This window comes from Rutilus rutilus (assembly GCF_951802725.1).
Source record: "Rutilus rutilus genome assembly, chromosome: 21".
NCBI lineage: Eukaryota > Metazoa > Chordata > Actinopteri > Cypriniformes > Leuciscidae > Rutilus > Rutilus rutilus.
The window spans coordinates 6,217,411-6,505,768 of NC_140226.1; the positions used below are offsets into that span (position 1 = coordinate 6,217,411).

Below are 288,358 nucleotides of genomic sequence, written 5' to 3' on the forward strand. Positions count from 1 at the left end.
GACAAATATAAATAGATAGATAGATAGATAGATAGATAGATAGATAGATAGATAGATAGATAAATAGATAGATAGATAGATAGATAGATAGATAGAGCCAGACTGACCAATATAGATCGTTTGTTTAAAAGCAGAGGCTTTGCTCTTTCTTTTGATATTATTCTAAATAAATAATATATATAAGTATATTAACAAATTTAAAAATTCAGGGGAGATTATGTGTAAATAACTGGCCTGAGTTTATATTGAACAGTCCTGATTCCAGCTTGACTCATTTGTTTTACTGACATGGAAATGAGCTCGATTACAACTGCTCAGCGGATATCCTGCAAATGTTGCATCGCAACACACACACACGTCACACACACCACGGCCTGCGGCGTCAGGAGACCTGTGCTAAGCGAGGGTCAAACTCTGTGTCGGTCCAGTTTAAGCGACATGTAAAGGCATTGCCTTCAGCTCAGCGTCTGATCTCATTTACAGGGTCTTATTATGCAAACCACTCCCTGACGCCCACTGGCTAATTAGGCCTAAATTAATTTGAGTCCAATCTTTTGTGTCTCTGGCCCAGGCTGTACCACTTCCCTCCATTTGCAGAATCATATTAATGTTCGTGTGGGAGCACTACTACTGCAGATGAAAAGACTGATACAATTAATTAAGTCCTGCCTCTGTTCTGGCCTCCTCTCGGCAGAGAAACGATAAGTGCAATGAGCTGCCTCTTATTAACCCAATTATATGGGCTAATAAGGAAGATCATATACAAATCAAGGATGATTCACAATTATACGGGAATGCAAATGATGGCAGCTAACGAGCTGTGTGTGTCAATGTTGGAAATGCTTTGTTTGGGAAACGCGACATTCAGCATTCTTAACACGGACTCGTTTATTTTCACCAATTGCTACGTGTTCCTGGATCAGCATCTTTGTTGATCCTTGAACAACATTTCAATCAACCAATCAGATATGAGGGACGAGTATAAAGTTTATGCCAAGTTTAGGCTTACAACCAGGGTTAGGTGCTTTTACATCAGTTTTATTCACCTCTCATTTCCCTCTGATTTCAGGGATAAGTTATGGGTAGGGTTAGGACTAAAGGAATGTTGATCCGTGAACATGTCTTACTTGGCAAAATCATGGTGACGGTGAACATCTGTAGTTGTGTATGCATGCCAACGAGAGCTTGCTGTTCTTCTCACATCTTTATTTAGTGTCAATGCAGTCAGGAAATGTGAGAGAATAGTGTAAATACACTCTGAGAAGCAAAGGCTGTGTTCAGAACCATGGACAGCAGCCACAGAGTCTCCATGTGGAAAACTGTGCAGCACTCCAATGGATTTAGCTTTGCTTCACAAACTGTTTCATTGGCAATATGGCTGTCATGTTCTTACACCGACACAAATGTATGCACTGTGCGCACAATTTAACATAGCATATTAACATGCTTTGCTCATCCTTGTGACTGAAGATCTGATACGTCCTTCACATAAGCCAGAAACGGATCATTTTGCTTTTCTGATTTAAAGATGATTAAAGATGTGTAGAAAACAAAATGCTCAAGCAGTGTTTTGATTGGCTGGTGCAATAGCATGTGCCAGTCTGTAGGTGGAGCAGTGCCAATGACCCTAACCACACTTCACTAAATAAACCCTAACACTAAACCAGTAAACATTTATATGCGTTCATTTATTTGACCTGTTTAGGGTGTGCATGTCTGTTTAAGGTATGAATAACAACTTTATGTTATTTCGAAACTCTTCAACACAAACAATAGTAAAACGCAATGCTCACACAGATGTAATAAAGCCCGCTATAGTCTCCTTTTGCCTTTGAACCCCGGAGCTTGTAAACAATGCCGTATTCGTTAAATGGCCACATTTGTCATGTTATGGGTTTTGGAGTAATATGTTGATAAGTCTTTACTGTGATCCTCGTATTGAGAGGGGGCTCGTGGCCAGCAGGGGAGGGGCTCGCGCCGGCCGAGCAGCTGTATGCAAATGAGACGCGACAAGCACGCGCCACACAGCAAACACGCGCACAAGCGGCCGGGGCGCGCGCACACAATCTCATTAAAATGCCATCGAAGTGCATTGTACTGGGTAAGACCTAGATAAACAAACTTCAGAGAATGTTAACACAGAGGAAAACATGTTCTGATGATGAAAGGAAAACGAGTGAAGAATTAGAACTTAGGATGAAGTTAAATATTAGACGTGCGCAAATCCGGTTCTGCGCACATGCATGATTTAAGCAAAACTTTAGACGATTTTGGGAACAAGCGACTGTGTATTAATAACATTAATTAAAGAACATTTCAGTCTTGCGTGTCGTGTTAAAGTCCGCTGGTCTTGCAATATTCCTGAAACTGCAGTGAAGAATGGTGGCAGTCGCATATCTGAATGCTTGAGCAATTATTTGACTCGGTCATACAGCAGCTTTATGCTAATGAGGGGAACAATGGATGAATGCAAACCCGTGCAACACGTCTGTCCAATTATGCGCGCAAAAGAGAATCTAAAGCAACTGTTTCACAGAGTAAAAATAAGATCTTTAGTGCTGCGATCTAAACCTGCGATGCAGCTCTCGTTACTGTGCGTTTGCTGACAGTAAACTATTATCGAAGATGATCATAAGCGTTCTGAAATCAAGCGAAGTTTAATCATTTTGAATGCAGTATTTCTTCTGTGCTTATGGCTCAAAATATACCACTGATGATTTTATTTAAAAGTAAACGAACACATTATGTAGAGCATAACCATCAGTGTGCAATAACTACTGACTGCACTTTGTACGTGTTTTTCTTTACGATTGCAGCTCATTATATTTACAGGAAATGTGTGTAGTTGGACTGCAATGGAAAGCATTGCTCAGTACAAAAGCTCGAACGTCTGAGGTTGTCAGTGGTCACGGTGGTTTGAAGAAATGCAGTGCTGGCTGACCCTTGGCTTGACCTCGAGGTCAGCGCTCATCTTTGATGGCGTCCAGCACGCGTCTCTCTTTTGGCCAGATTGCTCGTGTATCCCTGTAGAGGTCAATTTGCTTTTCAAAGGCAGAAAAGCCTGTGACGGCTGTCCAGACGCGCCATTGTGTTCAGAGATGAGCCTCTTCTGATGACTTATGCATGCGTTAGCCAGCTGATTTATACTGCGCTCAGACAGACGCGTGGCCTTACAAATCTCCCCTATAATGTCCAGATCTGCAAGCTTGGGCAACGCAGGAGGAAGCTTTCGACAGACATGTTCGGATTTCATAAGTAGCTACTAATTAATAACATGCTTTGTGTAATTACTTTGTGGAGCTTCTTGAAAATACTCAGTTCGTTTTTAGAAGCATATTCTAATCCCACTTATAGGCTACGCGTGAAACAACACACAAAACAAGCCCAGCATCCAAATTGTTTATTACATTTTTTTTTTATCCTACATAATATTCCATCTTTTCCAAAATGACAACGTTAATAAAACTCTTTTTCTTCTCGTCTACATTCACTTCGGTTTGCGCTTGTGTAAATAACTTGCATCGTGTACTGCAATTACTACAAATTATTGAATTAATGCAATTGTAATGTAGTCACTTCTACATTTAAAGTAGAGAAAAAAGAAAAATATTATATCTAAATGTAGTCTACACAGTTAAATCTGCAGTCTGCAACAGTTATTGTCCCGCAATCATTTGTGGATACAATTTTAAAGATGCAGAAATGCATCAATATTTAAGTTAAGACATTCACAGGTCTAAACTAAGCATTCAGAAAGAACTTTCTTTGTTGTCGGTCATTCGGAATTCTGATGATGACGATGATGGCGGTGAGTGACATTTCCTTGTGTTTCCCTATAGCCGCGGCACGCGCTCCTCCATACATCTCCATCAGACCGTGAACGGAGCGCAGCGCGCATTACTACAATAAAGGCCAGGTACATCTGCTCTGTAGCGCCCGGTCCGAGTCTCTCAGCCCTCCCACGGGCAATTCCACAGAGATCCGCGCTCGTCCCTGATTGGATGAGGATGGAGCGGCGAGGGGCGAGAACAATAACATCATTCCAGCTTAAAAAGAGTGCAGCTATGCGTTGAGAAGCAAAAGCATCTCTCAGAGGGAGGGAGGCGGACGGCGTGTTTGTGGCTCTGGATCTCGTCTTGTTGTGCCTTGTCATCCTCGCCTCATCCATCCGCCGACATGCCCAAAGGATTCCTAGTGAAACGAAACAAGAAAGCATCGCTCGTTTCGTACCGGATACGCTCGGACGAGGATGGAGGATTCGCTCCTCCAGAATGTCAGATCGCGCAGATCGCCTCGTACTCGCCCGCGCCCAGCGCATCCAAGCCGGACAGCATCATCTCTGCGCTCCCGTCGGACGGGGCAGAGGCGCCGGTGCCGGTCCACAAGCCGGTGCAGTTCGGCAACCCGGAGGCGGTGTACCAAGCGCTGTACAGCCCCACCCGGCCCATCAGCAAGGAGCACGACAGGAAATATTTCGAGAGAAGTCTCAATCTCGGCTCGCCCGTCTCTGCCGAATCCTTCCCAACTGCCGCCTCACTCACCAGCCTAGACCATCATCTTCTGTTCGCGCCGGTCGACTTGAAAATCGGCACCAGCAACAGTAACCGGAGCGGCGCGCACTCCTCCGCCATCCGACCCGGCGTTAAAAGACCTTCCTCTGACGCAGCCGAGCGTAAAGGCGGCAAAAGCGCCAAGAAACCCAAAGCCATACGCAAACTCAACTTCGAGGATGAGGTAACGACTTCCCCGGTGCTGGGCCTGAAAATCAAAGAGGGGCCCGTGGACCCGAAGCCCCGAGCGGCCTCAGGCAGCTCCAACAAGCCCCTGGGAGAGTTCATCTGCCAGCTTTGCAAAGAAGAATACTCGGACCCGTTCTCTTTGGCACAGCACAAGTGCTCCCGGATAGTGCGGGTGGAGTACAGGTGTCCCGAGTGCGAGAAGGTGTTCAGCTGTCCGGCAAACCTGGCCTCCCACCGGCGCTGGCACAAACCGCGCGTCCCGAGCGCGCCCAAACAACCCCTCCAACCCGCCAAACCTTTCCCCGAAGACCTGAGAGCAGAGTTCCCCAGCGACAGAGACTCCCCGAGCCCGGGTCTGTCAGAATCCGGCTCGGAAGACGGGCTCTATGATTGCCAGCACTGCGGGAAGAGATTCAAGCGCCAGGCGTACTTGAGGAAGCACATCCTGGGACACCAAGCGCTCCAAAATCAAATCATCGGAGAGGCTTTTCGCAACGCAGAGAGCCCAGACATGGTGCCGAGGGAGGACAGCCAGAGCCCGGGTCCGCTCAATCTAAGCCCCGCGGACTGTCTCACGTGTCCGGCCTGCGGAGAGAAGCTTCCCAACCGGGCGAGTCTGGAGCGGCACCTGCGTCTCCTGCACGACGATGCCCAGGCGTTTCCCTGCAAGTTCTGCCCGGCCACTTTCTACAGCTCGCCGGGTCTCACCAGGCACATCAACAAATGCCACCCCACCGAAAACAGGCAAGTCATCCTCCTCCAGGTGCCAGTGCGTAACGCCTGCTGAAGAAGAACACACTCCAATCTGGCCTTTTAGAACGCTCTATTTTCTTCATCCAATCCCTCAACTAGAAAAGTCTGGAGAAAAGTATTAGTTTGGTCCTTACAAAGGTATTTTTCTAGAACCTTGCACACATGGTAATGTAATAGCTCCTAGACCTAAGATATGTTCATGTACCTCTGCCTTGAATTCACATGCTGTGCGTTTCGCGTCTGTAGCTTTAATCTAGTGTGTGAATTACAGGACTGAAAATGTTCTCTCTCTCTTTCTTCGTACTCAAAACAACTACAACAAATCTTGAAAAAGTTTCCCTTTAGTAGCCAGAAATGCCTTTAGAGAAATACATCAAACTACTGCCTTAAGAACTCTTCAGTGTAATGATTGTTTTTGAATGTCGGCACACAATTACAACTTACTATCATGATGTAAAATTATTGTAATATGTTTATTCGTAATATTTTATTTATTTATGTATTTATTTATTTTCAATGGCTTTGTATAATTTATTGTGTGATTTTTTTTTTTTTCCTGTGTCACATGTTGCAGTCTAATCGTTGTGTCGAGATCATCTTGTCTTGGGTTTTGTGCGCTCCCTTGAAACGTGAAGCTCTTATAGATGCAATCTTTTTCTACGTATACAGCTTATTTTCCTAAATGTTTGCTACCTATCGCTTTATATGTGCGTCCGTGTTGTCTACTCAAATAAAATATTTTCAAAATGAAAAAAAAGAAGCTTTTTGTTCGTGCATATTTGCCACAATAACGTGTACTACTTGTACAGTAGTTTATATGAATGAAATAGGAAGTTACTTTCGCTCAGTCTCAGTCACTGCATGTGAACTGTAGATGGCAACTCATCCCTTTCATATGAACCTTTAAACACAACATAACTGAAAACTATCCTCCATACACACATTCATGTTCTTCACTATATTTATCTACAGACTTATACAAAGGTAAGAAAGACAGTTTTTGTGTGTGTGTGTGTGTGTGTGTGTGCAGCCTTTACCACCGCAAAGTTAATGTGCGGCTGAGCAACTACAAGGTGTTTTTCTACAGGTGTCAGATGATATAAGATGATATAGAGCGGTCAGAGAACCTCTGGCAGTTGACTTCTACAGTTTCTGTCCTAAACCCTTGTTCGTTCTGTAAAGTACAGCAGTATTGATTTTATATTTGTCAGGTCATTCTGAAGTCACCATGTAGCTCTGCTTGATCAGTGAAATAATGGATTTGGCCCACTGTAAATCCAGCTCAAATCATTTAAAGGGTGACAACAGCCTTTGTGATTATGAACTCAATGTACAAGGATATTAACCCAGTAATGCATTTCACCACTGCCATTATTGATTCTCCATTTTTCTTTTGGTGCCTTATTCGTAAGATTCGTTTTTTTTTTTTACAATAGTAACAAACACCTCTAGAAAAAGTGCTGTACAAGAGCAACTTGTGCTCTATTTACATACAAAGTTGCTGAGAGATTCAGATAAAATGAGCTGATACAGATGAAAAATAAATGCATTATCAGCCATTAAATACAAATCACTAAAGAGGAAGGGAACAAGTTTGCAAATTGAGCATCGGATTGTTTCAGGAAACGAATTAGTGCACATTATATTCATGTTTAAAGCTCTCACTGCGTTCTGCAATTGGCAATAAATGTAAAAAAAAAAGAAGGAAATCCTAAAAAGAGTTTTGGTCAGATTTAGTGCACACACACACAGAGTCAGTAATTAAACGTCTATGTGTGTGTGTGTGTGTGTGTGACGGAGGCCACCTGCAGGAGCTGTAGGTGTTGGAGTGTGTGCACCTGTACTCAGAGACTCATGGAGCAGCAGGAGAGGCAGATGGGACGAGGGTCAGGTTACACTCTTATTCCCTCAGCTCCAGCAACACAACAACCTCTAACCCCCGAGCATCACTTACACACACTCGCTCCAACACACAATATGTCCACGCATTCTCTCACAAGAGCACAGAGTCATGGATGGTTTCAGACAGATATAAAACAGTTCTTCAGTTCAGGAGCAGCCCAAAGTCAACGTCTTATTGTATGCATGAAACTGGGTTTCAATAATGACAAAATACTTACTTTCTTCTGTGGAACACAAATGGATGTGGACCCCAAATGACTTACATTGTGTATGTTTGTGTTTATTTATATATATAAAGCACATGCGGGTGAGTAAATGATGTAAATTTTCATTTTTGGGTGAACTAACCCTTTAGAGGGTGTAGTCAGTTCAAATTGTGGGTAGTTGACAAATAGAAGATCCAATAACTTTTTTTCTGTCAACAAACATTTAGGTTAACATTTTATTTTTGGTGTAACTGGACATTTTTAATTACTCGTTTTGCATTTTACTTAAAAAAATGCAAATTCTGTCATCATTGACTCACCCTCCAGTTGTTCATAAACATTTATGAAGTCCTTTCTTCTGCAGAACACAAAGGAAGATATTTAGAAGAATGTTTGAAAGCAAAAAGTTGACGGTAGCCATTGACCTAGTTTTTTCTACCGTCAACTGTTTGATCTATTACCAACATTCTTTAAAATATCTTCTTTTGTGTTCAGCAGAAGAAACTCATACGGGTTTGGAACGACGTTAGGGTGAGTAAATGATGACAGAATTTTCCTTTTTTGGGTAAACTATCCCTTTAAATACACTAAAAAATGACCTTTTCAAAGTGGCTATTAAAGCAAATAATATTGGAGTGTGTTTTACAGGAAACAACTTTTTCAGTGAATTAGTAAATCCTACAGCATTTTTTTTTTGTTCCAGTGCTGCAGTGACATTTGCAGTAAATAATCAGAAACATTGTTTAAATAAACCATAAACGTGCAGGACACTGCTGACGTCATGGCAACTACCCAATGAGAGCAAGAGACAATGAATAAAACAGAGCAAACAAACGCATCTAAACATGAACTTCAAATCGATTTAATGAAATGTTTCGACTTCTTCACATTTCTAGTAAAGATAAAGCGATTACTTTTTCTATTAAAAACAGTCTGATATGTTAACAAGTCATGATGAAATCTTCAAGCTTCCTTATCAATGTCTTTTACAAAGATTATATTACAGGCATTATTATATTTATATCCTTCAGAATTTAGAACATTCAAAAAACAAAAACAAAAAAGAGACACAATATACAAGGCTAACAACAAAGTCTACAATAGACATATCGTCCTCAAACAGAAGTCAGGCTAGTTGCAGTATTTCAAAATCCGTATCAATCTGGGATTAAGCTGGGATTCGGGCCGCCGGTTTGCATACATTCGTCAGCTTTTTCATTCAGTGCACTCAGAGAATGCCTCCTATGTTACTTAGCGTTTGGAAGAGAGGGGGAAAGTGTCAGGCGAAGCAAGACTATAAAGACAAGTGTTCAGGTAAGGCAAAGTAGTGCAACATGTGTCCTGTTGCAGCGTGGGCGGAGCTTGCAGTGTGTAACACCTGGTCTCCATGGCAACCAGGCCGGTCTCTACGGCGACAGAGAGAGGGGCGGCAGGGCGTTGGCGAGCGAGGGAGAGAGAAAGGGAGAGAGAGAGAGAGAGAGAGAGGGCGAGATAGAGAGAGAGCGCGAGAGATGTAGAAAGATAGAGAGAGAGAGAGAGAGAGAGAGAGAGAGAGAGAGATGCTGCTGGTATGGTAAAGGGCACTCGGAGAGGCACGTGGGAATCGGGGAAGCAGGTGGAAAAGATCCCCATCCAGCATCTAATCTCACAGAAGCAGCTCTCACAAAACACAGACAATCTCATTCAATTTACTCCAGTGAAATGCAAGACTCGTGCGGATCTTTCTCTCGTCTGCTCTCCATCCAGGAAGTGTGGGATCAATTAAAGTCGTGGAGGGGAAACACAAAGAAAAAACCCCACAGACTGGTTCCAGTTGGCCAAAGAGAAGCAGCGGACAGGCACTGTGAGGATCGCTTCATTCACAGCCAGAGTTCGGGTTTACCTGAGGCGCTTCCTCGGGCCAGTCTGCTACAACACGCCAGATCCTGCTCCGTATATACAACATGACACAAATATATATCATCCAATCAAATCAAATCAAAGCGAATCAAAATGAAAGCAATGTACAGTACATTCAAACACAGAGGGAAGAAAAGAAGAAACCACGGCATCTTCACCACTGAGAGAGAGTGCAAAAACATCGGAATGTTAGAGTAGATTCACATGACAGGAACGGGACGCGTTCAAATCCCAAATTAAGAAGCACATTCATGCTACACCTCGACAGAATCACAAACGACAGGTGCCTTTTCAGTTCGGCACCTTGCATTAATCAGTTCCATAAAACAATCAAACCAGTTGCTTAAAAGTAATCATAACGAGAAAAAAAAGAAAAGAAAACATGATTTCATTGCTTTGAAAGACGTCACTGGTTACACGTTATTAAAGTAGTAAAAGCTGACGCTCTCTCTTTCCACGATTCAAGAGTGTCAGTGTTCTCTCAGACTGGCCAAAAGCGTCGCAGTGCCGGGGGACGACACGAAAGTCTCTCCCACATTCATCAATGCTTGGGTTTTCAGTGTTTGACATGAAGAAAAGTGAGTGTTCTGAACTAGCTAAAGCCTCGGGCGTTTTATAGCATTATTCGAGTTCTGAATGCGTATTTCTATGAAAGTCCTTGTCTTCAGCATACATTATTCTCTTGGTTTTTCTTTCTGCACGACATACAGTGACGACAGTTGCATTTTTCAATGCTACGAGGCTTCAACACACACACACACACACACACACACACACACACACACACACACACAAACAAAAGTTACAGGTGAAATAATACATTCAAGCACAGGTTTAAGGACGCTGCAGTGTTCGGGCCGGAGGAAGAGCTCAGTTTGAGGATTTGCTGATGGCGCTGGCTGAGCGGCGGAGCTTCCCGGACACCCGGTGTTTGGATGCCCGTGGTATCGTGGGAGAGACCTGGTCACCGGTGTCGATGGTCATCACAGTAACACTGAGGTCAGCGCTCGTGCTGCCGCTGAGGGAACCTGGGAAACGAGGACATATTACACGCAGAGTCAAGCATCAGCAATCATGACATTAATAAGCTGATAGCATGCCATTCCTGAAGCAGAAACCCCTCTGATGGAGACGGATGTGAATGGTGCTCAAGTAAATCAGCCATTTTACTGTTACCGCCAATTACTGTCGTTCTACAAACTCAGGCGTTTAGATGTGAAAAGCAGTTCCTCTCTGCTGCAGGAAAGAAACAGAATTGCAAAAATATGGATTCTGCAGGAGATCGGAGACACTGGTACTCAAGAAAGCATCTAAATTAAACAAGCTTCCTGCTTTGTCAAGATGGCATCTGCTTGGCTATTTTCTTTCTTTTCGACCGTATTCCTTTTTTTTTTTTTACGGGCATCTCAAGTTTCTGAGAGCAGATGGTGTGGGGAACATGGACCTCCACTCCAGGGCTTCACTGAAAGAGGGGGAGGAGAGCGGAGAACAACAGCCTCAGCATGTGAAAGGAGTCGGGGAGGAGTGAACGAGCGCGGGCGGTGTCCGTTCCACTCGTCCACACACACCACCTCAGGATGCCAGCAGAGAGGACACACACTTATCCACAGGTCCCTCCTCTCCAATGCTGAGCGAACGAGGGATTTCATCATTTATTGATCTAAGAGATGACTGTTTCCACACTGGAGCTGAGCTGAGAGCGTACCGACCCAACAGTGCTCTTCATCACAGTGATTGATCCGATCATCTTCACAATTAACTAGGTGAGGTGTGTGAATCAAGTCAGTCATGCAAACCCTGAGAGTTTCTGTCTTCATCAGCACCTCTCATGTGTGCGTTTTCATGAAGTGCGCTCAAAATTAAAAATAAGAGTGCACTGTGTTGCTTGTGAAAAGAAAAGCGTGAGTGAAAACAGCATATAAATATTACATGGGGCCAAACACAAAATAACTATATATAAATATATAATTCATTTCATTATATTTTAATATATATTTTTTTAATATATTTTTAATATAATTTTTGTAATACATTTTAATTATTTATATAGTTATTAGTATCAAAAATACAAACATTCTGAAAATAAAGTTAGAAATGCCAAAAAATTCAACAGCACAGATATATTTTTCTTAATTCTATTCATTAAAATGTAAAGTTTAGACACATAATAATAATAATAATAATAATAATCATTTTAAAAGTTCTCATATTGGTAGGTAGGAAAGAAGGAAGGAAGGAAGGAAAAAGGAAAGAAATGAAGAAAGAAAGAAAGGAAGAAAGAAAGGAAGAAGGAAAGAAAGAAAGAAAGAAAGAAAGAAAGAAAGAAAGAAAGAAAGGAAAAAGGAAGGAAAAAAGGAAAAAGGAAGGGAAAAAGGAAAAAGGAAGGAAAAAAGGAAAAGTAAGAAAGAAAGAAAGAAAGAAAGAAAGAAGGAAGAAAGGAAAAAAGAAGAAAGGTAGGAAGGAAGAAAAAGAAAGAAAGAAAGAATAAAAGAAAGAAAGAAAGAAAGGAAAAAGGAAGGGAAAAAAGAAAAAGGAAGGAAGAAATAAAGAAAGAAAAAGAAAGAAAGAAAGAAAGAAAGAAAGAAAGAAAGAAAGGAGGGAAGAAATGAAGGAAGGAAAAATCAAGGAAAAGAGTAATAAATAAATAAATAAATAAATAAAGGAAGGAAGGAAGGAAGGAAGGAAGGAAAAAGGAAGGAAAAAAAGGAAAAAGGAAGGAAAAAAAGGAAAAAGGAAGAAGAAAAAAGAAAAAGGAAGGAAGGAAAAAAGAATATATTTGTGAAAATACTGTTGTGAAGTGAAACTGAAAAATTCAGTGTAACGTGTAAATATCCACATCCTGCAAATTGAGATTTATACAATTATTTCCTGTTTGGCCTCCATAATATATATATAGAGAGATATATATCCCAGCATATTTATATATTAAGTAAGTGTCCCTCATTCCCAGTTGCTCCCCCAGCAGTCCAAACAAAAGCGTAAGTGACAAAGACATGTTCCAGTAGGGCAGGTGTTAGTGTCAGATGTGGCCTCAGGCAAACACACACACGCCAAAGGACAAAGACGAGGAGAAAAGAGGGAATAAAGCGGAGACATGCAGGAGAGGAGGAGAGATGGAGAGCATTCATGCTGCTACTGTGTTACGATTACTGCGCTTGAGTCCATAATCAGAACGGCCTCGCTGTTGCTCCAGAGGGAATAAAGAGGGGAAGATGAGTAGACGAGAGGAAAAGAGAGGGATCTCTGGGACAGACACCAGGCTTCCGCTCAGACCGAGACTCTTACCTTCAGTTACTGAACTCACACCTGTAACACACTTAATCTGAAGAGGAGAGAAGACAATAGAGCAACACGTAAGCTGTGCACCGTCACGAGTGTGTGTGTGTGTGTGTGTGAGAACGCTGTGGAAAAAGTGTGTTAGAAGTTACTCCTGAGGGGTGAAGGAAGGACAACACAAAATGTTCAAACACACACATAACAGTGATGAACTGAAAGGAATGTTTCAAACTGACAGAAGAGGTTTTCTTTAGCCGAAAACAACGTTTATTTCATCATTTGCATTTAAACATTTTTGGTAACACTTTACAATAAGGTTCATTAATTAATATTAGTTAACACGAACCAAGAATGAACAATACTTCTACAGCATTTATTAATCTTAGTCAATATTTATTTCAACATTTACTCATACATTATTAAAATCAAAGGTTGTATTTGTTAACATTAGTTAATGCACTGTGAACTAACATGAACAAACAATGAACAGCTGGATATTTATTAACTAACATTAACAAAGATTAATAAATACTGTAACAAATGAATTGCTCATGGTTAGTTCATGTTAGTTAATACATTAATGAACCTTATTGTAAAGAGTTACCACCTTTTTATATCAACTTCTACTCCAGTTTGTTGTTGAAATATAAACATTTAAATAAAAAAAAACTCATTCTCATGAAATATTTATCCAAACATTTATTAAATAATGAAGTTAAGGTTAAGTAACTATATACATTTAGCAAAATGCTCTCTGCATTTTTTTACATTGGCTTTTCTGATGTAAATGTAGGATTGCGTGGCATTGTTTACAAGCGGAGTTATTGACATGTTTCGCCGTTACAGAAGCTTAGGTTAATTTTCCACCCAATATTTGCGGTTGCTGAAACTTCAGTGCATCACTGACACATAACATACAGTGCTCATGACAGACAAGCAGAAGGTGGAACATTTCTATTCACACCGTGTGTTTTCTGAGAATGAAAGAATGTTTAACATGGGAAAAGCTGTGGGATGCCAGACATGGGAGTGGAAATAGATGCTTGTTCAAAACATCAAACTTGTGTTCACCGAAATGAGTTTCGTTTAAACCCGAACACAAGGCTATTTCTGAACAAAGATGATCGTTCGGTGTTTGTGCTGGAATAATGACGTAATCATATAATGTATCTGGGGTTTTATATGAGGGAGGGTGTAAATGATATCAGTTCCTGGCCTACGTCTGTAATGTATGGAAGCTTGTTTCCGCCACAAAATAAAACATTTTAAAAGATAATTGCGACTTTTTATCTCACAATTGAGACTTTATGTCACGCAATTCTGACTTTATATCTCGCGATTCTGAGAAATAAAGTCAGAATTGCGAGATATAAAGTCAGAATTGCGTGAAATAAAATCAGAATTGCGAGATATAAAGTCAGAATTGCGTGAATTAAAATGTCAGAATTGCGAGATATAAAGTCAGAATTGCGTGAATTAAAATGTCAGAATTGCGAGATATAAAGTCAGAATTGCATGTTATAAAGTCAGAAATCTGCAATTGCGACTTTATATCACGCAATTCCGACTTTATAACACGCAATTGTGAGTTTATATCTCGCAATTCTGACATCTTTAAAAAGTCAAATTCTAAGGGAAAAAAAGAAACTTTTTTTCTTTTTTTTTTAACCTCAGAATAGTTTATATCTCACAATTCTGACTTTATAACACGCAATTGCGACTTTATATCGTGCAATTTTAACTTTATATCTCCCAATTGCGACTTTATTTCTCAGAATTGCGACTTTATATCCCGCAATTGCGACTTTATATCTCAGAATTGCGACTTTATTTCTCATAATTCTGACTTCATATCTCGCAATTCTGAGAAAAAAAGTCACAATTCTGACTTGATATATCGCAATTGTGAGAAAAAAAGTCAGAATTGTGAGATAAAAAGTCGCAATTATTATTATTTATTTATTATTCAGTGGCGGAAACAAGCTTCCATAGTAATGAGACCAGAGGCGGACAGAGTACACAGCTTCATTACTTGAGTAAAAGTACAGATACCCCTTGCTAAATTTTACTCAAGTACAAGTAAAAGTACTACAGTCAGATGTCTACTTAAGTAAAAGTACTAAAGTACTTGTTTTTAAAAGTACTTGAGTATCAAGAGTACAAGAGTCAATTTTTTAAATATTGCATTACTACTGCCACAGTGCTTACATTGGTAAACACAGCAAACACTTGAAGCGAAAACTATCATTAACTAGTCTGGTGAGGTGGGGCCACGGGTTGGCACATTGCCGGGATGGACCTGCTGCGTCTTCATCCATTGTTTCGTCCATGGTTTCGTCTCTTATCTAAATCTGACAATGGAGTTGACGTTGGCGGAAAGCTGAAGGTGATTGCTGATAGGCTGTCCCAATCAGTGGCGCCTGCTCAATCCAATCACGTTTGAGAGGGAACTAACAAATTGAGGGTTTCCGAGATTTTTTTTTTAGAAGAAGTAACGGGTACTAACGGTTATGGATAGAAATGTAGTGGAGTAAAGAGTACAATATTTGCCTCTCAAATGTACTTGAGTAAAGTCATGAGTACTCCCCAAAAATGATACTTGAGTAAAGTACAGATCCCTCAAAATTGTACTTAAGTACTGTACTCAAGTAAATGTACTCCGTTACTGTCCGGCTCTGAATGAGACTGATCTATCTCAGAGCTCTTGTCCACCAACTATCATATTAAACAAACAACAATTTAACTCAATCCTCAATTCCTGTCAAATACTCAATTGAATAACCGAACGGCCCAGACCAAGCCCTGCATGGATACAACCACAGATTTCTATGCTCTCACGGTTAGTTTGCCCTGTTCCAAAACCTAGTGAGTGGACCTACCTGGACATTGCTGATTCGAGGATCAAGAAACATCTCTGATTATTATCAGATTATTAAAAAATTTTCAGCACTTTAACAGAATTTTTTTTTAACAAATGTAAAAGTATTGACCGTCACTTTTCTCAAATGAAAGCATCCTTGTGGAATAAAAATAAAAATCGTACTGACCCCAAATCTTAGAACGGTAGTTTACTTCGCTTTGGCATTACATGATGTACAGTATCCTTCACAGATGAGGCAATCCCAGAATACACAGCAATGAGCTTAGAAAAAATAAATTGGCAGACAGTGTTGAGAGATATATCACTTATATCATCAATCAAAAACAGCTGAATCTGAATACACAAAGTAAGGTTCATTCCAGTCTCCTAGAATGCTGCCTTTGAAGCTTTAGCTGCTTATCTGGTGGTGAACTAGGTTTTGGAACAGAGGTAAAGTTTTTTCCCAATGAATTATGTGCCGATCCATGAGCTCACATGATGCACTGCGCTTTCCACAAGTGCAACTCACATTTTTGTTTTTTAAAGTGCCCCTATTATGCTATATTAAAGGTCCCTAATTCAGTTTCGCAGGTCTCCTACAACAGGTTTACATGCATTCGGGGTTAAAATACACTTTCTTTTTCTCATTGTATATTGCAGAATCATGTCTTTTCTCTTAGGAGCTGTTTACACCTGGCCACTTCATGTGTTTTCTGTGATCGGATAGCTGTCGGATCGTGAAAAGATCAGGTGTAAATGCCCTCCGAAACACTTCAATTAAACTCTGATCGCTCAAACCAGATCAGGAGGAGGTCTGGGCCGTATACCAGACCAAACTGGACAAGTGTAAATGCATCTGGTTGTTGAAACCACAAATGTAAATTTGACTCCTCCCATCAATGCTAAAAAATAAACGTGTGAGAGAGTGTTATGGGTTATATGTCATGTTATAGTCAGATATGACGACGCTACTGCAACACGCATCGCCACAGCTGAGCATCTCTTCATCAAGCCAACGCGCAAACTATCGCAAACCAAAGTCACAGACGCTTAACACACAATCATCTTCATTAAAAGTAAATGAAGCGGCCTCCTATTCTCCTATCGCGGTCTTTGATTTTGAAATTAGCTGATGATCAATAAAAAGCAGCTCATATCTGTTGTTTTGGGTGACGTGATCTGCATATAAAAAAACACATTTATGTGACCAAGTGTAAATGGAATCGTTTTGATAAATCAGTAAACACTCATGAAGTGACCAGGTGTAAACAGGCCCTAAGTGTCTGAAACGGTTCGATCAAGGATTTGGTCTCTCTAAACCCTTCCTGTCTGAGAGCCAGCTCTGCTCTGATGCGATTGGTCAAACGCTTCCAGTGGCATTGTGCATGATGGAAACGAAATGGCCATTAGCATCTCTGAATTTCAGCTCTTCATCAGGACTTGATACAGTGATATGAAGAACCAGCGTCTCCTCTACATGTCGGCAACACGAACTAAACTCTTCCAGTCTCAGCTACAACTACAGTGTTTGAGGGCGGGTCAAAGTAGACTTTGTTCGCGGACAGCCAATGAAAACCATAGCCAATGAAACCAAAGCCAATGAAACCAAAGCCAATGAAAACCATAGGAGGCCGCTTCATTATGCAAATGAGTTATAAACCTACAGGTTGGTGCAGGAAGTGAGACTGGAATTGCTGACAGTTTTGACAGTTCAGATTCGATTCTTTCTTTTAGGAGACTTTAACTTTATTTGACGTGCACTTAGGTCTTTAAAACTTTGCAGACGTTTGACACTCACAAACAGCTATATTACACATGGCACAAAGGGTAATATTATAAAAAAGCATAATGGGGGCACTTTAAAAGAAACCGTTCCGGGAAACCAAGGAGGAAATTCTATGTGCTCGATTGACTGTCATAAAAAGGGAACATGCAGGGTGTATTGAAAACGGAGAGAAGAAGAGTGAAAAAGACAGGTTTGTGTAACAGACGTGTGGGGCCACATGCCTAATGGAGGAAGCAGGCAGAAAGGCTTACAGTCCAGCTTGGCCCAGAGGTAATCCACGTCCCAAACCATCCCTGGCCAACGCCTGCCTGCTGTCATGGGTGAGATGGTGGTGAAACATGGAGCAGGTCAAGAGACCATCAGCCACAAAACAGCTAAAGTCCTACTGGGCGAGGAGGTGTTTGAAATGAACTGCACTGAACGTTTAAGCATCTGTGAGTCTGAACCGTGTAGCTGTGAGTGAATCTGTGGCTCTGCTCCAGAATGCAGTGAGCTGTCTAGTTGTCGCTGTCTACATAGGCAGTTATCTCATAAAAGTGTCAAGCTGCTATGGCTTGATGTAGATGTGGGTAAATTACTACTCTAACGTTCTAAAGTTTGGGTCTGTAAGATTTTTTTTTATGCTCATATGCTCAGCAAGGATGCATTTATTGGATCAAAAATGCAGTAAAAAACAGCAATATTGTGAAATATTACTACAATTTAAAATAACTGTTTTCTATGTGAATATATTTTACAATGTAATTTTATTCACTTTTTTTTTTTTTTTATCTGGAGCATCAAATCATCATATTAGAATGATTTCTGAAGGATCATGTGACACTGAAGACTGGAGTAATGATGCTGAAAAATGAGCTTTAATCACAGGAATACTTTTTTTTTTTTTTTACATGTATTCACATAGAAAACAGTTGTTTTGAATTGTAATGATATTTCACAATATTACAGTTTTTACTGCATTTTTGATCAAATAAATGCAGCCTTGATGAGCAGAAGAGACTTCTTTCAAAAACAAACAAAAAAATCTTACTATCCCCAAACTTTTGAATGGTAGTGTTATGTCTCAACTTTATTTTCAAAGGAAATCCATAAGTGTAAATAATTAGAGTATATAATTACTACAACATTAGTTTTACAGAATCAAGACTTCAACAGACTCATGGTACAATCAAAACGATGGTGTACCAGCCTTTGCTATGAACCTCTGATGGCTCTAAAACGCTCTTAAACTGGACGGATCTCTAGGCTTTGGAACAGAGCTTGCATGTTTTGTATGCATACACAGAATCACCTCTTTCCATCTTAAGGCTACATTTTATGGGTATATTATTAATTTAAGTGTTAATTAGTAAATAAATATTGAATTTGTAATTTGGTTTTGGCGACACAAACAGAAGAAACACGAAAGGAAAAGAAACCGGCATGACAACTCAGATTATACACAGAAAGGAATGAACATGAGACAGTAATTAGAACAAAAGAGAAAGGCGAAAGAAGAAAAAAGAGAGAACGACAATCTGGGAAAGCAGTTTCTGGTGGGTTTAATGGAGGTACAACAAGAAACCCTGAGATGCAAAACAAGAGAAATTCAGAGAGATGGAGTTTGAAGTGTCTAATAGGGTCGGTCTCCCTCCCTCCCTCTCTCTCTCTCTCTCTCTCTCTCCGGGTTCAGTGGGTGTGTCTGTGAGCCGCTCTGTATGCAGCTTTTGTCACGAGTCAATAGAGGTCACCATAGCGATTTTCAACGCCTTTCTAGGAAATAAATGGGCGTTGCTATAGAAATCAAAACTTTCAGAGGATTATTCTGGAAAATGATGTAAAAGAGAGAGCCTGTACAGTGCACTCCACATCAGACCTGCTGCATTCAGGGACGGGGGAATTACCATCCACTTGAAGAACAGACTGCACATATTAAACAACTATTTAAATAACAAAGAAAAGTAAATAAACTCGGCAAAATGCACTACATGTCCAGCCAAACAAACACAACCGCTTTTGTCATTATGTAAATGTAATAAAAAAATAAATAAAATAAATCAAAATCCTGAAAAACTGACGAAAATGAAGATTCAATGTTTGTTTGTTTTTTAAAGAAAAAGGGAAAGTCGTGACTGTAGTACAGTGCAATGCATAAGTTTAGACACCCATGCTAAAGTTGACTAAAAAGAGGAATAAAAAATCATATTTTGGAAATTGAACTTAATGCCTTAATTTAAAAAATTAGGAAAAATCCAACCTTTAAGGACACCAATTTTATTTGTGAATGAATAATGTATCGTAAATAAATAAATGTTCTTCCTTAAAATACATGGTGCATAAGTGAGTACACCCCTATGTTAAATTCCCATAGAGGCAGGCAGATTTTTATTTTTAAGTTTTTTTTTTTTTTTTTTTTAGGATACTATGCATCCTGATAAAGTTCCCTTGGCCTTTGGAATTAAAATAGCCCCACATCATCACATAGCCTTCACCATACCTAGAGATTGGCATGGGGTACTTTCCATAAGATCATCTCTCAATGCAAATCAAACTAGCTTTTAGGCTAACTGAAATAAAACCATGCCAATCTCTAGGTATGGTGAAGGCTATGTGATGATGTGGGGCTATTTTAATTCCAAAGGCCAAGGGAACTTTATCAGGATGCATAGTATCCTAAAAAAAAAAAAAAAAAAAACTTAAAAATAAAAATCTGCCTGCCTCTATGGGAATTTAACATAGGGGTGTACTCACTTATGCACCATGTATTTTAAGGAAGAACATTTATTTATTTACGATACATTATTCATTCACAAAGAAAATTGGTGTCCTTAAAGGTTGGATTTTTCCTAATTTTTTAAATTAAGGCATTAAGTTCAATTTCCAAAATATGATTTTTTATTCCTCTTTTTAGTCAACTTTAGCATGGGTGTATTCACTTATGCATTGCACTGTATATGAGACAGGGTTACTATCATGAACTTAAACTAAAACCATAAAAAAAAATTTCATTGCGTGAAAAAAACAAACATTAACTGATATAAAACAAAATAAAATATACAAAACTAATTTTATTAACTTATTTCATTTCAGTTAGTTGCAACATCTCATTTTGGTTTAGTTTAAGCTGAAGTACTAAAAAAAGCTACAACTAAATCAATTTAACTTTTCAAAAACTATATAGACATATTCACTACAGATATGTCCGTGATTGTTAAGATTAGATTCATTCTCATGACACCCTGGATCTTTAAATAGAGTTATGCCCACATCAATTTCTCCTTTTCAGGTGTGTGGTTCATTAAGCTGTACAGCCGTGCGATTGTGGTTTGACATACTGCTTTCACAATCGTTGGCTGTATTGATTTTATTTTTGCAGTCATAAAATGTCGAGCCTGTACGGTCAGTGCAGGGACCATATGGTTTCATCTAGACCTGTGCATTGCCCATATCCATAGTCTTACAACACATGTGAAATGCAATAAGCAACCGTACCAGACAACCTATCCATTTGAGTGATTTCCCAATTTTGTAAACGGGGGTGGAAGAGGAATTACTGAACAGCAAAATGAAAACTGCACTTTTGCAGTATGTGCACTTACAGTTTATTTACCCAAGAAAGTACTGACTAAAATAAGTTAAAGGAATAGTTCACTTAAAAATCCGCACGTTAAAAAATAAATACGACCTCACGTTGTCAGTCACGCTTGCACACTGCCTTTGAAACTTTCGTCCGTCAAAAAAAAAATTCGAATCAGGTTCGATTTTCTGCGTTTTCCGCATCCGTAGCAAGCATTTTGAATGGTGTTTTAACAATTCAGAGCCACCGAATCACAAATGCGAAAAAAACGCATGCGATAATTTCGGACTCGGTGTGCAAGGGCCTTAAGTTGTTAGGTTTAGGTTCTGGGTTAGTACAGTACCAATCATTAGAAAAAGGAAAATAAAAGGCTAGAGGCGGTGTCTCACCTGCTCCTCCCGTTGGCCAGTAGCTGGGGGAAGGAGAGAAGACCTGGGCAGCAAAGTCCTCGAAGGTCATGTTCTCCTTGTGGTTCTGAATGATGGCCTCCAGGTAGAGAGCTCTCTCCTCATAACTGGTGGCCCATCAAGGAAAATTACATTCACATGACAGAAGATCATCACAGGGTTCACAAATACCCAGGAACAACGACTGGACAGTGAAAACAGCACAGAAAAAGAGTTATAATGCCAGCATCTAAAAAGATTCATGAAATCATCACAAAGTAGAAATGTTGTGTGAGTAACACACTGAAATGTATGCATGCATATTCAAAACCGGTGAATCAAGATGTTTGCACCATTTTTATGCCAATGATGCCAAATGCAACTGGTTCTCATGAGTTTTGTTGCCAACCAAGTCTGAATATGCAAAAATGCAAGGAAGCTTTTTGAGATCTAACAGTAGATCTAACACATATATACGTTTTTAAAAGATGTCTTAAAAAAAAAAAATGCTGTCAATATGTTAGTACTTTATGTATACATATAAATACTCAAAAGATCACGTTAAAATGCATCAGTTGGGGTTAGTGGATAGAATATACAGTCTGCACAGTATTAAAAAAATCATTATCTCTATGGAAAGTCCACATAACACATGGAAAAATGTATGTGTGTGTGTTTGTGCTTAATGTATTTGTAAAAAATAAAATAAGGAACACTTAATACTAATGCACTTAATGTCCAACAAAGGTTGGTTTAAAGCACTTAATGAATGACATTTTCTGATCTTCTGTGACCTAATGTAAGTGAGTATTATTTACGGTTAATATGTTGTTAACAAAGCATTATCTAACTCTTTACATATGAGCTAATTAAACAATAATAATTTGTTAATTGCATGAAGAACTCACTATTTGTAAATAGCCTATTTATATATATATATATATATATATATATATATAATGTAGAGACTACAATATATAAACTATTAATTAACTATAAACTAATAGTTTGCAAATGATTTGTAAGTACTTTATTACTGTATACTTTTTATAAAGTGTTACTAATGTAATTTATTCCTGTGATGGTAATTAGTCCAGTTTTCAGTGATCCTTTAGAAATCATTATAATGTACCTGTCTTGGTGAAAGTGCATTATTTTCGTGCATGGGCGGCAGCGGTGTGTGAACATTCTGCTAAACTTCTCCTTTTGTGTTCCACAGAAGAAAGAAAGTCACACAGGTTAAGTAACACAGCGCTCAGTAAACGAGTTTTCATATATATATTTTTTATTCACAGGCAGCTAAAATAATCAAGGGAAGTAAATTAAAAAGGAGATGTAGCGGAAGACTTTTAGAAAAAACGACAGTTAAAATTACAGTTTGCTTTAATCACAATTTAGCTTCAGGATCCGCCACATTCCACTTGGCATTTCAGAGCAAATGGAAACTAGGTTGGGCACTGGTACTACGGCAGACGAAACAAATCAAATCTTCCTGAAGCCATTTGCACCGCAGTCATTACACACATGGTGAGCGTGGCCTGTTCAGTTACAGCCACAGTCCGTTAACCGTCCAAACAAACGCATGAGCAGGTGTTTCTGCCCTGACGTCCACATACACACCAACACAAGCCAGGCAATCACTCAAGAGCTAATACACGTATACAATCAGTGTGCATTGCTGTATATGTATATGTGTGTGTGTGTGCGCTCTAATGTGTAATGAATAGGTTGAGGAGTGGAGGCACATGCTTGCCTGCTGAAATTCTGGAGGGCCCGACTGATGCCATTCCCATCTCATTAGGGAGGCTGCTTATTCCGCCAGGCGCTAGGCTGTTGCCAAGGCCTTTGCACTCCATCATGACCACGCTGGCTTCGCCACACCAGTGTGTGTGTGTGTGTGTGTGTGTGTGTGTGTGTGTGTGTGCCACGTGCCGGCGCAGCAGGAGCTGAGGCAACCGTGACAAATTGTTGAAAAGGTCCGACTGAACCCAATGCTGACAAGCACCTGAGCCTGAGGGCTGCACACAAGGAGGGAGCGATCGGCTTCACTTCTGCATGCTTTCTGCTCAAAACACACAGCGGGAAGGGAGGGGGCGCGCGGGTCTGGGTGAAAAACGTATAGCTTAGCCTCGAAATAAAACCGACTGATCAGCAACAGACGGCACGCGGTGTTATCAATGTGTACGTACAAATCTGAGTATTACAGGGGTATTATCTAAAAATGAAAGGTTTTGCTGGTATGGAAACATGGGCAACATTATAGGAAAGAGCCTTTGTATCAGGAAGAAACACCTTATGCACAATATAGCTTAGCCTCGAAATAAAACTGACAAATACAGCATGCATACATAAAGATAAAATCTAAACACTGCTATTATGGAAACACAGTAAAGTGCCTTTATGGTTCATCAGGAAAGAAAACTAAAGATGAATGACAGTGAGTACTGAAAACACAACTGAGATGTAAAGCACATTAAGTAATGGGTGCGAAAGAAAAGTGTATGTGCGTGAAATAGAGGACAGAGGGAGGGAGGGAGGGGAAGAGAGGAATGAGAATAAGGGATAATAAGCCTGATCCCACTAGGTCAACAGAGCCATATGGCGTGCCATTATCAGAGATGCAGATGACTTAAGCGTGGCTCAGCTATTGAGATTCCTAAAACAAATATTGACCTCAGCCAGAGTCACTGCTGCCATCAGCCAACCTGCACTCCCACTTCCTGAGGATGAAAAAAAAAAAAATCCTAACCTCCCATCTATTGAACACATTTATGCTGCAGTCACAGCACATTACATATCATACATTCATCTGCGCCTAAGCGATGTTTGCGGCTTCGCCTCAGTTCTGGCACACCTCAGATTTACGTGATACTGCTCCGGCAGCTGTTTACATAAATGCACGCTGGCCTTTAGAAATAGGATTTGTGCTTTATTGTTCCTTGTATGCCTGAAATTATAGTAAAAAAAAAAGGTGTTGACAACTAACTAAAAAAAAAAAAAAAAAGTGGTGTAGAAGCTATTTTCACTCAGAAATTGCAAGTACATTTCACAAATTACAAAGATATGGCAAGTAACACATTGAATTAAACCTGAAATGTTCTTGTAAAACTTATCTCGAAAGATATTTTTTAAAGTGTAGAAGTCAAAACCATCAAGCTGCTTTTACTGACAGACTTGATTTATGATTTGTCCACCATCGCTGCCCAACATCTCATCTCTGCCTCGGGTTTCTCTAATTGTTGTGGCACAGGTTGTTCCTTTGAGTGCACGAGGTGGGTTCCTGAGGGCTGGATGACGGTGACATGGACTAATTCAATAAAGCAGAGAGCAGTGACGCCGTCCAAGCGCTCGTCTCCGTCGGAAGCAGGGAGATCTGAACATACAGGAAACACGCTGAATGTTTGCACAGACTGAGGTCTTAGATGACACTGTTCCAAAATGCTAATGTTGAGAGAAAAACAAACACGGGACCGTTCTGTATTTTCCGCAGGCGAGCGGGAACCTATATGAAAGTAGTCAATGATAATAAAGTTATCCGAAGTTTAGGGATTTCCCAACGTGATTGTAATTTAAGTCACCATTTCAGCACCTGTGATGGAAAAACTCTCCAGTCTGATGGAAACGAAACGTAGTGGGAATTTCCAAACCCGTGTAAGAACACGACTCCCAAAGTTTCACGCGCCCAGAACACTCTACACAAAATATTTTAGAGAGAGCTGGAATGGGATGTGGTGTCAAAAGGGCCAATTTAAAATCCCCCTGAATTTTAAAATAATGTGATGACCTCATTCAAGCACAGGTCAGATTGTGCGTAGATGGGAGAAAGGGATAAAGGGGATAACAAAAAAAGTGTGTAAACAAAAAGTACAATAGCGCTGTAACAACAGAGAGGGAAAAACAGACGAAGCAAATCCACTTTGGAGAAAAGATGTCCTCTAAGCATAGTGCGGAGGGGTTTTAACAGATAATGCTCTTTTACCACTATTTTGGAGGCCACTTTGCCACCCCACGGTGCACCAGGTGACAAAGGCGAGGCATTAAAGGCTGTCGAGAGCAGAAGCCCAGGGGACCGCACAGACTCATTGAGTATTCAGGAACAGTCCAAAACAATCTATTCAACTGGGTCTTCAACCAGAACACTCTGAAGCAGAATACACTCGCAGAAGCTTCAACTGGTCTGTACATGTTACTATTCTAGTATGAATCTGAATCATGACTTGTATAGGGGTGTATCTTCTATTATAATATCGTAATTGTTGTTTTAACGATGTACAAGCTGACATTCACTTTGCCAAAACCAAACAATAAGATGCCTTGAGATTGCATTTTTAGTGTGTGATGTAGTCTAGTAGAATCCCATTTTTTTATATATTTTCTCAGAATATCAGCACAAATATAAATGTGATTGATTACATAACAACAGTTTAATAAACAAGAGGTTAATATTGTGTTGCATTTTAAACTTGGTATTCAGGAAACACATTTCGTTACTGAATGAAGAATGAATACGCGCTTTTGAACAAATCGGTTGAGTCAATGATTCAATGACCCATTTATAAAGACAGTCACTCTTCATTCCTGAAAGAATCGGGAATTTGAATGAATGACTCAATGACTCACTCATTACACAAACCTATCGGCAGTTTTAGTGTCATCTTTAAAGTATCATTTAAGTATGCATGCATCAAATTGGGTGTGAAAAAAACCCTTATAAAAGGTAAAATGGCCAAAAAAAAAGAGAGGCATAAACAGGCATAAAACCAGTCAAGGTACCAGCACAGAAACACACTCAGCTAAATATCATGTAATTACTGATATCAACAAAATCCCAGAAACACATTAAGATACAATTTTTGTCAATATTACACACATATTTAGTGTTTATTATAAGTCAGATGTATTACCGTACGAGTAAGTCCATTCGTTTTTATCACCCTACCCTACTAAATTAGCCATCGTGAAATTATAATTTTTTCTGACGTGTGTGTCAGGGTGATAGAGCGAGATGAAGAGAGTGTGTGTAGTTGTCCAGATGGTAAGGGGTGGCCAGTGGGGAATTGAGAGGTCAAGCACTTTGGCAGATCAAAGCCAAGGTCAGGTGGCAGTAGTGGCCATGTTCAAGGTGCAAAGGGACTCTGAGGGCCTCAGATGGCTTCTCATTAGCAGTCAGCTCAGGGCCCAGACCCCAGGGACCGCCTTCTGAACCCATCCCACCCTGAAACCCCTCCCCTCAGTCCACACACACAACAAAAGATCTCACCCCGCAGGACACCTCAACACTGCTGACTCAGGGTCACAACGCCAGTTTGACTGCACATAAATCCATCATTTACATGTTGGTGGAGATAAGGAAGTAGCAAATGAAGCAGGGTAACAGGAAAGGACAGCCGTGGTTAAGATTACATCATGAAACATCAGAAAATGGTCCCGTTAATGGACCTTAGTCAGAGTAGACACCATTTGTAGTGTGATGTGAACTGAAAACAAGACTGTGAGGGATGTGGATATCAGGGGCCGGATTCATGAAAATCATCTTAAAAGAAAGATGTCTTCTAAGAAATTGTTCCTAGGTGCAATTCTTAAGTTCTCAAATATATTCTTATTTTTGTTTTCTTAAAAAGAAAGTGCCAGGTTTTGGTGTTATCTGATTGTATGATGGTAATAATCAAAATAAACATTCACGTTATTTCCGTTGCAACTGGCTTGACTGGATTCAGAGTCGAGTTTAACGCATGTTTTTAATGCATTTTTCAAAGAGCTCCTAATATGGAGAGGTCTGTTGCATTAATAACTTCATTAAACATCTTGGGGATTTAAGACTTAAGAATTAAGTTGGAGATTATCCATTATTATCCACAATTAACTTATAAATGTTATGCTATTTACGATTTTAAGAATGTTCTTTTCAATAAATTTGTTTAAAACAATCTTAAGAAATGTATTTGGGAATATTCCCAACTGTATTCTTGAGTTCACAAATAACAATAACAATCAATAAAATAGTCAAAATAGTGTCTACCCTGACCAATGTCTGTAAGCATTTATTCTGTAAGTTTAAACTAATTTTGTATTTAACCCTATAAATAATACTTTGATCAAATGGAACAGGTTTGTGACAAAGTGCAAAGAGCAGATGGACACAGTGACCCAGAGCGGCCTGAGGAAGAGGAAGAGGAGTAATGCTAGAGCTGTTTCAGTTGGGTTTAGAGCTCTATTAGCATCGCAGGGGTCAATTATCAGACAGAGGCTTGAGGCCTTGCACTGCTGTGTCTGGTTAAGCTGAAGAAAGGCCAGGTCTGATCAGAGATGGAGGCTGTAATTGAAACATAAGGAGCCTCTGGAGTTCTAGCCTGAGGACAGGCCACTTTGCAGCACTTCTGCATTTAACTGCCGAGCCTGTGACAGTGATGCTTGAACAAAAAAAGTGCAAATTGTGCAATGCACTTAAAATGGAAGTCTATGGAGAAGTACACTAGGACAAATGTTTTAAATGTGTAGCTACAAGACACAGCTGATGACATGAGACTAGTGTGATAAACATCACTAATCAATTGTTTGAGCAAAGTTACAATACTGATGATTTTTTTTTTTTATTAATAATTTTAATCAGCAAGGACACATTAAATTGACCAAAAGAGACAGTAAAAGACATTTATACTGTTACAACATACTTCAAATACATTCTCTTCTTTCCATTCATCAAATAATCTGAAAAGACACTAAAGACTGGAGTAATGATGCTGAACATTCAGATTTGATCACAGGAATAAATTACATTTTACGATATACTAAAAAAGAAAACAATTATGTATTAAATTTCACATTATAAGAGTTTTTCCTCCATTTTTGATGGGATAAATGCAGCCTTGGTGAGCAGAAGAGACAGTAGTACATCCAACTCCTATCAAAAGAATGTCAAAATCTGACTACTTTCACATAATATGCACAAGGCTACAAGTCAAGAAACTATCCCTAATTTCTTTTTCTTTTTTTTCTGCTTTTTAAACCCTCAGGAATTCCCATAAACCTTTGCACTAATGTTATCATATCATTTATTCGCATTTACTACAAACGCTGTAACATTTTACTAAAAAAAAGTGACTGCTCAATGTTCATTAAAGGTCTTCCTCATTACACTGCTATTAAAACGTTATTTGAATTAACCTCTATTATAGACAGAAATGATGGACAGCAACGTTTATGGACAGACATTTAAAGTTTAAAGAGCAAATGCAAATTTCCATCATTTCATTGCTGTAACTATCAAGGCACGGCAAAGGTTAACAATATGCTTCTGCTCACCCCTCTCTTATTTGGCCTCTAAATGGGCTCTTGTGAGAGGAAGGAGAAGTTGAAGAACTGGAGAGTGACCATGCATGCTCAACCTCCACTCCAGCCAAGCACCAGCCATTAACCTCCACCAATCACATTGACCTTGCCGTCTAGTCGGGGAAGAGGATAATTGGCTGGTTTAGAAAAAAAGGCCCGCTGCTTTTGGGATATTGTCCGAGCGAACGCACTGCTGACATTCTCTATCTGTGAATGGAATGTTCTGCATACAGATGCCTTTCCATTTCTGCTGCACTTGTGCTCTAATTAGGCACTGACACCAGCAGTCAGATCAAACACACTTCCACAGTCTCAGCTACGCTACAATTATATAGTATCACCACCACAGACTTATATCGTGTCATGCTGTGTGATTGACCATTTGTTATGCTGAGATATGGGAAAGAACAAAACACAAACCTGGTTAAGGTGTTTATCTGACAAAATTATATGTCAAAAAAGGCAAACCACAGTTCCAGGTTTTATTTTTCCTATGCACAAAAAATGCATAGAAAAACAAAAAGCTCACAGGAAAAAAATATTCATTACCTACAACATAATCAGTTATTAACATTTTTGTTGGTTCTCTCATTTTTAAATGTCTTGGCCAAAAATTATGCCAGCACAATTTGGCATGTTTCAGTGCGTTATCACAAATAATTGACTCCAAGCACAACTACACAAAATCGTACATTTTTTAATAATATTTGACGCTGCAGATTCAGGGCTTGATCATACTCTTAAGCCCAAAGTTTACTTCAGTGTTGGCGCAAATGCTTAGCATATGCATGCAGCCGAACACAGAGGCTTTTGAAGTATTTTACAACATGTGCAAACACAGGCGCTCGACACACACCCATTTGAAAGTTTCATCTAGGGCTGCACGATTAATCACAATTAACATGAAATTGTGCTTAAACCAGTTTGGCTTATTGCGATTACGCAATCGCAAAGGCTGCGATTATTTGTTTTGCGCAGCTTGTCAGTGACGTACGGCTCTGTGATCAGTAGTAAACGCTGCTCCATCACAGCTTTTGCCAAATCATGTGTGGTTTCATTTGGATGATTTTCATCATTTTGATGCCCTAGTTTCATCCTTGTCCAGTGTCTGCGCTATTTCACTCCAGAAGTTATGACCGATAAAAAGTCTTTGTGCACGTTTAAACTAGACTTGCGTGTACCTCTCGTCTCAACCCCCTCAAACAAGCGCTCATCAACACGGGCGTCTTTTGTTCTTGCCGTCTTGCGCACAAATTTTGCTTACATGCATGCTAGCCGCAAATGTTAAAATATTTAAACGCAACTGAAGCTCAAATCAGATCCAAAAATGACACATTTGCATATGGTCAGAACTCCTGTATTACTCTCCACTGGACACAAATGATTTCCGGTCTCTCGTTCATGTGGGATAGTGGAAAGACGGCTTGATTACACGGTTTCTGAACATGCAGCATTTACAGAAGTACACCCAGCCTTAAATGTTAACTCAAAACGCTCCGCCAACGAAAGAATGAAGTATCGCTTCTATTACCAATGAACCATTTATGAGGGCTTTTATGGGATGGGAAAAAGTTCTCAAATCTGAGAAGAGCAAGAAGCAAGAGATGTACAGATAAAGAGAGAGCACAATGGACTTGATGCCAGTTCCCGTCAGCTCCAGTGCCCGTGGGATGGCAGGTGTTGATTGGTGGATTTCTATGGCACCGCTGTAAGGGTACCTGTTGTCACGGCACTGGACGGAGGCGCGAAGCATGTCTCGGTGGAAAAGCCAGGAGGAGGTGTGAGGTGATTATGGGATGGATGGGGGAGGGGAAGATAGGGAGAACTCTGGAGGGACGAGTGAAACAATGCTGCTGATGTGCTCGTCATTAGCTCAAGGCCCTGGCGTCTCATTACTCAGCTTGTTCTCAGAAAGAGACGATGATTACTGATCAAGAGTGCCAGAGTGAGCGTGTGCATGAGACACGGAGAAACTACAACAAACAAGGGTGGGGACGCGTCAGAAAACATCCCTCTCGTCTTTCAGTCAGTAATGTCAGCTTCTGAAGGATGTGCGTGTGTGTGTGTGTGTCTCTTCCACTTTTACACGAGACTAATTAAGCCCAAAGCCCAGAGCTGAGGGGACATGAAGGGGAGTTGAGACAGGTTAATTGAACCTCAAGGGGGACGTTCACACCCTGCACATCTCACCTCTCCAGCATCCATCTCAGAAGGAGACGCAGCGACGTAGAGTTACGAGCGTGACATCACTTCCCATGCAGATTCCCGTATAGAGCTGCCAGGCCGGCCGAGTCTGAGCGCAGATTTACGACGGGTTTAAATCAAACGTCTCTGCACTACCTGAGCGTGAACATAAAGGCTCCTCTGCCTACGGCGCTCGAAGTATTGATCCGATCTATGGGTCAAAGAAAAGGGCTTGTTGGCATAGAGTGAGAATGTAGAGAGGTTAACAGGTTACACCGCACTGAAAGATACAGGTGGCACTCGTATTATGGATCTCAGGGGAATTGGTGATTAAGGTGAGGTGTATGTGACTCGACAGTTTTCTCACTAGAGAAAGCTCTGATAGGAATGGGGAAGTAACTTTTGAGGATGTGGAAAGCGGGAACACAGGATTTTCGAAGACACAACTGGACGTGTCTCTCTGAAATTTTCACTGGTCAACCAATGCCAGCACTGCAGCAAAATGTTTTCAACCGCTGGTCACATGATGAAGCGTTGCTTTTGTGAACCTTTGTACTTCTCTTCTACCTCCTTGCGACAAACCATCGGCACTGAAATCAATGGCTTTGCTGCATTCAACTCTAGTGCGTTATTCATCTTAAGACTTTGAGAAGATTGCACAGCCACACATTGCTTAACTCCAAATTCTAGTGAGCAGTCTTGCTTTCTGCTGTCTACATAGCATGGCACAGACGAAACCTGTTGATCATATTATCCAGCATGATGTCACACATTTGCTGATTAAACTAATGGTCTTTATACATTACTAGAAGAGTCCATTTTTATTCAAATGAACAAAAAAATTTTTTCTCTATCTTGGAGGATTTTGTAATCTTTCCAGATAAATGTTTTAACAAATTCAGATTGAAAAGGGCATTAATATGAGATGCGATGAGGGAAGTAATCAAGCCAACAAACCGCTACTACAAAAGGCAATTGGGAACAGTGCCGCTTTTAAAAGAAGTTTTAATAAGATGGAGCCATCAAGGCAGACGCATCTCAAGTCAGAGGTGGGCAGCGCAGGTTCTTTGAAGAGCTCTTTTGTATCAGACACAGGCCTCTTTGTGATAAAAAGCTCCAGCATTTATAAAGCCCTCCTTCACTGAGACAATGAGATTAATTCACATGCGAATATGCATTGGGCGCTGAATAATCAGCTAAACATGCGGTTCTGAATGGACATGGATTATAAGAGAGATCCTGTGATCCTCTTCTAAGGTATCAGACAAATGCATGGAAAATTAATAATGGTGTTAAACAATGATCCAAAATCTAAAAATCTAACTCTAGCTTCAGTCAGAGAAAAAAAATGGCAGTCTTTCTACAATACCAGTAGTACAGAATATCAAATTAATTCATTCAATACATGCCTTTACCACACATGCTGCTTATTAGGAACATGTAACCAAAAAAAAAAAAATTAGTGAGATTTATATAATATATATGCATGTGTTATTTTGTTAAGTGTCATATTTGATACACCAGACTTTATGGATGATGATGATGATGCATTTTATTTGTAATGCGCTTTTCTCCAACCCAAAGCGCTACATAGTATAGTAAACATAATATAAGATAGTTAAACAATAATTAAAAACAGAAAAAAAAAAAAAAAAAAAGAAAAAAAAAACACTTCAAAGACAATAAGCATTTTTTAAAAGATGGGTCTTTAGAGACCTCTTAAAGCAGTCCAGAGTTGGGGAATTTTTAATCACAAAAGGAAGTTTATTCCACAACCGTGGGGCGGTAACCATAAAGGAGCGTCCACCCATCGACTTTAATTTGAATGTGGGCTGCTGAAGAGTAGAAGAGTCAGACGAGCGGAGAGAACGATTTGGAATGTAAGGAGCAACTAGATCACAACGGTGCTATCCCATGAATGGCTTTATATGTTAAAATCAAGATTTTAAAATCGATACGTGCCGTTACTGGAAGCCAATGGAGTTCATAAAGAACAGGGGAAATATGCTGCTGTACAGTTGTATGTGTTAATACACGTGCGGCCGAGTTTTGGATATACTGTAATTTCTTAATATGTTTATCAGGGAGACCAGAGTATAGTGCATTACATTAATCCATGATATAGTCTGATATAGTGAGACTATAAACGGCCTAGCTCCAGTCTATTTAACGGATCTTCTATCGCCCTATAATCCATCGCGCTCATTAAGATCACTAAATTTGAGGCTTTTGGTCATACCTAGGATATCCAGATCCACCAAAGGAGGGAGAGCATTTTCACATTTAGCTCCAAAACTCTGGAATAGCCTTCCTGATACTGTTCGTTGCTCAGACTCGCTCTCCCAGTTTAAAACTAGATTAAAGACGCATCTCTTCAGCCAGGCATTCATATAATATTCTAATCTTACAGTTAAATCCTGTCTCTAGGTCATAAACGCCAGAGGAGAACTGGCCCCCGACTGAGCCTGGGTTCTCCCAAGGTTTTTTTTTCTCAAATTGGGTCACCTGATGGAGTTTTAGGACACCATTAGGTCACTTGATGGAGTTTTTCGGTTCCTTGCCAGTTGCCACTGTTGCCTTTGGCTTGCTCAGTTGGGGATATTCTGGGGATATTTAATTTGATCAATCAATAAATTCCACTAGAAACAAACCTTGTTGTATTATTTTAATTTAATACTGTGAAGCTGCTTTGATACAATCTGTAGTGTGAAAAGCGCTATACAAATATACTTGACTTGACTATGGAGATCATAAAAAAAATAATAAAAAAAAAACACTTCAATTTTATTCAGAGGCCCAAACTGATAGCCTGGGTGCCAGCCCGAACCCCGCCCACAACATTTTTTGGTCGGGAAGTTCGGTCTGGACTCGCTCCGTTGAGGAGCTATTATGCCCGAACAAAAATTGTTCGGACCAATCAAATTGTCAGGGCGGGCTTTATACGATGATGGACAGATGAGCAACGGTAACGTAATCATCCACGTCACCAAAGAGCGCTTGATTTGAATTAGTTTACAACAAAGATGACTGCTGCTGGGGAATTGAGATTTCACGAGTTCACATTTACAAATAAGTCAGATAGAATAAATGCGTATATAAGATTTCACACAAATAAGTCGATAGAATAAATGCGTATATGACGTGCTGTCCGAGGAGAGGGCTGTGGGCTCGGTAGCCATACTCCCCCGTATTCCTGGTTGTGAGAGAACAAGACAAGAGTGAGGATTCGGGGTGGTGGAGGGATGCTGAAAAACTGTCAAGGAGTGTTAGGTAAGTTGACAGAGTGAATATGCTTCCTCATGCTGATAGATAGGGTAACGTTAGACATGGTATTGTTTGATGACAAGTTGATATTGGATTGATTATTTGTACGTGCTCCTCCCGAACTTTGTTTATGAAACATCATGTGTAGATTCCGCCATCGCGTCTGTTATAGAATATATCCACAGCGCATTCATTTTAAAAGAGGAACAGAGAGCCGCGACATTTTGTTGGTTGAAAATATGAATGAAGAACATGCGTCATTTACTCCGTTGCTCTGATTGGTTGTAGGTCTATCCAATTGAGTGCAGAGGTTTTTTTTTTCCTGGTTTGGTTGAGACACACCCCATAATCAAATCTCTATGGAGCAGTATCAGACTCACATTGTGACTAGAATCTGAGTATGACGACGTCAGGCTACCAAACTGAGCAAAAATACAGGCTAAAAATGAAGATGCAATTCTAACAGCTTGTAATCTAAATCAATGAGATCTTTATAACAATATGAATATTCTAGTAAACCTAATTTGCTTCAGTCCAGTAAGTGTTCAACTATTTTACTAAATGTTACTAAAAATATAAGTTATTTTTACGTTTACTTTATAAAAATCACAAAAGATTTCAAAGCAAAAAGACACGTGAACAACAAGCTAAAGGGGGAAGTTTTTACAACTACACTAAAAGGCCTTTTACTTGTTAAAAAAGCATAAACTATCAATCAGACGACGGAAGGCATGTAGTAGATTGTGTGCGACAGGTTTTCAGCAAAGATTTGATCGTGTTGATAATTTAGATCCTTTAGAGTTTTGAGTATCAGATATGATACAGTTGGCTTTAAAGGGTTAATATTTATAGGGTTTGATATTTAACTTTAAGCATGTTTAGTAGCAATTTGGCTTTTTTCTGAGGTATCAGTTTTCACTGGTATTAGTATTACCTTGGCGAAACGTTGATATCACAACAATCTGAACAATCAGAAATGAGAGAAAATAAGAATATGTGTAGGTGGGGCTGATAAACAGACTTCTGGAGAAGCAACTCTCTCTCTCCATCTTGTCTTTTGGGGGGGGGTAATTCCTGCCTGCAGGCGCTCTGTGCAGTCAAGCGCACTATTACGAGGCAACAATTAAGCGGGATGTGGAAGCCGGCACCTGGTCCAAGGCATTCAGTGGCTTTCAGCAGCAGCTGACTGTACAGTGTCCTCCACACCAGGTGGTCCTCCTTCAATGACATTAGCTAGTGACTCCAGGGTTAATAAAGGGCCCGCATTGGCCCAGTGTGCTAGCACAAATCCCATTCACTTAGCCACAGACACTGGCTCTTTAAATGGGCTGACCAAACAATGTGCTCTCACAACACACACATAAAGACAGCTCGAAACACACGTTGAGAATGTTACTTGTCATCAGAAAGCATACAGGCTGTCTTTAAAATGTAAATACATCTTATGGATATGCTGCTGGAGCAGCTGTAATGTTTCCTAATATTGGTCTCCTTTTCTGCACAATCACACTGCTGTGACCATACAAACATCTCTATATTTCACACAATATCACGGTGATCCTTAGATTATTATTTTTTTTTTTTTACATAATACGTTTAATCAATCATTTGTCCTTTATCTAAGGATCCAAGGAGATTTATCTAAGGATCCAATGATCCTTGATCCAACATTTTTAATTGTGATATATTTAGAGCCATACACCACCAGTCAAAAGTTTGGAATAATTAAGATTATGTTCAGCAAGGCAGCAAAAATACAGTAAAAACAGTGATATTTTGAAATGTTATGACAATTTGAGTTTTATACTTGATTTAATTTGTTCCTGTGATCAAAGCTGAATATTCAGCATCATTACTCCAGTCTTCAGTGTCACATGATCCTTCAGAAATCACTCTAATATGCTGCTCAATTATACATATATGAATTGAATGAGTCCTTGCCAAATACTGGTATTAACTTAAATAAAATAGTAAATGTATAATGAAAAAATAAAAATAAAAAATAAATAGAAGTATTAAGTTCTCAAAATATTAGAGTATATATATATATATATACACTCACCTAAAGGATTATTAGGAACACCTGTTCAATTTCTCATTAATGCAATTATCTAATCAACCAATCACATGGCAGTTGCTTCAATGCATTTAGGGGTGTGGTCCTGGTCAAGACAATCTCCTGAACTCCAAACTGAATGTCAGAATGGGAAAGAAAGGTGATTTAAGCAATTTTGAGCGTGGTATGGTTGTTGGTGCCAGACGGGCCGGTCTGAGTATTTCACAATCTGCTCAGTTACTGGGATTTTCACGCACAACCATTTCTAGGGTTTACAAAGAATGGTGTGAAAAGGGAAAAACATCCAGTATGCGGCAGTCCTGTGGGCGAAAATGCCTTGTTGATGCTAGAGGTCAGAGGAGAATGGGCCGACTGATTCAAGCTGATAGAAGAGCAACTTTGACTGAAATAACCACTCGTTACAACCGAGGTATGCAGCAAAGCATTTGTGAAGCCACAACACGCACAACCTTGAGGCGGATGGGCTACAACAGCAGAAGACCCCACCGGGTACCACTCATCTCCACTACAAATAGGAAAAAGAGGCTACAATTTGCACGAGCTCACCAAAATTGGACAGTTGAAGACTGGAAAAATGTTGCCTGGTCTGATGAGTCTCGATTTCTGTTGAGACATTCAGATGGTAGAGTCAGAATTTGGCGTAAACAGAATGAGAACATGGATCCATCATGCCTTGTGACCACTGTGCAGGCTGGTGGTGGTGGTGTAATGGTGTGGGGGATGCTTTCTTGGCACACTTTAGGCCCCTTAGTGCCAATTGGGCATCGTTTAAATGCCACGGCCTACCTGAGCATTGTTTCTGACCATGTCCATCCCTTTATGACCACCATGTACCCATCCTCTGATGGCTACTTCCAGCAGGATAATGCACCATGTCACAAAGCTCGAATCATTTCAAATTGGTTTCTTGAACATGACAATGAGTTCACTGTACTAAAATGGCCCCCACAGTCACCAGATCTCAACCCAATAGAAATACATACATATTTCACATTATTACATAATATATTTTTGATCAAATAAATGCAGCATTGGTAAGCATAAGATACTTTTTTTCAAAAACATGGTAATTATTCCAAACATTTGACCGGTAGTGTGCATTTATTCGTCGATACTAAATGGGTAATTCACTTTATAAAATAGAGATTAAAAATCAATACAACATTGTGATATCAATTGCATCATACTTGTGGGAGATCAAGACAAAACCCTGGGCTGGTGTGGGGGAGGAACTATAGACACCTCCTCATAAAGCCTGTGCATCCTCACCTCACCAGCTTTGTGCATTAACCCTCAATGAGACTCATATACATGACAACAGCTATAGATTTGTAGTGGCTCTGCCACAGTAATTAAAAGGCTGTATGAACTGTTTGAAACCAAGACCTGCAAATCACAATGAGATGCTAAGAGCTTTCATTTCAGCAACATGCTGGATTGTCTGGCAATCAAAAGGAGCAGCAAAAATAAAAACCAATCGCAGACCCGTAATGAAGTTCCAAACAGACGTTCAAAGATGAAATGGCCTCTGGTTGAGGCACTACTTTATAATGAGCATTTCATAAACAAACAAATGAATAAGAATCACAGGGGAAATGACGGCATTATTATAGACATCCCGTGTAACGTTCTCATGCCAGGAAAGCTAAGGGACATTAGCAGAGCTTAGCCCTTCACCGAGCAAACTGCACTCCTCTACTTCACAATGTAAAGAAGCTCCATTTCCACATCAAAGCCCGGATGGAAAAAAAGCATGATGCACACTTTTATGTTGCTTTGCGGTTTTTGCTGTTGTTTTGTTTATTCCCCCTATCCTCTTCGCAGAGACTCCGTTTTGTGTGAACATGCAAATGGAGAAACACAAGGACATCCTTTAGCTCAGAACAATCACAGGCAGCGCGTGGAGGAGCCGTCTCTGCCTTTGAACTGTTTAAAGTGGTATTAATGGCCAACTTATAAATAATCAACTAATTCCTCTTTAAAGATATCCGCCAGTGGAGCGCTGGAAACTGGGAGCGCTGCAGTCTTTAAAGCAGCCTCATGTTTTATTCATTTATTTTGTATGCTATGCAATGATTTGTTGCTTGCAAAACTTTATTAAACAGCAGATGCTTTAAATCAAAGGCATTTCTCATTGAAAACTGCTCACGTTCAACCAGATTTCTTCATTTGTCTTTATAAAAGAATAATGTAAATATTATAGGCAAATTCCAGGGTACATTCAGCAGAATCTGAGCAGAATCTGTGCATTCAGAAGTTTGGTACTAATGTACATAAAGAAATAAATTGTGTTTTTGTGAAGTCACCTGAATGGTCTACACTCATAAGAGCTTTCTATAAAAAGCGTTTGATTGTGTATAGTGAAACGACAATGTACAGTTGTGATGATGTGACCCACTAAATCTCGGAGAGAATCAATGGCTGCCAAGTTGCTAATATTGTTGGATTATGCAAAGAGAGCAAAGTAGACAACGCAAGTTATTATTGTGAATCAGTACCTGTACGACCGAAGAAGCAGAAAAGGTCTGAAGCCAGAAGACTAAAAGAATGACAAAAAAAGTGGAAGGTGGAAAGATTTTATGACTGAGAAAATCCTAAGTAGTGATGTTCGTTTGTACAATTATACTAAAAGACCTTTTACTTGCTAAAAACAAGTCTAAACTATCAATCAGACGACAGAGGGACTGGAGTAGATTGTGCACGACAGGTTTTTCAGCAAAGTTCTGATCATGTTGATCATTTAGAGGCCTTAATCGTTCTGTCTATCAAATATGATATAGCAGGCTTTATGGTTAAACACCTTTCCTGTACTTGTGCTCAACACACAGTCAACAGATTGAAAATACCCAAGGATATTCCTCATTTATGATGGCCAAGTATTATATAAAGCTGGATCAACTAAAATGTGTTTGGTACATACATGTGTTTAATTAAATTGCTCTTATAAATATACACCTAACTTTTTTTGGTGTGGTGTTTTATAATTGTTAAATTAGCGCCACAGCCGCTTGACAGAAACAACACGACACAGAAGCATAAAATGAACGTATCACGGGACGTACAATACAGTTGGCGGGTTATACGGTGGCTGACATTTGAGTGACATTTAGGGAAGAATTGGATATGTGTTGCATAAGAGAGGATAAGCAGTCTTCATTCAGGCCGAGAGAGCCAGAGATGAGTGACCGAGCTCTGGGAGATTGAATGGTATTGAATGGTAATCAGGACACTGCTGATATTCACCGATTGAAGACTCTTGCTCACCATTGGAGGATTTCAATATCACAAGAGCCCTAGAGGCAGTATTCTTATCAGCAACGGCCTCAGACAAAGAACCCCCCCCCCCGAATGAGATATGAGCTTTAACGAGGGCCAGCCCTAAACAACCATGACGATTAGCCAGAGAAGATTCAGGCATGCATGAAGACGCAAACACAAAGGCACGAAGCCCCTCTCCTGCAAACGTGTCCACAATCCATATCCTGGCACGCAATCGCACGCAAACGAACACGAGCCTTGAGACGCCACAACTCTTTTGAGAAGAATACCTCCGCTGCCGCAGGCAATCTCATTCTAATGAGCGAGAAACAAAACACAAACAAAACAAAGCAACAGTGCTCTGGAAAAACGCAGTCCGATCTTGCGCACACACACACTCTCGTACATTCAAATACTCCCACACTTAAGTGCCAAAGCTTGCCAGAATTGCTCATTATCACTCCCTTTACAAGACTATAGACAAAGCGCGCCAGAGACAAAACCCACACACAGCTCATCAATGCGAACGCGTTCATTGTGTACAAGGGCGACAAACAAAAAGCGGAGCGACATCCATTTGGATAACCTGAGAGGGCTAACAGCTTTCTCCCAGAGTTGGCAGCCTGAGGAGGGAGGAGAAGAAAGTTCATTAATTAAACAGGGCTTGGGCAGACAGATGGAACCGCTAGCTGGATGCTAATTACTCTGAGACGAGCAGGTTTAACACTCGTCCTCCCCTCCTCCGCCATCAATCACAATTAGCACGGCTCCGAAATGTCCATCCCGCTCATCGGATCACCAACAGGAAGAGTGGGAGACAGAGGCAGGAACTGTGACCGACTGGGCCACTTCACGTCTGCTTAGAAATTTTTTCCGCAGATGCACAGGTGTAGACTTGGGAATAGACCAGAGGATCGTGCACCAGTTACGAGACCAAGAATGTTTTATTGCAAATTAAATGAGCAAAAACTTTGGAGAATGCTTGCGGACTTGTGCACAGTCCCTTCTAAGGTGCGCCTGAGGCCGCTGAGAGACATTTATCCTCTTTGCATCCTCACTGTTCTGAGAACATATCAGCTGAACCAGCTATACTCGGGTAAAACTGTTCAAATACAGGAGGAACACAACTATCCACACTGGCTGTGGCTCTGGCTCTTAGTTGTGCTCAAGAAAATAAGTTCTTGATGTCTAGCATTTATATTGTGAAATATTATGGTTGCACTTTCTTCTACAGTGTGTGTACTTACCTAAGAAAGTACTTGGAAATAAAAGGTAACTACGTGGATTAAGGTTATGTTCAGGGTTAGCTACCCAGTTATTGTAATTACTTTAATAAGTATATTTTAGTATGTACATGCGAAACAGGACTGCAAAATACCGTGCTACCAATATTATAACAATTTCAAATGTTTTCTATTTGAATATATTCTAAAATGTAATTCATTCTTGTGATGGCAAAGCTGAATTTCCAGCAGCCAGTTGTGCGGCTTTATATTTTTGTGGAAAACCGTAATACATTTTTTATTTCAGGATACTTTTATGAAGAGAAAGTTTACAAGAAAAGTATTTCATTAAAATAAAAATTATTTGTAACCAAGTAAAAGTCTTTACTGTCATTTTGTATCTTATATGTATCTTATGGAGCCCAAATCTTTGAATGGTACTTTTGCACTATGAAATAAATAAGAGTTATTTTTTATTAAAACCATCAAAGACCAGTCGCGAGTAGGGGACAAAACACGTAAACAAAGAAACATTCTGTCAAAACAAAAACAACTGATCAGCCAGAGAATTAGCCTGAGAGCTAATTTCACTGTGTACTTGAAAACATGATCTATTTGTACAAATATAATGTTAAACCCTTGCTTGGAGGCAACCGTTTATCCATTGTTTCGCATTTAATACAGTTGTCTCTTATCCACACAAAATAAACAACAACAAAACAGGAGAATACTCTATGCCAGAGTGCGAAAACACAAGCTGGCAGGATCCAACAGGAGCCGCTCTCACGCTTTTCTCACGCGGTTTAGTAACGTCACTCCTGAGGGAGCATTAATAAAGGAGCAAGCTCTGTGTAACTCTACCTCTCTCTCTCACACGTACACACACACACGTACACGCACAGACACACACACATATGCGCTGGGGGATCCAACTCTGATCTGGCAATGGCTCCTCCATTCACAATAGTGGCAGAACATGGACAGATGTCAAGCATGAATGCCTAATGGAGTGCTAGTGATTTTTTTTTCTTTTTTCATTTTGTGTGGGAGGAGACGGAGGTTCAAGTTTAAACGTAGATTGTCAAATTCAATCACATTGGTGCAGACGTTCTGTGACAGAAAAAAAAACAGAGCAACAAACTGGGTGTTAGCTGCTAAAAGGAGGCAACATTTTGTGGAAACTTACTCAACTAACCCAGTGCACTTTTAAACAGAGGTTCTTTATTGGCATCGATGGTTCCATGAAGAACCATTGGAACCTTTACATTCTAAAAATTGCTATTTACAGTAGAAAAAGGTTATTAGGATTACTAAAATGTTCTTCATACTAAGAACAAATTGGTTCTTCTGAGAAATGTTCATTGTCAGTTTCTATTTTTGCATCACAGAACGTCTGCAATCTGATTAAATTTGACAATCTACGTTTAAACCTGAATCTCCATCTCCTCCCACAAAAAAAAAAAAACCCTAGCACTCCATTAGGCATTCATGCTTGACATCTGTCTATGTTCGGCCTCTATGGCATTGCTGTGAAAACACCCTTTTAGAAACTATTTTTAAAAGAGCAAGCAACCACCAGAACACCCTGACAACTAGTCAAAATGAGTTCTGCATGAGCAAGCACTACTTAAGAAATGTTAATAATCTAGTTTACAATGTTACTTCCCCATGCCTTCATCCTCTTGTCAAGAAAAATGAACATTTAATGCATTACAATTCTGGTTGGAGAGCGGCAAAACAAAAGAAAAACGAGAATATCATCAAGTGCGTTTTTCATATCACGTTGATAAAGTATGGAAGAGTTTGACCCAGTAGCATGCAGTACTCATATCGAATTAGACACAACTCGATGACCCGGGAGTCTTCCTGCTCCCTGCGGAAATTTGATTAAAAAAGCTATTGAGGATTCCGAGCATGATGATGATGTGCAGAAAAGAAAGCCACGGCTGCATGGATAAACATGAAGTACATGAGTACAAATTACATTTGCCACCTGTTTTTTCTTCTTTTATCCATTCCCTGAGTTGTTTACTGACCTGTGTTTAAGTCCTGGGTTTACCATAAGAGAAAATCCCCCACGGGCATTTGTGTGTGCGCGCGCATGTGTGTGTCACTATTCTTTGTTCCAGGCATCACGAGCAGCAGGAGGGGTAGAGAGAGCTAGAGAAGAGTAATGCTATGAGTCATTCAGTGTTAGAGAGAGAGAGGGTGGGTGGGAGAATACTTGAGTATTTCATATAAAGAGGCAGCAGTGAGACGCCATATGCCATATGGGCAAAACTGACTTTCCACTCATGGCTGGGCTTGACAGGCCTGTGGATGGGAGCCCCCCTTAATTGTGTGTGTGTATGTGTGTGTGTGTGAGTGTGTTACAGAGGCTATGTTGAGAATAAAATATTAACTTACCAAATAAAATAAAATATTTATTTACTGTACTGGGCTTGAAACATATAAAGTGAAACAGTAGGTATTATTTCACACACTGTAAATAGAGGAATAGTTGAGAATATTTCATTCATTCAAAACACTTTTTTAGGTTCTCTTACTTTATATGAATATATAATTGTATAGAACATTTAATGTGTGAAGTGAACAACCCTATGCAAAAATCTCTGGATATAGGTTTAGAAGGTTGTACATAGACCTCGACATTTGACATAAACCTAAAAAATGGTGACAATCAACAAATGTAAATGATGAGCTCTTAACAAAACAAATTAATAATAATCTGAAATAGAAGAAAGTGCTGTAACGTAAAAAAAAAAAAAAAAGCATGTCGCCTTTAACATTTAGCAGTCGCAAATATTGAGTCAAGGAATCATTGTTTATATTGGAAATGGAAAGTTGAGTGCATTAACTTGTGACGTAAAGTGTTCTATACGTTGCATTTTAAATGCACTGAAGCAATAGCAAGGGTAGTATGGTAGTTTGATATTCTCAACATAGACTGTCTATGAATGTGTGCAGGCATGAACGAGAAGAAAAGGAGAGAAAGAGATGGGTGGGTGGTTGAGTTGGTGTAACTCACTGATCTGAACACACTGGACTTTGTCAGGACCTCCAGTAACAGCTGGCAAGTTGGGAGACCCAGGAAAGCAGACTAGGGAGGGGGACAAACATGGGGGTGAAGAAAGGAAAGTGAAAACGTGCTTAGAGACGCTGAACTGCTCTCCACTGAGACATCGCCTCCCAGCTCTCCACTCAAAGATGCTCATATCAAAAGGGAATCTTTCCAGAAAGGCCAGAAACATTATTTATGTAAGGATGCAAAATGTAGGCATGAACGTTGGCCAATGCATTGGAAGTGCACAGTCCCGATGAACATACTGAATGTGCGCTCTTGCGTTTCTGTGGTGGCAACAAACCTCAGTGGTTATTGCGACATCAAGAGGGTTTCTAATACTGGTAGCTAAGCAGGGTTATTGAACCTAATAAAAAACATTAAATAAATATTACTAAACGGTTTTTTTTTATTTTTTTTTATGTTTCAGTAGTTTTATTGTTTTTGTCATTTTTGTTAGTTCATCCATCCATCCATCCATCCATCTAATAAAAATGAACAATGAAATTACTGGAACTTCAATATAAAAATATAAAAACAAAAACGAATTCAAAATATGAATAAAAACTATAATAGTATCCCAATTATACTAAAATATATCAATTATACTGAAACTTTTTACTTTTGGTCTACGCATTTTCAACACATTTCTTTAGTGTTGTCGATACAAACATTTGTAGAAACTGCTGCACCATTATTTGAATGCTGTTATCTACTATTATACTATGTTGGTCTATTATTGTGGTATCAGTAATTGCAAATGTACATGGCCCCAAACGCCATGCAAAAAAAGCTAAGTGTGGATGTCACTAGGACAGTCTCTTCCAGTTTAACAAGGTGGTTCTTAGCCAGAATAATCTGCAAATTATCGGCAGTCGAATGTCAGACTCGGCCTCAACACAAGAAAGCATGTAAGCCATTTCATCACATTTGACTCAACCCTGACAAAGTGACTTCAACATAATGTATGGACACTGTGTTTCAATAAGAAGCTACTATGAACACAGATCTAATATGGTGGGATGGCCACAATGACATCCAAATGATCACATTCATAATCCTCACCCTAAATTGCTGGTACTTGTATTATGGTTTATATGAGACCCCATCCCCAACTTAAGGCCCTTGCACACTGAGTCCGAAATTTGCGCACGTTAAAAAATAAATACGACCTCACGTTATCTCAATCACGCTTACACACTGCCTCCGAAACTTTCGTCCGTCATTAAAAAATCGGATCGGATTTTCTGCGTTTTTCGCATCCGTAGCAAGCATTTTGAATGGTGTTATGACAATTCAGAGCCACCGAATCACGAATACGAAAAAAACGCATACGAAAATTTCGGACTCAGTGTGCAAGGACCTTTAGCCTCGACCATCACGGGTGCTAAAAGCTGAATCTCGCATGACTGACGGTGGGTAGGAACAGATTATGGCTATTGATTGGTGCCTAGAGATGGATCTGAGCCAGGAGGAGAGAGGGAGTAAGCAGGCTAACTCCATCGATTCTTGTTCAGCAGGGAGGCAGCAAAGAGACTGAAGGTCAGTGAATCTCTGCCTCACCTCTTAAAGGCCACTGGACTGCCATCGCAAGCCCATATGGATTAAAGCATCTCAGCTTCATGCAGAGAATGACAGAAAGAAAGTGAAAAGACAGTGTATGGCACACTGACCTTAGGCCAAGAAAGGTCATATGGCGTTATGACAACACCAGGGTGAGTAAATAATGATCGAAGTTTAATTTTTGGAAGAACAATCCCTTTAAAAGGACCCATTATACTCCTCAGCAATACAAAGAAGGAGAACATGAAGGAACAAAAGGCTCTCGTATCAGCTGAAGATTTATTGATCTTGTAATATATCCTAAGTTTCGCTGCACAAGGCTTCATCATGGCCCACTTCAAACTCGCAGCAGCTGATGAATCAATAATCACGACGCATTATGCGCGACGTGAAAGGTGTCAGCAGGAGTGAGGACTCTCCATTCAAGCTAAGCCCTTTGGAAAAGCATAATCCCAGAGTCGGGCGGGACAGAGATCCATAGATTAGCTCCGCACACTCACCTGCATACACGCATACGAACACGGACAATGGAGCGCAGGGGTGTGGGGACAGCGCAGGGCACAGGGGTGGACTGCAGTGCCCCATGCCAAGCTCTGGTGGTCATTTCACCAAAACCCATCCAATTAGAGCTGAGTGATGGTGTACCCCGCTGGAGGCCAGAGAGAGACACCTGCTTTTATCAGCCTGTGCAGGGAGTACGAGGACTCGCTTTCAAGAAATATTCAACTAATTACGTTGGAGCACCAAGCACAACAAGCAGGAAAATTGCAGGGATCCCGACCCATTGTGAAGCAGAAAACTCCAGAGAAGATTTCATCTCCACACAAAAACAGACGTCTTTTTTTAGACTGCGAGGCAAGGTCATGGTTCAGACCGGGAGACTGTGTGAGAGAGAGAGAGAGAGAGAGAGAGAGAGAGAGAGAGAGAGAGAGAGAGAGAGAGAGGGAACCAAGACCATGTTCACACTGCAGTTGAATGTGGATCAAATCAGATTTTTTCCCCCCTCATATGTGATGTAGATCTGTTTCTGGATGACAGTGTAAACGGTAAAATTAACACTCAATCTAACAAACAGTTCTGGTCTGGGCCGCTTTCATACATTGGAATTAAATCATAAATGTACCAGATTTTACATAATGTGACTTCAGTGTGAATCTTGAAGTTCTCAAAAGACAATAGTGTCAGTGAAAGCATCGATGTTGAGGTCCCACTATTCCAGGCTGAAATCACGACAGATCTTTTTTTACCGCATTGTAATGTAATCTGAGTAAAACGTACTGCATGTAACGTAAGGCATGGCTTGGTTCTATCCATCGGTTATTGATTGGATTTTGAGATGTTGGAGGCAGATCTGAATGAGAGCTTGCAGTCGATTGTAAAAAAAAAAAGGGGAGGTTTTAAGCAAACAAAGTGATTGGAGAAGTCTGGCATATGTCACCATAGACACGTCTGTCCCAGTGCTGTTATCGCTAACTAAAATTAAAATGGTTTAAACAAATTGTTACTTGAAAAAAATCTGAAATAAAATATAAATTTTAGATGAAAACTAAAAAGTAGATTTTTTTTTTTTTAAATGTTGCCTTGGCAACTACCTGAGAGAAAAGTTGAAGTACTAAAATTACAAACTGAAAGAAAACTAAAACTGAAGCTAAAAATAAATTAAAACTATTAAGAAATATATATAAAAAACTGAATAAAAATGACAAAAGCACAAAATATCAATAACGTTAAGATCAATTCATATAGAAAATAGGTAATGTGAATTTTCTTTTAATGACAACCAGAGGATTTTGCCCCCACCTCTTTACTCTCATAATTAATTACTGTTGTTTTATGTATGCGGGTCAGTGCAGGAGCACCGTCTGTTCAAGCCAACGTCTGACATGAGACACTTTTCAAAAGTCACAACCTTAAAACCAACAACAACAACAACAAAAAAAAATCTGATTTGATCAGAAAACTGGAATTGGGCTTGTGTTGAGAACTTGGACAAAGAGATGAGATGAGCAATGGAAAGACAAACAGAGACAGAAAGACACACAGAGAACGAGAGGATGCACTTATGTGTGTATGTTGAGCAGATGTTCTTGTGACGGACAGATAAGAGACAGTGGTGCAGAAGCAGCACCCAAAAGCAGATCAATTATTCATTGGGACAGATCAAGTCATTGCAGGAAGCTGTGAAAGCAGAATATCCTTAATGGCCTTTCACACCCTATTCACAAGAGACAATTAACAGTCACACACACACACCAACACACAATAATGATCATACTGATGCAATATCATTCCAGAAAGCAAAGAGCAGAATAAAAAAAAAAAAAAAATCAGGCATGATGCAGCAATATCTGCTTACATTATAAGCGCTACAGGTGTAATACAAGCTTATTACACACTTATTTCTGTTTTAAATAAATGCTTTTTACTGAATTTACTGCATTTTTGTTGAAGTAAACGCAGCCTTGACGAGCACAAGAGACTTGATTCAGAAACATTAAAAAAAATCTTACCAACCCCAAACTTTTGAATGGTAGTCTAGCGCTCTTTCTTCTCACATATCAAAATGATATCCCCTCAAAGCAATATTTTTGTGACCATATTTTATTTATTTGATAAAAAGTCTTGTATTAAATGGGATAATTTGCAGTCAGCTGATCATTACCAAAAAGTAATGACCACTGTTTTATGTCAGTGTTCCTTTATGGTTCATTTTTTGATAATTGGCTAATTAATTCATATTTTCCCATATAGCACAGCATGTAAAACTGGTTGGCACACTATCCAAGAGTGTTGATTTATTATTTACAGCTACACAACTTGACGTATTACATTACTTCACTTCTTGCCAAACACTTTCAAACTAGTAATGGCAGCTTATGCTGTTTCTACATGCAGATGAAAAAGTTATGAGACAAACAAATATACATTTAGTAATAGTATAAGCATAACACAGTTGATTCCTGACCACTGAATTATTGATGATTAAAGCCACATTTCATGTTGGCCATTGATTTGTTATGATTACATAGCGGGTCTGTTTCAATCTGCTCATTAGTTCCATAGAAAATATGCACTGCCTAGGAATTTATCATTGTCAAAATCATTCAATAAAACATTTGCTCTCTGAAAATTCCCAGAATACACCATAAACACCAGAATATTCTGACTTACCGGAAAATGGTGCATTGTCTTCGCCAGAAATGGAGGACGAGCTGTACTTTTAACAGCTATACCAAAAGAACAACAAATGATGCCAAAAAATAAAAAATAATTTTGCTCACGCCGTATAATATAGCAATAGTGATAATGATTAACCTCATAATGGCGTAGAAGATTATTGAGACATCAGTGTCCCGATATTTAGTGGAAGTCACGTTCACGATATAATGATCAGGGAACTACACACTCTGAGTGTGTTTTCTCTACAGGCACAGTTAGCGCCAAAAGCACATACAGATACTCGAATGCAGTGATCCTGACAGTCTACTGCATCACAAACCATAAAGGTGAAAGGATACAAACTCTGGTAGAGCGGCAGTCGAGACTTCACGGCCCTGCTAGCATTGATGCACGTGGCCCGCACCAGACTGGGCAACAGCGTTCCAGTCACTATCGCCCCGTCGAACAGAGGCCCGAAGAAAGGAACCTGGTCAGGAGAGGGTAAAAAAAAAATGTTTTAAACATTAAATCACTATACATGAAGTCTCAGCCTGATGTTGCATGTGATGTGTAGGAGAGTTACAACAGCTCGTGTCCTTAGCAGCTTGCAGACACGCACTAAAATGTCAGAAACTGTTCTGCCTTTTATGTTCAAACTGGAGTCGGACAATGACGGAGAGACTCAAGAAGAAGTGACAACATGTAGAAGCAATAGGACATTTCTGAATTGTTAGTTGATGAATTTAGGTAGCCGATTTCGAGTTGTATCTTCTAGTCAGTAGCTGCGTTTACATGGACACTTATAATCGGATTGACGGCTCAATCGGACTAAAAAACCTTCATGTAAACACCTTAATCGATCCGATTGAGCTCGATCCGAATGAAATTTCGATCCGATTGAAAGGGGTGGTTTATCCCTTTTATAATCCGATTGAAAGAACATGTAAACACTTGATCGGATTGAAAACCGAAACTGAAAGGATTGCGCATGTGCAATGACGTTAAATAGCGTAGTGACGTATGACGCGCGGAATGAGCTGTTCTTCCTGTTGAATAAAGTGTCATATTAATAAGTTTACCGTCATTCTAAAATTCTCATTTCACTCGCGCATCTGTGAAGTGAAGCAGGACAACGTCCCACCAGTCCTTGTTTTGGATTCTCATCCACAGACGTCTGGTTTTGGCCGTGGGGAGAGGCATTTTTACTGCGTGATCAATAAGCAGCACGGCAAAGCGGTTAATATGCTCTAAATTATGACCAGAGACGAATTAATATTACGTCTGCTGTTTAAAACAAATAAAGAACCAATATAGGAGAATATTTATGTGCAGAAAACGGGAAACTCTGTATATTCGTGCAGTGTGCGCATGTCAAAACATCAGATACGATTTGAAACTTGTGACATATAAACGTGCACCATCAATCGTATTGATTTCATTCCGATTGTGTCCATGAAAACGTAGCCATTGATTAGCATATTCTGTCATTGATAATCTATGAAACGCATTCCGGGGGCGGGGTTTATGTAAATTTAATTTTAGGGTTAGTGATGTCACTAACCCGGGAGGAAGCTCATTGTAGTCCCTACCAGCCGTTTGTTGTAGTCCTTAAAAAGCGATTTCTGTAAAAGCAAATATCTTCCTTTGCTTTGAACTTTGAGCATCGTGACTTTGCAGATGTTGTTTATGCTCAAACAGCAACATCACAAACTAACTAAAGTTAAAAAGGTGAATTCATTATCAACCACCCCTTTAAACATTAAATCACTATGCATGAAGTCTCCGCCCGATGTTGCATGTGATGTGTACGCCACAAACAGGCAGGAAAAAACTATGAGCAGGACAGCTGAATCTAGTCGATGGATAATGCAGTACTTTCGCCAAGGCTTGCATTTATCGAGCGGATGACACGAGAGTTAGTTGAGTGGAACGGCAGATAACAGTGACACAGCTGAGGGAATTTCACTAATTGCAGCCGGTGACATGATGCAGGAACCATATATATCTGACAGCATCCAGGCCACTCAACACACAGCAGTCAAGACTCGTAGAGGTGACGTGTTTACGAGAAATTACAAATGATGCACGCTTGGTTTCTCTGGGGATCTAGTGGCAGACGCGGGAGGAGGAAGATGAAAGGCAGCTTGACCGCGATGAGAGTGGCGTGCCGACAGTGCAGTAATGGACTCTGAGCATTAGTGCTTTCAGGGAACAGACAGGAAGAGAAACCATTCAGCCACAATCCACATATCCTGACAATCAACCAAACATCGCACATCCTGGCGAAGATCTTAAGACGCCTCTGGAGAGGCATTTCACGTAATATATGAAAATCTGGCAAGTTATGGTAGACGGTTGTGGTTTTTAATGTAACGTAATGTCATTATCTTCACGATGGGGGATGTACCTGGGTTTTTTTCAGGATCTGAACAAAGAACATGTGGTTTTTCATCGGGTAGATGATGATGAGGACATCTCCGAAGTCGGTGGGAATGATTCCTCGTCTGTAATCCCGCGTGTGCTCCGACCACACAATGTGCACTTCATCGTTTCCCAAGTGACGAAGCTATGACCAACCAGAGGCAAAACGCATCAATAAATCTGACACAAAAAAATTGTAAACATTAGTCACATAACTCACAAGGGCTTCATGTCCGAGGGAAAAAACAAACAAACACAGATAATCATTTGTACAGGGCAAACATATTGAGCAAACAGACAAACAGATTCTTAGAAAAACATTAAAAAAGGATAACTCAACCTCACAAACATGTGTTTTCTTAGTGATCAACAATAATTCCAGAAAGAAAATACTACATTTATTTTAGTCCATAACAACTCCTGGAATTATTTTGGGAATTTTCAATCTGAAGACAAATGAGCTAGAGAAATTGGGTTCATTATGTCTCAATCATTTAAACAAATTGGCTTTTGCCAGAAAATTGGACAGATTTTCATTTTACATAAAAATATACATACATTTGTAGGAAATGCATTTTTCAGAAGCTCATTTCTGGCAAGGAACATGAAACACATGGGTGCCGAGAGTCTGAATAATATGTAGTTCTAATGTTGAGGTTCTAACATATTGCAATGTTTTTTTTTGTTTGTTTTTTTGCAATGGGTTCAGAGATGTGGTACTCTCAGCTGTCAAAGCTGTAAATGCCTTTAAGTTCAGGTAAAAATAGTATAAATTGTTTCTAGAACTCGACCGGTAAGGGTCAATGCTGATACGGATGTCTAGAGAGCTGGTAACATGCTGGTAAATCTAAATTAATTCAATAGTTATTCAAACCTCACTAAATAAATGTGTCTCTATCCATTGACACAGCTGTTGGTAGATTTTTTGGTAGATTCACTGCTGATTTTTTTTCAGAGACAGATGCAGTTTTAACCTAAACATATTATTTGTCTAGTTATTTAAAATTTGTAATGGTCTACTGCAACAGAGCCGTCAATCCAGGAGTGCTATATAAATGCAATAGTGCAATAATATATATATATATATATATATATATATATAACCATTTATTTTAGTACGATAGATTCTGACAATTAAAACAAAAAACAGGTGTGTGTATCTATGACATCAATTACTGCTTTATTTGTTAAGAAACAGAAGTATCTTAAGATGTTATTTGTGTATTGTACTTTTCATATTTTTTGTATAGTACAGTAAAACTACAGACGTCTTTACATTTCACCCATAAATATATTTATGCATATGCTGTTATATATACACAAGACGGCTGAAAAAAGATGCAAATTCACTCTCTGACAGTAGGTGGCGCTTATGGAAAAGTAGAAATACACGCGTTCACACAAAGCAGTGCCGCGCTTACGAAAACTACTTTTAAAAATGAACTGCCAAAAAGAAAATGAAAAAGTAGTTTGGTTTGGTAACACTTTACAATAGGGTTCATTAGTTAACATTAGTTAATGTATAAACTAACATGAACTAACCATGAGCAATACATTTGTTAATCTTTGTTAATGTTAGTTAATAAAAATACAGCTGTTCATTGTTTGTTCATGTTAGTTCACAGTGCATTAACTGATGTTAACAAGATTTTAATAAAGTATTAGTAAATGTTGAAATTAACATTAAAGCTACAATATGCAAGAATTTTTGGCCTCTAGAGGGCGCTACATTCCAAACAACAACAACGGCGTAGCTTGATGACGATGTGAAGGAGCGTGGAATGATGGGAACTGTCGTTTTAAACTCCACCGTTGATGTAAATCAGTCAGACGGGAATTGAAAAATCATGTTCATGGATGAGGTTAAGTTTTATTTTATAATGACATGCTTTTGTGGCGAGGGGGGCGTGGTTCAGCGCGGTCTGTAATGGGAAAGAGAAGAGACGAGCAAGTAGGTCAAGTGCAAATGACGAACACCTGTGTCTTATTGCTGTGATCCGCGTGGAGAGACCGCTTTTAAGCCGCGCGCTGGAACGAGAGAGAGACTGAAGAGAAAATTGGACGCAGAGAAAGAAAACCGGTGGATCCGAGCCCTCATTTTTGAACTGTTTTGTGCCGTCGCGGTTGCCACGGTGAATGCGCGATTTTTGTTTGTTTTGCTTTATTTTAATAAAGTACGAGTCCCAGTCACGCCGACCCCTGTCTTCTTCCTTCCTGACTCTTGAACCTCATCACACTTTTATTTCATTAAAATGAATTAACCGCAAGAAAAGTAAGGTTTAATACTAAATTGGTTATCATAGATGTTACTGTATGTCGAATTCATTGTTGTGATAACGCTGCGCAGTTTTACGTGTTCTAAACAATTGTTGTAAAAGTATATTCGAACATACCCACATCATTTGCCAAAATACTGATTAATCTTTATGTATAACACATGCTATATTTATTTACATGGCCATAAACACCAGACGTGATAAACAATGTCAATAAACTAAACACAAATCTAAAGCAATAATACTTCCCTTACATAAACATAACTATTACCGAATGCTACATTAGGAAAATATAAAATTAAGCATACTTTGTCGACAGAACCAGCTGCAATCGGTAAAGAATAATTGTGTTCCATAACGACTGCAAGAAGCAAGCTAACGTCTGTTGCTTGATAGACGCCATAGATATAAACACATATATATCTATGGATAGACGCTACAACTACAACTTCCGCATTTGTCAAGGACTCCGCGCAGTACGAGCGGAAACCGAGGGTAACGCGGATATGACGCAATTGACTGGCGACTCCCAGCTCCCCCCTGCTCTAACGCCCCGTTTCCTTGGTTAAAATCGCAATTTTCTCACGATTTAAAAATAGTTGGAAACATTTGGGATATCGTAAGTAATCAACTTAACAAAATATATAACACTGGCCTTGAGATTATGGGATATTTTAATGCAAAATTCTTGCATATTGTACCTTTAACAAAGATGAATAAATGCTGTATAAGTGCAGTTCATTATTAGTTCATGCTAACTAATGTGGTCAACTAATGTTAACTAACGAAGCATACCGTAAGTTGCTTATTGTGTGATACAGATACTGCAGTATTGTTATCAACCAAATTAAGAGAATAATGTGCTAGACATATCTCCCAATCCAATAGTAATGCACACATGAAGTGATGACAATGATTTTTCATCCACTGCAACATTCACTGTTCCCAGCATTCACTGTCACTAAACAAAACAAAAGCAGGGCAGACAGACCATAAAGACTTAATTCCAAATAATTAACAACAATTAAGTGGAGTATTAGCAAAATAGTGAGAAATTAAAGTGACCTCTGTAATCAAGGAAAAGGAGTCTTGGAAGCATTTCGCTGCAACAGTGTGGCCTTAAGCGAGCTCTTGTCAATGGGTCGTTAAACATCTGCCGATGCACCCAAGCCTAATGAGCCATTACCAAAACATGTCCTCTTCACCAAAAATGCAATTACCACATTTCCCCATAAGCCCTTAATTATGCTAATGGGCTAAAATTAAACAAATCCACAACAAGATGATTGGGTCGGCGCATACCGATCCATTTGGAGAGTCAGCAGAAGAATTGGCGGCATGTAAACAGGTTGGGGGGAAGAGAGGAAATGCAACACACATTGTCCACATATACCAGATGCCACTCTCAATGAAAGGGATCAGATGTTAAAGACTGCAGACTTCTAAGAAATGCAAACTTTAGAATAGGGTGAAGTAGAAGGTGCTGCTGAAGGAGCTGTGGGTGGTTGCCATGCGGTTGCTATGCATTGCTAAGATGTTCTATGCGGTTGCTAGGGTATCTGGGTGGTTTCTTCCCGGCCCAAGCCAAAAGAGTCCCTAAGACCCTTTGATGTGCTGGTCTCTAGATATAACTCGGGTCATTCCACCAATCAAAGGCGTTGGGATTTTTTTCACCCCATTTTATCACTAACCAGATGGAAATCACAGTGATGGCACAGCTTTTCTTAAACCACATGACTTGCGGTATCATTATGTCTGTGTTGGACAGGTCTATTTGCCAAAGTTTAATCAGGGTATCTGCAGATTTTTAAATTCAAAGACGTTTTACAAATAAAATGAATACAGAAAAAAATAAACATTCTCAAAATAAATCGTGTATCGACAGTAAGATTATTTTACTTAATTAAACAGGCTGGGGCATAAATTCAAAATAGGGTAAACATTTTAAATAGGGTAACCAAGTTAAAAATACTCAAGACATGTTTTATTTAAAATATACAGAAATTGGTTTTGTGTACCGATATATAAATACATATATTTATATATAGGTCGACTGATATTGGATTTTGCGGATACGATAATGTGTTTAAAAAAAGGTAAAAAAAAATATTATTGTGCCGATACTAGTAAAGTCTATATACTGAATGTATTAAATAATGTTCTTAGTTTAGGGCCAGAGAGAAACCGCAAGAGTTTGTTAAGATGCCAGATACACTTTACTGTCTAATAAAAAACAATAAAAATAAAAAAAAACAATGGATAATTGTTACTCAAAAAAAAGTAATGCACAACTTTTTTTTTTTTTTTTTTATAATTTTCATGACCTTACATTTGATCAAAATGAATTTAAAACTTAAGGCTTTGATCTAATTGTTTAATGCCAAGGATTGTTCAAACTGCAATACCTTAAATTGATTGAAAATCAAGCTTTTAAATGTGGTGTCTATGTGGTGTTTTTAATATGCTTTAAGACAAACCATGTGTAAATTCAGTCGACACCATTGCTGAGTATTTTCTCCTTAAAACTGTGTTTCTGACGTCACAAACTACCTTGTAACCAATCAGATCAACGTGTGATCGTCAACCAGTGGATCTCTGAGCTGTGTGAGTGAGTGGAGGTGGGGCTCATTTGCATATTCATAGAACCACGTATACTAAATGAGGCAAGGGTGCCGAGTTACATTCAAGATATTTTAAGGCATGAAGATTTTTTTTGTAATTTTGGTGATCAAAAATGAGTTTTAAGGGATAAATTATTGACTACAGGGGGACTTTAAGTATGAGCAATAGTAATAGTGGCATTTGGATTAGCAAACATGAAAATATGAGCATATTAGCAGCCATATGTTGCACAGAGTATAACATTTACACTGAAAACAATTCACTCAGAAATTGCTAGTAAGTCTCAAAAATGAACGAAGAATCAGCAAGAAACACATTGAATTATATGTGAAATTTTGAAGTAGAAAGACTGAAATAGTATTTTCTTGTAAAACGTGCTCCAATAATCTTTATTTACAGCTTAAAAAAAAAACTATTTTACAGTGTACATGCAGATTGTAAACACACAGACGCTGAGCAGAGCAAGAGATGCCCTGAAGCTTAAACGCTGCCTTGTAAAGAAGCAGCGTCCCTCCCTCTGAAACAAAAGAGAGAGTGTGTGTGTGTGTGTGTGTGTGAGGTGCCTCCTGACACTGGGCCTCGTATGGAAACACCCTCCCAGTAACTGCATTACTAGCCTGGCCAGCTGCTCTGCTCGATCTGCCCCCAGCACTCAATTTGAGTCAGGAATTCTTCTCTTTTCCCCTCTCTGTGTTCCTCGCCGTCGTCTCTTCACCCCTCCTTTCTCTCACTACCTCTGAAAGTTGCATTTGCAAATTAGAGGAGTTACTTCCTGTCTGCCTGTGGCTGATAAAACAGCCCTTTCACCCCTCCTCACACACGTGCCAGAGCGGGAGCGCGGCAATTACGGGGCCTGATGTCCAAAATGAATCGAGCATGGCTCGCGGCACACACACTCCCTCCCACTGGCTCACAGAGGCACGGAGCGTGGCTGAGATGGGCTAATATGAGCTCTGACGGTGTGAGGCTTCGATGTCCGGGAGCCTGATGAATTTTTCTCTCTGCAGGCCTGCGCATGATCGGATTGAGCGCTCAGAACTAAGCAGGATCCCACCGGCTCATTTTGCCAGAGTTAACCTGCTAACGCATGTCGATCGCCGTCCCGCAGACACAGGGGGAATTCGATAGCAGGGGCCTGCTGGTATCCGGCAGGCCTTTGGCCCTTGCGGCGTGAGTTAATGTGCTGATCGGGGCCCCGGTCACAGCGCGCACAGGAGTCCAGAGTTACTAAACCTGCACATGCTCGGCTCCCTCGCTCACGACACGCTCTCGCAGCTCGCAGAGGTCTGACAGAGACCAGCGATCAGCAGCACGCGCCAGAAGTCACGCTTTACACGCATGTCACCCCTCATTAAATCAACATTTTAAACAGAATGAAATGTCAATACGAGTTTTTCTTTAGGGGTAAGCAAACATTTGTCATTAGTATATATATATATATATATATACTGTATATATATATACACACACACATATATAAAGGTGTCATATATATATTTGTGTCCTCTTTATACATATATATTAGCCTGGGTGCCAGCCCGAACCCCGCCCACTACATTTTTTGGTCGGGAAGTTCGGTCTGGACTCGAGCCGTTGAGGAGTAATTATGCTCGGCTCCCAGAAGGCCGAGCCAATCAAATTGCCAGGGCGGGCTTTAATCGATGATGGACAGATGATCTGCGGTTACGTAATCACCCACGTCATCAAGAGCGCTTGGGCTGAATTTTTCAACAAAGATGACTGCAGCTGGAGAATTGAGATGTTTAGATTCCGCTATCGCGTCTGTTATAAAATAAATCGACAGCGCATTCATTTTAAAAGACGAACAGAGAACCGCAATCAAGGCATTTGTCGATCGGAAAGATGTGTTTGCCGTCCTTCCTACGGGATTCGGCAAAAGTTTAATTTATCAGCTGGCTCCGATGGTCGCTAAGAAAATGGGACGCAATGAAAACCCAGTGGTCATTGTGGTTTCTCCTTTGGTCGCACTCATAGAGTGCTTTATTTATTACTTTACTCATTACTTTACTACTTCTTCCAGCGTGCGTGCAGTTGAGCTCTGTTGACAACTATGCATCGCTCAACATACGTCACTTACTGCGTTGCTCTGATTGGTTGTAGGTCTATCCAATTGAGTGCAGAGTTGTTGTTTTTTCCTGGTTCGGTTAAGACACGCCTCATAATCAAAGTCCTATGGAGCAGTATCAGACTCACAATCTGCCTAGAATATGAGTATGACGAAGTCAGGCTATATATATATATATATATATATATATATATATATATATATATATATATAACGGTGTCACAAACAAATACATAATTTTAAGGAGGAAAGAAAAGGTGTGCACATCCAAAACTCATCTAAAACTGAGCTGCAGGATATCTGCATTTTAACAAGACAGGAGTGAGATTTCACATGGAAATGAAGAGGAAGAGTGAAAAAGGGTGAAAACACAACTAAGTGACTAACCAATCACTCTACGTGTCAGAGGTTATCAGCCCTGACCGACACACTTACAATAATAAATACATACATACACATATATATATATATATATATATTTTTTTTTTTTTTTTGACTTTACAAATGTGTGTTTTAGTGAGCGGGCATATTCCCTCTTTGTTTTGTGTTGCTTTTAATTTAAAACAACGTCCAAAGCACACACACTTTTTCAATTGACTATGACGGATGCTTTCATTCTAAAGCTTCACCATGCATTTCTTTGTCCAGTTTGTAGACTTCCATGGCTTACTTGAGACTATTTTGGTGACTAGATATGATTGCTAGATTACAAATGCACTCAGTTTTCACTCGCTTTGATTGCTTCTCTCTCACTGCTCGACAGTGGTAGAACAAACGGCAATAGAAAAGCTTGATAGTGATAGCAACAGTAACAAAGGGGGCGCAGTTTAACGGCAAAACCAAAGATAATGCACTTTTTTTCTTCCTCATTTCCTCTCTGAATGTGACTGGAATGCCTGCACTCCTGACCAAGCTGTGATGCAATTTATGATACTGATAAATGACGAATTTCTACCAGTTAAAATCACATCTAAAACCGTTATATTTATTTTAAAAGTGTATGGGTCTTGTCAAGTAGGAAATGAGGCACTACCTTTTTGGTGATGGAGTCATCTGAGTCAGAAGGCATGCGAGTGGACACGTGGAAGATGACCTCCACGTTGGAGGTAGCGTAGTACGGCGCTGTGGTTCCTGTGCTGCCATTCCTCTGCAAACCACCCATAAACCCACAGTGAGACGCCAGATTCACCTGAAAGAGAGAGAAGCTTTCTGATGTAGTCACAGGACATGATCTCTGCTCACTACAGACGCATTAAGTGGATTTGATATGTTCTTTCACCTCCCACCCCAGCCCAGAGACGAAGTCCTCATACGCCTGACTGCCCTCTGTGTTGGACAGAATGGAGCATTTGTCCTCTTGGCCTTCTCCAATGTAGAACACAGCGATCTTGTGCGTCTCTCGACTGGAGACAGAAAAACACAAGACGAACAGACATCATGCAAAAAGTTGTGACATCATGACATTTGAGGTGTCACCATATTTGATGTGTTCAGTGTATTTAATCACAGGCGATCCAGAGAAATGGGAAGCACCTGAGCAACATTTCAAGTGTTGTAGCAAAGGGTTAGCCTGGGTTTCCCCATACTGCCTTGCTCGCAGCGCGATTCTATTCACGCTGCTATGGCAGTCTGGACACCATGGGACAATTTTTCCCCTGAAAAAGGGAACCAATCACAGAACGGGGAGGGAGCAGCAAGATGATGACGACACCGAAGCAGTTTGTTTATATCAGACTCGACGTTACCTTCTACCCTCATGTTTATCTTGCACAAACGGTAATATTCGCTAAACGCCATCGTGTACAAATAAATCTTTGACCCATCGTCTTTTTCCTCGTCGAATTTCTCTCACTCTACATACGTCATCTGGTATAATTGAAGCGATTGGCTATGAGCTACATACAGGCGCATTTGATAGACATTCATAGCGCCCAATAAACGGCTCTGGGCATTCGTAAACCACGCCTCAAATACGAGAAAATGCGCACGTAGTTCCCAGACCAAGTCTCAATGAGACTTGGTCTGACGTTAGCCAGGCTAGCAAAGGGTGTGAATACTTACGCAATACGATTTCTTTTCTTTTTAATACATTTAAATCAAACTTATCACAAATCTGGTTTTACTTTGTCATTATGGGGTATGAAGTATAGATTAGTGTTATTTATGTTGTTTGTTTATTCACATATAAACATTCATCAACTCACACATCAGTTAAACGAAACTCAAGCATGTTCGCTTGATGTGCGAGAACCAATGAGGTTCATTCTCGTGTTACGCAGCTCGTCTGAGGTTCTGCAAGAACCAATGAGGTTCATTCTCGTGTTACGCAGCTCGTTTGAGGTTCTGCAAGAACCAATGAGGTTCATTCTCGTGTTACGCAGCTCGTTTGAGGTTCTGCAAGAACCAATGAGGTTCATTCTCGTGTTACGCAGCTCGTTTGAGCTTCTGCAAGAGATTTGTTCTCGCGTGTCAAGCTGGTTCGGTTGAGCTTCTGTTTATGTTCGCTGATCAATGATTATATGTGAATAAAATACTAAATTAAATCTGTTCATCATATAAAGCGAGAGTTTCTTAAAAAAATTGGACTAAACTGCTCAATTCAAATAGTATTATAATATGAACTTTTTGAAGCATTAAAAGTGGTAGTTAATAATGCTCTCCCTAAAGAACAGTGGCTTAAAAATTGTAGTCAAGTAATAGGATATTACAAAAACCTTTACATGGAACAACCTTTGTCATGCTCATTAAATTCAAAAACCTTTAAACAAAAACCTTTTGTAAAAAAAAATAAAAAATTATGTTGTAACTTCACAGCTAATAAATACAATACTGGTATGCGCTGTGTATGTGTGAGCAGTGTGTGTCTCTTCGAGCAGTGTTGCTAATGAAGCCTCGTGCCCTTGCAGTGTGATGTTTGGCATGCTCAGTCAGCGGTTGCCATGAGTGGGCCGGCTATGCCTGCAGAGGGGAACGCTGGCCCGATCCTGGGGGTATTCTTTAATAAGCCTCTGTAATTAGCCACTCTGAGTGCCTATTGATCGCTGTTGGCTGAGAAGTGTGGATCTGTGATCAGCCAGACGTGGGCAGGATTAGGCTGTGAGGAGCGGAGTATCTGAGAGTGTTCTTAAGACATGTCTCCTTAATAGTGCTTTTAAAGGATTTAGCCACTCTCTGTAGACTGGCATTAGGCTGCATGATAGAGCTCTCCAAATGCATGCTGTTGTTCGCTGCTGATTTTTAGCGTTAAGTGCAGATGAGTCAGAAAGAAGATATAATTCAGTTTTCATGTCACTATTTTACTTGGTGTATAATTATGTATGAAACTTTAACTCTTTCCCCGCCATTGACGGAATTTTCCAGCTTTCCAGTGTTTTCACTGTTACATGGTAGGGGGCGCTATTACGCATCTTCTGAAAGAGTACTGAATCTCCTGATCAAAACACAGGGGAAAAAGAAGCAGAAACAAGCAATTCCATTTGTAAGCAATGCATATGTAAAATAACACGATCATTAACATTAAACGTCACATAACATTAAACTTCCTAATGTTACCAAATGAAATGTCGACTCAGGACGAGCTATAGGACTGTGAAATTCTGGCAGTGGCTGGCTTTACTTTTTTTTTTTTTTACTCTGGCGGGGAAAGAGTTAAGGCATGAAAGTCAGATGTTGTCCTAGAAGAAGCAGAAACAGAAACCCTTACCACTGCCTCGAGTCCAAATTCTTCAGTTCTCTCAAGAGCTTGGAGTTCTTCTTTAGAAGATGAAAGCTCTTTCTATATAGAGAAAATAAAATGGAACATCATAAAACTTTTCAAAAGATAAATGGTGAGACAAAAAGAAAATCAAATTTTATTTTTAATGTTGAAATGTTTCCTCCTATACCACTGCAACCAATGCACAGGCCAACTAGAAGTCCTGCATGCATTTAAAATATTTAGACGCCATGTAATCATATTCACACATTATTTTGTGGCATGCTCATATAGTTTGAGATGCAAAAAGGTCATAAAAAAAGATACTCAAAAATGAAAATTCTTTGGTCATTTACTCATAATTCTACATCCATATTAAGAAGTATAGAGGAATATCTAAGCAGCTCTTTTCCATTCAAAAAGAACAAAATGGCACCATAAAAGTAGATTTTTAACCGTAGTTCGAATAGTATATTAAGTATATGATCAATCATAAATTAACACATTTTAATGTGAATAATGTAAAAAAATAAATAAAAATAAAAACCTCTGGAAAGGAAAGATAGACCATTGTGTTGCAATTGTCTGACTTGTGTCTGTTCTGTCTGTGTTTCTGTTACTTACTACTGTTCAAATGTTTGTGGTCAGTAAGATCTTTTTGAATGCACATTAGATTCTGGTCGATCCACCGATTAATATTTACAACACAGTGTGTATGCGTAAAACATGCATCTAAAAAATAAATTTAAAAAAGCAGACGGGCCAATTGAAAATGCACATTCAATCTCTGCCAGTGTGAAGCGCTTATGGAATGGCAGAAATAAAGCGGTACTCCGGAACCTCTGTATAGAAAGCTGCACTCTTAAAGACTACTTTAGACATTATACGGATGTAAGAGAAACAAGTGAAGGGAACTGTTCTAAAGGCAGTCAGTTCCCTTCAGACATACATTCGTACAAAAACAGCCATTGACACATAAAACTCATCTGAATTGCACAAATCACGTGAATGACCTATTTCAATGCCAGAATTGTGAAAGGCAACTAGTTCGCAGGTATGAATAAACACAGATTGTGCCGCACAAGTCCTGAAAAGTGAAGCCAAAGCATTTTGATCGCCCCTCTTCCCCGGTGGCTGGCTGCAGTATAGGTCATAAACCCCGCCCTCTCCTTGCAATCGAATGGGACGCAAGCCAAACTACAAAAATCCAATCATACTTCAAATAACTTTTTTCCAAACATGGTTTCAGTCATTTTAGGTAGTTCTTTTGTTTAAGTGTAGTCAGTTATTTGATGCTATAAAAACTATATGTAACGTATAGTATACTACAACGTATATGTAACATATATGCAATATGTAACGTTATGATTGACAGCTCGTCCCCTTGGAATTATAAGGTTCTATCTGACATTTTTGTCAAAATTTAGTTATTCACATATTCTTATTCTGTGACCACTTCTTTACATTATGTGATGTTGTTTTTTAAGTTGTGTACATTTTGGAACTTTTTATTTAGAAAATAAAAAGGTTCTTTCTACACAGTCGAATGGAATGCAAAAACTTTAAAGCTCAATATCTCAAAACTGCTCAGAACGCAGATAGAACCTTATAATTCCAAGGGGACGAGCTGTGCTTGCGATTGTGGGCAGGAATTTGATCCCGGGGCTCCACCTCAGGATCACTACATCATAGACGAATGACGTAATCGGCAACTACCATTTCTGGGTTATACTGGTGGAAGGAAATGGAGATGCGGCCTCCAACTCTTTTTAACAGTCTATGATAAACACCATAAAATAAACATTGTCATAATTAATTAACAATAGATCATAAGCAATCATTTGGCATAAATGTTCGGAATTCAATGATTGTGAACTACTCTGAAACTGTGAACCTGTAGAACGTGCAATAGCACCCCATTTTTACTTTGAAAAGTGCAGCTCTCACATTTATTTCATTTAATCATCGTCTTTTAAGGTTTTAATAAACACATTAAGGCCTGGTTTCACAGACAGGGCTTAGAAAATGTGCCTTAGAAAAAAAAAAAAACATTACTGCTCTTGAGACAAAAAAACAAAAAAAAAAATCGCACTGACATTTTTTTTTAGATATGCCAGTGCAAAGTTGCGTTCAGATAAAACAGCTAAAACATGACTTGTAGTCTAGGTCTAGGCTTAAGCCTTGTCAGTGAAACCGGTGGTAAGTCACATAGTGATTCCTGTTTTTCTGTACCCAAATTTAAGAGCTCTTGAAATTAAAATTAAGAGAATTCTTATGCCATTTAACATTTTTAAGACTTTTTATGCCCTTGAATTTGATAAAAGTAAATTTAAGACTTTAAGGACCAACAGGAACCCTGTCTGACCCCTAAGCGAAGAACGAAAAAGAACTTCACTTGAGTATATTAGGCCTTAAGAATCGATGTGGGAAAGAGTAGCATTACAAGTGGGTGAATAAATGACTGAATTTCCATCTCGAGATGGACGATTTATTTAAAAATGTTTACTGTGAAAGTTAATTACTTTTCAAGCAACTTTCATGAAATATTGTACCTGCGATCCCATGAGTTCATGCCGAGGTCGTTGAGGAGAAGTCTGCAGAGGTAAAAGGGTGATTTGGGCTCCTGGTGTGTGGGCTCTCTCTGTGTCTCTGCTCGGATGCTGGGGTCTTCGCTCTGTCTCCGCATCAGCTCCTCATCCTCTTGCTTCGTCTGTCTGTGGATGGCATCCATGATGAGCTCTTCCATCTCAGGGTTCATGCCCATGGGTGGAGCCGGTGGTTGTGTGAGCCTCAGCTGGGGCTGCGGGAGGCACTCTGGGCTGCTGTGGCCGAGATCTTCCAGTAGCTGGTCCAACACATCCACGCCATCCTCCATTTCCGACTCAGAGGAGCATTTACTGGAGCGGACGGAGCTCTGCTTTTCAGAGAGACCGGTGTCATGAGACAGCTGATCTCTACTGCCACTGGAGCTCAAGCCAGATCCGTCCAAAGTGCAGAAGAGAACGCCGCCGTCCCACGAGTACTTTCCCGAGATGTCCCTGACAATGACGCGGACCTCAGAGGAATGATCCCTTGGGTTGGCACTTACAGTGCTGGAATTATCAGAGGGGATCTGAAGGTACGAGACTAGTGTGCTGTCATTGAAGACGAAGAGCTGTAGATTGGGGCTTTTGAAGACTTCAGAGGAGAGTTCGGAAGACTCTATGTAGGGGTTGTCGTGGTTCTCACTGACCAGGCTGTTTAAAAGAGCAGGGCCGCCGCTGAGAGGATGGTGTCCCAAATGATTGACCAGGTGTGACATTACCATCCGGGCAGTCAGAGGAATCAGCTCCATGCTTCTCCTTTTCTTTTCTGGGATGTCAAACAACTTTAGTTTAGTAAATTAGAAAAAAATATGACTTACAGGTATACACTAAGGGTAAGTTCACCCAACAATGTAAATGGTGTCATCAATTTATTTTATTTATTTCAAAAGGGACACTGAACATAAATACATTTTCAATAAATGTTTATGTACCAGAGTTAGTCAAAAGGCTAATTCTCATCAGCACCCATTTTTGCCAGAAAAGAAAAAAGGGGTACAATAAAATAGCCACATATAATACACTAAGATAATAAAGTATAATATTAATATAGTCTCTTTATGGATGTAAAATACAACATCAGTGTTGAACGGCACTGTTGATCATCAAAAAGCCAATTCCTTAAATTATATTTAAATGAATAATAGGATGTATATGTATAATTACCCTCATGTCATTACAAACACATCAGACTTTTGATACTCTTCGAAACCTCAATGAAGATGATTTAATGAAACCTGAGAGATATCTGTCTTTCGATTAAAGGCATGTAACAAAAACTTTGATGCTTCAAAAAGTCCATAAAGGTATTGTAAACATAACATTCAGGTCAAAATTAAAGTCTTCTGAAGAGACACGACCAGTTTATATGAAGAACCGATTTAATTTAAGCTTTTATTCACATTTAAACACTGATCAACGCACACATATATATAAAGCACATCAAATTTGCTATAAAATGAAGCTCAACCCTAATTGCTCGATATTCGAAACCAAACTTCATTGGTTCTTGTGCTTCTGTTGATCATATTTGATGCATCCATTATGAGTTCATCATATAAAGTGAATGTGTTTTCTGAAGACTTGGATTAAAATGCTTGATTCATACAGATTACGTATATGATGTCTTTTGGAAAAGTCAATGTTTTTGGTGGACAGAAATCTCTCAGGTCTCATTAAAAGTATCTTCATTTGAGATTCCAAGAAAAATTAAAGTCTTAAGGGTTTGTAACAACATGAGGGTAGGTAAATAATATTTAAAAAAAAATTGGGTGAACTAATGCTTTGAATGAAAAAATAAAAAGGTAATCCCCATCACTGTTATTTAGAAATCTGCCCATCACCCTCTTATATTACATGGCTCTCTGGGATATGTGCTTCTGATAGGTCAGTTGCAGTATTCTGTTGGTAAACTGACTATCCAGGCCAACTAGGTGGCCATTATTTGGCCATTTTGAGGTCTGCTGTAATTTGGCCTTTTTTTAATTTATTCATTGGACAGACTTTTTCGTAGCACAGCCCTGATAATGTACAGTCATCGCCACAAATTATCACAAATCTCTTTGTAATACCTGATTCTGATTTGATGTATCGACTGTATGGCTAACTTTTTTAGGGTCCTGGCCATCATGTCAGAATTTATTTTGCAATAATGATTGGCTGACTGTTTTTTTCCCTTGCTTATCTTTCTCAAAAGCTAGCTGGTATACTGGCTTTTAGCTGTCATGACCAATGGAGGCAGTTTTCCCACGTTCGCACCATCTATACGGGTGTCCACATAGACACCTTTAAAATATCTATTCATTCTCCTAAAACAGACTCAAAGGGCTGCACTAATGAGCATCACACCTTTTCGTGATGAGTGAATAGGGCTCTGCAAGCACTATGAATTAAAGTCCTCTGAATGCTGAACACCTCTCAAAGTGAGAAATCTAGTGTTGTCATTAGTGGATATTAAGATTAGGATGAGAGAGAGAGGAGGGGGAAAAAACGAAGTGCTCACATTGTGACAGTGCTATCAATACCATCATCCCCATATCAAAGTGGAAAAAGCTCTTTGCAAAGACGAGCAAGTTGCATTAGGGATGCACAGAGCTTTGAAGTGAACTAATCAATATGAGCTAGGTACTGGGATATTGCTTATGAGTTGCTCTTTGGCTGAGGTTGTTTGTTTTTTCGTACGCAGAGATATAAAAGGCATGTCAATGGATGGAGATGTTAGTGTTTCAGAAGCCAGCAGTCTTTTTCTTCCTCTACTCTGTTGATATAAATGTACTGTCACAAAAGGCATCCCTGTTGGAAGAGGAAAGATCCCCCCCCCCCCCCCACCCCCACCCCCACAGCCCAACCAAAAACAGATGACATTTGATGACATGCCAAGGTAGAGAACACACAAGAAATATTGCCTAATGGATAAAGCAAGGTCGGAGAAAAAAAAAAAAAAAAAAAAGATTTCTTTAATAATTGGCATAAATGGGCTTGCTTTGAGTGGATGAGGGAACTAATGCACACCTCTTTAAAATTCTATTTCGTTTTACATTGTGCTACATTTGCTCTAATATGATTCACGAGAGCTCAGTATAAACTCAAAGGACAAATTAAAAACATCCCTTTTTGTACTTTCTTTGCTTTTTCAAGGGAGATGCAGCGGTTTCACAATTTATGCAGGAAAAGTTGACATCATAAATTTTGTAAATTCGCCTTTACATTACAGACATTACAAATTGATTTGTGTTTATTTGTAGCAATTTTTTTTAAATATGATGTAAAAAAAAAAGGTTAATCTCACAAAAATATTTTTTGGCGACCATTAGTAATAAATGAAGTATAACAAATACTACTATGGCGTATAGATACATAATATTTGACAAATGCACTTAATTAGGAAAAGGCACAAAAAAATAAATAATACTGATACTTCTTATTTCTTTTGATTTTGGGGTGAGCAATGACCCAGCAGAGTTTTCATGGGATTTCCCTAAGCACGTTGTCGATAACGTGTTGTAGATAACAAAACACAATAGCAATACGATTAATTGGAAGCACAACAGGAAATCCTTACCTTCAGCCACAGTGAGGAGATTTCCAAAGTCTCCCATGACATTGTGTATGGGGGGTGGTTCAAAGCTCTTGACATTGCCTAGAGTAAGGAAGGGTTCGTAGTCTGTCGACAGATCAGCAAGGCTGAGGAGGTAGTGACTTTGTTGAGTGTGTAGGTTAGACCCTGATACACAAGTGTGCAGCACCTAAGACAGAAGAACAGTGAATTAAGTATACCAGTGATACGCTACAAAAAGTAAACAAAATTTAACTAAACTAAACTAAACTTTATTTTGACTAAACAAAATAAAGTAAATAAGAAAAGTTTTGCGGGCCTAATACAGAACCCTGGGGAACACCTTCAGAAAAAAAGTGAGTTTACAAGGATTATTTATTAAATAATGAGCAGCTTTCTCGCTTGTTCTGTTGTTACAAAAGCACAATGCAATGCATAAGGTACTACTGAAATTGTTTAGATAAATCTAAACAAATCTAAGCATTTTTAAAATATAATGAGGTGTATCAAATAGAGAACTCTGTTATGATCAACAACTCAGCCTTGGAGATGATCTTCTTGGCACACCACTGAGATGCATTAAAAAGAAATCTTTAATAGATTGAAACATTGTTGTTACACCCAGACGGTGTGGTTGAGTGCTGCAGGGCCACCATATGGAGATGGGACGATATTTACAATGCTAAGCCAGGAAACCCAATGAGAGCGGCTTTATGGGCTAATAATCTATTTCTCTTGTGATATGGGAGTGTATCGATGTGCAGAAACAGATGGTCATGGCTCTATTGGCTGGAGAAGATAAGACACGGTCCAGCACAGTTTATCTTAGTGCCTGAACAGGTTTGCTCTGTTTGATTTAATTAAGGCTTTATCCCTTGGCTCATTCTCAAACACCACACACTGACGCAGCGAACAATGACAATGTAAGCTACTTAAACATGATCTGATATAAATTCATGTCGTAAAAATACCTAAAAATAAAACCACAGAACTTTGATTTGCCACATAATCACCACCATAGAGCTATTAGTGCCATCTGGTTCAACTGGAAACTGCTGATATATCAGAGATACAGGTCATCCAAAGGTGTGATGGATGATCTCTAAATGTATATCAGTTAAAGTGAAAATCAAGAGTAAATCAGTAAGAACTATTGAATGAGAAAAACCCTAAATTGAATTGAGCTTGATGACGGCACCACTGTTTTCTGTAGAGGTGATTTATTCCGGTTGATTCCTGACCTGTTTATTACTATAAAGTTTCTTTAAAACAATCTGTATTGTAAACTCTATAAATAAAGGTGACTTGAGTTGACTAAGGTACTGTACAACCCACTGCACTTATATCCCTCACATACTGATTGCTGCGAGCTGCGATACCTCGGCCATAAACTGATTGCTTTTCCTGTTAGATAAAGCAGAAAATCAAACTGACGAAGTATAAAGCCGTCACCTAGTGATAAGAGGAGAGAGGATGAAGATAAATTGAGGAAAATTTAGCACCTAAAGTATTAAATGGCATTCGCTGGTTCTGAGGATTCAGTGTGATTTTCATCAGTTTATACATTTTCTAAGTGGCACTTCTCAAACTGTGCTGCATAAATGAACCAAGACTCCATAACCTTCATCAATTTATCATCAATTATTATTTGAGTAGTACTATAAGCATGAGATGCTAATCATTATGTCTCGCTCTTAATTGAGACAAGGCACTCAAAAACAAGAGTATTGATGTGTTGTCCTGGCGAGGGTTGTGTACATGTGCTCGTGTTAGATGCTATTCAGCTCTGACAAATGGGAGATTAAAGTAATCCCACCGAGCATATAATAACTAGCAGAAAATGATTAACAGTCAAACGAGTGCAGAGGAAAACAAAGGACATTTATTCTTCCCCTTTCCCCTTTGCAGCAGGTGCATTTTCTCTCATATGATGATGAACTGAATTCTTGAGTTTGGCATTCATTGGTGAGCTTATCAATCCAACAATGGGGCATTTAAATAATTTGGCCATTTTTTTCTGGGAGCATGACATCTGCACAAAGGTCCATGTCTGTCTGCATCTGCACAACAGCCCGGGACTAATATCTCATTTATTCTGTGCCCCTCAATGCCCTCTCATTAGCGTCTGATGACTAAATATGAGCTGTGAGGGGACGAATGCATTTATAATAGAACATAACGCGCGCACACACACTGGAAGATTTCTGCTTTAATTTCAAGTAACAAACTAGAGTAACAGTCACTCTACGGCTGTACGATTCATCGAAATAAAACCGAAATTGCAATATGGCTTAGTGCGATTATCAAATCGCAAAGGCTGTGATTTAATTAAATAATATATGTGCTGTGTGTTTCAGCACAAGCATGGCACTGTGTTTTTACACATGAGCAGCTCATGATCTGTCAGTGTGATGTTCACAGTAAGTGCTGCTCCACCCGAACTCCATCTCTGCATCTGCTCTGGGTTCGGGTCACCATAACGTGCATTTGTGAACACAACGTGTGCCAACCATCTTCCCATACATGTAATGAGAAACGTTCATCAACAAAAGACAAGCGTTAGGCGCTCATGCGGTTTTGTGTCAAAGGTAATGTTTGAAAATGAAGAAATTTAGGGTGTGTTCACACTTGTAGTTTGGTTATTTTAGTCCGGACCAAAACATTTATTTATACATTTAGTCCTGGTTTTCTTGGCGTTCACACTGAACCTAAGAACCTAAAGGTTCTTGAAAAAAAGGTTTTTATGATGTTTATTTATTAGGGGTGTAACAATACCCTCATGTCAAGATTCAATACATCTCACGATACTGAACTCACGATACAATATTATTACAATACTCAAAGACATATGATAAATGGTTAACAAAAAAATGTACTGTTGATTAAAATGCTAAATTTGGTATTACATTGTGGGTGTAAATGAATAGGCTTGGACTTGGTGCTGGAAACCCAATGCACAGGACAATAGAGACACCAAAATACAAATATCCATGATTCTGAAGCTGAAAATACAGAATTATTTTAGACGAATATTTTAGACGACTCTGTCACTGACTAGATATACAGTATTTAAAATAACGTAGGCCACTTTTTACTGGTAACATAAGACATTTTGCATCATCAGGTCCCACAAATATTCCCCCATTGCATTATTATACATTATATTCAACTTTATATATAGTAGGTTGTTTATAAGGCCTTTCTGATGCTTGTTCCAAACAGTAATGGGCAACATTGCTCCTATGATGAGAACGCTTTCTGTCTTTTGTAGGGTCACATATTGTGACATCAGGGTCCTGCTTTTGGTCCGTTTAGATGTCTTTGGTCAGTGTTGCTGAGTTCCTTTGGAAGTGGACAAAGGCCCAACAGGGTTCAGATTGGCAGCGTTCACACTTATTCAAATGAATCAGAGCAATCACACCATGGTTTGTTTTAATTCAACCAAACCTGCCAAATGTGAAGACACCGTGAAGGGCCGTTCACACAAAGAATGTTAACTATAAAGTCAACTATAACGATAAATATATTTGAGTCCACACCAACGAACTGGTCTGTTTATTCTAAGCTCACGCGCTACAGTTTCAAAGTGTGTACAACATCATTGAACATGCTATGTTTTGAGTGAAGCTAGTGTAATCGATAACAGTGAATTTAGCTGACGTAGTGGATTCAACAACACCTAGTCTTTTTCACTGCAACTTCAAAGGAAGCAATGTTGTCGAAACGAGCGTTGGATACCTGAGGTAATACTTCTCACCGTTTAATCAGAGGGTATGAACGATTGGTTTCCATATCCATTTTCTTTATAAGGGGCTTGACTTGTCAAACAATGGTGGATTTTTCTGGACCTCGGCGATTAACTTCTCCACAATGTCGTCTGCCATTTTAAATGCGCAAGCCATTATCATTAGCAAACCTCGATTTTTTTTTAAATCGTGATTTTTATCAACAAAAAATAAATAAATCATAATACGATTTTTTCCCTAAATTGTGCAGCCCTACTTCCTTAATAAAAGTCCCCGAGGCCTGTACCCACCCTGTAAATGTAGTCGAGTAGAGGGGCTTTCTGTGAGGTGGGGTCATCCAGCACAGGCATAGTGATGGGCTCCAGGAGGATGGAGAGGGGTACGGCCATGCACCAGTCCAGCAGGCACAGCAGTAGAGACACCATTAACTAGAGCACACGAGAACGCATTCATTTAGCACACTCATGACACCACTACAAAATAATCAATAAACCTGCCAAAGACAAGCTGTTAGGAAGGATGGAACAACAAGCACAGAGACAGAATAACCGGGAGCTGCTCATTCTGAATTCCCATGTCCAACACTGCTTACACACACAGAGATCTGAATAAAGACGCTCAGTTCTGCTTTGATTACCTTTTTATCTGCCTCGACTGTTGAGTGTTCAGCACTGGGCAGAAGAAATGCTATGGTTGCTACAAAAATCTACAACAGAGGAAAAGCAGAGATTAATCAGGCGTCACATGCACAAGACCACAACAGATGCATCATGCTGATGAAGATGCTTCATACCTCTATAATTCTTTTGGGAAGGGACGGCTCCAGTCTCTGTAAGTGCTGCCAGTGAGAAATCAGTAGCTGAAAGATGTCACAGGCCACATTTGCCACCACCTTATTTCCAAACTAAAAGACAAAATCACGCTCACGTTACGGTCTAGATGAGAATGAAAAAAAATTATAATAGAAATTACTGTTTTTCACGAAATGAACATGATCAGGAAGAAATATATTGATTAATTATTACTTATATGCAGAATTTGATATAAAGCTAAGTAGATGAGGCTTTACCGCTTGTGCTTTATAAACCTTCTATTTAATCAAAGAATCCCAGAAAAAAAGAAAGAAAACTTAATACATGGTAAATACATATGAAGCAGCACAAATTAAGAATAATATTTCATAATAATAATATTTCTTGAGCAACTAGACTGGAGTAAATTCAGCTGAAAATTCAGATTTGCCTACAAAAGAATAAATAACATTTTAAAATATATTAAAATAGAAAACAGTAGCAACAATATTCCACAATATTACTGCTATAACTGTAGTTTTGATCAAATAAATATAGCCTTGATGAGCATAAGAGACATCTTTCAAGAAAGAAAGAAAGAAAGAAAGAAAGAAAGCAATACATTTTCCACTTTGAAAATGATCAGAGAAAAGAACTGGAATTATCTTTATTTGAAACATTTCATTTGACTGATTCTTTCAAGTTATGGCTCACTAAAACCACCTGTTCTCAGATCATAACTTGTAGTTCATATACGTGGTTGATTACATATATATATATGCAACTTAAGAAACTCTTTTTACAAGATTTTACAGCCTAACACAATTAGGTATTAATAATATTATATGTGATAAATCATACGGTAAAAGATGACGCTGAAAATGAATATATGGCATAATACATCATCATGATTAAAACACATGCCATTATTTGTGTCATTTGTATTTCTCTGTTTGTTTTTGCTATTTAGCACCATATTATTCTAGAGAAACACATCTCTGGGAGGATTCCAGGTTAATGGATTCTGTCTGCTGCTCTACCCACAATTCTCTCTTGCTCTGGGCTTCAGTCATGTGGAATCTGAGGTGAGAGAGTGAGTGTTTGCTCAGAGTAATAGAAGAGAAGAAGCCGCACATAAACTCCCAACAGCTCGGCACATGCTTTTAGAGATGGAAACCCTGTTCCTTTCCCAAAGCTTTCTTCTGGCCTGACCTGCTGCGTGTCAACATGAACTGGACGTAATTACAGCTGCATGAGGAAGGGAACGTGAGGACTCAATTTGGAAGGTATCGTTTTAAACGTGGTTTCAAATTACAATAACTACTATGCATCAATTTAATAATGCAGTATTTGATAACATTTGGATTTTTATATAATCCATAGATTTATGATAACTTTGCGTTGTTATACTGAAGTCATTTTCTACAAAAAATACCCTTTGCCTTTTTACAAATTAAATTAAATTACATTATATTATCATTTTTGTTTTCTTCCTTGTTTCTGTCTCTTGTCACAACAGCTTTTCTACAAGGAAGAAGAACATGAAGTTTTCAATATATAAAAACCATGCAATGAATACAAAATCCTTATCGCCTAAATAAATTATACGCAAATAATTACTGAAGCATGAAAGTGTGTCAGACAGTTAGATGATCTTGGGGTCTGGTAGGTGGAAATTTCCATTCAAACTATTTAACCTGATTTCGCTTCTCTGTTTGCGATCAGATCGGGACAATTTAAGTCCAATGATCCAGTAAGTGAATTCAATCAGTCAAAAACAGCACTAATGTAAAGAAAAGCAGGCTGATTACATCAGAGATGGCAGTTATTGCGTTTTCAGTGAATTATCCATTCCAGTGTGTTTAGCTTCAAAACACGAGCTCTGTCATATTCTGTGATGTTTCTGAAGATCGTGAGTCCTCAGGCATCCACCGCTGTACGGGCAGATGATATGCAAACTACGTTTCTTGGCTGTATAAAGCAAACAAGTGTCTTGCTTGAGGATGAGGATTGCATGACGAATGTGGTGTCGTACAGTAGGCACACGCGAGTCTATTATATTGATGCATAAACAAACGGTGTATGTGTGCTCTCTGCACATTTATATATTATGTATTTGTGCACAGACACATTTCATTACAGTTGTTGCCACACACATTCATGATAATGTTTTCATTTGTCATGTGTATGTTGCTGTGTTTAGTAATTCTACACATAATATACACTATGAATTCTGAAATTATTATTTTTGTATGTCATAGTGTCACAAAAGGGTGCGATTAAAAATGGTAATCTATTGACAGCACTAACAGATATAGTATATATATACACTCACAGGCCACTTTATTAGGTACACCTTGCTAGTACTGGTTTGGACCCCCTTTGCCTTCAAAACTGCCTTGTTTCTTTATGGCATAGATTCAACAAGGTGCTGGAAACATTCCTTAGAGATTTTGGTCCAAAATCATTGACATGATAATATAACGCAGTTGCTGCAAATTTGTCGGCTGCACATCCATGACGTGAATCTCTTGTTCCAGCACATCCCGAAGCTGCTCTATTGGATTGAGATCTGGTGACTGTCAAGGCCGTTTGAGTTTAGTGAACTCATTGTCATGTTCAAGAAACCAGTTTGAGGTGATATGAGCTTTGTTATCCTGCTGGAAGTAGCCATTAGAAGATGGGTACACTGTGTTCATAAAGGGATGGACATGGTCATTCTGACCCTACCATCTGAATGTCGCAGCAGAAATCGAGACTCATCAGACCAGGCAACGTTTTTCCAATCTTCTATTGTGCAATTTTGGTGAGTCTGTGTGAACTGTAGCCTCAGTTTTCAGTTCTCAGCTGACAGGAGTGTCACCGGTGTGTCGTCTTCTGCTGTAGCTCTTCTGCTTCAAGGCTTGACGTGTTGTGTGTTCAGAGACGCTCTTCTGCAGACCTCGGTTGTAACGAGTGGTTATTTGAGTTACTGTTGCCTTTCTATCAGCTCTGACCAGTCTGGCCATTCTCCTCTCCTCTGGCATCAACAACATTTTCACCCACAGACCTGACGCTCACTGGATATTTTCTGTTTTAGGATCATTCTCTGTAAACCCTAGAGATGGTTGTGCATGAAAATCCCAGTAGATCAGCAGTTTCTTAACTATATTTAGACCAGCCCATCTGGCACCAACAGCCATGCCACGTTCAAAATCACTTAAATCCCCTTTCTTCCCCATTCTGATGCTCATCATGTCTAAGGGTATGTTTACACGACAACGATGTGCTAATTTATTTGTACAGATGACAATGTTATCAAAACGATCCCTATTCACACGGATCCGCAAAACCAACTAATAACGCTATATTATGCATGCCAGAGAAGTAGTTGGCGATGTCACTTTGTAAAGAAAGACAAAACGGCTGCACACATAGGCATTCTTTTACTACAGTGCACTCGAGCCAAACCCACATGCCCATATACACAAATTACATAATCTATCATTTTTTTGTCCGATTTTCATTCTAAGGATGCTAATCTTGACAACACTGTTTTATTACTTTGTCTTCTGGGTAAATTTCATCTTCACAAAGCCAGAAACATTCACTGTAATCCCAATTTTAGAATAATCTCCTCTTGAAATAAAGTCCCTTTTCACTTCCTTTGAACACAAAGGGTTCAAAAACATGTATTATCCTTGAGTCTGTTCTAAGGAACCTTACATTTTTTCATGATGACATAATGATTTGTGTAATTCTTATAACCACTTGTGATGACCCTTATTTCTTACTGTTAATATCTGTATCCTTTCATTTGCAAAAAAGAAAGAAAGAAAAAAAGCCTAGACTAAACATGTAATAGCCTACACATGATGTGCATGACATCAACGTTTTCACAGATTTGTGTTTTTGGTAGTTTACACGGATACGATAAGTGTGTTGTTTTCAAAAACTTGCACTTTGAAACCCATTTTCAAAAGTTTGCATTTTCAGGCCACCAGAACGCTGTTGTTGTGTAAATGAACGGCCAAAATGCTTTTAGTTGAAAACGGTGTTGTGTAAACGGCCCCTTAATGCATTGAATTGCTGCCATGTGATTGGCTGATGAGATATTTGCATTAACGAGCAGTTGAACAGGTGTACCTAATAAAGTGGCCACAAGTTGAGATATTAGAACTGATAAGAAAAAATAAAATAAAAACTTTATATTTTGACTGGACAAAACAAGGCTTCTTTTCAGAAAACACACTTGTTTGTTTTTAAAAACACACTTTTCAGTGTGTTTTTAGAGAAGTGAGATATAGTAAATTATTAGCTTTACTTTTGTGGATGAATACAAACTTCATACAGTAGTAATACAACTAATACGGATTAGGAGGACAAACTAAAACAACTTCAGAGTGAAGAACACATCAAACATAATCACCTTCAGCGTGACACCCAGGACGTTGATCGCATCTTTCACCTGATGGTGTGTTTCTGTGTGTCTCAGCTCCTCACACACCCATAGCCCCAGACTGCAGATCGCGACACACCTAAAAGACATGGTTAAAACACACTCAGATTACTGCCAGACCAACAGAGCAGCCATTCATATCATTCACAAGGTAAAATAGATCAGCATGGTTGTCATGGAAGCTTGTTTCCGTTAAAGAATAAAACATAAAAGATAATTGCGACTTTTTATCTCACAATTGCACAATTTTAATCTTGCAACTTTATTTCTCAGAATTTTGAGATACAAAGTCAGAATTGTGAGATATAAAGTCGCAATTGCGACTTATAAATTCAGAATTGTGTGATATTAAGTTGCAATTGTATGTTATAAACTCGCAATTATGAGAAATAAACTTGCAATTCTGACTTATTTTCTTGCAATTGCAAGTTTATATCTCACAATTCTGACTTTATAACACACAATTGCAACTTAATATCAGACAATTCTGAATTTATAACTCGTAATTGCGACTTTATATCATGCATTTCCAAGATGTAAACTCGCAATTGTGAGAAAAAAAGTCACAATTACCTTTTTTCATTTTTTATTCTGTGGCGGACACAAGCTTCCATATGCATTGGATTTGAATAGGATCAAAATTAAATGAAAAAAAAAATTAGTACAACATCACTGAACACATAAGGCTCAGTTTCCTGGATTGGATCATTATAATAATAGAGATTGGTAAGAAAGTATGTTGTTGTACCTGGCTCCTTCACATGTCTCATTACGTGCAGTCTTCAGAAGAATGTTTACAAGGTAGTCCTACAGACAGAAAGCATGACAAAGACAGTTAATGATAATACATTCGGCAGCATAATACATCTAATAGAAGGTCCAAGATTCAGTTTTGTGGTCACGGTTTTGGTAATGGCGTAGACAATGTTGGTAGGAATGGGTTTATATATTTGTATGCCTGATGTTTTGAGTTTACCCAAAAATGAAACGTCTGTCATAATTTACTAATCCTGTTTCCCCCCCCCCCCCAATTTTATGACAGTCAATTTTTATTTGTAAAGTGCTTTTCACACATACACAATGTTTTAAAGCAAGAAATTCATACTGTTCATGTTTGTTACACCTTAATGCCTTAGTCCACATTTAGCAGTATAGGGCTGGATGATATGATTTTGGTGAAAATATAAATCAAACCAGTTAAGCTTTGCTATATAGTATATTGTTTTATGTATGCGGGTAGAAGTTGGGTGATCATACAATGGCTACAAAAAGTCTTTTGTACCCTTCTCCTGATTGGCACATCTTCACAAGATCCTTTCGAAAGCTCTTTGCCTGCCTAAGATTCGACGGGGAAGACATTAAGAAAATCCTACGGAAACAGTTGACTTCTATTCAGAGTTAATCACTTAAATAATGACTGGAAGATTATTCATACTTTTTAGTAATAACTTGAATGTGTTTGGTTAATTCCAAAAAGAGTAACATGCACCATTAAAAAGGGCGTGCACACTTATACAACTGGGTAATTATAGGCTTATTTGGGCCAGAATTACCATTAGGTGATGTGTATCACTGCCATGATTAAATTAAGCAATTGGTTTAAGATTTTGGTTGTATCGCCCACCCCTAAGTAGTTTCATTGAGAAGTCAATTGAAAGTCAATCCAAAGGCTACTGTGGCAGGGAAAATATAGTGCTCCATATGTGAGAAGACATTTCAATCAATACTAACCTAAAATGGCATTGACATGAGGGAATTAAATCATAAGGCTTTCAAATTTCAGAATTGTAATTAATGGGTGAATTAATCCTTTAAGTAACACCGGGGCCTTCTTTATCTGAGGATTTTTGACAGTTTGAAACCAAAATGTGTAACCAGCTGATTGGAAAGCTAATATCAACTACAAAAGAATCATTAGATGTCTACATCATTAAAAGTCTGGAGCAGAAAACTAAATCATTTCAGTTTAACTCAGACCTTGCATGCGTTCATTCACGGCAGGCTAAAGAGAAGTGTCCACTCGGAAGATGAGCAATGTGAGGGAGTAGGGCCTAAAATTTACATTTGCCAAGCGCCAAATGCAAGTAAAATCGGTGTTGGTGAGTATATGAAACGGTGTCAATCGTCAGTTGGCCGGTAACATTTTTATGAATGAGTTTGAATTGCCTTGCCAATTTAAATATTCAAGCGCAAGACGATGGGAAAGGGAACTCGATTCGATTCGATATCTGTGTACACACATCCGAATCTCGCGCACAGAAAGCCGCGTCTCAGACAGCGCGCAAACACTAGAATGAGCTCTCTTTCACGTCTTCTTGTGCTTGAACTGACGAATTCACTCAAAATTAAGTAATAATAATTACAGTGAGGAAAATAAGTATTTGAACACCCTGCTATTTTGCAAGTTCTCCCACTTGGAAATCATGGAGGGGTCTGAAATTGTCATCGTAGGTGCATGTCCACTGTGAGAGACATAATCTAAAAAAAATAATCCAGAAATCACAATATATGATTTTTTAACTATTTATTTGTATGATACAGCTGCAAATAAGTATTTGAACACCTGTCTATCAGCTAGAATTCTGACCCTCAAAGACCTGTTAGTCTGCCTTTAAAATGTCCACCTCCACTCCATTTATTATCCTAAATTAGATGCACCTGTTTGAGGTCGTTAGCTGCATAAAGACACCTGTCCACCCCATACAATCAGTAAGAATCCAACTACTAACATGGCCAAGACCAAAGAGCTGTCCAAAGACACTAGAGACAAAATTGTACACCTCCACAAGGCTGGAGAGGGCTACGGGGAAATTGCCAAGCAGCTTGGTGAAAAAAGGTCCACTGTTGGAGCAATCATTAGAAAATGGAAGAAGCTAAACATGACTGTCAATCTCCCTCGGACTGGGGCTCCATGCAAGATCTCACCTCGTGGGGTCTCAATGATCCTAAGAAAGGTGAGAAATCAGCCCACAACTACACGGGAGGAGCTGGTCAATGACCTGAAAAGAGCTGGGACCACCGTTTCCAAGGTTACTGTTGGTAATACACTAAGACGTCATGGTTTGAAATCATGCATGGCACGGAAGGTTCCCCTGCTTAAACCAGCACATGTCAAGGCCCGTCTTAACTTTGCCAATGACCATTTGGATGATCCAGAGGAGTCATGGGAGAAAGTCATGTGGTCAGATGAGAACTTTTTGGTCATAATTCCACTAAACGTGTTTGGAGGAAGAAGAATGATGAGTAGCATCCCAAGAACACCATCCCTACTGTGAAGCATGGGGGTGGTAGCATCATGCTTTGGGGGTGTTTTTCTGCACATGGGACAGGGCGACTGCACTGTATTAAGGAGAGGATGACCGGGGCCATGTATTGCGAGATTTTGGGGAACAACCTCCTTCCCTCAGTTAGAGCATTGAAGATGGGTCGAGGCTGGGTCTTCCAACATGACAATGACCCGAAGCACACAGCCAGGATAACCAAGGAGTGGCTCTGTAAGAAGCATATCAAGGTTCTGGCGTGGCCTAGCCAGTCTCCAGACCTAAACCCAATAGAGAATCTTTGGAGGGAGCTCAAACTCCGTGTTTCTCAGCGACAGCCCAGAAACCTGACTGATCTAGAGAAGATCTGTGTGGAGGAGTGGGCCAAAATCCCTCCTGCAGTGTGTGCAAACCTGGTGAAAAACTACAGGAAACGTTTGACCTCTGTAATTGCAAACAAAGGCTACTGTACCAAATATTAACATTGATTTTCTCAGGTGTTCAAATACTTATTTGCAGCTGTATCATACAAATAAATAGTTAAAAAATCATACATTGTGATTTCTGGATTTTTTTTTTTAGATTATGTCTCTCACAGTGGACATGCACCTACGATGACAATTTCAGACCCCTCCATGATTTCTAAGTGGGAGAACTTGCAAAATAGCAGGGTGTTCAAATACTTATTTTCCTCACTGTAAATACATTTTTACTCTGCAAGTATCCTAGTAAACATATTTGGTTATGTCTTAAGTGACTTAAACAGTCGAGAAAGAGAACGCATGTGTACAGTATTAGAATATTGGATCCCTGCATTATGTGTTAAAGTGACAGCAAAACAATATTCCCACTGCTGTCTGTGTTTTAATGTTAATCACAAAACAAAAGACAAAGAAAAAAAATCTCACACTGATCTTGTCTAAAAAACATTAAGTTTATTAAGGATTATACTATGGGCAGTTGAATGCTTGAATCTGATTGGTTTACGACTGTTCTAAGGTGTGCAATTATTTTCAGTGAAACGCACGGATAAAGTAGTTCCAGCAGGTCTTGACCGCAATTACAATCCCACATCACTTCACCAAATGATTTCAGTAATTTCAGACTACAACAGCAAGAGAGAACCAAGACCCACAAAACTGACCAAGCAACTAAATATAGTAAACAATCAGATAAAAACTGACAAATTATTTCCATGTTTTTTTGCCACAAAATTACTTTTCTTTAAAAAGATGCTTAAAGCCATCTTTAAGCATGACTCTTTGGATTTATATGAAATGGTAACACTTTACAATAGGATTCCATTTTTAGCATTAACTAAGGTTAATAAATGTTGTAGAAGTATTATTCATTGTTAGTTTGTTAATTTCAACATTTACTAATACATTTTAAATTGAGTATAAGCGGAATAATTGGCTCCGGGCTGTTTAATTATTGAAAAATAACGCACACCCGAGGTTCGCTTCGAGTCGTGGCCGCATAACCATAACCTTGGGTGTATGCATTATCTTTCTAATAATTCAACTGCCCGTCATCAATTATTCCTTACTTAATCTACAGTAGTCAACATTTGAAGTGGATTAAAACCTTTCATCAAAGTTATACACAAATTGAAAACAATACCCGTTCTTGTTTTAGGACAACTTTGATTAACTTTTTTGATCCACTTAAAATGTTGACTACTGTATATTTAATGAAGACTAAATGCAATGTTATTTTACATTTGAATATTTTATTCAATTTATGTACCTGAAAAGTATCGTTAAACCTACATGAAAAACCTGAAAAGCACTGTTTATTTATTCTGTATCTTTGCTATACTGTATGTGTGCCATTGCTTGAAATTTGATTATTTGTTCTTATTTTATTACTGACTGTTTACTTGTCTTTAAAGGGGTCATCTGATGCAAAATTCAATTTTATATGGTGTTTGCATATAAATGTGTCTTTGCAGTGTATGCACACAATCACCATACAATGAAAAAAATCCATTCACTCCTCAAAAAGTCTAAACACTCTCAGTAATCAAGCCGTTTGGATTTTCTGAGCAATATAATGTCATATTGCTCATGCTCCGCCCACGACCACTGACGGACTGTCCCGTATTGGCATATTTCCACCCTCAGCCATTTGTATACTGTCCGCCAAGGCAGCACTTTACGTGTCTTGTGTCTACACACCCCCATGGAAGAGAGCATTTAAAGAGACATGCACCGAACCGGGTCGCTGTGAACAGAGCTGTTTTTGAGAGGTAAAAAGGGTGTTGTCTTACATAACCATTGAGGAATTTTAACCAAAGTATGCTACAAACTTTACATGAAGACCCCAAAGAATCATACCAACTTGTGGAAAATGGGCATCCGATGACCCCTTTAATAATGTTTTAAATTTATGTTAGTTAGGCTAAGTAGTTTTAGCTGTGGTATCAAAATTGGAATAGAGAATTGTGAATTTTCACTGTTATCTAAAGTTTTGGTGCCATTACTGCCTGTTTTTGTAAACAGTTTGTTTACCAGTACATTTTCTTAAGTCACCGGCTATTGGCAGGTTTGGCAAAATGTAGGTTTTAGGCCCTGTGAGGGAGTATTTTGACTTGAAAATGGAAAAGTTTTGTTGCATATAACAATTCAGCTTTCAGTTATACTCCCGATTATGAGGGACAATACCAGTTTTTACTGGTTTAAAGGATAACATTATGAATAAAACTTAGTTGACAAAAACATATCCTACATCAATATTCTACCAAATTGACTGTTTTATTCACAGATTAATAAGTAAGCTTATTTCAAATGCATATTCATATACAGACAGTTTTATTCTGAGAGTTTGACTAGTCGACTAGTCAGTTACAAAACTTTAATTTTAAAGTTTGAACATTAATGACATTAGCAGTGGTGCACATTCCTAGTACCAAACCCTAGGTGGTTCAGATTTACAGGATTTGGTTCACCTGTATAACAGCATACCTTCATGTCCTCTTTGCCAACTACAATATCCTCAGATCCGGGGACAGACTGCAAAGATGGGATCTGTTGATACAGGTTAGGGAAGCACACCAGCGAACCAAGAACCGTCTGAGCCTCGATCCGTGGAGCCTGACAAGAACAACAATGGAGAAGATGCCAGCATGAAGCAGTGTGCTTCTGTAGGTACTGTAAGTGTGGATATGTTCATTTAAAGATTGGGCAGCAGAAGCATGTACCTCAAAGGAGTCTGTGTTCAGGACGCGAGCAGCTGCGGTGATGAAGTCTCCCACCAGCATGGTGAAGCCCGGCAGGCCAAGGAAGAAGAATCGCGGTGAACACCACCTAATCATCGTGTTCATCACATCCTGAGCAAACCAGAGCATGAGAGAGCAGGGACAAAAAAGACAAGGTAACGTTTTAGGATATTCTGTGTGCCACTTTCATTTAGAGGACAGTAAAGAAGTGGTTCTTGAGTAGGAACAGATAACCTAATAAAATGTGGCGACACTCTTTCAATAGTCCACTTTAGACATTCTACTAACTGTAAGTAACTCTGTAACTACATGCAAACCAACTCTCATTATTATTATCTCAGTATCTCATCATCTCAGTATCAGTAGACTTTTAGGTTAGGGTTTTTGTTAGTAAAATAGTTGCAAAGTTTCTCATAGTCAGTAGAATGTCTGTTGGGAGCATCAAAATAAATTGTTAGCAGATATTAAACAAACAGTCTACCAATCCTCTAATGACTGCAAAAAGGTGCCCCAATCACTCCAAATTCACCCCTACGTATTGATCTGCAAATTAGCAAATGTCTCATGTCATATAAATGTCTAAAATCATATTACTAAAACATTAAACTAAATATCAATTTACTCCAATATCACTTTACTGATCATTTGAGGTTGCAAACAAGTGAAAATAATGAAATCTGTCCACATTCAAGCATTTCAGTGCAATGGGCTTAAACAACTTGTTTAGTTCACAAATAACTCAACACATAAATACAGTATATGTATAATTCTGTATTTTTTATAATAAATACTCAAATGCCCCATTAATAAAATGAATCACACCATCAGTCAGTGCAGACTTCAAGTTTCAAGGATCTCATGGCACATTTGAGTCAGAAAGAAATGACAAATTTAGTAACTTAATGTCGCTCTGACTCAATCACTGTTTTCATTTTCTTAATTTTTTGGATCAGTCCAATTTGAGAATGAATCATTCAGTGCGATTTTTGAACTGATTCAACATGTTTCAACAAATTGGACGTTGCTATCGCATCTCAGAGCGGGTGTCCATTCCTTCAATTCAAAGTAACAAATTATATGTTTGTGTAATTACATGAGTGTAGTAGGCTTGGGCGGTATTCGAATTTTGAAACCGTCAAACCGCCTCCCTATTTTACCGGGGTATACGGTATTACCGTGACTAATTAAAAATTATGACATAATGGGCTCAGACGGTGTCACCAAACTGTTGGCTTGTGCCTACACCGTTCAGAAACTGAATGCCAGATCGGACAAAAAAACAACAACAAAAAAATCAAGCCCAACCCCTGCACGTTGTGTCTGAGTCAGGCCGACGGCATTAACTGTTATTATGAGCGGAGCCCACCATTATTCAACATAATATCTGTGTGCGTGCAACAAGCAAGAAGTGCCTTTGTAATCCGGTGACGCGTGTCCATTGATTTTTATTAATAAAACTTTTCTGCAAAGATGGAAGTTGACGATGGCCATCTCTGTAGTGAACGCGCCTATAGAGAGAAATGCACATCATTACACAATCAGAGAGTGGCCTTTTTCTTTTCGTTTTGAATTGTTTCGTTTAAAGAAATTGACGATCGGCATCTGAACGCTATAGAGAGACATGCACATCATGGATTACAGAGAGTAGGCTAGTCTATTTATTTTCGTTTTGAATGGTTTCGTTTACTGAAATTGACGATCGCATCTCCGTATAACGCGCGCCTAGAGAGAAATGCACATCGTGGATTAGGCTACTTAGCCTAATCAGTGAGTAGTAGCCTATTTCTTTCGTTTTGAATTGTTTCGTTTAAAGAAACTGACGATCGCCATCTCTGTATGAACGCGCATAGAGAGAAATGCACACCATTGATTAATCAGACTATATTTCTTTTCGTTTTGAATGGTTTCGTTTACTGAAATTGACGATCGCATCTCCGTATGAACGAGAGAAATGCACATCATGGATTACTTAGCCTAATCAGTGAGTTGCCTATTTCTTTCGTTTTGAATTGTTTCGTTTAAAGAAACTGACGATCGCCATCTCTGTAGTGAACGCTATAGAGAGAAATGCACACCATTACACAATCAGAGAGTGGCCTTTTTCTTTTCGTTTTGAATTGTTTCGTTTAAAGAAATTGACGATCGGCATCTGAACGCTATAGAGAGACATGCACATCATGGATTACAGAGAGTAGGCTAGTCTATTTATTTTCGTTTTGAATGGTTTCGTTTACTGAAATTGACGATCGCATCTCCGTATAACGCGCGCCTAGAGAGAAATGCACATCGTGGATTAGGCTACTTAGCCTAATCAGTGAGTAGTAGCCTATTTCTTTCGTTTTGAATTGTTTCGTTTAAAGAAACTGACGATCGCCATCTCTGTATGAACGCGCATAGAGAGAAATGCACACCATTGATTAATCAGACTATATTTCTTTTCGTTTTGAATGGTTTCGTTTACTGAAATTGACGATCGCATCTCCGTATGAACGAGAGAAATGCACATCATGGATTACTTAGCCTAATCAGTGAGTTGCCTATTTCTTTCGTTTTGAATTGTTTCGTTTAAAGAAACTGACGATCGCCATCTCTGTAGTGAACGCTATAGAGAGAAATGCACATCATTACACAATCAGAGAGTGGCCTTTTTCTTTTCGTTTTGAATTGTTTCGTTTAAAGAAATTGACGATCGGCATCTGAACGCTATAGAGAGACATGCACATCATGGATTACAGAGAGTAGGCTAGTCTATTTATTTTCGTTTTGAATGGTTTCGTTTACTGAAATTGACGATCGCATCTCCGTATAACGCGCGCCTAGAGAGAAATGCACATCGTGGATTAGGCTACTTAGCCTAATCAGTGAGTAGTAGCCTATTTCTTTCGTTTTGAATTGTTTCGTTTAAAGAAACTGACGATCGCCATCTCTGTATGAACGCGCATAGAGAGAAATGCACACCATTGATTAATCAGACTATATTTCTTTTCGTTTTGAATGGTTTCGTTTACTGAAATTGATGATCGCATCTCCGTATGAACGAGAGAAATGCACATCATGGATTACTTAGCCTAATCAGTGAGTTGCCTATTTCTTTCGTTTTTAATTGTTTCGTTTAAAGAAATTTCAAGCTTTATTTATTTGTCATGTCTGTGAGGCATAGCCTTTTTTATGAGATTTCAATGCAAGTGACAGCGGCATGCCCATCATGTCATGATTATATTAAATCCAGGCAATTTTGGTTGATGAAAACTTTATAAAAATTTAGATACAATTTATACAAAACGAAATTCGTTTTAAAGAGGCCTTTTACAAAACTAAATTTATTGAAGTGGTCAAATCGTCTGACTCCCGATGCATCCCATCTTATTTGTGCTGTTCACTTTTCATAATCAACAAAGATGGAAAAAATAACATTATAATATTTTAACAAATACGAAACTTAATGCGCTTATGTATCCTGGCAGCAGTGAGTGGGCGGTTGTTTCGGAGATGCGACATTAGGTTAGAGGTGTTTACATCTCTCGCGGTCACCTTTTTATTGCACAATTTACAAATTGCCTCGTCAGTATTTACCGCCTCTCCCTTCTCATTCGGTTGGAACCAGAAATATTGCCAAACTGCAACCACACATAAGCATTTTTTAGGCAATAAATAAATTATATATATTATAGGCTATATAAGTGCCGGTAATGACGGTATTGAAACTGATACCGGTGCTATTTTAAGATCCCGCGGTATCCGATATTACCGTAATACCGCCCAACCCTAGAGTGTAGTAGGGCTGGACCCGAATAATCGAATATTCTAATATTCATTCGGTGGGTTGGTATTCGATTTGAAAATTTGACAATCGAATATTCGTTTTTTTTTTTTTTTTTTTTACGCCTGGGATCCCCCGCGAAACGGTTGTCATTCGCGCTTGAATAAGGCTGGCGACACACTGGCTGTGTGGCGTGAGCGTCTCAGCTGCGTGGCGTGTCCGTTTTTATTTCGACTCCCATGTTAACAGGTTGGGGTTTGCACACTGCCTGAGTGAGACACGTCTCAGGCCCGGCTCAAGCTACGCGGAAAACGCGTGCATGCTAGAAATAGAACCGACGCCTGAGTGTTCCAGCAACGGGAGTGTTCTCTGGCTAGAGCGCAGAACAGCGGAGTTTGTATGGACCGAAGTGTATGTTTGAGCTTGTGTTTTGGGTTAAGCTGCGTTGCTTTGACATTGTGGAAAATAGAATAATAGAAACAAAGTATATTCGCCTTTTTACCCGTTATTATCAATCTAAATTAATCTCGTTTTTAATTTAACTTAATTTCGTTTTTCTTTATTTAAATTTCGTTTTTTCTTTATTTAAATTTCGTTTTTCTTTATTTAAATTTCGTTTTTCTTTATTTAAATTTCGTTTTTTCTTTATTTAAATTTCGTTTTTCTTTATTTAAATTTCGTTTTTCTTCATTTAAATCTACCCTTTACTGTGTCAGTAATTTGTTAGCCAGAAAAATATGAAACTACCTTAAAAGTATTGCTTAATTTAACAGACCTGTGTGTGTGTGTTTAATATCACTAGTGCAGTGTCCGTTCTCGGAGCATAAGCCCTGCCCGCGTGAGGTGCGCCGCTTCCCGCTCGCGCTGTTCTGTAGTTTACTAAAAGTTGATTAATTCTGAATGTGTTGCATCTCGCGTGTTCATCTATATTGCACCTGCACTCCCTTGTGAAGTCGATTGGATGAACGGTTCTCGAAATAATAAGAATGCAAACGGACATAGACATAGAGAATACTGCCTTTATTAGAGAGAAGAATATGTTCAGCCCCCTCTCTCCGAAGCTTCGAATATTCGATGTTCATTACTACCGAAGCTTCGAAGCTCAAAAAATGGTATTCGGACCAGCCCTAGAGTGTAGATATTATTTTAAAAAAGTACTTTAGTAAAGTAAAATGACAGAGAAGAGGTTCATGAAATAACTCAAACTCAGGTTCAAACCTAACGTTACTTGCATGCAACATTTCGAGGATCTATCCTCTACTCTGAAGGTGTGAAACATTACGTAACTCAGAGTGTATACGCATTAAACGCGTTATAAATCACAATTTGTGTTTCTCTCACCTCAGTTCCTTTAAACCAACCATGCACACAAACAAACAAACAAACAAACAAACACGGCTGCTCCGTAACCGCTACATTCATCTTCCTTAATTGAATCCTTTGTAAACACTGTCAGACGAGGAAGAAAAAAAACACCAATATGGGCCACCTCGCTGCATAAAGAGTCCTGCTGAGAGGGAGATGTGAAATTGGTGGAAGCGGTGCATCTGCAGGGACATTTTACCCTCATTCTGCAATAACTGACCTTTGCAATGCTTAGCAACCAGTAGTAATTAACCAGCACCAAACTGCTGCGTGATTACCCAAAATGAGCATTTTGGAGGAAGCGGCAATTCTGCAAAGCGGGACTATTATGCAGCAGCGGTAAATACAGAAAGCGCAATCTGAATCTACAGTGTGTGTGTGTGTGTTTGGCAGCTCAACATGGCCGAATGGTTTAAATTGTCAGAGCAGTGCAAGGAAATGTACAATGTACAATGTACAGTACACACGAGTGAAAGGGCCTTTGCATCTGGAGACTCTAGATGTGCTACAGCTTCGGCACATACTTCAAACTCTGACCTTTATATGCCTCCAAACGGTGGAGGTAAAAATCAATGTGTGTGTACTGAATCCAGCCCGCAGTCCAACACCTGTTAGCACTGCTCTTATTTGTTGACTTTCCTGTCCCTATAGCGGCACACAACGAAAGGTTTAATCATTAACGACAGGTTCTGTGTGATTAGGGGTCTTGTATACAGATACATTTCGTAGCAAAATAATATGTAATATGTAATAATGGTTAAATAAATGCTTGTGATAATTCATTTTGAAGAATAAAATATAAATATAACAAAAATCTATAAATATTAATGCATTTGTCTCAATGGTTTATTATATGCTTGTTATTCTATTTGTGAACCAGTGACTTACTACTCATATGATTAAAGTCACTGTGAAATAAAAACCCTGTGAAATCTTTTTTTTTCTTTCTTTCTTTTTTTTTTTTATGAAATGTTGCTTATTATGTGCAGGTCATTATTTAAAAAAGAAAGGAAAAAGTGCTGCTGTAATCTTCAATAAAAAATAATAAAAAAAAACGTCCCACCTCCCTCTGATGACATGTACAGTGGCTCGAGGGCTGGGAAATTACTGTCCAATAGCCAGATGAGTTTCAGTCCTTGCCCTTCAATAACCTGTCACTCATATGTAGTTTGTAATATATGTCTCACTCATATGTCTTATATCTGAAAGAAACAGCTTATCGAACTATGTCACAACAGAGAAGAAAAGTTGGTCGCAATTTCTGTTTACTGATGACTTTAACAATTCCAAATCTGACCTTTATTTTTGACCACATGCTTTTAACAGTAGGTTTCATATTTCATCAGATTTACATATAAACCAGTGTGTAATTAGAAAAAGCACAATGCTATCTGTATGTAATGTGGGGTACAGTGCTTTGATATTTGCTAGGTCAGACCGCTATTATTGATTTTTGTACTGAATGATCTTTGACCCTGAAATATTTTGAATGTAACAAGAGTATGTTGAAAACTAAATGGCACTTTTCTTTTCCAATTGGTTACACTCGATGGTCCACTTTAGACATTCTACTGACTATAAGTAACTTTTCAACTACATGTCAACTATCTTTCACTAGAGGTTAGTAGAATAAGTTGACATGTACATGAAAAGTAACTTATAGTCAGTAGAATGTCTGTTGGTAATATATAATAAAGCCGTTATTAAACAGACAGTCTACGAATGCTCTAATGACTGCTAGTTGACATGTAGTTACAAAGTTACTTATAGTTAGTAGAACATCTAAAGTGGACTATTGAACTAGGGAATGACTGACTCCTAAAATAAAAAAACTAAAGGACCAAATTACTTTTTTGGTTGCCAAATTACAGAATCCATTGTCCATGCTCATAATATATTGCAGTGGGTAAGGATTAATGAGATATACATGAAACTCACTCTGTAAATTTACAATTTGCTATTGCTAGAAGATCAGTGTGTGGAACAGTCGCAGAAAACTGCACATTGTACACAGTGTAGCACTAGCGCAACAACACAAACACTGAACATTGCTTCAAACTAACTCAAGTTATTTCATTGGTTTCAACCAATGTGAGACTAGATGAATGATTTTTGTTGTGTTAAAGTAGCATTGTAAAACAGGAGAACATCATGTTTTGTACAGGACTGGACTGCACTTGTGACATTTGTGTTTAGATTTAAATCCGTCACACTATGTTTTGTAAAGAATATTTGCGACTGTTTTGGAGGGGGTCAAAAAAATGTTCTTAAATGTGTTGTTTATGGTCTCACACCCAACTTGTGAAGAATGTATATCACTGACTCAATTGAGCCCTGTGTTTCCACATTTTTGACTGGTGATGAAAGTTCACACTGTACACTTGTTCACACTTCCACACTGAAACTCTATAGTTCAAGCTATTATACATTATTATTGATTTCAACAGCTATTCAATTTTCAATGCTCCTTAAAAAAGAACTGACTAGCATAGAATTGCAGCTCATTATCTAATGCAATTCAAGTAGTTTTTGCAGGTGGCAGAGAAACTGTATTGCTGTGAACATGAACAGGTGTTTCAGAGGTGTATAAGATGTGAACGTTAAGCTGAACTCTAACAGCTCCATCGAGCGAGCGGTAAAACAACCGCAGAAAGAGACGCACTTCTAAGCTACCATTCCCATTATCTCTGAGCTGTATCTGGGCTTCAAGTCTGTCCCCATGTGGAAGTGGAGTGAGACTCCCAGCCAACAGTGACACACATGGAATCTATTATCTACAGAATTGTGGCCAAATGCACTTTCACAATCTCTATTGCTTTTTCATTGCATCTCCACATTCAGGGAGCTCTTATTTTTTTGTCTAGACCACATAAAACAAACACAAATAAAGTGTCGCTGTGCCAGCACACACACGACACTGGACATCTGAGCATATTTCACTACACGGCATCATGATCAAAACCACAAACAAAAAATATAATAATATATTTTAATATAGTATGAAAAAAATGCCTATAGAAAAAATGCCTATAGTATGAAAAAAATGTCACATATCACAATCAGATCAGACTTACTCTGTTTTGATGATTCAATAATGATTCTTTGCGAATGTTTAGGATTCAGGCATTTTATGATCTACAGCTTTAGAGAGCCTTTACTGCATCACAAACAAGACTGTTACACCATCTAGTGGTCAAAGGTTTATATATCACAGGTTTATATTCTTTTTTAAATGAAAGTCTAACAGACGTTGCTTGTTACTGACATGTAAATTAGTCTAAAACATTTTTATAAGTGGAAGCACTTTTCTAATTGGATGAAGTATTGGTTATAATTATGATTTATGTAATTCCTGTGGAGTTCGCAGAACTCAGCTTCTCTGTCATGTCCCTTCTCATATCTTTAACACAACATTTTTACTCACTGAAATAACTTCACATAATTAAAAACCCATCATTATGTGAAGTTACAATCCATAATTCGCCAAACAGAAATACAAAACGTCAACACAGGAAGTTTAAAACCAAGAAGGTTTAATAAATGCATGCATGCAGAATGCAGTGTACCTGATCGTCGCTGGTGAAGCCTTTGTGCATGACGTGGTAGAGGTGCACCAGGAAGTCACTGTTGGGCAGGACGTCTTGGTGTTTCGTCATCATCTCACAGATCAGCTTATACGCCTGTAGTTTCCCAGCTTTGAACTCTGACGGCAGCATGGTAGCCTGAAAACACACATTACAGGTTGTTCGGTATTCAATATGCCCTTCCTATTCAAAACAACAAGTCGCAAGTACATATGGCGAAACATGCTCACTGCATCATACAGTGTTTGCATTCCACCTAGTGTCAACTCTTTACATCTGTTTGCTTCTCTCCTACTCTCTGTGCTCATTTATTCTATCTTAACACAGACAAATTCCCAATAAAGCTGTTTTTAATTACATATTTTTCCATTTCTGATGTCATGTGTGTAATTTCCAAGGATGTGTATGTGTTTGATATTTGTTTTATGTGTAGCCTATAGACCTTATGTAGCCCCGCCCCTTTTCAGCACTGCGCTCGTTGTCTTTTGTCTTCCGGTCTGTATTTTCACAGCGATCTTGTCGTTTTAAAATCTTCCCGGTCTACTGACATTTGTTAAGACATCTGCTTTAAACATTACAATCCTCATGATCACTTTTATTAACTTTACATTAAGTAAATCATGTCGTTACAAACCCGTAAGACTTTCGTTCATCTTCAGAACACAAATGAAGATCTTTATGATGAAACTTGAGAGCTTTCTGTCCCTCCGTTGACATACGCAACTAGCACTTTGACACTTCAAAAAGTTCATAAAGAGATTTTAAAACTATTTCTTGCCGAAGCTCAAATGTGATGCGTAACACGAGAATGAACCTCATTGGTTCTTTCTTATCAAGCGAGCATGCTTGAGCTTCAGTTTACCACAACTGATGTGTGAGTTAATGAATGTTTATATGTGAATAAAAGCCTAAATTCAATCTGTTGATCATATAAAAAGATCCGAGTCTCTTCAGAAAATTTGGACTAAACAAGTCAATTCATTTGGATTAGTTTTACGATCTCTTTATGAACATTTTGAAGCATCAAAGTGTCAGTTGTGTAGCTGTCAATGGAGGGACAGAAAGCTCTCAGATTTCATCAAAAAGATCTTCATTAGTGTTTTGAATAGTGTTGCTTTCGTCAACGAAAATTATGACGAAATATTGTCGTCAACGAACCGTTATCACCTGACGAAAACGAGACGAGACGAGACGTAAATGCTGGTCATGTGACGATGACTAAAATACATTTATAATGCAATATCGTTGACGAATAAAAACGAGACTAAATGTGGTTTACAAAATAAAAATTATGCTAAAATGTCTCTTCATTTTTGTTGACCAAAACGAGACGAGACGAAATGTTATAACGTCACGACGAATGAGAGAGTTGTGCGTGAACCCATAGTTTCACACGCGCGGGTGATTTTTAGTTTCACTTTCTCTGGCAGCGCAATCTCAAACAGCCTAATATTTCGCCCTTGTGGAGGATAAAATTCGCTCTTCAGACCAATTTACATCAAGTAGAAAACACGAAGATATTATAAAGAGATCGATGGTCTCTTTCCTGCTCGTGTCCCACATCCCTCTCAGAGCGCAGAGTGTATATCACGCGTCTTTGTGTGGAAATATAAAACGAGTTTTTTTTTGTTTTTTGTTTTAAATAACCCCCAACCACCGCTGGTAGTTGGTCCATTACCACGGTGGTAAAAAAAAACTGCCACCGTCACAGCCCTAAATATACTAATAAGATAACCTTGTTTGAAATTCTATATTGACTGGGTTAAATAGAATTGCATTACTAAAAAGAGACTAAAATACAATTTTCATTGAGTAAAACTAGACTAAAATGTCATCAGTTTTCGTCGACTAAAACTAGACTAAAATGTCATCAGTTTTCGTTGACTAAAACTAGACTAAAATGTCATCAGTTTTCGTCGACTAAAACTTGACTAGACTAAAAAGAGTATGAACGTGACTAAAACTAATAAAAACTAAAACGACAGCTTGACACAAAGACTAGACTAAAACTAAAATTAAAACAGGCCGCCAAAAACAACACTAGTTTTGAAGATGAATGAAAGTCTTACGGGTTTGTAACGACATGAGGGCGAGTAATTAATGACAGATTTTTCATTTTTTGGTGAACTAAGCCTTTAATGATTTTTTGTGGAAGCCATGATACATTTCTCAGGATTCTTGAATGAACAGAATGTTCAAAAGAACAACATTTACTTGAAACAGAAATCTTCAATCTCTCTCTCTCTCTCTCTCAAAAAAGAAAAAGAAAGACTGACTGACCTCAAACTAAATCCAATCAGAAGTAGACACATCTGAGACACGTTCTTATCAGGCGTGAACAGTAATGTTTCTCGGCTGATCACTTGTGAAACAGGCCAAAACTGTCGTAGTCTAAATTTCAGAGAATGTTCCTGATGGGCTGTTTTGAATGTGTGTTACCTTGAAGAGCCAGGAAGCCAGCATGCGCAGAGGAGGGAAGAACAAGGGTCTGGCCATGGCTGTGTCTGTATCCACTCTGATCCCAAGATTATCTCTGATCTGAAACAAGAGTTGGACATCAAGATCTTCTCAGGAAACAGTACAGAAGGCTCTGCAGGGAATGAAGGGAACGCACCTTGGCCAGCTTGTGCCAGAGCTCATAGAGGTAACTGAAGACCTTGGCGTGGATACGGGCACAGCGGATGCTGTTCACATCACCGAGAATCCCCAGGATCCTTCTCCAGAGAACGAAGGCTGAGTCTGCGTGCCAACCGGTCAAACTGCCACCGGCGATGATGCTGACATCATCAGCCAGAAACTCACTGCTGTCTGCGAGGAAGAGCAGGCACACACACAGAGACCATTACAAGAAGTAGCATTTATACTTATAAAAGCCTTTTAGTATAATCTTAAAAATGTCCCCTTCAGGTCATGTTCCTGCTTCTTTTTGCTGTGAAATCTAATTTTATACAGTTAACTTAAGAATAACTTCTATATTGTTAGTAATATTTGATGAACATTTTATATTTGATGAATATTTGATGAACACTTACTGGACTGAAGCAACTTCGGTTTACTTGATTATCTATACATCTTTTTTTTTTTTTTTTGAAAAATCATGTTAAAATGTATGTATCAAATATGATCTATCAGGCTTTTGATGAAGGTTTATTTGCTCATCTCTTAAACATCACTGTATGGAGGTTATGCGCAACAAACTTCTGTAAAACAGGTTGCATCTCTTCCGGTTCAGGTCTTTTGTATGTGCTTTTTTTTGTTTTATATAAAGTCGTTTTACTCAAGATGCCTTCAATGTAGCAACCAAAGATGAGCATAACCGATGTCCATCACATTTGCAGATGGATATCTATTTTTTTTTTTTTATTGTTCTTCTTCTCACTAACATTTCGATATTTAAATTGAATAAAATGGCAATAAAAAGAAGTAGCTAGGGTAGCTGATTACTACCTTAAAAGCCCATAGACATTGCAGTCAGTTTTTACTGCTGTTAACACTTTCTTCGACAAACAGATGCAACTTGTTGATGTCCGGCTTAAAGCCAATTGCATTGCATTATATGTTTTAAAACTACAGAGCTTTGATCATAAATCTAAGCGTTTAAATATCTGTACCACTGAGAAGCACAAAACTTTGTTGCACATGTTTTAAAAGTATTATTTTCTATTCTGTTCTTACCTAGACATATTATTGGCAGATATAGAGTGACAACTGATATTTATATGCATTTTATGTAAGTAGTCTGTTATACAGTTATAAAGATCTCATTGATTTACATTACAAGCATCAGAATTTCATCTTTCATCACGCTGAGTAATATAATGTAGCGGAGCTAATTTATTAATAAATGTTGTGGGGCAGCGCTGATAAGTTTCTGTGCTCCTAAATGTTTCTCTGTGTGCGAGTGACGTATACGTGTGTGTGTGTGTGTGTGTGTGTGTGTGTGTGTGCGTGCTTAAATGAAAACAGCGCATTAATATAGAATGTGATTAAACTGACTTAGAAACTACCTGTGCATTAAACCGTTTTAATGCACTCCTTCCAGCCAATCAGAATTGAGTATTCAGACAGACCAATAATAATATAAGAGCCATAAAAGATAAATATGATTTCATTTGTCATGCTTTACAGGGTTAACTAGAGGCCAGTCCACTAACTCGAAAAGGCTTAAATGTATCTATGCAAAAGTCCAATAAGAGTCATGAGACTTGTTTGCTCTAAGAAACTCCCCATCCCCTTATTTTCAGCCCACAACAGGAGAAAGGTGAACGAAAATGAACGAGTGAACAAGAACATTAATGTAAATATCGAGGAGGGCTGTGAAGTTAATGCATAAACAATTTCACTACACACACACACATTTACACACGGTTTAAATGTGCATTTTACACACACACACACACACACACACAACATTATACATTATACAAAATAAATATGGTCAAAAGTATCTCAATGGTACTTGCTCGAAGCAAGAGAACCTTTAATTGGTGTGTATATCAAACAAGCATGTTTGAGTTTCTGTTAACTGCATCTGATGTATGTGCTGATTAGTGTTTATATGAAAATAAAAGCCTAAATTAAATCTACACTTTTGGCCCTCTACTGGTTCCAAAACATAACTTTCAATAGAAGATTGCTTCAGCTCTGTGTGAATACATGTGGACCGAGGCACCAGTGAACACAGATACAGGATTGGACAAATAAATGATGGTTTCTTTGTGGTTTGCTGATCCATGGTCAAATTTCCGTGTTCATTGTGACAGCAACCTTATATCTTCGCACTATTAACACACCATTCACAGTAGACAGAGCTGTGTGTAAAATCTGTCCTGACCACTCTAAAATATAAATCATTATTATAGGTTTATCACAGTGTATTTGGATGAAGTAAATACATGGTTTGAAAGATTTTTTTTTTTAATTGGTTCATCAAGTAACACAATCATGTCTCTTGGATTAAACCGTTACATTTATTTTGTATTACATTTACGATGTCATAATGAACTTTTTGAAGTGTCAAAGTTGTGGTGGAATGAAATCTCTCAGGTTTCATTAAAAATATCTTTTCAATACTGATGTTCCGAAGATGAACAGAAGTCTTATAGTTTGAGCGAATGTTTAATTCACCGTTTAATTCTGTTAGAAGTATTAGTTTCTCTACTACATCTTCAGGACACTAATAAGTTAATTGCTATATGGAGGGAAAACAAGAATAAGAAAATGGACAAGGGAAACAAGAAAACCGGGACTTAAGCTGCCAACAACACTGCTGTAGACTCAGTGGCTCGGTCTAAACCCTCCCAGTTTAATATGCAGTAGATCACACTGAACACTATATCTGAGTTGCCTTAGCACAACCAGCACAAACCTTCTAGAACATTATGGATTATTTTCCAATGTTTGTAGTTTGCTGCTCTTGCTCTATTAAAATAATTGATTCTTTTTGTTAAAGACTTTGTCTAGTTTTTTCAGAGTGCGAACCTTCTACAGTCTCTTCTACATTTTATTGGTTTTCACGCACCTGTACTTACAACTAGCCTTCATCTGAGCGCAACAATACTTCCTTGTCTTCAATGTTTGTAGTTTGAAAATGTTGTATTTATGGTGTATTTTCTACCTTGCAGGAGAGAAATGCTGATAAACAAACTGACTGACTTCAGATCCGTTTTAGACCCTAGTGACTGATCCAAAAGGTAAGCAGCAAAATAATGCTGCATTCGAAGATACCTTGTTTTAGACAAATTGTCAGGCAGAAATGCACGTATCCTTCATGGATAAGGTCAGGGAAATGGGAAATGCCATTTATAAAAATAATTTTTTGAATTTATAATGAAACAAAAAAATATTGGATTATGTTTTACAAAAAAAAAAAAGTTTAAAATTTTACATTCAATTCAATGTGTTATTTTTTTCAATTTTTTTGTAAATGTTAAAAAAAAATTGTTGTGAAAATTGGATCAATGTAAATCCTACACTAATGCTTTTCAGTGCACCTCATGCAATACTGAACAGATTCCCAAAATATTTCTTTCTAATAACAAATGGACCATTTCACCCAATAACTGCATGTGATTTTAGCATTTCCTGCAGTTTCGTGGTTGTGCTAACGCCATGACCGTTGCCACGAATATCATTTCAAATCAGCCATTTATGAGATTCCACTTTGGCGAAGATGTTGTCTTAGGAAAAAGTCACCTATGTGAGGGTTTGGAAAAATGTTGTCTTTGAGGGATGGAGGTAGAGTGAAGTACAGAGGATGAGTTTGGTCTGAAGGAGGTTGAGAGGATGAGTGCAATACCCAGATGGTGAGGCATATTCATGGCATCCTCCAGGAGCTGAGGGCCCTCACAGCAGCCATGAGGCAGGAGGAGAGCCGGAGACACTGGGGGACAGTGAGGGAGGGCTGCACAATCAGACCCTACACACACACACACACACAACACAACGATGGATGGAAGGGTGGTGGTGGTGGAATCACATTACACACAAACAGGGAAATCAAAACACTTAAAGACACAGACACGACAGCTGATAATGAAATTATTTTCTAATAATCAGTAGCAGACGTCAGGATGATTAAAAGCAGTGGTTCTCCACCACAATACTCAAAGGCACTTCTCTGTATATTCAACTTCAAGATTTAGTTTTAAAAGCTGGATATTTTACAGTCGATTTACTGGATAAGAATTAAGAATAAGGATTTTTACTCTTTACAATTTTGACCCAATAAACTAGAAAAATGTATATCCATTAAACAAATATGAGTTTTAGGATTTCACTAATTTACATGACTTTTCAAGGTCTAGAATTTATTTCATTAGGGTTCCTCATATATCCAAGGTTTTCCAAGACCAAAACTGTTGTCGAGAGGGTGAATTAAAATAAGAAAAACTGAGATTTTTTGCTGTTTTAGCTTATTTTAATAACTTCTTATTTTACATCATGTTAACCCTCTGGTAATCTTCAGTTATTTTAGACCAAAACTTGATTTTTTTAAATGTTTCACTTCATCGGAATGGTACAAAACATTTTAGCACTATATGAACACAAAAATAATTTGTTGATATAATTAGAAAATGGTCTTACAAGCCACACTTGTGATCAAAAATGACACCATAGTAAATGAATGAAATGAAAAGATCAATTGCACACTTGTCTATTTTGAGCTCAGAGGTCTCAAGTGAAGAACAGTCATCTTTAGGCCCTTTGAAAGTCTGCTGAGGCCCCCTAGTGGAGCCCCGGGCCCCAGGTTGAGAACCACTGATTTAAAGGAATGTTCTGGGTTAAATTCATCTCTCTATTCACAGAGTCTGTGGTATGCTGTCCACTACCACAGAAACCATTCCAAACAGTACCTCAGTTTTAAGTAAATTAATTTACAATAACGCACTTACAATGGAAGTCTATGAAGAGTAAAGTAAATTTGCAACTTTATTCGGCTTCGATATTATTCAGCAAACATAATTAGGTAACACTTTATTTTAAGGTGACGTAGTTACACGCTACTGCATGCACTTACTATAGTAATAACAGTACATTATGCATAATTACAAGTAACTAACCCTGAACCAAACCCTAACCGTAACTCTATAGTAGTGATGTAGTACTCGAGTCCGGTCTCGAGACCGATTTCTGCTTTCTCGGACTCGACTCGGACTTGTTCCTTCAAAGAATCGGTCTTGACTCGGACTCGACCCTTCAAAGACTCGGTCTTGACTCGGACTCGACCCTTCAAAGACTCGGTCTTGACTCGGACTCGACCCTTCAAAGACTCGGTCTTGACTCGGACTCGGCAAAGGCGGTCTCGTCCCCATCACTAGTCCACTAGAATACATACCACTAGAAATTTTTTATTTGCTCTGCATGTCCTAACTATGATTCAGGGTGGGCAGAGTTGATGACAGAGCAGCACTGTTGAAGCAGTTTAGAAAAATAGGCAGAAGATGTTGCATGTGGTAGGGATTTTTTTAATGATAGTAAAAGCATAGTCCATATTAAGACGTTAAGACTGCTCCTCTAAACAATTCCCAATCTAGCTTAGTCTGTAGGCCTAACTGTTGATTATTAACTGGGGTGATATTAAATCATGAATATGAAAACTGACACGTTTTTATGGTCTTGGTCTCGACTCCTAAAGACTCGGTCTCGACTCGGACTTGCTTCCTCAAAGACTCGGTCTTGACTCGGACTCGACTGAATTTGAAAACCAACGGACTCGGTCTCGACTCGGACTCGACCCTTCAAAGACTCGGTCTTGACTCGGACTCGGCATAGGCGGTCTCGTCCCCATCACTACTCTATAGTAAGTACATGTAGTAAATTAATATCACTCAGTACTTTTTTGAATAAGTACAATGTAACTAAGACACCTTAAAATAAAGTGTAACCCATAATTATTATTTGAGCTGAAAATTGTGTAAAAACTAGGTAGAAAAAAAGGTATTTTCTATCTTTTTTTTTAGGTTTGAAGTTATTCATTATAGACATACATACATATATGCACATATATATACACACACACACACACATATATGAAGAGTTCAGATGCAAAAGCCTCTAAGTGCCATCTGAAATTTTCTTCTAGAATGATAATTTTATCAAGCTTATATATTTAAGTTCAGTAATTACACTTAAATGGCAATGAAAATTACCTATTAATTGTCATTTAAGTGAAATGACTGAACTTAAATATACAAGCTTGATAAAAATGACCATTCTAGAAGAAATTTCCAGATGGCACTTAGAGGCTTTTGCATCTGAACTGAATATATATATATATATATATATATATATATATATATATATATATATATATATATGTATGTATACATACAGTATATTGGGCAAGGTAAACAATCTGTCGATATCTGGGTATTTTGAAATCAACATCGGTCAATGACGATGCCCACATGACCAATTAACAGTTCTGTTGAAACAATTCTAAAAATCTACCAAAAATCTTTATGAAAAAACTATTAGGTATGCAGGTTTCTTCAAGCGTCTTGGAGACGTTGCCGCAGGTCTTCTGGATTTAGTCTGTCTCAATTTTTTTCATGTAATCCCAGATGGACTTGATGATGGTGAGATCAGATCATACCAGCTGTTGTCAGACTCCTTGTGCATACAGAAATCTATGGGGGTAAATTGATGCCAAAACCATTGAAAATGGACAGACTAAAAGTCACAAATAGATATTACAACTTGTAAATACAAAACACAATCTACAAATAGATTAAAAATCCGCAAACAAAGTCCTCATGATCCTCAAATGTAAAACAAGATCTACAAATAGATACAAAGTCCTCAAACAAACTCTTTGTGATCCACAAATATAAAGCATGATCTACAAAAAGATTAAAAATCCACAAATAAACACATCCTGATTCACAAATAGAAATCAGTGACTTGTACTTGAAAACCAGAATTTGGATGAATGTAAAGTGACTTGTTTGCAGGTGAAGATCATGTTCTGTTTGTAGATTGTGTCACATTTGTTTTCAGAATTCTGACACTATTGTTTCGCTGTTGTGACAAAATAATGCCATAATCATTGAAAATGAAGAGACTCTGAGTCAAAAATGCATATTACAATTTGTAAACACAAACAAGATCTACAAATAAATTTTAAATCTGCAAACAAACTCCTCATAATCTGCAAATGTAAAACACAATCTGTAAATAGATTCCAAATCTGCAAACAAACTCCTCATGATCCGCAAATGTAAAACGAGATCTACAAATAGATAAAAAATCCACAAACAGACTCTTCATGACATACAAATATAAAATGCGATCTACAAATAGATTTAAAATCCACAAACAGACTCTTCATGATTCACAAATAGAAATCAGTGACTTGTACTTGACAACCAGAATTTGAATGAATGCAAAGTGATTTGTCTGCGCATGAGGGTCATTATTTGTTTGTAGATTGTGTTGCATTTGTTTTCAGAATTTTGGCACAACTGTTTCGCTGTTTTTCCCATTAAAAAATCTACAAATGCCCTCCTCACAATTTGCAAACAAACACAGTCTAACTTGTATTTTCAAACCACTGTAAAAAGACATTCTTACACATTCTGTGCAAAGCTCAGCATGCAAGTGTTGAATATGCGTTTGCAGATCACAGGGCATTCACAGATCCCTCTACACGCGTTTGCAGGTCACAGGGCATTTACAGATCCCTCTGCACACGTCTACAGATCTTTTTGGCACTATCTTTCCGCAGAGAGTGTGACTACGATCCACACGTGTAGTCAGCCAATCAGGAGTATTGCTTCAATGTGATGTCACGCCCCCTCAATAAGCCCTTTTCAAAATAAGAGCTCACTGCCATTTACCGTTGCCGGTGTTGTACCGAAATCCGACTCCCCGGACAAATCGCACTCTCTTTCGCATGCACGCGCAAGCGAGTTTAAATGCACTTCCTTTGCTATATTCATTTATCGATCGATTTTTCACACAGCAAGCACCCAGATCCTGCATGGAAGCTTAGTCTACACTTAAATAAATTAACAGAAAGTGAACTAGTGTGGATAAAAGATGCAAAAATAGATAGCTATCAAAACAAAACTGTTAATTTCACTTAATTTAACTGAACTTATCGTTTGTGTGTTAAACACGCTGTGGTTCATAGGAAAATATTGTATTACTCTCCCCATTGCACATGAATGTCATTAAAAATAATAATATTCAACCTTTTTTCACGAAGATAGGCTTTAAGAGTTCATCAAATACATATGTATGAGGCAAATACCTGTCTTTTTGTTTCTTTTTTTTTTTACTTTTTTTTTTTTTTTTTTTTGCTTAATTGCGTCTTAAACATAGAAATAAAACAAATTATTAGTGATAATTGAAAAAAGAATGTAAGAAACCTTAGACATTTTTTTTTTTAATTAATAGTTATTTTCCAGCACATTAGGGCCCAGAAAAGCAGTATTTATTTAATTCATTCTTTCAATTTTACATCTTACATAGCCAGGGCCGTTATAGACATTAGGAGGCCTTAGGCAAAATTCATGTTGGAGGCCCCCACCCCCAATAAAAAAACACTTGAAACAAATATGATTCCTAACCTTTTTATTTATACAACATGTCATTTTTAAATTTAGTATATTTTTACTTACACAGTAGGCTACATAAGTTTGGACACATTGCTATTTTTAATGTTTTTGGATTTATTTGATCAAAAATACAGAAAAATAATATAGCCTAGTGAGTGAAATATTATTAAAATTTAAAATAATGGTTTTCTATTTTACTATACTTTAAAATATATTTCTGTGATGCAAAGCTAAATTTAGTGTCACGTGATCTTTCAGAAAACTTTATAATATTCTGATTTATTATCAAATGTTAGAAACGGTGCTTAATATTTATTTTATAACCTGAGATACTTTTTTTCAGGATTTTTTGATTATTAAAAAACTTCACTATCACTTTTTATATATTTAACACACCCTTGCTGAATATTCATGTTTTTTTTTTTTTTTTTTTTTTCTGTATTTTTGATCAAATAAATGCAGGCTTGTAGAGCATAATAAGTAGGCCTAACTTCTTTCAAAACCATTAAAAATAGTAATGGGTCAGACTTTTTACCGGTAGCCTACTGTATAGGCTACATATTAATCAAACTTTATCTAAGGTAATCTCTTTTTTGTTTATTGAAGATGTTATTGTTGTTGTTGTTATTATTATTTTGCTGTTTTATTCAATTTATTCACAGTTCCAGAATACCACTTCAGTAGAAGAACATAAGTGCTTTTATCATTTCTTCAGCTGCATATGGGCAGGATTTTTCCCTCCCATTTAATCAATATTGACTGCAGATATTGTCATATTATTAATATCAGTAATATTATAGGCTACTATTATGTATTGCATTGTTACCTTAAATATGCTATAGGCATAATCAAGTGGAAGAGAAAGACACGATGTTATTCATTGTAAGCGCAAATTCAAAGCGTCGTGTCTGGGCACGTTAATGACGCTCGCGCTCTTTTAAACTCGTAATAAAGCAGTGAATGATTTTTGCACTGGTGAAATCAGTTGAACTCATTTTGTGTGAATGTAAACTGTACATGTTACTATACATCCAAATAAAATGTAGGCTATTTAATAATTTTATGATTATATATTTTTTTAATATCCGATATATTGTTTTATTTTAAAATATTTTAATAATAATTCATATAATAATTTAATAATCATTAAAATATATGTATATAGTTTTACTTAGAAAGTAGTTTTATGATATATTATTAATATTATTATATTAATATAATAAACATAACAATTTAATAATAATGAAAAAATATTTCAATTTTACATAGCTTATGGATATACAATTAAAATAGCTGGAGCAATTGCTTTGCGGTCAGGTGTCCTTTTTTTTAACCAAAAAATAAATAAAAATAATTCTTCGTAAATCCCAGGATCCACTGGAAAAACAACGTGATAATTAAGTGTGCAAACAAGGTACCGTTAGCTATGCCTGGAATGAATTAGCGCGCGCGATTTTCACAAGTGCACATCCGCCCGATGAATTCGACATTATACTACTATATATGTATATTTTTAATTATTCGTAAATTAATATAGGCCTATAAGAGTATATTATATTAATTATTATTAAAATATATTTTCAAAATAAATAAAATAAAAAATATCTATCATAATACTAATATAATAAAAATAATATTTATCATAAAACCAATTTCCAAGTAAACCATGTTTTTTAATTATTATTAAATTATTATGTTTATTATATTAATATAATAATATTAATAATATATCATAAAACTACTTTCTAAGTAAAACTATATACATATATTTTAATGATTATTAAATTATTATATGAATTATTATTAAAATATTTTAAAATAAAACAATATATCGGATATTAAAAAAATATATAATCATAAAATTATTAAATAGCCTACATTTTATTTGGATGTATAGTAACATGTACAGTTCACATTCACACAAAATGAGTTCAACTGATTTCACCAGTGCAAAAATCATTCACTGCTTTATTACGAGTTTAAAAGAGCGCGAGCGTCATTAACGTGCCCAGACGCGACGCTTTGAATTTGCGCTTACAATGAATAACATCGCGTCAGGAGCTGACTAGTAAAAAAGCTCTTTTTTATGCTCAGTAGCGATCGTGTCTTTCTCTTCCACTTGATTATGCCTATAGCATATTTAAGGTAACAATGCAATACATAATAGTAGCCTATAATATTACTGATATTAATAATATGACAATATCTGCAGTCAATATTGATTAAATGGGAGGGAAAAATCCTGCCCATATGCAGCTGAAGAAATGATAAAAGCACTTATGTTCTTCTACTGAAGTGGTATTCTGGAACTGTGAATAAATTGAATAAAACAGCAAAATAATAATAACAACAACAACAATAACATCTTCAATAAACAAAAAAGAGATTACCTTAGATAAAGTTTGATTAATATGTAGCCTATACAGTAGGCTACCGGTAAAAAGTCTGACCCATTACTATTTTTAATGGTTTTGAAAGAAGTTAGGCCTACTTATTATGCTCTACAAGCCTGCATTTATTTGATCAAAAATACAGAAAAAAAAACAAAAAAAAAAAACATGAATATTCAGCAAGGGTGTGTTAAATATATAAAAAGTGATAGTGAAGTTTTTTAATAATCAAAAAATCCTGAAAAAAAGTATCTCAGGTTATAAAATAAATATTAAGCACCGTTTCTAACATTTGATAATAAATCAGAATATTATAAAGTTTTCTGAAAGATCACGTGACACTAAATTTAGCTTTGCATCACAGAAATATATTTTAAAGTATAGTAAAATAGAAAACCATTATTTTAAATTTTAATAATATTTCACTCACTAGGCTATATTATTTTTCTGTATTTTTGATCAAATAAATCCAAAAACATTAAAAATAGCAATGTGTCCAAACTTATGTAGCCTACTGTGTAAGTAAAAATATACTAAATTTAAAAATGACATGTTGTATAAATAAAAAGGTTAGGAATCATATTTGTTTCAAGTGTTTTTTTATTGGGGGTGGGGGCCTCCAACATGAATTTTGCCTAAGGCCTCCTAATGTCTATAACGGCCCTGGCTATGTAAGATGTAAAATTGAAAGAATGAATTAAATAAATACTGCTTTTCTGGGCCCTAATGTGCTGGAAAATAACTATTAATTAAAAAAAAAAATGTCTAAGGTTTCTTACATTCTTTTTTCAATTATCACTAATAATTTGTTTTATTTCTATGTTTAAGACGCAATTAAGCAAAAAAAAAAAAAAAAAAAAAGTAAAAAAAAAAAGAAACAAAAAGACAGGTATTTGCCTCATACATATGTATTTGATGAACTCTTAAAGCCTATCTTCGTGAAAAAAGGTTGAATATTATTATTTTTAATGACATTCATGTGCAATGGGGAGAGTAATACAATATTTTCCTATGAACCACAGCGTGTTTAACACACAAACGATAAGTTCAGTTAAATTAAGTGAAATTAACAGTTTTGTTTTGATAGCTATCTATTTTTGCATCTTTTATCCACACTAGTTCACTTTCTGTTAATTTATTTAAGTGTAGACTAAGCTTCCATGCAGGATCTGGGTGCTTGCTGTGTGAAAAATCGATCGATAAATGAATATAGCAAAGGAAGTGCATTTAAACTCGCTTGCGCGTGCATGCGAAAGAGAGTGCGATTTGTCCGGGGAGTCGGATTTCGGTACAACACCGGCAACGGTAAATGGCAGTGAGCTCTTATTTTGAAAAGGGCTTATTGAGGGGGCGTGACATCACATTGAAGCAATACTCCTGATTGGCTGACTACACGTGTGGATCGTAGTCACACTCTCTGCGGAAAGATAGTGCCAAAAAGATCTGTAGACGTGTGCAGAGGGATCTGTAAATGCCCTGTGACCTGCAAACGCGTGTAGAGGGATCTGTGAATGCCCTGTGATCTGCAAACGCATATTCAACACTTGCATGCTGAGCTTTGCACAGAATGTGTAAGAATGTCTTTTTACAGTGGTTTGAAAATACAAGTTAGACTGTGTTTGTTTGCAAATTGTGAGGAGGGCATTTGTAGATTTTTTAATGGGAAAAACAGCGAAACAGTTGTGCCAAAATTCTGAAAACAAATGCAACACAATCTACAAACAAATAATGACCCTCATGCGCAGACAAATCACTTTGCATTCATTCAAATTCTGGTTGTCAAGTACAAGTCACTGATTTCTATTTGTGAATCATGAAGAGTCTGTTTGTGGATTTTAAATCTATTTGTAGATCGCATTTTATATTTGTATGTCATGAAGAGTCTGTTTGTGGATTTTTTATCTATTTGTAGATCTCGTTTTACATTTGCGGATCATGAGGAGTTTGTTTGCAGATTTGGAATCTATTTACAGATTGTGTTTTACATTTGCAGATTATGAGGAGTTTGTTTGCAGATTTAAAATTTATTTGTAGATCTTGTTTGTGTTTACAAATTGTAATATGCATTTTTGACTCAGAGTCTCTTCATTTTCAATGATTATGGCATTATTTTGTCACAACAGCGAAACAATAGTGTCAGAATTCTGAAAACAAATGTGACACAATCTACAAACAGAACATGATCTTCACCTGCAAACAAGTCACTTTACATTCATCCAAATTCTGGTTTTCAAGTACAAGTCACTGATTTCTATTTGTGAATCAGGATGTGTTTATTTGTGGATTTCTAATCTTTTTGTAGATCATGCTTTATATTTGTGGATCACAAAGAGTTTGTTTGAGGACTTTGTATCTATTTGTAGATCTTGTTTTACATTTGAGGATCATGAGGACTTTGTTTGCGGATTTTTAATCTATTTGTAGATTGTGTTTTGTATTTACAAGTTGTAATATCTATTTGTGACTTTTAGTCTGTCCATTTTCAATGGTTTTGGCATCAATTTACCCCCATAGAAATCTCACTGGTTTATTACAATTATTGGCAAAGGAATGGTTGGCAATGTAATGTTTCCTACTGAAACACTACAGCAAAAGATATAAACAACTGGCTTAAAACCATTTTTCGGGGGTGAAAATACTAACGTGCTTAAGACTTTTGCACAGTACTGTGTGTGCTTCAAAACAGAAACATTTCAATTACTTTTATTACTGTGCCTATGTGATTCAATTACTTGATCGAAGACATGGTTTGGGGATCAAGAAACGTTCATTCTTATTACAGTATTTTCATTGTTTAAAATAATTATGCTTCTTAATATTTTTTTGGAATCTGAATTGTTTTTTTCCAGGATTCTTTGATGAATACATAGAGAACAGCATTTATTTGAAACATGTGTCTTTTGTTTAAATCTAAATGTGTTCTTGCTTTTATTCTGGAGCTGTACAATCACCTCATAGACTTCCAGTGTATGTGCTGAGCGTTGAAATTATTGTCAATAAAATGACCCTCAATGACAGAATAACACAGACGCTGGTGTATTTATCCCGGACTATTCTTCATATCATATGCCGTGCTGCTGTCACCTGCTCACATGACAGATACTGACACCACAGTAACGGGTAACAATAACAAACACATTAAAGGAGAACTCCGGTCAATTTTAACATTGAGCTCATTTTTTTGTACATTTGGAGTGCTGTCAATACAGAGAACAACGACAAAAATCGGTGTTGCCTACACCGAGTTATTCTATTTTTAAAATTTGCACCCTATTGACTTCAATGGGGCAAGTAGTAAGCCTGCTTTTTAGCCTCTTAACATCCTTTAAGTGTCATTACAAGTGCACAGAAAATGTGAGTGATTCCTTCCGAGTGAACACGAGTGGATCTGACTGCAGTAGATGTTAGAGATTGTCGAGTTCACGCGCATAGGTTTAGTACCTATGATCACGCGCGTGAACTCGACAATCGATTACTATGGCCTTCCACCGAAAACAGGATGTAAACAAAGGTATGAGCGCTGGCTGAATTAACTTCATTTTTATTAATATCTCTAACATCTACTGCAGTCAGATCCACTCGTGTTCACTCGGAAGGAATCACTCACATTTTCTGTGCACTTGTAATGACACTTAAAGGATGTTAAGAGGCTAAAAAGCAGGCTTACTACTTGCCCCATTGAAGTCAATAGGGTGCAAATTTTAAAAATAGAATAACTCGGTGTAGGCAACACCGATTTTTGTCGTTGTTCTCTGTATTGACAGCACTCCAAATGTACAAAAAAATGAGCTCAATGTTAAAATTGACCGGAGTTCTCCTTTAAGAACAACACAACTATCAAGCGCAGAGGCTGACAGACTGACAGGAGGTCATTACGGTGGAAGTGAAGGAACACAGAGGGGTTCTGGTACCTGCCAGTGCTTCAGTGTGGCTGAGCAGGAGACTCCTCTGGCTCACTGTATCCGCTGTCACACTCATGCTCACGCTCATGTCATGAGTAGAGGGAGAGTCCGGCTCCTCCTCGACCGCATGCCACGCCAGCAGACCCACCTCAGCATCGTTCAGATAACCATTAGACGTCTCGCTGCTCACACTCTCACCTGACAAGAGGGAGGTTACACTGACATTAACATGCATTCACTTATTGGTGAGCTAATATTGACAATTATTTATAATAGAAAGTCACTCCTTTTGATATGTTCACTATACTGTATACTAATGCTTGACCCTTTCAAAACTGACCCTCAGTTTAAACATTCAAGCTAAGAGAGTTTAAGGCTTCGGGAGGGGCGGAAGTGCGCGTGCGCGTTTCATTCAGAACACAAGACAAAATAAGAGTGTTCTTGCAAAACAGAACATTGCAAAATAATCATTTTTACTCGATTGTACTATTTTGGTGATCGTTGGGAGCCAAAATCGAAATCGAAATTCAATTAATTGCACAGCCCTAGTTTTAACCATGCAGCAAACGTTTTAAAATACTTGAAAAATGACTTTTTAAATTGCTTCAGTACTTCAGATAGTATTAATCGGTCAAAATTCATACTGTCGATTAGCCGGTTAATTATGAGCATCCCTAGTTTTCATGTATTGAGGTATACAGGTACAAGCAAGCAAGCAAGCAGGAAAGAAAGAAAGACAGAAAGATATAGATATATCTTCTTTAAAGAAGAACAATAGAAAGATGCTAGGAGTGATGGTGGGACAACGCTCACTTTTCTCACGCAGTTTATTTTTCAGGAATGTTGGCGCTCCATCTCCTGGATAATCCAGATCTGATGGACTGCTGCTCCGCCGGATCAGAATCTGTCAATATCCACAAGACCTCTATTAAACTTGCATGTGAAGAATCATTTAATGAATCAATGTCAATGAGATGTTACTGACCGTGGGAGCGTCGCTCTCTCTTTTCCCAGTCGAGCTGCTCTCTGACACACACGTTCTGCTCGTATCTGCAGACTCATCTCTCTTCTGACCTGCATTTCATTCAGGTGTCCCACATATTAGCAATCACACTACCTTCGATTTTCAAGCACATTTCTTCAAGCAGTCTAAAAGAGGCTAATTCTTAGTTTATGTTGCATTGGCCAATTTGACGACTGTGTGATAAATCCAACGTCGTGTTTAGATTAATGTTATTTTTTTAATGCCATCTTTTACTAAGTACTAAGAATCAGAGTCCTGCACGGGTCCTGTTCGGTAAATCCACACCCACCCCAAAGCAGCAGTACTTAACAGAACATTATCATCCGACCTATTATCCGACAGCAACACTCATTTAATTACGTACCCGACCCGGCCTGTTAAACATAAAGACCCGAATTGCACCCGCATTAGTTCCTAGCAGAACTTTCCACTTCCATCCAGCGCTTTTACAGAATTGTGCTCTTAAGGCTTCAAGCGAAATTGAAGAACGAACTGATGTGATGTCATTTCAAACAAAATCAGGTCAAAACAAACTTTATTTGCTCACATATTTCGAACTTTGTTTTACCCCTAAATGAAAGAACAATGGTAATAATTAACAGGAAAAAAAGATGAGAACGTGTATCCGTCGTGTAAACAATACAAAACTTTATTTTGAACAAATGTGCATAAATCACACCATAGGCTACGCTTAGATGTCACCATAAATTAATAGAACATATAGCCAAATATGAGCCTTTACTGTCATATAATATTGGGGATATTTTAGCAGATTCACTCTACATTTAAATGCAGTTGTCTCTTCTGAAACTCTGCAGTGTATATGTGGCCGTTGGTTCTCTTAGAAGTAGTGTTGTCAAAAGACCCGGTACTTCGGTACCAAGTCGGTACTAAAAAAATGTAAACGTCACGGTACCAAGTTTTCTTAAGTACCGGTGGTACCGAGGACCCGTTCAAACCCGGTTTCTTGATGCGCATGCATGCACGCACGCATGCACTGAGCGCGTGCAGTTGCACGTCCTCTTTATTGAGACATGGCGACCGGCGGTGCTGCTGATGTGGTGGCTGTAAATCCACTTGTTGATAAGAAAGGAGGAAAGAGACACATATGGAAATATTTTGGATTAGACTAATGTCACGTTGCCATAAGTGGTCGTTCAGATTCCAAATGTAAGAGAAGTGGAAAGGATAAACTTGTCGATCTCTGAATGCAACATTACATGAGGAGAGTAAAGATGGAAAGCTTTAAAAGAATAGTTCCATATAAATTCACGGATAATTTGTTGTTTTGTCGTTAGTGAAAATCAATATTGACCTTGTATTTGAAAAAGGATCCTCATATAAAAACAATACTAAAATTCAGAGTAAGTTCATTCGCATTCAGAGATCGACTATTTTTGAAACGGTGCGAACTGCGCTCTCCATGATGACGAGGAAGTATCAGCAAAGAATTTATTGATTTCTAGCCCTTTGGTACCGAAATTGGTACCGAGAACCGTGGATTTTCACTGGTATTGGTACCGAATACTGAAATTTTGGTACCGTGACAACACTACTTAGAAGCATGCCATTTTTTTAAATATTTTTTTTTATTGTGAATAGATTATATACAGAAAGCGAGTAAAAAGCACTCCCTTTATAATGACTGAAGCTGTCAATCAGTTCAGTTGCAGCGTGATTGCAGCGTGAATGCTCAAAACTGCAAATCGCGCTGTAAATAAAAACCTTTGATGATCTGAACACATCCTATAAGTGTGTACCGAACTGAGTCGAAATAGTCTTGGCTATTGGACCCGCAGTCAGCCCCAGCCTATTGATTCCCGACCCGGACCACAAATGACAAGGTAAATATTATTCCACCTGTTACATTAAATATTAGCGGTTCCCCGTCAGGTGCCCGTCCGCGTGCAGGACTCTGCTAAGAATGATGATACTGATGAGGCCCACCACAGTTTCATAGTGTGAACCACATTTTTTAACTACTCATAATAACATAAAATGCATTAAAAACATAATGTAACATCTATAGATCATCAAATCACCAAAGGCTGTGATTTAATGAAATAAGTAAATAGTCTATTGCGCTGTACGTTCCAAAGCGAAGCACGGCACTGTGTTCATGTGATTTATAAACCTGTTTTCACTGAGAATGCAGTTGTATACACAAATAAAAGAGGGTTTCATTTTTGAAAAGTGAAGAAATTAAGACATAAGTAATGTATTTTACTATAAAAAAAATTATTATTATACTTACAATTATTTTATAGTGCAGTTGTATTACAATAGTAATATATGTATTATAATAGTATATCATTGCCTTAGAGATATGCAAAGCCAATGCAAAGGTGTTTTACTTTCTGTAAATGCCTATAGCTGTCAGTATATTAATGTGTGTAGTTTGTGTGATTGCGCTGGTACCTGGGAAGGTGTCGTTGATCTGCTGTGTGATGTCAGAGGTGCTGCTGCTGCGGGGCAGAGGACTGTCTGCATCCCCCATCTCACACTCGGACAGCTGACACTCCTCCACGTCTAGCGGACAGAACAGACACACTGTCAGCAATACTGCACCTCATACGATCACCATGCTGATTAGAGCTCGCAAGAAGACAATTATATACATTATCCATTCTATTTATTTTCATACTAATAGGGAAAAAATGTAATGACTGAAGTTTGCTACAGGCAGTTCTGAGGGCACTGATGGAAAACATTGTTTTTTTTTGTCATATTTGCACATTGATGGAAATAAAGTAAAAGAGATGCATCATTTTATTTGCAGATATTCGTGTGCTCTGCAAGGTTTTCAAACTCACTGGCTGTCTACACAGTTTGTATGCTTCTGCAAACACACTAAAGTTACTAGATGCTCCACATGCTTAAAGCTGCAGTCCGTAGTGTCGCCATCTCTGTTCGAAATCTGCAATTGCAGTTATTCGCGGAATTATCAACTTTACGTGGGTTGTGCCTCGACACGGCACAGCGCGGATGAATCCAGTGTTTTGAGGAGAATGTGCGGCTGTCAGTCGGTGTGGATACTGGCATTCGCAATCACAGATTCTACTTTTTGGAAGTACGACCAACTTAAGAATTTTCACCGGAAAATGTCGTCTGAACAAGTAACATCCACTTTTGTTCTGAGCAACTAAGGGGAAAAAAGCATTGCAGTAAATCGCGCTGATTAAATCTAACGATTGCTTATCATCTCACGTCAAACCGTGAAAATTATACTTTGTTCTCAAATTGTTAATGTTAACAACATCAGCACTGCGTGACTATAGTACATTTAATGCCCTTCCGATATTATCCTTGTTTTCGCATGATCCGGTTGCAGTCTCTTTTGTTCTGTAGCCACTCCGAAGTCCGAAGTCTTTTGCATTTTACAACGGGTGAATCTCCAGTTGTCACAACTAGTTTGAACCTTTCTGGATCCGCCATCAAATTGATAAGTTTAATTACATAAAGTGCTGTGAGAAAAGGCTATAAATCTCCACCTCCAACATCCTCACACTCATCGCCTACCAGCCGAGACTCTTCTTTATGTGTACAGATGTGACGTAATGACGCAAAGATATGTTCGAATTTCCAGAGGAAATCCACCAGTACCACTGGAGTTAAAAACATTATTACAAGCTTACCGTTTTGAATCGAGCTAAGGCAAGCAGAGAGTTTTGAACACTGGCTGGTTATGTATTTGCTGTACAATAATTTATTAACCCAAAAGAGTTACGGACTGCAGCTTTAAGGACATTTTAATTGAATCTGTGAATAAAGCATGGATGAAGTGAGCGAGTGTTTCCATCAGTAATCTCAGCACGGTCTGGAATGAAAATAAACAGTGTCCTTATAAAAACAAGCACACAATGAATTATCAGCCTTTTTCCTGACAACGCTAAATCTCAAATGAAAGCGAACGACAACAAGATGGAAAACGGGAAAAGAAAGCTCTGTGAGAGAGGAAAAAGGAAGTTACCTGAGAGTCTGTGAGAGCAGTGAGAGTTGTGAGAGATACCAGGTAAGAAAGAGCTGACAGTGTGGAGGAGCATGGGCACACTCTTAGTGGCCGGCAAAGCCTCGCAAAGATGCACACAGTTGCTGATAGACTGACTTCGCTTAGCTGCCCACAGAAGCAGGGAAAGAGCGCGCAGGGGAGAGAAAGAGACAGACAGACAGAGAGACAGGGAAACAAATCAATTGCATTCTACAGCTGTGGTAAAAGCAAGACAATTTATCAAAGTTGAAGTGTGTCATTTATGTGCCAACAAAGAGACCATTGAACAACCAAACTCACACCAATAGACCTTACGCATCAGAGAAACAAGCGCACAGCCATCTTTAGAATTTATTTTTTAACTTCCGTTTTTGCGGCAGCTCTGTATATTTCCATGGCATCGCTGTCGAAGAGTAATTAGCTGGTGAAGTGGATTAACTTATATCGTGGAGTTAACGAAAGTTATCATGAGCGTTGTAATGTTTGAAGCAGATGCCATAATAGATGTCAGTAGACCGTGGAGATTTTAAAACAATCGGTTCATTCATAAATCTGCAAGATCTTACCTTTATGCTGTGGAAAAACAAACCGGAAGACTGAAAACAAGTGTAACGCTGGAAAAGGGAATGGCTACATAAGGGTTTTAGAGCGATGAAGGTTGATGTAGTTTTGTAGCATTTTAGCACTTTTAATTCCATCGTCTTAAAGTCAAAGTTTTTTTTTTTTTTTTTTTTTATAAATAGAATAAGGTAAAAACCATATCAAGATTTTCTCAACTTTTATTATATGAAATAAAATACATCAGTAATTACATTTAGATTTTTTTAGAGCTATATTTTACAGATATGGCATCTGAGGACTAATTCTTATTTTTCTCAATTATTTTTCTTTATTTCCAGATTCATTCATAGACTTGTTCTTATGTACTAGATCACATACACACATGCACACTCTTCAAAACTGGCTCTTAACAAACTCAAAGATGTAAATCAAATGTATATATAATTGAAATGAAAAATATAGATTGTGTTGAACTTCAGCTTGTTAATTTTGCTTAAAGCTACACTGTGTAGGATTTACTCCCATCTAGCGGTGAAATTGTATATGACTACCAACTGAATATTACTTTCTAGCTCCTCTCATTCCGAAGGCGTTTTAACCATAGACAGTATATAAACTGGACACAGCGACCCCATTGGATTCAACGGAGACAAGTGAAGTCAACTAGAAGCTCTTACTTCCTGGGGGTCGAGCGTACTGCGCAGACTCAAACTGAGCTTGACGACGTAGATGTGACGTGAGCAACCCGTCTGTCTTCTAGTAGCTGTGCCAAGAGAAATCTGAATCATTCCCTTCCGAAACTTGCAGAGACGGAGAGTGTGAGTATGAGCTGTCCATGAGCTTGGAGCAGGAGAAACTTTTGCTATGTATTCTGATTAATTATTTTGTCACTTTGCCTCCACGTCCCCGTAATAATGGACAAATGGAGTTTTTAAACGCCTTTAAAAAGTCTTTATTCGCTGTCAAAGTGACGCCAAAATGAATGGGAGTCAATGGGATTCTAACAGCAGGTGGGGGTCCGCTAGCCAATGGCGGCGCCCGGGGAAACTTCAAAATAATATGAAAACCTGCCCCCCTGGTTAAATCCTACAAACGCGAGCAAATCTCCCTCTCGCATTCGTCACGGTGCCACTGCGTGTAAAAACGCGAAAGGCGAAGCTTGTATGTCCCTCTTTGTCTAATGTATTTTCAAGATGGATGCGCAACATGGCTTCCGCCATTCGAGCGACTCGCTCATATGTATTCTAAATGGCAGATTATACACTTACGAGAATACTTAATTAGTTGGTTGAAGTGATTACACATTAATGAGAACGTATAATTTTGAAATAACAACGTGTTTTTTGCTAAAAATCAACTTAAAATATTACACAGTGTAGCTTTAAGATAAGGATTTAAGTCAAACAAAATTAAGTCATGCAAACAAGAAACTATGCTTCTAACCACAGGTGGAGAGAACTTTTCGATGCTGTTCGCGAATGTTCATTGGTACTATGGTTTCGGGAAACACTGACTCGATATTAACGACGGAAATTGCGACCATAGTTGAATGCTTTGGGAAACGCACCCCTGGTAAACTCATCCACTCACTAGTCGCTTTCACAGCCTCATTGTCTTTATAATCGCGCTCTTGCAAACTACTCTAACTCAACTCTAAGTTCATGTGTGAAGATTATCATGATGAACAAAACATGTTAAAAGATTAACATTTAAGTGCAAAAATACTGTTCATTCCCACCTCGCGCTCTTAGTTTTGATTAGAATGCATCACATCTGGTCGTGCGGTCGCATAATATTTCAACACAGCCAAAGCTCAAATTAGACCTGAAAATTCCACATTTGCATATTTGCATACTATTCTCCATTGGAAATGAATGACTTCGGTCTGTTATTCATTGGAGATAGTGGAAAAGCTGGATAAGAATGTCAGTCTGATGCAAGACATTCAACAGTCTACAACTACACAAACTGTCCATTAAAGAAAACAGTCGAACAACTTTTACCTCAGTGGAAAATAGAACAAAAGCACAATGAGCGACCATTAAGTCTTATTGGTTAAAGTAATACTACACCTTTCCTCTCCTAGAGCCTCAGGAACTAATGTATCAGTCACGTCTATGAACTATGCAGGGACAATGGGTTCTTCTAAGCCGAAGTGTGAGAATCAGTAACAGTGAACGCCAATGAAAACACACAGACTAAAATATAGATTCTGTTCCACGACCTCATGAAAGCATCACATTAAAGCACAACCTGAATCAAAGCTGTAAGCGTTCTGTTCTGTAAAGAGCGTTTTCACCAACCCGTATTGGTATTTTTAAGCTGAAGTCTAACAGAGGACACACTTTAAGGATTTCTAACCGTGCTCTCGTTCGGCTCGTGCCGTCCTTTGATACTCAATCCCCGAGCAGGAAATATGAAGCACATTATTTCAAGTTTTCTCTGCCAGCTCAGATAAGACAAAATATTAGCATTGTGTTTTTTGGCCACTCCATGTCACGTCTGGAGAAGAGCCGAGAAAGCGGAGGGCTCTATTATTCCCTCTACGGTGCGCTTTAATTACTGCCTTTTCTTTCTAGATTACATCGCTTTCGCTGAGTTACCTATTTATGCATATTAATGAGCATTAATTACGCTCTTAATGAAACTATCAAAAACAGGCAGGCAGTCTGATGAGGCGGCTCTCCTAACGAGCAGGAGAGGACGCTGGGCCGTTTGAAGAACAATGTAGGAGAAATCCAATTAGGCAAAAGAAAAGGAGGGAATTTAAAGCCACGCCGTTTCATGTGCGCACACACACACACACACACACACACACAATCGAGGATGTTTCTGGGGGCGGTGTGTGTGAGAGGCATCCTTCAGTCTCAAACACATCTGCTCCAAACTCAACAAGCTCTCCACTATAAAGAGATACAATCATCTCCAAACCAGGAGACAGTCAATGGAAAGTGTTTCTGCGCATGTCCATGCAAGGAGACAAAGAAACAGAACATTCATGCTCTAATCAGGGGTTGAAGAGACTAGTTGATGTGTGTGTGTAAGTCAACTAGACTTGGACCACATGTGTTCAGCTGAACTTGTTGTATAGATGGTAACAGCAAGAGGAATATTCCTCTGTCCCAGTGAAGCCCCATATGTCATCTTTAGGGACATATGATTTACGCAATGCTGAAAATGCGGACAGAATCGCAGAATCCAGTCATTCAAATGTAATTTACAGTATAACGCAGAATGTCACGCAATTTGGCAAATTTTGTATAAATGTATTAGTAGCACAGCTGTACACTTAATCAAATTGTGATGTGTCTGTGAATATTAAACTGCAAAAACACCATTTGTTTAAATATGAAGTCTGCATATTCTTGGAGATTTTGTGTGAATGAGCGGCAAAGGTTTGTTATCTACAAATAATCAAGCTTGGACAAATTGTGACGCAATTAAATATATTACTATTGGCCAGTAGAATGTACTTCTCAAAGTAATAATAATAGAATTTTTAGCAAAACTTCTTATTTTTTAAGGAATATCAAAATGTTTTTTCCATGTTTAAATTTTTTTAAACCTCTGTTGTGCCGTTTGCCAAAATATTAATAATTATAATAATAATTTAATTACATTTTAAAGGGTTAATTCAATTTTATTGTTATTGAAAACAAAATTTTATGTTTTATACCTTCATTTAATTACAAGAGTTTTTGATAATAAGTTTGTATTAAAATCACAAATACAGAAACAAAAATTAAAGCCAACACAAAATTTCGTAGTGCCCTATATATGTAAATACTTAAATAAACTATTATAATGTTGATTTGACATGCTTTTTGATCATTAGAAATTTAATTAAACCATTAAAATAGAATCTATAAGAATTAAAACTGATTTTTAGACATAAAACAACATACCGGTAAACAGATTTCATAAGGCTCTAAAAATGTTTAATAAAATGCTGTTAAATTGTATTTTCATGATCAATTAGACATGCTTTTTGATTACAAACAGTTTTCTTTAACCATTAAAATGGAAAAAATAAATATTGAAATATATATATATATTTTTTTTTTAACAAAAACAGAATTTGGGATAAAATAAAAAAAAAAAAAAATAAAAAAAAAAAAACGATTTCATAGAGCCCAACATGGAATGATGTTATCAAACCACCATGCGGACACCTGAGAGGGTCTGAGCTCATGAGTCCTGAAGCTGGTTCTGACCTGAAGCTTTCTGCCTGACGTTGTTGCGAGCTTTCTCCACGGCAGGAGCTCCAGTGGTGGTGGCGCTGCGAAACCTCATGGGCTCCTGAGTGCCGCTCTGCTCTTCAGAGTTCCTCCAGCTCAAAGAGAAGGTCCGCGCGCTATCTGCAGACTTCTGTGAGTCCTGCATCACTCCTGAAACACACACACACACACGTTGGGTTTTCATGTTTTATAGGGACATTCCATAAACAATGATTTGTATACTGTATAAAGTCTACATTTTATCCCCTAAACATCAAAAACTTTCCACAAGGACAAGGATTTTGGATATTTCCATTTTTGTGGGGACATTTTGACATTTGGGTTTACCTAAACACACACACACTGATTCTACTATATTTGTTTAATCACAAAGTTACCTTAAAATGGTGTTCACAATACACTTTTTATGACATATTTCTGAGTAAAAGACATTCCATTTAAAATGAAGGAGTTGAAAATTAAGAGTTAATTGACCAAAAGGAAAGCCTGTGCCATTTTAGAGGAAATACATTAATATCAATATAGTTTATACAATAAATAGTGTCAAATATAGTCAAAACCAGTGATGTGCACAAGTGAGGTCTGTTTCACACTAGACATAAGTAGAGCATAAGAAACAAATATTTTTCAGTGACCATGGTGATAGGTCAAAGCATTTACACTGCATGCTGACGCGCTGCGGCATTGCGCTGTTTTCGTGTCTATTCTTGCTGCATGAAAGTTGTGGTAGATTTTTCCTTAAACCTAACTATCTGGGTCTCATCTACAAATCGACGTCCCCATTCAAAAATAGTCACCTAACTAACTTGTTCCCCTAAACTAGCTTACTTCCTGCGCAGGAATAATCGACAAACAGACTTAAGCAAATGTCCTTTAAATGCTTTAATCATGGCCAGGAGATCTTCCCAAGCAGTTCTCAGGGAATCTCTCCCAAGAAGCAAGGCCGGAGGATCTCAGACAAATTCCATTGAGAATCCCACCAGATAACACGGATAAAACAGTTTTGATAGAATCGAGAAAACAAATAAGACTAACATGTCACCTTCAATATGATTGGTTCAACTGGTTCAAAAGCCCCAACCTTTTCCCTCTGTCACTGGCACAAGCAAACTCTGTTTTTGTGATTACTTATCACAAGGTTTGAGAACTAGTCATCTGTTTCACTTCCCCTAATTGTTATTTATACACACCACACACACACACACACACACACACACACACACACACACACACACACACACACACACACACACACACACACACACACACACACAATCAAAGTCACAAGTTTTCCCCAAAGAGTTTGGAAACATTTAAAAGCATATGAATGTCGTTCCTGCCAAAAAAAACAAATGTTAGTTGATTAATTAAAGGGATAGTTCACCCAAAAATTCTGTCATCATTTACTCACCCTCAAGTTGTTCCAAACCTGTATGAGTTTCTTTCTTCTGCTGAACACAAAGGAAGATATTTGGAAGAATGTTTGTAATCAACAGATCTCGGTCCCCATTGACTTCCATAGTAGGAAAAACATATACTATGGTAGTCAATGGGGACCGAGATCTGTTTGGTTACAAACATTCTTCCAAATATCTTCCTTTGTGTTCAGCAGAACAAAGAAACTCATACAGGTTTGGAACAACTTGAGGGAGAGTAAACAATGATAGAATTTTCATTTTTGGGTGAACTATCCCTTTAAACTTGATTAATTAAAAAAATCCATCACATGCACGCAATATTAATTATGGTAAAAATAATGATGGATTAACTTAGAAAAAGAAGCAATTTCACCATAAAAGTGTGTAAGTGAAGTCTGATGTGTCTCACACAGCTGCTGTATGACTTTCAGCATTGTGTTAAAAAAACAAAAATCAAAACAAAACAAAAACACTGTTGTACCAGGAGTTGCAAAAACCACAAAAGCATGTTTAAACTAAATTATATCTTAAGTAAATCATAAATCATATCATAAATCATCTTAATGCAATCATAAAAACTACATGACACCGCATGCCATACACTACCAGTCAAAAGTTTGGAATAATACAAATGTTAAAATGTTTTTGATCAAAAATGTCAGTAATATTGTGAAATATTATTACAATTTAAAATAACTGTTTTCTATGTGAATGTATTTTACAATGTACTGTGATCAAAGCTGAATTTTGAGCATCATTACTCCAGTCTTCAGTGTCACATGATCCTCCAGAAATCATTTTATGATGCCTCAAATATGATAATAATCAAATATGATGATTTGATGCTCAACAAACATTTCTAATAATTGATCATAGTTGTTCTGCTTAATATTTTTGTGTCAATCGTGATAGATTTTCTATAGTCAGCCTCAAGCTAAGATGCAGTTTTGCTTATTTTGAATAAGAATATAAAAATATATCCTTTATAGACCGTTTTATTATGCACTGCCCTAATTAATGCATTATTAATGTATTTTGTTAGTTTAATATTTGTGAATAAAACACTAATTTTATAGTAATTAATTACGCAGGTGTTTGAGTGCAAAACTCAAGCTACATTTTAGCTCCATCAGCCCACCCAAATACACTCCATGTAGTTTACACACACACACACACACACACACACACACACACACACACACACACACACACACACCTCTGCCACGCTGCTTCTTTTTCTTCTGCTCTGAGAGTTTGTCCAGCGGCAGGTTGTGGAGGTCGAGACCGTAGACGTAACGGGCCAGTACTGCAGTGAGAGAGTCCATGATGCTGGCCCACTCGAACACCAGCTCCTCCCAGTGGCTGAGAGACGACAGCACAGCCAGCAGGTCGTCCCACAGCTCACGGGATATAAACACCGTCAGGTTGGCCCGCACCCACGCCACGAAGATCGTCTGCAAATGACAGCAGCACACAAATCAAACATCAGATGATATCATGGATATCAAGCCATTTCAACTATATCATCACATTCACAATCTTACACGTACAGATGGTGGACAACCAGAATGAGACTTTTACTTTTAAAATTGAGATGTGTATTTGCTGCCTTTTACCGCTGAGTGGCGCTGTAATCACAGACTTTGAAAAGTGTCAGTTTATTCTCTTTATGACGTAATCTGCCGCGGCAGTAATCTGAGCTGAGGCCACAGATAAATTCAAGATAAATATTGTGGTTAAACGAATTCAAATTCATTAAATTTAAACAAAGTAGACACACGTTAACATTGTGTGCCCAGTTTTTCTATAATTTAGAAAGGCTATGTCAATAGGTTACTTGTCATTTACTTCGTGTTATTTTAATGTGTTTGTAGATTTATTAACTGAAACATAACAGTGAAATAAATTAAAATAATTTACCGTAAAATTAAAACATTTTCAGGACTTGCAGTAGGCTAGGCTACTAACCGATGTTAGTCGGTTTAAGCATTCTTTGTTATATTCAGAATTAAATAGGCTTACATGTTGTTATGATTATCAATTGAATTAATTAATAAAGAATCAACCACAATGCCTATTACTGCCGCGGCAAAAATAAACCAGTCGAATTTCAAAGTCGTTCGCGAAATGACTAGGCTATAGGCCTACCGGGTGGCGCAAGTGACAGGGCAAAACAGCAGCAACTGCGGCATTTTAAAAGGTAAATTACCTATCTATTTAAAAAAATAAAAAAAACTTTTTTCATTATTTGAACAAAAATGAGACTGATTGAATATGTAAAAATATAAACAAACAAAGCAGAGAATAAAACAAACTTTTAGGGAAAAAATATAGGCCTATTATGCTACAACAGAATTGGTTAACATTAACGAAAGCAAAATATGTAAAAATACATTAGTGTTTCGTGGCCGAATTCAAATCGGTTCAAATCCCGAACAAACAGTAGTTGATCTTGGCTATTCAGACGGTAGCTCTGTGGTCAAAGCATTAACAATAGCCTCTCGGAGCTTCTAACGATCTGAGATCGAATCTCAGTGTAGCCGACAGTGTTTATGTTTTTCCGTTCTTGATGCTTAAATATGCATCTGTTTATTAAAGTCAATCGTCTTGTTTAATTATCAATTGTACATTACAACATAAATTTGCTACATTCCAGAGCCGCTGCAAAGACGACACTTATGAATCTGATTATTGAACCAGAAAATGAAGATGATGAAGCTCGTCTTTAATCTGCTAAATTATTTTTTTGTGTGTGTGTGAATCATTCACGAGATTGAGATGACTGACAGTGATACCCGGCCATAGCAACGGAAGACATTTTTCAAAACAGATCGAACAAATCAGAAAAATACTTTCAATACAGTATTGCTTTCAATTAAAAAAATAAACAATGAAAATGTAAAAGAAAAAGAAAATTAATTAAGTTTGAAAACCCATCGCACATTTCAAGGTATAAATAAAGTGTCGGGACAGTTTATTTATTTAAACAGGGTTGCATCGATAGAGTTTATTCCCTTTGTGATGCAAAATAAGAAACACAGAATCTTATTCTTGCAACATTTTAAATTTCTATTGTCAAAGAAATTGCAGCTAAATTATAAAATTAAAACGGTACAAAACGAAAAAAGTTCAAAGCAACAAATTAAGAACAGGCGTTTTTCTTTGCCTCTCTCGCGCTGGATATTTTTTTACTAAGTTTGGTCTCCCTCACTGCGCGCGGCGGGTCTTTCTCGAAATTAAGCATTTCAGCGTAAAAAACACCATACAGCTGATAATACTGTATATGTCGCTGTGTGTCATCCACACAAATCACGAAAGAAAAAACTGTAACAAATAGCTTTTGTTCCTTCAAAGATACAACATGCCTTGCTGAATTCACCTTACAATAAAACGAGGTGGGTCACGAATTAAAGAGCTCTGTATCTGCTAAATTGAAATTGTGTGTGGAAAACCTTTAAATAGGCTACAATCAATAAAACTACAATATATAATTTAATAAGATATAGGGCCTACTGTATAGGCTATGGACTTTTGGAGATTTTGAGATTAATTAATCCTTAAAAGAATGTTGCCTTTGCCTGCTCATCAGGCTGGCTCCGACACTCTCCATATGAAAGACGGAACATTAACACCTCTGTCCTGCACCCCCGCCCCACGATAAAGCAACTATTGCCTTCTCCAAACCCCCCACAGGCTAGCTGAGTTTGCAAAACAAAACAAAGAGTTTGCCACTCGTCGTGGTGTGCCAAAACACTTCATTATAAACTTCAATATTTCATACAAAACAATCTCATTTTGAAAAGCCGTGGATGCATTACTGCCACTGAAACCATGAACGAATGAACAGAATACTGGTTCTGATTTTATTGTTTGTCGTTTAAACGTCATATATATATATATATATATATATATTTATTATTATTATTATTATTATTATTATTATTATTTTTTTTTATTTATTTTTTTTTTAATGGAACTGCTTTTGAAATTACGATTGGAATTATTATAGGCTACAGAAGTAAAGTCATTGTATAATATTTGTTCCTTAGTGTAAAATGGAAATGCATGGTGATTTTATTTTGTAAATAGGCTATAAGCAAAAAAACTATGTTTTAGAACTAGACAAATCTCTCTGCATCAACAATAGACTATAAAATGCATTAATAGGCTAATATAAAAATATCAGTTGTCCAAGTTAGTTCGGGATTCGAACCCGTGTCATCTAAATGGTCGTAACGTAAGTTCAACCACTCGGCCACGATTCACTCGTTGCGACTTGGCCTAACGTTCCAGTGTGTGTTCGCTCACACGAGAGAGAAGCGCTCTTCATTCAAATGAACGCGCAGCCGCGTTTGTCCAACACTAATTCAACATGCCAGAATAAAACCTGGCTTTAGAACAATGCATAGCGCCACTCGTCGTGGTGTGCCAAATTTTTTTACAATAATTTAGTTTCATTTATTTCAGTGTTAATGTTTGAGTTAAAAAAATCCTTTACAAATTAAATTAACACAAAGTCGCCTATAAGAGTCCTTTATAGGCTATACGTAAAAAAGCAAAGGGCTTACAGTCTTAACATTTAGGCTACTTTGCTTAAATTCGATACATTTATTTTCAGTAGGGCCTAATAAATTTGTAGGGATGTAATTTCAGTATGCTTTACCAACGCTATGTATTCAATTAAAGTTCCAAGAGGTCTGGTCTCTATATTTCCTTCCCAGCTGACACTAATATGCAAGTGCACAGCAAAAATCACAACTTGTGCTTGCTGCGAACGCAAGTTATTTAAGGTGTCTCAACTGTACACAGTCTACCCTACAATGTGAATTCGTTACAAGGTTTCATTTAATTAAATTAATGTGCAGCAATTTGTACAAATAGAGTCTATAGGATACTGTTGTAGCCATTAAATAATCTCATTTAGTATCATATTTGTTAAAATATTATAATGTTATTTTTTTCCATCTATGTTGAATATGAAAAGTGGACAGCACGAGTAAGATAGGATGCATTATATCGAGAGATGGATATGGAGCATGGGTCAGACATGATTTTGACCACTTCATTAAGTTTTGTTTAGTAGAAAAACTTTCTTTAAAGTGAATTTCGTTTTCTATAAATTGTATCTTAATTTAAAAAAAAAAAATCATCAAAATTGCCTGGATTTAATAAGTAAGAGAAGCAAATATAACAGACACTAATCATGGAGGCGCCCGCGCGGTCACTTGCATTGCACGTCAGCTGGAGCGCATCTCATCCTCCTAACTTAACGAAACTCAGCGTATGCCTCACACAGACATGATAAATACATCAAATACACAAAGCTTGAAATGTCTTCAAACGAAATAATTCAAAACGAAAAGAAAAAGGCTACTCTCTGATTATGTCTTTATGTGCATTTCTCTCTAGGTGCGTTCACTACAAATATGGCGATCGTCAACTTCGAAGTCGACACTGTCAGAAAACACTAGTTTATTGATAAAATCAATGCACGCATCACCGGATTTACAAATACACATCTTGCTTGTTGCAGGCACACATTATGTCGAAAAAACAAAATATTATGTTGAAATAACATTATTATTAATAATACATCTTTTAGAATATTTGATTAAATGCTGATTGTTGCGCTTGTTCAATTTAATAAAATTAAAACTTAATTGTGATAATTAAAATAAATGAAAATTAAATATTTAGTGGCCAAGTTTTGCTAATTTATTAGGCTATATAGGCTATTATATGCCTATTGCCTATATTAAGTAGGTCATATTAAGACAAGGCATAGGCTATATTAATTAGTTATTTTAGCTATTTTAGTTATGAGAAAAAAAAATCTAACGAAATCTAAAATCTAAATCTAATAAAAAAATAAATAAAAAAAAATAAAAAAAATCTAACGCCAGTTCAACATGCCAGAATAAAACCTGATTTTTGAACAATGCGTAACGCCACTCGGCCTGGTGTGCCAAAACACTACATTTTAAACTTCAATGTTTAATCCAAAACAATCTCAAAACGCGTTGTGACATTTTTTTAAAGCAGTAGCCTACCCTATATACATTAAGGGCATTGAAACCAGGATCTTAACTAAAACGCGTTCCGCGTAATCTCTCAAAAATTATGCCACACTACTCCATGTATTTTTATTTTTTATTTTTTAAGGACTGCTTTTGAAATCACTATAAATTACTATGTAATTGTATCGCTCACGAGAGCTCTTCATTTATCTAATTCCTCAATAGAATAGTAAAAATATTCATCGTCATTGCTCCTAATATCGTCTCTATTTTTAACTTTTGATTCTAGTTTTTCAGTTCTAAAATTGATTCTATCTTTGGTTCTATTCTGTTGTAGCCTAATAGGCCTATTTATGAAAAATATGCCTATTAGGCTTAGGGTTTTATATTTAACCCACTTACATTTTAAAATACGGCAATTGCTGCTGTTTTGCACAATGTCCCTTTGCGCCACCTGGCGGTCATTTCGGGAACGACTTTGAAATGCGGCTGGTTTATTTTCGCCGCGGTGATTTCGCCGCGGCAGCTGGCGCGGCGGTAATAGGCATTTTGGTTGTCCACCATCTGTATGATGAAGGGTAAAACAGTCTTGCAATTTTCAAAGATTTTACAGGTCTATGTACAGATTTGGTAAACCCTATAGGAAGACATCTTTAAAGAATTTTAGAATTAAAGAACATTAACTTGATGTTGAAATCGATTCTTACGACACAGGATCATATGATCATTAACAGTGTAAACTACCATTCAAAAGTTTGGGCTTAGTTTTCTATTTTCTAACATTTTTGATAGCATTCTCTTAGGCCGTGTTTAGCCAGCTGAAAACGCTAGGTGCTCTGCTGAAAACGCTTGAGAGCGTTTTGGCAGCATTGTGTTTTTTTCAGTTGAGACACTTTGCTTGTAATGATACGGAATATCCGCTAAAGTGTTACTAGTATCTCATTTCACACATATTTTGTTTCTGTGTTGATTCTATATTAAAATGTCGATACAATGTAACATAATTTCTCTAGTTCTTGTTTTAAATGATTTTGTTCCGTTATTATGCTTGTTGTCGTCATCTGTTGACGTTGTACAAGCAGAATGTGGCGGTTGGTCGGTGTGGTATTAGTCCCGCCCCTCCTCCACTGTGATTGGACGGTTGGGTAAAAAGTGACGATGTGCGCTCAGCGCGAAAAAGACACTCAGCGGCTCGTTACGCTCATGGCATTTTAAAAACACGGCGCTCCTATTGAAAACAATTATAAAAAAACGCCAGCTGTGTTTTTTTTTTTTTTTTTTACTGTCCAATTTGAATACATTTTAAAATAAAAGTAGCCTATTTTATTCCTGTGATCAAAGCTGCATTTTCAGCATCATTACTCCAGTCTTCAGTGTCACATGATCCTTCAGTGATCATTCCAATATGATGATTTGATGATCAAGAAACATTTCTTATCATTATCAATGTTGAAAACAGTTGTGATGCTTCATATCGTTTCGTAAATATTTTTTATAATGAAATGAAATTATACTGGCACATTTTTTTCAGGACTCTTTGATGAACGAAATGCCATAGTGTTCAATTTTTACCATAATGCTGTTTAAAGAGAAGACATAGTACGATACAAATATCAGTCATAAACCTACCCTTACAATAACTGTTCTGTTAATAACTCTCATTCGATCTGAATGTCTGTGGGCGGGGATGCAAAAATGCAGAAGTATAATTCCAGTAGTCGGTACCAACACCAGTAACATGTCACGGTTTTATGTACCAATTTCTGCAAAAACTGTTGGAACTATTTTATTATTTTATTTAACAAACAATATAATATTTAATGAGTTAAGTATTTACAAAGAAACATATTACATATTACAGAGAACAAGTGGCAGGTCTATTAGTTTGCATTTACTCTCCAAGACTTAATGCACAGATCTATTTTGGCATCTATTCAGACTGTATGCTATGGTTATACCACTGTCAGCCATTGCAGTTTCGGATTCAATTGCACATTTAAATACAACTGTGAATCCAGAAACTTTGCAGTGTTCTTAATAGTGAGAAAAACTAAACTTTTATTAAAATTGTACATGGGTTGACAGCAGAAAGCGAGAACACTGAAGCTGTCAATCACGCCTGCTCACTGAGAGCTACACTCTTGTGAAAACTCCAGCTGTAATCAACAGAGCTGTCTACACCGCACAATCAATCTCTTATTTACATGGTGTTTAGACTTTGTTGGTAATAATGAAAGGATTTCCAAGCATGCAGAACTCTAAAGCGCGCAGTTTTAGAGCAATGTTGAGCTGATTCTGACTCACTTAAAAGCCTCTGATTGGTCATTGTGTTCACGCGCTCAACAGATATGTCTGTGATTGGCTACAATGATCAACACGTTGTAAATAGAAACCTTAGAAGCTCTTCACAGAGCACTTACACACATCAGCGGGCACTGAATATAGCTGGTACTCTGTACTAGCGGTCCTGAAGAAATGCTGGTATCACCACATATTTCAAATTTCAGTACCGATTTGATACCAAAGTACCGGTACTTTAGGTGTCTGCCGTATTATACAAAATGTTTGCTGACAAAAAACCTTGAATTTCTCTGTCCAGGTAACACGGAGAACGAGTAAACATTGTTCATTTACATATACTACCGACACTCTAACAATATAAAGCGGGTTGAAAATCATCTTAAGTTCTTCTTTAACCTCAAACTCACTTTGAAGAGGATGCTGGCCAGGCTGTGAGCGAACGTGTCTTTTCTTTGGTTCTCCTGGGGTCTCTTCATCACTGCCTCGGTGATCCTCAGCAACACCTGCAGCAACTGCTCCCTAAAACACAGCCTCAGTCAAGCGCTTTTGCACACAATATGCTGAATGTTTCTGGATTCATAGTAAAGCAGAGCTGCGCTCCACACAGACTGACCAGGTCTGGCGGTTCATGTTCTGCTCCATGATGATGTGCCGGTAGACGCTGAGCACAGCTCGGCACGCCTCCAACTGGTTCTCCAGCAGTTTGGGCACATCCTGACATGGCTCCAACAGGAACACGTTGGCAGAGTTTGTCAGGAACACCTAAGAACACCAACAAACAATTCACTCTCTCAAACACTACGGGTCAGAAGTTTGGAATAATTCAGATTCTTTATGTTTTTGAAAAGAAATCTCCTGCTCACCAAGGCTGCATTTATTTGTTTAAAAATGCAGTAAAACAGTAATATTTTGAAATATTATTACAATTTTAAATAATTGTTTTCTATTTGAAAATATTGTCAAATGTAATTTATTCCTGTGAGTTTTCAGCATCATTACTCCAGTCTTCAGTGTCACATGATCCTTCAGAAATAATTATAATATGCTGATTTGGTGATCAGTTATAATAAATTATTATTTGTTCTCAAATATAAATCAATAATATTTGTGGAAACAAGATTTTTGGGGGGATTCTATAATGAATAAAGACAAATACTTACTGTAAATAGAATTTATTAGCATATTATAGCATAGCATTTATGATGAATAGAAATCATTTGTAACATTATAAATGTATTTACTTCCACCCTTGATCAAATTAATGTGCCCTTGCTGAATAAAAGTATTATTATTTTTTATTTTTTTTCTCTAAATCTTACTTTTGAAATCAAACTTTTGAACGTTGGTGTATCACGGCTTCTACAAAAATATGAAGCAGCACAACTGTTTTCTACTGATAATAATAATAAATGTTTCTTGATCATCAAACCATCATATTAGAATGATTTCTGAAGGATCATGTGACACTGAAGACTGGAGTAATGATGCTGAAATCCTTTGATCACAGGAATAAATTACATTTCAAAATATTTTCAAGTAGAAAAAATTGAATATTGTAATAATATTTCACAGTATTCCTGTTTTTACTGTAATTTTGATCAAATAAATGCAGCCTTGGTGAGCAGAACATTTTCTGCTCTTTTGACCAGTAGTGTACATTCTGTATCTAAAGACAACATGAAACAGCATTTTCAACACGTTTAACATCTGCCTGAAGCAGTGTGAGCAGTGTGAGAGCTGAGAGTGTGTGTGAGCACCTGCAGAGTGGACTGGACACCAGCCTTCACGTCCTGGTTCTGTTCTTCAGTCAGACAGCCTCTGCTGATGGCGCTGCTGAAGGAGTATGTGCGCCCCCAGCTGGACGATCGTTTGTGCCCATGAGTCTCCAAGACCTGAAGGTTCGATACAGGACAGGTAAGAGGGACCAACTTTATCCATCAGCATGAACCATATTTTGAGTGTGTGTGTGTAACCGTGCCTCCACATGCACATTGTCCGTCTCTGAGACCATCTGCTCTTCCTCTCCATCTTCCTCCTGGCTTGTCGTCTCAGGCTCAGCCATGAATGTGGGTTTATCCTGAAGAATCCACTTCCTGTAGACTTTGATCACCTTGCGAGTGGCTGAGGCTTCACAGGACGGCAGCAGGAAAGCCTATGCAGTGACACACACACACAATGATGCACACTCACACAATTGTCACAGGCTTTGTGGGGCTTTCAAACTTTTTGATACCAAGGACTCCATGACATGCTGTAAAATATTGAACAACATTTATACATGTTTCCAAAATGAAATAATGGGCTTTTATGATTTTTATTTATTTATTTACTTACTTAAATAACAACAGAAAATCAAATATAACAGAAAACAGAAAATCACATATAATTCTTGAAGTTATTAAATTGTTTCACACATTTTTTCACAAAACTTCAAGCAGACTTTATTATTATTATTATTATTATTATAATATATACACATTTCTTATTGTTAAAAACAAAAGCTCTCAATTAATCTCATGACCAAACTAGAAAGGAGAATGAAACAGTAAAGTCAGAAAAGCTGACAGTGAAAACCCCTGGTCTGTAACACACATGTGCTTTCTGGTTAAAATTCTTAAAAACTGTAAATTGCATGTGACTCTAGTAGAATAATGATTCTTTATTGTGATTCACACGAAAATGTACTAAACTAATAAAACGACTAAATCTGCTGAAACAAGTATTTTAACATGATGACCAGATTCTGGCCACAAGGTGGCAGCAAAAGACAGAGAATCTGAACATCCTACACAACATTTTGTGATACAAATGAACAATTAATGATTTTAAACAGTACCTCAAAAATAGGGACACTTCTTTTTAATTATAAAAAGCATAAAAGTTGTTAAACTAACAAAAATAGGTAACACTATTTTACAGTGTTACATGTTACATGAAGATATGTTACATGTGGTTAATAACAGTAAATTATGCATAATTACATACAACTAACCCTAAACCAAACCCTAATCCCCCATAGTAAGTACATGTACTTGCATGTCTAATTACACTGTAACAAAGACACCTTAAAATAAAGTTTTTCACAATTGCATCAAATTTAATTGATAAAATGAAGACAAAGTGACTTAGCGATTAGTTCTACTGGAACATTTTCATAGCTAATGTGATGAACTACACCTGTGGTTACTGAGATATATTTTAAAGTTACTAGCCTATGTTTTTCCTCAAGAAATGTCAAATATAATTGTATCAAATTTGCACTTTTAATAACATTTAAATCTAATATGATGTGAATATGATAATATGATGCTTTGTGATACGTCACAATATGATACACATGTATTGTGCGGCAGTGGACGATATCCAGCCCTAGACAAGTGTCTAAATACTTTTTTGGGGTCACTGCATCTCTAACCAAGTGGAGAGTTTGTCTAAGAACGTGCCAACATGAGGCTGCAGATCTGATCACACTGTCTCTGACCTGATGGAAGACCTCGTTGACGAAATTGACATTGTCTCGTGTGGACAGCAGGATGGACTGCACCATGTCGTAGACGCCTCGATGCTCCTCCTCGATGCTACACACACTGGAGTTGCTGCCTCTGCGGTCAGACAGTGTGCTGCTGTTTGAGTGATTCTTCTCCTGCTCCACAGGACCGTTGGACTCGGAGTCTGCGCTCTTCTCCTGACTGATGCCGCCCGCAGTCACAGTCTGAACACAGATACACACATAACAGAGATCTGGCTCACATTCAGCTATTTCTACAGACTATAGTATTAAGACTTATGAAAGAGTTACTAAGAGATCCCCCATAATCAGTATAAAACATGTGGATAAGTGTTTAAACTCATTTGGGAAAACAAAATTAAATGTAAATAAAATAAAATAAAATTTTATCTGTCACCATTTACTAGGAATTGGGTAACATTTCACCCTCTTGGTTACTGTCACAGGTTTGTGCAAAGGTTATGAGTAGGGAATTCTAGAATCAGATACTTGGATAGTTCATCCAAAAATAAAATTTCTGGCATCATTTACTCACAAGTTGTTCCAACCCTGTATGAGTTTCTTTCTTCTGTTGAGCACAAAATAATATATTTTGAAGAATATGGGTAACCAAACAGTTAATGGACCCCATTGACTTCCATGGTATTGAAGAGAAGGAAATAGAGATGGGTAAAGTTTCCCTCCAAAGGAACAACTTCTTATTGGCTCACACACTTCCAGAGGGTGTGACATCTTCACACTTTAACGATCACTGGTCACAAGATCACGGGGATTCTGGGAAATTCTGATGTGAAGATGATGCTGAGCTAGAGGTCTTCTAAGGAGCCCTAAGTTTGTGCCAGGCTGTGGCCTTGTCTTTCCATTCACTAAAGATCCTCTGTCTCAAACAGGTTCTCTCTCATCAAGAAAACATCAGCAAAGATCAACTGGAGCCTCAGCAAATTGCATCAGGACAGTTTAATGCATATGGGCAAGACGTGCAAGTATCAAACTTACATTACATTAAGTATCCCAACCCATTTTAAAGAAGGGTGTGTTGATCTGCTGAATTTCAAACAATGCTATAACTTCTTGCTTTCCTGCATCCTGCTTCAGCTCTCTTTCCATTGCTAAACTGTGTGTGTGTGTGTGTGTGTACACTTGTACAACTATCTTTGTGAGGACCAGTTTGAGTTTTAGACCATTGGAGTGAGGACAAAGAGAGTAAAGTGAGGACATTTTGGCCGGTCCTCACTTTCTGAGAGCCTTTAAAGGCCTGTTTGAGGGTCAAGACTGGGTTTTAGGGATAAGGTTATAATTAGGTTAAGGGTCGGTTTAGGGTCAGGGTTCGGGTTAGGCACTTAGTTGTGATGGATAAGGTTAGGGTAAGCGGCTAGAGTTTGCATTGTGTCAATGAATGTCCTCATAAAGATAGATGTACAAGAATGTGTGTGTGTGTGTGTTAGATTAGACTAAGTGTTCAGTCTTGTTAATAAAATCATGTTCGTGTGACATGTACAGATGTTTGTGGTTCATGCTCATATCCTGAAGTCCCTAATCATGCAGATTTTGGCTACATGCCCTGAGTAGTTCTGTACGGTAAGAAAGTTATTTCCTTTGCCCCAGAAATGAACATTTCTCAGAATTAATAAATAATGAATACTGAGCGTTCGCTTAGTTGACTGTGGTATTAATTCTGCTACATCAAGTTAACTCTACCAACTGATACAAATATTTATAATTATTTATAATGAGTTTGAATTAATTGACCATGTTTCCCTTTAGCTAATTTGCTACAGCTGATTTGGCATCGCTAACATCCAAATGAATGTGTAACACAACATGTCATAATACATTTTGCCAATTGTTTTGTATTTTTAAGCATCAAGTTTGTTATCACTCAAAACATATACAATATTAATGGCATTTGTTTTGGGTGATTTTTTGTCATTTTTGGAGCTCGAGTAAGTGGTATTGAAAAGAACAGCTTAAAAATTCTGCTTCTGTGTTTTTAAAACGAAGGGGTGAGTAAATGATGACAGAATTTTGGCTGAATTATGCCTATAATGAAGGTGTCAAACAAGGTTAAATTTATCATTTGTGAGAATGCTGGCTCAGAAGATATCTGTCCACATTAGGTAGTAGACAGTGAGACAGCTTAAATGAGGGATATCCATATGGTTTTTCGTTATCAAGCTTCCTCCCACCTGGATTATCTTAGGAAGAACCTCTCCTCCATTCTTAGAGCTGCTCGTGGCCGAGTTCACATACTTCTTCTCCAGGAAGAAGTTAACAAGCCACGTGATGAAGGCCACGCGGGGAGCCAGATACTGATCCCTAGTGCAGTATGTACTCTCACTGTTGCGTGTCACTTGGATGTAGAGGGGCTTGGGTCTGTGAATGGGAAGATCTGAGAGACAGAGAGGGAAAAGTATAACTAAAAATAAGGAATAACAACAGTGTTTCCAGTTAATTGCCCAGACAGTTTCATAATGAACCGAATATATTATATTACACTTCTCATAATAAGTATTTCACCATTGCTTTGACAAAGCATCTATCAATCCAACTAAAATAGAAATTGTGACATGGCTTAATGCACTTAAAGTTGTGGTTTAATCAAATGAGCATATAATCTCAGAGCGGCTCAGTTCACAGTGAATGCCACGCACCCCATCTCTGCGTGTGCTGAGAGTTTAACACACACTTCAGAGGGCCAGGTGTGTTTTAAATTCACATCGGTATAATTTCCAACATTGTTGTGGATGGATTGGGATTGCAGCATTTCACTAGACTTTTAGTAATGAGAAGTCTGTTCTGTTGAAAAGAAACAAAGATCTCCCTGCAATTTTCAATCAAAGTTAAAGCTCAAGAGTACAGAGTAATGTCCTTTTACTACTGAAAATTAATGAATATACTCACGAAATATTCAATATATGCATTTAAACAGGGTTCGTACAGATACTGTAAAAATAAATTCCAGGACTTTCAAGGACTTTTCAAGCACTACTTCAGACTACAATAAGAGATCGCACTTATCAAACTATATCTTTAGGATTTTTTAAGGAATTTTTAAAAACAAATTACAGATATATGGTATGCAAAATACAACTTGCAACATATTCAATAATATATGTTAAATACAAAGTTTATAATGGCTATTATTGCTCCATAATAATAATAATATTTTATATTATAATGTTGGCGTACTTCATATCCAGAAACGGTCTGATGGGGGTTTATCAGATGGGCAGCAGTGTTAACTTAGCTTGAAAAGATTGCATTTGTGTTTTTTAGAAAAAAAAATAATTTCATATATATTGTATTTAAATAAGTAAAGCACTTTTCAAGAACCTCTTCGTAAATATGGCTGTTTTCAAGGGTTTTCCAGGACTTAAATTTCAAAAAGTCAAATTCAAGTACTTTAAGCACTTTAAGCACCTTGTACAAACCCTGATTTAAATGATCAATTATATAAATTATTGCTATCAGTATTATAATTATTATAAAAATTGCTTGGCTTTCTAATAACACCAGTATTGATGTCATGTGGACTGAGACACTACCACAACTAAAAAGAGGTTTGAGTCCACTTTAAAGTCCAGCATCAAGTCAATGCAAAGACATTTTTTTATTCCGTTCAGTTTGGCCATTGTAAAGGTTTGAGCTCTTTATTTGCTCTCAAAGTGCATCAGACTGAGGCATTAAAATTTAAACTGCAGAAAATTGTATTATGGTCTAACAAAATCCTGTGGGAAACACTGAACAATATATGATGTGACGGATCGGCTACCCCTTATAATCAGCGCCACCCCGTCCCTTAATTCGCCGCCCTGATTGGAGAGGAGGGGCGCTGAAGAGGAGAATTGGCGGCATGTGATGAGGCACACCTGAAGAATATGAAGCCTCATCACCGCCGCTGTTAAATGCTGAGCGCGCCTCTCCTCGAGAGACCGGTCTCTTCCCTGTGCATGCACACTGGTGTCCTCGTGGAGGGATTCCCGCGCCGACGGAGTTGTGAGCCGCCGGACCCGCGGTTCGAACGGAGAACCATGCTTGATGCCGCTGATAGGCTAGGATGGCGGGCCGCTATTCTCAAGTTGTCATGGATGAAAAGGACAAGCCGCAACGCTGAAGCCGCCACCCCTTGCGCCTCAGACCAGAGAGAGAAGTGCATGCGACCGCCGGACACCGCCCCCTTACCCGGACCCATCCCATCTCTTCACCATCCCATCCTTCACGATTCCCTGGCATGGCGAGGACACCAGATCCCCTTTTGTTTTAACATTTTATTTCCCCCATTTTTGGATATTTTATGTTTTTTTCCTTTAATAAATGGGCCGACTGGGCCGATTTAGACGGGCTTACAGCAGCCTTGGACTTTACATTAACACCCATCTGTGTGGATGCACTGCAGCATCACACAATACAAGTGTTTTCAGCTACAGATGGCACTTAAAAATGGCCTATTCACGTGTGTATTTGTATGGCATTCCTACTTTTCGCATCGTGTTAAAGGTCCTGTTCATTTTCTTGTCAGAGTTACAACTTTCAGAGCCGGAGCTTAACCAGAGCATATATCTGGAAGTCTGGTGTCCGCTTTTATAGAAATGTTTCTTTAAAAGCATACTTTTTTAAAAGTTAGACAGTACAGAAATGACTAGGGCTGTGACAAGACGAGACACGAGATTGAGTTCACGAGAACGAGACGAGACAAGATTTTTACACAGTATTTTTAAGAAATCCTCAATACCAAAATACATGACTAGAAAAATTGTCTGCGGGTGCATTTGAAACTAATCATCTTGTATTGAATGTCATTTCAGTTCTACTTTCTGGGTATGAATTATTAACAATACTCAAGCACTGTGAAAGGTTTTGCCACAAACTCAGCTGATTCGCTTCTCTCATGTATGATTTCATGAATCTCTTCAGACCTTAGAACTGTACGTGATTCATGAGCTTCTACAACTTTTGACCTCCTAATTTAACTTCTTTCCACAAATGTATCATAGGAATAAAAATAGAATAAATAAAAATTAATAAAACAGTTTTCTCTTAGTCTTAAAGGATAAATCTGGTATTTAGCACTTTGAGTCTCTTTTCTGGTTTGTTTTGGATGAACTAGAGTGGTGGACACATTTTGACGATGGGTCCTGTCTCGACTTTTTTGACTCGTTTAGAATCGCCTTTGACCGCTTCAGTGGCTGGCTATGGGCATGCATGAACATGTCCTTAAAACAACCCTTAACGTTCGTTTTCAAAACTGTGCAACTCACCGAGTGGTTAGTGGTGTTCGTTGATGATTAAAAACAAATATATCGGCGCAATGTATGATTTCAAGCCGTGTTATTTGCTATAGTGGAACTATTTTTTCAGACACCTCACAACCGCGTATAAACTTCCGCTCGACATTTGAGTCTGAAGCGCAGTAATATCAACGAGCAATGAGTCCTCCAACAGGAATCAATGGGATTTTACAAAATGCCAAATAAAACACGACAGAAACTGTATTTCGCTACGCTACTTGTTTTGGAACATCAACGAACACCACTAACCACTCGGTGAGTTGCACAGTTTTGAAAACGAACATTAAGGGTTGTTTTAAGGGGACATGTTTGTGCATGCCCGTAGCCAGCCACTCTGAAGCGGTCAAAGGCGTAAACTAGTCAAAAAGTCGAAACAGGACCCATCAAAATTTCTGTGTCCACCACTCTAGTTCATCCAAAACAAACCAGAAAAGAGACTCAAAGTGCTAAATAGTGCAAACAATAAGTGCAACCATAATCAAAGAACTCTCCCAATATTCAAAGAGCAAATAGAGACTTTTTCTTCAAGCATGACACAGAGCTAAGAAATGGTTACAACTACACAGCCCAGCCTAAGATAGCTTTCATATTGGGAGATTTCTACAAGATAAGACATTTGTCAGACGCGAAGGCTCTGTTGTGCAACGAATACTCCGCCATGGTCTCGTCAGTCATCTCATCACGTGATCAGTGAACTCTGATTCCTGCTGCACTACGTACGACTCTGCAGCTCGTGTTGGATGAGCTGGATGGAAATGAAGCGACTGTTGTGCAACTGAATTAAATGTTTTTTATTTCTATATGAAACAAAACAAAAGTGTAATGTAGGCGTAATGTAAATGTAGAGGACTCCGTGATGACAATATCATTAAACAGCTTTTCACCTCGATGAGAAATCTCGACACATTTTAATCTCGCGAGATCTCGTGGCACGAGATCATGTCAAACCCCTAGAAATGACCCATGTACTGATAAACTGAACTCATTTATATTTTACAGGGGCAATATGTAAGAATTGTCATGTATTAATTGCTTTTTGTATTGCTAACGTGTGAACAGCTTGAAACGAAACTTAAAAAGCAAGACCTTCCCGACTTCCTAGGTTGTCTTTACAAGCCTGTAGACTGATTTTTTATGTATAGGAATCAAAAGGATCTGACGTTTTCGCGCACTCACAAGAGCTTTTTTTTTGTTCTCTGACACATGAAACAAATGCTTATACAATGTTCAGGATAATGCCGAAAGAGCTATTCTGTACTTTAATGTCATTGTGTCATGCAAAGAAAAGGGATTCATTCAAACTACAGTCAGATCTGTATAGTCTATAGTCTCAAATATACTTTATAATGAAACTATCATAAACAGTGTAATTGTAATTACCTCATCTGTCGACATGATGCTGTGAATCAGAGCTGGTGCAAATATATCCACATCACTATGATCAGATGCTTTCTTAAAAGGTAGAGCAAGTTTTATAAACACTTTTTGTTATAGTCTGGCTGAACTCTTTTCACATCCTGATAGCAATCAATAATACAAGTGGTCTAAATATTAAAACATGTACATATACCTTCTGTGTCTCAGGACCAAAAAAAGTTTGTATAAACCTATAAAAACGTAAGTGTTTTTAATTGCGATTAATCACAGAAAAATGTGTGATTAGTCGAGTTGTTATTTTTTTAGCGATTGACAGCACTAGCTTTGAGACATGAGGTCATTCAACGCCGTCTCTCGTCATGCTTTACAGAATCTGCTGTGTGCGTTCATGTGTTTCGGAGGAGATGGGGCTCTGCTCTGAAGGGAGGGTGGGATCTCATGCTTTCAACAACAACATTTATTCATAAAGCACATTTACACACAATATAGATTGATCCAAAGGGTTGAACATAGTACAAAGCAGGTCTACACTATAAAAAAAAAGAAAAAAAATAAGCTAAATAGCTATTGCTAACCTCTCTGCAACTGCCTTCCCTACCTCTAGCTACAATTTCTCACTGCTGTCATTTTTGTTGTTGTGTTTATTTTGTTATTGAGAGAAAAGCATGCAACACATATTTACATATTTATCTAAACGCCGCTCTCAGCAGCGTGGGCGGCACCGAGATGTTTAGCATATCGCTGCAAAGGTATTTCCACTCCTTTTTACCCCCATGCGAAGAACGATGAAGAACTTCGTCATGAGTATATCAAGGCATTGAATTACGCTCAGTCTCTTGTACGTGACTCATGTGCGAGTGCGAACACGAGCAAAAAGTTGCTGGCTGCAGTTCACTCGTGTCGCTAACAATAAGGGTTTCTGAATTATACATATAGCTTAAGTCTGTGCTGAGAGATTGTCTGAAAACTATCATTATTATGTGGTAATAAATTATGATTCATTAATACTTGAATCTATTGAACAATTAATGAAAATGTAAGCTGCTAAAATAAGGTTTAAAGTGAAACGTTTCTTGTCTCAAACCCACCTAATTGTGGCTTGTAGAGGTTGGTGTGTTTTGTGAAAGAAGGGAAGAGATGAGGCAGGTAGTACTTCTTGAACAGGGAGAAGAGAAATCTGAAGCCTGTGTCCTGGTTCTCTTTGTTTTTCCAGTCCAAGCTGGATGCCTGTGGGGTGAAAACAAATATCAGGGGTTCAGAGTACATCATGGCAATCCAGCTATGAGAAACATGCCGATTTCCGACAGAACACTGATGTGAGCAGCTCTCTCTCTCACCTGGAGAACCATGACCTTGAGCACGATCTGGAGGACAGAACAGGTGTGGTCGTCTGCCACCTTCTCTCCGGGAACCGCAGGCACCAGTGGGGTGATCTCCTCCGGCACAATCTTGGCTACAACACCACACACACAGAGTATGATCATTTAAAGACATCTATGTCATTTATTTGCCAGAAAGATTTGTAAAATAGATAAAAAGATAAAGCTATTAATTTCACCCTTTATGTTATCATTTTATTTGTTTGCATTGTATTATACAGTTTATTTATTTATTTCCTTTAGCATTTACAGGTTTTATGACCAAAGAATTTACATGAATGTTCTATTTTTTTTATTTTTTTATTTTTTCAAATATTATTTAATTTCAAAACAGTTTCTACCAAACAAAATATTATACAGCTTGACATAAGTAGAAAAAAAAATCATATTCATTAAAGAAATTTCCAGTTTTCCAGGTCTGGAAATTACACTTTTAAAATTCACTTATATATTCAGGTTTTCCAAGAGTGTGAGAACCCTGGTTTTAAATAAAAATTACAGTTGTTGAGGGAAAAAATGTAAATAACAAATATGACATCAGTTTACAACTTTATTTTTTAGCAATTTATCTTATTTTAAATCCTTTTTAGCCAACTTGAGGCCCCTGTGGAAGTTTGCTGAGGCGCCCTGCTTAAGAACCACTGCTCTAGATATTTCAATGAAAGTCTGTGGGATTTTTTTCACCTGTTTTATCACTTTGGAAATCATATGTTACAACATAACAATACTTGGATGAATGTTCAAATCCTAATCTTAAAGGGGTCATATAATGGTACATACACTTTTACAAGTTGATTGTACTGAAATGTGTGTTGGCAGTGCCTGTACACAACCATCATAAAATGATAAAAATCCATCCAGTGTTTTTTTTTTAATCTTCTTATATATTTTCCCCCGTCTCAAATGAAAGCCGTTCGACCGTGTGATGTCACACGGTCGGACACCCCTCCCACGATTGTTGATTGACAGCAGCGTTTCAACACAGACCCACCCTCGCTCGTGAGCGAGCTGTCAATCATACTCCGCGCTGACCGGCGCGGTCATTGTTGATACTGGAGAACTGTCTATGAGCAGAATGGCGTCTAAGCGATTGTGGTGTTCTGTTCTTGGGTGTAATAAGGAACACAGCCGTCATTTTGATGTTCCTAAATCTGAACCGCTGAAGACGCAGTGGCTGAGTTTGTTTTCGAAGGGAATATTCCCCACGATCAACGTCAATGTTTTCATGTTTGCGCGAATCATTTCACACACCAGACTGCTTTACAAACAAGGGTCAGTATAAGAAGCTGCTCCTGAAAAAAGGATCGGTACCAACTATTCGTGTTCCTGCTGAACCTCCAGAAGAAGAAGTGAGTGTAACGTTTTATTAACCTTTATATTAATATTTATATTAATCTTTGCTGCACGCTTCACGATGAATGCGGCTGTTTACACTCAGGGTACATTACGGCATGTTTTCTATGTACGACGTTCTCAATATAATTTATAATCTCACGTTTATAATGAACAACGCGTTATGGTTATTGTGTTATTGTGTTACAAACGGTGTAGGGCAGGCTATGCACAGAGGGGCGGGGTGAGCAAAGCTCATTATCATTTAAAGACACATGCACTTAAATGGCGTGCTGAAAACAGAGCTGTTTTTGACCAGGTAAAATGAGTGTTTTCTTACAATACTAATGAGAATTTTTAATTAAAGTATATTACAAACTTTTAATTTAGATCCTAAAGAATCATATTAGCTTGTACAAAAATGGCATTATATGACCCCTTTAAAGAGGACATATGCCCTTTCACAAAGTCTTGATTTAGTTTTTGGGCTCTACTAGAATAGGTTTTCATGATGTTCAATAAAGCACATTTGCCAATATTTGACATTGTTGTTGCAGCTCCTCTCTTCCCAGTCTGTCAGTAACGCTCTGTTTAGTTCCTGTCTCTATGAAGCTCCTCCTGCTGAAAAGCACACTATGCTCTGATTGGTCAGCTGGACCAGTGTGTTGTGATTGGTCAAGCGATTCGAGCGTGTTTGGGATATGTCACGCCACTACTTCACTACACTATTTCAACACACTACTAACTAACCAGGCCTCTGCCCTTTATTCCGCGTATGCCTTTGGTGGGAATTATTTAAATTAGGAATATTGTGACGTGTTCGTTCCCAGAAGAAAACTCTACAATGGAATGCAAGACTACAATGGATAGATTTCAGAAAGAGTGTGCACTGATATAGAGAATAACTCCCTTTGGAGGGACTTCGCAGACGTTTTTCATGCTCAAACAGCAACATAACACACTAAAGAAAGCTGAGAAAGTAAAAAAAAAGAAAAAGAAAAATGCAAAGTAAAAAAAAGTGATGCCTCAGCACACAAAACTACTGATGCTCCTACCCCTCCAACAACAGGTAATCCTGCACAAATTATTCACATCACTGGTTGAGCCAGAAGTTCAGAGTGTGCTTTGTCAGCTCCACACAGTCTGTTATGGTGTGCATGCTTAACTATTATGTTTGAGACTTTATAGTTGTCTATGCCCAATAAACTGGGGTAGAGAAAGCATTTGAACCCTTTAAGCCACGAAGGCTTTTTTTTTTTTTTTTGAGTGACACATAAAAGCAAACCACAACTCCAAAACTATATGAAGGAGTCAAAAGGTAGGTATTGTTGGATAGAAAACTTTTAAACATATGTATCTACTTTTTTAAATTATAATTTAACATCTTTCTTATTTGACATGCAATAACTCAGGTACAGTAGGAGGAAGTTTTTTTTTCCCCTACATGTGAACTGCTTCTGGATCAAAATTTGTGGTGATAGCATAAAGTTATTCAAAAGTTACAGCATTTGGAATCAATGTAGCCTTTTTGTTTAGCTCTTGACCCCCAAATGGGCAGTTTTTAAACTGTTGAAAATATCATGATCAACGCAATGGATTATGTTGATTTTGGACTCATTTCAATCGGGAGCATCCACTTAAAGTAATGATGTGCCATTTTCTACGATCTATGCATGTTTTGTGAAGTTACGAGCGAAAACATGACATAAATGCCGCATCAGTATATTTACATATGGGTCTTGCGGAGCTTCAAAGTACAAAAACTCACTCAAGTTTAGTCAAAGCCCAAAACAATGATGCATGTTGTATTCTACTCTGTGAGACCTTTCAAATGACATATTACTAGGGGTGTAACGATTCATCAACTACATCGATGTATCGATTTATATTCCTACGATCCAACTACATCGATCTGTGCTCGGCAAGTTGGTCTTCCGGACGACATATATCGATCTAACATCGTTTTAAAAGGTAATGAATCGATTGTATCGATACTAGGAAATAACGCATTGGATTTAAGCACGTCAGACTTTATATGGATGTTTTTTCTTAGCACTTTTAATGATAAAAGCGTTAAACATTTCTCGATTCAGTCTGCCTATCTGTGACGTCGTCGTCATGCGTGACGCGCCAGCAGCAGCGCAAAAATTCTCAGTCACCTCAGAAAAACGGACTTTCCTGTCCTCTCAGCCGCTATACTGCAGTAGCGCGCACTCTTCAATTGCACGCGCAAATGCGCCGGAGCGCGCTGTATCACTTCACTAAAGTGCAAAAGACATACGAGAATGCAACGTCGTAAATTAGTAAGTTAAGAAATAAAAGTAAAATACCAATAAATTACGTTATTGGTACGTCATGTGTGTTGCTATTTATCAGGAGCAGTTTCCATGTTTCTTTACTAGTTCTTCTAAGTATTGTGTATCACCATGGTAGCCTAATTGTTGTTTGTTTCCATAACAAAATGCCACTTACTGGTTATTTTGTATATTTTTATATGACTGTGGTGGCTCATACCAAGATTGTATTAACAAAAACTAGTTTGGGACTGCTATTTAATAGCTTAACCTCGCAGTGCCTACTGTTTATCAGTATTTGTCATATTCTTAAAAAAAAAAATTGTATGTTAAGTAAAGGGGGACAGAACTTGTGTGTCAACAATTTTTGTGTAAACAAATGTATTATAATAGGCCTATATAATTCCTAAAAAGGTGGGTCGTGGGCTTGATGACCATGGGGAGATGTGGGTCCCATGGCCAAACTATTCAAAACATCATTCAATGTTGTGATAATCGTAATTAATAAATCGCAATTACAATTTCAAGGGAATAATCGACAATTATAATTTTGGTCATAATCGTTCAGTCCTACTTTATTCAAATAAAATGTGAATGCATTTTACATTAATTGTTGTTTACTTGTTTGCTTATATCCAAAATTAATTGATACCTGATTCCCTTACAAGAATGTTTGGCTAAAAAGTCACTGAATCGATTTCAAGTCACTGAATCGTTTCGGATCGTATCGTTCTAAATGAATCAATATCGTCCTTGAATCGTATCGACAACCACGAATCGCGATACGAATCGAATCGTTGTTAAAACGAATCGTTACACCCCTACATATTACACGTAAAATCTGAGCTGTATGATGTTTTTGACACATTAAAGTAAATAATACAAAAAATATATATTTAATAAATTATGAATTTTTTTTATTTATTTATCTGCAAATAACTCAAAACTACTTAGGAGTTAATCAAAGTGGCTACATTCATTGTAAAGTTCAGACTATAAGCTTTCAGATGACAACTATTTTGTGTTGCTCAAGGGAGTAGTTTTGAAAAATATGATTATACATGTTTTAGCAGCCCACAGGTGGTACACTCCGTTTAAGAGGGACTACTCAGCACTCGTTAAGAGTTGAACAAAATGGTTAGATGCATTAAAAAGCTGAGTTTCTAATCTTTAAAATTATACCTATTTCGGGGGTACACTTTGGGTTTAAAGGGTTAACATCCAAAAAATAGCACTCCTCACCTTTCAAGTAAAAACAAATGAGATAATTATTTTAATTTGAATTTTTTAATTCATAACTCTTTCATGACTTTTTGCAAGATCTGCATCCGGCTTATTTTTATCAAATGGATTGCTTTTTAGGTTGTCACTACTGCCTTTGTCGTTTCAGAGGGCTGAACAACCTTCAGCGCCGTGAATAGCTTGGGTTTCACTAATGAAATCTATTCAGACATGAAGCACGTCAGCACAGACAGAAAGGATTCACTGATTTCAAATACATATGAACACATGCACAGTGCTTTGAAATGAATGGGTCATTACCAGGTCAAGGGCATCAATAAAATCTTTTCCGAGAGAAAACATCAAGGGAAATCATTCCTTTAAGCATTTAACAGACTCTGACCTCCTTTTCTGAGTAAGCTGTGTCGCCATTTGATTATTACACTCTAATACTAGATTTAAAGTGCCTTTGTGCCACAAAGAGCATTAATGGCTGCCATTAAAAATTACATTCTCAGACAGGAACATAGTACTGTAGATGTGCTGTAAATGGTGGGGGATGAAATGAATGAAGGACAAAGCTTTGAGCACAGAAAAATATCAGGGTTATTGGGTACTTCAAGTGCATGTACAGCATTCGTTTTTGAGTTCAGCTGATTTGTCCAGGAACTTCTTTTTAAAAGAGTACAAGCATCTGGAAATGAGCACTAAAAGTCCTGCCAAACTCCAACCTTACGTTGTCATTCCCAGCAGTCACTACCTTACCAACAACATTTGTTAACAATGTTAAAAACATTTTATGTTATCCATCTCAATTTATTTGTATTGTTCTATGTCATGTTTATTTGTACTTTATTGTAAAGCGACCTTGAGTTTTCTGAAAGGCACTTTTTAAAATAAACGTATTATTATTATTATTATTATTATTATTATTACCAATGGTGAAGATTCACAGTCAACAAGTTCATGGACCATACGTCACAGAGTGCTGGAGGAATAGCATATTTTTGAAGACCAAAACCCGGAAACAAGCATTTTGAATGGGTTTTTGGTTAAATACCTGAAATATGGTCTGTAGTGAACACAAGTTCAATGTATTTTCATGTTTTATTGTATGACATAAAATACATCAGTAATACCACTTTGTGATTTTTTAAAAGCTTTGCTAACTTGCTAAGAAGTGTCTAAATGGGACTAAAGAGGCTGTCAGGACATTTCAAGATTTCTATCCACCTTATTCCTACGCCCCATGACGCTTTGCGTGAATTATGGGTGTAACTTCCGTTAAGCTGTAAACAATCAGTGAAAGGCTTGCTCTATAAACGGAATAATACGTTTTTTTTTCTTCGTTTTTTTCTTAAACTGGGTACAATGATGACATTAATCTACTCACCCTTCAACCATCGAACATTAAAAGGAAATTTAAAAGTGTAAAAGCATCAATAAGGTACCTTCAACAGACCATGAATAACCCCAAAAGCGCGAGTCTTTCCACAGCAATAAGGGACGGGTTAAATATCACTATAGTAATATATATATCTGTTTTATGTAACATACGTGATACTATTTCAATATGATTTCCGTCACTTTGACAGATCAATGAATTTTATTTACCTGTGAAAACAAACCTGGAAAGAGACGTTAGGATTTGAAAAACTAGAGATTCTTTGTGCATTCCAGTGAATTATTAATGGGGGATATATTGTAAATTAAATCGAGAGAACTGTACACACATGTGCAGGATATGTTGTCCTTTTTCACACTTTTACAGCGGATTGCAAAGGGAAAAAAGAAAATAATTATGACGAAAAGAAAGCAGCGACTGAAAAGAGCTCTTGCCATAGATATTCTTGTTATAACGTCACGTTAAAAATACCAAGTGTTACGTTATTCTCATGATGTCTGAAAATAAATCATGAAGGAAAATTGACAGCGTCAGCTTCATTTGTAGGGCAACCTTATAATTTGAAATTATTCGTTTCAGCCTTTTTTGAATGGAAGTTCTCCAAACCGGAAGTGCCACCCATGCAAAATGCAGTAAGGTCGTCAGGAATAAGGTGGATAGACATGTTTCTCATGTCTGTGTGGCAAGTATATGCTGAGTTTTAGTTCATTTTTGTGACGTACTCCAGTTCAAGGAGACCAAAACGGCAGAAAGTGCATCCTGGTTGATTTTTGATTTTTCAAATGCAAATAGATTTTCAAACTGCATAGTCTTCAATGTATGCATTATTAAATATAGACAAAACTACAAAAGTTATTCATTCAAATGCAGTGAGTGATTTTTTCTTTGTCTTTTGTTGTTTGATTAACAGTAATGGCAGACTGAAGCAGTAACATTGGTCTGCAGTCACTGGATCCAATATACTGTTACACACACGTTTTCTTTCTCAACTCTTTACATTCACTTAACACATAACTGACTGTGTTTACGAGGATACTCATTTTTGTGTGTAGGCTATTTGACCATTTATGCGCGTATAGCCCATAGTATACTTTGCATCTTGGAGCATGCACACAGAAAGTCGCCTGGGGAACAGTGTCTCTCTCAGTGTCGCTTTCACATTTTTAATAACACTGTTTAATATCAAGCAGATCCCATAGTTTAACAACTTAACATTCTGATTTGGAAAATCAATTTCGATTAATCGCACAGCCCTAGTTCTTACTAATGTTGTCTATACTTTCTTTAAATCAGAGATTACTGGTCTATTATCTGAATGATTTATCTGTTTTGACACAACAGTGTGTTATTTGTGATATTATTGATTTCAGATTTTGCCAAACCTAAACATCATGTAAAACAACAAGAACTGTTAGATGTCAGTGAGACAGACACTTTCTGTTTAGCACTCAGTTCATTGTCAGATTAAGATGTAAGTGGATTTTATGCAGATAGCCTAAAGACTAGGATTAAAACGTTAGATCCCACTTTATATTAGGTAATGCAATGAACCTATGTAAAAAAAAAAAAAAAGTTAGGTAAAATGTATTGGTTGTGTTCATGTCCTATTGCAAAACACAGTGACACTTTATGTTAGTGTCCTTGATACATGCATAATTGCAAACAACTAACCCTAAACCAAACCCTAACACTATAAGTACATATTGGTAATAATTACACAGTACTTATTTGTGCAATTACAATGTAAAATTGACAAATAAAGTGTAAACCAAAACACCTTTGCTGGTATTGAGGTGGGATACGGCTAAGGTTAGGCACAGGTTTGGTGGAATGGGTTTAAGGGTTGGTTAAGGTGTAAATCAATGTTCAACAGTGTAATTATAGCTGAAGTTACTGAAATTAATTTTGTACCGACATAGTCAATGTGTGTATATGTTTGTTACCGTCAGGCGGGTTGGAAAATGGGTTGTAAATGATGGTGTCCAGTGTGCAGGGTCCTCTGGATGAGGCAACAGCAGGGAATCCTGGGATCAGGCAGGCGAAAATGAGGAGCTGCTCTTCTGCACAGTTACTCTGCAGAGCCTCTAGCCAGAGCAGGAACAGACGCATGCCATCACAGCGGATCTGCACACACACACAAACACAGTTTCCTCTGGTTACACATCGGCAACCGAGATTCATCTCATCATTTTGGAGGTCTTCTGATTCATAAATTGACCTACCTTAAAAGAGTTTCCAGTGTGCAAAAGTTTTTTGAGTATAGAACCTATAAAAGAAAAGTGTTTAAACACAGACACAATCAATAACGGACTTGATCATTACAATGCAGAAATTATGATGCACAAAACTTTTGACTATGATATATCATGGTTTGAGTGATCACAATATAGTTAAATTTGCTGGAAATTCAACACTAAATGTTTTAAATATTATACTCAACACTCTAGAGGCTTTACTTATAATAAATTATATTATTTATAACAACTGAACTGGCATCAGAGTAGAAACTGTTTCAGATAGGGATGCACAATATATCGTATACATTTCTATGTTCCTAGATCCACAATCATCATCTTTAAATCATTCATTTATATTTCTCCATCATTTTAAATTTGATTATGTAGTATTGAAGGCATCATGGGATTGTTGTTATTTCCCTCATTAAAGCTGTTAGGTCTTGTAGAGTCTTGTCTTTTTGTCTGATTTTCACAACCGGTTTTGCTATAAATTGAAGTTTGTAATGTTGTGAATCCTCAGTTACACAGTGGTGGATCAGATGTGGTGCGCAACAACTTCCCTTATAATCAACTGGCTTATGTTTTGATACTTCATGACACACAGAGGATTACGAGTGTAAGAAAATAACAACTCATACGTAAATGAAATCAAAAATGATAAACCTAGAAACTGTTGCTGAAATTTTTGCTTGAATTTCCCTCGGGGGATCAATAAAGACGGTCTGTCTCTATGTGGAGGGCTCTAATTGAGGTTATTGACTCCTTTGAGGGTCTTCCTGTACGGAAGACTGAAACCACGAGACGCATAATTTAATTCAGTAATTTGCATTTCAAATGAAGCCTCTCATTTGCATTTCTCATTTATTAACCTCCTGCTCTCGCTCTCTATGAAGCTAATTATTTTCTCTGAGAAAGTATTAAACCAGGTTACACTGACTCTCTCCTGAACCTGCTTTAACAGCAGAACTCTTACACACCGACTCATAAATAATTATGCACAAAGAAATAGTGATACTGTAAGCAATTTTTCAATTTCAACAGCTAAACCTTTGGCATGAACCACGTCAGTGTAACATGGTCTCTGTGAACAGCACTTACCTATACTGTGAAACTGCCATCGACTGTTGATTTTCTCAGGTAGAAGTTGAAGAATTTTCTGACAAAAAAAAACACAGAATGAACACATTAAACTTATAGCAGAAAGCGCAAGAACTCAATGCAAGTGATTTTCTACACCCAATAATAGTGATCTGGTGAACATCAAAAAAGTCCATGCCACATTTCTATGCCCATTCTGTTATGTCTTTAATGTAAGTTTATGGTTTATTGTCCACCAGGCCAAAATACAAAGAATGATGATCACAGAGAAGTAAAGCAAACTTCTCAATTATCGTTCATGTTATTCCACCAACTATGGTTGAGGAATATGTACCGTTTACGATAATATCGTAATTGTTGTTTTGACGATGTGGATGCTGGCATTATCAAAAAGGTCACTCTGCAAAAAAACAAAAAAAAACATGTCTAAAGATTACATGCTTTCGATGTGTAATGTATTCTAGTAGAACGCTGTTAAAATGACCACAACATTGAAGATATTGTGACAAAAATGGCCCTGTATGAGTTTATTTTTGTGTCTTTTTCTGTTTTTCCCAGAAATCTGCAAATGTGATGATGTATTTTGAGTTATAAAATGTATTACAGTCATTTTAAAGGGGACCTATTATGCAAAATTCACTTTTGCAAGCTGTTTGGACATAATGTGTGTTGGCAATGTGTGTACACAACCACCCAATAGTGATAAAAATCCACTCACTCCTTTTTTGTTAATCCCCATAAATCATCAGCAGTGTCTCCCAACGACCTGTTTTCAGAATGCGGCTTTAGTGACGTCACTAAAGCCACAGGCCCCGCCCACGAGTGTTGACAGACACTGCCGTTTTAACATAGCCCCGCCCTGATCGAGTTCACAGCCATAGATGAGAATGTCTCCCAAGCGTTGTAGGTGTTGTGTGGCTGGATGTATTAATCCACATAGCTCTCTCTATTTACTCCCGAAATCTGAGGCAGCCGCTGAAGACGAGGTGGAATTATTTTGTTTTCAAAGAAAATGCTCCCTCAACTCTACCGAAATTCGTTTATGTACTTACGCACTTCTTATACTGTGTTTACTCGGCTCTTACGGTGATTATCTGGAGTAAAACTGACGCTTCATCTTTTGTGTGATGTACAATAAACGTTATTAAACTCATCAGTATATTTTTGATCATCATTCGGACCTGGTCCGAAACAGCAGACTTGTAGGCTATTAATAGTGGATACATACAAGCGGATGACAAATACGTTATAACCGTAATTAAACTAAACTATACCTGTTCCATCTCCATACAGCACTCTGACTCTGTAGGCATTATTGTCCGACTCCAGGTCGAAATGAACACCGTTACTGAGAGTTTCTGATATTATCATCATTCCGTGAGATGAAATTGTCCTGAGACTGAGCGCAAGCTCATGAAGCTCCGCCCCCTGTGCCGTGCAGCAGCAGCTCATTTGCATTTAAAGGGCACACACTAAAACAGCGTGTTTTTCTGAGCACCAAAAAGTAACAATTTAAACATGCTGTAAAAAATGATCTGTTGGGTATTTTGAGCTAAAACTTCACATACACACTCTGGGGACATCAGAGACTTATTTTACATCTTGTGAAAAGGGGCATAATAGGTTTTTACTCTATTTCGCCAATGATAATAATTCCAAACAAAGTCATAACAGAACTGTTATGAGTCTACGAACAACAAACAGTGGTGTTTTGTTCCTAAATAAATCAGCATTTATGAAATAATCAGATGAATAAATGGCTCAAGGACCCATCTACTGGAAAGATAAAAAAAAATAAAAATAATCATATTTAAATATTCAAAATATTTTGAAAAATCTCAGCATTACTTATGCAATTGTAATTGTAGTGAAAATACTGCAAATCTAAATGCTCCTTTAGATGCACCTTTTGTTGATACTGATTTCATTTGATTGGAAACAGCCTAAAGTGTGTCATTATATGAACTGATATTGATTAAAATGTATGATTTTGACATAAAAGATTATACATAATCTAATAATGTTAGATAAAAATGCCCCTAGAAATGAAATCATCACCCACAGAATATGAAGAGAATGAAACCAACACAAAAAACACTCAAAATATAGCTGAATTATCATTATCAACACATTATTCTTTTGCTTTTAGTCCTAATTCATCTAATGTGTAATAGGTATTTGTCTACAAATGTCTAAAGAGCGCTTGGTTCACTAAGACCCCTTTGACACCATGTCATCAGTGTCTATTCACAGACACTTACATGTGTCCCTGTTGGGCGATACATACTGAGACAACTGGGTTAAGATTCAGACTAATGGACAATGGTAATCATCAGTGGCAGTGCATCATGGGTAATGCCATTATAAGACACTCAACCAAAGAACAGCAACATGGGGTCAAGCCTGTCCCCACACACTCCCGTCCACAGCTGATTAAACTCACTCAAACAGTGGCAGCCGTGACACTCCACGAGAAGAGGACACCATAAAGTCACCATAATCTCACGTGTTACGTGACAGCCGTCACTCAAGGTGCAAACAGACCCGTCTCATGGTGTCAATCTCATTTACTTGCTGTGTTGATGTGGAACGTGATGACACATGAGTATGAGAGCATTCGAGCACCTCAGTATTGATCTTCAGCGTCTATCAGGACAGCTCTGGATTACAGCCTGTCATTGTCATGAGGAAGCAGACAAATACCTGGAGCTGGTATCCAGTGGTGGGATCTGTTTAAGCCTGCGCTCTCGGGGTCCGCAGAGGAACTGAGGTTTCGGCAGCGGGAACGGAAAGCGCTCCCCTGCTGTGCCGCTATGGCGTCGGGGATGGTGGATTTGAGACGGGTGGCGTGGAGCTTGTGAGTTTTTGCCGGTTGCCAGAGTCTGTGCTAATCTGCAGTGTCTCTCCAAGCATAAGGATGAAGCATTACCGCAGGCTTTCCTGCATCTGCGTTATCCACACTCAGTGTGCTTATCACATGGTGAGCATGACTGAGAATACACTGCAGTCGGGCGGTAGATCCACTCTGATATATATCAATTCATTTTAAAAACAATATGACGTGACGTGTAGCCAAGTATGGTGTCCCATACTCTAAATTTGTGCTCTGAGCTCCAAGTGCACACACACAGTTGTGAGTATTGAACATGTGCACACACACACACACACACACACACACACACACTGTAAACACACACCCAGAGAAGAGGGTGAAAGAGAGTGGAAGAGAACGCTGTTCATTCACTCCCCCATCTACATTTACTGTCGTAATGTAGAGAGTTGTCAAAAGTGGCCAATGGCCGATCAGAGGTGATGATCAATGGCCAAACTCTACGGAAATGAGACTCGAACCTGCAACCTTCGGGTTACAAGTCAGACTCTCTAACCATTAGGCCACAACTGCCCCTAAAGAGCCAGACTTCTGGCACACCAGAGGACACTTTCTGCATCGGCCGGGAATCAGACATGAGACAGTCTCCTGTGTGGCAAGTGAGAATTATACCACTGAGCCACCAATGCAATACCGTTTATATATCAATATACAGTAGTTTGATATGTGCATGTGAAAAATAGCAAGGACACAGAGTGAGCTGCTGAGGGAAAGTGCAAGATCCAAAGACGAATGACAAGGAAGCACAAAAACATGAACATACATACACAAGAGTAAGTACAAACAAGAGTTTGTTGTTAGTTGCCAACAGCACAGCAGCTCCAGACACACAATGACACTCAAACCTTGTTACTCAGTGTGGAGCGAATCAAAGCAACATCCGCGTCTGTTTTCAGGCCTTCCCGCTTCGCTCTCTCCAGCGCTGGAAAGCTTTTCTAATATTAATGCGGGTCCTAAAGTTCTTTCCTGAACATAAACCTTCATTTTCAGGTGATATTCATCTGAGCTTTTCTCTTTTGTAATGTCTCTCAGCCATCTCTCTTTCTACAGTCTTTCTTCAAATCTCCCTCTTGCTCGTTCTCTCTCCTCCACTGTCATACGCCCACAAATGCTGATTGGCTACACGTTTGATGTTGTGTCTGATTGTGTCGGACCGACCAACTCATAAGCATATAGTGAAACGCGGCTTGCCCTTTCAGGTGCTCTGACAGATGTTATGTAAGCATACAATACAGACAGATGTGTTATGCAAGCATAACTTACATTTCATGTGTATTCTCCATTTCCATTTAGCAAAAAGACTTGTCCTGATAGCAAACAGGTCTTTGAAGGAGAGCTGCCATGCACGTCAAACAGATGGAGTGCACTTGAATTAAGTTGAATAGGCTCAATAATTCTGACTAAAATACCCATTTTGCGAAAATCTTTGTTGTTAAGGCTAATTCACACCACACGGACAGGAGCCAACCAACGTCGACATTCACCAGACTTCTGTGCCTCACTTCTCAGATATTCCAGGATCCGACAAAAAAACACCAATGTTCAATCTGTGAAAACTTGCTTGACGTCATATTTTTGTTGTTGTTGGCCGTGCCTGTTTGTGCAGTGAGAATTAGCCTATAGATGTTGGCATTGGTTGTAAATTAGCCTTTAGACCATTGGTTCTCAGCTGGTTTGACACATTTTTCCATGGTCATTAAGCCACGACCCAAATTTTTAGGAGTTTGAAACAAGCTAATTATTTATGAAAAATGGTTGACACACACACACACACACACACACACACACACACACACACACACACACACACACACACACACACACACACACTTTACTTAACATACACAACAATTTTAAGAATATCACTAACACTGGTGAATAAGGATAAGGCTTTTAAATATCAGTCCTAAACTAGTTTTTGTTAATACTAGAGATGCACCGATTACAATTTTCTAGGCCGATTCCGATTTCCGATTTTTCATTGAGTTTGACCTGCCGATACCGATTTTAGCCGATTCCGATTTTATTTTTTTCTAACCACTTTACAGCACACACAAATATTTATTTTCGATCTTTTCTTTAACCCTTTCACACGTAAGTTTAAAATATTCTAACTGACACCCCCACCACCAGAGTGAGTTTTTTTCAAGCCGAACGTTCCCTTTAATGTTTCCATGGCGACGCGTCACGCGATACACCGCAGCCCCAATAATACTGTATGAGACACATCTGTCGCTTTTATTTCGCTTTTCCTTTTTTATTCAAAATATTCACAAACTTGCTTACCATGTCATCAACTAGCCTATCTGATATTCCGATTCTCAAATATGTGTAACGTTAAGTGAGTGTGTATGGTCGTTTAAAAACCTTTATAAATAATCTCGAGATGGGCGCCGCAATGTTGTCCTGTCAGTCGGATTTACAGCACGTGAATTCATCAGTTTCTCCCGAAATAAATGCAAGAAAGTGGCCGGTGAACTGAGAAGAATAGAGTAAACTTTATAGTTACTTCCACTATGTTTGTCTGATATGAATAACACATGTCGGCTAATTATATTTGAATAGATTGTTATTGCTGCTTCCACAGACATCAGTGTGTATTTTACAAACTCCAAATGTATTGTTTTACTCGTGCTTATGTGTATTTAAATATCTGAAACTTAAAATAAACATTATGAGGTTGAAAACACTGCTTAACTGTAGTTGTGATATATGACAGCGCTGAACGCGTCCGACTCTGGCTCAGCGCCAGCCAACGCGCAAAAGCACAGTTTGAATCTGGCAGTTATGCGACGTCACTGATCATTCTAAATGTAGCACCGTACTCTCGGGGCACAGAAATAAAATCCCATATATGAGACCGTACCGCTCAAAAGGTTAATCATGCGGCGCCCGAGTGCAAGTGCATTTGACCGGCATAAAATCGGCATATTTCAGACTGACCGGCCGGTCGCCGGTCATGGCCGATCACGTGAAAATCGGCCAATTCCGGTCACCAGCCGATCAATCGGTGCATCTCTAGTTAATACAATAAAGTTGGTGAGTTGGTATGAGCCACAGTCATCAAAAACATATAAAATGACATGAGGCTGAGTAAATGATGACAATTTTCATTTTTGGATGAACTATCCCTTTAAGACCAACTAGCTGTTCAGACATAGGCCTAGATGACTAGACTAGATGATTTTGATAATGTTTAGTTTTATATATGACAAAGGCACAGTAGAAATCAAAGATGGGTCGTAATTTCAAGCAAGTCAAAGTCCATCCATATAAGGACAAGAAAGTTGATGACGCAGAAATGGCAGTCATAAGACACAAGGACCAGCGAGCAGTCAAAAACATAACCACAGGAAGGTCAGAGACCACAGTCTGTAAGCACATGGTTTGTACAGGATGATCAATCTCATAATTTTATGATAACAATTTATCCCTCAAGGCACAGCATAAGAAACACTGAAAACTGCCAACTGCAAACATGTAGCCTACACTGCTGTAACTATGAAAAGCCTCAACAATGTTTTTGAGAAGTTAAATAAAGATGTGTTGGTGATAATGAATTACAATAATAGCCATTTAGTTAGTTATTATTAATCTTTTTTTTATTATTATTGATCATTTTAAAGAGAAAAATTATTAATTTAGTTAATAATATTTAGTATTATTTAATTTTTTTCCAGGTTTGAAATCAGCATTGAGTCAATGTCACATGGTGCCATGCTGAAACGTGGGTCACACGTGTTCGTTTGCATGGCCTTGATGCTGACAGAGCAACAGGCTTTCAATAAATGACAGACACCTCTGACATATTTGTGTGCAAAAAGCATGTATTAGGTGAGAGATTTATGGAGAGGTGGAAGTTTTTAGATATTAATATCTTACAAAACATTGCATAACGTATTTGTCCGATGTGTTTCATGCATTTGTGAGAAGTTTTAATTGTGAGTTACAAAACAAAATAAAATATTTGTATTATTGTAATACATCTGGATGTCTGACTTTGAAGTTGTTCGTATTATTTTTTATTTTTTTAACACTAAAGTATAAGTGCGTCATGTTTAGGATTTGTAACATTTCTTTAATTCATGCTAATTTATATAAAACATTTGGGGGAAAATGAAGGAAAAAAAAGTACAGACAAGAACACTAACATACGGTAATAAATGTACTAGGTTTACAGTACAGTTTAGTGCTTTTAATAACTCTTTTTAACATCAAGCACGTCCCATTTTACGAAAATCACGTTACATTAATTTATTTATTTGCATGTTAAGTTTGGGCTTTTAAGGAGAAGCAAAAGTGTGTTAGAATACTTGTTTATAATATTGACAATGTACAGCGGAACAAGCTTTAAGCTGCCAGTCAGTGTGTGCGTGTGATGCACATGCTAATGGTTTGTCAGAGCTTGCACGCTTTTATTGACTTGCACAGTTTAATTCTCACACTTTAATAGTATGTATAACTCCTACCTTAATATAACAGGCTGTGTTACTATGAGGAATGATTACATCAAAATGTAGATCTGTATGCAGGTACGAGGTAGGCCTACGCTTTACCAAATTAAAGTCAAACAAATGAAAGAAAAGAATCTAACAACTTTGTTTACTGATTTAATATCTGACTCTCTGATTGAACCTTTAAGTAAAAATAAGTTAACGATATAAAAAAAATATATATATATAATAGTGCAATACACTGATATGTAAAATGTTTATTAAAAAAATGCATGGTCCTGTATTAGTTATTTTGCAGTGATATAAAATAGAATGTACAAAATTTAATTGATAGCATTTTGGTGAAAATACTGTGGTCTCAATTTAGGAAAGAAAGTGTGTCTACAATGCGAAATCAAAGTTAAATTGACATTTGTCCTGCTGCAATAGTACAGGTAACTGAAAGATCTGAATCACTTTATTAAGTTATTTTGGATAATGTGCCAAGGACAACCTACGGATAAACAGCATTTCGAAGGACGTCTAGATCAACCAGTGATCAAGCAACATCTTGTTTAAAAATGAACCACATGCTTCTCTGCAGGTTAGATTTTTAGGAAACATCACTGCATTACCCAAACAATCCAGAAGAGGGAAGCAACTCTATACAAATCACTCTAATACAACAAACGTTTCAATATTTGCTCTACTCCAAAACAGGGACGTCAGAAAGAGAAACAGAGGAATAGAGGAACAGGACATGGCAGTATTTCTCCATCATTAACTGAAAATAGTATACTGACTTTCTATGAAGGCCACACAAAACCATGTGTTTTGTCAAACTTTATGTCACCATGAAATCAAAAATGGCCCTATTTATTTGCTTGCTCTTTCCTGCTCTTATTGAGGACAGTTATTTCACATTGGTTATTGGTTATTCCAAAGCAAACGTCTTCATAATATAAAGCTGCATTTTACCATGGTCAACTTTTTCCCCACCATTTGAAACACTATGACACTGTTTGTGTCAGGGATGCATTTAATGCAGAGGAAGCATTTTCAATACATTTTCAATAGTGTGTGTTATAATGAGCGGAGATTTGGCGGTATTATTTTTGATGTTGAGTAGTTGTGTTTTAAGACCACTTGATGTGGAGCGGACATTTCAGTGGCAGAAAACGCATACAAATGTATCCCCAACACTTGATACTGACATAAAGATGCAATTCTGGTTGATTTCAATAAAAAAAAAAGTTACATTAGGGCAGATTTTAACCTGGGATTTAGATCACCCCATACCAAAGCAAAACCTTCACTATCCATCAGTGGTGAAATGAACAGGGGCTTGGGGCAAAAATGTCACCAAAATTAACAAAAAAAAAAGGGACATTCTGAAACTTTTAATGTGGAAAACGCTTCACGTGGCTTAATGTACTAAGACAGTGATATTAAGGGCGTGTGTCCACTAAAGCGTTTTTTCACACAGCTGGCGTATTTTTTCAATTGTTTTCAATGGGAGCGCCGCGTTTTTAAAACGCCATGAGCGTAACGAGGCGCTGAGCGTTTTCTTCACGCTGAAGCGCTGAGCACTCTGCGTTTTTTACAGGTCGCAGAGAGTTGAAGAATGTTCAGCTTTGGGTAAAACGCAGCGCTCATCATTGTCACTTATTAAACCAACCGTCCAATCACAGTGGAGGAGGGGCGGGACTAATACCACACCGACCAACTGCCACATTCTGCTTGTACAACGTCAACAGATGACGACAACAAGCATAATAACGGAACAAAATCATTTAAAACAAGAGCCAGAGAAAATACGTTACATTGTATCGACATTTTAATATAGAATCAACACAGAAACAAAATATGTGTGAAATGAGATATTAGTAACACTTTCGCGGATATTCCGTATCATTACAAGCAAAGTGTCTCAACTGAAAAAAAAAAACGCAACGCTGGCAAAACGCTCTCAAGCGCCCACAGCTAGGTGTTTTCGACAGAGCGCCTAGCGTTTTCAGCTGGCTAAAAACGCTTTGGTGGACACGCACACGGCCTAACAGACCAAACTCGGTAAACATTATACAAATAAAGAATACTATGTACAGAAAAGCAGATGAGGCCAGAATATGAACGCAACACGTTTAATTACACGTAAAGCATTTTCCTCCCCTTCAAAACCCTTATAAAGAAAACGATTGACGCTTAGTATGTTACGTCCTTGCGCTGTTAAGGTTTTTTTTCTTTCACCGAGTCTTTCTCTTTTACTTTCTTAGTTACGTCCTATTGTCCCACGCCGCTGACCTGGTCGCAATGTTCCTGTGACATCACTGACCGGCTCTCCAATCAGATCAGTGCACCATGGCATAAAACTGTAGAGGAGACGCCACTCCCAAGGCCCTATAGACGCTTTCAAACTATGTTCTGTGACAACCCAATATTCTGTGTATAGTGAATTTGTGTATCCCGTGCCGTGTGTTTATTAATTGTATGTAACTGGCTTGTGTTCTGTTTCATCTCCATTTGTTCTACCTCTGTTATTGTGCGCTAGACACATCTGAGGTTGGAGAAAGGGACAGGTAAGGTCGCGCGACATACATTGTGCACACTTAGGAATTTCCCTTTAAATTAGATACACTAGTTTAGGGACGAGCTCCACCTGTTGTATTTTGCGTTAGGGTAGTTAGAGTAGGTAAGGTAGTGCGTCTGAGGACGCAAAGACTTTTAATTTCATTCATTTCTTTTGACAGTTAGGTTAGAGATTGGGCCGCAAGTTAGCTTAGTTTTGTTTTTGTTTATTTCTTTGATTTGGAAGTCGCCCGCGTTCCTTCTCCAATTCTCCCTGTTTTTATAATATCTGTCAGTGCCTGTTTGTTATCTGTATTTTTCTTATTTTTCAGAAGCATAAAAGGGGGAGCGGCGACAGTGAAGGATGAGAGAGGACCAGGCCTGGACTTCATGTTATGTTTTGTTGCCGCTTTTACTTTCGCTTTGTGTTTATTTTATTATTATTATTAAAGTATTTAAATGTTCGCCGGTTCCCACCTCCTCCTTCCTCCGGATCTCGGCACCAGTGTAACGACGCATGTTGTTATGGGCGAATATGATACTTTGATATGAAGAAGTCATTTCAATACACTGTGAAACAAAAATGAATTGCTTGCTGTATGTGTTGGTTTTGCAGAGTGTAGGTATAATTATAATAATAATATAATCTGCTAATACCATTACATTAAATCCGATTGGTTTGCATTGGTGACGTAATATGTAAAAGACATGTGGCCCGTGAGACTTGCGCTTGGACCATAGTGAGGCCCAGTGGAAAAAAAGGTTGAGAACCACTGACTTGAGATATAAATCACTGTGCTTACTTGCATGTCACTTTGACTCATTCATAGGTATGTGTATTTAACCGTTCAAGCCCAATCGGGCAGCAAAAAGCACAGTTCAGTTCGGTTCTCACGCACTTCATGTGCGTGTCTCTCTGACAGCGTTGAGAAACAGTCTCTCTGACAGCACGCATATGCTGAGTGTACTGAAATGAGTTTTATTTCGCTGCTAATTACGCTTCAACGGTTTAAAATCGGGCTTTTTTAAACCGCAGTGCTTAAAAACGCATCTAGCTCGACTAGCAGCAACAGTATTGTTTAATCGACTAGTCGAATAGTCTTGCACATCCATAGTTAATTACATGTTTTAGCAGAATTAAAATACACCAGTGAGTAAATAAACATAAGTCAGATGCAGCTTTTGTGCCACCTTTACAGCATAAATATGGCTTTTGTTAGTGTTGATGAAATGTTTTTGGTAGCAGCCGATAGTATTTTGATTGACGGAATTAACAGTTTAAATTTGCTATGTATTTGACATAAAAAAAAACAAATAATAAAATATACCCTTATATAATCAAAATTACCATACAATGGCAAAAAATAAATAAGACCGGAAATCAATACCAGGGGGCAAATATTGTCCCTTAAATGAAAAGTTAATTTCTGACCCTGGTATCCATGAAGTCATACTTGGCCTTTGAATGCTGCGCATTAATTTATTCACTTACAATCATAACAGTCATGGTAAATATTCTTCTACAGACAGTCTCCAGATCAGCAGATCACAGACAGTTTATCCAAGCAGTAAAAAGACCACATTAAATGAATTGTGCATAACCTAATAAACATCCATAAGTTGGCTGACATCACGACCACCACAACTGTGTTAAAGCTATTAAAATGCAAGTCCTTAATATTTGTATAACGTAGTAAAAAAATTTTATTTAAAATGAATAAAAGACTGTAAAACTCGACCATAAACCGTAAAGATCAAAATCCAACAAAAGAAGCAAAAAAAAAAAAATCCCAGTCAGACAGGTGGATCTGTTCTGAAATCACAGGGTTACTTAAGGTCATTTATACTGATGAGCGGAAGTGAGGGATGAGGAGAGAGAGAGAGAGAGAGAGAGAGAGAGAGAGAGAGAGAGAGAGAGAGAGAGAGAGAGAGAGAGAGACTGAGTTACAAATCCTTGTTCTCTTATTTATGACCTTTTAGGTCCATTTGCATACTGATGCGTCCTAATGTGCCTAAATGGACGTCACTGATGGCCAATCGGCTGTTCGTGAAAATGGGCACAATTACAAATGGATTGTTCAGACTCTGATAACATTTGGTACAGAAGTTATCATATTAACTCGCTCTCATCTTATTAGGACTGTGCTGAAACAATCATTTAGTTATATAGTGTGAGTATTTTTCTCCTATACTTTACTGCACCAACTCTTCAGATCTTCGTTTCTATGCATTTTAATTTATGTGTGCATTCGTGAGGAAAACTAGTTGTTGTATATCAACATTACGGTGGCCCAGTAGTGCACAACACAATGCAATTTAAAAAGCAAACATAAGTTCACAACACAACGAAATGAATCCAAAACACAACGGAAATGCCCCCGACCACTAGAGGGCTCTCGGAGCACGATAAAGTTAGTTTTCCATGCCACTGAGTCTAAAAAAATTGAACACCACCACTATTAGTTTTAACAGTATGTAGCTAACCATTGTATATCGACATTTATTAATTCAAAATCACCTACGTGCATTATAGCTGCATATTTATACTCAAGAATGTTTTGACGCGCTACCAGCGCTTGATCTTTAAGGGAACATCCGCCAATTCTTTCAAGTTGTTCAAACGTATAATTTGCATAAATTTAAATTACTTTTAACATTCAAAAACAGACATGTTCCAAATCCAAAGCTTGATTGTATTGGTAGTAGACTGACATACTACAGCTGATTTCTTTCCAATACCTCCCTTTATTACAGTAAACAATATATTTTTAGGAAATTTCTGTAATATAATAAAAGTTTTTTTTTTCTTATATCATGTTTCAAACGTTGAGGTTCCTATTAACCAAACTGACTTACAACAGGTGAAATTGTGCCAATAGCTCCCTATATGCACAGTAAACAATTTGTTTGTTTTGTTTTTTGTTTAAAAAACAAAACAAAAACAGTAGGCCTACTGTAATTCACCTAAAGGTCTTTTTTTTTTTTTCATGTCCCAAAGATTGTGGTAGGTTCCTAGTGACCAGACTGACTTATTACAGGTGAAATTGTGCCAATACCTTCCAGTAATTCGGCAATTCACCTAATGCATTTATTTTTATTTATCAAATTATATTATAATAAATTATACGTTTTAACCACTTGGTGGAATTGCCAGACGTTCCCTCAGGGATGTGCTGTTGTAGCGCGTCAAAGCATTCTCCAGTATAAATACGCTGCTGTAATTCATGTAGGTGATTTTGAAGTATATTTTATGTCGATATACAATGGTTACACTGTAAAAACTAAACCCTTTAAGACTGCCGACTCTATAGAACAATGGCAAGGAAAACTAACTTCACCGCCCTCTAGTGGTCGGGGGCATTTCCGTTGTGTTGCGGCTTTATTTCGTTGTGTTGTACATTTTCCGTTGTGTTGTGGCTCATTTCCGTTGTGTTGTGGCTTAATTTCGTTGTGTTGTTGTGAATTTATGTTTGCTTTTTAAATTTCGTTGTGTTTTGCACTACTGGGCCACCGTACAACATACTCTTAAAACTGGTTAAGAGTCCTGAAAGCCACGTGAGGTGGAGAAAATGATAAAACGTGTAATTTATAATCTATATTGACCCTATTCACTTCACAAACGTGCATACCTGGTTAGTTGTGCAAATAATTTCATAGAAGACCAAAAAAAATAAATAATTATAAGCCAAGTAAGTTTTGGAGTGTGGCGGTCACTCTCTTTCATAACCTAACTGCACATGACATGAACATAACTATATGTAACACTCAAACACACAACATATGCTGTGGTGCGGTCAGAGGCGCTTCTATGAGGCTCCATACTGGATAGAAGTAGAGGAACATGTCCATCAGCAAAGTGCCCCATGTACACTAGAGACTAAGCAGTCAGCAAAAGTCAAACTGCGGGACAGCCCTGACCCAGGGTCACACCGGTCAGATGGGCTTCAGGAAGGAGGCACAGGACATGAGATTAGAGATTCAGGGATCAGAGGTCTGGTGATGTTATGGAGACAGAAGGGCCTGAGACCAGCGCTCAGGCCTGGACCAGTGAAACCGGGTCAGGGATTCCCACAAGTTTCTCACAGACGCTGATGCAGTCACATTAACCATATTTTGATGAAATTTCATGCAATGTTAAGAAAATAAAAATGCAATAGTAAAAGCTTGTTGATTGGTAAACTGAAAGATACCTTACCATGTACAGTAATGGTACGAAACAGTAGTTGGTTTAACATCGCATTACATATCATTTCAGTGTTAATTCACTGTTTTTGCAAGTAAAAACTATGAATTATTATATAAAAACAGTAAAACAACTTTCCCGGAAGTTCCTGCTTTACACATTACATATGATTTATATATATATATATATTTTTTTTTTTTTTGTAAGTAATGCTAATTAGTGTGTTTTGTGTTATACCTATTGATTATTTTCTGATTAGTCGATTAATCCTTTGGTTAACTTGCCAATAAATAATAAAATGTCAAAAGCAAAACAACAAACGGTACTAAAATACTCTCACGGTGTGCGGTAAAACTACTGAACAACCACAATCCTGACCTTAATCTCCATACGGAAACTCCAGATGGCCAGACAGCGCTTTATCATTTATGTATCGTTAAAATATTTGTGTCCGGGATGCAGTGAGCCCGGAGACTGTTGTATATGCACTGTGAGTTTAAAAGCTTACCTTTTATGTGTAATATGAGTAAATAATGCTCATAAATGGCTAAGACAGTATTCTCACGTAAAATGAGTGGAGGCTTGGACCCAGAAATGCTATTCCTTAAGTGGATAATCATAACTTCAGCAAATTAATCTTACAATATGTTATTCAAACAGAGCAGGTTTACAGAGAATGTTGTTGTGTGTGGAGTTCTGAACATTTGTTAGGTTTGCTATAGAATGGCGCTGTCACACTAATAAAAACAAAATGATGTAACAATGGTATTTGGCAAAAAATATGGGACTTCACCTTTGCTTCCTTTTTGCACTTGAACGGACAAATTCACACAAAATTATGTCAAAATCCCCGTCTTGATCCTATTCATACTTTGCAGTCACGTGATTACCATGGATACCTGGCGGGCAACAAACGGGTATTTTCAACGTAGAGTCCTGTAGTTCCAGGTCTTTCTAGTAGCTATCAAGTCTGTTAGCGAGCTAGCAGCATAACCATGGACTAGGATTAACCATAGATATCATATATAAAGGCTAGATGTCTCGTGCGCACTGCTGGCCAATGGAGGTCGACGTCCGCACGTGGCGGCCATCTTGCCACAGTGTACTCGCTCACTACTTCAATGGTGCATGTACTTTTAAATAACCATAACTTGCTCATTTTTCTACCGATTTTCAAACGGTTTGGTTTGTTATAAATGTCAGAGATGTAGTTATGACACTGCATACATACACTGCATACATATGAAAAATTATAACATACATGTTCAAGCATTCGAAATTATAGCCACGTTAATAACGTTTGTAAGAAACCAAACCGTTTGTAAATCCGTCAAGATTTCAGTGAGATAAGAGGATTTGTGTGTGTGCTGATCATTCACCTTAATGCACAGAGCACTGTGACAAGATGGCCGAACGATGATGCCGGAAGTGACTGCGCCATAAGACATCTAGCGTTTATATATGATATCTATGGGATTAACTCCAAGGTAGCTAAATTGTGTAAAGCAGACAAGGTTTTTTACGATAATTGAGCAGTAATAATTCCTCCGTAAATAATCTAGCTCTACTGTTGGGTCATCTCTGGTTCTCATTGAAAACCATAGATATCACAAACCCTTAAAACAACCTATCACACACTTTTGTTGTTGTTAGCAAAAGACGACAACTGTTACTGTGCGTTCACACCGCCGCCGGCGAGAGCGTCAAAGTGCCAGGAAGTCATTCATTTTCAATGAATTTTGCCGCTCTCGCCGGCGGCGGTGTGAACGTACAGTTAGCCTAGCTTAGACTCATAACACAAACAGCTGACTCGCTGAACCAGCTGGTGGTGTTGATTGATGAAACTACAGGATAACTTAAAGACACGATTACATGAATGTTGAAATTACCTTTGATGGAGTGATGGAATGATGATCACTGCACAGACATGTATACTGTGAAGGTTGCTTATCTCATCTGCGGTTAGTGCATCCAATCGCACAACAACTATCTGGCATGTCGTTTACACCCCAAAACACCAACTTTTGTATAGTAAAACTGGCGACGTCTTGGCAAGATCATTGATTAGTTTACTGGGTTTCGTTGCTGGAGAACGACGTTCTTGCCAGTACTTGTGACGTCACGTGCAAAGTATGAATTGAACAGTAAGTTTTGTCTTAATGGAACATAAAGAGTAGAGAAAGAAAATGCATGTGTATCAGTATCAGTATATTGGATCAGTGCATTAGTCTTAAAGTGACAGCAACCTAATGTTCTTGCTGCCGTCTGTGTAATCAAAATACAAAAGACAAAAAGAAAATTTCTCACTCCTATTGAGTGAATAACTTTTGTAATTGCAAGGATTAATCTGCAAATCTAGTAAATCTAGTTTAGTGCCATAACATTATTATTACAGTAAAATATTAAATTGGTCAAAAACAACGAAAACAAAAACTGTTTTATTTGATTTATTTATTACTTTTTTTGTGGTGGAGCCAGTGAAAATTTTGGCAGGGCAAATAAAAATTTTAATCACTGTCCCAACTGAGCCATTAGAAGAAAGCCTTAACATTGAGGCCTGAGAGTGCACAAGCCGTGTCGACAAGTGTAATGATACTTTAATGGTGCTTCAACGGTCCCCATTCACTATTATTGTATCGAAGTGAGTGGCATGAACATTATGCTAAATATCGCCTCATATGTTCCATGAAGTCTTTCTGCTCATCCTCAGCATCCACTGTAGGGATGCTCTGATCGATCGGCTGCAGATCGGTATCGACCGATAATCACACTCTGTGACTGATCGCTCGATCGGATCTCACCAACTGATCGCAAATTGATGACGTCAGACTTCATGTAATCATGTCAGTCATGCCATCACCAGAGTGAAGTTATTACACGGTCTCAAGAAACAATGAGTTTTAAAGCCTTGCGATATAAGAACAAGTTATTTGAAACCGCTCACGTGCAGTAAGCAGAGAAACGGCGCTGTTTCACGCGCTGTGTGAGAGACGGGTTCTGAGCACAGTCAGCACACACACCTGACGCACGCACACACACCTGACGCACACATGCACATAAAGCTGCTGCTCATACAGCACGCAAGTACTTATCTTACTGGGCTTGAATGGTCAAATACGCGAGTATCTTCGTAAACACAGTCGTTTGTCTTACCTGAAGGTAAACAGTGCATCTGGTGTTAGAGAAAACTGGCTGATAAATCTGATGCTGTCCTTGCACTCTCAGAAAAAAGGTACAAAAGCTGTCACTGGGACAGTATCCTTCAAAACGGTTATAATATGTACCATTTAGGTACTAATATGTACACGTTTGGTACCAATATGTACCTTTGAGGGACTTAAATGCACTCTTTAGGTACAAAGGTGTACCTATACCACCACAGTGACAGCTTTTGTACCTTTTTTTCCTGAGAGTGTGCCTTTCATGTAAATCAAACAGTCTCTTACCCAGAGCATGTGCGTGAATCTATGCCAGCACGATCCACTCAGTCGATCACAGCACAAGCGAACGCATCACTCTTGAAACGCTCACGCTCACCGGTAAAACAACGTTCGCTCAAATCCCACTACGACATGAAATTTCTCTGTACTGTGCTATAAGTGAAATAGCCATTAAAGAAAACATATCTAGTTTCATATTTATGGTGAAATATGTTTTTTTTTTTTTTTTTTTTTTTTATCTATGTTGATAATGATAGTGAACAGTATTAGAGCACTTAGCTCTGCTCACATGCGATCCACTCACGGCACACGCTCACGCTCTACTCATGAACCGCTCACGCTCATCCTGCCAAGAATCCTGCCTTACCTACTTAAGTAGGAATTAGGAAAGAGGAACACAAACACTCAGCAATTGCTAAATAATATTCCTGATCATTTTTGTATGAGACTACTCATTTTGTTCATTTAGAAGTTGCAGTGTTTCTATTTGTTTTTGTCCTCAGTCACATATTGGACAATGTTTAATTATACCTTATGCGTTGTAATTAAAGTTCAGTTTTGACATCAAGTCTTGTAGGCTCTTTAATAAGCCATAGAGTATCCTAATATGGATAGTGTTTTGCATAAGCCCAGTTTTTAAAGGCCTGACACAGAGAAATTAATTCAACAGAGAGCTTAATTATTACTTATATAAAGCTTGAATGATTGGGATCGTTATCGGTATAACCTGATCATGATAAAAAAAAATAAAAAAAAGTAATCTGTATCGGCTGCAAAAATCCTGATCAGAGCATCTCTTACGGTTTCAGTCAGAAATACATCAGATTATGGAAATAGTTACTTTGTGTTGATCTGAAGCCAGTCATAAAGGGAAGATCTCAGATTTCATGCGGATCTTAAGAGAGACGTTTGGGACCGTTTTAAGAAGAGATGGGAAGCCATGCAAATGTGTCCATCTCCCTTCTTCCATAAGAGGCTCTTTGTGTGTGTGTGTGTGTGTGTGTGTGTGTGTGTGTGTGGCACCTGTGACGGGCCTGTGGGCAGCTCACAGCGAGCCCCATTATGTGCCCATCTAGATGCCAAAGGAACTGCCTTAAGCTAATGACTATCAAGGGTGATAACAGTGCTCTCATTCATCATCCAAGTAGTTTCATGAGCAGCCAGCACGAGTGTGTGTTTGAGACAACAGTACGCTCGAGTTAAAATCAGACCGTAGTGGCTGTATTGAGTCTCGAAGAAAGGCAAGAAAGTTGATCTGTTTATTCTACAAAGGCTGATTTCACTGCACATGGAATAACTGTAACAGCGTGTCCTAAACAGGTGAAAGGCGATACGTTTCCAGCATCACGTTATATGCCTGTCCACACTAAAAACTGAAATGCTATGTGAATCAGATACTTCATTTTCAAAATAGATTTATGTGATTTTGACCAATGAGATTTAATTGAAGGTATGTGACCAAAAGTAAAAAGCAACAGAAATAAAAACCAAGTTACCATCAAGATATCTTGGCTTGCACAAAAACTCTTGGTTAAAGGTGTGTTGGCGGCGCAGAAGATCATCAAATTTCTGGAGGTCGCCAAGTTGCTGTAGTGCTCTCAACTGCGGTACCCAAAGATACCAAGCGCCAGATCACGTGACCTTCACTGGCTGCATTGAGTTGTCGTAACGCTGTGCATTTGCATAAAGCTGCTCAACTCTGTCAATCGTTTTCGTGGCCATGTTGCTCGGACTCGCCACCACTCAAACCATGTTGAAAAATGCTGTCATAGTGAATATGCCTGGGCAAGGCTGCTATGGGCTGGCTACACTCATTTTGTGCATTCATATAACTGTGCAAAAACAAATAACAGGATGTTAAGCTGTGCAGAGTTATTTTAGTATTATTAGATTATAGTTTGTTGTTAATATTTTGAAATACATTTTATTTTAATATTTTCTGTTCCCACTTTAATTTTTGTTAAAGTTTTAATTAATTAATATATATATATATATATATATATATATATACACTACATAGTTTTTATTAATTTTTTGTTTTAGTTGACTAAATCAAGTTTGACTTGATCACTGGCAGATCCACAATAAAAGTTTGTTACACATATAATGTGTGTGTGAACTGTGCATAATTATTTTGTATATACATCAATAAACACATATGCATGTCTCTATTTACATATACATATATATATATACACACATACATATATATACATATATACACACATACATACACACACACACACACACACACACACACACACACACACACACATGCAAATATTTTTAAATATATACAGTACATGCATATGTGTGTATTTATATATACACAGTTCACACACATATATTATGTAACAAACTTTTATTTTGGATGCGATTAATCATTGCCCAGCACTAAAATAATACTATATATTTTATTTCAGCCACCGTTTGTTTCAAGTTGTAAAGATGCTTTTATGGTTTTGGTTAATGATAATAACCTTGGTGCTGTGTCATCAAGCACGATCTTCAGCTTACACATTAACAAGACATTTACATGTGTGCATGCTTTTGAAAGTGTGTTCACCACATATCCACACTCAGGAGAACGCAGCCATGATCCACGAGTGCGCTGGATGTCTCGATGGTGCCAGACACAAAGAGAGAGGAGAGGAGGAGGAGGAGGAGGAGGAGGAGGAGGAGAACAATACCAGCCCCCCACACAGAGCGATCATCTCTCCTCTGCCGACCCATAAAAAAGGGGGTCAGACACCCACATGGAGGTGTTCGCCGTAATCCCTTCCAGCGCGGTCACCACACAGAACAGCAGCCATGCCGGGACGGGTGTGACACGGGATGAGTGAGAAATGAGTGTGTGCTGGTGGAGATGGGCCTGTGTAAGATGGAGGTTGTGAAGCTTTCATGCTGCATTAACAGCGTGAATCTACTAATGGCTGGTCTCCTGCTGGCGCTGTACGCAGGCGCTCCACTACACAGCATGCTGATGCAAACGGGAAAAGCTTGGAAGAAATGTTCAAGCTAATGAGATGTTCAGTTTGAGCACAAAGTCCATTCTTCTCATTTGCTGTCAAAAAAAACAAAACAAAAAAACAGTGTCTCTTCATACGGCAGCCATGTTATTGATATTTCAAAGCTCATTTTTATGATCCTGTAAGAGCATTATACTCCACAACAATATAGTTTTTGTCTTTCTTTCATGTAATTCATTTTTATCTATATACGTAATATTCTATAAATAATTTTTTATTTTACTTTGTGTTTCAGGTCAAGTTTTTATATAATTGTGTTTGCTGAGCATTAGCTCAGGAATCATCGGAATATTTCCATCTAAAATAAGCATGACCTTTGAATTTAAGGGCAGAAAAAGCTACTAGAGCTGGTATTTTAAAAACACCCTAACGTAGGAGGATATATGTTGAATATATACACAATTTGCTCAGCAAAAGAGCTTTTTTACACCACTGACTCACCTATAGACACCCTGCATTCAAGCTATCTTATCCTAAATAGTATGCACATTGGAAATAGGACACCAGTAAGGTCGATACAGTTTTTCCAGTTAATTTTTCAACTGAATATTTTATTTGATTACTGCTCACAAAACGGTTCTGTTCTTTTTCAGCTTATCAGACAAAGTTTTCAGTTTACTTTTAGTTATAATATTTATTAAACTCACAAAATAAGTGGCTAACAGAGTTTTTAGGGGATTATTTTGTAGTCAAAGATTAAAATTACTAAACTAAATTGTCTAAATCAAGGGTTGGCAACCTATGGCACTCGTGCCAACACTTGAGCAAAAGTGAGAGAGATGTATGTATTTAATTCAGATAAAGTACCTCGTACCTGCATACAGATCTACATTTTGATGTAATCATTCCTCATAGTAACACATCCTGTTATATTAAGGTAGGAGTTATACTATTAAAGTGTGAGAATTAAACTGTGCAAGTCAATAAAAGCGTGCAAGCTCTGACAAACCATTAGCATGTGCATCACACGCACACACTGACTGGCAGCTTACAGCTTGTTCCGCTGTACATTGTCAATATTATAAACAAGTATTCTAACACACTTTTGCTTCTCCTTAAAAGCCCAAACTTAACATGCAAATAAATAAATTAATGTAACGTGATTTTCGTAAAATGGGACGTGCTTGATGTTAAAAATAGTTATTAAAAGCACTAAACTGTTTCTCAACTGGTGGGTCGCAAGACTGTTTCGAGTGGGTTACAATACATTACAATAGCGATAATAATCACAAAAAACGTGGACAAAACGGTCACTCTTTGTAAACTTTGTTTAAATCGAGTGCTGCCGTATGCTCGAACATGACCAGTCATTTACGCCATCATCACCCAGGTTTTGATAACACACGAGCGCAGGTGAGACCTCAACAGCACAAACTAAACTTATTTAAGCCTTGCCAATTTAAACATTCAAGGGCGTGGCGTGTCCGTCATTAAACTTAAAATATTTTAAGACAGTTGTGAAAATTCATGTTGACAAATAAAAATATGACATGAAAACATGTCTATGAATACATGAATGTATGAACAGAAAAAAAATAACTTCTAGATTATGAACATCAATGTTATCGAAAAAGAAACAAGGAATAGCTGCTTGAGGTAAAGCTGAAGAGTACTGAAGCCTGTTCTATGACACATCCTAGATTAATAATCAGATATCCTAGATACATAACATAAACGTAATATTACAACTTGAATCTACACAAAAGGACGTGAATGCGCATGTGATTGTGAACTAGTTTTTTTTTACAGTCTATGGTTCTATCATGATCCTGTTCTCATTATAATGCTGTGTGTATACTGACGCTGCACAGCTTGCACTTAATTTTTATTTTTCATGATATAAAGTGATTACAGTCATCATTGCGCATTTTCGAAGCCATTACAAGAAACAACATTAAATAAAAAATGTGAAAAAAAAAAACCCACTGCTGCATTATTAATATCATCAATGATGTTTGCCTATCAAGCCGATCTAAAAGGAATATGATCTCAAATAAATCATAGTCAATTATGTCGGACATTACATTTGAGCTGAAACTCAACCAGACGCTTCTTATTTGAGATTAATCAGATAGACAAGATAAAAGTAATCTTACAACTTACATCTGCACAAAAAGACGCGAATGCGCACGACTCTGATGTTGTGGACGTGCTCTCGGCGCGCTGAGAAACTAAAGCACAAAGAATTTATAAAATTCTATTACAATCGTGTTCTCATTATAATGTTAGTAATTCACTGCAGTGCACGTTTTCAAATCCAGTTTCACTTTATTTCACCAGTCTGGAAGGCGTGCTATCTAAAGCCTGGAACACACCAAGCCGACGCCGACGAACTAGCGCTGATGAAAGCCGACTGTGTTGTCGCCTCGCGTCGGGGTTAAAAACTGCACTTGAACACACAGAGAGAACTACAGCCGACTGTTAGCTAGAAAGTGCGTTCTGTGCCTGCGTGTAAATGAGACAACTGTCTATTTCTGCATATATATTCGTCTATATTCGTCATTCAAAAAGGGAAACCGACGCTGCCGGCTGCAGATACACACACAGTAAACAAAGCACTGCGTGCTTACCGTTTTGAATATCAATCCTGCTAAACACTTTCTTTATTCCACTCCTCTCGTGTTAATGTTGAAATATGCGCCGAACACTCAGGTAAGATGACATATCATTAGAACAGCCTTCTATCTGTACCGTTTTGACTTTGCTCGCTGTTTTGCTATTATTCTCGTGCACTGCCTCGTTCACTAAGCTGAACAGCCAATCAGAGTTCCCTCTTTCACCGACGAGGACCAATTTCAGCCGACGGTGCGGAACACACTAAGAAGATTTAGTCGGCCGACACATGGAAACTACCAGACGGCCGACCGTCGGCTTGGTGTGTTCCAGGCTTAATGCTAACAAATCAGACCTCAGGAACCGCCCCAAATGCTGCAATAACCAATAAAAAAAAAATTTAAAAAAAGTGGCTGATCATCGTTTTCATGATCGATCATCGCTGTCTCGTACGTACTCGTGCCCATCCCTAATGCCAACATGCCCGTCTTGATAAGTATCCTAGCAGACATAGTCTGTTATGCCTTAAGTGAACTTATACAGTCGAGAAAGACAACGCATGTGTACAGTATCAGTGTACTCAATCTGTGAATAATGTCTTAAAGTGACAACAACCCAATATTACTACTGTATGTGTTTTTAATGTCAATCAAACAAAAGACAAGGAAATCACTAACTGCTCTTGATGCTTTTGTAACTTTAGGATTAATCTTTAATTTACAGTCAAATATGCAATGCTATTTTACATTTGATTACTTTATTCAAGTTCTGTACCTGAAAACTACCTGAAAAACCTGAAAAGCACTGTTTATTTTATTAGTATCTTTGCTCTTTTGTATTCATTTGTGTTGTTGCTTGTAGTTAGAATATTTGTTCTTATTTTCTTTTTTTTAAGTGACAGAAGTCCTTTTTTCCATGAACATAGCACATACCGAACCGTACCGAAACCCTAAAACCATGATACAAACTGAACCGTGAGCAATTTGAACCATTACACCCCAGTCTACAATTTGGCAACACAGGCCCTGACTGTTGTTTCACAATCAAAGAAGAAACAAAGAAGATGGAACAACAACTACTAGAGACCACAGCAATAATGTCCATGTTGATGACTACTTGTGCAAGGAGGTTAGGAGAAAGCCGCAACTCTAGTTTAAAAGAGTACAAAGACATTTTAGCAGTCATAACTCCAAGAGAGAAATAGCACAGACACTGGACAAAGACTGGAAAAAGTTTATGATACTATTGCTGTCATATTTTATTACTGACCTGAAACATGTTAGACAGGTTCTGATAGTTTCCCTATTCAAGTATTGTACATATGATCTATTCATTTTGCCTACACACAATAGCAGCTCTGGGGTGTAACCAACTTGCCATAAAGAGTAGAAAGACTGATATTTTAAGGTAATGGTTATTCAGTATTGTTAATATAAATGGGGATACAATTTTTATTGTTAATAACCAATATTATTGTTAATAATATATATATTTAATATACATCTATATAATAGATAATTATCTAAGTTAACGTCAAGAAATTATGGAGTGCCACAAGGGTCTGTTTTAGGCCCCCTGCTATTTTCAATATACATGCCCTATGTTATATAATTAGAAAACATAATTAATTATGCCAACGATACTCAGTTATACTGTATATTTCATCACGACCAGATCAAATCTCTAAATTATCCAAGTTGACCAAGCGTGTTAAAATTTTGATAATACATTTTTTTTTATTAAATTCAGATTGAGATATTACTTATTGGACCAAAACCCTGTACACAGAATCTTCAGGAATACAATTTGGTAGAAGGATGTATTATTATTTCATCCTCTAAAGTTTAGGACCTGAGTGTTATTAGACAGAAACTTGTCTTTCAATAATTATATTTCAAATGTTACAAAAACAGCCTTCTTCCACCTCAGAAATATCACTAAGTTACAGAACATGCTATCAGTTTCTGATGCAGAACAGCATTCATGACCTTTAGACTGGATTACTGTAATGAACTAGTAGGGGTTTGTCCTGCATCCTCAAGAAGCAAACTACTGTCCAAAATGAAGCAGCTAGAGTTCTTACCAGTTCAAGAAAATATGATCATATAACACCAATTTTATCATCTTTACACTGGTTGGTTACCTATTAAGTTCCGTATTGATTATAAACTATTGCTACTGACCTATAAGGCCCTAAACGGTTCAGCTCCTGTGCATTTAGCCTAACTGATCTTCTATCGCCCCACAATCCATCATGCTCTTTAATGTCACAAAACTTTTGACTTTTGGTAGTACCTAGTACCTAGAAAGTCCACAAAAGGAGGGAGAGCGTTTTCAAATTTGGCTCCTAAACTCAGGAACAGGTTCCTGATAATGTTGGAGGCTTAGACACACTCTCCCAGTTTAAATCTAGATTAAAGACACATCTCTTTAACCAAGCATTCACATTAGGGCAGTTGTGGCCTAATGGTTAGCGAGTCCGAGTAGTAACCCAAAGGTTGCTGGATCGATTCCAGTACCGGCAGGAAATGACTGAGGAAATGACTAACCCCTAATCGCATAATGGCTGCCCACTGCTCCGGGTCTGTGAATGGGTTAAATGCAGAGGACAAATTACCAGTATGGGTTACCATAGTCAGCCTTCACATGCACCTCATAGCCTTGTACTCCAGTTATATCAGATCAAATGCACATGATTATCTTTTGCTTGAAATGTCCCATCCCAAGGTAACTAGAGAGTATGTCAGCTCCAGTTTGGATCCAGCCTCTTATGAAGACTTCAGATGCCCAACACCTGAGGAGAGGTGACGCTAACCCCCCTGTGAGGACTTCAGATGACGCCAACTCTGAATCAACATGCACCACTGCCTTTTCTATATATGCACCACCATTTTCTATATTTGTAATCATTATGAATTGGTAATAATTTTTTTAATGAGATCATTATTTATGCCAAAATGAATACATGATATTAGCTAACTACATGATTTGTATTAGAACTGTAAATTTTTTACATGTGGACATTAATTTGACAATTAATTGTAAATTGTAATCTAGAAGCATTCACATACAAATAAATAAATGAAAATGTGAATTATTCTGATTAAACATATTAAAGGCATTTCCCCAGGGTGACCTTTCAAGTCAACGTCTGTTTATGCAAAGCAAACTCTCTTCTCACCGAGACTCTATTTTTCCTAAAAAAAGAAAGACCGGTCCCTGAGCAATGAAACCAGAGAATGCCCTGCCTGCCTATTTGTATTGCAAACTAGAGTCTACTTTTCAGCCACGCGGGAAAAACACAGGGAGGACGGCACCTCCAGGAAAAGCAGGAGAGAGAGTGGAAAAACCTGCTCTGTGAAGAAAACCAGCATCTATGCAAAACCTCCTTAGAGCTGCAGGTGAAGCAAACATCAACAGATCCAGAGATACCAAAAGACACTCAACAGCAACAAACAACACTAAACACTAATGAAGTGCATGCTAAAGGTGCATGCTGAAAAGACTTACTTCAAAAATAAAGAGGATGGAGTCCAGCTCCTCCCGTTGAGATTTGTTCCCTGAAAGAAAAGCAAAATAATTAGTAATAATTAATTTGAGATTCATTCTTGTTCTTCACAACATGTTGACCTTCAATGAATTAGGGATCGGCATGAGTGCTCTAAAGTGACATTGACACAGATGATCAGTCATGAAAATGATGATCGTGTGATGATCATACATTAGGGATTGAACACGGGTTGCCTTGTGCACAGCTACGGCATATGACACAGCACTGCCTACAAGACTATTGCTCCTACATAACAGCTTATTTTTATCAGTTTTTTTGTCTTTGGGTCATTATATTTCTCACAGAATTCTGCGTGTTCTAAATCAGATACAGATAAAGTAGCACAGTAAAGATTACATTTATATGACTGCAATAGTGAGAGAGTGATTGCGCGTAAATTCGTTCTACCTAGCAGCGTCTCTCTACTAATAGTGAAGCTGTGGGTTTTAGTTACTAAGAAATATATGTTAGAACTTTTCAGTTTCTCAGCTATTTTATTGATAAATCACAGAACAGTGTTGACCAGTGCTTGAAGTGGGGGGGAAAAGGTGCCGGTACTCTCTAGTAAGGAGGGGGGCGGAGAGGGGGCAGCTGGGCCCTCATTAAATTATGGAATAATTTTTTTAAACATTTAAAAATACATTTACATTTACATTTATTCATTTAGCTGACGCTTTTATCCAAAGCGACTTACAATTGCTATATATGTCAGAGGTCGCACGCCTCTGGAGCAACTAGGGGTTAAGTGTCTTGCTCAGGGACACATTGGTGTCTCACAGTGGATTCGAACCCGGGTCTCTCACACCAAAGGCATGTGTCTTATCCATTGCGCCACACCACCCCCAAAAATAGTCCTATTTGTGGAAAAAATATGTAATATTTGAGTTACATAAAAGCTTTTTATTTGTTTTCTTCCTAATTGTCCTTGAAATAGTGGTAAAAAAAACTAAACAAAAACACCCCCAACACAAAAATGGTTTGGCCACTGATCAAAATTTGATGTCATTTGATTTGAAGTTCAGTACGCTCAAAATGTCCGGTGCTCAGAAAAGAGAAGAAGAGAAAAGGAAAATAGAGGCCTGTGAGATTTTCTAAACAAATATTTTAAAAAAGGTGGTGACGGTGAAGCTGGAACTAGTAAAGTCAACTTAGAGCAAGGTACAAAACAGCGCAGCCAATACAATGTTCCCGAGCCTTGTCAGCGGTTTTCCTGCATTGAAATTTTTTTGGTGGCCGCCAAAGCAAATTTTTGTCCCGTCAAAGCCTTATTTGATCGGCGAGTGATAGAATAGAATGAGTGCTGATCGCCTGACAAGGCGCATAACGAGCATATAGAGAGAGAGAGAGAGAGAGAGAGAGAGAGAGAGAGAGAGAGAGAGAGAGAGAGAGAGAGAGAGAGAGCCCCAGCCGCGCGCGCGCACTCACGTCTTCAAACAACACGTCGAGCGCTGTCTTGCTCTCTCTCCCTCGCGCATATATTAATCAAAATCATTTGACATGATAGTAAAAGGTCGGAAGACCGCAGTTTCACGTGGAGCATTTGGAGATTTTTTTCTCTTCAATTAACGCGGGGTGTGAATTGTGCGCATCTAAGATTATCTCGTCCAGGGCCCAGGCAAGACTGTCAGCTGGCCTACACTTTTGCATTGGCAAATCATGACATTTGAAATTTCTACAGTGAAAAACTAAACTTGGAGATATTGCAGGTACAACAACAATTTATTGTTTGTTATTTATTAACAACATATTTAAACAAGTCGTGCGTGCAAACGGAACTCCTCCAAGTCTGCAAGTCCAAAAATACAATTATGGTGGGATTACTACATTTTATTTAATTTAAATGCATTTATGGTGAAATTATTATACTTTCATGTCATTCTGTGTTAATTTTGACCACGAACCATGTGCTGTCACTTTAATTCAGCGCGTGCAGCACATCAGAAATAGATCTGTGCGGAAATGAACGCTGCATTACTGTATACGAACCGCACCTGGAACGGATCGCCGGACCGCATCCGCATGCAGTGTGAAAGCTGTTAACATGGGTGCGGAAAAAAATACGCACTGCAAACGGAGTATATGTGAAACGGGCGTGACACTGACGCTTTTTCTGTCTTTCTGTAGTAGAGTACCGGCTACATGCGAGAAGTAGCGGTACGCAAGAAACAGTGCATGTACGCTTAAGAGTAAAATGTAGAAGTGCCGGTACTGCGTACCGGTGAGTACCGCCCCACTTCGAGCACTGGTGTTGACAATACATTTCTGAGCTATTGAATGATTTTGTGTGCGTGCGATCTGCGCATGATGTGAAAGCTACTGTGTGTGTATGCGTTTCAATCCAGCACCAATTCGTTTAGAATGGTGAGTAACTTGCAGGTCCAATAAGTGGTTTAAACGTGCATTCATCCGATCAATTTTGGGCATCCAGATGGTATAATCAAACATATGAAATGGTGCAATGTTATGCAAAAGGAATGAAAACAACTAATATTGTGTGAAAACTGTATGGAGATTATCAAACTATCATACAATTTGTGAGTAATTTACAGCACAAGAGAACTCTGTCAGATAAAGGGTTATTAAGGAAAGTTTCTGTCAAAAAAAAAAAAAAAAAAGTATTAAAAGGACAGCTATAAAGAAGCAACTGTTGAACAGCGAACAGGTATTTGAAGCTGCTGGTGTCTCTGGAGTCTCAAGAACCTCTTCATGCAGGCTGACAGTTGTGTGTTAAGTAGCATTTCAGCCACCTCTAACCAAAGCTAACAAAGAGAAACTAAGTATTGCCGTGTAAATGCAAAAAAATAGCAGCTCTGCCACTTTTTTCTATGTAATGTGTTACTGTTCATTTTATGACTAACTTTTCAAATCAGTTACTCAGTGAGTTTGTATGTAAATTTACAGATTTTTAAATATAAACTAGTTCTAAGCACTTTGTTTTATGATCTGTCCTGATAGTGATTCTTTTTAATTTTAATGAATAAATAGGATTAGTTAATAGTAAAAACAGTTTTTTTGCATTTATTTGGGATTTACTGTCAGTACTTGGCTCGCAGTTCACATGGCTAAAGTACTTTGTACTGTGTGTGCGGATGACCGTGTTCGTACGCCACCACCGAAGAACATTTCTGACCCAGGAAAAAGAGTTAGGGTTCGGAGTTTGTTCATCTTGAGGGTGATACTCAATCTTAAGCTCTTAAGAAGGTTAATGTAGTTATTATATCAGCACCGCAAATCTGTGTTCCAAGATTTTAATTCCTGTCCAAAAAGTTACTAAGTTATAAACTGCTCAGCTGAATCACAACACCACTCTCCTCAGGGAAATAAAGAGGTGTACATTTCAAACAAATACTTCTGCTGCAGAAGTGTGTTTCAGCATGAAAGACAGGTGACCTTCACTGAATACAGTGCAGAAAAAAACACTTTGGTCAGAGATGGGATTCAACAGAAACAAAAGCCTCATTAACTTCACACGAGGGGGCATACAGGCAACAGCGAAGCAGGGCTGTTACGTCAAGCTGAGGAAGTATTGGACCGAATCTTTTTTTTCCTGGAAGAATCATGCATTATTCAAAAGCTCTTTTTCAACTTTTGTGAGCTGCCTTTTTATCCAAGCAAGCTACCTACTAATGTAGCATGAAACTGAAATAGAGCCTTTAAGCTATACAGTATGAGACTGATTGGGAACGCCCTATAATAGAAGATATTATAAGCCCTATTATATATATATATATATATATATATATATATATATATATATATATATATATATATATATAATAGGGCTTACATATCAGTTATTAGCTGATTTATGATTTCTTGTTTTAAATATCAGTAACAAATAATACATATTTATCAGCAACAAATGATATTGCATATTTATCAGATATTTAACTGTAGACTCCAATTATATTTTGATCACTTTCGCAGTCATTAAAACTGAAGGGATAGCACCAGTTTTATGGAAAAGATATAACCTTTTTAAGAGCAAATTATTTTAGTTTTTTTTTATTTTGTTTTATTTACATGCACACATACACTTGATTCATTTGCACACAAGTGCTTGATTCAATTAGATATTCTGATATTTGGAAACATTTCAAGTATATATAATTGTTCTTAAGAAAACAAACAAATCTCTCAGTTAATTCTGTAAACTATAGACCAAGGGCAGCCTAGAGAGTTATAAACACATCTCCCCTTATCTGATCCACTGGCAGACACATGACAATAGGTTTCCATCCAAGGTTTTTTTTGCGTAAAAAGGTTTAGAGCATCAAAATGTTTTAAAATATCAAAATATAGCAGATGGAAATGCCAATTATCGATAATTTTTTTGCAAATGTCGACAATCTTTTTCTGTTTAACTTTAGCGCTTAAATTATAGGTCGATACTTCAAATATCGCGAAAACTAATTTAGAAACACCTTTTGTCAATAAAAAGTGCTTTAGCGCAAATAAATGTGGTGTCACATGACAGTATTAGCCTATTTATTAATATGTACATTATGTAGCCTAATATATTTCTATCTCAAACAAATTAGAAAAATAAAGTGGGTTACTCTAAAGCTCTAAACTAATTTAAGAGTAGTTAAGAAGGCATCAGTTAAGCAAGACCATTTAAAGAAGTTAAATAGGCCTGGCTCCACAAATAAAACCTGCATCTGTCTCTGAAAAAAGTCAGCTGCTAAACTATGTTTTTGATCGATTTGATGTTATTGAACTGTTTTGGTTTGAATGATCTGAATATGTTCTCGGCCACATCAAACCGCAACTCGCTTGACCGCATGTTCAAGGCTTACATTAAATATTGTTGCTATATGACCGAACATTTCACTGTCCTGCCAACCTTTATTATGAACCCTAATATTTTGCATAGGCTACATGACAAATGAGCTGCCCTGTGTCCAAATGGGCTTCATCACATAAAGGTTACATGCAGTCCTATCAGACCAGCAGTCCCACTTCGGCGTGTTCTTCTGATTTCCTAATATTTCCTAATTAATAGGCTTATTATTTGTGAAAATATTAAGCAGTAAACTGGCGAATTCCAATTGTCTTATTACTCTGCATTTAAAAAAAATATATATGCAAAAGATAGCCTACAATATAATTCGCGATATACGCAACATTATTTATGGAAACGACTTGAGGGCAGATTTTCTTAGCAATACAACAATGCGTTTTATTAGGAATGATGTCATTACACACACCATTTTATCGGTAAAAGGCCAATTGGATGGAAATAGGCCAGAGACAGCAAATTTCGCAATCTTTTTTTTAGCGCATATACACTTCGTCGATAACAAAACAGCGCAAAAAGTGGATGGAAACTTGGCTGATGACTCAGCCGTTGCATTTTAAAGGGTTACTTCAGGATTTAGCATTAAGCTTTGTATTAGTAGAAAACCTGTAGTATTTTCGAATTACCATGCTTTCCACCCTCATATCCCCCTGAGACAAGAGATTTATGTATTTTTTGTCTGGAAAAAATCCTCCGATGACGCAAAAATCGTCATTTTGCGTCATCGGAGGATTTTCTGGACAGAGGCTAAAGACTACAGCCAGTAGATGGCGTTGTTCCGCATGTTTTCAGCCCGCCCATACAGGGTGGGATCTCACTCACAGATTGTAACGTTACACAGTGTCAGCTGTCTTTCTTTGGAAGCTAAGCTAGCAAGCTCTTGTTCTGTGGAGAAAGCTGAATAGTAGGAGAAAGCTGAGTAAGTAACCATCCTCCTTTTCCCGGACTTGTCCGGCGGGCGAGATCGTTCAAAATGTACGGGATTCAGCTTTTGCTTTCTGCGGTCGCTATTCCTTGTTTACATGCACACCTTTTGTTTCAATCTAACTGAATTCATTCCGATTGGTGAATTTGAATGTAGTGTTTACATGAACGCTAAACAAGTGATCGGTTGATGTGCGTTTTACCATTGCTAAGAAAAATTCCCGCTCCTCCGTGAGAGATGGGAGACCCGGCGCGTCTCAGTAATCATGCCACCGGCCTCGCGCTGTTCTCCCGCGGCCGTCAGCCTCGTCCTGCTCGCCACAGTAAACATGATGAATGAATGGCGACTGTAGAACGCAAAAGCCGAATCCCGGACATTTTGGGCTATCTCTAAATCCCTCGCAAACTCATCACGTAGGCTAGCTTTGTTGTGTTAAACTGCGCACTCTTACCGGTAGGCGTGGCCTCCTAAGACAGCGAAGCAAGTGCATTCTGGGAGTTGTTGTCTTTCATCCACATAAGCCAAAAATACATTTTCTGGCTTTTCTCAGTCTAGAAAGCTCCAAATTCAAAAATTTCTTCACATTTCTTCTACTTAAATGAACTATTTTAAATACACATTCATCTTCCCAGAGGTGAAGTATCCCTTTAAGCTCCAGAAAGCAGACAAACACGTCTTACCTTTTTGCTTTAAGTTGCTTTCCAGTGTAATGAAATTTTCATAGAAGATATAATAAATCTGTGAGCAGTTGGTTTCAAAAAACGTCCTCAGTTCATTCCTGTCAATAATATCTGTGGAGAAAATAATCAAAAATAAAGAATTAGACAAATCTCACAAAATAATACACAATAAGTCCAGATGACACTGCAGTTATATATGATATGATTAAATGCTGACCAAAACATTTAGAGACATGCATATAGATGTTGACTGTTAGTAGATTTCATCCCGACACAAAAGCTTTCAAGAGATCGTAAAATCAACTGGTTCAGACTATGGCTGTCACGGTTTGAGTTTGTTTTGTCATGTTTATTGTTTGTAATCGCTTCTGGTTTGATAATTAGTTCTGTTCCCTTCGTTCTCCCACCTGTTAGTTTCTATAGTTACAGATTTGATTAGAGCCCTTAGTTCAGCTGTGTCTAGTTAGTTTCTCCCTTTGTTTTCTGTGTCTATATAAGCCCTCTGTTTCAGTTAGTCCCCTGTCTTGCATTGTTAGGTTGGTTGTTTCTTTCTCCTGTGTATCCCTGTAAGTTTGTAATTAAAGGCTGGTGTTTCAAGGATCCCTTGTCTTGATGAGCAACAGTATCTGCCTCAGCCAGTCCATCACAATGGCTGTGCTTCAAAAACATAGACTGTATTTTTGGTAGAGTACCTAGTCCTCTGCAAATGTGTGACACCAAAAATGTGTGACTAGCGTGTCAAGCCTACGCGATTATATGACGCAAAATGCTGCGATTTTATATTAAACAAACAAATTAGCGCTGTTAACGCAATTAACGCAGCATCTGTTAATTTTTGGCATCTTTTGGCTAGTGTTACATGATCCCGCTCTTATTCATGCAAATGCTTTTAAACCATTCATGCGCGATAAGACAAAAAAGAACGCGCTGTCAGTGAATGTCCTGACTGTGACACACAGAAAGACTCGCGCTAATATCGTGCGTGCGCACAAAACAGCATGCCAGAATACAGTTCTCTTTCGAGCTTGAACGAACAATAACACACACAATTATGCCAAAATGTCTTTTTGTCGAGTATCTTCATAACATAAGAGTAGTCTTATGATGAACGTGAAGAGTTGTGACTCGTGAGAGAATGAGGCGTGTGAGATCCACGTCTCTGACAGCAGCGGCTGGTCTTAAAGGGACAGTACACAGTAGCCACCAATTATATCTGTCGCTAAAGTTAATCAAAGAACAAAGGGAACGGAGAAAAACACTCACTGCTCTTAACTAAAGAACTTTTTTCTTTAGGCAGATTATCACTAATCTGTGTGTGCATTTATTTTCCTTGAGAACCCAGCAAGTTGACTCATGAAACCATTTGTTTATTATATCGCAATATGACATTTTCCCCAAATCGTGCAGCCCTAGTGACAAGTTTATCACTTTTACTAACTTGTTTAATAAAGTAAATGCAACATGCAAGCAATCTGAACATAAATGGAGTAAAACAGTCATAGCATTAAACAGATATGCGGTATAATGCAATAGGGCTGCATGATTAATCGTACTTTAACCGTGATTATGATTTAGCACTGCAAAAAGAAGTTCAGATGATCTGAAAACACTGACAAACATGTATGCTGGAGTAAGGGCTGGGCGGTGTGACGATATATCATTTTTAAGTTACCGGCCATTTAGAACTACTAGCCCAAAAAAGAAAAAAAAGGGAAAAAAAGAAATAAACTACATCACAGCTTACACACACACACACACACACACACACACACACACACACGTGTATATATATATATATTATAAAATTTGGATTTCATACATTCATTTCTTATTCAAACAAAATCCTGTCATCTAACCATCTCCTCGCTTCCTCTTTCATCCTCATCACCAAAAATTTATTTTAGGTGGACAGATCAATTCAGTACAAAGAACATAAAAAAAAAATGAGGATGTTGGGAAATAACAATGTCTTTTCTGTTAACCAGATGCTTAATCTTCGCTATTGCTTCAATGCAATTGAACAAGCGTGCCGTTATTTGTTGCGTAGTGATGTGTGTGTTCAAGTAAGCCAGATATGCGCAGATTCTGCGCAAGACGCTGTATTTAATATGATGACTCACAAGTTGAGTTTTTGCATATTTATATCTTTGTTCCATAGTATTTATTTATGTTATTGCAATTTGATTATCTTATGTTATTACTGACTGTTTACTTGTCTTTAATAATGTTTGAAATTCATATTAGTTGCCCTAGTATTTTTTGCTGTGGTCTCGATCGACATTGGAATTGAGAACTGTAACATTTTACTGGTATCTGAAATGTGGTGCCATAAACCTATTTATTACAATACATGGGTCATATAGGTCAATAAAGGTTTCATTTTATGTTTTACATTTTTGTGGTGGGCCAAGAAAATTTTTTGCAGGGCAAGTAAAAAAATTAAACCAAGAAAAATAATAATAATAACAACAAAACATTTGGATTTAGAAATAAATCTTTAGCGTTGAACACTGCTCTTTCCTCTTTCCTAAGCAAAACCATTAAAGCAGCTCCAGGGGAACTGGCATTTGCAACCAATTTGTAGTAGTGGCACTGGCCTGATTTTTAATAGCAGAAAGGGACAGATGATAGATGATGACAAGGAATGGATTTGATGGCTGAAATAATATTTTGCCTGGAGCCGGACTGACAGAGCTGCGGGAACACAAATGTGGATGTAGTCGTTACACAGGGCCAGTGGTGCTTACACTGTATCTTAGGCAACTGCCCACCGAATATTAACAATTCCTGAGAAAAAATTTATGAAAATCTAAATGTAAATGACATCTCTGGCACTGATATTACCATAAAAAGCTATAAAAGCTGAAAGACATTGTGATGGGTGGGCTAGCCCAGGGAAAATCCACATCAAATTAAGGCAAGGAGACATCCTAAATAATGACAAGATGTAAAATCAGGATGGATACTTTAAATCTGTCATTAGACTGGATCTACAGGCCAAAAAGTAATTACTTACACATTATAATTTGGCACTGGAAGATGGATTTAAACTTTTCTGCCTTTCTCCTCAGACTTTGTCTGTGTATTATTTTTGTGATTCAGAGAGAGAGAGAGAGAGAGATTATAAGGACTCATGGTGAAATATTGACATTAAATTCAGTCGTATGGGCCTCGCTTTAGTCTGCATGATGGGGAAATATATTGAATATTTACAATAAATTCACCTAGATTTAGCTGGTAATATAAAGTTTAATTAAGTTTATATTTACAACGTGTTTTTGCAGTGTTAAGCTTTGTACCCAATCAAAGACATATCTGTTTAGCATGTGCACAATGGCCATCAGATCCACTCAATACTGCTCGAAACAGCAGAGTTTCTGTTCAGCACGAGTTCTGCACACTCGTCAGTTATAAACATTAAGAGCATTAGAGAAGCATTAAGAGCTTCATTGATCATAACGGGAGTATTTGCAAGAGTGCAGCTTTGTGTACATCACGTTGTAATTTATATACAGGTGAAACTCAAAAAATTTGAATATCGTGCAAAAGTTATAGGTTTGATGATTATGGCTTACAGCTTATGAAAACCCCAAATTCAAAATCTCAGAAAATTTTAATATTGCATGAAATAAAATAAAATAAAAAAGATTTTAAATACAGAAATGTCGGCCCTCAGAAAAGTAGTTATATACTAAATATATTAGTTTCACCTTTTAATTTGAATTGCTGAAATACACGAACTTCTGCACGATATTCAAATTTGTCGAGTTTCACCTATATTACAGTATATATATGCTTTCAGTATATGATATATATTTTGCTTGCTGCTAACTACACGTTGCAAAATTTCTGGATTGACAACCATATTTAAATGTGCGACTGAATCCGATATAGACATTGATAATCATAGCAATGGATGGAACAAAACAATCTGATACCGTATGTCAAATGATCTGAGTTAAGTCTTGGAGTGTAAATGCAAAATAATAGACCTGACACTTTTTCTATGTAATGTGTAATGTTACATTGTTGTTCGCTTTTCAAATCAGTCACTTTTTACATTTAAATTGACAGATTTTCAAATACAAAATAGTTGTAAGCACTTTGTTTTATGATCTGTCCTGATAGTCCTGATCCTGTCCTGATTCTCATTCACAGTTCCATGCTGGTGGAACACTCTCCCCACCCTCATCCGGAATGCAGAATCCCTGACAACATTAAAAAAACAGCTGAAAACCCATCTCTTCCGTGAGCACTTAACTTCATAAAAAAAAAAAACCTTTCCCTTTAAAACCTCACTTATCGTGCTTATGCTACTCTGAATAATGCCTGAACTTCGTATTTTGAGCACTTCTTGCGTTGTTGTTGTTTTTGCCTCTTCATGATGACTCGCTTAATTTAGTCCTAATTTGTAAGTCGCTTTGGATAAAAGCGTCTGCTAAATGACTAAATGTGTAAATGTGTATAGTGATTCTTTTATTATTTCATGAATAAATGGGATAAGTTAATAATACAAACTTGTATACGATTATTTGCATTTATTGATTGGCTGGGTAAGGTACTTTGTACTGTGTGTGTGGATGACGTGTTGGTCTGCCACCACCGAAGACCATTCTTGACCCAGGAAAAACCCTGTTATTATTGTTGTTTATTGACGTTCTGAAACTAATTCTATCCTGAAAATAATCTGTAGGATTTACCTTGAAACAATTTTTGGTAACACTTTATTTTACAGTGTCCTTGTTACATATGTTACATGTACTTACCATAGCAATAACAGTAAATTATGCATAATTACATGCAACTAACCCTCAACCAAACCCTAATGCTACCCTAACCCTATAGTACGTACATGTAGTTGATTAATATTACTCAGTACTTAAATATATAATTACACTGTAACAATGACACCTTAAAATAAAGTGTAACCCAATTTTCACTCAGAAATTGCTATAAATTTTACCAATAATTGAAAAGAAACAGCAAGAAACACATTGAATTAAGCATGACATATTTAAGTAGAAAATACTAAAATAGTATTTTCTAATCTGTTTTATTTACAACTTCGAAAAATATTTTTTACAGTGTATCTCAACCGCTGTGAATTGCAAGTTCAGCAAATGTGTTTGATTTCTTCTGCATATGCATCAGACACTGAAAACCCATATAGAAAAAATCTGTCAGGGAGCGGGAAGGCCTGAAAATGGAAGCAAAGGTTGCATTGTTTCTGCCCCATACGTAAGTAACATTGGTTTTGCTATGTTTCACAGAACCAATATATGCTGTTGTTATAATGTTAGCTATAGCAAAAGAACAATTTTGAGTGTCATTGTTTGTCTGGACCTGGTGTGCTGCTGGCAACCAACAACCAGCTTGTGCACACGTGCATGCATGTTCATGTTCATCTGTCATTTGTCATCTTCACTTTATTTTTTGCTTCACTTCTGCTATGATAATGAGACATTATCAACTCTTGCATTGGATGTTTGTGCATTCTGGAGGCGGAGCAATAAAGGGAGTGTGTGTTCGTTTGGGTTGATTTGAGATATCAACAGTGTTTCTCAGAAATCGCAAGCTGCACCTTTAGAAATTTAGAACGATTATACATCTTTGGACTTACTCTCATTAACGGCCATTAAACCCCTAGCGAGTTGAATTAATCTGATGCTCATATCTGGTGTGTGTTCAGATGTGTATTACAGTAGTGCGCTCATGAAAGAGTTGACACAGAGATCAGGGCAAAAGAGCAGCAATAACAGCACAGGCGTGTCTCTTATCACAGCCGCTCACATGCTCTGCTTTTCAACCAGACCTCTTCCTGCTGCCCAAGAAAACACACTGACTTACTGACAAAACCTGGGCTTTGGCTGAGCGTGTGATGGAGAGAGGTCGCCAATAACAAAGACTTTAGAAAGACGGCGCACTCATATTACTACGAACGGGAGAACGTGCAATATGACGGAATAAGTCTCGTCTTCTAAATAAAAGAACTAGAGATGCACCGATATTACATTTCTGATTTGGCACACTATAATATTGGTTGCAATTAACAACAGAGGTATATTAAACTGCTTTTTACTTTCAGATATAATAATTACACCCAAAATAGTTTTCATAAGCACTTGTCTTCATGGCAAATTTGTTCTAACATACAATTAACAGTAAATAAGCTTCTCTTTAGTGTTTTTTTTTTATATAGCTGATTATCAAGTGGATGACTTTCCTGAGGTAAATGCAACATTAAGTGATGTTGTTCACAAGCTGTTTAACTGACATATTTCCGTGGTTGAAGCACAGATTGAGTGATCACATGAGACATGATACGGATTTCGGTAAGTTGTACTGTATCTTTCAACATACCTTCTGATGTTCATGCATGTTTTTCTAGATATAATTTGTATTAAAGTGAAAGAAAAGACTCGCGCACAACGATCTGTCACGTCACATTTAAGAGTTAACACATTTAACGCCATTTATTGTTTGAATTGCGTGATAAAATGGACAGAATGTGAAAGATGACACTTTGTTTCTTTATAGAAGTAACAAAGCACAGAGCTTTTTGCGATTATTGAATGAGAGGCACAATACAAATAATGTTTAGTATAGGGAAAAACTGCAAAAACTGCAGATCTGGCAACCCTGGCTTGAACTACGAGTGATTCATAGGGTTAAATAGAGCATGCTTTTATGCAGCTGTTTTTAAACTGTTAATGCGTTATTGACGCATTAACTTGCCCTAAATTCAACACGAGAGATTTTCTTCACACACAGTATGAGTTGCAGTCAGACATTGACAGGATATAATCGGCCCTGATAATTGGCTGTTTTTAGTGAAAATAATAGCATTTATAGAAACAGTGAATTTTGCCTTTTTTTTACGCTATTTTAACATCAGAAACCACATTCATGAGACACTTGTTGTCAGATTTCATTGCCGATTTCAAATATGAAATTAAATTTTAACTGCACTTGCATGACTGAAATAAAACAGCTGCCCGAGAGGTGAATCAAAGATGGCCGCCGGGTGAAATGACTCGTCTTGAAACCATTGGTGGTGGTTGAGGAGATTCTTTCACAAAAATATGACATATGTGACACTTAAAGCAGTACATGAGCATGACAATGGGAAACAATCCGACTTTGACCCCATGATAGCCATTTAGGGTGCACAACTGATCCTATTAAAACCTGAATAGCTATATGACCTTGCACATGTAATAAACCACAAAAACTATATACTCTGCATTTACTGCTTCTGTTAGAGTAAAGAAATTGTGCTCTGTTAGCATGTAGGGCTCTTAGCAGTAACATGAGATGACAATCATAAACCATTTTTTGCAGAAACAGAATCAGCAAAAAATAACTAAATAAATACATGTTCCTTCCCAAATGTTGGCTGTAAATGCAGTGAGCTTAAATAAGACCACAGAATTAGTCAATGATCAATCTGAGTCTTCATTAGGGTTGGGTACCGAACTCTGAGTACCAATTCACATTAAATCAATGGGTGCCAAATTTTGTAACTGAGAACACATTTAAATACACATTTAAATGCAAGACTATTTAAATATGAATCCTTCATGTGAGACTGCCATCCGGGAAAAGGTACAGGAGCGTCTGCTGCAGATCCAGCATGATGCTGAATAGCTTTTTCCACAAGCAATCAGGATGGTAAACAAACTGTCCCTCCCCCATCCCACACACACACACACACATACACATACATTAACATTCAATCCCACTGTACCTCCTTACCATTATTATAACATGTTGACAGCTAGTCGTCTGTCATGGTGTTTTCTTATTAAAGCACTTTATTAAAGGACATTAAACTAACTTTCTTATGCTGCTGTAAATTTATGAGTGTGTAAATATTTTGTTATATGTTACGTTATGCTAAACTGTACAAGTGGAATGTTGTTGTTTTTTTAGTAAGAGATTTAACTTATTCTGACGTAGTGTATTTTTGTATGTATGTTTTTAGTGCACTATAAAACGCTGGTGAGGAACGGTACTTTGTTTCTGTGTGTATGTAAATACTCAGAGGAATTACAATAAAATGAAACTGAACTCTGATGTTCTGCTTCTCTGTGTGATTTTAACAGTGTAAAGCTCAGTTGTGCAGCATGTAAAACACTGCTGTTCACTTTCAGAAGTTTTAGGGATGTTTTCTTGTCACAAAAAGAATGTGAGACACGTATGTTGGTTATATAATTTTAAATATATTTTAAAGATAATTTAAGTTAATTTTACACACTTTAAGTGTGTAATACAATAAAGTTTTGTTTAATGCATTAAAGCATTGTTTAATGAGTTATTGCTTATCGCATTTTTCTTCAATATCGTGTAGCCATACACAGAATTTGTGGAAAACAAAAAAAATGTTTTTAAAAAATTATTACAATTGTTGTTTTTATGAATATTCAAACATCACAGACAACGGCAGACAGTGACCAAGGCAGCTCTGGCATAATGTATAAATGACTTCTATAAATAACTTACAGTTTCTTTACAGTTATTGAGGTAAACATGCCTAAAAGTACAGAAAAAATAATTTCAGGTACCGGTTCAAATGTGAACGGTACCCAAACCTAATCATCATTGAGCTGGAGCACTGGAGGTTTGTAATTATCCCACTGATGTCTATATGATATTATGATTTCATTTGAGGCTTCCATAACATTCAAACACAAGTAAGGTAAATATCTAAACTGGCTTTTGATCTCTCTTCTGAAAGCATGAAATGAGGCTGGGAGAAAACGTTATTCTAGTTTTGGTGTAAACCTCATGTGCTCTTTACTAAAGAGTAAAAACTAAGAATATATAGTATTAACTACTAAAGCCACATTTTGTTTTGTCTGTAATTTGTGGGAAATGCATTAAGGCGTTTCAGGACCGTCGTCTGCTCACATTGATGAAAGATCATTTTGTTTTTGTTTCGAATAATCATGCAGCCATTACACAAACATCCAAATAAACATATAAGAAAGTAAAAAAAGGACATAAGTGAAAGTGAGCAGTAAGGCCTGTAGCAGAGAGAGAGTGTGTGTGTGTGTGTGTGTGTGTGTGTGTGTGTGTGTGTGTGTGTGTGTGTGTGTGTGTGTGTGTGTGTGTGTGTGTGTGTGTGTAACTGCTCCAGTGGGATGAATGTCAAAAAACCATCGGAGCCTGACATGTCCCTTTCATGCACATCTACATCATCCTCCACTCACAGTAATCAGACCTCTTCATTTTTTTTTCACATTTTGTTATGATGCAGCTGTATGCAAAACTGCTAGGGCTGCGCGATTAATCATTTTAATCATGATAACGTTTTTTGTTTCTCTCGATTAATTAGAAATAATCGTTGCAATATTTTCCCAGCTGATTATTTGTCCTGAAAATGTTTTTTTATTTTATTTAGACATTTCCATTATCATGCATTGGTAACTAGTCTCCACTATCTTTCCTGCTTGGGGTTGCCAGATCAAGAGAATAAATCTCCCAAACTGGGCTTTTCCTTTAAAAGGATCAATTTTCTGGCCAGTGTTTTACTTAATCTTCTCAATCCAGCAATAATGGAAAACTTTCATGGTGCCTTACACCCAAGGTTGGCACAAACCAGTGCTTAATTTGTAAATAAAGAATTGCGGGATCAAAAACAGCAATTAAAAGGCACTGTAACCGACAATGACCATACAACTTCAGTTTTTCCCGGAACATAAAATGACGTCATAAAGAGTGAAGGCACGAGCATCATTCACATGTTTCTGCACAGCCTTAACCACAACCTAGTGTGTTATTCTGTCATGTATAGCTAACATTGAGGCCAAAAATCATTCAGTTGATCAGTGATATTCTCTCACGGACAACGTCGTTGCCAGCGATTTCTGATTCTGACTAACCTAAATCCTGCTATCCTGATTATTATTAGCAGTTCCATCTTCGGGATCTCTTTTGATCAGAAACACTACCAGCTTTACTCGTGTATAAGGAATATGAAAAACATGCGTGACTTTTGACATTTTGGCGACATGAATTTATTTATATTAGAATAATTCACCAGGGATATATCTCTCTCCAAACTTGATCCTACTCTCAAAACACTACGCTTTACTTCGTGCTAAACAATAAGCAGTAAGCACCAACCAATGATATTGATTTTGAACTAAAGAAAGCTGATCAAAAATATATTTGCTGAGGGCCGATAGCAAAACATAGCTAAGAAGTGACAGCATGTAGAAAGCAACAGGACATTTCTTAATGGTTAGTTGATGAATTTAAGTTGCTGATGTGGAGTTAACTACCTTCAAGTCTTTGATCAGCATATTCTGTCAGGATAATCTATAAATCGCTCGTGTGGGAACTGTTGTAAGATTCCTACAGTGACATGCTATTGCTTTTGTGTTACGTACTGTATTGCATGTGAAAAGACAGATGAAACAGCTTGAGCAGACTCATAAATGTGCTCTACTACAACAACTCTTCCTCTTCTCATTGGACGGCGTGTTCCCAGGGGCGGGGTTTATGTAAATTTTAGGGTTGGTGATGTCACTAACCCAGGAGGAATGTCGTGTAGTCCCTACCAGCCGTTTGTTGTAGTCCTTAAAAAACGATTAAATATCTCCCTTTGCTTTGAACTTTGAGCATTGAAACTTTGCAGATGTTGTTTATGCTCAAACAGCAACATTACACACTAACTAAATACAGAAAAGTGAAATCATAATCAACCACCCCTTTAAACGAACCAATTCGAATCGAAATCAAATAATCTCTGATTATGTAATCCAAATGAAAGGTGCATTTCTCTCTATAGGCGTGCGTTCACTACACTGCAGGAATGACGAGTCAGCATCGTCATCTTTGCAGCCAACACTGACTCAGAAAACACTAGTTTATGTCTCCTTGCTATTTTTTCCCCACACATTCATAACCATTAGGCTACTTTTGCCAGTGCTTTGCGGCAAGCTTTATGTGTGTGCTTGAGCGCGAGGCATATATTCCGCCCCCAGTGGCCTTTTATGAGTCATTGAGTCTAAATAAGTTAACAAACTGAAAAAAACAAAAACACCACAGTTTGTTTTAGATAATATGTAATGCAATCTTGATAAAACGGATTTCATAAAATTGATATCGAAAAAAGTATCGTTCAGGAACCGCTATCGAAGTCAAGGTATCAGTATCGATATCGAAAAACAAATGACCAATACCCAGCCCTACATACAACAACACAGGGAATTGATAGCTGACAGCTAAAGACGTAAACTGCACCAGCCAACATGACATTTTGCTTAAAAACTATTTAAATAGCCTTAAATTTATTCAAGCAAATTCACAAGCAAGGTACAAAAGGAAAACAAGTCAACCACTGTACAAAATGTTTACTATGCAGCTTGGTTATGAGATATGCTTAACAGCAGAGCTCATGATTTGTTTTCAAGCCCTTAACAGGGATATTGCGTTCTACACCCCCAAGGCCAAAAATTCCTTCTACTTCTCATTTAATCATTCCATTGTTTGACACCTCACAAAAAAAAAAATAATGAAAAAAATATCTCATTTTACAAAACACAGACCTGATGGCATGTTTTGCACAGAGTGCTCAAGTCTGCAGAATGAGTTATGAGCTGTTTCCTAATGGGCTGGTTGTTTCAGGACGGCTGTTTCCTGCAGGCACGACCACGGGCACAGCAGCGTCTGTTAAGTTATCATGTGGGAACGCTAAGTGGGAAAAATAAAACCTACAGCAAGACCTGATGGGCATATAAAAAATTCAGACTGGGGCATTCAGGGTGAAAATAACAGCTTTTCAAAGCAAGTGGATTCGCTGTGTGATCAAACATATTGAAAGCAAAATAGAAATATCAGGCTAGAAATCATAGACTATAGCTAGACTGGTCTGTGAAACGCAGATATATTGGTGCTTTAAGCAGACAGTTTCAAAGCATTTACTCTCATATAAAAAAAAAAGAAGTAAGACCTGAGCCACTGATTAAACTTTAGAGCACACACACTTTGGACTAAATGCAAGCAAGCGAACACAGAGGCACATGGGAAGTAGAACAGTGTGATGTATATGTACATGCAGCGGCACAAATGTGTCAACCGAGAGAGATTTTGCTAGACTGTATCTTTGTTTGTTTGATTTTAAAGGTATATTTTGCAGTGGGCGCACCAACGTGGCTATTAGTGAGAATTTTAGCCGACACGTAATAGCAAACACAGAACCATAGAGAAATGTGGGAAAGAAACAGAACGGGTCCCAAACAAGATGATGTGGAACTTGTCCTCAGTGGTGATTGCTAAATACTGCAATTAGAATTATTATAATTAGGGATTAAACTAACTCTTAAAGTTGTGGTGTAACACAAGTAGTGGCAGATCTTTTAAGATACATCCGAGTGAAACAAATGACTATCGGAAAAATAAAAATAATGTAGGTTCATCGGTTGCTGATTGGATGGAGGGGTCTGAATGTGAGCTTGCAGTCGATTGTAAGAAAGGGGTTGAAAAAGACGATTGAAGAAGTCTGATGTTTCACCGAATGGTGGAGATTAAAAGCTACAAGCTTGAAAAAAAAAAAAATGAAACATGGAGAATGAATCATTCACCATAAGATCAATAAAATGCATTTGGAAACCAGATAAAAGAAAAAAGAAATGTCAATTTCATGCCAACTTTAACTCAGCACCAGTGTTTTTTACTTTGAAAAATGCAGTGCTCGCATTTATTTCATCCATAGGCTTTTGAAATGTAATTACTGAATTAGGATGTTTATTCCATCCTAAAATTAAAGACCTCTTCAAACAATAATTAAGACATTTGTTATACCGTTTAAGACTTTTTGTGACCCTAAATTTCATAAAGCTTGACTTTTTTATTTTTTATTCCCACACGTTCTCCTAAATCCATTTCACAGTTCACACACACACACATCTTATTTTTATAAACGCGAGTGAAACGCTCACTCATGGATGTCATCCCCACACTCAGCTGATGTGCGGTCATTCCTTGACAACATGTTCATATTACCCACCACTAAAGAAAAACCTTATTTATACATTCAAAGCTGCAGTTTTTCTCATCTTACCATTTAATACAAATAGTTGTCCACAACGACGACAACGACAAAAAAAGTAAATACAATAGAGCAGCAGAAAAAGACAACAGTAAAGCACAAATGTGCACTGGCTGGGAGTCAGGAGCTGGTGTCTTTCTGCAACAGACTATTAAGTATTGAGAAACTGACAGAGGCAGCCGCTTGTTAACCACACTGTGACAGGGGTTAATAACAAATCCATGCCTGTCAGCTGGAGCTAAACAAATATGAACGCAGAGGGCAATAAAGATATGGCGAACTCTGGGGCTTTTACAGCACTCTAATACAGTGAAAGTGAGTGCTGATAGATTCTTGGAACGGCATCAAATTCACGATGTGAATAATCAATTCTTCATCCTCACAGTGGGACAGACAGCTTTCATCACAAAGCCAACTAGAGGCCACTCTTCAAACTCCTGCATCTGAAACGTGTAAAGCTGTGAGCGACGACGAGTGTGGCCGTCATAAAGCTTCACCTGTCAGACAGCGGAGGTGAAGAAAAGAGACCTGTTAACACACACAGTCTTAAAGGCAATAACAGTTTAATATATTAATATCAGTTTGTTTGCCGTTCATGAGCACTACAGCCTGATGAAGAGGCGAATCTCCCTGCTGAGGAAAACTTCTCGTTTCAAGGTCCCGCTGACCTTGTTGTAAAGTCAAACAACAGAAGTGTCGGTCACATGCTGCCTCGCATGTGTTTTTAACTGGCAGCGTTTGTGTAGTCATCAGACATTTAACTTCCACTCCCAACACACTCACAGGCTTTATATGATGAACAAGGCTGTTGTTCATATTTTTGTAGAACATTTGCAGTGTTGACCAACAATATGACCAAGAGCAGGCAAAAGTAATTTGAGGAATAAATTGAAGCAATTGACTGAACCCATCAGTAAAGCTGTGCCTCTTTTGTTTATAGTTTCAAAGTCATTGCAGTAATTCACTACAGGCAATATCTGTAATAGCAAAGAAATCAATTATTTTATATTCTCTTGCCAAATTCAACCCTTTCAATCATTTTCAGATTTTTTTTTTTTTTTTTTTTGACATTATGTTTTATGTAATGCTAAAACACTGCTCTTCACTTTCAGAAGTTGTAGTGATGCTTTCTTTTCCCAGAAAGAACGTGAATATTGGTTAGCCTATATAATTTTCTGTTTTTTAAATATTTAGAATATAATTTGAATTGATTTTACACACTTAAAGCAATATCGTATCGCATTTCGAATATCACATTATTTATGACGTTTTTCGTCAATATCGTGCAGCCCTAATATCAACTTAGTACCCAAAGTAATGATATATTCATACTTTGAGTGCTAGGTCTACCCAGAGCAAAGAGAAGAAGAAGAAACAAGAAGACACCAAGAAAAAGCTGCATTTTAAAAAGTCAGGCATCTCTGTTTGACCAAAGGACTCAGTTTGCAAGTTACTGCAAGTCACTGTTCCTCACAGAGGGAATCGTAATGCTAGTTGACATTTATGCTTGCTTGCGTTAAAGCCTCATAGAAGGCAACGCAGTCCCTATAGAGCGCAACCGTTGGGTTGCAAAAGGAAAAACTTAAAGAGAAATTTACTTTTGAATGATAAATTATAAACCTTTAAAGACAGACCTGTAGTGAGCCCTGAGGCTGTTAACTGATGTTAGCCTATATGCTTTTGTTGAAGACTTTTTTTTTAAACAATCGTGATAAACAGTGAAATTCCACCAATCATAGAGTCAAACCCTATGCACTCAAAATACTTACATATTTGTATGCATATTTATCAATAAACTTATATTGTTCCTATAGGTACAATCAACAACTTTAAATTTTTATATTTCACCACCATTTTTTATTTGATTGTCATTCGCTCAATGCCGAAGTTGGACTGGAGTTATTTTCCTCACTTAAGGCGAGACACGGCAGGCAAAAACATCAGGGGTTTTTTACTGGTCAATTTTGAGATTTTGGGATATTTGTCTTCAACAACATGTCTTCTTTCAGACTTGTGGTGAAAAAAAGTCCGAAATACACATTTAGGTCTTTATTTTACACACTTTGTCTGTTTGAGTCTGTAGATTTCTCATAAATTCAACAAAAGTTCGCGTTCTTAATCAACATGCTGCTCCGCGATCGCTGTCTGCACCCTGTCATCACACGCACCGTTAGGAAGCTCTCTCTCTCCTGTACAATGCTGTCGGATCCAAATATGGTCATTTCCTTTTTTAGCAGCAACCAATCGTGAAAGTAAAAGGACTGAATGCGCAATCTCATTGGCTGATGATAAATCTTTAAAGCCCGTTTTCTCAAAATGACTTTTCTCTCACACTCCAAGTCCGAAATCTCCACTTCAGTAGCACCTATATACACCAAACTTTCCAGTCTTGTACCTAGTTATATTATGAAGACATTTACAGAGGGATTTGTAAATATATTATTCCTAGCCTGATTTATATAACATTTTATTCCAAAAAACATGGCGAAAATCATTTTTTTAAGGCTATTGACAGTATTTTCTGATTTACAGGATAACAAAAGTAGATATCCATAAATCCCTCTGTAATTTTTTTCCCATCTAATATGTGAACACAATGAAATTTTTTTTTTTTAACCTGGCTTTATCCAATACACAGATTTTGTTTTTTTAAATATATGCAAATTAACGCATATTTAATTAGATATTGCCTAATTTGCATATTTAAACATTAAATTACAGAAAACTTGTAATACATTTTTTTCTCATCTTAATGTAGGCAATCAACTGGGAAAGTTTCATGGTGATATCTGCTAGTTAAAATTTTTACCCTATTCACCTGTAGTGTCTCGCCTTAAGCCATTTAAGGGCCAGATTTAATGAACAGGACAACTTAGCATGAGGCCGCAATAACATAAATAAAAAAAAAACAGCGTAGCATGTCAAACACCAAATGGGTTAAGAGTAAGACATGCTTTATTGGGCGTTAAATAAATGGCACAAACCTTAGTAAATCACGTTATTTAAATACTTTTCTCCCATAACTTTTGTGTCTGAAAGGGAAACTCCTACAAATCCATATTCAATAACGTGTCCACACCTTTTCATTGCTAATTTTTCACTCTATGTTTTTAGCAAATCATGACAGTCATTTATTCAATGCCAAAGAGGGTTTGCGTTGACGCAAGCAGTTAGTAAATCCGGCCCTAATACCATTAGACATTTTGTTGTTTTGTTTTGGTCCAATTTTCTAATTCTTTTTTGCTTCAAATGTTTTTAATGCTATGATTCACCTCATAACTGGTTGGTTTGGCACATGGCTTATAAGCTTTAACAAAGACTTTAAAAAAAGACTTGGAAAAGTGGGTGGGCACTAATGCGTTTTATTATACTGGTAAAGTCAGCTGAGCACTGGGTATGTGTGTAAAATTGGACAGGAGTGGCACCACAGCCTGCTGAGCAGGAACAGGAGGGACGCTCAGTACCACTCCCTCTATCTATTCCTATAGCATTCCTATTCCCCAAAATCAACTCATCATGATTACAGTTGCCTTTAGAGTGGGAACAGCAGGTGCACGACACTCCTAATGTCTTCTGAAGTCACCAAACCTGTACAGCCTGCCCTTTCACAATAGAAAGCCAACGTACTGTGAAATGAGTTTTGTCAACTTCAATATCACAGCAAATACTTTCAAATATAACAGCAGAAGATTTGATGTGAGGAGGATTAACGGACATGGTCTTGGACTCACAGACTACTCACTGTCCGTTAACCAGTCAAGCACTTGGTGCATACACAAACATGGCAAGCACTGTTCTGAATGGCTGGTTAAGATGCAATTTCCGGGAGCTTGGGTGCAGAAATGTTACCGGTTTAGCCAGAAAACAAAGGCGTATTTACAAGGCCACTATAGATGTGCCAAAGTTGCAAGGCTGGTGGCATCAAATTGATGAAGATAGCAGGACATAACGGCCACTAAAGGGTGAATTACTGGCAACTATAAGCATTCAAAACTTCACTGATTCATATGAGACTGTATATCAGATGTTCGCCAGATTGTTTTAAAAATACAAACGTGTGAATTGTAGGATGCTGGTTTTTAGTCATTACAGTAATGCTTCTGACTCACATAGTTAGAAACAGAGAGGACAAACATACTGAAAATGAGTTTATGTGTTGTGCACGATCTCAGTCTCACTCAAACATGTGCGAAATATTATATAATTGATGTATTTCTCTTGTTTTTGAGCACATCACTGGAGCAGTTTGATCTCATGGTGTTCACTGGTTGAACACAATGATCTTGTGTGTTTTGTGTGTGATTGTGTGAGTATTTAGTATCTTACAAAATGTAAATTGTCTGCAATTTTAGAGTGTTACAACACTCTAAAATTTCTGACAATTTACATTTTGTAAGATAGTAAACAAGTGTTGCAAGGGTGACTTACAGCCAAAAACGACTTCAGCAGAAAGAGGGGGGGGGGGGTGTCATGACCCTTTAAGTAGTCAAGTCATCTTCATTTAATTAGCGCATTTTACACTACAGATTGTTTCAAAGCAGCTTTACAGTGAAAACAGGATAATAAAGCAACAAAGTTTGTTTCTGCTGTACAGCAGATCTAGAAGAAAATAGCATCACAATCCAGCTTAAGTAAGTTCAGTGATGGTTCATTTCTGTTGTAAAAAAATAAAATATGAATTGAGTTCATTATATATATAGCCGCTCTGGAGAAAACAGTGATGTCATCATCATCCATCTCAGTTCAGTTCTCATATAATGGTGTCAATGCAGGCAGATCAATAATATTGTTGAATATTAAGTGAATAACACAACTACTAAACTAACTGTAGTTAGTCACTTTTCATGTCAGTCAGATGTACTCTTCCCATTTGGACTGTCTGGCAATAGTCTAAGTCTGGCTATTAAAGATTTTAACGGTAAAAAAACAACAACAAAAACAGTTCACCACCAGGTGATAGCATTACTAATTGACTTTGCATATAAAGCACAGCTGTCTGAATATCAGTGGCGTGCTACAATAAAAGACGAAATTACAATTAAAAAATAATAAACATAACATGCTTTGTAGTGACATTTGGGGCCTTGAGACTGATGGATGGATGTGTGTGTCCTTAACCAAATCATCCAAGGTTTGCAGGGACTCCTAATGGGACGGAGGCCAGACGATGATTTGCATCATTCAAACACACATGTAAATGCAGGACTCATGTAAATAGATTACAATCAGCTTCCTGGTAACCTTGTACTGGGAAACAAGTGCTCAACTATCCCTATATAACCGTATCCATCTTATTTTCCATCACAATTGATCACATTTTTTAATTATATTCGACAAAAGCCCAAGACAAAAGATGAAGATAATGTAGGGCATTTCATTATTGTGCAGAAGGGTTGCCACATTACCTTAAACATATTGCGGTACAGCAGCAGCTAAAGTGCAAGTATATTGCGTTATTACCATGTTTCTTTTCAAATACTATTCAATTTCGGTAGTATTTCTTACTACATGTTAAATAAACCTATGCTACTGTACATACAAAATGTAAAGTTTATTTAATTTGTATATTTGTTTCTATTGTTTGTGTCCTATCCAAAAATTTAATAAAATTCCCTGCCTTCCTGCCTTTATTACAGAAGACTGTGTGTAATGATTGTAGTCAGCTCAAAAGGCATTTGTTTTATAATATTGGGTTGACTAAAATGGGAAGAAAAACTAAATAAATGTCAAGGTTCACATTTAATTCAGTAGGATTTTTTCCCTTCTAGACCCATTAAACTGTCTACAGCAGTCAAATAAGAAAAGTAACAGAAAACAGAAAACTACCAATACAAATCTATGCACATATAGGGCTGGGTATCGAGTTCGATACTTTTCTATCGAGTATCGAAACATTGTCTTGTTTTTCGGTACCAAATTTCGATACCTAAGGGGTTAATCTCGTAAACGTCAGTGCATGCAGCATGATTGGCTGTGGCGGAAAAACACTAGATTGCACGGTTGCCCAAAAAGACGTGGTACGCATGTGAGGCTGTAGTGTGTGTGTGTGTGTGTGTGTGTGTACCCGTCCCAACCCACATAGATGGATAATATGTTGAAAAGATAAAAAGTGTAGCTAAGTTTCACCAGACTCGATGCCAACAGCGCGCAATGCAATATTTGCGACAAGATAATTGCTGCAAAGATCGGCAACACGACAAATCTGATGAAGCAGTTGACAGTGCACGGAATAAACTTAACAGCAGAAAGCTGATCAGTCTTCGACAGCAAGAACTGGAGCGCATCACAAATAAACTGACACTCAGCGTATGGATACTTGCCTCACAGACATGAGAAATAGGCACATAGAAAGCTTGAAATGTCTACTTTTAAAAGAACCAATTCGAAACAAATTGTAATACATTGTATTCCAAATGAAAGGTGCATTTCTCTCTATAGGCGTTCACTACACTGCAGGAATGACGAGTCAGCATCGTCATCTTCATCTTTGCAGCCAACACTGACTCAGAAAACACTAGTTTATAAATAAACAATTAAAATGTCTCCTTGCAATTTTTTCCCGTCACATTCATAATCATTAGGCTACTTTTGCCAGTGCTTTGCGGCAAGCTTTATGTGGCATATACCAGGCATATATTCCACCCCCCAGTGGCCTATTTAATTCAATTCACATTTATTTGTAGCTGTAGCATTTTTCACAATACGTATCGTTTCAAAGAAGCTTTACAGAAAAAGCGCATGTGTCTAAATTACAATTTAGAGTGATCTGTTATCAGAGGTGTGTAAGTAGGCTAATGCATTTCAATAAAATTTTCATTCAGTTTCATTGTTAAACAATGCATTAACAGTTAAGGCAGAAACAATGAGCTAATTTAAAGAATACATGTTAAATGATTAGGATACATAGAAAACTTAAGCATTGGTGCTTTTTTACAGACTCAAAATATGAGCGTAAAAAAGTCAACAAACTTTTTTTTTTTTTTTTTTTTGAGGTAATGTAAATGTTAAAACAGATTTTATTTGTTTATTTTTATAAAATTGGTATCGAAAAAAGTATCGTCCAGGAACCGGTATCGAAGGTCATGGTATCGGTATCGGTATCAAACATTTTTTAACGATAGCCAGCCCTATGCACATATCGATTTGAAATGCGATTCAAAAATCGAGAATTGATTTTTAACCACATCGTGATTTAAATCGAATCGTGAGGTACCAAAAGATTCCCACGCCTAATAAATAGCCTATTTAAACAGATTTCCTCAAATTAAAGTTAGTCCACATTAGTCAGAACGTTAAGGTATTGTTGTTCGTACAACAACCACTTGTGTGTCTGGGTTTGAAAGCGCTTCTCGTGTATGAAAAGTATCTGTACACATGCAGGGCGGCAAATATCACAAGCAAAGGCTTGTCGTGTACTGACAACTACATTATTTAACCATATTTTCTTTGTTAGGATGTTGATATAACAACTGTTCAAGTGTCAAGTAAGTTTCATCTATAATGTTTTTCCTTTAAACCGTATTGTCCCTAAGCCTATAAGCAAGCTTAATTGTTATACTAGTTTGACATCAGAGGCGGCGCCAGCCGATTTTGCCGGGGCTTCAGCCCCGAATGTTTTGAGTGTAGCCCCGAATGTATTTTAAAAAGTTGACTGACAAATATGAAACCGGACAATAGCCTATGTAAACCATGTAAATCATAAGTTGCCTTATTTTCATTGTGCTTTGGCTTGGCTGCTGTCTCTGACTGGTGATTGTTGAAATCTGTCTCACACAGAGACGCACCACGTGAGTGATTTCAGCCTAGAATATCTCCAGGATTTGCGCGCAACAGCGAACAATCTCACAGCAATTTTTTTTCTTTTTTTTTAATAACGTAGTCAGCAGCGCCGCACAGTCCTCTGTCAGATGAGATGTTGTCACGGTATATGTCAGAATATAAAACTCAGAAAAACGAACTTTCCTGTTGTGTCAGCTAGGGCTGTAATTCTCCCTGTAGTCGATTAGTCGATTATTTGGTTGATACGTTCTGGCTCGACCAAAATTCTGATTGGTCGATTTTTTGCCGCGTTCATTTCATCAGTTTTGCCGTGTTGACGCGTTCATTTCATCAGATGGAAAGCACTAATTGCTAATGGGGGTGTTTTCAGAGCACCCCTGTTTCCCAGGTAACAGTCTGTCTTCAGAACACCCCCCTTGTTTTCACTTCTTTTGGATTAGCCCAACCCACTGGAGAAGAGCGACAGATTGAAGAAAGCTACTAGAAGGTTTGCTGAATATAATTTAATTGTGAGAGCGTTTAATTCATAGTCAGTCAGTCCTCTTCTACCATGTCAACAAAGACATCGGCAGTGTGGCAGCATTTTTTAATAGTCTATTCGTTAATATAAAGTTAATAGTCTATTCGTGTCTAAGCTGAGCTCCACAGAGCGGCTGCACAGAGCGGCTGAAATGATAACGTTAGTGTCTGTCAGTTATTATAATACATATGACAAAAACAATTGTCTAAATTATGTTGCATATTCCTCAAAAGTGCTTGTGATGATATCACTATTTTCGGAAATCATAGGCTATGATATGGCGCAGGTGCACGTGATGCAACGCTGTCAGAGCCGACAGACTCGTGTGTCAGACTCATTTCAGTGCAAAATAATTAGGTAAAAAACGATTTAATATAGGCCTACTGCAAATAACCTACTATTCTTTTTTTATGTTTATTTATAATTAATTTAGGCAGACAACAAGGCTGCCAAGTACTGCGCAGAGTGCGCAGCTGATTAATTTAACGCTTTTTTTCTTAACGTCATTTTTAGTCGAAAATTTCAGGACTTCAGTCGACCAAGATTTTCTTTGGTTGATTACAGCCCTAGTGTCAGCCGTGTGCTCGAGGCGCGCACTCTTCAATATCACGCACTAATGCAATCAATACATCTAGCCTAAATGATCGTTCATGACATTCTTTTAACTATAAGCAACTCAATTTGTCTAGATCTGTAATATTTTTTCCTTTGTATAATGAGCTTGTCTTTGTTTTAAATTATATTGTATTTTTATTGTGAGTGCATGTGAACTGCTGCGCAGTCGTGTGATTTAGTTAGCTTGATAATTCATAAGTATAAATATATATTTATAAGTTGATGAGTTGATGAATTTATAATATTTGTATGGTCCTCGAATGTGTTTGAATATTTCACCTGTCAACTGCTTGACAAATAATTTATGCTACTGCCCACTGACATGCTTTTAAAGCTATTGTTATCCAATTTTTTTGGCCTTCAAACACCTTAAAATGCACATATGTACGTCCGAGAAATCCAAATTTTTCCGGGAACCCCCCTAACTACCTCACATTTGAATGCGCGTGTCTGTGAGGTAATGTGGGCTGGTGCGGCAACAGTGCCAGGGCTGAATTTTTAAACCAGTCTGCCCCACGCATATAGGCCTACAATATACATTATTCTCTGTATCAAATCATGTTATCTAATTACCCTCCCCCAGCCCCTGATGTTTCGGGCTCAGCCCCTGATGTTTTTAAAACCTAGAAACGCCCCTGTTTGACATGCCATAGAAGAAAAAGGAAAAGCTTGTCTTGCGAGTGGATGTTTCTCTGAACCCGACTGAAGTCAAGACCAACGCATGCAAAACCTGATGTAAAATTAAATGATTTTGTTTTGCTGCAGATATACACTTTTCAAAAGAATATATTCATTTCAAGATGACGTGACGGTAATTTAAACGTAGCCTTTGTAAAAATATAAAGCAAAACATTAAATGTGCAAAAATAATAATAATTGTAAACGAGTCGTTTGAGTCGTTTCCTATTTCCAAGTCGACTAGCAGTAGCAGTAGCCTTTCATTTAATCACTAGCCGGCTAGTCTCACACATCCCTAATCATGTCCTCCTATGTGAACAGCCCATAATGCAGCATTAAGCTCAAACAAATGAATTGTTTAAACCACAAGCATAACTCTACAGCTGTGTTTAGCTTCAGTGCCACATTTAAGATTAATCAGTAACGTGCATCGCCATTTTGAGGGCATTTCATTACCTGTTATTATGTGCAAAGAAAATGGCAAAGGTTTAGTTTGCAGAACTAAAAGTGGAATAATACTTCTAGGGTTGTTATACGTGACCCTGGATCACAAAACCAGTACAAGTCGCACGGGTATATTTGTGGCAAAAGCCAACAATACATTGTATGGGTTAAAATTATACATTTTTCTTTTATGTCAAAAAGCATTAGGATATTAAGAAAAGATCATGTTCCATAAAGATATTTTGTACGATAATTTCCTACCGTAAATATATACAACATTTATTTTTGTGAGTGAATGCAGCACAATCGCCAACATAAATGCCAACTTTAAAGGTGATTTTCTCAATGTTTAGATTTGTATGCACCCTCAGATTCCAGATTTTTAGAGACGAGCCAGTGGAGTGGGTCATCCCTACGACCCGGACTGTGGTGTTGACCGTTGTCCTGTCACACTGATAGTGGCCATGGGGGGGGTGAAGGCAGGCTGTGTGTGATCAGGTGCTGCTGTAATTACAAAACCCAACCATGCTCAACCACACATGACCAGTGAACGCACACACAGCAGCTCTCTGACTCTAACCCACAGACACAACATTAATACTGATCAAAACATGCGTTTTTGGTACAAACTCAACAACTATTGGAATTTGGAACTATTTAACTTGTTATTTAACTGTCTGGGAAATAAAAAAGATATGATTATAAGGGATGCATTAGCGATATGAAAATATGAATTTGCCATATTTGAAAGTGGATAACCGATCTATATTGTCCAATAAATCTAAATCCAAATGCATATTTTTAAGAGCCTGATTACAAAAACAAAAGGCTCACCATTAAAAGCTATGTGCCAAACAGAAATCAAACACTGTACAGTACAGTAGACAGTAGTGGACCAGTGTAATAAAAAAAATATATATAATTTTACACTCCTATGGCCACATTTCCTTATCAAAATAATTACTGCCTTACAAAGAAATAAAAAAACGCCTAAATAATGCAAACAATTCACGGCAACCCGTCAAAATAAAAGTTCAGTTCAACTTGACAAATATATTACTGTTGTACAGTAGAATTTAGATATGTCTCAATGTAATAATAATACGAGCACTAATAATAAGAAATTGTTATCAAAACTTAATTTTTTAAGGAATAATCACAATTCTTACATGTTTTAGGCCTAATTTTAACAGTATAAAGCTCAGTTGTGCAGCGTGTTGTTTGACAAAAAAAAAAAAAGTTTAATTTCATACGATTAAAAGATTAATTAAATCAATGGTTTATGTCTTAATTTGATTACCAGAAAATACATAACACAGAATTTGTGGAAACCAAACCATTTCATAGAATTTTTTTATTTTATTTTTTTTATAAAAAAGGCTGTTTTTATGAATTCAATTAATTAAGCAGCTAGTAGCCAATTATTTATGGGTAACTATTACAGTATAACAAACATCACAGACAATGGCACACGGTGACCAAGGCAGCTCTGGCATAATGTATACATGACTTCTATAAATGACTTACAGTTTCTTCACAGTTATTGAGGTAAACATGCCTAAAGGACAGAAAAAAGGTACCGTTGGCACTAGTGCCGGTTAAAATGTGAACGGTTTTGTTTTTATAGGCACCAACGATTTGGCATTAAAACGTCAGCTCCTTTAGTGGGCAAAAGGACACTGGTGAAGGTTTTGCTTGGGCAGATTTGTCTGTGTGTGATTCATTAACTAGGCCTGAAATGTCCTGAACACATGACCAAATCATACTCAATAATACAAGCAACCAAACACATAGGCTAAATAACAGCACAGAGAATAAAAAATTAGGGGGAATAAATAAATAAATAAATAAATAAATAAATAAAATCAGGCCACTAATGGCACTTCTCTATAGCGCCATCACTCATCCTCACTTCCTGTCCACACAGGAAGCAGCCTGTGAGAGGAAATTCTTCCTTTTATGAAAACACTGGACAATGTCACACTGCAGCTGGGTGATAGTTTGGAGATCCTAATAACAGCTGATGTGCAAAACACACCGGTTTCATCTCGCTCCGAATACACCGACCACAAAAACACACTAGGAAGTCAAAGACAGCATCCTCTGACCTCTGGCCTCTGCTTACTTGTCTTGACACTGAACCAGAAATGAGTCAGCAGGAAAAGCAGTGATAAACTATTCATATAAAGACAGCTTGCAGTGTAAAAAAAAAAAAAAAAAAAGTTTAAAAGGTGAAACAAAGAGCAAGTACAGAGATTTCATGTTTCTCAAAACCCAGTGAGCTGCAAACTAGACTGCATTTTTGGGCATCAAAGAGAGCGCAGTCCAATGAAAAGAGTGGTGTGAAGGAGAGCTGTGAGGGGCGATTCACTGTTTATATGTTTTAAAGCACTGAATCGCTATCAAATAGCAATTAATTCGATTCTTAGCATTTTAAATCGATTATTGACTGAAATGTACGATTCACGATGCCAAAATGCATGTTTCAAGGTCAATGCATCGTCAGGATTTGTAATCGATGCATCGAGAGAACGAGTGAATCATTGCAGCCCTATCCATTAGTAATTGTGATCTCGACTTCAGTGAACATTACATTATTGTCTTTATGAGTCAGTAGCAAAGACTTTTATATTGAAAGGGACTGAAACAAGGATGTAAACAAGGACATTTATTTTTACTTTAACCAACGCCTTAGACGCAATTTACAATTGCTTTGACTAGCGCTGTTTTGGACAAAGACACCGCTTTCCTCAGAGGGCATTCGAACTGATTTTGTGATTATGAATAAGCTATAGGGCTGGGCGATAAAACGGTAACGATATGTATCGCGATAGACACGTAATCAATATCAATCTTTTTTTTTTTTTTTCGTTGGAAGAAACCAGAGGTTGCAAAGCAAGTTTGGTTGCATGAACAAAGGCACTCACTCTCTGGTAACCTAGCAACGTAGGGGGTGACGCGCTAACAGCCGGTCATGTAACATCAAGTTTGGTTGCGCCATATCGTTGCCTCGTGTTGGCCTCTTCAGTAACAGAACCGGCGTGGAGTGATAGGTGGAAAATGAGTGCCGCAGCGATTGTTGATAAAACAGGTAAAGTCGGCTCGCCGGTATGGCAGGTTTTTGGATTTTATAAGTCTGACCAATGTCGTCTGCAAATTATGCAAGACCGTCGTCGGTTTCTCTATGTTTATATTTAACACTGCACTATTTAATTACACTTTATTAAGCATTTCTTACGTATTCTTTAATTTCGCACCTTAATGTTAAGAGATAATTGTTAAGTGTTCATTGTGATTTTACATGTAAATTATTTGTGTTTTCCATGGTTGTGTTGTTGACATTTCTGCCTTTATAACTGAGGGGATTATAATCAGAGGAAGGTTAAGTTTAAAATAAAAAAATGTTTAAATGTAATATATTTGTCTCCTGGTCCTTATTTTAAATAGGTCATAAAAAAGATCAATAATTATCAATATCGACCGATATGAAACACTTATATCGTGATACAGTTTTCAGCCATAACGCCCAGCCCTAATAAGCTGTATGATAGACCTGAAGAATATCTGCAGGTAATGCACTCGCATAGTCGATCTCTCTCTCATAATACTATAGGCTACATACAATAAGCTTAAGTAAATTAGGTAAATCTTATATATATATAACACACAGCAAAGCAGACCAAAGTGCTGAACAGAGTAAAGAAAAACAGAATAAAACAAAATAGAAGACAAGCAATACTAAATACTAAAATTAGATTAAAGCGCCTGGAAGAAAAGATCTAGCTTCAATGAGGCGACTCAGCGTTCCTTCGTTGTAAAGTGACGTTTAAAGGCAGGGAGGTCATTTGTTCCAGAAGCATTTTCTGTTATGCTGGTGGAAGGACTAGGACCATAAAATGTCGTCCAATCACTGCATTCGGTCCGAATGCAATGATAAGATGTTCTACCTGTCTGTCGACGCATGCATGTCCACACCTCCGCGCACTTGACATCACACGTCATCAGCGCATTTTTATTAAGCTATACCGAGTTAGACAGACGTCAGTCACCGAGCACCGCATCCAAAACAGTTCCTCCTGAACCAAAACAACGAGCTCATGCCACGCTCACGCCAGAACTACTGTCATTTGGAAGAGACATACACGGAGCAGTTCATGAATCCAATTTATGCGTCTCAATGGCAACACTATTAACTCCGAAAATAAATCTGCAGCAGTTTTAGTGTTTTACTTTAAGTTGATTATGTTCATTATTATTGTAATGTTATGTGCTTTGAGTTAGGGCTGCACAATATATCGAAATTATCGAAATATCGCAAATGTATAGATCGTGATATGCATAGCGCAACGGCTTGCAATAACTGGGGTCATGAACAAAATCACTCACTGCTCTTGGCTGAATAACTTCTGTAGCTTTAATAAGAATCAGTATATTTTAAATTCATACAGTGAAAATTTGCCTAAGCAGTGTTTTATTTTTATATTTGATAATTCAGTTTCTGCTGTTAAATAACCCTAATGTAGGATAACCTGAACCCCTAAACCCCCGTGGTTTACACTGATGTTAAAATAACACTTCTTATGCCACAGTAAAACACTGCGGTTCACTTTCAGAAGTTTTAGGGATGTTTTCTTGTCACAAAAAGAATGTTAAACACGTATGTAGGTTATTTAATTTTAAATATATTTTAAAGATTATTTAAGTTTATTTTACACACTTTATCGTATCGCATATCGCATTATTTAATGAGTTATCGCATTTTTCTTCAATATCGTGCAGCCCTGCTTTGAGACATGAGGTAGTTTAACACCATCTCTCATGACACTTTTGTTTGCTCCTGCTGTGCGTGTTCATGTGTTTTGAAGGAGGCATTGCTTTGGAGACGCACTGAATGGAGGGAAGGATCTCATGCTTTCAAAGCTAGCTCGCTATTAGTGTCAATTGTGTTAACGAAATCCATGACATAAAATGTTAATTGACGACCTTTTAGACATAAAATGAGACGATAACGAGACGATAACGAGACGATAACGAGACATAACGAGACGATAACGAGACGATAACGAGACGACTCCAATGTCATTAAACGATAACTGTGACTATATCAATATGCAATATCATTGATGAAAAAAGACAAGACTAAAATGTAACGTTAGTTCAAAAAATAAAAACTTGACCAAAATCACTTAGTTTTTGTCGAATGAATGAGGACGAAACATTACAGAATGTTTTTAAAAAGCAGCTACAATCTTTCATGATTACGGTTGCCAGATTTCAAGAATGTAAATCCCCCAATCAGAGCTTTTCTGTTGAAAGAACATGTTTTCTTCAGTGTTTTGCTTAATATTTGCAATCTGGCAATAATGCAAACGTGCTCTCTCTACACTCCAGAAGAAGCGCGAATGATCTGAAAACACAGACAGAAAAGTAAGCTGCAGTTCAGCGATCTCCATTTGAGATTTCCTGCTTAAATGAAAGTGTCTACGAGCCGCTTGCGCTCTTTGCTGCGACTAAATCTGCGATCAAACCTTCTCAGTGATGAACTGTAATAAATCCAAACATGGATCTCGACTATATTTGCGATTGTGGTTTTAATTTTTGATAGAAGTTTTTTTTGTTTTACCAGTTGGCCTTTATAATAAACCATGTTGGCTCAACTTTTAAACTGTCAACTTGAGATCTGAATCCGTGGCAGAAGGAAGTAGCTTTAAGGGGTTTTTAAAGACACTCTGTTGTTGTTTCTTACTTATTTACATACTTGAGCTGTCGAAGTTTCTATATCAGCATTTTCTACAGATTTTCTACCATATGATATGGTACACAATGGTGGCCAAAAGTGATGTCTAGAGGGGATATTTGTTTGAAATGACTCGACTACAAGTTCGATTATTTGGGAAAGGAAGGGCAAAAAAACAAGAACCTCACAGCAAAAAGCATAAATTGACCACAACATAATCAGTTACTAATATTTTGTTGGTTCTCTCTTGTTTTTGGCATGTGTTCATAATTTCTTTGTATGACAGCCAGGCCAGAAAGTATATTCTCACAATTTAGCATCTTTCATAGCGTTATCACAAATAATGTATAAAACAATTGACTGCAAGCACAACTACGCAATATGCAAACAAAATCTCTATTTGGTACATATATTCGCACATGACATACTGTCAGGTCAGTTTTTTAAATATTCTGTGTATATTTAGACATGTCATTTTATTATATTTGTTTTTCATATATATACATATATGTGTGTGTGTGTGTGTGTGTGTGTGTGTGTGTGTGTGTGTGTGTGTGTATGTTTAAAAACATCCTTGTATTATGTTTGTTGTTCAAATGTGTGTGTGTGTGTGTGTGTGTGTGTCATGTGTTATTTATATTTTCTGTATATATTCACACATGTATGCGTGTCATGTCTGTTGTTTATATATTTGGTATATTCACACAAAACAGGCTGTCAGGACTGTTGTTGATGTAGCACGATAAGCTAGCTAACGCTAATCATTCAATCCATACATTATCGATCACAAATGGAGTAACACGCACATTAAAGCCCCTGTTTCACATTCAAACACCCATTTGAACATCTCTGTGGCATTTAAACCCTGAAACCCGCAGATTTGCTGAGGATAAATCCGTGGTGTAGGGAAAATATGCCTCTCAATGTTCCAGTCCTGTCAGAGTCTCACTCACCTAACAGCGCGCGTAGATGCTTCAAACGCGTGAAAACATCCTTCTTTGGGTCCAGAACTTTCTGTGTAGATTTCTTGACGTCTCCATAACCCCTTCGAGTGAACATTCCGGTGTAAAAGGCGATTTTGTAGCCGGTTTTACCTTCCTTTCACCATTCAGACCTGTGTGTGTGTGTGAAGAACAGCAGCTGCCTGCCTGACTGACTGACCGAACCGACCGACGGCGGGCGCCAGATCCGCTGAAAAAACTCCCCTCGATCACTGAGAGAAACAAACAAACACATTTAGATCAATATTTTCAGGCTTTCTGCTGGCACGGATGCCCATTTCTTGACAAAACAAAGGTTTAGTCTACGAAAAATATGACATATTTGATCTACATTAAGTAGTTATATAGCAGTAGCATTACAATATCCCTAGGCGTGCACTGAGGTGTTTTGACAATATACTCTATATTATATACAAAACTATATAACTTAGAGTGTTTTTGAAAATATGGCAACACATATCGCCGTTGTGGGTGTGTAAATACGGAAGTATACTGACAGACACACTACCTCATGTTGTTGTTGTTGTTATAATTATTATTGTTACTAATACTGCTACTACTCTTTACATAGCAAAAAAAAAAAAAAAAAAAATCACGCTTTCAAAAAATTGTTTTAAACATTTGCCATATTTAACTATTTTCATAGAATTATCCAGATAATTTATATGTCCTAATAGTATGTGCCATTATTATAAAACATTTCAAAGATATTTGAACAGATAAAAGATATGATTGCATCCCGTTCGTCATGACGTAGCCCGCGGGTTCAGATGTAGCAGGTGTACCTGAAGTGGTAGATTATACTCGCGCGCCATCTGGTGATTGATCTTGATATTGCATCCACCTGCTGCTGCTATTACTGCGCATGTGCTCCACCAATCACAAACATGCAGTATTTAGACTTCTGATCAATTTAGATGTGGATTTAAATGTAACATAGATTTAATAGCTTTTCTTTTTTATATATATTAGACCATACATTTATAAAATTATACTTTTGATAAGGAATGTGTTTTCGAAAATGTTTAGTAAAATGTTTAATAGCATTTATTGTTTTTAATATTAGACCATAAATTTACAAAATTTTACTTTTGATAAGGAATGTTTTCGAAAATGTTTAGTAAAAATGTTTATTAAAGCTTGTACAGCAAAAATTATTTCTTAAACAAGAAAAACAAAAAAATTATGGAATATCACATTCTTTTTTCCCTTTCCTTTTCAATGAGCTGCACTATATAAACAAACACATTTTTTACATGTAATTCACAAAATGTATTAAAAAGATAAATAAATTAAAACAAAATTAATTAACACCAAATCCATACAATGATCATGGGGATCTCTAAAGGGTTTTCTTTTATTCAAAGAGTGTGTGAAATAATGTGTTAATTACCGAATTCTAGTAATTTACTTGCACATAACCTTCCTGGAACAATAGTCAATTATATAATACAAAAATATTTGACAAAATTTTAAAGAACCTTTTATGCCAAAAAGATTTTGTATAAGGATAAATGTCTTTGCATAATACTTTCATGTTTATTTGCATTTTTTTCAATAAAGTATGTTTATGAGCTGTTTAATTCATAACATTTGATTCTAAATACAAATTTATTATAACAGAATGAATTAATTAAAACTAAATCCATAAAATGATGACATGATGGAACCCCTCAGCATCTGACAGAACGCTTTCAGGTTCTATATAGAACCATTGCTTAGTTTAGTCTTTACGGGGAGTGCAATGGGACTTTTGCTTGGTTTAACATCTCATGCAGAGGATGGTGCTTGTTTCAGTCTAGTGTCCCATCATTATGACCGACACAGAGCACAGGGTGAGCACCCCCTGCTGGCCTCAATAACACCTCTGCCAGCAGACACCTGGTTTACCCCAGGTGGTCTCACAGGTATTATTGACCAGACTCAACCTGAGTTTCAATGGACAACCAGGGTGATATGGCTGTGTCCATGTGTCTGTTGCTGGCCGGCATCTGCATGTGTCATATTATTGCAATCAATTAGTTGCAAATTAACATTATGAGGTTTACCAACAAATGCATTTGCAAATTGCCATACAAGAATGTGCCTGCAAAGCTGGTAATTGAATTAAAGCTAAAATGCCATCTTACAATATGCTTTATTTGAATTCTGTACTAAAGCTTTAAAGGGTTTATTCAGCCAGAAATGAAAAATCTGTCATCATTTACTCACCCTCATGTCGTTGCAAACCCATAAGGCTTTCGTTCATCTTCAGAACACAAATGAAGATCTTTTTGATGAAATCTGAGAGCTTTCTGTCCCTCCATTGACAGCCTATGCAACTTTGACACTTCAAAAAGTTCATAAAGAGAACATAAAACTAATCCATATGAATTTAGTGGTTTAGTCCAAATTTTCTGCAGAGACTGTCAATGGAGGGACAGAAATCTCTCAGATTTCTTACAGGTTTGGGACAACATGAGGGTGAGTAAATTATAACAGAAATTTAATTTTTTGGGTGAACTACCTTTAAGAAAAATGAATTGGATAAATGGTTAGTTGTCCTCTAATTTGCAATCTTATCTTTGCCTGAATACTGATATAAATAAAAGTGTAAATGAGAAGGTGCATGTTGTCAGCTTATAGTAAAAGTGTTTGAAATATGTTTGTTTTTGTGTGCATAAAGAGGAATTATATTGACCATTGTTCACAATTGCAATAGAGGCGAAAGAAGATATTTTGAAGAATGTTGGTAACCAAACAATTGCTGCTCCACATTGACTTCCATTGTATGAAAAAAATAAAAATAAATAGCCTACTATGGAAGTCAATGAGGACCAGAAACTGTCTGGTTACCAATATCTTCTTTTGTGTTCAGCAGAAGAAGAAAACTCACACAGGTTTAGAAGAACTTGAAAGTGAGTAACTAATGACAGAATTGTTATTTTTGGGCGAACTATCCCTTTAAATGTCCCCTTCACTGATGTGACCTATACCTTCTAATTCAGACGTGATATTGTAGAGAATGGGTGATGAGAATATGCATGCAGTTTTATTTGTCTGAATTAAACCAGACAACACCATTTTTCAGAATTACTTCAATTCAATTCAATTCAGTTCACATTTATTTGTATAGTGCTTTTCAGAATACACATCGTTTCAAAGCAGCTTTACAGAAAAATCAGAGTCCACATTAAAATTGATTACAATATAAGTTAACAATTAATTAAAGTTTCGGCTACTTCTGTCACGTGCACTGATAAAGACAGACAGCAGATGGCGTCTTTGAGACACCTGAAATAACGCATATTCAAACTGTTAGAATAAAACGATTAAAAAGTAAACATTCAAAATTGTTTTGGAACAATTGTTGGAATTGTTTAGTGTTCATAATGTTCAATCACAACTGTCTGTCTAACTTCTAGGCTATTTAACCTGTTAACCAAAAAAAAAAAAAATGTTATGCATTTTACAGTTATGCATTTAGCAAACGCTTTTACAAGGCGACAACAAAAGAGGAGCAAAAGCAGTTTGTCAAAGAGACAACTAGAATAGTATGCAAGCTTAAGAAGAGGTTTGCTATATTTGAATGAGCAACAGATCGCTGTAGAGTTGTAGAATGCGTTACAAAATGAGCAAATGTAAATTTGTTAGTTGCCTAATACGTGAGGCACAACATTTCACAGACATAGTGTAAGTATAGAGTGGTAGATCTAAGTCTGTTACCTTTATATACCCTTATATCTGTCACTCTAGGCTCCTATACTTGCAGGATGTCTGGGAAATGAGGCCACAGGGTGGCGAGATGACTCCATGAAAAAAACACTGCTTCAGCTTTACAAAACACATTAATGGAAGGCTTGAAAGCACTTGTCTCTACTAAATTCACATGAAGAGCTTGCAAATACTTGACTTTTGTCTTTGTGTGGTTATGTTTTCTCCTTGATGTGAATCAAAGTGTCGTTAAAAGTAAACGTATCCGATTAAGATTAAAGGACAGCGTGGCTATATTATTCCTAAATGTAGGACTACCTGCTTGTGAACGATTCTTCAGACAGAGAAATATTCCTGGACTTAAAGTAAATGCGTGCGTTGATGCTGACTGACTTTAGTCTCACACATTTATTAGGCCTGGGTGTGGAATAAACCGGTGTAACAATAGGTTACTATCATAACCCCGGTTCTCTGAAACATCGAGTTGAGAGATCCACCTATGGGAAGGGCATCCGTACCTGACCTCTGCAGAAGCATCCAATTGCACCAAGTCTGGCTAGACACAAGTATTGCAAATACTTGACTTTTGTCTTTGTGTGGTTATGTTTTCTCCTTGATGTGAATCAAAGTGTTGTTTAAAGTAAACGTATCCTATTAAGATTAAAGGACAGCGCGGGGATATATTATTCCTAAATGTAGGACTACCTGCTTGTGAACGATTCTTCAGACAGAGTCAAACTCCTGGACTTAAAGTAAATGCGTGCATTGATGCTGACTGACTTTAGTCTCGCACATTTATTAGGCCTGGGTGTGGAATAAACCGCAGTAACAATAGGTTACTATTGTAACCCCGGTTCTCTGAAACATCGAGTGGAGAGATCCACCTATGGGAAGGGCATCCGTACCTGACTTCTGCAGAAGCATCCAATTGCACCAAGTCTGGCTAGACAGACAGGAGCATGCAGCCAATGCCAGGTAAGGTCCCTCCCCCTTACCTGAGGGCATATAACGTCTGCAAGCGCTGCTATTCTCTAGTAAGTATATTCGCTTCTCGTGCGGCAAGCGGGGCAAAGTTGGTGGATCTCTCCACTCGATGTTTCAGAGAACCGGGGTTACGATAGTAACCTATTGTTCTCTTTCATCATCTCGTGTTCGAGATCTACCTATGGGAGAGACATGGACAGCTCCCCGATTGCCCAATACACTCACAGTGAGGTTCTGTAAGCCAGAGAAGGACGGTCACCCCAGGAAGGCAGTGCCTGACACGTCCCATAATCATGAACCTGCAATCCTAATGCACACACATACCTGCTGTACACATGCAGGACATGAAACATGTATGTGGCACACAAACAATAACAACCCCAGCAACACATATATGTGTATATATATATATACACCCGGGAAAGAATGTAAATGCATGCTTGGTGACAGGAATGTCCATGGCCTGCCGGCCCATTCACCCCCTATTCTTTACTTCCAATGGGGTTGCCCCTAAAACAGAATGTGCTACCAAGATTCTGGTGACATCCAGCCGGTAATAACGCACAAAGGTATGAGGAGAAGCCCAACTGGCAGCGGAGCAGATGTCCTGCAGTGACACTCCCCTAAACAAAGCCCAAGAGGCGGCTAAACCCCTCGTGGAATGAGCTCTGATGTCCCCTGGGGGCTGCACTCCCTTAGATTCATATGCCAAAGCTATAGCATCCACAAGCCAATGTGAGAGGCGTTGCTTAGATATGGGACTCCCTCTGTGAGGGGTCGCCCATGAAACAAAGAGCTGGTCGCTCTTCCGGAAAACACTGGTCCTGGTCATATATGTCTGTAAGGCACGGATGGAATGCAGAGCATTCAGCCTCTGATCCTCCGATGAGGAAAAAGGCGGAGGGTGAAAAGTGGACAACTCTAACACCTCCGATGTGAACACAGGGAAGCATGCTTGGACGGCCTGACGAGCATTACGGAGGACGAGGTCGTTAACCGTAAGAATCTACTTCCACAATGGTAGAGAAGGGGTTCCCTTTTCCAGCTGTTGCCCTAATTCGTCAAAGATCTCCGCCTGGTAAGCAGAGAGAAGGAAGAGACGTTCAGGGCCCTGACAGCCAAGGCCGAGGACTTGTAAGCGCCTGGTGAGAGGCAGAAAACCGGACGGCTCGATAGCGGGGGGGTCACCCATGCCAAGAGCCGCCATATCCTTCACCTCAAGGCCCGTGAGACTGTGCTTGGGATCGAGCGGGTCGCTCCAGTTGTGCCTCATGTGCTTTGCGCATGCTGGAAGGACGGGGAAGAGTTGTTTCCTCGGACCGGGAGGAGGTCCCAGCACTTTTCAGACGTAAATGTCCCTTTCCTGGTCGGTGGCACTGTGTGGAGCTGGCCACTCAATGTTGAGGCGAGCGGCCACTCGCTCACACACTTCCAGGAGGATGGACTGAGGCAAGGGCACGGGGGCGTAGGCCTGGGGAACGCCAGAGGGCGGGATGGCCTCCTCGTCCTCTGAGACCCCAAGAAGGGCCGTGTTAGCAGGTTGCCTGCTAAGATGTCGTCTTCGGGGGAACGCAGGATTGGGCTGGTCAGCCCAATTAAGTGAAGTAGCGCCCCGGGAGGCCCCCGGTAGTGCGTCGTCGTCACCGTGTCCCCCCTCTGAGTCAGAAAGTCCGAGCTCGGCGCACTGGGTATCTGCGACTTTAAGACGGCGTCACAAAAGCTTCTTGGGCAGCAAAAGGTATACTGACTGAAATTCTCCACGTTCTCCAAGGCTTCTTGAGCGTGTTTGAGGCACAAGCAGACTACGCAGAAAGTCCTTAGAGGCAATCAGCGCCCCGCACGCGGCCGGGCAGGCCCGTGATAGGCTCTTCCCCGGAGAAGCGGCAGATTTAGACAGCGACATACCGGAGAAAAACTCAGAAAAATCCATGGCGGGCAGCCGTGGAAGAGGAAGCAGGCGAGAAAAGTAAGAGCGCGGACGGCTCAGAATGCAGAACACAGCTAACGTTAATCAGGTTGAACACACGACTGTCACGTCTGGCGGAGGCTGATCAGGCGATATGTCCTCCTGAAGACACGCAAATGTGCAGTAAATCCAACCGAACTGTGTAAGTTCAGAGATCGCGGGAAGCGAATGTTAACTGGAGAATAGCAGTGCTTGCAGGCGTTATATGCCCTCAGGTAAGGGGGAGGGACCTTACCTGGCAATGGCTGCGCGCTTCTGTCTGTCTAGCCAGACTTGGTGCAATTGGATGCTTCTGCAGAAGTCAGGTACGGATGCCCTTCCCATAGGTGGATCTCAAACACGAGATGATGAAAGAGAACAGCAACGACAGCTTATACTTGAACTCGCAGAGAATTAGGCCTAGGCTATATGCATTCCTATAAAATATATTCACTACTGTTTTTGCTTTATCTCGAATGAGTTAGGTCCGTTACCAACGCAGTGTAGCTAAACCAGTCTAATCAGAGCAAAAAGTAAATTAAATAATAAAAATAATAGGCCTAAATAATGTGCAATCGAATAAATAGGCTACCTCAAACAATATATACACTTAAATGTATAACTTTTCACCCTCATGTAGCCTAATATTATTCCTTCATATTTTTTCAGACATTCGCTTGTCCTCCAGAGGGCATTTTCAATACGTTTCATTTATTTAAAAAAACAGCTGCAATACGACGACATTTAAGTTCTGTTTCAGTTTGCTGATCATATCATCCTAACACGTTGGACATCTTTAATCAAAGCTATATCCCAATACAACAATACATTTGTAGTTTATTTATTTGCTATATACGTGTATTGTAAAATTTGAAAGGATGCACTTCTGGTTATTATTATGGATTTGATGGCACAGATAAGGAAGGCTACATTAAAAATGACTTAAAACTGTAATTAAAATTCATTCATTAATACTTCAGTTCAACCTAATTCTATGTGCCTACTTATAAAGCCAAGCACACAATTAATTAAGCTCTGTCCCAAAACACAAGATGTATCTGAGAAGATAATCTACTGTGAAATTAATAAGCATTAGAGAGGGGAATTCTTATAATGGAGAGAAGGTGTTTTTGGTCATATGCATGGCAGGGGTCTCTGTGTTGAATGTGTAATAAAAACTCTACAGCAAATAGATTTTCAGTTTTCTTACTCTATAATCTGATTCCAATTAAATTTGTCATCAGACACTTTGGAAACAAGATAGTAGATGTGTGATCCAAAACATCTCTGTCATAATTGAGTTTGGTTAAACGTAACATTACCTGCCCTGTGACCATAGCTTAGCTTTTAAAGGTTTGAACCGTACATCAGTTAAACTGGGAAGTAATTCCTCTCTTCATTTATTCATCTCAGAAAATAACAGACTAGCAGCCTCGCATTTCAAATAGCAGTGTTCATCTGACAAACAGATTGTAGTTTTCAATGAGACTGCTTGAAATTCAATGTCCTTCGAAATGAGGCAGTTATCAGTCAAGTTTTCATCTTCTTTATTGTGTGCTTTTTAACAACTCAACATGTGGTGGGATTGATTCAGTCAGACACACAAAACAACCATCATAATGTGTGCACATGCATTTTGTTAATAAACTTACACACACAAACAGAAATCAGCAGCTCTGATTTGCTATAAGAAATCTATCCATGAAGGCTTCCGAGTGATTCCACCCGGTTTCATCATCACTGCTCTGGTGCCATCTTGAATTTGTAACACAATCACTTCCCGCTACCTCTTCACCCCCCGATCCTCCACACCGTTCCTCCACCACTGATTGGTGCACTGGCAGTTTGAATACTAATGCCTGCTGTGTCCATCTGACCCGTGCACGTATGCGATCCTGGTGGCTTCAACGGCTGAGAACAGAGTAGTATTTACACCATCAGTATTTACAATCCATTAATGAATGTTGTTTCCTCTCTTACTTGCGTTCACTGTAAATAAAGTTTAACAAGTAAATAAAACAGATTAGTGGAGTATGTTTTACAGGAAAATACTACTTTGACTAATTTCACTTCCATTTCTTTGTAATTGTTTGTGCAATTTACTAGCAACTTCAGAGGGAAATCTTTTTCTACACTATTTATTTTCCAGTGTGCGTTACATGGAAGAATTTCATGTACAACCAAACTACGACTAATATTAGAATATGGATTATGTAATCACATTAACCAGATCAATCCAATACTCTGACTTCTAGAACACCTATTGTACAAGACAGCTGGCATGTGCTTGTATTAATTGGATTAGTTTTGGGTTTCGGAATATCCGCTGCATCGGGATATTCATTTAAACATGCACGTCCAAATGAAAGCGAGCAACTGAGGATTGTTAGTGAGATTTTTTTTTTTAAAGAAATGAACACAATTTGGTGCAGATGACTGAAAGCACCGTTATAGTCCCATGACCTACATTTTCCTCATTGTCAAGGACATGAATGACAATTATTGAGTTAATCACAGCACTGTGCAGAATTATTAAAAGAATTAATAAACACCAAAGGCATGAAAATAGCGGAGGGAAAACATGCAATTCTTTGTTTATTCGGAATATGCTCATCACACAAGAATATTAGGTGTGAAGCATGTGAATCTTTTTTCAGAATAAAGCCTCAAGGAATCTAGAGCTTAATTGGGAAATGATGTGGATGCAAAAATGATCACTAATTTATGGCATTTATTATTTTCATCAGATTATTTTTGTATCATTGTGCAACACCATTATCCAATTTGGCTTCCCATATTTTCTTGGTCCAAGTCAACAAAAACCTAAAGATTTAAGTGGCTCTTTAGGGACCTATTTGGATGGCTAAGAACAACAGTCTTTTCAGACTCAGATTAACCTTGTTACCCCAGTAAGTTTTATTGCTAGTTTTTAAGGGATTGTTGTCAAACTTGCAACCACAGGGGTGTGAAATAACAAGCACCAGTGGGATTTCAGACAGACCATCATCACAAAACAACACACACAACCAACCAGTGCTCTGAAACTTCAGAGTTTAGCTTCTCTCAGTTAAAAAAAAAAAAAGCAGTCACTTCAGTGAATTATTTCTTTATGTTGACTCAAAATGCTAGAGATCTCAGCATCATCATTATCGTTCCTTTCCTCCACATCTCCGACTGAGTTTGGTGATATACGTCCTTTTTTAGGTTTGTTTTATTAGTATCTTCTTGTCGGTGAAAGGCACGGTTTATCACCGCTATCGTGAAAACAAAGGGCCTCTTTTCTTATGTGCCGACAGAAAATCGATACCCTGCTTTCCCACAGACGGCTAATTAACGAAGCACTTATGTCATGTTGGTTCACAGGAAGAGGTTTTATGTAAGACGATTGTATCGGTGCGAATGCATGAGACACTGAACTACAGATTAAAGTGTCAAGAGGTGAGAAGTAAACACACGTGTGCGCACATGCACTCGCGTACAAGATAACATATTTATTTCCTCGGGTTTCGACCGGAGAGTTCTCGAGCTGAAGATTCGGCAGTCATCGGTGTGTGTGGTGTGTGTGTGTGTGTGCATTGGAAATGACCAATCCGGTACATGCCGCAGAGAGTGACACTTGCGAATTTCCAGTATGGACAAGGTGGCAGTACAAACGCTTGATAGATGGCAGGGAATAAAAGGGCTTCTCGTGACAATCTTTCAGCAAATGTCAGCCTTTCATGGTGTTGAGAAGGCCCATTTCATATCTATTACAGCAGGCTTTCCATGGCCGATATTTCAGATTTTAGTGCACGCCGTGCCGCAAATCCTCTGCCAATCTTCCCCATAAGAATCGTTTGCCAGCTCCCCCACCCGGCGCATTCTTCCCCTCTGTACCTCCCTCGCTCGAGTCTTTGATGTGACAGAACAAACCACGACCTATTAGGATTAAGGCTTTGAAAAGATCTTTGATGCTGCTCAAGGTTCCTTTAAACTGGCAAACTGACAATATGAGCTGTGTGGAGGCAGGCTTGAATGAGGAGATTGGTTGTCCTCGCTGAGGTCCGCAGCAGCACCTCCGTTCCCCCACCTTCCTTCTCAACCCCCAAGAACACCCCTGAACCCTGCAAAAAGAGGAGTCTCGTATAGCCACAACCTGGTGTAAGACGCCTACAAATGTGTATTTTGCTGTGGGTTTTTGTCTTGCGTCGCTAGCGACGTCTGATGCGGAGCGCTTGGCTCGGTGCCCTTGCCATATCTGAACTGTTGCCCGGAATCGAAGGAAAACAATAGCTCATTTTATTTTCTTTCCCCACCCCCACCCCCACCTTCTTTTTATTCCTAAGGACACATAAGCAGCGTCAAAGGCAGCAGCAGACTACAGAGCCGAGGATATGTGAAGGACAGGGATAAATGCTGTGCCACGTTATTCAAAAGAAACGAGCTTTGGAAAAAAGAAGCCCTTTTTAAAAGAAGAGGGGGGAGAAACCCTCAGTCAATCTTCTATCGCTAAATTGAATTCGAAATGCACCGATGAGGGCTCCTGCATATCCTCCAAACATAACGGCCCCCTGTTTTGATAGTTGTAGAGACTTTGCGCTAAAGGTGTATGACTCCTCACACCAGCAATGCGGAGGATGTGGAAACGGTAGTTTCGCAAGGAACGGATGCTAGCGTCTATCTATAGCGCATTGCGTCATTGCATTCAAGCTAGAATCTGCTGCCAAAGGACATTATTTGATCTCTCAAGAATATGCTCAAATCATTCTCGTTCCAAGTCTTTTGGTAGAAATATCCGAAGCAAGATTTGCATGCAAAGCATGCTGAGCCTGAATCACACTTAATGAGACTGATGACTGCTAGCAGACAGCGTTTCAGAGCAGTTCTCTTCTTTAAAACATGCCCTGCCTCTGTAGTTTTAGTTTTGACCTTATCTTCGTAACCTTATTGACCTTATCTCTCAAGCTCAGCATTTCAATTCTTAACATTGCTTGAAAGCCTCTTGGGTCTAAAAGAGAGGTTACTGATCTTTTTGAAGAAGAGTCTGAAGTTTCCTCTCTGATTTGGAAATTGTATTTTTAACAGAAATATCATATTAGATTATCCTGCAGTCACTTAATTGAGATTAGATTTGCAAATTATTTGTTTTAAAGGTACAGACGGATGATAGATAGATAGATAGATAGATAGATAGATAGATAGATAGATAGATAGATAGATAGATAGATAGATAGATAGATAGATAGATAGATAGATAGATAGATAGATAGATAGATAGATAGATAGATAGATTGTATAATTGATTGTTGATTTGACATTTCCTTCTGTGGTCTTTTTCTCATAACATAAAAAAAGAAGAAGTTTAAACTCAATATTTAATAGCCATATACTGCAGGGTAGTGTTGGCAGAGTTCAGCCCTGTGTTTGCCTATGGCATTCATAAGACATTTGTAATACAGAGCACGTTTCACCGCCTTATGGATTAGCTAATTAGATAAAGACCAAAAAAGCAAGATTTAGGCTTCAGCAGAAGCTTGATCAATCTGAACAATGGTTTTATTCCTTCTAGAGATTCGGCGCAAGGAGAAGCAACAAGCCTTGACCAGGCATTGTTTCTGTTCAGAGAACTAGAGAGGCATGTTTGTTTTTAGGCCCCGTCTAAAAGACCCAGTGGTGCATTTTGTTAGTCCCAAACAAACAGCAGCCCCACATTACTGGCCTGTGATCCGCAGCCTTCAGCCATGAATGACCATTAAACAATAACAAAGTTACCGTTCCAAGGTTTTGAGTAGCACTGGTTGGCTGCCGATGACTTTTGTGTATAGCTCCATTAAAATCCCTGGGTGGAAATCCATAATCCATAGACACAGACATGGGCATATACTGCCAAATTCCCTCCTCTTCAGCCTGTGTCAATTTTCAGCTCCTTTTAACGCGAGATTGCTTGCATAAAGTGGGTTCTTATGCCATTGTTCAACTAATCATATCCTCTTCTGTAATTTCATTAGATGTGAAAAGATGAGATAGCAACCATTAATCTCTTATTGCTTCATCTAAAATTAAAATAGAGCCAAAAAAGAAAAAGCTCAGGAGAGAACAGGGAATCAATTTGTCATAGTTAGCACATTCACTTGAAAGGAAACATTAATTTGTGCCATTATCTGTCTGAAATCCCATTAAAACTGGGTTAATGTGGTAGCAGCAAATTTCAACATTGTCAGATCACTTCTTTATTGATATCCTGTGGACGTGTTTCTTCGCAATTCATTTATTTAGGGTTGCAGAATGTTAATCTGATTTTGTTGATAATATCAGGTCAGAGTACTCCGTAGAAAATTGAAAGCCACAGAGCATGTTCTGTTTGTTAATGGAATATAGAGAATATGGATCAACAATATCATATAGGGCCCTTTCATACAATGGCAATGCAGCGCCAGGCGCGACACAAGTGTTTTTTGCTCGTTTCAGCCCGACGCAGTTATCATTTTCACGATCTGCGCCACGTTGTTTAAATAGCAAATGCATTTGCGCCCATTTGTGCACCCATGGGCTGCTGGTCTGAAAACAAGGTGTGTTCAGGCGCATTGCTATTTTGAGGTAACTGAAATAGACCACTGACCAAAAAAAACCTGGTCTAAAGTCAATGATGCAATATTATAATTTTTTATTATTTAAAGTGCGCATAAGTAATATTTACCTATAGGCGGGTCCATAACGCACATACACTCTGCTTATTACACACACATGGACACGCAGCAGCACACAAACATGCCAAATATAAAGGAATCCTGCTTGTCCCGTAGATGGTCTGCTTGCGCGCTTTAATCTCTCGCACGAGCAGATCCGTTTCCTCGCTAGAGAAGCGTTCAGTCTTTCCGCTTGCAAATTCCTCCATGTAAATAGTGAATCCGACATGGCGCAAGCGCAACTGGCTTTTAAAGGGAATGGGAGATGAGACTCTGATTGGTTTATTGCACGTAAAGCACCCGTTACTCATTAAGAGAATAGGGACAACCCTTTTAGACCATGCGCTGGATGCGGCAACTATTTTTCCTGTCGTTAAACTAGCAAAAGTGGATTCGGACATGCCCTAAGTGCACATGCACCTTGTGCTTTAGACCATGAGCTTAGATCATTCAAATAGGGCCCATAATATGTGAACACAGTCATTTCAAGACAAATATGCATCATCCACGAAGCACGTCATTAAACACTTCAGCTACTAAAGGCATTATTCAGTTATATGTGCAGTTCCCTTTTGAGGGAGCTTGCGCTGCGTCGACGACGCTTTGGGAACGCCCCTGCATGATTACGTCTGAAGCATGCATGTCAACTAGTCTAATGGCAAATAAGTGAACTTCACGACCAGGAAAGGATAAAAGCACATCCGGTCTGACCGTCTCCATCCTCCCTCAGCACAGGAAGTTCCTGAGGTTTTCTTTCAGGGGCAAAGAATACCAATATCGGGTGCTTCCATTCAGTTCACGAAGTGTGTAGATGCAGCTCTGGCCCGGCTCAGGCTGCAGGGCATACGCATTCTGAACTATATCGACGACTGGCTCATATTAGCAGAGCTGGAGTAAGTGGCGGTTCAGCATTTAGATGTTGTCCTCGCACACATGCAAAAATTGGTGTTGAGATTCAATGGCAAGAAGAGTGTACTTTCTCCAGTACAGAGAACCACTTTCCTTGGTGTGGTCTGGGATTCGGTCACGATGCGGGCCGTCCTATCGCCCGCTCGTGTAGCTGCTATCGTCACAGCCACGAAAGAGTTAAAGCTAGGCCAGTCACGCACTGTGAAACAATTTGAGAAACTGTTAGGCCTCATGGCAGCGGCGTCCAATGTGATACCCTTTGGCCTGCTGTACATGAGACCTTTGCAGTGGTGGCTCAGGACCAAAGGGTTCTCCCCGAGGGGAAACCCACTTTGTATGATCAATATCACACATCGGTGTCTCCTCGCCTTGATTAATTGAAAGAGACCTTGGTTCCTATCCCAGGGTCCAGTGTTGGGAGCCCTTTGACATCGAGTTGCGCTCTCGACAAATGCTTCCCTCACTGGCTGGGGGGTGGTAATGGAAGGCTGCTCAGCTCAAGGTCTGTGGAGGAGTCATCATCTCTCTTGGCACATCAACTGCCTGGAGATGATGGCGGTCTTCAATGCGTTGAGACACTTCCTCTCAGATCTGAGGGGAACATGTGCTTGTCCGGTCAGACAACACATCGGTGGTCTCTTACATAGATTACCAGGGGGGTCTGCGCTCACGTCCACTATGCAAACTGGCGCACCAGATCCTCTTGTGGTCCCTAGGGAAGATACTCTCCCTGAGGGTATTGTATATTCCAGGGTACCAAAATATAGGAGAAGACATCCTGTCGAGACAGGGGCTGAGGCCAGGAGATTAGAGACTATATATGGGAAGTTTATGGCCAAGCGGAAGTGGATCTGTTTGCGTCTCAGAACACGATGCACTGTCCACTCGTACAGACGTGGCAGAGGCTGCGTCTGTATGCATTTCCCCTAGTTGCTCCGTCCCTGGAGTTCTGGAAAGAGTTAAGCCTACTACTGGTAGCACCACGCTGGCCAAGCTGATTCTGGTTCACGGACCTCTCATCTTACCTCACATCTCTCTCCTTGATGGCTCTCCCTTGGAGATTCCGATCAGGAGAGACCTTCTATCTCAGGTGGAGGGCACAATCCTTCACCCCCATCCAGAAATTTGGAACCTGTGGGTTTGGCTTCTGAGGGGGCCCAACTCATAGATGCTGGTCTCTCAATCGAGGTTGTGGAGACCATGCTTCACTCTAGAGCTCCAGCCATGAGGAAATGATATGTTCTGAAATGGAAGGTTTTCGTTTCTTGGTGCAATCAGCGTCAGTGGGATCCAGTTAACTGCCCAATTGGTACAGTGCTCGAGTTCTTGCAAGATCGCTTTTCAGCAGGGTTATCTCCTTCCACCCTTACCAGGTCCCTGTGGGTAATGCATCTCTGGGGAGAGACCCTCTGATTATTCCTTTCCTCTGTGGAACTTTGAGGCTGAGGCCTGCAATTTGTACCCGGGTTCCGGCTTGGGACCTTGCTAAAGTCAATTCAAGTCACCTTTATTTATATAGCGCTTTTTACAATACAGATTGTTTCAAAGCAGCTTTACAGAGATAACAGGAAAATAATGCAACAAAGTTCTTCCAGAAGAAGATAGTGTCACAGTCCAGCTTAAGTAAGTTCCGTGAAACATCTATTGAAATAAACATATGATTTGGTTTTATGAAAAAATAATGCAATATTATACAACATTAGCACCTGCTATTTACAACAACGTCAAGCTAAGAAAAAGTGGGACTGGATAAAGTATCATTTAACAGTGATCTACGCATTAAAAGTTTTCTGTTTTCAGTTGAAAGCGGTGTTGTGTAAGCGGTCCCTAAGTTAATAACTAATGAGTTTTACAACAGTAATGAATCATCAAAAAACATACTTAAGCTGGACAAATGACTTTCTTCTAGAGCTGCTGTACAGCAGAAACAAACTTTGTTGCATTATTTTCCTGTTATCACTGTATTGTAAAAAGTGCTATAAATGTGACTTGACTTGACTACTTTGTTAGCATAAAAAACTTCATTCTAGCTTCTACTAGCTTCATTCTTGCCGACTCTTCTGTTTTTGAATGTTAATTTTTAAAATGATCACAAGCCATATCAGGAAGCAATCATTGAGCATGATACGCCAACTTTTGCAACAACAAAACAAAAAGAAGAAAAACAGGTTATGCTCAACAAAGAATATACACAGATTTGAAATGTCCAACAGTATTAAGAACAAGCCATCCACCTTCTGGCTAAATTACGGTCAGCGAAACCGAGCCCTTTGAGTGCGTCGCAGGATATTTGATATCAAACACAACATCTTTTCTTATATACATTAAAGTCGAGAGGTTTTATGATTAAAAGAATAAAACCGTACATACTTTATGCATGGCCCTTAACAATGACTGAGGACTTCCGTGGTGAGGATGCTGAAATGAAGCTCACAATTCCCATCGAACACAGGTAAATTGAGAGGCATAAATTCTGCATTCTCCAGGTCTGTCCTTTATTGTTCCAGGAAATCAAGGACTCTCACCATTATGATTGGCTGTGTTGCTGTAGTGTTGCTAAAGCCTCATGATGGCTTTCTGTTTTCCTTCAGAGCATTCCCTCTCAGTCTCCTCTCGCTCTCATTTTCTTTCCCTTTACACCAAGTTTTTCACTTCACTAGAGATGTGCATGAGAATGACCTCACATCGATTTTATTTTGGTTTTGTCAGATTTTCAGTGTAGCGATCTGCCTTTGAAACCGCCTCAAAGCGCAGATCAAGGATTTTCTCTTCCTTGTGCAAATTGTGGCAAATCTTAAATGTATTACAAGCCATTCTCTCTCTTTATTTGCAGTTTAATAGTCTAAGGCTATTGCTTAGTTAAAATTCTGTATTTTTTGAGATGGGAAAATACACAATTCATTGTGCATCCATGGATATGTTTCAAAGTCACATGTATTTTAACAAAGGCGCTGTGGTCTTGTGTGTCTAATACACGTATTCTCTTAAAATGCTATTACTTTTAAAATGGCCCTGGAAAAGCATCTTGAAACTTTTTTTTTTCTTTTTTTTTCTTTCAAATTTATATGTAAAAACAAAACAAACTCATATGCTGGACCCTTTCACAGTATGAAAACTGACTCTGTGACAGTGTTTTTGTTAACTAAACACATAAAAAATAAACTGTAATAAATAGGTTTAATTTCACTAAAACTAAAATACAAATAAATGGTAACACTTTACAATAAGGTTCATTAGTTAACATTAGGTATGTATGTATTAACTAACATGAACTTACAATGAGCAATACATTTCTTACTGTATTTATTAATCTTTGTTAATGTTAGCTAACAAAACTACTGTTCATTGTTTGTTCATGTTAGTTCATAGTACATTAACTAATGTTAACAAATACAACCTTTGATTTTAATAACGTATTAAATGTTTAAATTAATATGAACAAAAAATTAATAAAGAAGAATTGCTGAAGAATATTGTTCATTCTTAGTTCATGCTAACTAATGTAGTTAACTAATGGTAACTATTGAACCTTGTAAAGTGTTACCAAATAAAGGAAATATAAATAGAATATTAGCAAAATTACTAATAAAAATGACAAAGCACATTAAATGACTAAATCTTAAACTACAATTTAACTAAACATGAAAATATAAACATAAAAGGTATTCAATATATTAATAAATATTATTAAATAACACTGCTCCGTGACAAACTTTATACTTGTAGGTTGATTTGATTGATAACTAAAAAAAAAAAAAAAAAAAACATCACAGAAAGACCAAGAAGTACAATGTAATAAAGCTTAAGCAGATCAAAAAGCAGTGATATTCCAAGCATTGCTGACAAAATGTTGAATGCAGACTGATTTTCGATAAATTGTGCACACAATTTGAGTAATTTGACCAAATTTACCTGAATTCGACAGATATATGCTATACGTGCTTTAATCATATTAATTACATAAACTATTATTTTTATTTGTGGCAACAGACCACAAGTTGTATGTGTGGAATAGCCTATGCTTTACAAGGCATCCAAACTAGTTTTCTTCCATTTCTCCATTTCAAGATAATGCCAAAATGAACATTACATTTTAATAATGCTTTAGATACATGATTTTGCTTGGCAATTCCTGCCACTGTATTGCTGATGAAAATGTAGGATGAAAAAAAAAAGGATGATCTTAGGTCTTAGGATGATCATCATATTGAAAAATCTGAAAACTGTCATTAGCTATGTTTTCATCCAAAGTTGCAAATTTAACGTACACACAAAATCGGAATATCGCATACATTTTGCGAATAAAGCATATAGTTTAAAGCGAATAAAGTTTCCATCCAGTGAGTCGAAGAAAACTAAATTGTCACTTCCCGAAAACTGCCACTAAATATTACTAAGAAAAATGGAAGTTGCTGCAGTAGGAGAAGCCACTGTATATAATAATTTCATATATAATAAATTATCAATTTTAACAGTTAACAGTTATAAATTTACAAAAAGTTATTTATTCCATTTCAGAACAACTGAAACAGCATTTCAGATGCTGTGTGACGAGATCGGTCTGCTGGTTAGTCCAGTTATGCCCAAGTCACATGACTTTGAGGAATTTATTTGGTAAAGTGTTTCCATCGTAGTTTATGCGCATATTTTCTTATCGGATAAAATGTTTATAAGACTCAATTGAGCACATATATTTTTTTAATTTATGCACATCTTGGTGTTTCCATCCAGTGTTTTTTAATGCGATAAAAATAGGTGAATGTTAAGTTTCTAGAATTATTTGTTTACAAAGTCAAGGATAATACAAAGTTTCTAAAATGAAGTTTTAAAACTAATTTTACGAGGTGGCTAATTCGTACGCATTCGTAAGACCTCACTCTTACGATTTTTCAAAAAGCATCATCCAGAAGGACCACCCTTAACCAGAATTAGCAACCTCGCAAAATACGTTCGAATTGCTGCGAGATTGCATTGAATAAGCTTAAAACATTATAACTAGGGCTGTGCAACGATTAATCACAATTAATCGCATTCAAAATAAAAGTTTGTGTTTACATAATATATGTGTCGGTAGTGTGTATAATTATTTTGGTAACACTTTACAATAAGGTTCATTAGTTAACATTAGTTAACTACCTTAGTTAACATGAACTAAGAATGAACAATACTTCTACAGCATTTTTTTAATCTTAGTTAATATTAATTTCAACATTTACTAATACATGATTAAAATCAAAGGTTAAAATAAAACAATGTTAACTAATGAACCTTATTGTAAAGTGTTACCATTATTTTGTACATATAAATACACACACATGCATGTATATATTTAAGAAAAATTTGTTATTTAAATCTAAAATATGTATATACAGTATAATAACTATATATACAGTATATACATGCAAATATTTGTTTAAATATACACATGCATGTGCGTGTATTAATTTATACAAAATAATTACACAGTACACACACATATATTATGTAAACAAACTTGTATTTTGGATGCGATTAATCGTTGCACAGCACTAATTCTAACACAAGTAATAGTAAGCGCGGACGCACATAAAAAGTTACACACTGTAGAGAGAGGAAAACAGTCAGTGCTAGTAATGTCAGAGAGGTGTGTTCTCACCTCAGTCGTGATGGAGAGAAGAGAGGGAGGTGTGTGTGAGACAGAGACGCTCATTTGTTCAGTCATCTCTCAAACGGCTAGTGTTTGACTTCCCGCCGGTAGGAGTGGGTAATTCAGCGGCACCGTGTGAGCTTGTTAGATCACCAAGGCCCACGGTGGTACCATTCTTTGCAGACCCTTGACAGCAAATATGTAGTAATGATATTGTCTCCAGCTGGGTAATAACACACAATTCAGACGGCCACACACTGCACTGCAGAAATACAGGGGAGAGAAGAATTACCCTGAAGCACTAGAGGAAAATGACAGTAGAAATGTCTCCAGCCTCTGAAGTGGGGCATTGAAAAATGTTCTTCGGTAGAACTGGACCCTCAATAGCCGTTTTGTCTCTCAACAAAACAAACAAGCTGCTTGAATAAATGAATGTATAAATAATTACAAGGACATGTGAATATATAGAGACACACACACAAAAAAAAAAAGATTTATCGTGCCATTTAAAACATATTAGAACACAAAAACAACATGATATCGAAAATGGAACTGTTGTTTCTGTTTTCACGTTTGGTTCAACTGTATGGTGGTCCGAACCCAAGTTCAATTCCACCCCCTCATGCCCCCTCATGAGTAACAGCCGCCGTTTACCACGGTAACTAGGTAGCAAGTCAGGATGAGAAGATGCTCATTATTTTATTCATGTGTTTGTTGCTTTGGATGTAGCAGCAAGAGTGACAGCAAGCGTAGTCCACGTGGAGTCATCTATCTGCTAGTGTACAACTACAGGTTAGAGGATATACATGTTCATCTTCCCATGTTTTCCCAGGATAACAGACACACACATGTTCATGCTTGATCACGTACAGACAAAAATGCTCCCCAAATTCAAGGGAGCAAAAAAATAAAATAATATAATGCCCCTAGACAATTAATCAAATTCTATAATGACTTTCGCGACTAAAGTGAAATGTGAAAATGAACGAGAAATGTTGATTGCAGCATTACATTTGCATCAGATTTATTTTTACTCTTTTTTTTTTTTTTTTTGCATTAAGCATTTTAATCACACGTTTGACGTTTCTGTTGAGCTTATGAATACAATAGCCAATCAGAGGCATTTAGATTAGTCACCACTGAAAACACAGTTCTGTTCAGAATCAACATTAATAATTATTATTACAATATAAAGAGCAATAATCAACAATTATGATTTTGTCATAATACTGTGGCCCTACGTTGTTTTAGAATTGATATACTTTATGTAAGCTGTTTACATAGTGTAATTGTTGTGTAAATACATATATGCCATCATTGAGCAACATTAACAATGTGTACATAAACATTAATACCATGCAGCTTCTGTTCCAGCTGTGCAGTGTAAAGATGGCTTCTGTTGATGTTGATAGAATTGTATTGGTAAAAGTCTATAGTATTCTGATTTAAATGTAATTATTTGCTCAAAGACAACACAGATACTATAAATTATAAATTACAGGTAATTATAAAAATGGCCCTAAATAAAATATAAAAAAGTTCCAGCTTGAAATGATTGCCACTTCATGGAAACATTGATTATTTTATATAATTATCTGTTGCCCAATACAATGTTAAATTATAAATATCACACGCCTCTGACTAGCAAAAGCAAGAAGGAAATCGTGATTTGGCCAACGTCCAGTTTTATTCCGACATACGTCACCAGAAGAAGCAGAACTGTGCACGTCAGTTCATTTCATGCTGCCTTTAAACCAGTCAGACTGACATTGATTGATGACAATGACATTTACCCTGTAAAAGTGAACTCCACTCACCTCTTTGTTCCCCTACTGTAGTGTGAAATCGTGGCACATGATTGTTAATGAGTGTGAAGTAGTCAAGGGCTTGATATAATGCCTCAGGGGCCCCACTGGAACAGTCCATTAGCTTCCCGCTGGGCTCTGGCTCTCACACAGAGATCACTGCTCGGGGTAAGATGGTCCAGTGTCCCTTCATGGATGCCTTCAGGCTATAAACTGCACTTCTGCTGTCAATCACATAAGTTAGGGGACTGGGTTAAATCAGTGGTGTTGGTTAACTTCTTGCTTGTTTGTTTATAGTTAGGGCATTGCCTATATAGTGATATGATTAAACCGCTAACCCTATAAATAAATTTTCGGTACTTAATTTGTACTTGAACAGGGGACAGAATTATTCCTCAGCATGTGTGGCTTTTCAAAGTGATCATGTTGCTGTTTGAGCATAAACAACATCTGCAAAGTTACATTGCTCAAAGTTCAAAGCAAAGGGAGATATTTTCTATTAAAGAAATCATTTTTTAAGGACTACAACAAACGTCTGGTAGGGACTACAATGAGATTCCTCCCGGGTTAGTGACATCAGGAACCCTATAATTTGCATAAACCCCACCCGGAACGCTATTTATAGATTATCAAGACAGCATTTGCTAATCAATGACTAGAAGATAAGTACACATAAGCTACATAAATTCATCAACTAACCATTCAGAAACGTCCTGTTGCTTCTACATGTTGTCACTTCTTCTTGAGTATCTCCATCTTTGTCTGACTCCGGTTTGAACATAAAATGCTAAAAGTTTATGAAATTTTCAGTGCATGTCTGTGTGAGGTAAAATGACACAAGCTGTTGAAGCTCCGCCCACTGTGCCGGGAGCAGCAGCTCATTTGCATTTAAAGGGACAGACACAAAAACTGTGCGTTTTTGCTCACCCTCAAAAAGTGACAAATTTAACATGCTATATAAAAATATCTGTGTTCACATACACACTCTGGGGACATCAGAGACTTATTTTTCATCTTGTGAAAATTGCATTATACCACCCTTTTAATTATATAATCATAGGGGAAAAAATTATAGGAAAAAAGCGTAGGCCTAAGGTGGAGAAGAGGAGGAGGATGAAGGTATCGTAAGACGCTGCTTATAGATGAACAAGCTCATGAACTTCATGTATTAAAACTCGCCTGGCATAGTGGCATTGCACGGATAAGTGTTTTCTTCAGAAATGTTGTTTATTTACTTTAAATATAAGAAATTTATTTTTTAAGTTATTTATCTCGGTAAGATCTCTGTCGGTAAGATGTTTTAATGTTTTTAAAAGTCTCTTCTGCTCACCAAGGCTGAGTAAAAACAGTAATACAGTGAAATATTATTACAATTTAAAACGTGTTTTCTATTTGAATATATTGTGAAATGTAATTTATTCCTGTGATCAAAGCTGAATTTCAAGCATCATTACTCCAGTCTTCAGTGTCACATGATCCTTCAGAAATCATTCTAATATGATGATTTGCTGCTCAAGAAACATTTCTGATTATTATCAATGTTGGAAACAGTTGTGTGTTTCAGGATTATTTGATCAATAGGAAGTTCAAAAGAACAGCATACATTTGAAATAGAATCTTTTGTAACATTATAAATGTATTTACCGTCACTTTTGATCAATTTTAATGCATCCTTGCTGAATAAACACATTCATTTATTTCCAAAAACAAATCTATAAAATGAAAATCTTACTGACCCCAAACTTTTGAATGGTAGTGTATAATGTTACAAAATATTTTAATTTCAGAAAAATGCTGTTTTTTGTGAGTTTTTTTTTACTTTCTATTCATCTAAGAATCCTAAAAAAATAGGACAAAAATTTACAACATTGATAATAATAATAAATGTTTGTTGAGAATCAAATCAGCATAGAATGATTTCTGAAGATCATGTGACACTGAAGACTGGAGTAATGATGCTGCAATTATATTTTATAATATATTAAAATAGAAAACAGTTATTTAAAATAGTAATAATATTTTGCAATATTACTGCTTTTTTATTTTATCAAATTAATACAGCCTTGGTGAGCATAAGAGACTTCTTTTAAAAACATAAAAAAAAAAAAAAAAAAACATATGATCCCAAACTTTTGAACGGCAGTGTACATACAAGCTACTTGAACTATAACAAAGAGTGCAATGTGGCGATAACATATTTTAACTATGAAAGTATTCCATAATAATTTTTTTTTTTTTTTTTAAGATTCTATTTATTTCCATGAGTTTTCTCGGTCTGGAAATAACCGTTTTGAAATTCACTATTATTTCCAGGGTTTTCATGACTGTGGGAATCCTGAGTCGGAAACGAATCCAATTATTACAAAATAATCTGATCAAAGTGGCGCTATGCAGGTTTGGCAATTTCTTCGCTGTTTTCTTGCTTTTTGCTCGAGGGTTTCTCTATAGAGCTTCCCCTACAGCTTCGGAATAGATATTTCACAACACTGTCATGAAAGCCGGCCCAAAGTTGCTAGGGTGGTTTTTCTGCTCACAGGCGCTAGAGGGAAGCGAGACGGCCACCATTCAACCCGAAAAAAGTCATATAACCATTCCAATGACTCCGAAGCTGTTCAGTTAAGGTAAATTAAGCTTTAAAAAACTGCATAGTTCCCCTATAATTTAGTTTCAAGTTCTAATATGCAGCAAAAAAATAAATAAATAATAAAAACACTATATCCTAACACCTCTTTAAATGGTTTCTACTTACCTAAATAAACACTGATACCAGTAAAATGGCAGTGTTTTTCTTTATCTTAAAGGGATAGTTCACTTTGAAATAAAAATTTTCTATGTTTTAGCTTACCTCAAGGGCATCCAAGATGTAGGTGTCTTGTTTCTGCAGTAGTTTCAATTTTGATATTTTTAGGTCAAACCGTTCTTGTCTGTCAGTCATATAATGCAGGTCTATGGTGGTCACTACCTCAAAGAGCATGCACAGAGAAGTCCAAATTAAACAATTCCCCATTGTAAGTACACATTGATGGCCTAAGACACAAAACGAGCGGTTTGTGTGAGAAAACAAACAGTATTTATATCGTTTTTACCTCTTGTACACAACCACGTCCAAGTGATCCTGGTGTGTGACGTGTGCGCGCGTTCTGGCTTCAGATCACTTGGATCAATGTGATCAATCACGGCCATCAATGTGTACTTACAATGGGGAATTGTTTAATTTGGACTCCTCTGTGCATGCTCTTTGAGGTAGTGACCACCATAGACCTGTATTATATGACTGACAGACAAGAACGGTTTGACCTAAAAATATCAAAATTGAAACTACTGCGGAAACAAAGACACCTACATCTTGGATGCCCTTGAGGTAAGCTAAACCATACCAAAATTTTATTTCAAAGTGAACTATCCCTTTAATAGTGGTGAGGTTTGACTCACTGTACTGCTATTGTGCAGTAGTGCTATTGTGTGTTATAGAGCTGTCATCTGCTTGTGTGATAGTCAGTGACTTTCCTATTTAAAATACTGAATGATACTTCACTTAGCATTTTAAATAGATTCTTGGCTAAAACAAACCATCCATGGCTCAAAATTCCCAGTTTCAAGATCAATGCATATAATTGATGCATTCAGAAAATTAGGGAATCTTTACACCCTATAGGCTATGCGTTACTGTATTCTTCCATGCGATGGCTGAATGAAAACTGAACTGTTCCATGTATACCAAAGCTGGACCTCAAAGATGGAGGGAATTCTCCCCCACTCCCACAGTGACACACACACACACACACACAGATTGTTCATGAGGGGTTGTGCATGGAGAGCTGTCCTCGGGCAGGAGAGAATACTTTAATCTGAATGCTTGATCAGAGCTCTCCTCACACACTGAATCTCTCTGTCACCCCGCTCAATGTCCTCATCTTGTGGCCGTGAACTCTGTCTCCCATCTAAGCACTAAGCGAGCGAATGGATGAGAGAAGAGATAGAGGCGGAAAGAAAAAAAAAGAGCTTCCTGCTCCTCTCCATTATTTCTAGCCTTTGATGCCAATATTTTATAATGTGAAAATAAATTAGAATGCGATGTAAAGCATAGCCTTGATACACCCTGATAGAGAGAAAAGCAGCCACATTAAAATGGACTAATTCATCTTTTCTTTTTTTTTTTTCATCTTGTTCATGGGTTAGAGCTGCTTTATTGAAATGAGTCCCACTTGCTGCATTCACAGCATACATTTCATATAATGACCTCTGATTAAATTCATGCAAGTAAGAGACGTAAATGTTCAGACTTAACTTTTCTCCTGAAGAATTTAAGCCTTTTCCTGACATTTGGAGCTCTTCAGTACTGAATCCAAGTCTTCCAAGTAGTGTTTGTAAAAATCAACTTGAAGCTTCACATTAAACATAGAAACAACTGTTGAACCAGCATGCAATTTTGCAATTCTCTCCACAAATCACTTCTATATCATTGTTAGGGAATACTTTGCCAATCCATTTCACGTCTTGGAGTTTCTTCAGACCAGCTAATGAGTTAAATGAGGTGCGTTTGACTAGGAAGAGCTCAAAAACGTGAGCTGTTGGTGAGCCTCAAGCATTATGTCTACATTAATCTGGATAGATTTGAAAACTGAGTTTTAGTTTAAAATCGCTCTCCCTCCACACTTGCGTTTTCAAAAAGGTTGTCATCCACAGTGAAACGTTGGAAAACGCTAAATACACCTTCAAAGTCGCATGCGTAAACCCTCATAAAATCTCATTGAGATACAGACAGAACAAGAGATAATCAAGTTATCACACAGTTATTCAGGCAGGATCTTTTTTTTTTTTTGTTATATTTAATTAGTTTTATTTTATTATCTCAGCATTCACTTATGCAGGTTGCTCTCACTCACCATTATATGTTTGGTCTAAAATGCAACCGCTCTCATGTTTTGCCACAGAACAGCAAATACGAGTGAATTTTCTGTCAGCTTTGCAGGACTGTGATATGAAGAGTGTGCGAAGTAACATTTTAACAACTGTGTGAAAGTGAATAGCACATTACAGGCACAATACCAGTATTAACATGAATATCTATGAGTTCAATATGAGTCACATGACTAAACTTACATCATCGTTTTTTTAAATACCTCTGTTTTGACAGTCAAATGTATCCACTTTGGGTACCAGAACACTTTGGAACAGAGTTGGGAAACACTGGCTTAGAAGGACACAAGCTACACTAAAACTACAGCACCCATCATGCTTTCACATACTTCGACAACATGGAAAAGGAAGGGGTTTTCAATAGTATCAAATCCAAATATGATCAATATTATCAAATATGCAATATGAAATATAATCAATATGATCAAATATTTAATAGTATCAAATATGATGCAAATTCAATCATTATTCAAAATAAGAAGTAATCTTATTAAAGAGTAGGATAGAGCGATAGAAGTCTGACTGATTTAAATGTTTGATCCGGAGAGAAGTGTCCTTCTGGAGTGTAGTTGCACTACGCAGACTGAGCACCCCTGTGTCTCGGTTCCCATGTCCTCTTTTATTATTGCGCTTTATCTTGAGCTCTGTGTGAACCTAAAGGCTCATTGTATAATTACGGTAAACTTTTCTTCACTCAGACGTAAAAAGAAGTTTAAGACAGCTGAGCAATGGAATTCTGTTTGTGAACATTTGTATGCGTACATCTGGAATGATGGACAAAAGTGAAGAAATAAACCGGAAAAGTTGATTTCAGACTGATTTGAAATTGCCTGTGTTTTGCAAGCAATCCACGGTGAAGAGAGAGTGTTTTCGCTGCCTTTAGGCGATGACACAGGATGGCTTTTTGGTGTTGTTTGGTGTGGTGTGCTTTTCTAAGTTTTCGCCACACGAAGACTGCGCTGGGGAAGTAAAATAGAAATCAACTCTTCTCTCTAAAGAAGCCCCTGAATCTTTCTTTATGTCTGTCTCTCTGAAGCAGGACTGCCATTATATTATTATTATACTGCAGGCACAAACTGCAATAGGGATGTGCCCGAAGCCAAATACCTTATTCGGAAAGGCACAGATAATGACTTCAAAAACCCTTCCCAGGAGCTCCAGAGTTTGTCTAATAAAAAGCTCCACATGAAATTCAATCTTCTGCTGAAAGAGGCAATAGAAGAAGTTGCTTCGATTCAGAAACAGCAAAGGCTGCTATTTTCTAGCAAAGAAAATCCCAAGAAAGGAGGCAGGTTGCACCCTATTTGGGATCTGAGAAGCTTGAATTTCACTTGAAATTCTGTTTCAAAATGTTGAAGCTAAAACAACAATTTAGTTTGGTGGATAGATCTGAAGGATGTATATTTTCATATTCGGATTGTAAAAAAACATAAAATATTTGGGAGGTTTGTTTTTGGGGGCAAGGCATATCACTTCAGAGTTATTTCAATTGGGCTTTAATTGACCACTTTCACCAATATCAATGGATGCAGTACTGGCCCCTCTGAGGCTCCAGGGCGTTTTGAATGATCTTGACTCATGGTTGGTGATAACACACTCAGAGCAGCTGACTAAACAACACGGAGATATTGTTCTCAGCCATCTAATGGATTCAGGTCTGAGATTTAACCTAAAGCGTTTTGTTGCTGAGACAAGAGACTCTTGTTTCTATGGATGGAGCTGAACTGCTGATGCAGGCACTTTTGTCATATCCCAGGTTCAGTCATTCTGCCACTGTGTTCAAAGTAGGGCACAGTCTCACTGTATGGGTATAACATTTGCTGTAATTTTTACGGTCATTTGCAATGATTTTGTGGGCAGACCTCTTTTTAAGAGATGAGTAGAGACGTGGGGAATGGAGGTTGCATTCTCAAGTGGTCCAAAAGATTTGGGAAAAATATCTGTAGATGTTACTGAACAGTTGGCTGGTAAATGCAATTTTGTGCTCTTGTGAGGCCCACAGATCATCGCAAATGGGCGTTAGGACCAATTTTATGAGGAGCATGGATTCCTTCTGGACTGTGGCTAAATGTGCATTTGACAGTCCTTTGGTAAGTGTCTGTATGATGGAGGGCTTTTGTTAAGTTTTACAATCTGAATGAACTTAATGTCTGCTTCTCAGGTTTTGTCTCTTTGATCAGAGTTACTTATATATGTGTGCATATCATCTTGGTGGACCACCATCTATCATCTAGATGCTTCTTACATAGGCTAATAAAGGTGGAAGCTATTCATTAACATGCCTTGCTAACATATGAAAGACCACGCCTCAGTAACACACAGTATGTAACCCTGTTCCCTGAGAAGGTGACGAGACAGCATAGCTTGACCACACTCCTTCACTGCTAAAAAGCAGATGCCTGCATATAAGGTGTTGATTATGAAGTGCCTTCTGGGCAGCGCCAATCATCATCAACCAATGCTGTCATCAGTCAATCCTAATTGTAATGATTCCATACGAGTTTAAGGCAATTGTCACACCTGGGACATTCATCACAGTTGTGCACAAATGATGCTGCTTCTATGCAACAGGTCAAGAAACAAAAAGTTAAACGTAATGTACTGCTCTCAATAATTAATTGTTGATTATTTAAAAAATAAAAAATAAATGTTTTAAACGTTTTACATATAAAGGAACAAACAACACTTTTGAAAAATATCAATCAAATGATATTTACTCATATGAGATGAGGGTCCAGTTTCAACAAACCCATTAACTTTTTTAATCATTAAGCCATCAATCCCTTTGTTCCCTGTTTCTACCTTGGGATGCCCATCAATCTACAGACTGCGCCAGCTCCAGTTTGGGTTCAGCCTTTGCGATGACTTCAGGAGCCTAACACATCTGGTGTCATGGTGATGTTAACTAACAACATGACATGTATTATATTACAGCTGTATATTACTGTCATAAGGAAATTACTTTGACACACTCAACTCTGGCTAATAACGGAATGCTTCCTAAATTTTCTGTAAATCTGATTTAAAACAATCAAGTGCTATACAAACAAAGTTAATAAGACCCACTGTTATAATTGTAAAGTATTATGGATAAGCATTTTCTTAAATTGCAGGGTTTGTTGCAACCGGTCCAAAAATTGCAGAACCCCATCTTGACATATAACTGTATATCAACACCATGTTAAAGTGTACTTGTATGATCTGGGTTGATTGATAACTTGGAACAAAAAATAAAATAAAAGGGAAGTTTGATTGATTATAATATTGTTTGATCAATTCATTACCATTATGTACTTCACTTAAATTTTTATCAGTTTTATAGGGATAATTCACCCCAAAATTTTAATGAACCCATGATTTACTCACCCTGAAGCCATCCTAGGTGTATAACCTTCTTTCAGACGAATACAATCAGAGTTATATTAAAAAATGTCCTCTCTCCTCCAAGCTTTATAATGAGAGTGAATGGCTGGAGAAAATTTGAAGCCCAAAAAAGTGCCTCCATCCATTATAAAAGTAATCAATATGGCTCCAGGGGGTTAATAAAGGCCTTCTGAAGTGAAACCATGCGTTTGTGTAAGGAAAATACCCATATTTAAAATTTCATAAACTATAATCACTAGCTTCCGACAGACGGCCAAGATTTTGAGACAAAGAAAATCTGTCTGAACTTGAATAACTACACATAAGACATCACTGATCATAGATCAGGCATTAGAATAAACATGGTTACTTCCATGTTTGTGGCATTGCTGATGGGTCCATGTAGTAAAAGTCTGTTTGCAAAGCTTGCGCCGAAATTGCGACTGAATTACCAAATAATCCACAGTGAAATGTACCGAATACAAACAAATAATGTACTGCTAAGACTTTAAAATAGTAAAAAAAAAAAAAAAAAAAAACACACTTTCCTAGCATAAGGATCCTTTAGAAGATAATGTTATTGATCCTGTGTCGATCTTTTCTCATTCTCATGTCACTATTCACTAACGCACCAGCGGGCTACTGCAGCTGGCCTCTGCAAACTACTTTTATGATTTAGAAGAGGAGGCTTACCTTAATACCCCGTCCCCGTTGATCCTGTCCAGCTCGAAGTCTCCAGTGTTTACGCTGGTTCCACCCAGTTCAGAGTCTTCTGTGTCTTCTGTGTCTCCAGAGTTTCCACCCAGCCTCCCCTCCCACCTCCTCTTCAAAAGTCAGCCAGTCCGTCAGCCCCATCTTCGCTGGTTCCCTTCAGCTCCTCGTCTTTTCCTCTAACACCAATTTATTGTGCCTACAGCCGCTGATCCCGCCACTCCACCTCGACCCGTCGACTCCAACTTGGCTCCTGCCTCCCTTGGCTCCACCCGATACCATCGTCCTTGCGGTTCCACCATGCTCCCTCGTCCCTCTGGCTTCACCATGGTCCTCTGTCCCACCGAGTACGCCTCGGTAATATCACGTGTAGTTCTGTTTTGGTTTTGTTCTCTGTGTTCTGTTCCTGTTTTGCACGTGTTCCTTTTGCTAGTTTGTTTCCATGGTTATTCATTGAGTTCACACATGTTCCTAAGTTTCATTAATCACCCCGTCTATTTAAGCCCTTTGTTTCCTCAGTTTCTTTGTCCAGTATTTTTTTCTTTTTAAGTTTTTAAGTGGCTGTTCTATAATTTGTCTCCTGAGTGTTCTGTTTAGAGTTATTAAACACTATTCTGATTTCCATTCCTTCGCCATGCGCATTTTCTCCAGCCACTTACATTACATGTTGGCAATATATATATATATATATATATATATATATATATATATATATATATATACATACAGTGGATTCAGAAAGGTCTACTAAATAATAGAAACTGTAGAACTGTCTAATAGAACTGTCATATCACATGGCATAAGTATTCAGATCCTTAACTCAGTACTTAGTTTATGCATCTTTGGCAGCAATTACAGACTCAAGTCTTTTTGGATATGATGCGACAAGCTTTGCACTCCTGGATTTGGGGATTTTCTGTCATTCTTCTCTGCAGATCCTCTCAAGCTCTGTCAGGTTGGATGGGGACTGTCGGTTGACAGACATTTTCAGGTCTCTCCAGACATGTTTGATTGGGTTTAAGTCCGGACTCTGGCTGAGTTGTCCCTAAGCCACTCTTGCATTGTCTTGGTTGTGTGCTTAGCGTGATTGTCCTGTTTGAAGGTGAACCTTCTGCCCAGTCTGATGTCCTGAGCACTCTGCACCAGGTTTTCATTAAGAATATCTCTGTATTTTGTTGCATTCACCTTTCCTTCTACACTGACCATTCCCACAGTCCTTGCTGCTGAAATATACAGCATAATGCATGCTTTACCATTGGGATAGCATTGTGCAGGTTATGAGCCGTGCCTGGTTTCCTCCAGACAAGTCCTTTAGGTGCTTTCATGTGTCATCCACTAATAAAAGGCTTCTGGTCACTCTGCCATAAAGCTCAAATTGGTTGCAGTGATGGTTGTCCTTCTGCAAAATTCTCCGATCTCCACATATGATATCTGTAGCTCAACCAGAATGACCATCAGGTTCTAAGTCACCTCTTTTACCAAGGCCCTTCTCAGTTTGCTCAGTTTGGCCAGATCTCAAGAGTCTTGTAAGAATTATGGAGGCCACTGTGTTCTTGGGAAGTTCAACGCAGATTTTTTTGTAGGCTTCCTCAGATCCTGCATTCAAAGAAAAGTCTGTAAAAAATAAATATGAAGGATTATATCATTTTTGGCACTGATTTTTAACAGGTGTTACACTTGTATTTTGAATTCCGTATTGCATTGTGTCATATTTTAGGGTATGTAAATGTCTGTAAATTAACATATATTGTCCTGGCAGAAAATGACCAGTATCTTTTCGGTTTATTTATTTATTTATTTCTTAAGATTTTCCCCCACTTATACTACGGTTACCACACCAGACATTGTTCAGATGTTTTATTTCAAAAACTGTTTTCAACATCATTGATAATACTACTACTAAATGTTTCTTGAGCAGCAAATCATCATATTAGAATTATTTCAAAGGATCATGTGACACTGAAGGATTGAGTAATGATGCTGAGAATTCAGCTTTGCATCAGGAATAGATTATATTTTTAATTTGATTAAAATAGAATAATATTAAATTTAAATAATATTTCACAATATTACTGTTTTTACTGTATTTTTCATTCAATGAATGCAGCCTTGGTGAGCATAAAAAAAAAAAAAACATTAAAAATAGTAATGTTTCCAAACTTTTGACATGTACTGTATAATTTACAGAATGCTGACCATTTATAATTTGGAATTTCAAATTGTGTGTCAGGACATGGTGCACCTTTTCTTGTAATTTTCACCCCCTATATCATTTTAAGCCATAACATGCACAGTGTTTAACAGAGTAATACACATAATAAAACATCAGTCAGTCCGCTGCGCACATGTGCAGGCAAATGGACAGTGGCTGGTGCTATGAGCTGGAGGTCTGAAGGATTGTTTTGTTATCTCAGAGTGAGGAAACTTCTCCATTGCTCCCCTCCTGAGAGTGGCAGTGACCACGCTGCAGAGAGAGCGCACTGCAGGTGGGGAAAAAAGCAATTTCATGGTTCATTCAGCCTGTAATGTGTGGCTGTAATCTTCGGATAGAGCCTGGCTTTTTGTTTAAGTTTCTCAGAGGACCGAGCTCAGCCCTGCCCAATTAATCATTCTGCTAAAGTGAACAGCGATGGTGGGGGAAATGAATGTGAGCTTGTGTATGTGCAAATATGGATGTATGGAAAATAACATGTTGCTTGTGTAAGGTTACATCTAAATTTGTTCCACATGCATGTACAACTTCAATAACACAAGCTCACTGAAACACGTTTGCATGCGAGTCAGTACATGAATATGTCGCAGTGTGGTTTAGGTAATCCTCTCTGGCTGATGCATTAGCTCTCGCCATCTCTCCTCCTTTGTTTTCATCTCTGAGTGGCGGACTGAAGCTTTCAAACATGCAGAAGAAAAAAAAAAGCCAAGAACAATCACAGCATGAGGGTCATTTTCTGCAAGAGCTCACCTCTGCTTCCCCAGCAGCCTCTTGCCCAGCAGGAGCACTAAATTAACACTTCACTTCACGGCACTGCGCCTCAGCGCTGATGAGCCCTAACTACAGGAGGAGGAGGAGGCGAAAAGGAAGAGTGGAGGGTGCAAGGAAAAACGAGTGTGGGAAAACAAACACTCCATTTCCGCTTCATTTGGCCCTCAAATGCAGAGATACGCTCACCTGGAGGGGTGGCGATTGGAGATGTAGCAGCTCACTTCTGGCCTAGGCGAACCCTGACAGGGAAGTTGCTACACTCTTAAAAAACAATGGTTCCAAAGGGGGTTTTGAAGCGATGCCTTAGAAGAACCATTTTGGTTCCCCCCCCCCAAAAAAAATCTGTTTTTTCTTAGTGCGAAGATTATTTTAATCCTCTAAAGAACCTTTTTTTTTCACAATAAATAAAATTGTGTGCTATGTTTCCATGGATATTAAAGGTTCTTCATGGAACCATAGATGCCAATAAACCACTGTTATTTTTGAGAGTGAGATTAGCGAGACGATCATGAGGAAAGGCTATGAATATTATATGAGGGGCTGATACAATAGCTGCAGCGGTGAGCGCTTGAGTAATGACTACGGGATGTGGTGTCACGGTTTGGGACCCATTGGTTCTCTTACACCTGTTGGGCTTCATCTAATTACTCAGCCAGAACATATGCTAGCCGGTCGGCCGCTGTGGAATTGGAAGATTGCGACACCGGCGGAGCATGAAATATGGAGCAGATCATGTGTGGCCATGAGACATGATGGGAAGGCGAAGTGTGGATGAGAGAAAACACATGTGTGTGTGTGTGTGTAACAGAGGGACCTCGTGTATTTGTTTTTACACTTCATGTACTCAGAAAAGCAAAACATTGTGTAAACCAACGCTTGACATCCCTCACGTGACTAGTTCAGAAATATTCCACTGTAGCCTCATTACGGTGAAGAGACATTCCACAAACAAAAACCAGCGCAAATCAGCAAAAGTCGTCTGTTGGGGGTGAGAGTAATTTAGCAGGGTGGCATGAGCATATTTCTAAAGCATTCATCCTGTTATACCTTCAGTCAATTTCACCATTGTTTTTATTAGTTTTTTTTGTTCTCTTTGTTGTTCAGAGTGTTTATTTGCACGCATAAGAGGGATTTGACGTTTTGTATCCGAGCAAATAGAAGCGGAAAAGTGCTTCAGAGTGGAATTAATTAGTGTGCTCTTAAACATGAGCGTGGAGCGAGTGTTTTTGTTTGTAGGGTGAGGCTAAGCAGCAGCGCGGTGAGGGGGTGGATCGCAGGCAGGTTAAAATTACTTGTTATGATGGAGAGCGTCATGATAGGATTCCAATTGGTCAGAGCCGACGAACAATCAACATGGCCATTGGAAAAAAAAAAAGCTTCATTTCTGGTATGACCGCTTGAATGCTGATGGATATGAGCGTTTGTGTATGTGAATGAGAAAAATTCGACGCAAAAGTTTAGCTTTATGTACATCAGGGAAGATAATATAAAGCAATTCTTTCTGTGTATGCTACCAAAGATGACGTATTATATTTCTTGATGAGATTACTATCTCAACGTCAGCCGAACCATTTCAGGTCTGTTGTTCCATTGTAATCAACATAATCAATAAAAGAAGTGACATCAATAATAGAAGTGACATGTCTGTAGTGGAATGGAGAATGAAATGGCTGTTCCCGGCTAGATAAGATCCAGGTAAAGCAGGATGACGTTTGGATCGTTGCTTGTTTAACATCTCCATTTTTGAAGTGTCTGAGGAGAGTGATCTTATCATGGATTAACAGGGCGATAGAGCTCCCATGTCTCAAATGGACATGGACACATAACAGTTTTCAAGATCCTAATACACTTTCATTTTTAGTGTTAATTTGTGTTTTAGCTTAATTTTTTTTAGTGTTTTAATGTTTAATTTTAAGTGTTAACTTGCCCGAATAGTCTTTAAAAGGCTACAATTTGTGCCCCTCATATACATGAGTGTTTCCAAATTATCTTTGCTATATTACCAAATATGCACATTTACATGAAAACAAATTAAATGGGAATAAATAGTCTTGATTCTTTTAACACACTATTAAAAAGCTCTTAGGCTATATTTATGAACCGTATTTCCGTCATATTTTTAAATGGAAATAACAAACAACTTTTTCATAATGACAAAGGAAGATCATCCTTTCAAAAAGTGAACCCTTAAGAGACAAGGGTATTTTGTTGTGTTTGCCAGGCGATCTTTGAAACTAATATAGAAAGTGAATATAAAAGTGGACATACTGTATGGTATGTAGAAAAGTCAGCATTATATTATCGAAGATGTGCATTATCGAGGTTCTGATGCATTTATATTTATGCCACAAGAATATTAGCACAACTATCAAAAGTAATTTGTCAAACTTTACCTGGTCTAGTATAATAACAATAGTTCATGTTCACCAGTTAATGGTCATATTCAGGCGTGGAACAACAAAAAAATACTTAAAAATACCGGGATTTACACTGTTTGTGTCTCTGGATCTTAACTGTGCACAAAAGCATTCACTTACTACAGTGCCTTTCTAAACAAGAACAACTGAGGAGCTGCAATTTCTTAATGTGGGAGAAGCAAGAGAAGCTCAATGGGATTGAAGTTACCAAACCACATCAGAAACATGCAGCCTTCAGTCTTCATCAGATGAGGCTCCTTAGTTAAGCACCATGGACAGCGTAATGACCAGACCTTGAGATAAATGGAATCACTAGGCAAAAGCAAAAAAGGTTTCAGATGAATTTTAATTGATTTGAAATATTTTTTTTTGTCACCATTCATTTTTGACAATATGTGTATTTATAAGGTATTTCACCCTTGTAGGACAGTAAAACCTCATGAAAAAGAAGTGCTCTTTCAATGGTATTGAGTGTACACTTGTAATAAATAATATAATATTAATGAAACAAAAGTGCCCTTGATTATAATTTTAACGGTGTGTTATTTGATGTACTAAACTTCATCATTACAAATGTGAAATTACATATATATTTAAATAGGCCTACATTACATACAAGATTCAATAGAATTGACATGCTAGTTTACCTTAAATGCTTGTCTTACCTTAAATACATCCGGCAGTACACTTTAACCATATTTCAAATACAATAGAAATGATTATGAAATTACACAATGTATTTGTACTAAAGTCTACATAATTGGGTCAATAAAAAGCATTATAAAGTTCATTCTTTTCAAATATATTACTTCTGTAATAAGTACTCTTTGTTCACATATGCCATCTTTTTGGAAATATACCATCTTTGAGCCAATCACCTGAGCCGTAATCTCATGTGGTTAATTACAAGACACGCACAATCCAAAACTCTTCGCTAATGACTATCCTGAGCTCTGACATGAAAGACAGCAGACAAAACGTAAGTCAATTTCTCGCTTTTAAGAGCCCTCCAAAACAAACAAACAAAAATAATTATAAAACATCTACTTTGATATAATGCTTGCAAAAATATATTTGCCCACATTACACAGCTACAATGAATGTCTGTGAATGGAAAAAAAAAAAGAAAATGGAAAAAAAGCTTCACAAAACCATATGGTGTAGCATGAAACAGCAGGTGCTAACTGGATCATGCATTTTTATCCTTGGGGCAGTCATGAGTTGATTTATTCATATGTCTGATGTCAGAAAGATGAGTAGTTCAGGTTCAGTAATTTCTTTAACTTAGTTTAATCGCCTGTTGGACTAGATTTGGACTGGAGTCCCGAAAGTAACATTTCTCACAATTTGAGCCCTTTATTTGAGTGTGTGTGTGTGTGTGTGTGTGTGTGTGTGGGGGGGGGGGGGGGGGGGGGGGGGGGGGTTGGGGGTTCTGTTCGGGGGAAGATGAGTGGGAAAGAGATAATATGTGGTGGCTCTGTCAGGGAATGTTGTGTTGGTTTCTCAAAGACACACCCACTCGTTTCCAATGGTACAGCTAAGCTCTCACTCACTGAAGTGGAGACACTTGAAACACTAAGAGTGACAGAAACTTCCCATAAGCTAGGAGGGCTCCATCACAACGGCCTCCCTCCCATCCTCTCTCACGCCTCACCCCAAGGCCGTTCCACTGTTCTCCCGGGTCATAGGCCACCCTGCGTGGGAGCACAGCGCTACCGTCACAGGTAGAGATTAGAGGGGTGATAGTCCATGATCCCTTGCCTAAAAAAGAGGAGGATAAAAGAATGAAAGGTGGGATACGCGGGGGGCTCTCGTCCTCTCTGTGGCGAGCCGTAATTGTTTCGCTTCGCTCCCAGTCACAGGTGCCACCCAGCAGTACCGCAACCATGTAATCCCCCCAAATCCAGCCTCTTCCGACGAGTGCTAACCAGGAATGTTCTAGCAGGGTCAATGGATTAGATGGAATTCACGGACATGGCTTGGCTTGAGAGGCAGAATTAGAGGAAGAAGTGACGGATGGAGACGGAGAAAGAAAAGCACAGCGAATGAAAGAGGGACAGCGCTATATTAAAATGAGCTTGCCAGGTGGTCCCAAGAAAAGTGGACACAGTGTGTCGAGTAATCTGAAAAGACCCGGCTTCTCTCGCCGCTCATTGGCTCCCGCTTTAAAAAGCGAGAAAATAAGAGCGCCAACGAGGGGGTGGGGGGTGGGGGGGTGGAGGTAGGGTTTGGAGGTTGCACTGATGTGCTCTATTGAGGTCTCAGTGAAATGTCTGTCAGGCTTGGTTTACCACAATCACAGCAGTGATTAGGCTTCTTTTGATGATAGGTTTAGTTTTCTGGCCATTGTAGAGAAAGAGGGGACGAGTAAAGGCTGGGGGATGTGCGGATGGGATGGGCAGAAGGAACGGGGAGGGGTACCGGGATGGCATATTAATGTCCTAAACCGGGAGGGACCTCCTACGTAATTTCCCAGCGGGTCGAAGGGGTCAGGTTTGTATTTAGTTAGTGGTAATGATCTCGTTAGGGATCTGAATGGACCACCGTCTAAGCCTTTTCAGGCCAGCGAGCGTGCCTGTCCGCTAACCCTCCCCCAGCCGACGCTGTGTGGGCTTCCACAGCCCCTGAACTGTGATTAATAGACTTCCAGGGCTTAATAACTTGCAAAACAGCATTAAACAAGAGACGGCCTGGGACAATCGGCCCAGGGGAGCCCGGGAAGGCCGCGGAGGGGGTGGGCCGTAAACAGGGACGGCAACAATCGCCAATGCCTGGAATTAACTGAGACGGCAGCGGACAGCACAATGCTACAGCTGGCCACTGGCGAGATGCCAAACTCCTTTGCAGCTTCCAGGTGGCCCGAGCCCAGCCCAGACTGAATCTTTTCAGTTTTGTAAGTGTTAAAAGATAGAGAACGAGGAGGGAAGGAGGGAGGGAGGGAGGGAGGGAGGGAGCGAGGCACTGCCTGTGTGTGTGTGTGTGTGTGTGTGTGTGAGGGGTGGGACGGACAGTGAGAGGAAGCCATTGAGCAGGGACAAGAAAGAGAGTAAAGAGCAGAGAGTGATAAGCAGATAATAGGCAGCACATTCAATGGAACAAGTAATCCTTGACATGTCAAAGCCCAAATATGAGCGTGCTTTGTTTTTGCAATTCGCTTCGCCCACAACACTAAAGTGGGAACAATGGGCATGGTGACCCATACATACACAAACACACACAAACAACCCCCCTCCGCCGCCCCACATATCTTCCAGCCCCTGCGCTCTCTGTTCCCACCCTTGTGCTCTCTTGTCTATATACAAATGTGCTCAGCATGGCGACTTGTTCAGTCCGCCCTCTCTTCATGTAATGTAGCGTTTCCTTTCTTTCGGCCGTGGGTGTGCACTTTATGCCAATATATCTCTGCTTTTTGTGCGAAACTTTCCCTGTACCTCCAAAGAAGCACTTTTATTGAAGAAAGCCTAGTAGATTCCTTATTTGAGGCATTTTTTCACATTGAAAGGTCTTAAACAAATATCGAAATGAATAATATAAATATGAAAATTATGCAAGAAAACAAGTTCATAAATCTAAGCTCTGCTTAACATATGCATACGCACATACACCTATAGGAGCAATGTTTGTATTGGTCTGATGGATGTGTCTCTTTGTGTAAAGGCACTGATTGTGCTCATACTGAGAACATGTGGCCTCTGTGAGCGGGACACAAGGATGGGTGGCGGAGCAGCGTTCGTCTCACAGAGAAGCTTATAATCAGAGCATCAATTAAACAGGCCCGCTAAACGGCCATTGGCAGGAAACACATAAATCGTGCAGCATGTGCTCAATTATCACCAATCATGAGACAATTCTGAAGGTATCTGCTTAGAATAAGAACAGGTCATTTTTTCTCCGACAATTTCCCACTAATCTGTCATCTGCCGCCATTTTTACCCAAACAAAGCCAACAGCTGGGAATTGTAGTAAGACTACAATATTATGGACAGCTTAACTTTTAAATCAACATTTCTATTTCCTTTTTTTTCAAAGACAATGAAATGAAGGCATGACATGCAGAGCAAAATTGTGTCTGTATCTAGGAATTAGTGTGTGGGGAGAAAAAAATGCAATTCGTTTTGAACAAATTTTAATATGTTTTAAAGTCTGATACCACATTGAGTCTCTGGTTTTTCATTTAAACCTTGACATTTTTAAAGAATTTAAAAACACTTTAGAAATGTTATAGTGCAAAATGAAAAATAAATAATATATACAATGCATACAGTCCTTTAATATTTCCAGGTCAGTAATTAAAATAAGCAAATTTGCAATACTGACCACATTCACCCCTTTGAAAAGTCGGATTTTCTTGCTTCCATTAATACACTAAAGGAACATTCTCAAATCATGCTGGGATAACACAGATTGGCAGATTTTGTTCATGTAAGCTCGATTGCATGAGAGGGGCATACTTCATCTTAAATACATAATTCTGAAATTAATATACTGTGTTTTTTTTGGAAACATTTTACAATGTATTAACTAACATGAACAAACATTGAGCAATGCATTTGTTACAGTATTTATTAATTCTTTGTTAATGTTAGTTAATGTCATTCATTGTTTGTTCATGTTAGTTCATTTTAATGATTATTTACGATTAGTAAATTTTGAAATTAACATTAACTGAGATTAATAAATACTGTAGAAGTATTGTTCATTTATAGTTCATGTTAACTAAAGTAGTTAACTAATCTTAACTAATGAAACCTTATTGTAAAGTGTTACCTTTCTTATGTTTATTGGTCTATATTTAAAGAAGAGTTTATCATACACCAGTGTTTTAATTACATGCATTTAAAAGTCAAGCGACGTTTAGATTCAATAGGACAGTTCTCAGATTAAACTTGCCATTACAAAAGTTAAAAGAAGAAAACTCTTCCCACAATTTTACAAAAGAGTAAAGACGTTAAAGTGTAAAGTCGTCATATTCTTTATACTGCTAGAGCTGCATCTTATTTAAAGAGGATTGACAAAGGACATTTAGTCCGGTTCTAATCTGTTTTCCCAGCAGACGAGGAGTTTCTGCAATGAGTCCATTTGTATTTTAGAAATATCTGCTTGAACCTTTCATGCAGAAAATACATTAAAGTGAAATTCGAACAAGTGTGTGTAAGGAGAATGAGTGTGTCAGTGTTCTTTATCGGCAGACCTAAGAGAGAGTTCAAAAGTGTCTAAGTGCTTCACTTTTTTCTTGCGTCATCTCGCTCCTCCTCAGTCCCTCTTTTTTCCCATCCCAAAAAAACCTTTTTGTGTCTTCTTTGTGTCTCTTCCTCTCTTTTTTGACCTTTCTCAGTTCCCTCTTCCCACCCTTTCTGTGTGCTTCTCCCAGCTGTCGCTGGCTCGTAGTGTGGGGGTCTGGGAGGGCCGGTACGGGTGGGCTTCTCTGCAGTGCTAAGCCCCTGACTCCATGCTTAGCTCTGCCATGAATAATGGATTGAAAAAAATACATTTATCTTTTAATAGCCATGGCCTCCCCCCACGGCCCACTCTGTTAGGCTGACACTGGAGGGTGAGGTTCACACTCGTCAATTGTCTCCTGTCTGTTTGAAGCCGTCGCTTCTTAGTGTCCTAGAGAAGTTTAATCAGGCTTGATTTGATCTGCCAGCGATATATTTCTTTCTGTTTTTCTCCAATAAGTGGGAATGATCAAACATTCTTTTTGTTTTTCTCTTTTCTTCAAAAGTTTGTTCTGTGCTGCCATAATTTGCAATGCAATGTTGTTGTTTTTTTTAATAGTGCGGTTTATTGTCAGGAATGCTCACAAAAAAGCTCTGTCCTGAATGATCAATCAGCATTGTATTTAAATGAACAATGAAATAATGTCAAAGTTTCAGTTAAGGTTTTCTCATTTGTCATAGCAAGTACTGTCAAATGACAATATTTAGGCAAGTGGCCTTGAAAAATATTAGGCCCCTTGAAATTAAAATTTCACAAATGTTATTGTTACTAAAGATAGATGCTGTGTTATCATAATAATACTATCATGTTGAAAATATTTCGGTAACACATTACAATAAGGTTCATTAGTTAACATGAGTTACCTACCTTAGTTAATACTTCTACAGCATTAATTCATTTAGTTAATATTAATTTCAACATTTACTAATACATTATTAAAATCAAAGGTTGTATTTGTTAACATTAGTTAATGCACTGTGAACTAACATGAACAAACAATGAACAGCTGGATTTTTATTAACTAACATTAACATAAATTAATAAATACTGTAACAAATGAATTGCTCATTGTTAGTTCATGTTCGATTATTACAGTAACTAATGTTAACAAATGAACCTTATTGTAAAGTGTTACCAATATTTCAAGCTAAAATGCTTCAATATAAATAAGTATATTACCATACGAGATGAAAGAATATTGTAATAAGGATGTAACAAATGCATTTTTGTTTGTTTCGGCGTATTCAGTTTCATCATAAAATTCCTGGAGATGGAAAGAAGCCTCGTACACTGAGAGGAAGAGAGAGACTATTTGTGCAGCCAAATGAAGTATTTGCAACACAAATAAAGGAGAGCTACTTCAGCGGATCATTTCCCCTCACTCCTAATAAAGTGCCTTTGAATCTCATCTCAACCAGCCTCTCAGGCCCCTCTCTCTAATACACCAATAACTCGCCTTACTTTGTTTAAACGGGACCAGGAAGATTTGTGAGTGGAAGAATATATCTCCTCTTTCATCCTCTCATCTACATGTATAAGCCATAGCCTTAGTGACAACAGCCAGTCAAAAACAAAACTGCTTGAACATGCCAACATGTTTTCTGTTTTGTGAACATATGGGAGAACAGGTTTCACAGATCACAACTCCACTGCTGTAATGTTAAAGCAAACTAACCAATAACACATTTAATGTTGTCATACCTCTAAACTGAATGTGAATTAATTTATTCCGAAATGTTTACATTTCTAATGATTCTGTTTTGAATATGACACGATTAACACAGTACGACGCAAAAATACCCAGTGCGCCAACAAATATTATTTGTCATTCTTTAATGTTGCTTCCCTAAATTCATATTATTTGTTCCTTAGATTGATCTACTCTAATTATGAAAACCACAGGATGAGGAGAGGATCCTGAAACACGTCCAGCTACAGTCCGTCTGCGTGTAATATGATATTACCGAAGATGAGTTTTGCATACAGATCGTTTTCTTTTAGTGTTAATGTATAAATAAACGTGCCTTGCCTTAATGAAAATGCATCTAATTACAGGGCTCTAAATTATTTTATTTTTTTAAATAAAATGTTTAATTTGTTAAATGAAAACTGTTTATTATATAAATTATATATTATTAAATACATTAGTTCCAGTTTCCTTATATTTTAATAAAATAAACACAATCAGTACAGCAATAAATTACAAGTAAATTGTAAACCGGATAATTACTGTAATAAAGCTGTAGTAGTAATAGCAAAGGTATAGTCAGTAGCAAGTACTTGAAATGAAAGTTATTTTTTCCCTCACTGTGAACTTATAGTCAAAATACAGTTACTCTTGAAACGAGATGCTACTATCCTCCAACTGATCTTGTCTATAACAAGCATCTTCATTTCCACACTCACGCCTCGTATAAACCCTTATTCCCCCAGTTTTTCAGTCCGTCCATGCAGCAGGAGGAGCTGTGCACGGGCCAGGGCCTCAGCGCTGCTTTCTGGGCTTCCAGGAGCAAAAAGAGGAGACTGAAAGCCTCATTTATCATCACTTGTGTGGGCAGTGTTGCCAAGGCAACACTCAGGCTGGCAAATGCCACTGCGTGGAATACTAATGAGGCACTTGGCACACGGAGGACACTGCTGTCACTCTGCTCCAGGAGCCCTTACAGCTGAGGTAAACAGTCAAAAGGGAAATCAATTAAGGGCCTTCCATAGGGCTTGGCAAGTGTGTTAATCTGCAAAGCCACGTTTAAAATAATGCTCCAATCTGCCCGCAGTACCCTCCAACTGCTGGCTCAAATCAACTAGAGGAAAAACACAAACAAACATGGAAGACAGACAAGGAAGTTTCACTTCAGTTCGCTCTAGCAGCATTTAAGACGTTTCGATTCATCAATGCAGATTACTACAATAAAGCTGAACGTATAATCCGGAATCATTCCTATAACCTATTTCATTTAATATAGGAATCATGGCTATACAAATAAATGAATTATGATATATTTCTAACTAAGATAATTAATTTGACATTATTATGTATATAATATGTAATATATTACACATATTATTTAAAAATGTATAAAAAATTACTTTTGACCAAATAAAAATGCAATTGAACAAAAAAATATTTGTTCCTCAGATATAATATATTCTGCATTAATTACGTTGTGATCATTGTAAATGCAATGGTTTATTAAACTATTAAATAATGTTATAACATTCCATGTAGTCAAAAGAAGAGATTCATTTAGATAGCATTTTAATTTTTGGTTACACTTTACAATAAGCTCCCTATAATTAATTAACAATGAGCAAGACATTTGTTACAGTATTTATACATATTTGTTAATGTTAGTTAAAGAGTGTTTATTGTTAGTTCAGGTCCATTAAATAATATTAAAAGATACAACTTTTGATTTTATGAATGTATTAGTCAATGTTAAAATGAACTAACTTTAACAAATGTTTTCATGGTTAGTTCATGTTAACTTATGTAACAACTGGAACCGAATTTATATGCATGTACTTTAAAGTAAACCAGTACTATACTACTGCTTCCCCGTGACAGCATGACCTATGATGTTTGCAAAGAAGCAAACTCCAGGCACTAAACCCCACCGTGAACACCTCTGTCTTTACAAGACTGCTCATTTCCACCTGACAGATTAGTGTGGTTCCTCCACTCTCATCTCTCTCTTTCCACAAGAAATGGTGCATGGGATAAATTAAGCTGGAGCATGTCTTTTCTCTTCTCTCTGTGCTACTTTATTGATACAGGTACTTTGATCGAGCAGGTCCTAATCAATTCTTCAGCGGTGAGACGTGGGAAAAATCATTTCCCCGACAAACCCCCTTCAAATGACTTGTCATTAATTTGCCTCTTTACTGGCACTTGTTTGCTCAGAAAACGAGATGCGTTTGGCTTTCTCTGTCTATTAGCAGGGGTTGTGCTCTTTGGGGGATTTTCATGGGCTGCTAAGCGTCAGGGAGGGCACAAGGAAGGATTGGATACACCATGTTTGCTCATCCTTACCGAGTCACTTATTAGCGCTAATTGGGTGGGACAGTTCAAACAGGCACAGCAAAGTGGGGTGTCACACAAGCGTGACATGGGTGCAAACAGGCAGACAGCAGTGGCATTGGTGCTGTATAAGGTGGGGGTTACACCGCACACAGCTCCGGTCAAACCACAGTGCTTCTTCTGCCAGCCTTCATAGTGCTGGTCTGGTTCCAAGCCTGGCAGGACTCAGGAACATAAAGTCCCCCACCTTGGGGAGCCTTTTTACAGCTCTTCTTGAGTCAACAAAAAATGGCTGGCGAACAAGAACACGGGCACATATGAAAAAGACCATGAACACTTGGTACACGGACAGCTGATGTAAGAAAACGTACACTCTATAAAACACTGGGTTAAAAAAAAACCCAAGGGCTGGGTACATATAGGACAGAATGTTGGGTTCATTTTACCCAGCAAATTGGGTTATTTATTTAACCCATCATAATGGGTTGATTAATTTGTACTATAGCACTAGCTTTTTTCTTCTTTTTTTTTACTTCATACATAAATTAATGTTTACAGAATAACTTAAATCCTCAAAAAAAAAAAAAAAAAGTATTTATATTCTGTGAAAAGACAGACGCGACACTTGTTTAGGTGACTCAACATAAACCTAAACTTCGTCTAGGCCCCTGTATGTTACTTTGCATAAAATTAAACGATATACAGAACAATAACGAATTTATAGATACAGAAAATTTACACAAATCTTTATTTTACCGAAGACACGCACCAAGTTGACGGAGCTGCACTGCTCTCTCCTGAAGAAGTCGCAAAAAGCCTGCGATAAATAACTCAACCCCTGGGTTGTTATATCTGATCCAGGATCTGGGTTACACAAAAACTACCCAAACACTGAAAAAATAACCCAAAAAATGTATACCCAAAAGGCTCAACCCAGGATTTGGGTAGAAAAAATAACCCAAGATTTTTAGAGTGATAAACTAGCACGGTCTTTCAGCGTCCATCCATCCATCCATCTACAACCGATACAAGGTCTCAACAACCATGTGATGTTACACACAGCCCCCCTGGCCCCTGGGAACCTTATGCTAATGAAAAATCACAACATCTCACTGTCAACACCAAGACCCTTTCCCCCTGTAATAATGTTTAGGATGTGTTTTGGCTAAAAGATGCTAATTTCCAGGGATTATTTACCTCCATAATAGCTGCAATTATATTCCATGCTAACCGATTTAAAGTATAAGCACCAATTAGTAACTGGTCATTATCTTGAGCATTTGAAACTCGCAGTGAAGTAATAGGCTGACATTTCCTAGGCTGTGCAGGGGAATTGCTGTAGTGCCTCTATAATTAGAGCCTGTTTACCTTCAGTCTCCAGAAGATGATATAAAAACCGCAGCTCTATCGTTCTGCAAGATGCCCAGAGCAAAATCCCACCAAAATCACGAAGGACGTATGATGATATCTAGTCAAAAAAGGTAAATTCTTTCAATAGATTGTTTTAATGAGCCACGCATTATCTTCCGCTCAAGCAGGGTAACTGGTGTAATTACTCACAACATATAGCATGGCTAGAACAATGGCAGAATCAGAACTGACAATTTAACACACACCTGTTAGTGTGAAAAATACACTCTTAGGTTCTTTATTTGCATCTGTGGTTCCATTAAGAACCTTTCATATCCACGCAGCCTTTCCATTGCTCCAAAGGTTCTTTATATCGGAAAAAGGTTCATTAGATTTTTTTAATGTTCTTTACACTAAGAAAAATTGTTCTTTTAAAGAACTGTTCACTTAAAGGCACACTGTGTAATTTTTCGCCGCTAGAAGTCGCTTATTCAAAACAAAGGCGTATGTTGTGATTTCGGCTCGAGAGCAGTGGAGCTTTTATCACGCCGCAGACGACCTCTTCCACTTCTTCTGGTCATATATATGGGGTAACAGTTTAGATACATTTGAGTGTGTTAAATGTTATGTTATAATGCTACGCTGTGCGTTCGCTACTATGAGACACTTGTTACACACTGCAGTGAGCTAGATCTATATTAGGCATGGTAAATATGATACTCGCTGTAAATCAAGAAAAGACTAATTGTGTTGAGCTGGGATAATGTACACAATTCAACAAAATATATTACATTGTTCTAGTGTTTTTGGGATATTTGAATCCAAAAACCTTACATATTGTGCCTTTAAAAGGTTCTTTGAGGAACCCAAAATGAAACCCATCACAAAAAAAAGAAAGAAAGAAAGATTCAGATTCTCCCACATTTAGGAAACTTGAATCAGTTATTCTTTCTTTTTTTTTTTTCTCTCCCAGTTTTAATAAAATGTAAAAAATTATTTTGTTTACCAAGCTTTTCTAACTCGCCGTTCTAAGTTTTACTGCGGTCTATAGCGTTCGCTGCAGTGGCGGGGCGGAGAGCCTCCATCTCCCAATAAATCAAGACAATACATTGGGTCTGGCTAATGGATGTTTAACAAAACCCCCTCATTTCAAACAGTTTGACCCCATGTCCCAAAACACAATGTGAAAACTCCCCCTGGATTACCACTGACCCCAGGGGCAGGCAGGCCACACAGGCACTAATAGAAGCTACTATTGCTGTCTTGGAGCGGTGGCTCTGGGAGTACGCATGAAGGGAACAGCAACTGCGTATGCATGAGGAAGATTTGTATGCATGTGTGTGTGTGTTAGAGAGATACATGACAGTGGGTTGGGAGAGGTCACTGTAAAGACTTCTTAATGGATCGTCATTGACACCCACTAAAGCTGCGCCGTGTCTGGGTGCTTTTTAATTAGGCTTTGTGTTCCCGGCGCTGGACTGCCCACATGAATGAGCCGACATATTTACAACACTACAAGCCTTTCGCCCATGTCTTCGCTCGCACTATCCTTTTCTATGGCGCGCCTGCTTGTGTATATCTAACCCACAATCCAACAAATTCATCCTTCGGCAGTCATCTCTCACCCTTGAGATGAAATTGCCTTTCATATTCCAAGATCAAAACTATTATTTCACTTAAAAACAAGTCTATTTTGTTAGAAGTGGCCCCATTGAAAAAGTGAATACACCCATCAAACGGAGGGAGAGGAGGAAGTAGTTTTCATAAGCGGAAAGATGTAGATTGAGGTGGGAGAAGTCAGACAGGAATGCAGATTTTATTTTCTTAGTGACAGACCTTGATCTGACAATCAGGAGGGGGGTCAAAGACTCTCCAGTCATCACTGCAGAACCCAACAGAATGATAATGAATTGCAGCGCTGCATATTAAAACGGGGCTTTTCAGCGGCGCTGTCTAAACTGTTTCGGCACGTCGAGTATCCCTGGCTGAAAGATGAGAGAGATCTGGTTGTAAAACTGGGTTGGAGCCGTTCCACTCTGTTCCAGCAGGGTGGGTATTTTCCTCCTTTTTTCTCTCTCCCACTGCCATGGTGCTGAGCGAATGAAAGAGGTGGTAAATAAAAATTTCTCTCAAACGAGGGCTGCGTGACACTGTGCGGTTTTGGGGAGCACAATGGGTCCTTTCAGGGCCAGGCGAGAGCCAAGCCGTTTCCGCTGGCCCGGACGTGTTTGAGTATTTATCTGCGGTTTTGTTTTGTGGACAGCTGCAGGCCTTGTTTGTCTTGGCCTGTTTTTGATCGCTTAGCACGCTTGAAGAGGCCACGAGTCACAATTGTTTCAAAACAGAGTCTGGCATTGTAAGTGCTGGGACTGCTGTAGTGGCTGCTATCTCCAAAATCCAAACAGAAAGCGTAAAAGGAACAAATGCATTTCTGAAAGGAGAGTGAGAAAAGAAGAGCTTATTGCAAAACTGCAGCCAAAAACCTACACACATTTTGTTAAAGAATTCTACCAAATGAAGACAAATGTACAAGGGCACTATTGGCCATTTATTTTAAACTATGTATACTACAAATACACAACAACAAAAATAATTATATATATATCTGCGTATCTGTAATGTTGGTAGTCAGTTATTGACTGACAACATTAACTTAATTATAAATAGCCTATATATACATTTTAAAATTGTGTAACTGTAATGTTGGCAGTCAATAACTGATTTTTCAGGAACGTTTCTTCATTTAAAATGGTGATTTCATGAGCGGGTAGTTCAAGAGCTCTTAACCCTCAATCTTTAAAAATAACACCAAGCCCATGATTTCCGAATATTACTATTATTAGAGTAATAGTATTAATATTACATTAACAATATTACACAATAACATTACAATAATTATAGTATTTTCATACATATAATTATTGTTTTTTTTTGTAACCGTTATGCATTTTATGTTAATAAAATGAATAGATAAAAATGAATTAGCACTTCTAGCAGAAGCATATTTGCTTTATTATTGTATTGCAATTATATTTAAAAGATCTAAATAGAAAAATAATTAAATAATACAAATAATTAAATGTAAAGAATAGGATTTTTCAATGTCCAGCAATTAAATGTTTTTTTTTTTTTTTTTTGCAATAATAAGGGACAAATTAAACAACATGAAAATTGATTTGCTCAAATAAGATCAGATCTGAATCCACTCTTCACACTGAAATATCTGTGCAAAGACATCCAGAGAGCTGCTATTTCTGAACACCTCTCTAGTAAGAGTGCTTTCATTCAGCGGCTCAGACAGTAAGCTCTGATGATATATCAGAGAGTGAGAGAGACAGAAAGCTGCCTGTCTTGTTGAACTCTACAAACCTGGTGCAAGCATCTTAGCACTAAGCTTTCTCCCTTTGTCACAAATTTTTACATGGTCGCAGCTGGGATAAAAAAAAAAAAATGAATGTAGAGAAATATATCAGCGGACAACATCTGCAGATGGTGATTAGCATTAGGAAATTGCCTCCTTGAATGAAATTGGAATGTCGACTGTCAATTTCCTTTTATGCTCGCAACTCCTTTTCTGGAAAGCTAGAGGGCACTGCTTTGTCCTTAATTGGTTACAATTTAGATAAAGAAAAAAAACACCCCCCACCCCCCACCCCCAACAACCACCTAAGAAAGACACACACACACACACTCTTATGATGTATTATTAGAACACAAAAAAGGCACAATTAATTGTGTCGACTATGAAGGCCTTTATTTAAGTGTTTTGCGTAACTTCTTCTCTTTTCTGTTTGGAGGCTTCTTCTTTTTCTGGGTGTTATCAAGATGTTTGGCTGTAATTTTGCGTCTGCTTTGTAAGGCAGTATTATCTTCAGTCTTCAGCTCTGGGTACGTGTCTCTCTTCCAGCTGATGAGGCACAGCTTAATTGGGCCTGTGCTTTAAAGTCTGTAGGGCTCTCCACAGCTCACAGAGCTGCATTCATGCTCTGCCCATTTACCTCGAGTGTGTGCTAGATGGAGATATTTTATTTACATTTACAAAAGCCACACAACACCGAGGGATTGCACTTATTTCTCTTTACATTTTAGAGAAAATCTGTAAATTAGTATGCTGCTGATGATAATAATAATAATAATAATAATAATAATAATAATAATGCAAATTATAATAAAAATAGAGCAACTGCATAAAGGTTGATGAAAGAACAAATTTTATGTCATGGTCGTAATATAAATTAATATTTATTTAATTTGTTATTTGCAATTAATTAGGTAAAGTAACCTAAATATTTGTGACATTTAATTTTAGCATGCTCTAAAACAGGGGATCTGTGGCGGTACGGCAGGAGATTTGCCGATTATTGTTTGATTTGAAATATTTTTAAATATACATTTTAAGTATTACTGAAGCCAAAGTTCAGATTATTGTATTATACAAATATGTGTATGTGTATGTGTGTGTGTGTATATATACATATATATATATATATACAGTATACACACACACACACACACACACACACACACACACACACACACACACTTATAAATGCTTATCTGTACACCTTTGCAACGTAATCATCATAAGAAAATATGTAACATTAATATAGTACTATATGTATGTTACTAAATGCAATATAAAATAGGGAATCCTTGCTCTGTCTCTTTATCCAACAAGGCGTCATTGGACTGTAAATGGTAAAGAACTCCTTATACAATATTCAATTCAATATTGACTGTATAGAATTAGGACTGACATTAGGTAATACATTAGTTAATATGAACTGACTATGATCAAGATATTTTTTACAGTATATATTAACATTTTGTAATATTAATTAAAAAATACAGTTGTTTATTGTTTGCTCATGCCAGTTCACAATGTATTAACTAATGGTAACAGATAAAACATTTAATTTAAAAAATGTATTAGTAAATGTAGATTTAATATTAATCAAGATGAATAAATGCTGTAGAAGTATTGCTCATTGTTACTACATCTTCCCTAATGTAGTTAACTAATGTTAACAAATTAAACCAGATTGTAAAGTGTTACCAAACATGCAACAAATTAATTGCATGATATAATAAAAAAAATAACATTTATTTGTTGAGAAAATAACCCAAATTAGGATAAAATGCTATTGTGGAAGTAAATTATTGAACAAACCTAACAAAAAGTGACTTTTTGTCAATGTATTTTTTGTTTTATTTCCATATCCTATTACATTGCCTGTAATAGTGCACAGGATTTATTATTATTATTATTTTTAATTTAGTTCCACAATTTCTTGTACTAATATTGTTAATTGTTAATGTCAGCAGAAAGCATAATAAAATAAATAAATAAATAAATAAATAAATACTTACTATTTAATGCATTATGCCTGCATGTAAAAAAAATAAAAAAAGAAAAGTATATCATGCAAAGAAAAAATAATAAATTAGTTCCACAATTTCTTGTACTAATAATAAAAAAGACAAATACTTTTTATTTAATGCATTATGCCTGCATGTAAAAATAAATAAATTAATCAAATCAAAGTGAACATTAGAGAAGTCCATCATTAAGATTTACTGAGGTCAATGCATGAGGAAAGTATAACGATTCTCTGCCAGTGGAATATTTGTGCAGCTCCCAAGACCTTCCCAGAACTAATGGGAGACTACAAACAATGCCTACAACAACAACAGCTCTGCTTTCCTTCTCTCTCGTACAGGCAGGATTTACAGGCCGCCCAGATGTGCCACAATAAGGTTTTAATGCTGGAGCTGTAGATAAGGGTAGAGGCTTCTGTAAGCACACACACACACACACACACACACACACCAACACACTCCAGCAATTAGCATGGCCGTTAAACCCTAGTGCCGCCATTAACCAGGGAAAGATGACGTGTGCGAGACAGTGGAGAGTCTGTTCCTGCTTCCCAAACTCTTGAAGTATATTTGGCTTTCTTTTTATGGCCATATGTGCATGGATATGGAGTGTCTCCGAATGTACTGATAGCACGACACTCCTGTGAGGCTGATGAAGTGAGGAAGACTCCCCTTCTCCTCTCATTAGTCAGTGTGGCTCAGCATTGCCTCACACAGGCATAAATGAGGCAGCTATCAGCCACTGCCTCGACGCTCGGCCTTATCTCATTAGGTTCCACATCAAAGTTAATCAGAGATGGGCATGGTAATTGGTGGAGGAGACAATGCCATAGATCGGGGAGGAGGGGGGCTTCTCTGAAACGTGTGTCATCTTGAAACATTGGCAGGGCTGGCAACAGAAGATAGGCAACGGCAGAAGACAGAATGGGAAGAGGGTGAATGAGCGATCGAGCGAGAGAGAGGGGGGGAGGGTATAGAGGGAAAGGAGTAACGGCACAGGCATAACAAGCAAGCTGCTCAGAATTAATGAGCTTAGCCAATAAGAAAAGAATAACCAATCAGTGTGTGTTGGGCAAATATAATTTGGGAATAATTGCTTGATTGCTTTTCTATCGCGGGCTGATTTGACCACACACGAGAACTGAGAATTAAGATGTCAAGACAAGAATTAATTTGGCATGCGAGGGCACATAAATTCTTTCTCTCCTCTTTTCCCGCCCGGCATCGCTAGGCGATGTTAGCGGAGTTGTCTCCCGCTAATGATGAAAACACAGAGGTAGATTGCGCATTCATTTCCTGACTCCATTATCCGTAAGGAGTCGCTTCACTAATGCCACAGATGCCCTGATATCATGGAAAAGAGTGTGTATGCTAACACATTTAATTGCTGTTTTTGCATATTCCACTCCAGCCGTGATAGCAAGCCCCGGCTGATTGTGCAGTTTGTTTCTGTATTGATTTCAGCTTCTTTTTTTTTCCGCGAGACGTGCAGGCAGTAATTGTGATGTCTGACGGACCCCTCCCCTCCCGCAACAGTGCTCATTTCTGAAGCTCTCACTTTTGAATGTGTGAATGTATGATTGCTAATGTGCGACGGCTTAAGAGAGGACTTTTTATTACTCACTACCTGCTTTGAGAAATGAGCCGCAACCTCTCTTGACAGTCTCCTTGGAAGAAGTCTTGCGGAAATGTTTTGTCTCGTCTTAGAGAGGCCATGGTCACGGGGAGCCCGAGTGTGGCGTCTGCAATTCCAGCCTGCATCTCGGACACTCTCCACTCTCCACTAAATTGACTGACCAGAGTAACGCGATTGCTTTATTTCGACTACGGTAGTGCGAGGACAGCATGTAGTTACTTGTTAAATAAAAAAAGGAGGCTATAATAACCACTATATCTAATGCAAGACTGGGTTTGACATTAGCGTGATCAGTTGGATTGAGTTTGAGCAGCCCCAGTTCAATTTATATTTAAATAGACGGCGTGTCCAAATAGGGGAACGTGCATATGAATATAGCCATATATTTGCTCCCACATGTGTCTGCTACTTAGTTCCAATTAGGCTCAAAACAGCACTGCTGTGGCACAGTGTCTGACTTATCGCTGCTCTGCAGGTTCCACGGCTACGTGTTTATTCATTTCTTTCGCATGCGTGTGTGTGCGTGTGTGTGTGTGTGTGTTGACATCAGCGGTGGGCTGAGTTAAAGGGGAATAAATAAGGGGATGAGGTTTGTCAGGTGGGTATTTTGACTGCCCTCGGTGTCCCTGCAGCTTCAGCTCGGAAAGTCGCATTCAACCCCTACCTCACCGTTTAGGGACATAGGGTACAAGGTACCTCTGCTCTGAACCGCATGAGGCCTAATTGAGTCACAGCCGATGACTCTATCTCTTCACATCAAGGAATTTGCCAGTGTTCGATTATTTCACTGGGGGATTAAACCTCATTTTCGGGTGTTCCGCATTAACCTATTAGGAAGGCTCATTTGCATTGCTAATGCGGGTAGGGGACAGCTGTCACAGGCAAGGGGAAAAACATGATCGCGCAATCCTTGAGTGAGTGATCCCAGCTCCGATTAGCTGCAGTGAAGTTCGCTGAGCCCAAGTGATAAGACAGGCAGAAATTCCCAAGTTGCCAATAGCTCTGAAATTTATCAGACTGTAGGCAAAGGCAAAATTGTGCCTCGCGGCGCCTGGGCTTCAATCCGGGGACTGCCCAGATTGACATTATTTAAAGCTATGGAAATGTGGCATGCCTGCCTATCAGACCCAGGGTAAAATAAGATTTTCTCTCCTTCGTGCTCGTTTATGTACATTTTCAGTATCCTGCCATTCTCGAAAAAGCAATTTTGAGAATAATTTAACAATTTTATGATCTAATCCGGTTAACACAAATAAACAAACCTCAGCAGCACTAGGAAGGATGCTGGGTACAGCATTTGTATGGGTATATATGGTAACACAGAAACATATGCAACAAGAGTAAGCTACATGCATTGTTTCATTGCCATTATTGCTATGGTTACATCTCCACAGACACAGTATCACATGCATATGCATTTTTATTGACCGTTCAGGGCAGACGGTCACTCTTCACCACCAAAATATCACTCATGTGACATTCTCACCTTGTGACCATCTTAACTGCAATATGTTTTATTATATAAGCATAAAGTAGTACACATTTTGCAATGAAAAAGTAATAAATGCACAATAAATAATTAATATATAATAATATATATTTAAAAGTATCGTATTCCTCATGTAGACAATCATTTATTCGTAACATGAAAAAAGCACTACACTTCAGTTTCTCTGAAGACAATGTCAATATCAATGCTACTTTATTTATAAAGAACTATTTAAAACAACAAATGTTGACCAATGTGCTGTATAGCATAAACATAAACATAATAAAATAAAACAAATAACAGACAATAAAACAGATGATATGAGACTGTATCATCGATTAAATTGAATTATTAAGAGCTAATGGCATTTCACATCACTAAAAGCAAACCTGTCACAAGCAGAAAATGTTAAATGTTGTTTATTTTTATTTATTTTTTAAGTGAGATTTAAGTTTGGTGCAGGGAGTGATTATCAGTGGATCATTTTGGTCTATTCCTCACACAACTTAAGAAGACTTGGATATAGCTCTCTAATTAGACTAAGACAAGTTTTATGTTGCTTTTGACATTTTTGGAGATGCAGACGTTCAAGAGAGGAAAATAAATCTAATGAGTAATAAGTACATGGCAACAAAATTCCATTCATTTTAAACTTTAACATTTAAATTTTGCCTTGGATAAGGTAATATAATTCTCAACAAACAAGCTGAAGAAGGTCACCAGCTAAAGTAACATGTTCGTATGAGACGTGTTGTATGAGTGTGTTGGTAAGTGGTAATGATGACTAGTCTCGAGACACCAGGCACTGTTGTTGTGCGAATGAGCGGGCCGGAGCATGTTGAGGGTTTTCCTGTTAGAACGGTGTTGTGTCAGCGGCCCCTAAGTTAATAACTAATGATATTCGCAACGGAAGTGAATCAATCAATCAAAACTAACTTTAGCTGGACAATAACTTTTACCTAGAGCTGTTGTAAAGCCTAAACAATCTGTTACGGTAATTTCCTATTATCACTGTAAAGCTGCTTTGAAACAATCCATATTGTTAAAAGCGCTGTATAAATGAAGGTGACTTGACTTGACTAGTTATTTGAGGAAACAGTTCATTTTTGTCTGTCTACAGGAGCTTCATTCAACATAGTTTTTAAACAGTTCAATTGCAGACTGGCAGACTTGATGCATTTATAAGGTGGACTATAATACTCACGATATTGTACCAAATATGTGGATAATGTACAAAATGCTTAGTGGTATTCCTAATGAAATGAATTTCCCTAGTTCTAAAGAACAAAAACATCCTATATTTTGATACGCTGTTGTCATATTCATATGCGACATGTGAAGTCACATTTTCCACAGGAGGTAGTCTCAAGAGGCCCATTGAAACCAACACAAATATCACTCTGTGCCAGCCTCAGTACATTTACAGCTCTGTGGGTCAGAATGTAGTGGCCTGCTAGGTTTCTCTGACATTGGGCATTTGCCAAATTCAGCTACTGCTGGAAGAGCAATGAAATATGCAGATTCTGTACAGTCTCATCTGTATGCAAATTGTTCTCATTGTTGTCTCAATAGCAGGTTGGTGTGAATGTAACTTTTGGCCAGTAAAATACAGATCAACACAACCAGTACTTCAACAGAACTGTTTTGTTTTGATTTGGACAGCCTAAGAGAAGACATGCATGTCCTTAAAAGTGTCACAGCACAATATTGCAACATGCATATTGAACACTCACACAATTGTCCACAATTTTGCCATTATAGTTCTAGAACTATATAGCTGTAAGTTATTTAGCTAAAGAACTATTTGCATATTTGAGGATAAACTTGCATCTTGCACAGTACACACTGCGGAGAGTTTCTAGCTGAGCCAAACCTAATCAATGTCAGGGTTGAGGAGAGAATCCTTTGGCCCATGCTGTTTGACTTAAGCGCCCTATTTGTGCTTTCTCTGGTCCCATTGCCTTTGTGTGCATTGTAATGAGTGTTACCATAATCCTGGGATTTTCCCTTGGCTTGACCTCAGGCAATGCCTTCTCTCTGCCGCTCCACACCAGGACACCAAGAGTTTACCCCAAACATTATGGCTGGACGAAACACAACAATGACACATCCCCCAAGAGATGCGTCCATTTATGGCTGGTGTGGAGCTTTCCCTGATAGACCTGGAAACCCGTTTTAATCCTATTAGAGCTACCCAACAAAGGGTGAAGCTGCAGCAGGCAGGGTGAAGACAGAGCTCTTCTAATATCTGCCAAAGGGACAGTGAAGCTCCCCCACAAATTCTCATATATTAGAGAGGCAGACACAAGGACAAAAGAAAAATAACAGGAATCCATTGTATAAAAAACAGACAAAAAAAGAGGACCACCAAATACAAAGTCATCTCATTAGGACATCCATCTCCAGCTTTAACGGATGTGTTATTGATGGATCGGGTGATAAATTTCTTGCCGGTCGAGGCACAGGAAGTGGTACTGTGGTGCCTTGTGAGCGTTAGTACCTAAGGGTCGTCTCACAAAAGAACGGGGAGGCTGGGAGGCCTCAATGTGCTTTTGTTTTTCTCTCCGATTATGGGACATGCTGCGGCCAAGTGTGCTGGTGGTCCGTCTTGTTGCCCCATCACCAGTGTTGAAGCTTAAAGTCTCCCATTGTGACGGACAAGGAGGAGGGGTTACAGGGTCCATACAGACAGAAAGTCTTCTTTAGCCAAACAGGGCAGGATATGACTCTTTAAGAGCCAAGGGGGTGTGAATGGACAATGCAACGACAGAAGAAAAGCAGCTCTATGCTGGGACTGCTGGGTTAACATACTTCTACAAGGGTGAACTGCATGCGTGAGGCTCATAGTTCTCCGTTTAATTGATCTCATGTAGACTATTCAAGGACAGCTGAGCAATACATTCTACAGATTTCTCAACAACACCTATACATTCAGACAAACATATCTTGGAGACACCTGGATAACACTCATTTTTCGATACACGATACTCACTCACGATACTCACGATACACGATACTCTGGTGTTTGCCTCTTTTTTGTTATCCTTTTTTACACATAGCAATGTTCTGGGAGAAAAAAAATAGGATCTGAGATCTGAACTCCAGCCACCGAAAAAGCACCACAGATCAGCGTCAGCTAACCGCTACACCATGACCCTACCAGCACAAAACTTTACCTTCATTAGCTTATTAACAACAAACTGAACCCTGAATAGCTCTCATATTTGTGTTAAGAAAAACTACCAAAATGTTTTCACAAATATCAGGACCAATGCCCCATTTATGCCAAGGTTATCATTATGCAAACAATCACATTCAATGATCCTCTTTTGCCAAGTTCTGCAACACTATTTCTTCCAATTACAAAAGAGGTTTGGGATGGAGAGTTTGGATGATTGACAGCTCCTTTAAGGCTGCTGTATGTTTAGTTGTGCTTTGTGTTTCCCCAGAGGCTTCCAGTAGAAGCCTGGGATACTAAACACAGTGCTATACATTTGTGTATAGACCTGACCTTTTCAATAATGAGTTCACACCATCACTGAAAAATCCATTCAAATGCTTTCTCTGCTGGCGTGTGTGACAAGAACCAGGAGGAAAAGAAAAGATACAAAATAAAACCACAAAGAAAAATGATAGACGAGACTAACACACCTAACAAGCACCTACAACAATAGAAATAGAAAAATGTAGAACATTTGATCTTTATAGAAAAAGACAAATTAAAAAGCAGAAAACATTTTCAGTCTGTTTTCTGTTACCATTTAAAGTTAATTTCCTATTTACAAATGTGAAATAATGTAAAGCTATACAGATCGTTCTACTTTTAAATTCTTGACACTCTCTAAAAATTCATTGTAAACAAACAAATAAAAAAAAAGTGTGCTCTTCGTCAGAGTAAAAAAAAAAAAAAGAAATGTCGAGAGATGGCTTCATTTTGACAACAACACTTCAAGTCCGATGGAAAACATGCTTAATAAAGAGCCAACTATTTGGGATGCAAACTGAGAATCTTCAGAACTGACAGGTAATATTGACTCTGACCTGTTGGTTAGACTTAAGCGTTGAACACTTATCTGTTTGCACTATAGTCACTCTGTATCTTGTGCTCCACTGTGAGTGTTCTTCCCCTCGTGTTTACGTCCACTGGTAATTCCACACACAATGGACACAAAGCAGAGGAGAGAGGCGTGGGCTCACCCAACACATGCCCCAGACATAATTGCCTCCTTTTGCACCGTTGTATCCTTGTACATCCCTGACACAAAACAAGTGCCTCACGCTTGGAGCCGTTCATTACAGCTATGTTTGCAGCGGAAGGAAGCAAACATTATCTCTACATGCAATCACTGAATGAATCTGTGCCAGCATCTGTTCAATACATTCATTGCTCGAAGCTGGTTTATTGTACCATAGATACAGCGGAAAAGAAGCAAGCCGGAGCGGTGTTACAATATATCAGCTGTTATTTTCCAGAGTGCCGAGTTTGCTGGCAAGCGCACTGCAGCAGGTCAGAGAGTGTACTTGACAGAAAATATGCATACTGAGTGGCTACTTGTGCTGCTTTTCATTTGCATTGTGTATTGATTTTTTGGGGGGGGCCCATTTAATCTAATATTATACGTGGGTCTCGCAGCACTTTCAGCCTTGTCTGAGAGGAACGCTTATATAGGGGGCTTAATGATAATTGCCGCAGTCGAGGTAAACCAAGGTAGATTTCAGCCAGTACGCCCACACCGAAACACATCCCGTGTCTCTCTGTTCCCGTCTCTCCAGTCTGTCATTTCACGCTGAGTTACAGTCAAACATGTCAGACACTATATGCATATGCACACAGTAAAAAAAAAAAGTATTCCGAAAACAATGGACGGGTGGATGGAACGAAGCAAAAATGAACAAATACGGCTAAATCCAGTACGACGGAAATAAAGAAACCCTAACACGGCTTTCTTCACGGTGAAATATAATTAACCTTTCATGGGTGTTAGTCGGGTCTTCCGTACACTTCACAATAGAGGAAATATGAAAGGCCTTTTAAAAGGTGACATTTCTAATTTCTGTGAGATTACTTATGCTGTCACACATTTGCTCCTCTATGGCTGTATGGAGCACTTCCATCTTGCCGGACTGCATTGGATATTACTCTGAAATGTCAGCGCCTGAAGACGACATCAAATCCACAGCTCTCAGGGGATCTTGACGAATGCCATTTTTGTTCCACCCTCAGTCGTGGAATTGTTTCCACCACTAATAAAACGACAACCACCTGCCCCCGATATGAGATGTTATCGTACAACATGCATGTAAAAATAATTGAGAAATGCCTCCATAACATGCAAATACTACTGTCGCTTTTCCTTGTCTCCCGATAGAGCCAGATTAAGCTGTCAGAGACGGTGAGACGCTAAGCTGTTGTTTGATCTACAAATGAAGAGTAATGAGGGGCACTGGCAGCCAAATACAGTCACACACATCCTCATTCCTCCAGGACAACATTTCAATTCATGCCTTCATTTAGATGCACGAATCTGGCCAACGGAGGATTCAGGTGAGTATTTTCTGCCTCTTCCTCTCTCATCTCATCGTTTAGTCTCCTCGCTCTGAAGTTGTTTCACTGAGGTGGTGACTGTTGCGGTCTCCAAAAGTGCCTTCATTTCCAGGCTTGTTTACAACATGTGCAAGCAACGGACATGCACAAACATTAATGAGCTTAACGAAGAAGCAGTGAGGAATATTAATTAGACTTGCCAAAGAGCTGTAGGCTTAGAACCGCACCGACAGAAGGCCCCTCAGGGCCACTGCGGGCACAGGACGCTGTTTGAGAGACAGATGTCAGAACAGGATAGCATAGGAAGCGGCTTTTCCAGGAGACTTCATCAAAGTTTAATACAGAAACTTGTTTACGGAGAACAAGTTGTGAGTTAAACTGAATTCAGTGTGTGGGTGAGTAAAAAAGGCAACTTCTTTAGCATGAATGTTTTACAAGCTAGGCGCGACGCAGGTGTTTTTTGCTAGTTTCAGCCCGACGCAGTTATCATTTTCATGATCTGCGCCACGCTGTTTGAATAGCAAATGCATTTGCGCCCATTTGTGCGCCCATGGGCTGCTGGTCTGAAAACGAGCTGTGTTCAGGCACGTTGTTGGTGCGTTTCTATTTTGAGGCAACTAAAATAGACTATTTTCGCAATATACATTTTTTTGTTATTTAAAGAGCGCGTTAGTAATGTGCGCCTATAGGCGGGTGCACAACACACATACACTTTGCCCCCTAGATGGTCTGCTTGCGCGCTTTAACCTCGCGCACGAGCAGATCTGTTTCCTTGCTAGAGAAGCGTTCAGTTTTTCCGCTTGCAAATTCCACCATGTAAATAGCGAATCTGCCATGGCGCGAGCGCAACTGGCTTTTAAAGGGAATGGGAGATAAGACTCTGGTTGGTTTATTGCACGTTATGCCCAAAACACACCAATTACTCATGAAGAGAATAGGGACAACCCTTTTAGACCATGCGCTGGGCGCACCGACCATTTTTCCCGTTGTTAAACTAGCAAAAGTGGATTCGGACACGCCCTAAGTGCACTTGCGCCGAGCGCTTTAGACCATGCGCTTAAATAAATAAAATAGGGCTTTAAAACATGGGAACGATTCTGCAAAAAATGATGTTTGTAACGTGTGCGTTTTGACATGTGTTGTCAACCAAACCCATTCCCTTGCATGTGAACTATTCGCAAGATCCCTATTCAAATAGTGCCATTTGTTTTGATCATCAATGAGCACCTCTCAGTGGTCTGTTTTAACCTCTATTAGGCAGGATTACAAGGCTGCTAGCTTGCTGGCATTTGGTAAGTGTCACAGTGACAGCACTTGGTGGCGAAATGCTGGGCTGTCAGCGGCAAGCTTTATCACCAGGCTTTTCTCCTGCACAGAGTGTGGACTAATAAGCCTAGAAATTACAATTGCCTCCCTGCTGAATCCCCGATAGCTGCAAATAATGATATCAGTGCCCTGCTAATCTCCTCTGCTCGCGGCTTGGCATCAACCTATTGAGTCACCTGTCATACTCATGTCTGATGAGGTGAACTTAATCTTGCCGTCCGTAATGACAATAGAGGCCATTTGAATGTTAAGAATGATATTTGTCAAAGTTTCCTGTCTTTTATTGTCCCTCAACATCTTTTTCAGACAGCGCAATTGAAATGCCCTGTCAAAATGCATGAATCCCTAGACTTAGTTAAGACAGTTTCAGATACGAGTCCTATTTCAATTTTATTCTCTATTCATGATTTCAAAAGACTGGATTGAGGTTGACAACTTTTCATCATTTCGATCGACTTTGAAATGCAAGCATTTAGATACAGCTAGCGATTATTTTCGCTGATGTCTATAAAATCACAATAGCAGTTTTTGATGATGACATGGTTTTTACCATGCTATATGCCAGTACATTTTTTGCAGCTTAAGTATACTGCAAAGACGTTGATATATCAAAGCTGTACTCTGAACCTTCAGTTTTCTAATGTCCAATACGTACACTTACAGATTAACAATGCTACATTCATTCTGTTTGAAGCACTGAAAAGCCTTAGGTGAACTGCAGAAGTCAGGTAGAGCAGATCTATATGGGCTTGTGTAGGAGGCACCTCAGCCAAACCTTGCACAGTCACCTGTCTTCAAATGCTCCCTTTGTACCAATCTATTTATAAGCACATCCAATTTTCAGTGACATCAGCTACTGCACAACAGCAACAAAACCCTAACAAATCCTTCCATTATGACACATATAAAGAAAATAACTAGTTCCAGTACTTGCAGATATGAAGCAAACAGAGGTCACTTCAGGTATGCGCCAGGGCCCCCTCTCTCCTGTATTATTCAGTCCTATCAAGAGAGCCAAGCAGAGATATATTGACCTAAGAGACACACACAGAAGTACATTGAGAGTTAAACTAAATGTTCTGGAGAGTGCTGAAAGAGGTGCCTGTCTATTCACTACCCAGCTCTCTATTAACAGCCGTATCTGAACCACTTAACTGCGTTCTGTGCCTCTTTAACAATTTAATCTGTTTAAAAATGTCTTCTGCCATTTTGTACAGATGAACGGTTTAAAGAGAGATGGGATGAACTCTATTGCAAACTCTATTACCAATTTGAAACCTGACAGTAATTTCGAAAACATGACAGTCTCCAGTTTAACCAATACATTACTCTTGACCAATAGAAAACCAATAACAGCTACTGTTTCTGAAACTACTGTACTGTGTATGTATACTGTACATATTGTAGACCTGCCAGTTTATACCAATGCGACTAGAATCGAATGTGTATCCTTTTCCATAGCAACAACTGTTTACTTTTCAGGTTTCTGTGTGGCAGTTGCCGAACTTCCTGTGAAAAATGAATGTTTAGCATTCAGACACAATATAGAAACAATATGCTTTTTTCTTGTTCTCCGTTAAAAAAAAAAGAAAAAAAGAGCACTTCTTGTTTGCTGATTGGCTGCAGTTTGTGATAATCCACATAAAATGTTAATGCCAAATTACCAAAGTGTTTGATCAACACTCATAGATACTGTATAATTTATATTCAGTTGGGAAGCTAATGATAATGATATTCCAACTGTTCATTCAAATCAAATCTGTTATGTGGCATTCAAAGATGAATAATAGTAATAATAATATATACTAAAATATATATATTAAAAAAAAATCTATATTATTACACTACTGTGCAAAAGTTTTTTTTTTAACTGTTTTTGAAAGAAGACTCTTCTGCTCACCAAGTCTGTATTTATTTGATCAAAAATGCAGTAATATTGTGTAATATAAAAATAGCTGTATATTTTAACATGTATTTTTTCCTCTGATGGCAAAGCTCCATAATCCAGTCTTCAGTGTCACAAGGTCCAAGGTCAGAAATCATTCTGAAATGCTGATTTGATTTATTATTATTATTAGCTGATAATGTTTCTGCTGCATACTGACATGTGGAATGTGTTAGTGTTTTAGCAGTTTTTTTTTTTTTATTAAACAGAAAGGTTTTAAATAGAATTAATAAATGAGAAATAGAAATGAATGAATTATTTGAAAATATTTATAGAAATGTTTTTAAAAAATTTTTATGTTTATGTATTTTTGTATGTGCTGTCTTTTTTTTTTTTTTTTGTCTTAAAAAACAGGACATCTTCTAAAACTGTAAGGGATAATAATATTTTGCAAGAGTATTAGGAAAGGAAGAACAAACTGAAACCTTAACAGTAAAAATTCCACTATGGATATATCCTAAACAGAACTGTGTAAGTCTTTTTAACCTTTGGGGCAGCAGCGTATATCAGATATAATTTTAAAGAAACCTCAATGTTGCCAAAGGCTACAGCACTGAAAATCACCAAAATGCTTAAAAGCAAAATTAAATCAATTTATTAAATGTACTGTCGAATCAATTTAAGGAATCCTTGAATTGATGTGAATGAAAGTATCAGTTTCTTAAAATATTTATATATATATATATTTGTACTGACCCCAATCATTTGAATGGTAGTGGTAGTAATGGCCCAAAAAAGTTTGAGAGCCACTGCTATTAGGGACAAAGCAAGAGCACGTCTCACTGAAAAAGGTTTTGTTTCTGATAAAGCACTAGTGCTTTGCAGTGGCATCATTTCTCCCTTCTTCATCAGACATTGATCATTCACACAGAAAAATGTGTCATTAGATAAATGACTGCTTCCCTCTGCTGTCGGATTAACACTGACAGCACAATCAGTACTTTATCATGGACAAAGAATCATTTAGGTACCGCCTCATGTCTACTGTACTCACTGCCACCAAGTGCAACACATGACAGTTGTGACCATGCACTTTGAAGGCAAGTTGATTTCTATCACGAATTTTCCTGTAAACCTTTTCTAGCTTCCTTCCTTTCTTCTTAATTTTTTTGTGAGATGACCGTAACACTTGTGGAAAGAGCTGAACATAGCAGTGTTGTTTTTCTACGTTGTTTGTCTGCTCAGCTATAAATCACTGACAACACTATAACATGTGCCCCTATACAAATTTAGTTTCAGTTCAATTCAGAATATTTGAGAGAACAAGATGAGGTTGTTCTCTTAGGATTGTTCCGGGTCATGCAGGCACTATCCAAGCAGTGTTTTAATTTCTTATCATAAGACAATAGTGCTCTGCCTTCAAACGTACTATAAATCTATAATAATAATAATAATAATAATAATATGTACTTTCTGTGCTGTCATTGCTAATATTGTCTACTAACCGCTACTGTCTCGCCTTGTAAATGAACAGCGTTTTTTTTTTTTAAGGGCAAATTTCACACAATTTAGAACTGTATTAAAAATAAAAAAGGAAATTTGATGTTAATACATTCAAACTTACCACAAAGTGAAACCTGACACACAGCATTCTCCTCTAACTGTACATGGCATTTCCTAAAGTATGCATTCTAATCAGGACAAAACAAACAGCCCGTTCTCTGTGTTCAATATTTTTTTCTCAAAATTACTGCCTGCTTCTCTTCTGCTGTAATTTTAAATCTGTTTGGCTCCCATGAAGAGGAGTATTATTTCTGCGGAAGAGACAAAGTCGCGCTAATGAGCGTGGTTATAAACATCATTATATTTTAAGTGTCATTCTGGTGTTCACAGCAGGGAATGTAAGAAATCTCTGTATTAATCTGCTTTTGCGTCTCACATTCAAAGTGACAGAAGAAGCTGCCGCATTAATGCTGTGCGATCATTAGCGTGTCAGATTCTTTTGGTGTGCCTGGGAAGACAAACAGTAATGAAGATACATTAACTAGGACTAATTCGGTTGTTCTTCAGTTCAAGTCACTGCCACGCTGATATTTGGTTTTATTCGCACTGATGTCTCAACAGAAGTAGTGTGCGGCTTGAACAAAAGGGCTAGAGTATGTTAAGTGCTTTTGAAATTGTGAGCTTTCCAGGCAGCGGAACCATGCCTGATGAAAGGGTGTGAAATACAATGTGGAAATCGATTTCACAATCTCCTGATTCACTGTGCCGGCGCTACACGGTGCATGTCTGTAAATTTAACACACTCAACAATGAAGGACTTAGCAATTTATGCTACCGTTGTTAAGCTTGATAAATTAATGCATGTTTGAGCTCGGATAAGAGGTAGAAGGGTAGGGAATTTCAATTGTTCTGAAATTGACTGGATTGCTGATATAATGTAGCACCACTACAGTTGCATTTCTGAAGACAACTCTTGCATTTTGCTGCTGTGGACGGTTAAAAAAGAAGGCTTAAATGTCCCCAGATGAAAACCGCCCCAAAAAATAATAAATACACGGCGTGGCATCTTTATTGTACCGAAGGCTTAATTAGCATGCTAAGCGCTGCTAATGGCAAGTAAGGAGTAAAACCCTGAGCTCCTCTCAGAGTGATTGACATCTGAAGCGCACTTGTCAGGATGTCTGATGTATTTGTGTCTTCGCATCATGTTATTGTTGTTATGAGCTGGCATGTCTTTTTCCTCAGAGCATGTGTCCGTTGAATATAAATGGCAGCTCAATGTCTGCTGATGACAAAAGGCCCACAGAATAGGAAGCGATGGGACAGGCAGACAGAGCGCGAGCTGGTTTCTAGAGCCCTGTCTGTACCATCTGTGGGGATGTGGAGAAAACAGGATGCAAGCACAATGAAATTAAAAGCCTTTTTCTTTCTGATAAATGGCAGTGATACACGTCAAGCCATTTAAGCATATTTAACACTACTATGGCAGAATGCAGCTGTTCTGTTCTGTTTTTGAAAATGACTGTGAGAGAGAGAGAGAGAGAGAGGAGGGCAGAGAGAACGACGCGGGGGTGGAAAGGAAAAGAAAAAGGGCACGGAGCATTTCACAGCCTCTGTAATTCCTCCCAAGGGGTAATAGATTTTAAATACTAAAATGCTGTTCGCGATAAAGCTGCCTTAAAGCGCAACAGCAGACAGCAAAGTTTTTGCCGCCTTTAATCTTCCCTTTAGCGAGCGTTTTACACTTTCACGTGACGTGTCTGCCAGCCGCTTGTTGTCTCAAGTTAAATAGATAAAAATACACCTAAATAAAAGAGGATAAACTTGGGAGGTCATTAAAGGAGGTCTTACTTACTGAAACTATCTGTCCTGGTCATCACCATCGGTGGCAAGTTTGCTTCTGAGACTCAAGCCAAGACAAATAAACAGTGAAACAACATCCCAAGATACCTATTATGTGAGGGGAGGAAAAAATTATGCCCTGGCAAATTGCTAATGATGAGCCAGTGATGTCTTGTCAAGTGACATTGTTTGGCCTCAGATCCTTTTGTGTCAGCCTTGTGTTCCTCGCCTAACGAGAGACAAGAAAGACTGGAGTGATGCGTTGGGTCCTCCTCTTTTTTTTCCATTTTTGTTTTGCACAGTTAACTCATGTCTGCATCTTTGCTCGGCTCTGTCACTTGGCATCGGCAGGCCTGATTTGGCAGAGGAGAGCATGCTAGAGTGGGGCTTCGCAGCGGGAGGGAGGCCTTTGATGGAGACCCCCTGGGAGCCTGACGCCAAGGCAGCAGTAGGATCACAGATGTGGCAGCTTTCATGTAACAGTTAACTTTTTCCTAATTAAAGTCGCCCAGCTAATTACAGGCGGTTCTATCTGATCATTGGAAAAAAGGATAAGGTATAGTTGCACAAGCGAGGACGGCTCACATCAAAGATGTGGGGCGAGCGGCGATTGGAGCAGATGGGGGTGAAACGGCGGCTCTTGTCAGGGATTTTGGGCTCACCTGGACGCAGGAGTGCATCGGTCACAAAACACAGCAAGGCCCATCTCATTTGCAACAGTTCCTTCCCTGAATGCTGAGCTGTAATTATGAAAGAAGAGTCGAGAAAAAAAATGACCAAAGAAAAAAAATCCCGTAATTAGCAAGGCAACTCCAAGCACAAGAAATGGAAATTAGTCACAGTGTTATAAATTAGCCTGTGCATACATTACGTGAAATGAACACCCCCGGGGCCACGAATTAGCGCTTTTGGCTGTGCACCCTCATGTATCTAAATAAAACATTCCGTCCTTGGTTATTATGGGCTAACAAAGAGACATCTCTTACACAGTCATCCTCTACAAATTGGCCACACACACATCATTCAGGAGGGCTGTATATGCTACAGGGAGTGTGGGGTGTCTGATGGAAGGGGGTTGTATTAGATATCAGGTGAAAATCGCTTACTATTTTTGTTCAATTACATTTAGGCTGTTGCAATTTTTTTTTTTTTAAATCACTGTTCATAAACCAAAACACATTCTTGGTCAGGACCCCTCGGCGTCAGTTTTTAATACACATCATTTTTCAGATCAAGACGCATAATTCTTTGCATTTGTAAAAGTAGACATGATTTTATAAATTTGTATAGGCTACTTTTATATTTTGGAGCACCTATTTATTTTATCGCAAAAACTGACCAAAAACAGTATAAAAGTATTAACTCATGTTGCAAGTCTTCTGAAGCCATCCGATATCTTTATGTGAAGAACCGAGTGGATCTTAATGCATTAATCGCTGAAATGATCCTGCCGCCCCGTGAACGCCCGCAGTAATGTCTGATTCAAAAGATACACCTGACACAATCGGTCACGAGACACAAGAGAGCCAATGCAATCTCACTATAGAAGCTAACGTCAGGCTTCTTCGAGCGGCAATTTTTTAATGAGTGCATTGGATCTATGGCGGATAGAAACGTTGATCGTCTTTGTGTCTTTTCTTCACACAAATCAATCGGCCTTGGAACACTTGGAATATTTGCACTTTTTTAATAAATTGTGCCTGTAGTCGTATCTGTCTGTTATATCCTGTGTTTTATATCATATAATACACAAATTAGTAGGTTTAGGGGTGGGGTTGGGTTACGTGTTCAAACGTGTCTAAACAGCATAAATAAATAAAAAATAAATAAATGTAAATAAAAATATGCTGGTTGATTAAATTGAGAATCACACTCCAACATGACATAATGGTAAAATTATAACCCATAAATAATTTCATCATGACAATAACGTTCCCATGCCCAACGAGTCTGTGTATGACGCCAAAGGTTTCTCATTGAAACTGCGTTGAAAAACTACGCTAAAGGGATACCCTGTGCGTAACTAAAACTAAACTTCGAAATTTATTTGAGGTGGGAGAAAGTTAGCGTACTGAGATTATGTTAACAACAGCAAGCAATTCACAAATTAAAAGTGAATTTTGTCACCAGGCTTCACTGTCCATTTGAATGCGGAGGAGGGGAGACGATAAAGAGGCTCGGGGGTTAAAAAAAAAAGGCACGCAGGCGCTGGAATCGTGTTTTGATGAGTCTTATCTAGAGCGATTATTCATACTTGTCCTTCTGCTTGAATTAAAGCAAGAGTGCTGGAGCCTGTTAAAGCCAAATACTTGAATGGCTAGTGAACTCTCACCTTCGCGCGCATCCATTTAGCTTGCAAATGAAAGCCAAGTACAGTCGGCGAGAGCCATAATGGGCCTTTCTTCTTGCAGAGTGCGGTCATTACATACTAATTTCTTCTGGAAGCTCTTCAGGAATTGAAACACTTGGCTGTGGTGGCCCAGCCTCGTGCTGAAACGCACAGGCCAACAATGACAGCACACAAGGTGTTTGTTTAAGGCCTACTCATGGCAGCTGACCACAATCAGACTCAGCTGAAGAGGGCTGATTGCAGCACTGTGTTCACAGAGAGAGAAATATCATAATGGAAGCACAACATAGCCATCAGTATACAGCATCATCAAGTGCATTCCTAGTCCTGGAATCTTTTATCATTTTTAAGTCTTTTTTTTTAAATGTTTCATACCAAAACACTGATTCTCCCCAAAAAGCTTTTTTTTTTTTTTCTGTATGCTGTAAATGTGATCAAAATAAATGTGGTCTTATACTGTATTGCATTAGCATTAAGAAGTACTAAATTATCTTATTGTTGTTCACCTTCTTTTGCAACACGGAAGTAAGCTTTCTTACGCCCGTTTCTTAAGACATAATATGTTCGAGACTTCTGATTCATCAGCTATATGTAAATAACTAAAAGAATAGCAAAGTGCAGTGTTTATGATTACGGTAATAAATTAAAATATCAGTTTGCAATCAGGCAGCGTAACAATGTTTATGTACAGCTAAAATAACAAAGCAGACCGGAAGCCTTGCACATTCAAGTTTGAAATGGCAGTGGCATAAAGCAAAAATGCTTTATTATATATATAAAAAAATATATAAAAATCTGATTTCAGGTTAAACCTAAAGATTTTTTTTTTTATAATAGTCATTCCTATCCACCTTATTTTTAATGCAAGATCATTTACATTAAAAATAAGGTGGATAGGAATGACTATTATAAAAAAAAAAAAAAAAGGTTTCAGGTTTAACCTGAAATCAGATTTATTCTTTTCATATAATAAAGCATTTTTTGAGGTAAAAGCGCAGGTATCAGACATTATTAGACTGGCAGAACATAGAGATAAATAAATCATAACAACAATGTGCGACAACCACTTTGCCCTAAAGATACAGGTGATCATGTAAACACATGTATGGATGAATGCGTAAGTGTTGTGATTTGTAGACATGCATGCAAGTCTCGGATAATGCATTTCTGGTTTAGACTCACCTTTGGAAAGGGGAACATTTAGACATCACTTCTTTTAGAGAGGTTGCTGATTTGATTATGCAATTAGGCAAGTGGCTGATTAAAAGCTTAACTAATAGATATCATGATTAGCGGTTTGCCCAGTTCAAAGCCATTTATAGTCCAGCCATTCTGGGTCTACTTAATTCTGTATTTTAATAATAACTTCCCAATTTATTCCACAGAAATTCCACAATCAAGAATCATATTGTTTTGCTCACTACTGTGACTATAAAATGCAATAGGGGTAATAGTGTTGTCTTTAATTACAAAATTATTCAAGCAGTTGTCATCAGTTTGCTATCTTCATCTCACCTCTTCAAAAGTGTCATCATCGTATGCTGTACTCGAAAAGCTTTTCTAGGAACTCAGCAACGACGGCATGACCATGCCTGCCTGTCACACTGTGATTAAGACATCACAGTAATCCATGTTTGCATTGCTGTCTGCATGTGAGTCTGTGTGTGTTTGGGTTTGTGTGTCATGCCCCAGTGCTAAACATACAGAATTAGGTTCCTATTTGACACCCCTGGGAATCGCATTAACCGTTTTCCCAATGGAGATATCGCAATATGAAGTAGTTCCAAAATACATCAAGCAAATGAAAAAATGTGCATGCTGTTATCATGCAATAATCTGGTGTCTGCAGAAGACATTAGTTAGGTTAAAATTTCAAACTATTTCCTCCTCTTTTGCCATGACTGATTTCATCCACTAGAAAATCCTCATCCTCCTCTCCCACTTTGCTTTTTTCCCTCTCACCAAACTCTCATTCTTTCTAGCATTCTCACTTTCCCTCCCTCTCACTCTACTCCCTTCCCTTTCTTCCCCTCTCTATCTCTCCCTGTCTCTGTCTCTCCATTGCTTACTCAGAGAAGCAGCCCATGTTTACTTGCCCTTATCCAGCAGCCTAATCCCTGCAGCAGTGAAAGACTCCACTAAATAGGTGCTGGAGAAAAAAGAGGCGAGGGGGGACAGGCAGAGCCATTAAAGGAGAGTTTATCAGAGTCGCTCAATCTGTTATCACTCCTGTCCCTCTGTCTCCCCCACCAGCCTGCTCCCCCCACTGTCATAGAGCCACTGATTACAGCCCGCCGCGCAGCTCGCTTGTGGGTGTGCGAGTGTATGTGTGTGGCTCCTGTCCCCCGCGTGAGAGCAAGTGTGAGAAAGAAAGACAATTTTCTCTCAAAGCTTCGAGTGAGTCTGTATTTGTACGGCTTTGGATGAAAAAGACGGGAAGAAACTGTTTGTTTATTCTTGTGGCATAAGGGATTTAGCTTTTATTATTATAATTATTATTTCTGGCTTTGCATGTCACAAAGTCTGCAATTTAGTTGAATAAATAAATGCGCTGCATGTTTCAGAGTGAAGCACAGCACTGTTTTCTTACATAGCAGCTCGTGATATACCGGTTATATAAATGCTACTCCACACGAAATCCATCTCTGCATCTGCTATTAGTTTGGGTTACTTTAATGTGTTTATGTAAGAATGGAATATTACAGTAGTAATTTCTTATTTTGATTTTAGTGAGATTTTTTTATTTTGTAATAATACTAATAATACAAATATTTGTTATTATTTTTATAGCCATATTGATGTACACCACCCAGCCAAAAAATAAATAACAAATATTTGTTATTATTTTTATAGCCATATTGATGTACACCACCCAGCCAAAAAATAAATACAAATATTTGTTATTATTTTTATAGCCATATTGATGTACACCACCCAGCCAAAAAATAAATAAAATAATAATAATAATAATAATAATAAAAGGACGCTGTTTGGCTTTAAATACGCAAATACTTCAATGACTGTCAATGACTGGATCATTATTGCTGCAAATATTATTCTAGCATGTTATATTTTTGGGAACAGATCTTCTAACTCTAATTGATGGAGTGTGTAGCTTTTCATTTCTTAAACAATCATGTAGGAAACACATCATGGCCATATTCCAGGATGACAATGTCAAGATTCATCAGGCTCAAACTGTGAAAGAATGGTTGGGAGGGAATGTATGCACCTCTTGATGGAAATCTTGTACTGACAATGCAAGAGTCGAGCACTCTGCAAAGTCTACTCCAGCACATCCCAATGACTTTCAATGAATTTAAGGTCTGGACCAAATCATGTGTGAAAATAATTCGTCATGCTCCTCCCAACCATTCATTCACAATGTGAGCCTGATGAATCTTGAGATTTTCATCCTGGAATATGGCCATGATGTGTCTTCCTACATGATTGTTTAAGAAATGAAAAGCTACACACTCCATCATTTAGGGTAAAAAAAAAAAAAAACTGTTGCCAAACATAAAACAGGCTAGAAACATAATAATCACAGCAATAATGATCCTAGTATTTACATATATAAATTTTTATAAATCACAACATTTTGGCCAAATTGTACAAACAAGCGCAGCAAACCTGGAATTGTTTTTTTACCAAATGATAAAGATGTGGTAAAGTGTTCAAAATACTGAACTCAAAGACAGAGCAGTTAGCATAACCACATGGCTAACCAATTCCAGTTGTCATACTGACAGAGACTACAGAGCCATATGTGCCTGAGAGGACACACACACACACACACACCAGACCTGACCTCAGCCTTTAACTAAGACAAGCTAGTCATTTTCCCTGGAGCTTAATAATCTCTGGAGATAAACACTCACCGAGGCCATCTGAGTAGCATCCATTTTCAGTTTCCTCACTTGAGCTCAACCTTATCATCAATATGGCTATTGATTGTACATAAACACACCTAAACAAACTGTGTCCAACACAGCGCTATGCACAAGCTACGGGGGTTGGTCCATTTGCCCATTATCTAGATACACAATGTCAGAAAAAAAGAGAGAAGAAAAAGAAAATTAGCACATGTAGCCTCAGATCATTTTATCAAAGAGAAAAAGTACCTAAACACACACACACACACACACACACACACTAAGCCATACATTTTAGGTTTTGCTTATGTAAGGGATATTGTACAGAATCATCAGGATGCCCTGTTCTACTATAATGAATGACATTATAACTGTTCTTAACTGGCTACTTTATCATGAATGAATGAATGAATGAAAAATAAAATGTTGATTTCAGTTAATGTCATTAAGTGAGAAGACAAACATGGTCCATTGAGACATTAAGTCAAGCATAGGTGTGTAGGAAAATGTTTGCCTGGGACAACAGTCAATTATACAGTTTAGCGGCCATTATATAAAACTATATCTGACTGGAGCATTGACCAGTCAGAAGGAAGTGTGTAATAAAAATGTCCAACTAAAATTCACACACATGCCTACAAGATTTGTGCTTACATGCAGGGCAACAGAGAAATGCCCCAGGCCCTAGCAGCGGTTAGCATACAGGACCACACCGCTTACACCCTAATGGCTGGTAATGTAAGCTCTGTGTTTACCGAGCAGTGGGTCTCCAGCACACAGGCTGTGACAAATTATGAAAGGCGGGCCAGCGTAACCAGGCTGAATTTCATTAAACTTTAACTGGCCTTATCTGCGGCGCAACAGAGGACAACATAATAAACGCTGACAGGTATCTAAAGATGTGTGTTTGGACTAGGGAGAGGGAACAGCGGGAGAGATGCTGGCAGCTTTGTCGTCGAAGAAGGGACATATGTTGTGGGCTATAAAACCGTAAAACAGATGCTGTTTTTTGTGTACTCATGTATAGGCTGAGATTTTGCCCTTACTCTACAGCATACAGTATTTCATTTATTCTAAACAAAAATCATGTCTCTTCATGTTTGAGGTATGTGTGGTCTGTTTGTAAAAAAATTAAATCATCATATAAATATACAAAGCTTTTTTTTTTTTTAATTCCAATATTTTGCCTATTTGAACTTTTGTCATCAGATCAGTGATTAACTTCTGTATTACGAACACAATTCAATTACCCCCATATGTGATGTAACTGTTGTGGTAACATTAGGTTACTGGTATACTATTATAAAACCACATAATACATAAAGGTTTACTGTTCATAAGTATGTTGAGTAAAACTATATTTTTGCCCCTTTGTCAAGATAATTATTTTTCATTATTATTTTGTATATTTCACTTAATGGTGCAATTGTGCCACTTGCAGCATCAAACTGTCCCTATGAAACCCTCCCTCTCAATTTATGTGTTTTGGATGCTGAACATGAGTAACATCACAAATCACAATGGTACATCCCTAATTTCCTTTGCATCACACTAGTTATATGACTGCATTTGTGCTAAATTGGTCCTACATCTCCTTTTTAGTTTTATTGTAATACAGTTCTCAAAAAAAGAGAACAACATTTCTGACCACCCACAACCACGTGACTCTTTTTTATGCATGCCAGACAAGTAATTAGCGGTCACTCTGTAGAGAAAGACTGTGTGCCCGCGCACATATGCATTCAAACGCACATGCCTATTAACTAAGCACGCAATACACATGTGCATGCCGTCACCCATTTCGCAGATTCACGTTTTTGAAGTTTCTCAGGCCACCAAAACGCCATTGTCGTGTAAATGAACAGCCAGAACGCATTAAAAGTTTTCTGTTTTCAGTTGAAAACGGTGTCGTGTAAACGGCCGCCAAGTTAATAACTAATGATTTTTACAACAGAAATGAATCATTAAAAAACTTAGTTTAGCTGGACAATAACTTTCTTCTAGAGCTGCTGTAAAGCCAAAACAATCTTAGTTGCATTAATTTCCTGTTATCTCTGTAAAGCTGCTTTGAAACAATCTGTATTGTAAAAAGCGCTATAGAAATAAAGGTGACTTG

The 288,358-nt window shown here is 38.1% G+C and overlaps 2 protein-coding genes across 3 annotated transcripts; one reads left to right on the forward strand and one right to left on the reverse strand.

Annotated features, from left to right (window-relative positions):
* The first annotated feature begins 4,094 nt into the window (after positions 1-4,094).
* insm1b (insulinoma-associated 1b) lies at positions 4,095-6,290 on the forward strand. Its single transcript, XM_084394014.1, has one exon. It carries the CDS (start codon positions 4,177-4,179, stop codon positions 5,524-5,526), a length of 1,350 nt encoding a protein of 449 aa, XP_084250140.1. The 5' UTR covers positions 4,095-4,176; the 3' UTR covers positions 5,527-6,290.
* A 2,150-nt stretch (positions 6,291-8,440) lies between these two features.
* On the reverse strand, positions 8,441-212,983 carry ralgapa2 (Ral GTPase activating protein catalytic subunit alpha 2). 2 transcript variants are annotated; one of them, XM_084393879.1, is made up of 41 exons: positions 212,756-212,983; positions 182,973-183,083; positions 176,527-176,576; positions 149,924-149,981; positions 148,811-148,854; positions 148,532-148,712; positions 140,295-140,410; positions 140,046-140,184; positions 134,479-134,681; positions 132,266-132,496; positions 130,763-130,936; positions 130,542-130,676; positions 129,398-129,546; positions 129,192-129,303; positions 121,683-121,920; positions 119,025-119,198; positions 112,680-112,790; positions 110,223-110,311; positions 110,051-110,141; positions 109,247-109,435; positions 98,181-98,300; positions 94,497-94,690; positions 94,322-94,420; positions 91,865-92,020; positions 83,156-83,284; positions 82,920-83,048; positions 77,442-77,500; positions 76,664-76,772; positions 72,258-72,368; positions 72,102-72,170; positions 71,755-71,892; positions 67,725-67,908; positions 64,133-64,931; positions 61,590-61,661; positions 59,166-59,289; positions 58,920-59,075; positions 50,889-51,047; positions 48,841-48,968; positions 21,367-21,491; positions 12,785-12,821; positions 8,441-10,527 (listed from the first exon to the last, which is right to left on the reverse strand). In XM_084393879.1, exons 1-40 carry the CDS (start codon positions 212,859-212,861, stop codon positions 12,817-12,819), a joined length of 5,766 nt encoding a protein of 1,921 aa, XP_084250005.1. In that variant the 5' UTR covers positions 212,862-212,983; the 3' UTR covers positions 8,441-10,527; positions 12,785-12,816. The 2 variants fall into 2 exon arrangements, with proteins under 2 accessions (XP_084250005.1, XP_084250004.1); XM_084393878.1 differs by lacking the exon at positions 12,785-12,821.
* Positions 212,984-288,358: the final 75,375 nt, after the last annotated feature.

Bases quoted from the DNA above. Each gene is read 5' to 3' on its own strand.
- insm1b (XM_084394014.1), top strand. From the start codon at position 4,177: ATGCCCAAAGGATTCCTAGTGAAACGAAACAAGAAAGCATCGCTCGTT.
- ralgapa2 (XM_084393878.1), bottom strand. From the start codon at position 212,861: ATGTTCACTCGAAGGGGTTATGGAGACGTCAAGAAATCTACACAGAAA. The intron at 134,682-140,045 runs GTGGGTTTGAGA...TCTGTCTCTCAG, and splicing joins CCTCTACAAGCCACAATTAG to ATCTTCCCATTCACAGACCC. The intron at 132,497-134,478 runs GTGGGAGGAAGC...ATCTGTGTTCAG, and splicing joins TTCTTCCTAAGATAATCCAG to ACTGTGACTGCGGGCGGCAT.